The sequence below is a fragment of the Cyanistes caeruleus genome, chromosome 2 (genome assembly GCF_971803275.1).
Source record: "Cyanistes caeruleus chromosome 2, bCyaCae1.hap1.1, whole genome shotgun sequence".
Taxonomy (NCBI): Eukaryota; Metazoa; Chordata; class Aves; order Passeriformes; family Paridae; genus Cyanistes; species Cyanistes caeruleus.
The window spans coordinates 90,555,537-90,843,894 of NC_141702.1; the positions used below are offsets into that span (position 1 = coordinate 90,555,537).

At 41.6% G+C, this 288,358-nt stretch overlaps 2 protein-coding genes and 1 long non-coding RNA gene across 58 annotated transcripts; 1 reads left to right on the top strand and 2 right to left on the bottom strand.

Annotated features, from left to right (window-relative positions):
* The first annotated feature begins 16,146 nt into the window (after positions 1-16,146).
* On the top strand, positions 16,147-237,710 carry DAAM2 (dishevelled associated activator of morphogenesis 2). Of its 7 annotated transcripts, XM_086869268.1 has the most exons (28): positions 44,270-44,316; positions 81,916-82,089; positions 84,315-84,517; positions 88,100-88,173; positions 115,303-115,392; positions 147,085-147,159; positions 153,369-153,463; positions 161,429-161,762; positions 169,729-169,839; positions 170,870-170,973; positions 172,204-172,270; positions 173,187-173,304; positions 174,808-174,946; positions 176,370-176,428; positions 176,765-176,949; positions 177,880-178,197; positions 185,677-185,784; positions 188,468-188,500; positions 191,621-191,727; positions 208,568-208,652; positions 210,457-210,563; positions 211,263-211,351; positions 212,102-212,270; positions 214,012-214,119; positions 215,507-215,567; positions 219,188-219,319; positions 230,102-230,272; positions 231,655-237,710. In XM_086869268.1, the coding sequence occupies exons 5-28, from the start codon at positions 115,339-115,341 to the stop codon at positions 231,868-231,870; spliced, it is 3,045 nt and encodes a 1,014-aa protein (XP_086725394.1). In that variant the 5' UTR covers positions 44,270-44,316; positions 81,916-82,089; positions 84,315-84,517; positions 88,100-88,173; positions 115,303-115,338; the 3' UTR covers positions 231,871-237,710. The 7 variants fall into 7 exon arrangements, with proteins under 7 accessions (XP_086725365.1, XP_086725380.1, XP_086725371.1 ...); XM_086869245.1 differs by lacking the exons at positions 44,270-44,316; positions 88,100-88,173 and adding an exon at positions 16,575-16,891; XM_086869239.1 differs by lacking the exons at positions 44,270-44,316; positions 81,916-82,089; positions 88,100-88,173 and adding an exon at positions 16,147-16,891.
* Positions 40,758-44,171, bottom strand: LOC111927528 (uncharacterized). The gene is made up of 3 exons (XR_002863600.2): positions 43,981-44,171; positions 43,289-43,424; positions 40,758-42,938 (listed from the first exon to the last, which is right to left on the bottom strand). It is a non-coding gene; the product is annotated as an uncharacterized LOC111927528 (long non-coding RNA).
* Positions 237,711-247,126: 9,416 nt separating the features above from the next.
* Positions 247,127-282,501, bottom strand: MOCS1 (molybdenum cofactor synthesis 1). 50 transcript variants are annotated; one of them, XR_015281131.1, is made up of 12 exons: positions 282,266-282,422; positions 273,776-273,908; positions 272,978-273,145; positions 267,451-267,615; positions 263,092-263,153; positions 262,734-262,845; positions 262,334-262,446; positions 261,223-261,333; positions 260,296-260,416; positions 258,965-259,027; positions 258,597-258,648; positions 251,118-255,056 (listed from the first exon to the last, which is right to left on the bottom strand). XR_015281131.1 is itself a non-coding variant. In XM_086869692.1 (12 exons), exons 2-11 carry the CDS (start codon positions 281,584-281,586, stop codon positions 258,972-258,974), a joined length of 1,074 nt encoding a protein of 357 aa, XP_086725818.1. In that variant the 5' UTR covers positions 281,587-281,641; positions 282,266-282,422; the 3' UTR covers positions 251,118-255,056; positions 258,965-258,971. The 50 variants fall into 50 exon arrangements, 43 of the variants coding, with proteins under 43 accessions (XP_023780295.1, XP_086725907.1, XP_086725818.1 ...); XR_015281132.1 differs by having other exon boundaries at positions 251,118-257,526; XR_015281148.1 differs by having other exon boundaries at positions 282,144-282,272.
* Between the last annotated feature and the right edge of the window lie 5,857 nt (positions 282,502-288,358).

A 288,358-nucleotide genomic window follows, 5' to 3' on the forward strand; every position in this document is an offset into this window, starting at 1 on the left:
TTAGTCACACCATTACTCTGTCTGGGGGCCAACGTATAGTTGATAGAGATATCTGATAGTTTAGTAATGTTCTTGATTTATCTCCCTTCCCTTCCCTTCCCTTCCCTTCCCTTCCCTTCCCTTCCCTTCCCTTCCCTTCCCTTCCCTTCCCTTCCCGCACCTTCCCGCACCTTCCCGCACCTTCCCGCACCTTCCCGCACCTTCCCGCACCTTCCCTTCCCGCACCTTCCCGCACCTTCCCTTCCCTTCCCTTCCCTTCCCTTCCCTTCCCTTCCCTTCCCTTCCCTTCCCTTCCCTTCCCTTCCCTTCCCTTCCCTTCCCTTCCCTTCCCTTCCCTTCCCTTCCCTTCCCTTCCCTTCCCTTCCCTTCCCTTCCCTTCCCTTCCCTTCCCTTCCCTTCCCTTCCCTTCCCTTCCCTTCCCTTCCCTTCCCTTCCCTTCCCTTCCCTTCCCTTCCCTTCCCTTCCCTTCCCTTCCATTCCCGCACCTTCCCGCACCTTCCCGCACCTTCCCGCACCTTCCCGCACCTTCCCTTCATGCACCTTCCCTTCCCTTCCCGCACCTTCCCTTCCCTTCCCGCACCTTCCCTTCCCGCACCTTCCCTTCCCGCACCTTCCCTTCCCTTCCCTTCCCTTCCCTTCCCTTCCCTTCCCTTCCCTTCCCTTCCCTTCCCTTCCCTTCCCTTCCCTTCCCTTCCCGCACCTTCCCGCACCTTCCCTTCCCTTCCCTTCCCTTCCCTTCCCTTCCCTTCCCTTCCCTTCCCTTCCCTTCCCTTCCCTTCCCTTCCCTTCCCTTCCCTTCCCTTCCCTTCCCTTCCCTTCCCGCACCTTCCCGCACCTTCCCTTCCCTTCCCTTCCCTTCCCTTCCCTTCCCTTCCCTTCCCTTCCCTTCCCTTCCCTTCCCTTCCCTTCCCTTCCCTTCCCTTCCCTTCCCTTCCCTTCCCTTCCCTTCCCTTCCCTTCCCTTCCCTTCCCTTCCCTTCCCTTCCCTTCCCTTCCCTTCCCTTCCCTTCCCGCACCTTCCCGCACCTTCCCGCACCTTCCCTTCCCTTCCCGCACCTTCCCTTCCCTTCCCGCACCTTCCCTTCCCTTCCCTTCCCGCACCTTCCCTTCCCGCACCTTCCCGCACCTTCCCTTCCCGCACCTTCCCTTCCCTTCCCTTCCCGCACCTTCCCTTCCCGCACCTTCCCTTCCCGCACCTTCCCGCACCTTCCCGCACCTTCCCTTCCCTTCCCTTCCCGCAACTTCCCTTCCCTTCCTGCACCTTCCCTTCCCTTCCCTTCCCTTCCCTTCCCTTCCCTTCCCTTCCCTTCCCTTCCCTTCCCTTCCCTTCCCTTCCCTTCCCGCACCTTCCCTTCCCTTCCCGCACCTTCCCTTCCCTTCCCGCACCTTCCCTTCCCGCACCTTCCCGCACCTTCCCTTCCCGCACCTTCCCGCACCTTCCCGCACCTTCCCGCACCTTCCCGCACCTTCCCTTCCCTTCCCTTCCCTTCCCTTCCCTTCCCTTCCCTTCCCGCACCTTCCCGCACCTTCCCGCACCTTCCCGCACCTTCCCGCACCTTCCCTTCCCTTCCCGCACCTTCCCGCACCTTCCCGCACCTTCCCGCACCTTCCCGCACCTTCCCTTCCCGCACCTTCCCTTCCCTTCCCGCACCTTCCCGCACCTTCCCTTCCCTTCCCTTCCCGCACCTTCCCGCACCTTCCCGCACCTTCCCTTCCCGCACCTTCCCGCACCTTCCCGCACCTTCCCGCACCTTCCATTCCATTCCCTTCCCTTCCCGCACCTTCCATTCCATTCCCTTCCCTTCCCTTCCCTTCCCTTCCCTTCCCTTCCCTTCCCTTCCCTTCCCTTCCCTTCCCTTCCCTTCCCTTCCCTTCCCTTCCCTTCCCTTCCCGCACCTTCCCGCACCTTCCCGCACCTTCCCGCACCTTCCCGCACCTTCCCGCACCTTCCCTTCCCGCACCTTCCCTTCCCGCACCTTCCCGCACCTTCCCTTCCCGCACCTTCCCGCACCTTCCCGCACCTTCCCGCACCTTCCCTTCCCGCACCTTCCCTTCCCTTCCCGCACCTTCCCGCACCTTCCCGCACCTTCCCTTCCCTTCCCTTCCCTTCCCTTCCCTTCCCTTCCCTTCCCTTCCCTTCCCTTCCCTTCCCTTCCCTTCCCTTCCCTTCCCTTCCCTTCCCTTCCCTTCCCTTCCCTTCCCTTCCCTTCCCTTCCCTTCCCTTCCCGCACCTTCCCTTCCCTTCCCTTCCCTTCCCTTCCCTTCCCTTCCCTTCCCTTCCCTTCCCTTCCCTTCCCTTCCCTTCCCTTCCCTTCCCTTCCCTTCCCTTCCCTTCCCTTCCCTTCCCTTCCCTTCCCTTCCCTTCCCTTCCCTTCCCTTCCCTTCCCTTCCCTTCCCTTCCCTTCCCTTCCCTTCCCTTCCCTTCCCTTCCCTTCCCTTCCCTTCCCTTCCCTTCCCTTCCCTTCCCGCACCTTCCCTTCCCGCACCTTCCCTTCCCGCACCTTCCCTTCCCGCACCTTCCCTTCCCGCACCTTCCCTTCCCGCACCTTCCCTTCCCTTCCCTTCCCTTCCCTTCCCTTCCCTTCCCTTCCCTTCCCTTCCCTTCCCTTCCCTTCCCTTCCCTTCCCTTCCCTTCCCTTCCCTTCCCTTCCCTTCCCTTCCCTTCCCTTCCCTTCCCTTCCCTTCCCGCACCTTCCCTTCCCTTCCCGCACCTTCCCTTCCCTTCCCTTCCCTTCCCTTCCCTTCCCTTCCCTTCCCTTCCCTTCCCTTCCCTTCCCTTCCCTTCCCTTCCCTTCCCTTCCCTTCCCTTCCCTTCCCTTCCCTTCCCTTCCCTTCCCGCACCTTCCCGCACCTTCCCGCACCTTCCCGCACCTTCCCGCACCTTCCCTTCCCTTCCCGCACCTTCCCTTCCCTTCCCTTCCCTTCCCTTCCCTTCCCTTCCCTTCCCTTCCCTTCCCTTCCCTCACCTTCCCTTCCCGCACCTTCCCTTCCCGCACCTTCCCTTCCCGCACCTTCCCTTCCCGCACCTTCCCTTCCCTTCCCTTCCCGCACCTTCCCTTCCCTTCCCTTCCCTTCCCTTCCCTTCCCTTCCCTTCCCTTCCCTTCCCTTCCCTTCCCTTCCCTTCCCTTCCCTTCCCTTCCCTTCCCTTCCCTTCCCTTCCCTTCCCTTCCCTTCCCGCACCTTCCCTTCCCTTCCCTTCCCTTCCCTTCCCTTCCCTTCCCTTCCCTTCCCTTCCCTTCCCTTCCCTTCCCTTCCCTTCCCTTCCCTTCCCTTCCCTTCCCTTCCCTTCCCGCACCTTCCCTTCCCTTCCCTTCCCTTCCCGCACCTTCCCTTCCCGCACCTTCCCTTCCCGCACCTTCCCTTCCCTTCCCTTCCCTTCCCTTCCCTTCCCTTCCCTTCCCTTCCCTTCCCTTCCCTTCCCTTCCCTTCCCTTCCCTTCCCTTCCCTTCCCTTCCCTTCCCTTCCCTTCCCTTCCCTTCCCTTCCCTTCCCTTCCCTTCCCGCACCTTCCCGCACCTTCCCGCACCTTCCCTTCCCTTCCCTTCCCTTCCCTTCCCTTCCCTTCCCTTCCCTTCCCTTCCCTTCCCTTCCCTTCCCTTCCCTTCCCTTCCCTTCCCTTCCCTTCCCTTCCCTTCCCTTCCCTTCCCTTCCCTTCCCTTCCCTTCCCTTCCCTTCCCTTCCCTTCCCTTCCCTTCCCTTCCCTTCCCTTCCCTTCCCTTCCCTTCTCTTCCCTTCCCTTCCCTTCCCTTCCCGCACCTTCCCTTCCCGCACCTTCCCTTCCCGCACCTTCCCTTCCCTTCCCGCACCTTCCCTTCCCTTCCCTTCCCTTCCCTTCCCTTCCCTTCCCTTCCCTTCCCTTCCCTTCCCTTCCCTTCCCTTCCCTTCCCTTCCCTTCCCTTCCCTTCCCTTCCCTTCCCTTCCCTTCCCTTCCCTTCCCTTCCCTTCCCTTCCCTTCCCGCACCTTCCCTTCCCTTCCCGCACCTTCCCTTCCCTTCCCTTCCCTTCCCTTCCCTTCCCTTCCCTTCCCTTCCCTTCCCTTCCCTTCCCTTCCCTTCCCTTCCCTTCCCTTCCCTTCCCTTCCCTTCCCTTCCCTTCCCTTCCCTTCCCTTCCCTTCCCGCACCTTCCCTTCCCTTCCCGCACCTTCCCTTCCCTTCCCTTCCCTTCCCGCACCTTCCCTTCCCGCACCTTCCCTTCCCGCACCTTCCCTTCCCGCACCTTCCCTTCCCTTCCCTTCCCTTCCCTTCCCTTCCCTTCCCTTCCCTTCCCTTCCCTTCCCTTCCCTTCCCTTCCCTTCCCTTCCCTTCCCTTCCCTTCCCTTCCCTTCCCTTCCCTTCCCTTCCCTTCCCTTCCCTTCCCTTCCCTTCCCTTCCCTTCCCTTCCCGCACCTTCCCTTCCCGCACCTTCCCTTCCCGCACCTTCCCTTCCCTTCCCTTCCCGCACCTTCCCTTCCCTTCCCGCACCTTCCCTTCCCGCACCTTCCCTTCCCTTCCCTTCCCGCACCTTCCCTTCCCGCACCTTCCCTTCCCGCACCTTCCCTTCCCGCACCTTCCCTTCCCGCACCTTCCCTTCCCTTCCCGCACCTTCCCTTCCCGCACCTTCCCTTCCCTTCCCTTCCCTTCCCTTCCCTTCCCTTCCCGCACCTTCCCTTCCCTTCCCTTCCCTTCCCTTCCCTTCCCTTCCCTTCCCTTCCCTTCCCTTCCCTTCCCTTCCCTTCCCTTCCCTTCCCTTCCCTTCCCTTCCCTTCCCTTCCCTTCCCTTCCCTTCCCTTCCCTTCCCTTCCCGCACCTTCCCGCACCTTCCCGCACCTTCCCGCACCTTCCCGCACCTTCCCGCACCTTCCCGCACCTTCCCTTCCCGCACCTTCCCTTCCCGCACCTTCCCTTCCCTTCCCTTCCCTTCCCTTCCCTTCCCTTCCCGCACCTTCCCTTCCCTTCCCTTCCCTTCCCTTCCCTTCCCTTCCCTTCCCTTCCCTTCCCTTCCCTTCCCTTCCCTTCCCTTCCCTTCCCTTCCCTTCCCTTCCCTTCCCTTCCCTTCCCTTCCCTTCCCGCACCTTCCCTTCCCTTCCCTTCCCTTCCCTTCCCGCACCTTCCCGCACCTTCCCGCACCTTCCCGCACCTTCCCGCACCTTCCCGCACCTTCCCGCACCTTCCCTTCCCGCACCTTCCCTTCCCTTCCCGCACCTTCCCTTCCCTTCCCTTCCCGCACCTTCCCTTCCCTTCCCTTCCCTTCCCTTCCCTTCCCTTCCCTTCCCTTCCCTTCCCTTCCCTTCCCTTCCCTTCCCTTCCCTTCCCTTCCCTTCCCTTCCCTTCCCTTCCCTTCCCTTCCCTTCCCTTCCCTTCCCTTCCCTTCCCTTCCCTTCCCTTCCCTTCCCTTCCCTTCCCTTCCCTTCCCTTCCCTTCCCTTCCCGCACCTTCCCTTCCCGCACCTTCCCTTCCCGCACCTTCCCTTCCCGCACCTTCCCTTCCCTTCCCTTCCCGCACCTTCTCTTCCCTTCCCTTCCCGCACCTTCCCTTCCCTTCCCTTCCCGCACCTTCCCTTCCCTTCCCTTCCCTTCCCTTCCCTTCCCTTCCCTTCCCTTCCCTTCCCTTCCCTTCCCTTCCCTTCCCTTCCCTTCCCTTCCCTTCCCTTCCCTTCCCTTCCCTTCCCTTCCCTTCCCTTCCCTTCCCTTCCCTTCCCTTCCCTTCCCTTCCCTTCCCTTCCCTTCCCTTCCCTTCCCTTCCCTTCCCTTCCCTTCCCTTCCCTTCCCGCACCTTCCCTTCCCTTCCCGCACCTTCCCTTCCCGCACCTTCCCGCACCTTCCCTTCCCTTCCCGCACCTTCCCTTCCCTTCCCGCACCTTCCCTTCCCTTCCCTTCCCTTCCCTTCCCTTCCCTTCCCTTCCCTTCCCTTCCCTTCCCTTCCCTTCCCTTCCCTTCCCTTCCCTTCCCTTCCCTTCCCTTCCCTTCCCTTCCCTTCCCTTCCCTTCCCTTCCCTTCCCTTCCCTTCCCTTCCCTTCCCTTCCCTTCCCTTCCCTTCCCTTCCCTTCCCTTCCCGCACCTTCCCTTCCCTTCCCGCACCTTCCCTTCCCTTCCCGCACCTTCCCTTCCCTTCCCGCACCTTCCCTTCCCTTCCCTTCCCTTCCCTTCCCTTCCCTTCCCTTCCCTTCCCTTCCCTTCCCTTCCCTTCCCTTCCCTTCCCTTCCCTTCCCTTCCCTTCCCTTCCCTTCCCTTCCCTTCCCTTCCCTTCCCTTCCCTTCCCTTCCCTTCCCTTCCCGCACCTTCCCTTCCCTTCCCGCACCTTCCCTTCCCTTCCCTTCCCTTCCCTTCCCGCACCTTCCCTTCCCTTCCCGCACCTTCCCTTCCCTTCCCTTCCCGCACCTTCCCTTCCCTTCCCGCACCTTCCCTTCCCTTCCCGCACCTTCCCTTCCCTTCCCGCACCTTCCCTTCCCGCACCTTCCCTTCCCTTCCCGCACCTTCCCTTCCCTTCCCGCACCTTCCCTTCCCTTCCCTTCCCTTCCCTTCCCGCACCTTCCCTTCCCTTCCCTTCCCTTCCCTTCCCTTCCCTTCCCTTCCCTTCCCTTCCCTTCCCTTCCCTTCCCTTCCCTTCCCTTCCCTTCCCTTCCCTTCCCTTCCCTTCCCTTCCCTTCCCTTCCCTTCCCTTCCCTTCCCTTCCCTTCCCTTCCCTTCCCTTCCCTTCCCTTCCCTTCCCTTCCCTTCCCTTCCCTTCCCTTCCCTTCCCTTCCCTTCCCGCACCTTCCCTTCCCGCACCTTCCCTTCCCTTCCCTTCCCGCACCTTCCCTTCCCTTCCCTTCCCGCACCTTCCCTTCCCTTCCCGCACCTTCCCTTCCCGCACCTTCCCTTCCCGCACCTTCCCTTCCCGCACCTTCCCTTCCCGCACCTTCCCGCACCTACCCGCACCTTCCCTTCCCGCACCTTCCCGCACCTTCCCGCACCTTCCCTCCACACTTCCTCACTTCCTTCCGCACTTCCTTCCGCACTTCCTTCCTATCTATCTTTTTCCTTGGTGCAATTTAGAATACTTTAGTGTTTTGGTCTATTAAGAATTTTTGCATCCAATTTGTTCATGAAGCCTAATTACACCTAGTGTCTCATGGTTTTCAGTGTCCTTTCTGTTTTCTTGTAGATTTGTAACAGTTATTTACAGAGACAAAATAATGTGAAACCTTTTCTTCCCAAGGTATTTGTACTTTATGTGAAGCAATGCTGTTTGACCCCATTCCCTGCTGACACAAATTCCACAGCAGTATTTACATGACTGTAATGTGAGTGTGGGATGTTACTGAGTTAAGAAGGTACCTGATATGTATGAGCAGGGCAGTGGTAAATCAGTGGTCAGAGCTCAAGCTCTGTCATCCTTCTAGTGAACTGAGCATCAAGTTTCCTGTGGTTGTCTCCATAGGCATGATACTGTCTCTCTATCAATATCCTAAATAGTTTCCACAGCTGTTAGAACCTCAAAGACACCAATACAAAAAATACAAGTGCTAAATTCAGATTCTGTCAGGTGAAACAAAACATGATGTTTGGCTCACAGCTCCAGTTTCCTATATATGTATGGTTATGTATTCAAAAGATACAGATTTACTCCCCATAATTTTAAAACATTATTATTTTACATCTTTGAAGTCTTTTTAAAAACCGACTAATTCATTCCTTATTAGCTACATCCCTCTAGGTGACCAGTTTCTTCTCTGGCATGTGCAGTGATCTGGAAGCGAAAAGTGGTTTGAGGGGCGCAGTCTCTTGTGCATGAACATCTTGCATAGAATCAGGGCCACTACCTAATTAAATATGTGCTGCTCTCCTGGCATGCACCAAGTTTCCCTCTGGCTCAGACTGCTAGGATGGAATTAAAGCTTGCAGAACCTGGGTTTGCCTCTCTTCACTCAATTGCTTCACAGAGAAAGCAATGTATTTTTTGTCTCCAGAGCAACTCTGCCTTCTGGTAATCATGCATATACTACTTAGCACCGCACTGAAGCATGGGTGCTCTGCATTCCCTGTAAAGGGAACCCTCTTTCCAAGTACAACAAAGATGGTTTTCTTCTCTCCTGCCCTCACCCTCACAGTCAAGCAGATTTCCAAGAAAGCAAGTCAGCATCCTTCAACTAGAAGTAAGGAGCCACCTTTCCGTAGGAACATTGTCCCATTTCCAGGACTCCTAATCATACAGGAATTCCCGTAAAGAAGGTCAAGTATCCCTTGGGAAAGTGTGTGTCACAAAACAGGACAGATTTCACGTGATGAAAATTATGTCTAAGAAAAGTCAGGGCAGGTTAAGAGCGGTGTAATAGAGGGAAGGCAAAAAACCCCGAAGCAAAACAAACAAAAAGCCAAACCCAAACTAGACTAAAACACTACAGCCCCTACAGCCAGAATAAAGAGCTTGGCTGTCAAATACTGAAACTAAATGTCATTTGCAATTAATTACTTTAATAAGATCAGCTGCCTTCCTGATTGATTTCTGCTTCTTTCTAGGGGATCAGTGCTGCTGATTAGTTTGCATGTAAACTTCCAAAAATACAAACAATCAGAGTTTAGCAAGACACACCAACTGAAACTAATTCTTCTAAGTCTTCTGCAGAGAATACACAGTAAGCAAATGTTGTCCCCTGCGCAGCATCACTGATAGAGCCAGGACTTGTTGCTCCAGCTACTTTTTTTTTCCACTGAGATGCTACAAAGCACTTAAAAGCACATAGGACTGGCTATACTGAAATAATTTTCAAAGGAAGTGAGTTTTCTTGGTAGAATAAAAGAAGTGCGACAGCTCAGTCACCAATTCTGCAAAAAGGAGGATATTTAGCTGGAGTTCCCTGCCTACTGAGCAGCTCCTTTCAGGATCCAATAGTAGCCAAGTATCATTTAAAAAATCCCAAGGCTGTTCCATTAGCACTTGGGTCTTAACATATCTCCGTCAGCTTATAGATCACAGAGTTACAAGGGCAGCTCAAAAACTGACATTATTGTTTCACTTTGGTTTTGTGTCAACCAGTAGTCAACCAGAGTAAAGCATCTGGCCTAGATCCTGAATCAGAATAAAAAGTGGAAATAGCCTTTCCCTCTGAATTTCTCTGTTCCTTTGATAGATATCACTTTAATTTTCCTGAGAGTCACTGAGATCTCTTCTTCATAGCTGGAGACTGACTTTTCTTCTGATTGTATTAATGACCTTTTCTTGGTTGGAACAAGACATGTTTATCTAGATCATTGCTAATTAAATGATGGTCAATACAACATCAGGTATTCCTTAATCATTTCCAAAACTTAAAAAGGCCTCCAAGCCCCTCCCCTCTATGCAGCTAAACAAGTCCCTCTTCATGCATCAGGGGAATAAAAAAGGAAAACAACCCCTGCTCATTCAGAGCCCAAACTAATTTTTAAATTACTGCTAGTGGAAATTTATGTTGCAGTACAGCTCAGCCAGCTTGGACTCTTTTTCAAAAAGGCAAAAAAATCTTCCAAATGGAAAACATTGTCATTAAGCAGACCATTATTGGAACAGCTGCCTAGGGACAAGCTCACACCAGCCACCTTAGTTCACATATTCAGTAAATTTAGACAACAACATTTGCATAATAATATTTGTGATATAGATCACCTGTCTGCATACTGCATCTGTTTGTAAGGTGGCTATTCGTTAGAACAGAGATTTTTTTTAAAAAAATTATTCCTCTGTGTCAGGAAAATTAATCCACGAACACCAGAGGTTTATGTCCAAAAAGGAGACAGAGGAGTCCTTTTTCTTTATTCGAATAAAGGGAGAGGCCATGGGGCATTCCCCTGGGGTCTCTCAAATTTTTGGAGGGCGCAGCCTCCTTTTTATCCTAATTCCCGGCTGCTTGTCCCTTCTCCCTTTCCCCATAGGCTGAGGTACTTGAGAGGTACAGGCTTCCCGGAACGCCTGACACCTGGGGTACCTTCCCCCTCACCCCCAATGCATAATCCCTTCTTAACTTTTATGGAATTCATAGTGTTCTTTCAGTGCCTCTTTGATCTTCTACTGGAATCCATCCCATTGTTTCTGTCGTCTCTCACTGATAGCTACATCTTATCAACTGACCCACAGCTTGTTTGTAAAGACAAGCTCATCATTCCTCTCACTCTGGAAGATGGGAAAACATATACAGAATAGAAGGAAGCATTCAAAAATGATGGGGAAGGCAGAGGAAGATTCTATTTTACAAATCAGTTCCCTCTAGTCTGCTAAATGAAATTCAGCTGAACAACTGTTTTTCTAAAGCTGTGGTCTGTGCAAAATATCATGAAGGAGTTCAAAGTGGTCATAAGGTGTCAGGTATGAACAAAACACAAATTTTTTCAAGGGAGGAAAAATGAAGCCATGATGAAGTTGCTGACTACAAATATTTACATTTGTCAGGGACTGGTAACACTCCTTTAATTGCCTACAGATGATTAGAGTTTTAGTGGCAGGAAATTCAATTCTGGCTGATTCTGGGTCTCCTTCAGGGATGTGGGCTTATGTTGGGCTGTTATCTGAAAAAGGAGGTTCATTTTGAAGATGTTTTTTTCAAAATACCAAGTAAAACTAAAGGGAGAAAAGAAGCAATTCCTGTAACACACAGGCCGGAGCTTATCTGGCTCTATCACTTCAGCCTGCGCCAGGAGTGGGTCACACCCCAGGAGCAGGATGACCCGAGGTGTGACTAGAACACTTGCTCTACGGCTTTTTGGCTGTCAGTCTGTGCTCTGAGGAGGCAAGGAAGAGAGGGAGGTCTTTTGCATGGGATAATAGAGGATTTATTGCTCTGGGGAATCTTGGAGGCAAAAGACAGAAAATGCGAGCCTGCAACAGCTGAAATAGGGAGGCGATTCAAAGGGAGGGTATCAGAGACATCCTGGGGAGGGTAAAAGGCAGGGTCCAGAAAATCATCCTCCAGTGAGGGAGGTAGGAGGGGAAACTGGGTCACATGGACTAATCAAACATCAAAATTTAGGGGATTTCCGAAGTGAAATTCCAAGTATGTGGTAGGCATAAAGTAGGATTGACAGGAGACTCAGGGCAGATTGACAACTTGGGTGGGAAGGTATAATTTGAACCAAACCATCAACTTGGACAATAACAAAACATACCATTAACAAGAAACGCTGCAACACTCCTGTAGAAGTTTCTTTTTTTTTTTTCTTTTTACTTCCAGTCAAGGTAAAGACAACTCACTTTCTAAAAGCTCCTAAGCTGCTTCTTTTCCAAGAATAAATGCCTTTCCTCTTTCCATACCTGTTATCTAAGATGCAGCAAATACTGATGTCCATCCTCCCCCTTTCCCACATGTTCCCCTGCCAGCACACAACTTGTGCAGATCACTCATTAAATCTTAACCAATACAGGGGCGAGTATTTAAAGGGCTTGAGAGGCCAATAAAAGACAAGGAGCTGTGAACAACACAGGGAAAAGGGTGCAAATTGAAATGTGCTGCCTCCAGGAAGGTCCATGCCAACATCTTACATCCTACTATGATGGATACAGATTTGAATGCAGTTTTAGTTGACCTAAATTTTGTGGTGTGGGCCACATTTCCATTTTATAAAATGGAAACCCAATCTTTTAATTTAAGAACAATTGGTAGAAGTAGCTTGATAGCTAGAACACTGATTTCAGGCTTTGTCAAGAAATTATCTTCATAATGAATGCCGTAATTCTCATTAACTACACAACTTTTACAGATCTGATAAGGTTTAGTTTCTAGGAACAAATTTATTTTTTGTAGTGGGTTTGTAGTGGCATCTTAAAAAACCATATTCTTCCACACTGTCAAGAATGCTGCCGGAAAATAATGACACCAGCAATAAATCAGATGCAATCTAACCCTACCAGCAATAAGTTTTGTCACAGTTTCACTCAAACATCTGCATGAATATATTAATGTATAAATGTATACATGCATGCACAAGTATGTACATGCATTATGGTTCATCAAATGCCATAAAAATATTGTGGCATTATGAGTTATAAATTTTAAATAATAACAAATGTTATTTCAGATGAGTTTTTTCTAGATCTAATGTTATTTCAGATGCATTTTTTCTAGATCTTTACTTTTTAAAAGTTTAAAGAAGGTTCTCAAAATGATGTTATCAACACCCAACTATGTTGGTTAGGATTGAAAAACTAATCTGAAAAAAGTGTGTGTATATATATATATATGTATCCTTGAACTGAAGTGTCCTTATTCATCTGGCAATCAATGAGAGTAGAATCCAGCCTTTAGATCTGAAGGTGTGGTTTCAGCCTAAAGTTAAGAATATTTTTAGGAGGACTGAATGAATGTACATGCATTTCTGTTATAGTGATTATATATGCCTCATTTCAGCCCCTCAGCAACAGGGGACAGAATTTTGTGTGATTCATTCATAAGTGACGATAGTGATGGATCCACCATCACACTACATCCAACATTAGTGTATAGTAGTAATACTACTCTATTTCAATCTGGAGGGGTGCTCAAAACATTGTGTGATGTTTCATAGACTGGAAACATGCAGAAATGATGGAAGGGTAGGAAAATCCTATTAGTCCTGTACCCTGTGGTGACTGACCCTGTGGCTGCACGGCATGGTGGTGTCAGGCAAGACATGCAGCCAAGTGCACAGAGCTGTGGTGTTTACTCTCACTGTCAGATGGAGCAGGCAGCCTGGCACTGGGTCCCCTCTCACAATGGACGCTTTTGTTGTTAGATTAATATACTCGTCCTTTTGTTTTGAGGAAGGATCTAACAAACACTTCATATCTCCAGAGGTGGAGCAACATCTCAGAGAAACTTTTGCTTCTATTTTCTGAAAGGAATGTGGTTTTGAGCAGTAAATTATTTTATTTTGTATGTCCCTTTCCCCTTTTTTTCCTTTACTTAATTTACTTAATTCCCTTACTATTCTGTGCCCTTATACACAAATAATACTACGGATTTTTTGGTTTTGACCTTGGTCTGCATAACTTAAATCTTATTGTGAAAATAGGTGGTTTCTTTAATAGCTTTATTCCTAAATTCAGAAGAAGCTGCCTTTGTAGGTCTGTTTGTGCTGCCTTGCAAAGTAGACATTATGTGATACACTGTTCAGAGGGACAAACACACCTTTTTCTTTTTTGGCACCTTTGGCAGGACTTTTGGTTTTGCTATCCCCTATAAGCTAAGACACCAAAATACATCCTATTAAATGTCACTTCTTATGCAAGGGGAATGTTCCACTGAATCAAACACTTTTGCAAACTGCAACACTTTTCAGTTTTCTCAGAGGTATCTCCAGTACAGTATTTCATAATAAAAAACTGGTTTCTCTGTCAGCTTCTATTCCAAGCTGTTACTAACGCAAGTATTGAATTATGTAGCACAAGAGTTTAATTAACCTTATCGTAATTTAGCGAACAGGGTCACAGAAAGAAGCAGTTATTATCAAAACTGAATAAATGATTAAATGTTGAATCATGCAGCAGAATTAAAATTCTATGCCCTTGTTTAATATACCACACATTTCTCCTATAGCCAGTAATAGAAAGCAGGAGTTGCGCTGCAGCCATGAGACAATGCTCTGTCAATGGAACATCCAGATGCTGTGGTGAGAGGGGGCGAGCTTTCACATGGGATAATGAGGAGAGAAGGGAGGTATCAACATATGTAAGGAACTGCAGATATTCCTTTTTATCTTAACATTTATGGTGAATAGATCATTCTTCCAGTGGTGCAAGCCTGTTTCCCGTTGGCACTTTCTGGTGTTTTGCATGTTCTTGTTTTGTGTAGCAGTGAGTGTCACTTTAGCTTCTCCCAGCCCCTAGTTTCTCTCCATCATTGGTATCTTTGTCATTCAATTTCCCATCCACTGCAGAACCTTACCCTATTGTCTTGTAGACAGATTCTGCCTGCTTTGAACATACCAGAATAACCTTAGCTAAGGCACCAAATGGATGACCAGCTTTGTCTTAAACATGGGTGTTTTGGGCCATTTATGTTCGTTACATTGTATCATAATAAATGGTTCAGTGTGGCACTGTGAGCGGGGAGGTAGCCTTGGTAATTGTGAGCACACCTAACTTCTGCCCCTTGGCATGCTGCTGGAGGTTAGTTTTTATAGCTGGATACCGGTCTCTGGCTCCAGAACCTTTGCTGTAGAAAGGAGAGGGATGCAAGATAATGACTTGGTTATCATTTCCAGGTCTCCTTTTAGGCCTTCTTTCCTCTTCCAGTGAGAAACTGAGAGGTTAGAGGTGAAGAGGGGGTACCAAGGCAGTTAGACAGAGCTTGAAAGGTGGAGATCAGCTACAGAAGTATGTGGCCTGCAGAACAGGGAAAGAGGGACTAAATGGGGAAGGACTTAGAGGAAGAGATGAAAAAAGTGGTAGCTAGAGATGTGAGTGGGAAGTGAGGATTAATAGACCAATGGGAATGTGTGAACAGAGGGGAGGACTTTTGGAATTTTAAGATCTCTTCTACTGTGCATCACATGTAGTTTGCATGCGTAAATAATATAAAACTTTTTCAGGCTTTATGCTGAGAAAGGCAAGAGCATAGTACAGTTCATACTAGAGGAACTCTGATGGGTCACTGTGGTTTCATACAAAGCCCATAGTGCTGAATATTGTAATTTAGTCATGTGGCCAAATGGCTACTTTGTTTACAGGGCAGAAGGTATCTATTCCAGTAGTTAGAGGGTACCTACTGAGCCTGTTTGTGATGGACTATTATCATTAAAAGGGCTGCATTCATTTTTGGGTTTTACCCATGTTCTTATCCATAGGACCAAAGAAAGAGAAAGACATCATGGTTTGCAAGCAGTTTGTACCTGTTCTGTGCTTATTGTACATTGGTTTAAATGAAGGCAGAGAGGACAGGACAGTGGTGACTTGGCCTCATCTTGCTTGGTCTAGCCTGCTACTTTGAAGGCAGCATTCTCCTGCTGTCACTTGCTTTCTCTGGATGTGTCATTAAAGATACACATATTTGTGTGTGTGTGTGTGTGTATATGACTTTGCCTTGTTATATGTGTGGATGAGTATTGTTATCATGAGGGTTCAGTTATTGCAACGAAAACAAATACCTTACACATACAAAGAACAAACCATATGTAATAAAGAATTAGATGAATAAAAATTCGAAAGAAAAGGTTTAAATAAAGTATATGTAATTGTAAATGATGAAAATATGGAATGAGAAATCCTCCTCCAGGTCGAGGCAGGATTTCTCTTCCAAAGCAACAGATTGCAGCCAAGCACCCAGATAACAATCGCAAGCAGGCACATCAGCCCCGAAAGAATGGGCAGGACACGGGCCATCGAACAAACAAAGGAACGGGCCCGGACGAAATATCGCCAAGCCCGAGCATTTCCGCCCTGACCACCTGTGCTGGAGAAATGGAGAAACTAGACAAAGGAAGAGGAGCCAGCCGAGATAGCCATCGGCTCCAGGATGGGTGCCACCACTCCACCCTAATGGCCCGGACCAAAATGATATCAAAAAGACATCCTGGACCTCTTTACATATGAGGAGCCTCTGCCCAACGTCTATTGACCCTATTCTCCAGTGCCAGGAAATCTATTCTTCGAACAATCAAGAACCTCTTAGCAAAGGGTGCCTGCTTGGAATTTGGCCTCGGGACACAAACTTCCTATAAAAACCCAGGCCAAAGGACTCTCAGGCGTGGATTTGGGAGCATCTATACCTTGCGTATAGACCCTGTCCACCCAGCGCTGCGCTGCTTATTTTATTGTGGTTTTTTTCTCATTGTTCGAATTTATTATTGTTTGATAATAAATTTTCTCTTTTATATAACCCGAAATTGCCTTTGCATTTATAACACATACATTTCCATGAGTTAAAAAAAAAAAAAAAAAAAAAAAAGATTTTGCAGATGGTGTTACTATCTTGGAATCTCAGTGTTTGTATTTAACAGATAATGCGGTTTCTTTCACTGCAGACAGCAACACACAAGAGGCAGACAGCTCCCCCACATTAATCCAGCCATTAAAATCAAATACAATTAAAAGTGAAGTAGAAAGCAGCAAACATGGTAGGAGGAGCAGTTTACGCGGGTTTAAAGCTATATGAAGAATGAATGGAGAGGAAAAACGAGGAAATGTGGGGGTTTTATTTAGTTAAATCATATCCTCTCGATTACAAGGAATAAATGACTTAAGGTCAGACTGAGCCGAGGACCAAGGGAAATCCCACGTCCCCCTGCCGCGGCAGATCATGGTTTGGAGCCAGTGTGCTGCAGTGTAAGTCACGGAGCAGGAGGCTGGGGAGGGCGCACTGATCCCCGCGGGGGTCCCTGCCGCAGCCGGGATCCTGCGCCCACTGCCCAAGGAACCCTGCGGACCCCGCCGCCTCCTGCCGCACCGGCCCTGCGGAGAGTACGACGGAAGCCAAGATTAAATTCCGCCACACCATTAAGTGGAAAGCCTTGTGGAAGAGCGTTCCGGTTCCCGAGGCGTGTAGGAAAGCTTCTCTCACTCACGGCGATGGTTATCGAGGCGGTGAGCCTCCTTGGCAGCCCCCTGGCGCCCCCGCCCGCAGCGCCCCCCCGAGCAGCGCCGGCGGCTCCCGGAGCACAGCGCTCCCGCTAGGCCGGCGCGGGGCCCTTTAAGAAAGCGCAGCACAGTAGCAGGGGCCGGCCTTGCCCCCCGCAGCCCGCAGCGCTGGAGCGGCGCTGGGGAATAGGAAGCAGTTCCTGGTTTGGATCCGAGAGAGCGCACGTAGCAGTAGGAACAGCAGAGCCGCCGCTGAAGCTGGAGCAGCAGCAGGCACCCCAGCTCCGCTCGCTTAGCAGCATCCAGCGTGGGGATCAGCGCTCTGCCTGGCTCCCGGACACGGGATGGACGTTCCTGAGCACTGAGCTCAGCGGCTGTAAAAAGCAAGTAGGAAAATATACATCTGGATAAAATTGGTAAGTCAAACTAATCACATCCTCTTCCTTGGACTGCAGTTTTTCAGTCTCTTAATTTGTAATGTTCTTCGCAAGCTTTCTCTTTCTCTCTCTTTTTTTTTAAATTTTTTTATTTTTAACTTTTAAGCAGAACAGCTAGGAAAACATGGAAGCAAAATAAAAGTGTAAAAAAGCTTTGACGATTTGTCAGTGTTTGTGCTCTTATTTTTTAAATCCTCTTTCTACATAGAAGAATTGCTGCAGAAGTGAGGAAGGAGAAACCAGCAAGTGGTTTTGTATGTGGGGATACAGAATGCTAGTAAGAGTTGTAATTGGCTTTTCCTTAGGACATTGATTAAAGACAATGATTAAAGATTTCAAAAAACAAACAAATAATAAAAAAAAAACCAACAAAACAAACCCCAAGTTTCAAAAAGTTTGAAATGACTTGTCATTTACTTTTACAGAGTAATCACAAGTCTCGTGTTGAAGTCTTAAACGTACTGAGATTTGTACAGTAAGGAGAATGGACTTTTAAAAACTGTATTGTTAGTGTAAATTTGGGAGCCAGAGTATTGCTGGGCAAGTGTTGTATATATTTGTTTCAATTTAAGTAAATCCATCGTCAGCCCTGGGAGGGCGCAGAGACAGGAGATGCAATTTCCCTCATGGCAGATAGAGGGCGCTGTTGCTGCACCCGGCATCAGCCTCCCTGAAATGGGGAGCTGGTAAAAATCCAAGTGGAAAATCTAGTGGGGGCGAGATGTTTTAAACCATTAAACCAGTAATTTTTCATACGAGTGCAAAGCTATATGCATAGAATCCACTTGGATCTGCCAATGTTTTTAATTTTCATTCCCTTAAGTTTTGGGGGCATTTTTTTTGTTTGATATGAAATTATCTGAAATACAAAAAGAAATATATTAGAGCCTGGTTATGACCTTGTTATCTTTTCTGGAGCATGTTGTGAAGTCATTCTGGATCAAGAAGTGGAGAGAAAGTGTGGAATCTCTTGACAGAAATGTTACTTCGGTAGTGGTGTGGAAGATGAGGAAGAACTGTCACTCAGTGTTGACCAAGTTGCAGGCTGGAATTGGACATCTGACATGGGAGCATATCCTTTGTATCCAGTACAGATGTACAGCAGAGGTTAGAGATCTACAAGTGACTAAGACCTGTAAACCCTAGTGACTGAATGGCATATGGTCAAGTAGTTTGGGGAAGGGGGAAGGATCATGTCCAGATATACAGCTTTCCATATAGAAATCCCAGTACTGCTGCAAGAGGCTGACAGCTGTGCCATATTTCACCCATGTAATCAAAGAGTTAGAAAATGCAGCAATAATCTGTTCTTACCTTTGTGTGTGTTTACTTGCTTATGTATCGCCTGGGGTGTAAAATATTCTTTGTTGTGGAGTAGGAATTTGGGTTTACTTAAATCATAGGCTTTAAAAGGAATGAAGGTATTATTTTAACCAATGCAGCTCTCTTGTGAGTAGAGAATTGACAGTGAGAATTTTCAATTTCCCCTCTGATCCAACCTCTGTTAGAACTTGATGTTTCTGTTGTGACCCAGGGCTTTGGTTGTGCCTTGAACAAGACTTTTCTGTCTGACTGTATTCCTGTTGCTTACAAATCACTTGCAGTGGAGTGGAAAGATTTGCAGGTTTTGAGTCCTTAATGTGAGACATGCTGGGCAAAGCAGATTAAAAGAACTGAATGACCATATGGAACACAGTCATATTCTGACTATAATTATTATGCCTCATTGAAAAGTTTAGAGTTCTACTACCTCTGTTGAATCAGTGGAGTATGTGAAGAGAAGAAAACTTTCTTACCTGCAAGAGACAGTAAAACACTTATTGTGCAGCAGTGCATTCTTGCTATATTAGCGGTTTTTCAAGAAAAAAACAGCCATTTCTTTATACTCCTTATGCTTCATTAGACATCCAGGTATGAATGGCCCTGGATCAGAGGAAAGATTTCCCTCTTCAGTTCCTCTCTGAACTAGCAGGTATTAGTCAGGTGTCTGACTACTGCCTTAGTAACTTATTGAGGAATTTTTTTCACTTCTCTTCAAGCAGATTGCAAGTTCATTGAAAATTGTAGAGCTATCAGACACTCTGAGATGATACATTTGAATCTAGCAGATGCTTGTCTTCATAGGAGGCTAATTTATGCAATCAAAGTGTCTCCTCCACTATCACTGATGTCCAGCTAAGCTCTTAAAAGCTGCATCTCTCCACTATTTGTCTGCATTACATGTTTAATATGGCAGCTGTAGTTGTTTCAGTTTAATTCTCCTATTTGCCTATATTTCAAATTAAAATCTTTTCTTCAGAAATGGAGAAGATAGTGTGATGTGCCAGATACGATTTTTACTGTGTTTGGAAATTCACTTTAGTATTTGTTTTATTTTGCTCCCAAGTGTTTTGCTTTGAGTTACTTTGTACCTGGGAGTCAACACTGTAAGTCTGTCTGCAGCTGATGCTAAGGTACAGCAGAACCCTGCAGAGTTCCCAAAACATTAGCTTAATATGACATATGCATGAAATATTTAAAATGTAAAGGGATCCTCCACCTGTATTTATGCTAAATTAAAGAAACAGAGCTTCCTTGAATAGCTTTTTTCATTAGAGACCATTAATCTTTTTACTTGCCAGTCAATACTTGGGATGCTGGCAGTGGTATAAATTCTGTGACTGCCATTGGAGCATTTAGCTCCTCCTTGCTTACACTGACAGTAACTCTGCTAAGTGAGTTTAGCCAGAGCAAGACTTGTGATTACTCAACAAATTTCTGTCAGCTTGGTTTCTAATATATTTTTTGTCATTGTTTCACAGAGCTTCAGGTTAATTAATCTTTGAGCATCCTATAATAGTTTACTTGATGAAGCCTACTGCAAAATCCTTTCTCTTAGAATGTTTCCAATGTTATGAAATGCTGGATGATACCACAGGTTATGAAGGCTTGTAGGTGCTCACACAGCTGTGGTGAATCTGGCCATGTTCTTTGTTGTAGGTAAAGCCTCTTTCTGCTTTATATCACAGAACTAGGACCCCAACTTAAAACCGCAGTTTCATATCAAAGACTGACTGTACTGGTAACATAGTAACTTTTTTTCTTCAAAGAGAGATTTTGCATACTGGAAAGTGGTCGGTGTGGTTTTATGTTTGATTTATTTCCCTGTCTCTACTTTAGCATTTGGAATGCCACATTTTCCACTGCGCATGGGACAGGTTTATCTGTGTAAGTGGAAACCTCTCAATATGTTGTCCTGTGCAAGATCAAAACATGTTAACTTGCACAGAATACAAAGGAAAGTAAATAAGATTTAGTAGCTTTGAAGGTGAATATGGAAGGAATTGATGCAGGAATGTGTTCCCCAAAGAATATTTTCAGCTCTATGTAGCTAGGCCTGACTCTCCCAGGGAGACTACGTCAGATCTGTCAATACTCATGTGGATAAGCACCCTCCAAAGAATTGATTAAATTTCATCTTCGCATATGTACATCTGTCATTTCATGTCTGAGACGATGTCTGAGCTTTTCCTTTTATTATATGTAATTCCAAAGTTCTTTTCTTCTTAGCCAGGTTCATCGGAATCCTTGGATGCTTCAATCTCTCCTTAATCTCAATCTATTGTTGAGAGTATTATTTCTGAAATGTAAAAATAAGGAACAAGAAGTCTTTAAATTTTTTTAGGCACTCTACCAGTTTAATTATGCTTTCAAAAACATGGTAGTGACCTAATGTATCATTAAATTATCACACTTAAATACTGCATTTACCTTGCCGGCCAGTAAATGAAGCAATGATGAAATCCCTTTTGTTCTTTTTGCTACTCCCTGAAACCTGTGAAATAATCTTCTGAGCATTTGGCAAAAGTATGTATCAAGTTGATAAGCTTTGTAGCATGAAATGAGGAAAAGAGGCAGGAATTTTTAGCTTTCTAGGGACCAAATAAGGTACTGCTGAGATTCCCTCCTACTCCTTTTTCATAAATTCAAGACCATAGATTGTAAAGATTCCATATGAGAAGAAAAAACCAAGGTGACAGCTGGCAGTGCTATTATTTAGTAAGGGCTGCACTTCCTCAGTGCCTTCATTGGAAAGAATAAGCTTTATACTCAGGGCTGTTTTTTACCATCTTTGTCAAATTGTCCCTTTGGGGAGGGAATGGGGTAGGGTGTGGCATGGAACTGATTCACAGTGCAGCTTCTTTCAGTTTTGAAATTGAGCAGAGATTAAAGTAGTTCAGAAGTCTTCGTCTCTATCACTTTTAGTTTCCTGCTGTCACACATTGTTCCCTTTGAGAAATGTGACATGGTGAGAAATGGGGATGAAAAGTTCTTGTGTTATAATTTTCAGTTAATTAAAAAAATAAATGCCAAATCCCTTACAGCAGTGGCCTTATAAATACTCTGTGTGTGTGTATGTGTGCCTGTATGTGCATGCCCACACCAGTGCTTCAGTCTCACATGCTTTTGACAGCGCATTGGAAATTATCATGGACTTTTAGGTTCAGGACTTGATGCAGGGGTACAGAGAAGGATGGAGGAGTTTGTTTGTTTTAGTACATCTTACAGTAGCTGAAGCAAACCCAAAATAAAGTAAAAGCTTTAGTGTTTGCCTAAAGATGGCAACATTTTTATTGTCTTTTTTATTCTTTAAGAAAACATGCTTAAAGGCTCAATTTTTATGTTCTGGTAGGCAAGCAAAATATTTTTTCTGGAAATTTGATACTTTATTAAAATGAACACTTACTTGATTAAATGTGCCAAATTTGTGTGTGCTAAAAGGCAGGAAGCTGGGTTTGCTGGAATAGAAAGGTACACTGGCAGCTGGAGCTGAACTACCTCTGGGCGCCCTATCTATTAAGTGCAGATCACAGTAAGCTAAAGGATTATTATCTTCAAAAAATCTTGGACAGCCTCACTGGTGAATTAGATTTCTTTTCCTTTCCTTTTAAGAAGGTAAAATTAATTTCTTTTGGGTGAAGGCTCTTAAACTGACAGATTTGAAAGACTGCAGTTTCTTTGTTCAGTCACAGAATATGTGGTGGACCATGGCTAAGTCACCTTCCCCAGTGCTGCTCTCTAGTTGCATGCTTTGGGTTAATCAGTGGATAAAACCGAATATTTAGCATCTTTCTGTTTTTGGTTTCTTTATTTTCTTTTTTTTTTTGGGGGGGGGGAGGGGTTTGCCAGCATTGCCAGATTCTTGTCAATGAGTTGACTCTTTAGATTTTGAGATGGCTTCTTCTTGAATCTCATAAAGTTTTGCTGACAGAAATCCTTGTGGATCTTTTTTGATTCAAAAAAGTGACAAACTTGCTCACTTGTCAGGACAGCCTTGATCAAATGGAAATGGTTTTTGGTCATCATCCATAATAGATTCAGCCTAGTGACCTGAGGTAGAAGGACGTATTGTATTCCATTACCAGCCCTGTGAATCATTCAATCTCCCGCTTTGAATGTAGCTTTTCAGTGCTCCACTTGTATTACACAAGCCTTGTGTTTTTAGGCTCTGCATTCTTTTCCTGATTCAGAGGCCCCTTGGAACGTTTCATGTGGGCTTTTGCATTAAGCACATCTAGAAATCAAAGACTCTGAACTACAGGTGGTTTCTTTCAGAATGGGACAGAGGGACTGTGTATGACAGTGGCACAGGATTTGTTGTAATACTGCAAGGATGTGTAATAACTGTAGTGTAGAGTAAACCTTTTAGCAGGATACTGTACTTTTTAAAAAGAGATACTGTTTTTAAATATTATGCAAACTTGTACAAAAGCTTTGTATTTTTATGTTTGTGTATATGTCTGCTTCCTCTTTTCACTGAGATTTAAACAATGAAAGTCTTTTAATTGTATTCCCTAGGAAGAAAATTAATTTCTGTCTATGGAGAACTTGATCATAAAAATATATATTTGTACTGGAAGCTGTTTTTCACTCTTTGTGCTGGTTGTTTTTTAATGGCACACTACTCAGGTTATAGTGTGAAACTTGACCAGGTAGTTCCAATGTCCTGTTTCTTGTTCACTTCTCTAACAGTTCTTTCATCATCTAATAATATAAGCATTTGGGTTGGAAGCCCTTCAGGGATTTATTTATATTGAACAACCTTTTATTTTTTATTTTTCATTTTTTTTTCATTTAAGAAAAATATCAAAGAACAAACAAGGAATTCTAGTGATGTTGGGTTTTAGGCAGTAATGTTATGCTTTTCCCAACCATCCGATGTCATGTTTAAGGCAACTAACTTATAGGTGAAATTAAAATGGAAAAATGAACACATATGCTAGACAAGCTGGTTTTTTCCTGTTTCATTTACCTTTTCAATGTAACTTAATTAGGCGGAGGGAATGAAACTACTACAGTGCTTCAACTTTGAGCACAATAGAGAGAACAAGAAAGTGGCTGTGGAAGTTTGGAGACTTATGCTTTTGCTTGCTACTTGGACTTCATGTCCCATGGCTCAGTCAATCAAAATAGCTCAGAGAGAAATTTTCAGTTTCTCAGCCTAAGAACAAAATGACATGAATAGTCAGGCATCTAACGTATAACATTCTTTAGGAGAATATAGAATTTCATACTTCAGAAATAGTTGTACTCTCTTGGAAGTCTTGTCTCTCATCTTTACTCAGTGATCAACAGAAATCTTTTCATATTTCAGAAGAATTTGCTAATCTGCACAGGGTACTGTAAGGTGTTTTAATAAGAAAAACTCCTTTTTAATGCTCTTGCATGTTTTAACATGATTTCTTTGGGAACCAGAGCAAAAATCAACAGAAGTAGAGTTCTAGTACAGGTACCTGCAATAATATGGCTGTTTTTCCAGTTCAGTCTTTAAGTTATGGTTCTTATTTTCCTTCCTTTTTTTCCTTCCTCACTTAATTTACAAACCTCTTTGACATCAAAAATATTCTAGACCAACAGGGGACCAGTGCAACATTCTCAGCCCTTAGAATTTCTTGTAGGATAGCTGTCATGGGGAGCTGGTGGGTTACCAAATACATACAGGGACTCTGCTTCTGGGCACCACTTTGTATGGGACATGAATGAAAAATCAGCACCGCCAAAAGAACTTCTGCATTAAACATTTCTGTTATTTTTTTCAAATGTGAGAGATCAGATATGGTAAACAGTGTTGATGTGTGGGGACAGGGTTAGATAGCTACTGCTGCACAACAGTATATAATAAATGATGTGTATTTAAGATTATATATGTCGATGAATAATGGATACATGCAGGTATGACAGTGATCGTTACTTTGTAGTTGTACAGTTTGAAGGACCTGAGGTGGATTTGATTCTACACATGGCTGCATGTGTGGAAGGGATATACATGAAGTTATCATGCTGCTTGCTTTATTTCAGACACTTATCCCGGTGTCTGAAACTGTGATTTATTATGCTGTGATATGATCCAAAATAGAACCACAAGTCACTGTAGCAAGTTTTTTCAATCCCCTGGGAATGTTTGTCTGGCTTGAATGCATGAAACTGAAATGTGTAATATTGTGCTGCAGCTTATAGATCAACACTGACTCCATTTGTGGGAATGAATGAATACCTCATGTTTGATGAGAGAGTACAGGAGAGTTCACAGGTGATTTCTTATGTTACAGTGCTATACTTTTCACGGCTTTTCAGCTTCATGTGTTTAGTGTTTTCCTGTGTGTAGAATAGGGTGGTATTATGCTGGGCTTTTCAATATAGAAATAGAATGTGAAGAGATTTCTCCCTGCTGACTCTTTTTTAATGCCTTCAGAGACTTCTTTCCAGCAAAACTTAGGTCAAGTCTAAAAAAGACAGGTGATCATTTCTATATCCACTTATACATTTCTCAGCTATAAAACTTCTTTGTTTCACTTGAATTCTTCCTGCATGATCTTCTTTTTTAATTTTCTCACTTATTTACCTCTTTTTACAGTTCCTTTGACAGCTTTAACCTTTGGATGCAAGTCAGTGAAAATACCTCCTAACAATGTAGTTAACTGATTGCATAGTAGGTGGGAACGTTCAACTCTATCATGCTTCTGGAAAGGTGATCACAGATGTCATGGAACTTTATTCCTGTTTCAATCTTCCCTTTTAACCCAATTTTTTACCGGAAAATATATAAGTACATACAGGTGAATAAATGTCATTCAAAAAAACTTCCATAAATTTGCTTAATAAAGAAAGTAGACTCACCCTTATTCCAACTGCCCTGCTAATATTACAGTTTTAATGTACCTTGTCTCTAGTTTTTATTTATTTAGCAATCCTGTCTTGGCTCAGCAGAGGATGAGTTGTGCAAGACTGAAAGAGATCTCCTGAGTCATGGAGTACACCATTTCTGTAATTGCAGGAAGTTATGTTGCAGGATTCCCTTAGTTAATTTATCAGTCTCTGTCTCAAATGACTTTTGTTCCTGTTGCTTCCTATTGGGATGCCATTCAAGGACCTCACTTCTCCAATGTTTATAAATCTGCTTCTAATTTCCAAACAAAATTTTTCATAGCCCATTCATGCCCATTTGGTTTTATGCCAACACTGCTCTCTAAGTTTAATAGATTCTTCCCCTTTCTTACAATCCTCCTGTGGTCTAAGAGGATTCTTGTCTTTCTCTGTTTTCCCCTAAGAGGGAAGATAGTAAAATTGTGTATCTCTTCATTATGTTCTTCATTATCAGTGTCATTGTGGTTTGGTTTGACAAATCATTTATACTGAGAGCTTTTTAACCTCAGTTCTCAGACAGAAGCAGGAAAAGCTGGCTGTTTGCATTTTCTGAGACAGACATTATGTGTAACTTTTGTTAACTCTGAGGCCTGGAGGATGAGATGGGGAGAGAAAGTGGCCTGCATGTTTCTGCATCTGTGGAAAACTTTAACTGGGGACTTTTTTGGGTTTGAGGATCTGGTACCTGGGATAGCCAGGCATTCATCCAGTTCTTTTCATCCAGTCCAGTTCTCCCATTGCTCTATAACAACCGGGGATGCAGCTCACAAATGAGTTTTTGAGGGCAACTTTCCAGCTGTTTCCTCAGAAAGAATGAGGCAAGTGGCTCCCAGAGCCCCAGACAAATGCCTGGGATCTTTCTTCTTCAGAGTGCATGGACAAGAAGTGGCTGAGAAGAACTGAGAGGCCAGAGGCTGATAGGTGAAGCCAAAGACCTGCTGTGGAACCTCCTGCTGTCAGGATCCCACACTAAGCTGCAATTGAGGGCGGGCATGGATGGGAGAAAGAAAGCTGAGTAAGGTTTGGCATGACCTCAGTATATTCCATGCAGCTTCCCTCTCCAGGCAGTACTTGATGGCATCATTTACAAGATTCTTCAAATGCCCTTAAACTTGGTAGAAAAAACTGTATAGTCCATTCAGCATGCTGCTCTATACTATCATTTCTGTGATGATACTGATCTTAAAGCAATACCATTTAGGAAGGATGTCTCAAGACAGCTTTTTATTTAGCAGAGTGTATGAAAACCAGGACCTTTTGCAGGGAAGTACCAGTCCCAGGCAAGATGTCTGAAGTTTACTGGGAAATTTTGGTGCAGCAGGACAAAAGACTGAGAGGAGGGAAAGCCAAAACCAAAGGTCTGGCTCCTGCATCAGAGCACATGGTAGATGGTAGGTAGGCACAGCAGTTGGTGTGAGAGTAGTGGGACTTGGGTTCAGATCTATCACCTTAAGGAGAATATAGTGGTTCAGAGCTCTTTTGAAGTTGTTGTCTGCATTTTTCTGTGTGTGTTTAGGTTTTTTTCATTGACTACCAAAGAAAATTTTTTCATTAATTTTTCCAAGAGCAGGTTTTCAGATATTCCCTCTTTTATTGTCTCTGCCACTCCTGTAGCTAAGAGGTATGCACTCACAGCTTGCTGCATCCTGCACTCCTTGTATTGTTTGTATTGTTATTAATATAAATTGCTGGCATTTTACCATGTAAGATAACTCTGGAATCCTCCTGGAATGAAGTTCCTGAGACTGGTGCAAAAGAATGTTTGGGATTTTTTTCCTGATAGCTAATTCAAAATAAATACTCTTCCTCTTTTTCAATAGATTTATTTAAACAGTCTTACTAATTAATCACATGAGGTGCTTATGCTTTGATGACCATAATAAGATGCATTTTAAATTTGCTTTGATTGTGTTCAAAGAAGCAGAACCAGCATCTTTCTTTTCTCATCCATCCTAATGAACTTCAGCAGGAGAATCTAAATTTACAAGTGAATGTCTCTAATCAGTGTCAGCATAGACTGAGTAGACCTATCTGGAGATGCCCTTTTCAGAACCCAGCACGCTCTTCTGTTTTACAAAAAGGCTTGTAGTCACTAGTTGGTTCTTTATTAGTTTATAAATAGGAATGGTGGTGATTGACCCTATTTATGAAAGAAACTAATCTAGTTGAAAATCCATTTTTTAGCTCATATATATCCTTATGCTTTGAGTGCATTTTGTGATAGTCTCCCAAGATGAAGTTATATTAATTGAACTATATGTACACTTCTATTCTCTCATTGGAAATATGTGACAGAATTGGGAGAGGATGCCTGACTATGCTCCCTGCGTTATCCAGGCACTTCTCCCATGGAGATAACACAAGTTTTCCACAGCTCCTATGGCTCAGTTCAGGAGGCACAGTGAGTGTTCTGAGCCCTCTGTGCAGGCAATAGATACTGAAGGAGTTCTCAGGACACTAAAAAAGAGAAGGGTGGTTATGCTGTTGATGCTTGGTCAGTACTTGCAAGGATTTAGGAGGCTGAAGTTCAGTCATACACCAAAATATGGCTTCCTGAGGACTCTAATCAAACATTAATAAACAGTCCCTCTCTGTTTTCTCTTTTTGTCTCCTCACTTGTTGCCCAGAAATGGAGGAAGAGAGTCATGAATCTGAGTTCCGCTGGTTATTCTTGTTAAAGCTCTTTGGTCAGGATTAGCTGTACTTTCTCAGTCTGTAATCCTGGGAAGAAGTTTCATACAGGACAGGCAAAGCCAGAAATAAATATGCTTTTAAAAGGCCATATAATGTCCATAGAAGGAAATGGCTGCATTCAGCTTATAGTAATGACAAAATTCTTGGCTATTACCTTTCACCTGTCAACACCCTCCTGGCAAATGTGACACTGAATATATTTAACAGGTTTGAACTCTGAGGGCCTGACGATGAACATTCCTGCTATGTTTTCTTTAATTTTTTAGTAACTGTATACATTTGTGATACACTGAGCATACTGTGCATGGTACTGTAAGCCTTGCTTGCAAATGCAACTCAGTTGTTTGTCTAGATCTTGCAGTTGCCATTCATTCATAAGGACAAGGCAAATGACCAAAACCATTCCCAGTGTCTTTTTGAGGAAGAAACAGACTGGGCACTGAGCTCTTCTCTGTGGTGATGAGCAATAGGACTGGTCTCTAATTGGTGCCAGCATAGACTGAGCAGAGCGATCTGGAGATGCCCTGTGCCAGTGAATGGCCTGAAGTTGTGTCAAGAGAGGGTTAGGATGGCTGTAAGAAAAAGGTTCTTCATCCAGAGGGTGGTTGGGCACTGGGACAGGCTCCCCAGGGAGGTGGTCACAGCATCAGCCTGACAGAGTTCAAGCATTTGGACAGCACTCTCAGGCACATGGTGTGATTCTTGGGTTATCCTGTGCAGGGCTAGGAATTGGAGTCAGTGATCCTGGTGAGTGCCTTCCAACTCAGGATCAGACAGTGTGAAAGTTTTAGCTTTCTGTATGTGAGCAGTGTGTAAGCACACAGCAACACTAATGCTGCTGAGAGTTTCTTTTGAAAAGTAATGCAATAGCTTTGCTCTGATATGAGGAAGAATAGGTAACATGGTCTTAGCAGAAAATAAATGCTTTTTAATTAAAGAGATCCACATATAATGAAAGCATTCTGTTGTGTTTATTTTGGGGTTACAGTTTGTTTGTTTATTTATTTTTTTGCCATCTAACACTTCATATATAACCTGGGCATAGCCTGAACAACAACCTGATAGTTTATTTTTAAAAAAAATAGCATCTCCATTTATCAAATCAGGATATAGTGCTTTAAACTGAAAAGCTAGTTAAATTGTCAAAAGACAGTATTATGAAGGTTTCATTGCTAAAGAGGCTTTCAGTTACAATAATATTTTTAGTAGCACTGGTTTTTAGATTAGTTTGGGGATTTTTTAACTCTCTGATATTAGCAATCTGAGATTTCATTTCCAGGTGATTTTTGTCCTGCTGTTCAGTGGGAAAATTTTTCATTCTGAGTAAGGACCTTCTTCTAAATATTTTTGTCGATGCTCTTTTTGTTATCTTTCCCCATTGTATGTTTGAGATACATTCATGGGAGCTTTGTGCACAGTTGACTGCTTGGTCACTTCTGATGTGCTTCCTGGTGACAACACCAAAGGTATTTAATGTCTGAAAAAGGCTGGATTGCCCTTGACTTATGGGCAGCAGCCAATGCTGAGTATGGAGTCAGAATGGCCACACCTGCTATCAGGTGGAGGTACGAAAAATCTTGTAGATCTCATGCAGGACTATATTTAATGTGTGCTATATAAAGATTATTCCTCTGAAACACAACTGAATTTCACAATTACATAGGAAATAGAGTGGTTCTTTTTTATGGTGGCTAAGTAGAGTTGGCTGTCAAACAAAGCTGGCCCAAGTCTTGTTCTACTGTTATGGTTTAGAGCTTTGTTCAGACTATTTGTTATGCAACACAGAAGTTTAGCTGTTTCAAGATTATCTCCTTGATCAATTATGTGAGTATGTGCTGGGGTGACCCTGGCTTCAGGTCAGGTGCCCACTACATCTACTCTGTCACTCTCCTCAGCTGGCCATGGGAGAGAAAAATATAATGAAAGTCTTGTGGACTGAGATAAAGACAGGGACAGATAACTTGCCAATTACCATCATGGGCAAAACAGACTCAGCTTAGAGAAATTAGCATAATTTATTACAAATCAAATCAGAGTAGGATAATGAGAAATAAAACCAAATCTTAAAAATACCTTCCTCCCATCACTTTCTTGTTGTACTTGACTCCCAGTTTCTCTACTTTCTGTCTTCTAGCAGCACAAGGTGACATTCATCACACATTGTCTCTTCTGCTCCTTCCTCTCTAGGGAAAAGACTCCTTATAATCTTCCCCCGCTCTCATGTGGAGCCTCACACATGGGAGACAATTCTCCATGAACTTCTCCAGCTTCCTATGGGCCGCTGTTCTTATTGAATTGCTCCAGCACAGGTCCTATGGAGGGTCAAAGGTCCTGTCAGCAAACAATTCCCATATGTGCTCCTCTCTCAATGGGCCTACAGGTCCTGCCAGGATCCTCTTCCAGTGTGGGCTTCCCATGGGGTCACAGTCTCCTCTGGGCAACCACCTGCTTTGGCATCAGGTCTTCCACAAACTGCAGGCAGATATTTACTCCACTACAGAACCTCCACAGGCTGCAGGTGGATCTCTGCTCCCTTGTGGATTACCATGGGCTACAGAGGAACAGCTGCATTACCATGGTCTGCACCATGAGCTGCGGGGGAAGCTCTGATCCTACACCTGAAACACTTCTACTCCTATTGCCTTTGGTGTCTTCATTACTTTTTCTTGTGCATATTCTTTATTCCAGATGAATTTGTCTGTTTCACAGTTTTTATCCTCTTCTCCAATGTGTTATCCCAGAGCCATGACCAACATGGCTGATGGGCTCGCCCTTGGTCAGCAGTGGGTCTGACTTGCAGCCAGCTGGCATTGGCTCTGTCAGACACAGAGGAAGCTTCTGGCAGCTCCTGTACTGCCTGTACAGCTGTCACCGTACTGCCACACCCCTGCCAGTGCTATCAAAACCTTGCCACATGAACCCAATCGAGTCTAACATTCAGACCTTGTTTTTGCTTGAAAATATTTCTACAAGGAACCTTCCTCTTGCTAGATGTGCTTCATATAGAAGACAGAGATGAGGAATATATGTAGACAGAACTGTTAGTTTATGAAAATGGCTTTAACCTGGTCACTATTCTGATTCATCTTGTGAAGTAGGAATTTCAGTTTTCTGGAAATGAACATGTTGTCATTTCAAGACTGGAGATGGGTACAATTTCCTTAATTAAGTTTTCTTACAATCAGCATGTATTTCTGCCTGTGATCTTCTTTTACTCATTACCAAGTCTTAATTTGTAGAGAGTTTCCTTTTTAAGTGGTTTTAAATGGAGCTCAGCTTTCCCGAGGCAGGCTTCAGTGACACTTTCTGGGCACTGTTTACTGGGTCTTTTCTTTATCAACACTTACTATTCCCTGCCCAACTTGTCTGAACACAGTCTGGTTCCAGTTCTATAACCAGAGAAGTGAAAACTGACAGCAATTTACCTTTTTTTTTAATTAGTATATATCTGTAAGTGACATCTATATACCCAACCTGGAAAAAAAAAAAATCTTTCTTATCCCAATTCCTTTGAACAACCCAAAAGCAGGTCTTCCTTCTCTCATTTTAACTTCAAACGTCATTATAATTTAATTAGGAGCATGTTCTCTTATGCAGACAGAGATAATGATGAGTAACTGATTGTACTCCAGTCTACTTTTCCAGTGGAATTTGCAGAAGAAACTATGCACTACTGCACTCTAGTTATTTTTCAAGAGAATGGCAGAGGGCTTTGTGACTCCTGCCTTGCTGACTCTATATTTGGCTTTGGGATAAGGCAGGAGGGAATATAGCTCACCAATAGGTCAGAGGATGGGTTACTTGGATTTCTGGTTCATTAAGTATATCTTTAGGCTTTGTTGATGTGGTGTGGAATAGCAGTATGTGGTTTTGAAGACAGACTTGCTGCCCAACTTCACCCAGTCTGTCTGTTCTGGATGGGATTTATACCTCATCAGAGTTGGTGCCTGCACTCTTACTTCAGCTTCTCTGAAAGTCTATTCTGTCAAAATCCATGTGATTTATTTCTGTATAAGCATCTTTTTGGGGCTAATTTTTTATCATATTTGCCTTGTGTGTTGCAGGGCATTTTTCAATGCATGTGGCAGTTTCCAAAAATTGACAATCTGTTGTCTCTTAGTCTCTTCTTTCTCTCCCTGAAAGAGTCAGTAGCCTTAAACTGGTAGACTCCATTGAGTTAGGGAGTTTTTAGGATGAAAGAAATATAATACAGCAATAAAAGGAGTGAATTAGTTTGAAAGCTCTCTTCGTAATTAAAAGAGATGAAATTCACCTCTCACATTCTTTTGTGAGTATAAGATTCTTTGTTTAGGTTAGAAGATTCAAACTGTTCAATGAAAAACTTCCACTCCTCCTCACTTTTTTCTTGGGTGGCTACACATATGCACATGCACATATACACATAGAGATACACAACCTCTGGACAGTTCATGTACAGTTACCTCTTCAAATCATGCTGTACAGGAATGTTTTTCTCCTACCTTCTTCTGGCCAACTTAGCTAGAATTTAGATGTCTGAGTTGTTCAAAATGAAAATTTAGGGTACTTAAAATATATTCCATGGTTTTTGATATCTTTTATCTGAAAAATCAGAAAAGCTTCCATAAACCCCAGATGTCTCAATGTTATTTTTTCCTCCTTCACTTTTTTATTTTTACATATGTCACATTGATGGAATTGGTGCACGGAGTATGTAGAAATGACCCAGTGTCCTAGTTTAGGGCAAATCAGGAAGGAAAACTCCAAATGGGGATCTCCACAGGGAAATGCCCCTCCCCACCAACAGGTCCGGGAAAAGGGAAAAAAAAAAAAAAAAAAAAAAAATTCCGTGGAGAGAAGTGGAAAAAGCTGTTTATTTAACAGAAATTGAGTAATATTAAATAATAAAACCTCTTGCTGTTCGATGGGATGGTAAGTCTAGGAAGAAAAGTCTTTTTTCATGTGGTGTAGCTTGGCTCGCTCAGGTTCTTATCAGTCCCTCCAGCGCTGGAAAAGTGCCGAGGCCCAGGCCCCGGTGGGCCACAGGCGTGAGCTCCCGGGGTTTGGCTGGGTGTTCAGTCCAGAGCAGGCTTGCACAGATCCAAGAAAATTGAAAAAAACAAAGGTCCAGGGAACTCCTCTGCCTCAGCTAGCTAAAACTAACTAAAAGCCAGAGAAAGCTCTGTCCCGCTGTCTGTCTGTGCTGCAGACAACACAGTCCAGGAGCGGGGTGTGTGGGAGTGATGTTTTCCTTAACACACTGTGCGCTTCTTCTTCCCCCTCTCTTGCTTTCAAAGACAGTCTTAAAGGTGCAGGACTTAATATATAACATAAACCAGACGATTGGGGATACCAGTATCATAAAGTCACCCCAGGACACCCAGGCAGACTTTTCACATCTTTGTTGTCTTCATATATTCCCATTCCCATGTACATGAGTTTCATTTGAAGGATCCTCACCTCTGTTGCTTCCAATAATTGTGAACTAATTTTTTCTCTTGTCATTACAGATAATGAGAAGATACTACAGATACTGTCTTGCCCCTATGATATTTTTTCTACCCTCGGCTGAAGTTTTACAGGCATCAGATTCCTTGCAAAGTAGAGAGAGAAGGTTTTTTGACAGCTCTGCCTCTGAACAGTACAGGGCTTGGCTGAATTTTACAGCCTTAAAAATCATACTCATCTCATGTAGTTTTTTCCCGTGGACTGTTACCTTTTGAGTTCCATATTTATCTGGGCATGAATGACTGTCCATCTTTGTCTCATAGTTTTTCTTCTGTTTCATTATTTTCAGCTGTCCTTTTCAGGGATTGTTTTTCTACTCAACTTGAACAGCTACTGTTTTTGCCTATCCATGTTTAATGTTCTGATTGGGACCTCATAAAATATTTGTCCTCTGAGAATTTTTGGCTCTGGTTGCTCTTCCATTATCACCTTTCTTCCTTTTCTTCTGCATTTCACATTTTTTCCCAGATTATGCTTATCTCTGTGCATTCAGGCCTCCTATCTCAACCTTCTATGTAGAGAAATAATATAAATGGTATCGATTTGCCAGAAGATTATTCCCAGGAAGAAAATAACCCTTCACATGTTACCTTTTGAGATAATCTAAGACCATCTAGCTGAAATATCACTGCTTTCCTGTCCTACTTCACAGAGCATCACTTGAGTGGATGAATTTATAAAACTTGATATTTTAAATAGGTAGTACTTGCTCTAGAGAACATAATCAAAACATAAACAGTAAGCTTACTCTTGGCCAATAAGTTTTAATCCTGAAGTATTTACAAACAAGTAGTTGTTTTGGTGACATGCCATGTCTCTGTGAAATGATATTGCTGTGCAGAGGCAGCACCAGTTGATTCTGTGCTGTGACAGATATGGTATTGAATGCTTTTTATTCTTATTTTCTTCTGTCTCTAACCATTAGTATGCATGTTAGTTGATGCTGAAAGGATGTTATGGAAAGCAATGGCAACTTACTAGTGTAGTGTTTTGGCACCATGGTTTAGAATAGGAGATGCAGGATGTACACAGACAGATCTGAGCTAACTTTAGTCGGGAGAGCTTAGAGATCAGTGGCAAACCTGTGGCATCTTGAACTTGAAAATGTTAGAAGTCAGGTTACTTATACAGGTGGCTATGCAGGCTTAGCTTTTACAAAAGGCTCTGCTGTGATCGCTCAGTGCTATTTTACCCAAGTAACCTAAATTAAAGTTAGAATGTCATGACTTAAAGCAACACAATCAGATCTTTCGTTAAAGCTAGAAATAAACATAGTTTCTCTTATACCAAGTGGATTTAAAAATACCTCACTCTCTTCTGTCTGTTTTCATATTTCCTTATTTTATCTCTGCAGGAAAAGTCTCTTGTTCTTCCTGTACCTCAGTTCCTCTGTGCCTGTCAATTCTTTGTAACTTGAAGTTTCAGATATGTGATGGTCTATGGCCAAATGTGTCATAACCCCTTTACAATAGCCTCATTAGCGTTCACTAACACTGACCCCTTCACCCAATGACTCCAGCTGTATCAGCTTCTTTATGGACAGAGCAGAAAATGCATGGAGAAGAGTTGGAAGTTAGTCGCTAGAGGATGACAGAGCAAAGGGGTGTTCTGTGTAAACTTCAGTGGTCTAGACTTAGACTGGCAACTGGAGAAAGCAAAAGATGACAAGCCCAGTCTGTTCACTCGGCTACAGTTGTACAGTCAAAAATCATAGTAATGTAAATACCGTTGTACTGCAAGAGAGAATCCAAAATCGATAGTGGTAAAACTGAAAAAGAATGGACATGAGCATAGATGTATGCAGATGTAAATGCCCAATCAGTCGCATTGTCACTGAGAAGTATCTTTGCTGTTACCATGGACAGATGATAGATTGACATTTTAACAATAGTACAAAATCAATTGCATGTGGCTTTTTTGGCAAACTTGGTCCACATAGGTACTTCTTCAGGCAGCAGAATCTACTGTGTACTCAGCTGGATGTTAAACCTCACATGGTTTAACCAAATCCTCAGATTACGGGTCATAGGCTCATGAAAAAGCCCAGGTTGAAAGGGACCTTGAAAAATTATCTGATCTAACCTTTTATGGAAAAGGAAGCCTAGATGAGATTATCTAGCTCCCTGCATCTTGGAAATCTCCAATGCTGGGGTCTCTAACATAACCCTGTGGAGGTTGTTCCTGTGATTGACTTTTCTTACTGTAAAAAATACTGTTCTATATAGTTCTTAAATCAAGATAAACAGTTTTTTGTTTGTATGTAATGGCTGATTCTGCTAAGCTTTAAGGATAATCCTGTGTAGATTTTTCGTTTTCCTTTCCTAAAAACTCCTTTCACCTTTACCCAAGTCTTGGATGGTCAGAAGCTACAATTTTTCTCCCTTTTCTTCTCTCTCTTCCTCTTCCTTTCTTCTGCTTCTGATCATAACAAAGATCAGTAACAGCATGTAACTGAATTGAAGGAAAACAGTTTCAGAGTGCACATTTCTTTTCCTTAAACAGCAAAGGATACTTCTGGAACTGGTTGGTCTGCAAACATTTCTTTGATCCTGAAACCTGGTGCTCTCCTGCAGGACTTTAAATTTTTGGATGTTTTGTTGTCGTGCTTGTCCATGATCCTTGAAGTGCTTAAGAGTAACAATGAAAATTTTGACCGTTACATTATGCCTCTAAACACAAAGGTCTTAAGAAATAGCTTACAACTTGATACTTTTCACAGTAAGAACATACTTAATACTTTTTTTCTTTTTTTTTCTATATGGTTTTCATATCTTCTCCAGCTTTTCTAAAGCTGTCATCCTCTGTAGAAATGGTATAGAAGTGATAGCATGACAGGCATTAAAATTAGCATAACCCAGAAATCATTTGCCTTCTCCTGTGGTGTTTGAGCTTGGAAAAATGGTCTAGATTACTTGCAGTCTGCAGGCTTCAGAATAAAAGTGAGTTGTGCTCTTTAACTGATCTTTGCTTAGAGGACAGAGCAAATGCAAGCGCTGCTTGTGTGACTGAGACCAATGCAGCGAGTTGGAAAATCTTAAACTGTTCTTCTACTTGAATTTGCTCTCAATCCCTTCATAAAGTGTTCTTTTCCTCTTGGTACATGTGGCTAAATGTATTTAGGAAAAAATATCTGTCCCCAGATTTGCACTTTGATCGGAATGTTTTGGTGTAATTTTAACCCTGCTAATCAGGAGTATCCAATAGCAGATCTGAAAAATTGGCATAGATATTATTTGGTGTGTTTTATTTCTCAGTGTTCTAAGCAATGCATAGTGTTTCTTTTTGCTTTCAGCCTAAGCCCAAAAAACTCACCAAAAATAGTCAGTCCACCAGAGCTATATGACTGGAAACTGAGGAGTAACTATCAGGTTTTGACAATGAGACTTTGTAGCTGCAGAGAACCCTTTCTTCCCAACTCTGTGAGGTCATTGGGTTTTAGGTGTATCAATATTTGTCAGTGGTAGATTTCTGTAACATTTGATTTCTGTTGGGAGTTTCTTGCCTCTTCAGAACTCATAGAGATGTCCAAGTCATTGTCTTCCTGCTACAGAGCATTTTTAGCTGAAATAATTTCTTGTTGCCACAAAGCAAAACCAGCTTTTTATTCTATGCCAGAATTCCAGTGGTGCCTGCTAAAAGCTCCTTTAATGCCTGAGGCTCTTGTCATTCTGTTAGTGGGTTAGAAGTTGGAGGGACAAGCATATAGATCCTGTGGCACAGCTTTGGAAAACTGGAGATTAGATTCTGTGGTTTTAGGGTCATTGAAAACCTTAGATTGGTAGCAGCAATCAGCAGGCAGAGTATTTGTTCACATCTTCAATCCTTTATTTCATTATAATGCTTTAGAAAATAATTGTTGTCTTGAAGGAAGACACCTTACTGAAAAGCACTGTTTGGGTTCCAGTTGAAGTACTAGTGGTTTAAAAGCATAGAGAAGCCATCCAAGACCCACAATGTCACTTCAAAACCTCGATTGATGCTGTCATATATAGCAAAATGTACAAAATCCTCCATTGTTTCTATCAGAAATTATTGGATTGCTTTATGAATGTCAGAAATTCCAGGTTATTCATACAGTTGCAGGCAAACTGGTTAAGAGCCTGCAGAAGCCTCTGTTTTCCAGACTTATCCACTGACCTCACTCTGGTTTTGACTCTTCTGGTGTTCAGAGGAAAACAGATTCTCACATTATGTCTTGGGGGATGGTTGCTCCATGATTAAAGCATCTACATATCTTTCAGGGCCTTGGTCTCCATGGTTTAAGGCAATTCTGGTCAATATGTTGCTTCTCCTTCTAAAAAAAAAAAAGAAAAAAGAAAAAGAAAACAAAATAAAGGAAGGGAAAAAAAAGGCTACAGCTGTTCCTGGATGTCCTGGTTTCAGGAAAATTAGGGAGAAAACCTTCAAATGGGGTCCCTCCAGAAAGTATATGCAAGCGGCTCCTCCCCCAGCTGGTCTGGGAAAAGATTTCCTTGGAGTAAAGTGGAAAAAAATGTTTATTTAACAAGCAAAGTATCCACAAGCATAAAAATTAATAATATTAAACAATAAAACCTCTCACTGTTGAAAGAGATGGCAAATTTAGAAGTCCTTGTTGTGGGATGTAGCTTGGCTCACTCAGGTTTTTATAAGTCCCTCCAGTGCTGGAAAGTGCCAAGGCCCAGGCCCTAGTGGGCCACAGGCAAGAGCTCCCAGTGTTTTCCTGGGTTTTCAGTCCAGAGCAGGTTTGAAAAGATCCAAGGAAAAGGAAAAAACACTGGGGAACTTCTCTGCCTCAGCTAGTTAAAAATTAACTAACAGCAAAGGATTGCACTGTCCTGCTGTCTGACTGTGCTTCAGGCAACAGTCCAGAGAAGCATACAGAGGAGTGAGTGCCATTTCTGAAAACAAGCTGTGGCTTCTTTCCCCACCTTTGCTCTCAGAACCAGTCTTAAAGGTGCAGACTTGATGTGTAACATAAACAGAACAGACAATTGGGGATACAAGCATCATAAAGTTACCTCAGGACACTGGAATATACTATGACTTCATGTCGGCATGAAGTGCCAACCTGCATGTGGAATGGAAGAGTAGCAAGAAAAATTACTTCTGCAACTTGGGTGGTATTTTTTGCATGAGAAATATCACTCTTTTCTGACCGCCAAGCTATTTCACCCAGGCTCTTAATCTGTTTTGTATACAGAGAAGTGCTAGGAATTGCACGTGTTTGCCTGTGTGAATAAGCACCCAGTCACTTCTGTCCTGGGATGTATGAACATGTGTTTGTGTTCTTCCTCATGGATCTGAGAACTTCATACTATGATGCACGTCACTGGACAAACCCACAATCACATCCATGTCTCTCTTCCTTTCAACATAAGGAGCAGATAGTTTTTATTTTGAGCAGGAATCATGTATCTGGGACCTTAAACATGCTTTGATGTTTTCGTTGTTTTTTAAAAATCCTTACTCAGCTGCTGTGTTGTGAAATGTGGCTCTGTCAGAATCTCCTGAAATATGAGGAATTTTTTTCTTTTTTGCTGGTCTGCAGTGGGGTTTTGTGACCTCCAACCTATATTTGTACAGTACATCTTATATATGTTCATTAGTGAGACGTCGCTTTGCTTCCAGGAAATGCATTCTTTTGCAGAGGGCCATAGGGGTAGCTTTGCATTTTTATGATGAAGATGGGAAGATAAGGTTTGTTGCTTATTCTTTTTTTCTTTCTTAAAACTCTTACTGTGTCTTGTCCCTGCATACAGTTGAGGCATCCTAAAAAATGCCTGAGATAACACAGAATTCAGCCTCTTAACAAGCATTTGCAACAGACTATTAGGTTTATTTTTTCAAAGTTTAGAACTACTTTTTAAATCTTGGCTGTTGCTAAAAAAATAAAAAAATAATAGGCTAACACCAGCAGGTAAGAAGTTGAAGACTAAGCAGTTTTCAACCATATCAAGATGGGGCTAAAGCAAATATTAAAAAAAAACCCCAGTCTTCCATCCAAGTGCATGCAGACACAATGTTTCTGTGCAGTGTTCCTAGGATACCAACACGAAAATGATGAATTTCTAGTGCTTAGATATAGAGGAGTAATTTGAATAGTTGCTTCTTCCTGCACAAACACATCCAGGTTCTGTAGGGAGTAAAATGTTCACATTCTTAGACGTTATATTTCATGTGGAATGCCCCCGCCCAAAGAGGCGAGGATTTGATTTTAGACGGGGAGTGTTATGGTGAGGGGCGTGGATTTAAGTCCTGGGAGGAATGGACTCTGCCCCTCTGCCTTGGGGGATGTGCCCTATAAGCCCAGGAAGAGTTACTCCCCGCCCCAGTCCCTTATAAACTATTAGTCCAGAACGCTCTACCCTTCTTGTGTTGCTATTCCTTATATTCTGCTGCATTTATTTTAATAATTCCTCCTATTGTACCCATATTGGTTTGTACCCCTGAGACTTCTCTCTTGCTGTATCCCTATTGGGCCCAGAGCCTAAACGCCACCCTTGCTCTACCCCATAAAATCCACCACCCTGCCTTTATTCTTGGTTCTTTGTCTCCGGTTTATGCTCAGTTAAATCAAATGTTGGTGGCACCCCAAATAAATGGATTCCCAAGTTTGACCAAACGGGGGCCTATCTCATTTATTTTCCACATCGATCACCAGTGGCTGCATCCTCCCTGGACATGATGTGGTTGCAGCGCAATGCAACATTTTTAATAGGAAATGGGGAATTTATGTGGAAACATAAATTATGAGGATATATTATATATATATATATATATTATAATATATATAATAATAATAAAAAATTATTATTATGAGGAGAGTTTTCCTCAATTCAGGGGAAGTAGTTACTACTGTAATGGTGAAGAAGGCTGTTTCTGGCTTGTATCTTACAAATATTGCCAACTGTTGCCTAAAGATGGGCAAAAGGACTATCTATAACAGATGACAGAGAGGATCATGCTATGTGCTGACATTGAGAGGAAAAGATCTGAGTTCTTTATGGCTGTTTCTAAAGTCTCTTGATTTATAACTTTTAAATTGCTCCCCACTTTAAACATACACCTGTGTAATTATTGGCACTTTCATTCTTTGATCATTATTTCAGGCTTGCTTCATTTTCCTTTCTTCAAATACATTCTTTTTGGAGGAACTGCTGCCCCCAAAATAGCAATTCAGCTCTCAGTCAAACTTAAGTTTGAATAAGAAGCAGATAAAAGATAAAAAGATAAAACCCTTCTTTATTTCTGTATCCCTGCTCTCCTATCCATGTTCCAAATGGTGTTTTGCCATCTTTCTTCTTACAGGGACAATGCTTAAATCTGTAACTTCTGGGAAAAATGCTCTTTCTTTGGCTGTGTTCTGTCTCACTCTCTCCCTCCCTCTCTCTCGCCACTCTCTCTTTTCCCTCTCTCAGCCGCTCTCTCATCTCTCTCTTTCTCTCTGGAATATTTTCAAACCATGCATGAAGTAAACACAGAAAGCCAGAACTCATAGTTTTTCAGGACATCCCTGTTTTCCTCATTGAGAGAGTTTTATTGCAGTTGATAATTCAGAATATTTCTCAAGATGTATTCATGGTTTACTTGTACAGCCAAGTACAATGTTCTTCTGTGTTTTCTTTAACCGATCCCTGGTTACATTGTACATATTTTTCCTTCTGACTGTGGTGGTGCCCTGTATTCCAGGACCTTCTATTGGCAGCAACTGCAGCAGAAATTAATATTAAATTTGTACAGAAATGGTAAGGTTAGAAAGTCCTGTTTACAGTAACAAAATGTAGCACTTTAACAACCATGCAAAGGGAGACCAAGTACTCATTTTAGCTGGAATCTTGTTTTTAATAAAAGCCAATGCATATTCCCCTGCATTACTTGCACATGTTATTTGCCATTGTTCTTGCTCTCAGCTTCTGGTCAACTTACATCTTGAGGAATAATGATTTTGGAAAGGAAAATAGAAAATCATTATGCTGAGGAAAAGATGAGCTAAACTTCATGGTGAGCAAAACTTCCTAGTCATCCTATACAAATCACACAGTTAAAGATTCCCATATTTCCTACTTACTCTTAGAGATAATCTTTCTTCTCCATTGTCCTGGAGCCATTTGACATAGAGTTAAGGGAAAATATCTCCCTTCTTTACATTTGTTTGTTTGGTTTTTTTTACAAACTAAAAAGGTGGTGGAGAGGACATGTTCTTTCTGACTCCTGTTCAAGGTCTGCTTAAATCCTGGAAGTTACAAATACAGTTTTTTGTAGCCTTTTTTTTTGCTAATTAAAGTGTCTATCTTACATCTCTAAATATTTTTCTTATCCATGGTATACTGCTGTAGTTCGCAACCTCAGGATCATGTCCAGGGAAGCCGCAGGGTTCTGGGGACCATCATGGAACACCAACGAGACGGGCGTCTGTTCATGAAACCATTTATTCAGCATGGGAACAACTCAGATCTAGAACAGAGAGCCCCAAACAAAGGTAGGGTGATGGGTTTTGAGGAACAGAACTAGGGTGGAGTTCAGGGTCAGGGACCACTAGAAACACAGCAATGGAGAAACCCCTAGGGACTCAAACCTAATCAGAACTCCTGGGCCGCCCTTCACACTGGCTTTGAGGTAGGGTAACTTCATCCAGGGCTCGCACTGCCCATTCCCCAACACAGGGGGTTAAAATTCACACTCATGGCTTACAGCCATGCCTCTCCTTTAACAATGCTTATCTGAAACTAACTCTTTGCCTCCCTGAGGCATCTCACAACAGTATACCCATAGCACATACAGGAATTCTTTGTCCCTGGAAAGACTTGTCTATGGCGAAGATCACAAACAGGCAGAATACCAGGCAGAATGGAGGAGCCTACTTGCTGTTTCTGAGGGAAGAAACTACATGATTATTAAGCAGAACTTAATGGGATTCTGAAGAGTAGAACCAGAGTGCTTTAATATATTCAAAAGCAAATTATAGGAGGATATTGTATCTTTCTTGGAACATTATGATTAGCCTGGAAAATGAGAAGAATCAGCTGAACAGGTCAAAAGGAAAGCCACTGAGTTCAAGTGGTATTGATGGGAACAAAATAATGGCATCATAAAAATTGCTGGGAATCGTAACTTGTAGTTGTCTTAAAGAGTAAGCAAATTTGGCTCAAGTTCTTGGTTTGTTTACACCTTGCATCCCATTGGAGACCAAGGGCATCTTTGAAATGCTGAGAAAATCTTACTGAAGTCAGACATGTTTTTCTATGAGTAAGCAAAGAGTTTGGCCAGAGGCAGTGAACTTGTAGCTATTTCTTAGCTACAGTAGTGTAAATGTTTTTTGGTTGCCTCAGTCACAAATACATACTACACTGGAAAGAAAATTACATTTGAGCAGTATTCCTAAATGTTTTGCCTGCAATGTCTGAGAGTCTATGCTATCTATACCTGATCAGCTACAATTTGGTGATCTACCAGTGGATGTTTGCTAAGCTGCAGAAAGAATTCTTGTGGTGAAACTTGTATTTTGCAGGTTCAATATTGTGTTGCATTCACACAAAGGCAGGAGACATTTAGAAGCACTGAAGTACAATGAATATTGTTGTAGTCTGGTGGGGGTTTTGTTGGAACTTCTTCTGTTGTTGGTTTGTTGGTTGTTTTTTTTTTTCATTTCAGCTCACTGCTTCACCCCAGTCCTCTGCCCCTGAAAGAGACCACAAAGAACCAAAATGAACCTTGTCTTGTCCTTTTGGATCTTGTTTCTCCTTTCACGTTTGTAGTCTGTGGCGCCCCCCCACTAAAAGAATTGCTGCTTTCTCTATAATTGAGCAGTCCTACCATATCACTCTACATATGAAATTCTGTAATGCTTTCATTGATGGAAAGATACTGTTTTGGAGAAGGACACGAACAACATGAAAGTTTGGGGATCAGACTTTCCTTGCTGCTTTTCAGTATTGCAGAGATCACAGGATGTGATTATTATCCCTTCTGCAATCTCTCCTATGCAAGACGATGAAACAATGAAAATTAACCCCTAGTTACCTGCATTACCTGGTTACTTTAAAGGAAACTGTTGGTCTAAAAATCAAGCTGATCTTGAAAGCAGGACATTTAGGTTCTGTTTGTGACTCTTCCAATACTGCTTTGTATGGGTGTAGTTTTATGGCTTCTAATTCTCTTTCTTTATCTGGAGTTAGGAGAAAGAAGATTCCTTTATAATCATGACTCAAGACTAAATTTGTTGATATTAGTAAAGCATTTACTGATCCTTGGTAAGGAGGATCAAGGAGTAAGGTAATTTGAATGGTTATCAAACATGAATTGATGGCTGTCTTTGGCTGTTGAGACACTTCCTGCCTGTTGTAAATGGGAGTCAGAAAAAAAACCTACAGTATACCATGCAGTGACAACTCTGTTTCTACCTCTGTGAGAGTGAATAGGAAGTTATTAGGTGAGATTCTGCAGTTTGGGCTCTACAAGAGGTCATTTTTGATGGTTATAATGGTCCACTCTGACCTTCATCTAACAGGAATATCTTTCTGTCAAGTGCGGGGTAGCATGACCTGTACATTTATCCATAAAGCATGAAATTTAGAGCTGAATTTGTGTATGAAGCAAGTCATCACCTAAACACTAAGGAGAACAATATTTGCAAGAGGTTTTTGGTACTGATGTGGGGAGGGAGAATGGCCTTCTGCAAGGAGGTCTAATGCAGAATGGGGAAGTAGAGCACTTTTCAGTACCTGTTCTTTTCTGCCACCTTTTTGAGTGCTTAAATTCTTGGAATGGATGACCTTACAGTATAAACACCTGTCCATATAGATATTGTAACCAATAAATAGCAGTGCTAATCTGGTGTGGTGAATTCAGTGTACTTTGTATGGTTTAAGATAGTTCATCCCATTATCCATTAGTTCATTCTGATACCATTCTGGGTGGTCCAGTATTAGTAGTGTTTTGGGAAGGTGTTGCTATGACTATGTGATCATAATCAATGGATTCAAAGGCAAACTCACCCCCTCTGAGGTGAATATGCTTCAACTGAGACTGCAGAGCAAGCGCAGGAGAATGTATTTGGGGTGAGAGAATTTTTGTTACTTTCTCTGGGCCTCATGCCTGCCCATGGAAAATGTTGCCAATGCAGATTTGACTATTATTCTTTGCAACTAAGGTCCAGTCAGGAGCTAAAGGAAAAGTTGCCACTGTTCCAAGGAACTTTCAGTATAAACAAATTTAGGATCTGATACAGAGTTTGTGGAAACATTACTAACTTAAAAAGTAAAAGCAGGACTGGGGTTGTTTTTTATGCATGAGATGTTACTGCTGTTTTACTGCCTGGAGGAGAAAAGGTCTAATTCTTGGAGCCTTGTCCAAGTGAGAGTTCAGGCTGGACAATGCATTATTGGGAGTTGCCCAAACACTTCTTAGCTAGGAACACTGTGTTGGTGTGTAAGTGTTCCAGTGCACTGCTTTGATGGAAGGGAGGGTGAAGCTCCAGTGTAAACACTTGAGCTTTTTTTTCTTGGGAAAAATGTGTTACTAAATTGCAATTTACCCCTAAGCTCAGTAGAAAGATGGAGAGTGAATATAGTTTCAGTCTCTTTTCTCAGGGCTGAAGGCAGACATGCCATAAATGGATCCCTACGCTATCTCCTCAAACATACGACCCTTTCTCTGAATGTTGAAGCCAGGGACAAATGAAGCCCGAGTAGTCTGGCTCTGGAATGTGCAATAGGGCAATGGCATACATGTATATGCATATCTCCATACAGGGCCAACTCAAGATGTAATGTTGCCTCTGTTTTATCGTCATGTTCTTTTGAAAGACTAATGTTCTTCTGTCAGGCAAAGATGGTGGTCAGGGATGACAGGGATACAGGCAAATGGTGAGATTTTCTGCTTGTCTTTGAAGCTCTACCCATTCTTCTGGTGACATTTGTACTTGTTCTGTGCTTGCCTGATAGTTTTAGGGTGTCTGTAGAAATGAGCTTTTGAATTGTCTGTATGTGTGTCAATAGTGGTCAAGCCAGAACTTCAGTGATTAGCATGAAAGCATATGAAAGGCAATGAACTGCTGTAATACTTCCAAACTTGCACTCATGCAGAGGAATCTACCAAAGGACTGTGTATGGGATGCCTTGCGTAGCATGGCTAGAAAGTAATTAAATAAGGCATGTTCCCATTTGAAAACTTAAAGAAATGTAAGGAAGGGCACCAGATGTTGTTTCTGCTAACATATGCTGAACAACAATGAATCCAGCTGCAGCTTTGCTAATCTGCCATTGCATTTTAAGAAATTAAAGGGTTCTGGACTACCATAGTCCTTCCAGCACATATAATCTAACTGAAAGGAAAAATAATTCCTGTTTACTCAGTCAGTGCATGGACTCCTGGTGCACCTATCTTTGCCTGTGTCTCTACTCTTATACCATCATTTAGCACTTTTTTTTTGACAGCTTATTCTATTTACTCTTCTCTGCAAAATCTCAGTTCATAAAACAAGCTGAAGAATGTTAACAAGGGATGCTTCTCTGACAGCTGTGTGATATGCTGCTATCTTGTATGTGAAAAATATGCATGGTGTCCTACAAAGTTTGTGTAGACACAATTCATGTGCCGTGTAAGGACACAAAGGAATTAGGTTATAAGCCTCGCTTTCCATGAAAAATAGGATCTAAGTGCAGTCATAACTTCTGCTTATGCTCCTCTCTGACTTACACTCTCATAATAACTGAAGGAGATCTTAACTGGAAGTTTTGGTGTAAGCAGTTCTTGGGTACCACTAAAGGAGCTGTAGCTGTAGACTGAGAAGAGAGGGAGGCAAATATGTGGTAGTATGGAAAAACACATTTTGGTTTTAACACAGTGTTTGTTTAGAAATTTGAAGAAAATATTTTGAGACTACTAATAGGTGTGTTCTTGGATGTCTTCTCTTCAAACCTAGACAAACATGGCACTAATTGGAAAGCACTGGTAGGTGTTCTGTGTGCTATATCAAAAATGCATTGGAAAAACTCTTCTAGTTATTTTGCATGAACCTAGGAATCACAGAATTTTTCCCTTCTATCTTACAGAAAGTTGGGGTTGGATAGTCCTTGTTTAGGCAGCTGGAAAGAAATGCATGTGGCTTTGGCACATGCACGTAAGATGTACCTTATAATGCTACTGGACACGGAAATTTCTGTGGCTAAATAAGATTTCTGTCTCAAGGGCTGTCCATATGGCCCCTTCATCACCACTAATTCCACTTAGATTAACTGCACAGCACAAATATGGGTCAAAGCCTGGATTGTTGGGAGAATGAGTTCCCACTTGCAAACTGCTTCCCACTTGTTAGCAGCTGAGATCATAATGCTCACACTCCTCACAATAACCCACTTTAAAATGTATTTAGAGAGAGGTCTTGGCAGTCTGCTTGCTGCTTGTTCATACAAAGTGCAATCCTTGGTTTGTAATCCCACTCAGCATGTTAAGGCATTAGCTGTGGGCCATTGTCTTCTCTGATTTTATCTAGCACAAGGCAGGTCAACCGTGCTTGGACTAGCAATTCTACCCACTCCAGGTAACGTCTTTCCCTATAGCCTTTAGCAAGAGGAGAGGAATTACTCTTGGAAGTAATTAATTGTTTATTATAGAATTAAACCTGCTGGGTTGTTCCTGTGAACACTATGTCCTGTCTGCAAGTGGTGAAAGGAGATCAAGAGACCCAAGCGGAAGAAGGAGCAGATCTCATGGTGTCCCTGGCTCATATATGTCTATGGTTGTTGCAGTAGTGTCACAGTGCAGCTGGTCTGGACTGGACAAAGTAAATTTGACATAACATGGATGTGGTCTAGCCATAACACAAATCTAGTTTGGCTAGTGTAATTTATGTCTGAACCACTGCACACCACTGGCCAGGACACTGGGCAGGGAGAGAAGTCTCAGCCAATGGCTGTCTAGCCTGGGAAATTTGAATTGAGTATTCAAGTGAGTTCTGAATAATAAACGAGGTTGTTTGTCTCATGAGCACCTGGAGCACAAGTCGTGGATTCTTTGTCTCCCCAGCCGCCACGTTACACATGGTTACACTGAAAGTTGCTTCTCTTTCTCCTTTGTCTACTCTACTGGTGGCAAAGGTCACGTGTTGCAGACAGTCACTCCTAAAGCTGTAGCTAGTTCTGTTGTTTCCCATCGTGCCAGGTCACCTTATGGGGGAATTATAAAACTTAGCCATAAATGGCCTGCTTCATAAAGTCAGGATCAAACTTAACCATGTGAACAAACTTTCTTTGTTTTTTGCATCTGAAGTGGTCTTCAGTACTGTTTCTACTGATGAATTATTAATTTTTTCCCAAATTCATTCATTCATGAAGAAAAATGCCTTTCACTCAGGAGATCTGGAAGTGTATTAAGCACTGGCTACCCTAAGCAATGAGAAATAGAGGTTAGAGACCAGAACCTGCCCACACTGGTGTGAGTACAGAAGATTTCAGTGCCACTAGCCTTCCCATGTTTGTTACCACTCTCTTGCCTTCTGCTCTGGATACACAATGTATTGACAAATTATTAGGAAATAAGTCATCACAACAGAGAAAACTGTCCCTTTAGATGCTGAGGGGGGACTGCAAGGACATGCAAGTAACATAAGCATAGTTTTGATTGCTTTTGATTGCTTTCATTTTGTCAAGACTTAGTTTGATTAGGAGATCTGCATGCCTATTTCTGGGGCTAATACTGCAGTACAGAAGTGGGGGATGCAGTGAAATTTTATTCACTAGGGCTAAGGGCCTCATGGGTACAGAACCAAAGGCAAGTGTTTGCTTCTTGCCTCTGCTACTGACTTGAGTTTTAGACAACTTTAGCAATCACATTCTGCATGCATGTATAATGCCCTCCTCATCTACCTTAGTAGATTAAAAACATTTTGTAGATTAAAGTATTTATCAAGCACCTTAAAATTAAAGTGGACAGAGCAAAGGTAGGTGCAGTTTTGGTGAGTCACCTTTTTCCTGGCCTTACGGTCTTATTCCAGTGTGAGGTGTCTTCCGACCCATTTAGTAACACAAAGCTGGGTATTCACTGTGAAAGTACACAGGCTTCAGTATGCATCCGAACTTTAAGCAGTGTAGACAAAATTCAACATACCTGAGGAAATTTTGTTTAATTATTTTAATACATTCATAAATTATGGTAGCTGCTTGTGCTGCACATAGTCATGCTTGCAAAGGCATTCCTGGCACTTGTAAGAAATTTGATACAGAGTTGTTCTAAAACTCTGAATGGTTCATACAGCCTAGAATATAAACAGTCTTATAAAATGATGTATTTCTTATGCATGGTTGTAAAACACTTCTGGATCATTAAAAAACAAATATTTTTTGGCTAAATTGTTTTGCTTTCTTTATGAGATTGTACTTTCTTGGAAGACTTTTACTGCTGTTTTGAGACCACCATACTAGGAACTTTCTTTAGTATTTTTCCATTTCCTTCTTTTCTAAATGCAGAGAGCACAAAATATTCTTCTGGCATTTGAGCTGCAGTTATATTGAGTAGCTACAAACAGAGGGAAATGTGTTTCTGTGGTAGTTACTGCAGAGAAAGAATTTTGCTGAAATGTCTCTCCCCCACTGCCCTTTGGTGTCTGCTGAAAAGAAGCCAGTGTTTGAGGCCCCAGCTCTGTGCATCTGCTGGATCAGTTTAATGCAAATTTCTCCCCCTCCCCCTGCCCCTCTTTCCATTAGCAAGCTAGATATAAAACAGAAGCCATTGGATAAATAAGGAAAATGTGTAGCAGAGGAAGCCCTTGTGATTAGGGAACTGTTAACCAGTTATTTCATGACTGGCTTTCAGTGTATTTATAAAAATGATGCTATTCAGTGACATGTCGAATTACTATAAATGGTATTGGCTTGTTTGCTTTCTCATGGAAGCCAACTTTTAATTTATTTTTAACTTGGGCCCACTGATTATTTTTCAAGTTAGTGTAGTATTCATCAAAGATGCTAAAGTGGCAGGCAAAGCTTGGGCAATATACATTAAATTTGCACACAGCCTGTTTTGCCAGTGCACTCCAGAGTCCTGTGAAACCTTGTTAAAAGTGAGAAGCTCAGTTGGTGCCTGTCCATTTGCTGCCTGGGTGTTCCGGGGAGAAGGATGACTGACGTGATTTGTGACAGCTGCAGTGCTTAATTTTGTGATGTGGAAGCTTGTCCATTAGGAGCTGGCCCAAGACCCAGTAATCTCCTCCTCCCCCCTTTTTTTCCATTGATTGCCAGCAATCGTCACATCATTACATGCATTTACAATGTCCTTGTCAAGACTTCACTGTGTGCACATGGTTTAAATCAATGATTTCCAAAATAGGGGGAGCAAAAGTACCAGAACTCCCTATTTGCCTCCAACAATGTGCTTGTAAATTTCAGGGACAGGGAGAAAAAAAAATACAGCTCATGGAAAAGTGCCAGGAGGTTCTAGTCTGTAATTCACTCTGTGCTTTGGACAAAGAGGTGAGTCTTGCATCATGGTCTAAATGTGGTGATTCTTAGGCTTCCATGCAATTCTTCTGGAACAAATTTCAGAGAACAGAAAATCTTTACAGCAGCAGTGGGACCTGAGGCAGATTCTCAAAGCTGTCGTCATACTAAGGCATTTGTCAGGTCTGGTCCACTTGGTGAATGGTGGCTAATAACTGGTACCTAGAAGTGTGGAAGGAGATCATTGCAAACTTGGAACACGGGTTTTATCTCCCTTGCTTTAGTTAGGGAGTAGATTGCAGTTCTTACCACACTTTATGGAGTTTCCAAAGAATCATCAGGGCTATCAGTCTTAGTAAATGAGGTATCTGTGGGACTAAAGCATTGTACAAAACTGTCTTAAAGACAGCTCTGGCCTGAGTAGTGAATTGAAGATGAGAATCTTGCACAAGTGCTAGGGAGCTATTTCCTTGCTAATTCAATCCCAAGGAGTAAGCAGTCATTCTAATAGCACAATTTTCTTGTTTCTAGTTATATTCTCCCAAGAATCAGTACCCAAACAGTAGCTCTGCTCTGCACAAAATGGGAACACTTGAAATTTAGACTGAACTGACACCTCAATGAAATATTCAATAGAGTTTTTTTACACTGGGACACAAAAAAAAGGTATGCAAACTTGGTATATTTTTCCCTTCTACGTTTTCTCTGATTCTGAGAGATCTGGTGCATCATAGAAAATGTTGTTTTCAAAGCATTCAGCCTGACCTTGGTAGTCATCCAGTTTATGTGTCTTGAGAGAGCCTTCTTCATAATATTTACATTTGATATTCTAATTGGAATGGAGAAGACAGCATTTGTTTGTACATTGCTGGGGCAAAAAATAGAGAGTTTTCAGTCATACCATAGGACAGCCTTTTTGTTAACAGGCTGTTTTCCAGTCTGGAAATTTATAACCTACTTAGAAATAAGTGTCTCTTGGCTGCGGTTTAATAGTAGATGCATTTATGATGTCTCCTCTACAATTCAAGTATTGCTATTTAAGTAGGTGAAATATAAATAAGAATAATTGGAATTAATTTTGACTCATTTTTGGTTTTACTGCTACCATAATTGACAGCAGAATTTAGTCCTTGCAGCCATCTAACCAGGAAATAGCTTTGCCTTGTCCACGTCTCAGTTTCATCATCTGTCAGATACAGAAATGATTATGTTACTTGGAACCTCTGTTTGACAAAAAGAAAATCCTTTTCTGTGATCCAGTACCCCTTCCCTGTTTGTTGTGTTTATTTGTTTATTTTCTTACTGGTTAATTCCTTGTTTAGTAACTTAACAATTGTAAAGACCCTTCCAATGTACCCACTGCTTGCAGGGACTGTCTCAATAGAAGGCCTTCTCTGGTAGGTAATGAAAGTATAAGGAATAGGAAATAAGGTAAAAAGTCAGACCATACTTGGTTCAGCATCCTAGTCACAGCCTAGCATGGTTGTGCTGGAATCCTGCTGATGGAATGTCCTGACATTATGGTGTTTATTTCTACCACGGCTCTGAAATGTAAACAGGACATTGTTGGATGCTAGTTCAAGGGACTGGAAATGACTGAGAATCCTGGACTATTGGGCTATTGGTAGGACACAAGGAAGTGAATTTTACAGGAGAATTGGCACATGGCACTAGCAGTGCACAGGACCACACGTCAGAGGAGGTGTTTTCAGGATGGGTATCTGACGTATGTTTGTGGGGAGGAGAAAAACACAGCAGTAGTGTCAAAAAAGTGCATCAAAATATGCAGAAACTTGTAGGACATTTGGCATATCAGGATGCTCTCTGCATCCCATACTAATGGGATGAAAGACAGAGAGTTTGCCTTCAGCTTGAAATAGATGCAGAATAAATGGCAGGCTATCATTGTGGGATTTATTTTCCTCTGTACCTTGTATTGCAATAGTGAATTCACCTGAGGAACAGGAAAGTAGAAGAGAGGTGGCCAAGTTACATCTCTTGCTCCAGCCCTAGAGCCCAGAGGGCATGGACAGGAGGTAGTACAGTCAGGGAGGTGTTGGTTTAAGTGGTTTAATGCACGAGAAAGTTGGTTGTTTTTCTCTTAGGCAGACCAAAATAAATGAGTGGATATTGAACTCCAGTCATGGCTCCCTCCACTATGAAATGGAAATGAGCACATACAACTTGTGTAGGATGGTGCCTGCTGAGTGTGTTTGGGGAAGAGCGAGATGAGCCATGACAAAACTATCTCCATGTGCTGTGAGGCACTTGAGAGTCATGTTGTTAGAAAGAGGGTTGCACCCCACGTCTTTCCTGTTAGAAGACTGTGATTTTTGCAAAGACCAGCTGCTAATGCCTCCTCTGTAGCATCCCTTGTAGCATTGAAGACAGAACTGTGTTGTAATGAATATAAAGGGGATAATTTATTGAAGTTGCTAAGTGCATACAGACCCTGTAATTCACTCTGGCTCTCTGGCTTCCAGACTGGCTGCCTGATGTTGCCACACAAGGTCTCCCTACGTCTTGGTCCGGTGTCTGTAGCAACAAAAGGACTGAATAAAGAGAGACCAAGTTTTCTGTGCTGCCAGTTGTTGTTCACTGGGCTTTTTGTAATAACTTTCCACATACTCTGCTGGTGCATTTCACAGCAAGGCATATTTTTTTGTTAGGCATCTTCCAGCTGTTTTCAGGAGCATCTTACTAGCATGGTTGCCAGTGTTGGTACCTTTTTAGTGAAGTGCTTTGAGCCTCTGCTATGCTGCTTGGGCTGGACTTCCATCTGGATCAGAAATTGGAAATTTATTACTTGGAAATGGTTTTTAAATGTGAAACTGACACCAGTTTCTTATTACTTACCAAGTCCTGAGGGCAGACTAACATTCCTGATGCTGCTGTAGGTGTTAATGGGTTCATCAACTCAAGAAGAAGGGTGCCCTGAACTCTGCTCTTGGCAGTTAGTAAAAAAGGGAACTGACTTTCAAATATTTTGTTTTTAAACTTGTGGGGGTTTTATGATGTTTACATTAGCAAACTGGAATTTGTGAGGCAGACTTTTTTTTGTTGACTGCTTAGTTCCTAGAAATCAAATTGATAGTAAAGCCTCAGTGGGCTGCTGGAACTGGTCTTGCTGAGCACCTCTGCAGATGCAAGAGAACAAGAATCTGTGAGTGGGACTACTGTGCGTGCAGGCCTATAAGTTTGATTTACTTGGTATGATTTCTCTGCCTCAAAGTAATCAGGGAGGATATTATTATGCAGATAATTTTTTTCTGCAGGATTTTTTTTCTATATTGCTTTCAGTTGCATGTAAATAGCTCAAAAGCCTTGCTCCAAATCTGGAGAGATTCCAAGATGTGGTTTTTAGTTTTGTTATTAGAATAGTTTCTATCTTGTGTTGTACAGCAAGATAGCATTGCGAGCAAGATTTAAAATCTGAATTAACTGGCATTACTCTGGGCTCTGCCACGTACTTGCTGAACGGTCTTAAGCAGGCCATCACTTTCTTCATACCTGTATTGTGATATCCTTGTATCCTGTCAGATTGCCATGAGAAATAACTTCTGTTTTAAACTTGACTAGCTCCTTTGATCCAAGAATGAGCTGTATTTCAAGTGACCATTGTGTACATGACAGACTGCTGCAGAGGTCATAAATGGCACATTACAGAATTTAACATTGATTGATCTCACATATTGATGGATGAGACTCAAAAGCTTATCCTGTAATTATTTATAGAGGTACTTATAGGTTGATTACTATTTATAATTAGCTATACAGAGAACATTTGGTGATAGCATTTTCAATCTAGAAAAACTAAGTCAGGGCCCAAACTCTGGGAACTGAAACTTGGCAAATGATACAATTTCTAAAGTGAGAGGCAGTTTACTGAGATTTGTAGTACATTTTCTACTGCTGGAAATCTTCAAATGAAAGGAGATGCCTATTGAGAATTATATTCTACTTCAGGCAGGAATTAATTTATAGCAATGTTGTAGCTTGAGCTATGTATGAGGTCAGACTAGCTGATTGGTACAACCCCTTCAGCTTTATAGTTCATATAACTTTTTTATCAGATCGATGGATGCAAGTCTCACTGAAGCCAGTGGAAACCAAATAAACCCGAGGCCAGGGTTTTACACTGTTGCTTTTCACATCCTTCATGTGTCCAGTCCGTATTCACTTGTTGCCCAACTAACATACAGAAATATCTTCCAGTTTTGCTTTTATCTCCTTAGCACTGCATGGTTATCACTTAGCTTGCTACCAATCTGCAGTACTTTCCACACACATCTTTAAAGTGTGGGATGTTTCTTTTTTTTGTTTTGCTTGTTTCCTTGAAATGGGATTTGAAAAGTGATCAATTATAAGCATATCTAAAAAGCAGCTGTCGTGGTTTTAAACCAATAACTAAGAAAATTACTTACTTCTTGCTGTGAGATATGGATTAGAACAAGAGCAAAACAGGCATACAACTTAAAAGGGAAAAAAAAAAAGTTTATTGACAAACTACAACAACAAGAACACCAGAATAAACCTCCAGAAAAACCTTTCCATCCCTTATCTACCCACCACTTCCCCGTTCACATGACAACAGAGACAAAAACTCTGGAACTTTGAAACAATCCCAATTCTTGCTAGTCTTTTCACCAGTCTTTATAGAGAAACAGAAGTTTCTTCCTGTTAATTTATGGAGTTTCTCACAAGAAAACTATTTTTGTTATAGTTTTCTATTGCCCTAATGTTAGCTGCTCAGAGCTGCTATTATTAGAGTTCACTCCTCCCATTTTCACATCACTCTGAAGTATGTATGGGCTATGAGTCTAGAGATAGCATTTTTAAGGATAAGTTATTCAAAGGCAAAAAAAGTCTTCTTCATCTGTTTCTGTGAGCTTCACCAGAAAACAGTTTTCTCATTGCCTCTCAAGGCTTCAAATCTCCCAGCACTTCACTATACTATAATTACTCTTTACTCAAATTTACACTTTGAACACTATTCCTCTCTAGATCCTGTATCATGAATTAAAGGAGTTCTTTTCAGGACTTCATTGTCCATCTCCATAGTTTTAACAGGGAGATATTTCAGCTTAATTAAAACATCTTCTTAATTCTCTACCTTTCCTGAAGCTTCTTTCCTTTCCTATCACTGGTAGTTTATAAAGTCTCTTTTCATGTTGATCACTCTCTCTCTCTCTCTCTGGATAAAAAGATTAATCCGCAAGTCTCATCTGGGTAATGAAAGAGTTAAAATCTTGCCCAGGCTTTTGTAGATGGTTCAGAGATCTCTGCCGAACAGGAGCTGGAGCTGTCTGCGATAGAAAGTTCCTCATGGCTGCTCTGGAGCGTGTAGTCGCTGCTCCAACCCGCTGCAAGTCCAGAGCCTCTCTCTCTCTTCACTGGGCAGTTTCCAGTGAATTAGTTACAGTAAAACCTGCAGCCGAGCCCGGCCCCATCCCCGCCCGGCCGCATGGCATGGGCAGGGAACGGGAGGCCTGGAGCTCCGCCACCCTCCACAGCCAGGAAAACAAAGAGAACCCAAAGAGCTCTGCTTTTACATTTTAAGGTAGGGTTCACAAGTTGATCCCACTTTTCAATGGCCTAAACTGCTGTCAATTCCCAGCAATGACCGATAATTGGTCAGGAGAAAAGACTCCAAGCACTTCCCAGCAACTCCAACTCCCTTAAAGGTAAAGTAACTCCATGACAGCAGCACATCACATTGTGGACACAAATGGAAATTCCTACTCTGCTATCCCTTTGGCAATCATTGGTATAGAGCATTAATTTATAATTGCATTTACATTGTTTTAGTTTTTCTCCCCAAGCACTGTAGCGTACAAAACTGCTCAGCAAAAGAAAGGATTCTTGGCTACTGAGTTGCTCCCCATGTTATGTCAGAGAGAGAGATATGTGCTTTTAATTTCCCACCTGTATCTTATGGTACAAGGCAATGAGCCTGGTGGATTTTGTTTATTCTGTCTCCTACTGTGTGCTATACTACCTGTTGAGAGTGGAGGAAAAAGCTCAGGAGAACTTCCATGTCATTGACCAAACTAGCAGCTCAATTATTGCTGTTGCTGAACAACTGCAGCTGGTTGTAGCCTAGAGGTTTTGGAGAGGACTTGACTGTTTGAGTGACTGTTCTCAAAAGACAGACCAAGTCTTAGTAACTGTTCATCTCCCTTACTGACACTGGTGGTTAGACTTTCAAAGGAGCTCAGTATGTCTCATGCAATTTTTTCCATTGAGATTTTCTCATTGAAGAGGTCTGTACTCAGAATTGCCAGATTTTAAAGAAAGCAGAGACTTTCCCAAACATTTCCACATTCTTATGAGAGCTGGATATTTCAAAATGTGTGATAAATCCTTCCAGAACATATATTTATTTGTAACTATTTATTTCTCTTTTTTTTTAATGCTGTTGAATGCTATGCAATTAATGGTGATAGAGTTTTCTAAATTCTTTTCTTTATTGTTATAATTTCTTTTTCAGTAGAAGGGGAAAATACTGGTGAAAAAGAAAATGTCTTTGTTGTTCCCTTTCTTTAAAGAAAATACTTCAAAAGCCATCCCCAACACTAGAATAGCTTGCACTTTCTTTCAAAATTACTTTTTCTTTTCTTTTTCAAGCCAATTCTTTTTCCTTTTAACCAGATCACTTCAATAGGCTGCACTATTTTGGATTTTGCTTCCTGTATTTCATTTAAATGGAAGCTGGTTAGTGAAATTTTTGTGAAAAAATTGTTCCTGAGGCAAGAGCCAAAGTCTATTTAAATTCTAATTATAGAAATTCAGTATGTCTGGTGCACACATGGCAAGTGAAATTTGCAAATTTTAAGTATAATTCTCTTTTTGCAAACAACAGTGGTGAAGAGTGCTAGGCTGCAGAGCACCACTAATGATCAGTGCATTTAGAGAAAGGATTTCCTGCATGTCCTCTGAATTGTAAAATGTTCCTTTTATGGCATACAGTTGAACAGAAAAAGTATCAACTAATTTAGATGTTCTCTTCAATTAATCCCCGTTTTGAATGAATGCCTTGAAAGGCCACATATACCTTTAAGAGGTCAGGCTAGCTGTCTTTGCAGGCATGACTGGAGGTCAGCCTTTGGAACTGTTGTTCTAAGACTAAGTTCTTAGTCTTCAAAGAGTAACTCCATGAAATTTTGATGTGGCTGGATAAGCTCAGCTACCGCATGTGACAGGCCTGGCCCCAATGGATGTTGGGCAATTTTGCTGGAAATAATCTTGCTCACGGCATCTCCTGGGTATAGTCTGGCAGGTGAGTATCCTGAAGAGACCAAGCAGCTGTATGGTAAAGATTGCCTGAAGAGAAAGAACACCTGGCTCATAGTCCTTGTTTTTCTGGTGTACAGTTGGCACACAGTTCTAGTTTAGCACAATCCAAAATGTGAAGGTTTCTTTTGGTTTTCCCCTGTTTTTTCAGTCTTCTGAGATAAAAATCAAGCTGTCATTGAGAGGAAACCCTTCTGATTTTGAAACAGTGTAAAAAGACGCCATCAAGGACTGCTGGAGGCTTATCTGATAGATAATGTGTGCAGTGCAGGAGGGCAGCAAGTCAGGGCCAAGTGTACTCCCACTTGGCATATGATATTTTGGTGAACAGGAGAGTGTGTTTGATTACAGGGGAGGAGCTTTATCTGTAGCATTGGTGCATTACTGTGGGAGTCAACATTTCCTTCAGACCTGGCTGGGAGGGGGTGTACCGTACCTGGTGTGCTTTGGGAGAGACACAGGCAAGAGAATGTAGTTAGAAAGTAGTACAGGATGAGAAATGTGAAAGACTGAAGATGAGCTGCTGGCTACTGGATAACTGTCACTTTCAGCATCATGGCCTCTCTAGCCAGGTTTCTGTGGAGACAGTTCCTGGGACATAAACTGTCAGATGTTTGGGAAGCTATATGCTGCAGAGCAGGAAATCATTCAAATTCCTTATCTTCCACAAAACAGGCTCAGGAGAAGTCCTGCCAACACAGCTTGCACCAAGGCCTCAGGGAACAAGCCTTGACCTCTGAGAAACGGGTTTTCTGGGGCTTTTCTTGCAAAAATTGAATTCAACTACTTTCTAAGCATTTGCCCTGAAAAGCTTCTGAAGAGCAAATACTAGGTGGTAGTGGTTAGCAGTCCTGCTAACCATGGCTAAAATCCCATGTCATTCACACAGAAATCAGTGATCAAATATCCGCTGACTTCATTGGAAGCAGCTGAGACATGCAAAGGGAAAAATTCAGTAAAGCCCTAAACTTCTGGAGAATTTAAATCAATCATAAGATTTTTGTTGTTGTTGTTTTGATTTGCTTTATTTTGTTTTGTTTGGATCATCACCAGTTACAAAGACTTATTCTCAAGCAGAGGAGTAATAAAATTGTGGGTTAGAATGTCCAGGGGATATCTTGAAGTAAGCCAGTGCAACAGCAATGGCTATTACCTTATCTGGTATAGGAACCAGTAGATGTAAAAGTCCACTCTGTTTGTCACTGTCACCACCTGTGTTAATGCAGGGACAGGGTCTATGTTGTGGATAGGACTAGAACTAGGAAACAGTAGTTGGATAAATATGACCAGTCAAGAGCTTTTCTTTAAGGCTGCTTCTACTGGTATTAAATTGTTTGGGGATTCACACCGTCTAATGTTAATGACAAAATTGTGCTGTCATTAATATTTCATTTTGAGGAAGGTTGGGGGAGTATAGTAATAATTTGTGAAGACCTTCTACAAATATGAGGAATCTTTTTTTTTGTCTGACTGACCCCCTGTCTGTGAATTTTTGTGCTGTGAGAACATATAATGAGTTTGCCTATGGGAAAATGTACTGGTATTTTTATTTCTAACAGATCTGTTCTGTGCATGGTTCTTTGTTCTGCAGCTTGGTCGTGTCTGTCATTAGCAGATATTGGCACAAGAGAGAATTTCTGCAATATTTTATTGTCATGCAACAGTCTAGATCTGTACACACGAGTAAATTACCTAAACAATTACATAGAGCTGCAAATGTTGGTAAGAGAGCTTATCTGGTAAGAGGCCTTTTGGGAAGTTTGACTCTTCTCTTCAGAAAGGTGCACTCTTTACAGTGGTGCCCAGTGACAGCATGAGGTAATGAGCATAAACTGAAGCCCTGGAAACTCCATCTGAACACAAGAAATCTTTTTTCCTGTGGAGGTATCTGAGCAATTTGCCCTAGCTGACCCTGCTTGAGCAAGGAGACTGGATAAGACACTCTTGAGAGGTTTCTTTCAACTGCTGAGATCAGTATTGCAGCATTTTCTTAGGAACTGGCTACTTGCCTGGCCCAGCCTTATATCAAAAGGAGCAGCAGGAGTCAAGAGTATATATTGTTACATCAAGAGTGTGAACCACTTCCTAGTGCTTTCCCTTTCCTCAGCTTCACAAGTTGTGTGGTGTGTGTCTCTTGGCTTTTGACTATGTGAATGTTTTCAGCCTGTAGCTTCTGAGGCCAGGAAGTTGGGTCTTCCTTCAAAAGGATTCTTGGTAGTACACATCAGTTCTAAGTTTCCTCTTTCGTCCCTCTTACAGATGACAACTTTATCATTTTCTGAAACAGGTTTTTCTGACTGGTTATTTCACACTTTGTGTCTCTTCCTCTCCTTCTTTCTTTCCCTCTACCATTTACTCAGAACTCATTTATCTGCTTCTGAATCAAAGATTCAGAAGCAGCCAGCCACTATCCTACTTGCCATCTTAAAGAAAACTTGTCAGATTTTATTGTTAATTTGGAAGTTGTTTGCAAAGAAAAAACTCTTTATAAGTGTGTGAAAGAAGCACTGTTTTTTAAGAAAGACAGACACATAAATTTCTTTCTGAAAGGAGGCTGAAGGCAGTGTTTTATATTTTATCTTCTCTTTAACCTTCCTCCTTCTTCCCCCAACCCCATTTCTTCCATGTATTTCATAGAGATTGGCCTCTATTACCTGGTAAAAGAATGTGGATGTGTAAGTTTTGATACCTTTCAGACATGGAAAGAATAAAATGTGCTGTTTGGGATTTTAATGTTTTAATGGAAAAACATGGATTGAAGTACTGGAGCCTTGTGAGATGGAGCTTTGTGGGGGATGTAATACTGGATAGAACCCTGACTGTTTTCTCATCTAACTCAGGCTTTGAGGACTCCAAGATGCACCAGTTATACTGCTGAGCTTGTTTCAAAACTCTTAAATTTCAATCCCACAAATTTTTGGATCTTATGAGCTAAAGCAGTTAGTCTTCTTAATGCCTTGTACAGATCCCCTCCCAACTTGGGAGTACTTGGGAAACTGCACTGATTAAGAAAAGTAGAACACAGCTAAGCAGAAAGGATTCAGTACAGAGGGATGTGCATACACATCATTATTATTTCCTGCACCGAATAAATTCTATATTCTTTAAGAAATGTTGAGATGTAGGTCATACGGAAAGGGAAAAAAAGGCCTGGACCTTTGAGATGGACTTGTTTAAAGAAAATGTGATGGCCTACATCTGGCTTGGAGGCCTTACAGTTATAAATAATCTCAATTTTGTAACTGACATGTGATTGATTACATAATTACCTTGCTTATGTAACTCAACCATTGAGGCCTGTTGGAGAGCAGGCCCAGGCCGTTGGGGATTCAGGCTGCTATTGGCTGGCTGGCCGGGCTCAGCCAATGAGGATTAACCGTACATGCCTTTCTATCTATGTAAGGAGTAGAGGTCTCAATAAAGTGGGCTGTTGTGCATGACCTTTGTGTGTGCTTGTCGCTGTCCTGTCTCTGGCACATCACTGCAACATCAGGTGACTCCCCAAGTGATTTCAACAAGCCATCCCGTGTAGAGCAGAAGAGGCAGGAAGGCAGTGGGAACAGCTGCCTGCAGCATGCAGAGTAATATCTGTGGTGTGTAGAGCCTCAGAATCTCAGCAAAGCCAGCATATAGATCTGCAGAAGACGGCTTGGAGAGCCATTTCTGGGTTTGGACCCCCTCCTTCTTTGAGGAGTTAAGAATAAGCCGCTGGGATGGGACCATGGACACCAGAGGAGCCTACCCTCCAGGTATAGACACTTTTGCTAAAGAAATGCGGTCTAAAGTATGACAACCAGGCTCTAATGGCCCTGCTAACTTGGTGCAAAAGACACAAACTGGATGTGACTGAAGGGGTCACTTTAGATTTTAGCACATGGGACCGGGCTGGCAGGCTCATACTTCAAGTAGAGTCCATTGGAGATGAGGCTGCCATCAGCATTATTAAGACATGGAGACTCATAATGGACCTGCTAAGGCACCTACAGAATGAACAGAACATGAGAGCAGCAGAGGGGGCCCTGTGGATGCCTTTCGAGATGGATGAGGAAAACCAGGCATTGGGAGAGCCGGCAGGAGGTGTGGCTGCTGCTCCTGGAGGAGCAAAACAGCCACGGGGGACCAAGCCGCTGTGGTGTGCCAGATGCCTCGCCCATGGAGCACCCTACGGCTGTGCCGGACTGAGCCGCCATGGTGTGCCGGGACACCTTGCCTGTAGAGCACCCTGTGGCCCCTAGAGGCTGCCTTGTTATCCCGTGCCAGGAGGTACAGACAGCAGGACCCACCCCAGCCAAGCCCAGCTGCCCTGGAGTAGATCCTGACCGTGGAAAAGCTGTGCCTAGCACCAGAGCCAGTTTGTGGGCGGATCCTGGAAATAACTCACCGCAGGTGCCCGGATACCCGGTGAACATCATGCCTGGAAGCAGCAGCAGACCACAGGGTCCAGAAGTTGCTGCCACAGTCACTCACGCACTGCTGCTACCGGAGCTGGAGTCACCCGTGGAACACTCACCTGTTAGAGGCACTGTAAGCCAGAGCCACCGTAATTCTGTGGACCCCCAAGACAAAGCCGTCATGTAAAGTGCCAACAGCCCTGCCCAACCCACTCAGCATTTGGCACCAAGTAAAGCTAGCAGCGATAACAAGTGGGAATTATGAAGCTGTAGAAGTGATTGATGTGCCATTATCAGGAAGTTGGGAACCTGAGTATGGCACAATTGAAGCATACCCAATAATAAGGGGTAGTGGAAAAACACCGGCTAATTACAGACCCTTTCAGTGGCCAGTTCTTTCAGAACTGTGTCACCTTGTAGCCGAGTATGGCCTAGGCTCACCTGCTGTCACCTGCGGTTTTTAACAACAGAGGCGGTTACTCCCTTTGATATTAAACAGCTTGCCAAATAATGTTTACAACAGTCCAATATATGGTCTTTGAGTCAGCAGTGCAGAAAAACAGGAACAAAGAACCTAAAGGTCCCCTGAGAAGACCCACGTTATGAGGTAGGGGTCTCTCAGCTTTTAGGAGTACCACCATTAGCTTGCCCTTGGCTCCAAGCCAGGCTAGATCTACTAGTGCTGGCCACAAGTAAAGGATCTGGGGATGCAAGCACTGTTTAAGGAAACAAACGTGGCAAATCTGACTCAGACCTACTCAAAGATCAGACAGGGAATTAACGAGCCATATCTACAATTCATAGAAAGACTGCAAGATGCAATGGAGAAACAAATTATAACAAAATATATAATATAATATATAATATAATATATATATTATATTATATAAAAATATATAATATAATATACAATAATTATAATATATATAATTATAACAAAATTATAACAAATTATAGCAAATTATAACAAATTATATTAACAAACGTCAAGGCCAGAAACCAATTGATTTTACAATTGGCCAAGGACAATGGTAATGTGGACTGTTGCCAGATGAGAAGCCATCCTTGGATGAGATAATAAATGCATGCACCAAGATTGGATCCAGTGCCCACAACATGTCCTTGTTAGCAGACTCCATAATGGCACCTGTGAAAGTGACACCCCCGTGCTACAGATGTGGACAACCAGGCCACCTAAAAAGCCAGCTGTCCCCATAAGTCTACATTACCAGGGACAATTAATGGACAAAGGAATACAGCTAGTAGCCAGTGAGGAAAAACCATTTCAGTGATCAGATAATGGAGATCCCAAATTCATTCTGACAGACCTTCCTTTAAGAACCAGGGAAATGGAAGACTCAGCACAGAAGGGAGACGTACAATGGTACAAGCATCTTCCGGCCTTCCTGTCAGAGCCTATGTAACCACCTCAGAGGAAGGACCAGAAGAACAACTGGAATGGATGTTTCCACATCCATCTTAACAACCATAAGCACTTTAAAGGTACACAGGGTCCCTCTTGAGGCTTGCAGGCCCATTGGGCGAGGACTGAGTGCACTACTGATCAGAAGATCCAGTGCTACTCTACAAGGTATTTTTGCGCACCTTGGCATTATTAATGCCAATCAATAATTATTAATGACAATATTATTAAAACACAAATCACCCAACTCATCAATTTTAAGTCTCTTGTCCCCAAAACAGAGTCTATAGAGTCAGAAGGCCAAGGCTTTGGATCCACTGGAGAACCCCAGGTGTACTGGACTCAGGTCGTAAATGATCTAAGACTTAATATGGTGTTCACTGCTACAATGCCTCAGGCAATGCCCTTGCAAATAAAGGTCATCTGGATGGTTGACACAGGGACAGTTGTTACCATCATCTCTGCCCACACCTGGCCATTATCATGGCCCACCACAGCTATAGGAGTGGCCATTGCTGGCCTTGAGGGAACCACACAGAGCTGCTGGAGCAGCAAATCTTTGTTGGTCAAAAATCCCAAAGGTTAAACAGCTACCACCCACCACTATACATTACTGCAGCACCACTCAACCTGTGGGGGAGGGATGTTCTTTCTGCACGGGGAGTCCAGGTAGGAACGGATTTTTAACAGGGGCCACTGTTTTAAAGAGCATGAAATAATCCCACACAAGCCCTAAAATGGCTCACCACTCAGCCTGTGTGGTCCCTAGAAAAGGAGAAACTACATGCCCTCAAAACTTTAGTGCAGGAGCAACTGGTTCAAAGGGCATATAGAACCATCTACAAGGCCTTGGAATACCCCAGTATTTGTCATCAAAAATAAATCCAGGAAATGGAGGTTACTCCGTGACCTAAGAAAAATCAATGCGGTCATGGAAAAGCATGGGAGGCCTACAACCAGGCATGCCATCCCCTACAATGATTCCTGTCAATTGGGACATCCTGACTGTGGATCTAAAGGATTGTTTCTTTGTTGTTATTTATTCTTTTCCATCCAAATGATACCCCAAAGTTTGCTTTTACAGTGCCATCCATTAATAGCTCTGCACCAGTGGAGTGTTATCAATGGAAAGTTCTGCCACAAGGAATGAAAAACAGCCCCATGATTTGTCAGTGGTACGTGGCTCAGGCATTATCATCAATCAGAGAACTATTTCCAGGGGTGCACAGCTACCATCATATGGATGATATTTTAATAGCAACCCCAATCAAAAAAGATCTTTCATTAATCCAACCAAGCCTGATGCAAGCATTAAAAACATTTGGGCTGCAAGTGGCACCATAAAAAGTGCAACAACAACCACCCTGGAAACACTTTGGACTCAAAATCATAGGTCGGACCATACAGCCACAAACAGTTTGACTCTCAATAGAAATTCAAACTCTAAACAATGCACAAAAACTTTTGGGTACCATAAATTGGATCAGACTATATCTAGGATTGACTACATCAAAATTGGCACCCTTATTTAACATTCTAAAAGATGATCCTGGTCTGAATTCTCCCAGAAAATTAACACCCGAAGCAAAACCTGCTCTTGGAATAGTCGAGTAGGCTGTCGCAAAAAGACAAGTTCACTGGATATGTATTACTGTGTTTATTTCCATTGTTTATTTCCATCCTACAGCTATCATAGGGCAATGGGATACACAGTGGTCTGACCTTTTGCATGTCTCAGAGTGGGTATTTCTACCCCATCAGCCTAAAAAGATTGCACCTACCATCTTTGGGTTGATCATTCAACTAATCATTAAATGCCTTCAAAGAAGTTTACAATTGGCTGCAAAAGATGCTTCCAAAATTATTATACCTGTGACTCAGGAACAATTTGAATTGTGCTATGCCAACAGCACATCTTTACAAAGTGCTTTACAAAATTTCTCAGGACAGATTAGCTACCACCTACCAAGTCACATATTGTTGCAATTAGGTGGGACTACTGAAATATCCTTAAAACCATTGAATAGTAGTATACTCCTAAAGGGGATCACTGTACTTACTGACGGGTCTGGGAAAACAGGAAGAGCCACTGTGATATGGAAAGAAGAAAATGAATGGCAGAAACTGGAAGGTTTTGAAAATGAGTCACCTCAAGTTGTGCTATAAGCTATGCACAGTAGCTATGGCCTTTCAGTGTTTTCTGAAGGCTTCTTAAATATTATCACTGACTCCACCTATGTCACAGATATAACACAAAGACTGGACCAAGCCCTGCTCAAGATGATTGATGGAGCACGATTATTCAGTATACTGAAAGGTCTGTGGCATACCAACCAGGCCAGAGATTGTCCCTACTATATTTTATATGTTAGAAGTCTCACAAATCTCCCAGGCTTCTTTGCAGAGGGCAATGCCCAAACAGATCGTCTAGTGAGCCCTGCTTGGGCAACGCCACAACTGGACACATGTGCACAAGGAAAGGCTTTGCATGCTTTTTTCCATCAAGGTGTGCGAGCCCTGCAGAGAGATAATTTATGTTATCAAACTTGGAGGCTTACAACACAGTCAACTCCTCCTCTGTTTGCCAAGGTCACATAGTACCACCACAGTTGGGAGTTAATCCCCATGGCCTACGAGTGTTACAGATTTGGCAAACAGATGTGACTCACATTCCAGAATTTGGAACACTAAAGTATGTGCATGTGTCAATTGACACATTTTCTTCTGCTATGTGGGCTACTGTACATACTGGAGAAAGGAGCTGGGATACCATTGCGCATTGGCAATCCGCCTTTGCTGCTTTGGGTATCCCACATACCATAAAAACAGATAATGGCCCAGCTTACACTGCACGCAACAGTAGAAAATTCCTTCAGCTATGGGGCATAAAACACCACACAGATGTCCCCCCTTCAGCAACAGGGCAAGACATTGTCTACTGTGCCCATGGCACTCTAAAATGTATTTTAGAAAATAAAAAGGGGGAATGTGTGGTAAGACCCCACAAAGTAGAGTAGCCAAAGCCATCTATACCTTGAAGCATTTAACTGTCCTAGAGAAATCCCAGAACCCAACAATCATGAATCATTTTCTATCCTTGCAGTCATCTGGTGATGCTCAATTACCTAGACCTAAAGTCATGGTAAAAAACATTATCACCAATAAGTGGGATGGGGTCCTCCATGGGAACTCATTACATGGGGACGTGGGTATACATGCATTTCTACAGACACCAGAACACTTTGGATACCCGCCAGGTGTGTCCGTCCTGCCCCACATCATGCTCAGGACCAGAGACAATATCCTCATGATGATCCTGCAGCAGATGTTGAGGAGCAATGACTTAAACAACTTGTACACCAGCCATACAGAGAACTGGAATTTCTTGAGATGACAAGTCTGTTTAAGGATTTTATCTATTTATGGACATGAGGGTTTTATACATATTTGAATGTGTGGACTTGACTTGAAAATTTTGAGACAGATTGTTTTCCTTGTAGTTTTTCCTACAGTTCTGAGAGTTGAAATGTTTCTTGTTTTAGAGTTAAGTGTAAATTTGTAGCCTTTAATCTATAAGCCTGCAGCATGCCAATTTGATAACTTGTATTGTTAGCAGTTCTGTCTGACAGGTCCTGAGAGTGAATGGTACGACTTTAAAGGTATATGGTGTACATCAGCAACTGAAAAGGGGCTGGGTCTGTAGAACTGAGTTGAAGGCCTCCTTCAAGCTTTTCAAGGCATAGCTTGAGGTTTTTACACAATGCCATGTCTGTCATCTTGTCTGCAAGGGCCCTGTAGAGGATGACAGACATTTCTTGTGTATTTAAAAACACAAAGGAGGAACTGTGGTGGCCTACAGCTGACCTGGAGGCCTTACAGTTATAAATAATCCCAACTTTGTAACTGGCATGTGATTGATTACATAATTACCTTGTTTATGTAACTCAACCAGTGATGCCTGTTGGAGAGCAGGCCCAGCCCGTTGGGGATTCAGGCTGCTATTGGCTGGCTGGCCGGGCTCAACCAATGAGGATTAACCGTACATGCCTTTCTATCTATGTAAGGAGTAGAGGTCTCAATAAAGTGGGCTGTTGTGCATGACCTTTGTGTGTGCTTGTCGCTGTCCTATCTCTGGCACATCACTGCGATGGAAAATTTTAGCACTGTGACCCTAGTGGGGTTGTACATCCAAAATGCAGGAGGAGAGCCATAAACCAACCAGCATAAAATAAACTTGCTGATTACATGTTTTCATACTGACATCCTGAGCTACTTTTGTTGTGTTTATCAAAACATTGTGGTCTTTTGGGTCTGCCTGATGGTGGGAATGAGAACAAGGAAGTGAGAGAAATATATATATGTATGGACTATAATAAAGCTTTGTTTTAAGCCCTCTATCTTTAAATCTCCTTACTGAAGTGCTTCCTTGGCTAGAAGAAGATAGGAATTGTTGCAAAATCTGTGCTCCTAATGTTCTAATAAATCTAGAGGAAGGGAATTTCTTTTATCTGAATATTTTCAAGCTGGAATGCAAACCCTTTTGCTTTATCTGGAGGGGACAGAGAGCTGGAACTAAGGTGGAATATTTTGCTATAATGACATTCAGTGAAGTTTATCAGAGGGGGTTGGAGTCTGGACTGAGGCTGATTCATTATTTTCAGATAGCAAAGTAAGACTCCCGTTGAAGTTGTATATTTTATGCTTTTAGAATTGCATTGGGGGTGATGTGTTTTGTGTCAAAGATTTTGAAAGCCTGGACACATTTACTGTGGAAAAAATGCCTTGTGCTGAAAACTAGGGATATGTTACTAAAAGAGTGAAAGAGGCTTAGAATTTTGACTCATATTTCAGTAGTTGAAGTTAAAGTCTATGTTCTACTATCCAAAAAGTGCTATCCATTTTTAACATGGTTATTCATTAGTTACTTGTGAGACCTCAGGTGACCAGCAGAATAGGAGGACATTGTTTTGCTATTTTCCAATAGGCTGACAGTGCCTTGGGTTGGGAATGCCTGCATAATGTTTGTGGATAGCTAATGCTAAACATCTCATATGGCTGTTGAGTAGCTCCTGAATGTTAGTGTGCTGGCATTATCTTAATTCCATGGGGTTGTCTCAGAAGTGACAGGCAGCTGAGAATTAAAGCTACAGCTAGTGAAGACAACCTACAAATAGAAGGAAGAAAATAATAGAAAATGTTTATTTGAAGCCAACTAAAAAGCATGCAGAACAATGACATATCCCAACAACTCTCCATCACAGGGGTGGGGAAAAGTCTGCTTTTTCCTATGTGTCTAGTATTAGTTGTCCCCTCCAGAGACAGTGCTGCTTATCTACTGTTGCTCTGTGATAACACTGGAAACCCACATCTAGGTCTTTGCTGGCAGTGGTGATGGGAGTGTAGAATGGAGGGAGCTGAAGGTTGTTGCAGAGCAGTCCATGATGCTCAACTATGCACTCTGGCACTGGCTGGTACAGCTCTGCTCAGAGCCAAGAGAAAGAAAACCTTTGACTTTGTGCACAGCTCTAGAGTGGCTTCTGTTTAGTGGTATCAGAAGCAGCGACAACTCTGCCCACAATCTCTTTCTAATTTGAGGCAAAGTGTTTGAGCTGTTACACAAAGAATGGAAAAGTACTCCCGGGTAAGGAAAATTTAAGAGAAAACATGGAAGTACAGATGAAACATAAAACTACTACTTACATATAGAATACATTTCTGTATCTGTAGTCAGGAGACTTTCAGAGTTAGGACTAAGGTTAAAAACTGGCCCCTCCTGAAGTTTGTATATTTCTTGGAATACATTCCCCAGGAGTCAGGAAATTATGATTTAGATGCTCTGGATGCTTTGGATTGACTTTGCTAAATTCATCTCAAAAAGGCTTTGTAGGAAATAAAATATTTTAGGAGGCTAAAAAAAATAATCTCAGATGCCCATCTGGCACAATTTCAATAAGGGTTGTTTCACCAGAAATTAACGGAGTCTGATTTCTGCTTGGAAAAGTTGATATTCTATGAGGTTATGTGTTTCCATCAGAATTAATACGAGTCTTTTGCATGAAGAGGAAACAATGTAGGGAGCATATGTTTTTAACTCATCTGGGGTATGAAAGGGTCTTATAAAGTCTCTGTAACCTAATTTGAATAGTATGTTCACCCTGAAATTACTGCCTGGATAAGATGAACAGATTTCTGAGTATGCCTTCCAAAGTCCTTCTGAAGAGAAGGATAAAATGCTTCTCTCTTTTTTTTTTTTTTTTTTTTTTTTTTCTGATGACTTTGCCTACATAAACTACATAAATATGATTTTGGGGGGATTCCTTAGCAAAAAATGCTAGTCCAAAATAATTTGCTTTACACAATATAAACACCTGATAGGAAAGAGATTTCCTCTACAGAAACCTCAGCCTAAATATTTGCAGAACTGAGTACTAAGACATAAATTAATTTTCTTGGCTGAACTATTGGCTTATTGATCTGCTGGTATTACCTTCACACCAAGGTCCTTCCACAGCATGAGACTTGTGTGTACACCCACAGAGTACAACATGTTCCATCTAGAAAGCTGATCTTTCCTCTTACCTTTTGCTCTGTTTCTTGTGACAGGTGGTTTCCCCTTTTTTCAGTTATTTAGTAACTCAAGCTCAAATTTTGATCTCAGAGGTACTCCCTCCAACTTAGAGAAATGTTTTCTTTGGTCCGGAGCGGTTGGTTAGAAGTTGCAGAGAGAGCTCATTTTCAAGATATTCTAAATGTTGATTTCTCTCTATCAAATGAACAAGACAGAACTCCTTCTCTAGGTGAATCCAGACACAGCATTAAAGTGGGGTTTGGGGTTTTGTTTTGTTTTATTTTGTTTTCACTTGGACATCCCCTTTCACACAGAGGTTTCTGAGGTGCTATGAAAATCATTCCTTTAGAGAGCACTTCTACTATGAACAGCTTTCAGGGAAATGGATGACTTGGTGGTCACATGCTGGGATCTGATAATTGTGAGAGTGTTTACCATGTCATCACAATATTGCTATTTAAGTGGAGGTGAACTCTAACTGTACAAGTACTCTGGTAGATACAGGAAATGTGTCTCACAATATTGATATGGATATGAAATGTGCTGTGGGAATTAAGAAGAGTTAATGCTGCTATTAGTAGGCTGTGTAGGACATTATCTGCGATGAAGAGATATGGGGACAACTGAATGGTGATCAGAATCTGATTTTATTGTGGGCTATATAAGCTTATGTACCATTCTAGGAAGGCTAGTAATTTTTTACTACAGTGATTTGGTTAAACATCATGCAAGCATACAAACAAACGTATACATTTTTGCAATATCTCTTCTACTTGATTCAATCTTCTTGTAATCTTCGAAGCTCTGCTTGTTCTGGTCAAGGTATCTTGATTATCAAATCTCTTATGCTAATCAGGTCCAAAGTACTTTCTGACTTTACAATAGGATATTAATTTTTCCGTATCATACATTTTTTTCCTAAAAATGTAGAAAATTTCTGCCTTATTTGAAACCTCAGCATGAACAGGATAATCTAAGACCATGAAGACTCACTCCTGTCTAAAAAACTGGTTTTTTTCTTGCAAACAAAACAATGTTCCTTAAAATTACTTCCCACACCAACTCCCCTCTCTAGATGTTTCTTAATTTGTTTGATTCTTGGGTTATCTCAGTGGAGTTTTTTTATGATCAATAGCTGATGACACTGTAAACCCAGCAGTAAGAACATTTCCTGGGCAGTAGCCGTGCTTCTTACAGACTATGTTTGACTATTGTTAAGGTATGAACAGAACTAGCACTAAGGATGAGTTCACCCAGAAGAGTATCTCATTGGTATGGACTCAGTGTTTGCTTTATACATCTGGTAGTTTATCTTTTCAGGGATTTGGAAACGGATACACTTCTCTGTACAATTTTCTCTGTTTTAAGCATTCACTATTGTAATGCAATAGACCCTTTGCTTGTAACATGAATGACTGGGAGAAGGGGAGGAAGTAAAACATGGGGATTCTGTAGTATTAGTGCAATTTTAATCTCGAATTTACTGGTACAACATCCAAAAGTTAAAATTTAGTGATAGGCTTCTGTGTAAATCATTGGGTTACGTATGAAGGTCTTCTTCTTGGATTTGCCACGCAGACCAAATTCATGGTTGGTCTTGATTTTTCAGAGCTTCAGACATTTTGCAGTTCCATCTTATTTTGCTGGCAAAGGTTTCATGAAAATTGAGGTTGCTTGCTTGTTCAAATGGAATTCTAGGCAGGAAAAGGGGAAAGTGCTGCTGCTTCTTTTTACTGGAAAGATTTTGGTACTGATTGTCTGTGGCTCTTCTTCAATTAGTAGAAAATGGAGGTAACAGCAATTTCAGCCTTTCTTGCAGTGAGGCATGTTCTTGCACATGACCAGGGCAGCAGAGCCAAGACCTCAGCTTGTACAAGGCAATGTAGGACTGCTTATTGTGTTTGCTTGTATGTATTCCATCCATAAATTTAAGATATGAAATAAAAATTATTGATTTAAGTAAGTTTTAAATACATCCCTTCCAAAGTGTGAGACAGAAACTGCAGCAGGTGATGATTTAGATAAAACCCTGTATAAGCTGTTGAATAAGTCAGTGCTATACAAAACTAGAGACAACAAGCAGTGATATTGGTACATGCTCTGCAAAGACATGTATCATTGGACATAATAATATTTGTACCCCTCAGGGGATAAACATGTTCCTTCTCTGATAGAGAGTAGGTTTCTCTTGTGTTTGTGTACAATGGGCCTTCTTTATGAGTCATGTCTGAGGACTATGAATTCAGATCAAGTGGTAGTTTAGAAGCAGGGTTGGTTGTTTTGTTACATTTTTAGAGGGTTTTTTTCCAGTTGTGTGCAGCTGTGGTGGGGACCTGAGGGAATTTTATACTGCAATCTGTTTTCCTGTGGAGTGCGCTTCAAACTGTGTCAACAAGCTACAAGTAGATTTGTCTCAGAAGCTAAAAGAACTAGCTCTATTTTCAGGCTGTTGATTTGCTGTAGACACTTAAAAGTCTGGAGATGACTACCCAAACATTTGCTGCAGCTTCTTGGCAGTTTTCTTCGGATATCTGAGCATACATTTAAAAATTACCTATCCTTTTGAAAGGACAGCATGTTAGAGGTTAGTTACAGTTCTAGGAAGTCTTTCCTAGATACACTTCAGAACTTAAACATTTCTTAATCATGAGCCTTAAAGGGCCTTGATGTGGACATGACCTCTCGCCATGAGAATCTGGGAGACTAGAACTAGCTATTGGTAGTTCAAGGATGGAAGGAGGGAGGGCTGACAGTTGGCACAGGCACCACACTCTTGTGTATCAAATGCTCTAGACCACATGGACAGGCATTGCTTTGTACATAAGAACTCTTGGGCATTTTAAGGGAGGCCTCCCTGTCCCTCCTTTTACTATGCTCTTTTCCACATAATGCTCTCGGCCAGAGTACCCACTGACCACGCAAGGAAGGTGGCTGGTTTTAGGCAGCACTTTCTTCTTAGGCCCTCATAACTGATCACTACCTGTGCCACTCAGAGCACCTGTTCTGTAGAATTTTACTGAAATGCAGAGGAAGCCTTCTTCAGTTTAATACAATGAAGCAGCCCCAAAATGTAAAGCAGTACATTATGCCTCTGAAACCAGCCTTCAGTGTTGGTGTGAAATCTCTTGAAAATATTGCAGCAGCCAGAAAATATATTTTATCTGGATGTCACTTAAAATTACACTCAGAAAACAACCCAAAATCTTTGAACAAAACCCTTTCCAAATATCCATTCTTCATGAAGACAGGTTAAAAGTTCAGCAGTTTCATCAAGCTTCTGGCTTGGAGTTCAAACCTACTTGCGTAATGTTGAGGTTTCAGGGCATTGAACCCAGAGTATCCCTGGTCAGAACGTTAAAGAAAAATAAAATTGCTGGAATAAAATGCTGTATATGACCTCTTCTTAACTTGATTTTCTACAGGGAATTTATTTTTGGTGCCAAATTGACAACTCTGCAATCTGAGTAGTTTAAAAAGCAGGTATATCGAATCAATCACATTTTGACCCTGTCTGTGCCTTGACCTTTGGGAACCACCTCCAAGATGGAGCAAGCATAAAAACCCTGAGGCCTCTTCCCTTTGTGAATGCATTTAGTGGCTGTTTCTTCCATTAGTGGATCACTAAAGAAGGCTTTTAACCATCATCCAAAGCGGTGGCTTTTTGGTCTATGGAACTGAACGGAGAGCCATCATTTTTATTATGTATGGGTTTGCAGGGACACATTGAAGCACACTGTGCTTTAGCTGGGGCAATAAGGAGGAAAGTGGCAGCTCTTCAGCCTGGAACCTAGCTTTCTCATGTGGCATTGATGAACACTAGTTTTGAAGAGATTCAGTGCCACCCACAAAAATCAGGTAAAAGTCCAAATGGCTTTGGTGTTGAATTTTTCCCCATTTTCTGTAAAGTCTGAATTGCTTTTTCCAGTGTGTAACATTTAGGAAAATTTTACTAGTGGAGGTAATTGATTTACCTGTCAATAGTGAAAACAACACTTGTACACCTACATCTGTGGTTTGTTTCCAGTGGTTATAATCAAGGCATATTTCTAGTGAAATTGAGTTTTAATGTCTCCTAGTGGCCCTGATCAGAGTGTTAGAATAGATATCAATTTTTTATGCTATGATGGCATCAGACAACAGATGAAATTTTATTCTAGCAATTTAATAAGAAAAGAGGATTTTGCATGGAAATAAGGAGTTAGGGGGGACATAGTTGGACCTTTACCATTTGTTTGTTTTTCTTGGAGCACCCTAGCAGTTCTTACAGAGTATTTCTCTCTCAGCAGAGGCACTCTAATGTCCTCAGCTGCTTGTTTTGTCTGGAACATTCAAGCACCCAGGATAACGACAACAAAGGCAACACTTTGACTCCCAAATCCCTTGGCAAAATTGTTACATCATGTCTAGAAATAACTGGGCAATGACAGAATGGAAAAATTACAGTGACTCAAACAAGACAGGGACACTCCTAGTAATGGGGTTTTGTGTGTTCATTCTTCTGAGCGTGGCAGTTATTAGTGCTACTGGGAAGCTCTGGATTGACTTCCTTTGTAACTAAACCCCACTCTTTCTAGTAGAAATATTGGAGAGATTTAAAGTTTCTAGATAAAGCTTTAGTGTGGATGCTAACTCTGAAACAGAGAGCTTGTGAAACTGCAGGCCATATAGCTTCTCAGTCTTGCCTGAGAAGCTGGCCTGGGTAATTCATGGGAGAATTCAAAACAATCCTCAAAGACAGAGAACAGCCTTGCAGGTGTTGTTTCTCTGTCTCTTGTTTTCTTTGCAGGAGAAAGTCGGGGGGTAGTGAACCCCACTGACCAATGATGGTAATGTAGTAGTTTACTAACCAATAAGAGTTTCCTTTCTGTACTTTCCACGTATCAGTCTATAAAACAAACCTGAAGTAATAAACTACGAGACATTCACCTGATCGACTCCATGAGAGTCTATGTCGCTCTTCTCGCCGTTCCTAATAGAGCGACACTTTAGTACTAATCTGAAGTGCTAATGTGCTTTACTAGTATTCCTGATTAGAATAGAGGAATAGAGTGGGATCTTATTCTACAGGTCACTCAATCCTTGGCTTCTTTCCTGAGATGGTCAAAAATTTGCTCTGGGGTAGGTATGGATATTTCATCCTTGGTACTTGGTCTTATTGGATAGAACTGACAAACATTACTGATTAGAGTCTGTGTCATACAATGATTTTAAAGGCATTTCTTACCATAAGACCTGTAAAAGGCACAGGAGTTAATCTTACTGTAGAAGAAAATAGTTGTCTTCTGCACTGACAATGAAGAAGTGATATACTGGTTCTGGCTGCCAGTGTGTGTGTCTACTTAATTGATGTCATCATGATATATTTAATCTTTAGTCTGTGCTTTCTTATCTTGAATAAAAGCTTAATCTTGCACTTCAACTTCCACAGCACTTTTTTCTGAAATTGCATCACTGCATTGTACCCATCACCAAAAGAAAGTAAAGAAAACTGAGGATCTAACTTGGGCTCTGCTGTCCAGGTCTGTAGCTTCTAGAAAAGGAACTTCAGACCCACTCTGTTGAGTGGCACAAACAAAAACTGGGATTATAGCCTTGTCCTGAATTCATGGCCCTAGATTTACAGTACAATTTTCTCAAGCCTTAAAAATAATTTTAGGATCTGAATTATTTCAAAAGTAAAACCTGGGAATTGTAGAGTGTTTGAAAATACTTGCTGCTTCATGGTCTTCTCCTTAGTCAGAATTGGGTCTTGGGGTGGCATCTGTGGGTTTGTGGTATTTTTTCCGTATGTTTTCTTTTATGCAGTGTAATTCTCATTGGCTCTCACAGCCACAGCAATTTGATTAACAGGGACATTATAAATTAACCCATCTAATGAAGCTAATGCTGTGGTAGGGGAAAACACTGCATAAATTCAATTATTTCATAAATTTATGGATGAATAAATTTATCCATGAAGGATTTATGGGCACTGCTAAATGCTGTCTCTACAGCAGCATCATTACGGGGGGGTGAACCCATTGTGTCCTAGCCAGATTCCAGCCAGGTAATTACCCTTTTGCTGGCCTACTACTTTTATTTCTGTTTGAATAGTACTACAGTCTATTTGACACTGTAAAATAAATGGTTTAAGCAGATAAGCAAGACCCTATGCTGGAGAACCTACAACCTCAGTGCCACAGCTAAGACAGTAAAACAAAATACAAAATAAAACATACATTAAGTGTGATGCAGTTTTTGCAGCTTGTGTCATGCAGTAGGTGTCTCTTTAGAAATATTTTTCTCTTCAGAAGTCGTTTTCTCTTCAATATCTGCTTTAGTAAAGAAGGATTTATAGTGTGAGCATAATAAGTGGCTACAGGAAGCCATTTCAATTCTAACAGTTCTAACAGTTGTCACGAAAAAAATGAGGATGTTCCAATGAAACAGTGAAAAAGTGGAGAATAAAACTAAAACTGGTAAAAAGAAAGAAAGGGAGAACTAAGATTACAAAGGAGCAGCTTTTTTATCTAAATAGAAGGGAATGTGTAACTTTGGTGAGGTATATGAATACAACAAATCTGGTCTATGGTGAAGACGAGAAAATTGATCTTGATAGCAGTGACTTTGTGATTGAGAAGGAAGTGCAAGGTACATGTAAATGTTACTGAAACTGCAGTGCTGCAACATCAGAGAACTTGGAAGTAATATGGGGAGGGGTAGGGAGAGAAGGACAGGACTCCGCACTACTTCATGCAAACCAGAAAGACTGATTATATTTTTACACAGTATGAAATCGTGTTGATTCCACCACCATGGTGGTTTGAATTTCTGACAAGCATGCCTCTGTGAGTAATTGTTAAACTAGGATGTAAATTTGTGGTACAATCACACACTAGGGAGATGAAGGACATACTTATCCTGGATAAACAGTTAGGCTGTGAATTTTACTTGTTTTGTTTGCAGCCTAAGCTGTGGTGGTCATATCACCATTCAGAAATGTTAAAGATGAATAGATTTACTTGTATATAAATGAGATGCAAGAATATAATTAAGACTCAGAATTTGGTGTCTAGGAGGACAGATTAGTTTTGACCATGCACATTTCTGTGTGAAGCCATAGTTATAGGAAACTATGACAGTTATAGTACCTTTGCAAAAATAAAATAACTTCTTAGCAAGTAAAAGAGTGAATGGATTGTCTGGTCAGCTCACTTAAGCAAAGAAAATTATTAATCCATACGTCATTAAAGGGTGGGAAAATAGCTGTAAAGAAATACTGAGTTATTACTAGCCAGATTCATGACACTGAGTTTAAGTTCTTTTTTGCTCTCTTGGCTTTGTATTTTGAATCTTGACTGGTTTTTTTTAAATGGTTTTCCTATCAATACAATTTGGATAGATTAATGATTAGGAGGAATACAAAGAACCTGCAGGTATATTTTTTTCAGTTTTCTTTTGTTCGGTTGTTGGGTTTTTTTGTTTATTTTTCTGTAGAGTTATTTTTTCCCTCATTCTTAGGTGAAGGCAGAGAAAGTGTTGCAAATCAGTATTTCAGAAGAGACGTTTCCTACAGTTTTTAGCTTTCTTTTTGTTGTTGTGTGTTGATAAGTTGGTATAAGGTGAGATGTAGTGGATTTGTGGGTATTAATGGACTAACATTAGTGGTCATTAGTCACCCAGCACATCCTGAGCATCTTTAAAGTACTAAAAATAAAGAGATTTTTGACAGACACGTTGCAGTGAGTGGGTTCATGGATATAGTTACACCTGATAGTCTTCAAATAGTCCTTTTCTCTTATCTCAGGTCTTACTTCTGAGGCAAATAAATGAATAAAAATGAAATAAATACATACATATATATATATATGTATGTATATGTATGTATATATATGTGTGTATATATATGTATATATATACAAAATAGGAGAAAATCCTTAGGTCTGTGGAATGCTTTGGAATTATCAACCACCTCAGTTTTAATGGGAAGTTGTGTAAAACAAACCAGAAGTGAGTTTTTGGACTGTCTTGCAAAGTCCTTATAAATCAAGACCTCTGCACTCTTGTTTCAGTGTTTTGGGGGAAGGAACATCCGTGAACTGGCTTCAAAATACATAGAATTACTTGAACTGCCCTCTCTCCTGTGGTGGAAACTGTTAAGTGTGGGCCATGGCTGACTGGGATTGAGTAGCCATTGCTGCACAGGACCCTGCTTCTTTTCAGATCACATCCAGTGATCTGTTGATTTGTTTTGCGTCCAATGCCTTCCTACCCAACATAGCGGGCAGATGTCCATGGATCTTCAGGAAGCTTCCCTGAAAAATAAGGTTTTAGCTTTGTGGATTTTAAATAGTTGGGGTTTTTTCTTGCTGTTTTGTGGGCTGCAGACTGGGAGGCTCCTTAGTACGATGACAAATCCAAACAGGGTTGGGTTATTATTACACATGCAACAAAGTGTTTGTCTGCTTCCTTTCCCCATCCCCCATGCTGCAATTGCTATGTAGTGCATCTGACATGTGTCACATTACATGTGACATACATATAAAATTCCCATGGTAATTAAATCATGCCATGAAACTCATCATTTCACCATCTGTGTAGCAGAAGCAATGTTGTGCAGGGAACTGAACATAGGATCAGTATGAAGCCCTTTCCCTTTATCCATTGTTATTCAGGCAGTTTTGAGCATGGTGCTTATTTTCCGCATTTCATCATCAATAAGTGATGATGTAGGGAGCTGTTTTAATACCAGGAAGGTCTCATGGTTTATTACTTAATAGTTGAATAATACAGAGTTTTAACTTGGACTTCGGGGTTGTGGGTGAGTTGGTTTGTTTTCTAAACCAGTCTGGATTCAGATTTCTTTCTACATTAGTGATCACACATTACGTGAGAAATTACAGGGAAATGGAAATTATTAACTTTAATTCCTTTCCTGTTAGCATAAACTTGTGTGAACAGTGATTCATCATCATACATTTAATCCCTTGCTCCCCACTCATGTGAGAGCTACATCCACTGGCATCATGTGTCTGTTGATGATAAGCAGAGATACAGCTCTGAAAGTGTTTACTATTAATGCTTCCTTATGTTGTGAACTGTTTTTGCATGACTGTGTGTGTTTAGTTACCCACTGAGTTCTCTTTTTCCCTTTTTCCAAAGGTCGTGATACAAAAGTAATATTCTCTATTTTAGTTACAGTATGCTCTAGCTGTTGTGTTGAAGGACAGAACAGTGAGATAAAAACTACAATAATCAGCTCTCTTGCACAGGAGAGCTGTTGGCAGAGCAGTTGTTTCAGGTGTCTTCCTGATAGTGGAATGTTGCTTATTTAGCATATATTGGCATGAAAATTACAATCTCTGATATGAGAATAAAGAGAAGATTGAGGCTTGTGAAACAATTAGAAAGCAATTGAAAGAGGATCCTCATGTGCAGTTAGCACGGATCTGATCCCATGTGGCTAAAACTTCTGATAAGGATTGGAAAAATTGCATTTGCTAAATTATGTTTGGTCACTGGGCCAAAGGGTTTAGAAATGAATACATATGCCCTGTCAGATGAAGAGGATGTTGTTATAATTAGACCTTGGGCAAAGTTCCAGGCTGTGACTCCTGACTTGACCTGAACCACAGATGGGGCTGGGAAGCAGGAGAGAGATTTCTATGAGGAGCAGGTGTGTGGTTAGCTGTTGAAATGACAGCAGCTTGTTTGTGTTGTGCAAAAGGGCAAAACATTAGAACTGAGAAGACCTATGGAAGGGAGTTATGTGTAATAGCAGGATTCTCTCCAGATAGAGATTTCCTATTGATTCTTACTGGGGGTATATATATAGAAATACATAATTGCACACATTTCATTTTTACTTGCCTGAAGTTGAGAGGCACTATAACTTTTATTAGAAGAAAACCCTCCACCTTTTGTTATCTTCATAATTTTTTATGTCAGCTTTGCTATCAATTACTATTGAAATTTCATTTCAGAGAAATGAAAGTTGCTCATTTCTTCATTTTCTTTGTTGTCTCCCACCCTCCTCATTATTTGGAAGCACGTATTTCCCAGATTTGATTCTTGACAAAGAAAAGGCAAAAGAGAGAGAAAGAAAAGGAAAAGTTTATTAACTTGGAGGTAATTAGAAGATGTTTATTTTTTTAAACACCAACAAAAATCAAGAAGTTTCAATTACTTATTAAATAGCATAAACACTGCAACTTACGGGATTCTAAAGGACATCTTCTTAACTGGAAGGCTTAATCTTTAGAGTGACAGTGCTCCAACTTAGAAATTTCATTCATTCATTCATTCATTCAGTGGTTCATTTCTAAAATAGCTGTGCTGGATACTTCTGTAGGAGTCCTCAACTGTTCTTATTTTGAAAGCATCTAGACACCTCACCTATCCACACAATTACAGTGTGGAAGCAATACAGAAGTGTGCTGGTTTTGCATTAATTGACATTTGGTGAGGAGGGAAGAAGCCACCCATGGATACGATTTTTCTGGGAGGTGCTACTAAGAGCTTCCTCTGTGCCTAGCAAAAAACAATAGCTGGCTAGCTCTGAGAATTGACAACCTATTGAACAATTTAGAAGCTGGGTCCACCTCTGTGAGATTCACATTTTAAATACAGGCAAGCCTGGGAAATCTCTCTCTTGGCTTCTGGCTCTTGAAGAGGTAACTGGCTGACCCAGCATGGCCTGTGCAGCCAGGCTGGACCAGGCCAGCCCCATGCGGGGCTTTTCTGCCCCCGAGGGGAGGTGAGCAGGCTGCAGAGCCCCTCACTGGGGAGTCCACTGGGGCCCGTCCTGGTGGGTGGCTGGGGCCCCTTCCCAGCGGGGCCAGGCCCCTTCCCAGCAGAACCCACCAGTACTTTTTCCAGCGGTATCACTGGGTCAGGCCAGCCAGAGATTCTATCAGCATTGGGACTGGCCCCGAGGCCAGAAGCGGCTGGGGCCCAGGAGTGGCCACTGCCAGCCTGGTCTAGGAGAGGCCACGTGGCCGGGACTGTGGGGCCAAAAAATTTGCGCCACTGGGACAACGGTATCTGGCCGTTGCCGCCTCAACATGTCTTGCAATGAACTTTGTTTAGCCACTTTTTGCCAGCCAAGCTATGGAGAGAAGGACAAAAATGGCAGCAGCACTGGTTTTTCTTGTTTTCGGTGTTCCACATGAAGAAAAATGCTGAGTGGAGCTGGCAGCCAGCATGGCTCACATGGTGTCGGCAGAGACCACGTGAGCAGCACCAAGAAGCACAGCGAGTGATCTCCCTGATGCACAGACTGGATGAGATCAACCTTTCAGCACTGCAGAACTCAATAAAATAAACTGTTTCAGTTGATAAAGCTTGAGAACAAATGAACCTACAAACACCAATTCTCTGCAGAAAATTCTCAGGAAAAGGAAGGGGTGAAGACACATAAGGAAAAAGACATGGGACACTGAGGTCAGTAAAGGAGGAGTCAAATTCTAGTTAGGAGGGGATTGAGGAGATGCCTTTGTCTTGGGCTGAAATTCTCTTTGTAAGTCTATAGTGAAGAGATACTTTTGATATATCAGACTTTGTTTATTCTCTGTAATTCGTGAAGCACATGGAGGGATGCAGCATTCACCCATAGCCCATGAGAAAAGGGCACTCATGCTGGAGCATGTGGATGCTGAAAAGCTGTAATCCAATGAGAAGCTTGAACAGAGAGGGATGAGAAACTTGCCCCAAAGATAGAAGAAATTTATCTCTTTCTTTTATCTCTGTTCCCAGAGATAATAGAAGAGAACTTTGGGTTTTATTTTTATGCTAGAACAGCTCATCCCTAAAATAACCCATAAGTTGACATGGGCCATTCATTGAAAACAGCTTTGGGAAAGCTGCAAGGCATGGGAGGGACTTTCACAGTGTGAGCAGATTTTCCTTTCCCAGGCAGCTGATTTGCTGTGACATTGAAACCACAAGAGAACTATTTCTTGTGGAGAAGTCTCCATGGCATAGTGAGAGAAACTCCTCTTCCTACAAGAACTGATGAAAGACTATTGTAGAGGTGGTAACTGATTGAAAATTCCAAGTTTTGTCTCTGTGTTGTCCATGGGAAAGAAACAAGGTTGTGGACAGGGGAGAAGTGTTCGAAAGGTTTTATTTCTCATTCTTCCCTTTTTTTTTTTTTTTCTTTTTTTTTAGTTCTGCAATAAGGTTTTTCTTTGTACCTTTGAAGTTTTGAGCCTGCTTTACACTCCTCCTAATTCATATCTCACAGCAGGAAATGAGTACATACTTCTAGTAGGTGCACTGTCAATTTTAGCCAGCACTGAACCAGCTACAAGAAGTGTTATTTTATTTTACCCCTTTATGTTAGTATGAACTTCATGCCTGCTGCCTATAGATGGACCTGGAAAATGCCAGTGTTATGAGTTGTGCAATGGAATGATGATTTGTGAAAGCAAGCTTACTGTTCATATGAGCTCTGCACCCTTTTGCAGAGTAGTAAAATTGAAATAGCCTTGAGTTTCACAAGTGTGGATCCCCAGGAACCGCAGATTCTGTAAAAAAAACACACTAACATTAGCTTGTGTATTTCTCAGCATTATGGATGAAGAAAGCCTGGAGACTGACAGCCTCTTAGATGAACTTGCTTAAGATGAAGGCCGAGTTATGGAATTCCAGTGCAGAGCAACATGTGGTATCCAGATCAGGCCTGTACTTACCCTGTAGAAAATGCTGAGCTTCACATCCATTCGCCTAGTACTCATTTCCTGGTAAGGTACCTCTTGGCAAAGTTTATACCAGAGTCTTGACCTGAGCTCATGAAGGAGGATGTTATGGTCCTATCACTCCAAAGGCTCAGCCAGTTTTTCCAAGGAGGATTCATTTTCTATGCCCCAGAGAATGCTGGTCCTTTGATGGTTGGTAAGGAAGCCTTTAGACAGTGGGACAGAACTTAGTTACAGCTAAATTGATGCAAATGTAGTTGTATTGCATGTAAATCAGGTTTGTCTCATTGAATTTAGTTCCTTCCAATAAAGAGTTTTGTCAAACTAATTGGTTTTAATCTCAGTCATGACCAGACAGCCATAAAGGGCATTGCACTTGGAATAATAATACTTGAGAAGATGGTCTGTAGTGTACAAGTTTAATTTCCAAGGCTCTATTGTGAAATGTTTTAGCAACTGAATCCCTTAAGTGTCCACTATTCAGAGGAAAGTGAAATTGCTATGCACATCATTGTGATAGACTTGGGAGCATTTTGGTTTTGCTGACTGAAGCTGTGTCAAAGACCACTTCAGTTTTAAGCTGACCTTCATCATCTCCTAGTGAAACCCAATGTTTTTATGAATGGGCTTTTGAAGCCAGCAACATCCTGCCCTAGTGAATCCTGCTGGGACATACCACCCTTTGCAGAGATGAGATGAGATGAAATGAGATGAGGTGAGGTGATGTGACATGACATGACATGACATAAGACAGTACGTTTTTACCAGTTTGTTTTCCTTTCAGCTACATGAGAGTTGCAGCTGATGCCCCTCCAATGCGTAAGAGAATGTGCTAGATAAATTAATCACAGCACATAGTAAGGCAGATGACTCCTGCCAAGCACATTGTGCCAATAAGGATAGAGGTTTGGGTGGTTTGGGCATTTTTTTGGTGGTTGTTTGTTGCTTAGGTATTTCTAAAGCAAGCATGCCAATTTCTGCACCAAATATCCCTGGAGAGCTCTGTATGTTAAATCCCACTATGCAACTGCTGTCCAGAAGGTGCTTTTCCTTGCACAGCTACTCAGTCTCTGTGAAAGTTCTGGCAAGCAAACAGACTAAAGCATTGTAGGGCAGGTTAGGGCAGCAGCTGCTCTGATGACAAAGCGCAGCTGTGTTGTTGCTGATATAGCATCCAGCATCCTGTGGTTCAGTTCACCTGCTGCCTCTCTCCTGCTCTCCTGCCCTGTGCCCAAGAAGAGCAATTTCACAACAAGCTTTAATTATTTACTCTCTCCGGATATGGCTTATTCTGCAGATTAAGTGAAAAACTGAAGTCCTTAAAAATATAACACAAATAAGCCCATGAGCTGTCAAACAACAAGTCCCTTAAAAGGCCAAAATATGTGTCTCTCTGTGCATTGTACATATCCCTCCTTTCAAACTGCTGGCAGGAGAATTCCTGTTTGGATGGGCTGCTCACAATCAGTGTTGTGTGGTAGTGAAATCAGTCACTTCCCAGCTTCTCCTTCAGGCCTCCTTCTGCCTGCCTTTATACTCCTGCTACCAAAGCCCTTCAAGCCAGGGATCAAGACCCTATCAAATGGGATCTGGCAGCTCAAATGTAAATCTGAAGGCATCCATTAGCACTGTGCTATTTCTTCCATGAATACACAAAGCAGCCCAAACTACTTACATGTGTGTGAAAATGGGATGAGCAAAATGGTCCTACAGTGATAGTCCTGGCCATGAAAATGAATGTGTGGTGGTCTGGCTCTGCAGTGGTGGAAGATTGATGTCTGCTTCATTGTTTCATTGTTCATTTAATTTTAATATGGGATGCCTTTGGAAGATTCTTCCATGTGTTCTGGGTAAATCCTCCCATATATGCCTTTTTCCTTCTGATAGTTTATTTCCTTTATCGTAGTAGTGACACAAAGGCCAATACCACCATTCTGTGGTATTGTGTAAGCATTCAGCCTTGGCTACTGAGCATTGCTGATAAATCTACCTGTTGGGAAAGTCCACACTGAGTTTGTAAAACCTTTTCAGAAAAACTGGGACAAGTGATTCTACCCTGCTGTGGAAGAACATGTTAATACCATACAAAGGCCTAGCTGCCTTATCTAGCTTGAGTGTTTATTTTGCTCTTTTGGGTATCAGATCCTTCTGTCCTCTTCCATTTGTTACTCCAGTGACAGTCATTGTAACTGCACAGAGCTGCACAGATTCAGCAGTCTTTTTTGTCATCTAATGTCTTTTGATTTTGTTTTGGTTTTTTTTTCCTACAGAACATGATCAGAAGATAGCACCATACACCATGATCATGGCCCCGCGGAAGAGGAATCGTCATGCACTGGGGTTTCTTTGTTGTTTTGGAGGTAGCGACCTCCCTGAAATCAATCTCAAGGACAATAATCCTCTCCAGTTCCTTGAGTTTTCTGTCCCAATCCCATCAGCAGAAGAGCTCAATGCCAGATTCACTGAACTTGTGGTAAGTTTCTAGTGACAGATTGATATATTTATGAGGTGGATGAACTCTTCCCTTTAAAGGAGGACTAAGAGGCCTTAAGGGATGTATTAGAGAAAAGCTTCTACTGAAGCTTTTAAAAAGCCCTTTCATTCTTTCATGACTAGTTACTTGGTAGGAGAAAGGTGGTAAGCAACAGGATGGATGATAGTGGCACTGAGTATAAATACAACAAAATGATTAAATGTGCTTATTTATTCTCATTGCACTATGTAGGACTGGGCATATTAGAAGGAACCTCTCAAGTTCTCTAGAGAGAGCTGACAGTCGATTTCTTGTTTACAATTTTGGGATAAAATCTGCTGTATAATGTAATTCAGTGGAAAATCTTAGGGTTTGCAGATCTATAAAATGAGGACTATTTGGTTTTGTTGATGAGTAGCATTCTGCTGATGATGAGGTATAAGGACCAGGTGACCATGCTAATTATGTTTCATCACACAGCTGCCTTTGAATCATGAAATGGTACTGTTGCAGCAACAGCTATAACAAGAAGAGAAGGAAATATTTCAGATGAATTTTGTTGTTTGCTTTTGTAGTAAATGTTGCAGGAAAACAGACAGTTGCTTTTCATGTCTGGCATCATAATGACTTCACGGTCTTTATCTTCTTGTTCAGCCTGAATGCAAAACATAGGCAGAGGTCATAGGGCTGGGTTGTTTTGCAAACCGTGTCATAAAGGTGATGCTGATTTGATGCAGCTGATTGGGTTTCTCATTACCATTCTCAGACTGGAACTTAAGTAAAGTGTGTTATCTGTAAGTGTGTATATGCCTGAGGAATGCAACTGAGGTGAGGAATAGAACAAAAAATACTGGATCTCAGCATTAGAGGAATTTGCCAGTAGTCTTTCTATGTTACACTTGTAACATTAGCCCAATAAGTTATTGTCCATGACCATAGCTTTAAATTGCTATAGCAATGAAAAGAACCATGTAATTTGCATATGCAGTTGGAGGTTAGTATATAGGCAACTATAGTATCTCATTAAATACAGGGACAGCTGTATTTGACAAACAGAAGTTTGTCAGATCAGTGGTCTGACAACCTAGCCCAAACTTGAGGTTCAAGATGGGTCTAAAGCGGATGGGTAGGGAAAAACATAAGGTGTTGGAGATTATAAGTTATGGCTATAGGGTGGTCTTTTCCAATCTTCTTACAGTTTTCAGCTCAAGGACTTCCTCAGTCAAAAGTTGCATTCTGTATACATAGTAAATTGGTATGGATTTCTTTTCCATTAACTTTACACTTCCCCAGCTCCCATTAGCATTTTCAGTATTCTGTGGCAGGGGCATAGAAAAGAGTCAGTAGGATTTGCAGCTGTTTCAGGAAGAATAATGTATGCAGCAGAAGAGTCTACTTGCTTTGATCTAATTTTCAAATGGAGAATTTTCTCTTATGGAGATACTTCACAAAATTCTGGTCTATATTTAGGTTAATTTTCTTTTTATGTGAGACTACTTGAATCCGTCTTAGAAAATGCAGCTGCCTGTGGAGAATTCTGCATGGTGATAGGTATTGCTCAAGAGTAAGAGTGTAACCTGTAGTCTGCTCTGCTGACAGTTTATTTCTGGATGCTGCTTAACTGTTGGTTTTCACATGCAAAGCTCAAACTGCTGTATCAAAGTTCATATCTTTCCAATACCAAGATCCACTGAAGCATTCAATCTAGTCTTTCTGAAGACATCACCAACAGATGTGCTTTGCTCCTGAACTTGTCTTGCTAAACCTTGAACTTGTTTACCTTTGGATCATAGTGAAAGACCTGCTTGAGTTGCTGCTGGGCTTTTGCGTACTGAGGTTATCAGTTTTATGAGGAGTTTGAGAGTTTTTTGGTGGTATTAATGATACTTTTAACTTCTAGCTTTATGTCTGGCAAATACTGGTGTTCCGTGTGCTTGCTTGTGGCAAAACAGCTCACAGCTGCCTTATGGAAGTCTATTAAAAATGATAATTTTTAATGTTTCTGGTGCAAAATTTAATGACAAATATATGTGATGGTCTGTAAAAATTTTTGGCCCCAGTAGTCTGAGAGTTGTTGGTTTATGTTATAACTTATTAAATGTGCTGACAGCTTGTATCTGGCATATGCATTTCAAACAAATGAAGCCATTGAAATGAAAACAGATCATTTTCAGTTCTTATGTTTAGCGATAGCGCCCCAGCCATCATTGCATGAGAAGTGAGCTGAGAGAGAGAAGTGCTGTTTTTCAGAAGGGTAATAGTGTACATCACACATTTTATAAAGTAGACAGATAGGATGGCAGTGCATGTCTATATGAGTTCCTGATTAGACAAGTAACATGAGAGCAGTTAAGGGCTTTATGTGCAAGAGAACCTGGGCTGGAAACTGGGCTGGCAAAATGCAGACTTTGCCTAGAAGGGCTGGTTTGTCCACAGGCCTGGATTAATGCCTGTTCTATGAAACACTAAAATAAAACAGGCTACATCTGTATTGACAGCTCAGATGAGATTTTAATTGGATTAGAAAGATTCAGTCTGTAAATGCACCAGTGTAAATCAGCGACCTGGAAGTGACTGAGAGCTCTGTGTGCTAGTTCCCTGCTGCTTATCCGTTAGAGTCTAGTCTGGGTGCACTTGTACTATATAAAAACCAGATTTGAGTGTAAAGCCTTTTGACCCAAATCCCCAAGTGAAATTATGACATCAACATTATCTGAGATCTGTAGTAAGAAGAGCATTTGTGTTAGCTCCCTGAAGCAGGCCCAGGGGGTAGAGCATCATCTTGCCATCTGCTCTGCAAAGGGTATAATGAAACATTGGTGTGGTTGAATGAATTTTTAAAGGCCTTATTTTTTCCCTTGTTGCAGTTAAAATATGGGGCATTTTCCCATGGATGAGTTAGTGACAAGAAAAACTGAGCATAGCTGTGCTGGAGAGGTCTCCCTTGTGATGAATTTTCCAATTCAGTAAATATTCAGTTTCTACCTTTCTGAGGAAAAATGGCATTTTGAGGACCAGGAGAAAGTCTTCTGCTGCTGCTGTTGTGCTACTTAAACTAGTACCAAGAAAAGCAAATTTGGAGATGTCCATTTTTCAATAGAAATAAATTAGGAATGTGTTGGAATTCTTTATTTGTGATGGGCTCACATGACCCATTCCAAACTTTCAAACTTGCTTGCGTAGTCTCCAGACTGAGGTAGATACGCACTTGCGAGCTGCTCTGTTTGGGAGATGTACCCAGACCATCGAGCTATGTAATGGCAACTGCCTGACTGGACTCTGACCAAGGCAGTGACTGTGAGATGATAAGCTGATGTTGATTTCAGCTGAAATGCCTGCTTTCATTGCCGCTCAACCAGAAAAAATATTCTAGGGTGAATCCTAGGCTTATGTGTCATTTGAAGCTGGATGCTATGTTTATGTCTTGTCTGATCAATTAGAAAATTAAAACAGAAAGAACTACTCCTGATAGGTCCTAAATTCTATCTTGATTTATTCCATTTGGAACATGTGCAGAGAGTAGGCCTGAACAAAGATGATGGCTTATGGTGATTTGGAATTATTTGGTTTGTGCTAAAACAGGAGATGATGTACCAGTTCTTAGGCCATCTGCTGGCAATGACTGCCTTGGGATTAATGCAGTGGTAACTGTAAAGGTAAGTCCTTATCAAGTCTAGATGCACAAAATACAAAGCAAACAAAAAATATTTGTGACCACAAGTTTTGCCCTTCAAAGATTACTTTTGTGAAAGAGGATAGAGCAGCTAGCTTTAGCATATTCCCATCAAAGTAGAGAGAGAAGCTCTAGGCAGCAGGGTGTGTGGACTGGTCTTGTACCTTGCAGATTGTAAAACTGGCCCTACCTGACCGTTGAGGCTAATGTGACCAGCATCACTTCTGCTTCCACACTGCCATATAGTGGTAAAGTAATGCTGCAGATTGGTGGGCTCCAAAATGGTTTTGTGCTTGGTGGGAAAAATATACATGCTAGACACATTTTTCCTCATACAGATTTATCAAATGAAACAGAAACTACAGAAGAATCTGGAAGAACTATTGTAAGGCAAAGGGAAATAACGTTTTTTCCTGGAACATCTTCTCCATGTCCTTGTTCATATTTGTTAGCAGCAATGTATTCTTGTCACAGTGGATTCTGATAGTTTCTGCACCTTGTTAGAATTAAGGACTCTTCTTGATGGTTTAAGGGGGTGTGCTGATTGACACTAAAGATTTTGACATCTAGATCTCATATAACAGCAGCCTGATCCCAGTCTGGAACTCAGACCATACCAGGAAGGGTGACTCAAATGCTAACAATTCAGAAAAAAACATATAGGAAAAAATATGAAGACTGCTAGCACAGAGGAAAGAGCAGTGTAAAAAGCTTGCACTTTTGTTATTACTGTTTTGTTAGTGACTGTGAGATGGTCATAATATTTGAAAAGGTGAAGTGCAAGATTCTCTATCTTAAGATGCAGGGTCCGTGGGGAAGAAATGGAATTGTCTATTGAGTTTGTTTTCAAAGTTGACAGCATCATTATATTCTCCAAACTTGAATGAGTTACCTTCAGCATATTAGATTCTTATACTGGGGAACATTTGAGAAATGCTTACTGTTATACTCTCATGGTCTTATCTGCCCTTGAAGCATTATCACATTTAGCTCAGGTAAGAAGGTAATGTGAAGGTAATTGACTGAAATTCCTCTGTCATGGTTTCTCTTACATTGCATTTGAATCTGTTTCATTTTCAGTTTGGGGGGTTTTTTTTCTTCTTAGTTTTTTCTTTCTTTTTTTTGTTTTCTCTGAGTCCCTAAAGAAGGGGTTTTGTTGACTTCCTGGGTTCACAAAAGCTTTTTGTCTATATTGCTATTTACCATCTTTACAGAAGCTTTTCTAGAACAAAGCTTAATAAGTACTTCCAGCATATCTAAAGGTACATTATTTACAGTTGAGGAGCAGCATAAGTACTTATGGGATCTCTATATTTGAAAAATGTAAAATCATCCACCATCTGTTTTGGTCCGATTTTAAACTTCTTATTCATTGAGTTGCTGAAAGATGTAGGTTCCTGCTCAGGTGAGGCAGCCTACACTCTTCTCTCTCTCCCCCTCTGGATCTAGCATTCTGATCCTATTGCAAACTCCCAGATTTTGTAGAGAAGATGCATAGAGAACTGCATAATATTCCTGAATAATAAAACCACTGGAAATCAAGCCCATATTTTCCCTGTAATATTGCTTGACTGCAGTTGGAAGTGCTGAATCAAGGTCTCCCTCCTTCCCTCAGCCCATTCTGGGAACAGGTAATTGGTTCTATTCTGTAAATAATTACAAATAATTGAAATTATAACCTTGGTTTCTGTCTGCAGTGCTCTGCAACAGTGACCACAAGAACATGGAAATATGTCCCTTCTTGACACAACCCTAAATTCAACTCTTACTCTTTCATCCCATCATCTCATCACCTCTGATTTCATTATATTTAATAATTGCTGCCACAGCATCATAGTTGGCTCACTTTCTGAATTTAAGATGAACTAGCCAAGGTATCTCGCTAGAAAAAATGGCTAACTAAAAATGAACTAATCCCTTCCTAAGTAAATCAGTATCTTCATTTCTGAACTTTTCTTACTCTGTGAAATCTCTCCACATCTGTTTCTTCTTTACTATAAAAGAAAGTAAAATTCTGTGATTATTGTCTCATTTCCCAGAGGAGAGAAAGTTGAGAAAAGGAAGTAGAAGAGTTTTATATGGACAGAAAGTAAGGTAAAGCATGGAAGTATCTGGGAATTTGTTTATTTTTTTTGTCAAAGGAAGCAAAGCAATTTCTGAGCAAGGCATCAGTCTTGCACACACTGGATAATATACCTTCAGCAGCTACAATGAGATGAGATCCAAACCTAAATAACTAGTAGTGGTTTCAATTGCTAACAGCTGACTTTAAAGTAGCAAGTTCCCTTCACGCCTAATTCTCCCTTGCAGACCATGTAATGTAATGGATACAACATAAAGCTCAGATGAAAGCTTGGCTTCACTACATTGAATAAGTACTCCCATATATCACCAGTCCCACTCAAGCTAGCCAAGTCCTAGCTGTGGCAGTATTCATGAGGCCCCTTTTATCGGCTCTGCAACCTGCAAGAGTATTTATGTGGTAAAAAGTACAAGAAATGCTTCCACTTTGGTCTTCCACATGAATATAGACAGTATATGTCAATGTATGTAGGAACAAGAGGACATCAGCTGTGTTTCTATGTGTTTGCTGCTGGGCTTGAAGAAAAAAAGTTCCCTATCTCTACTCCAGCTCTCTTGTAAAATTTCTGGGAAGCAGACATGCAGAGTTGCCTATTCTGTTCTCTTGTCTCAGTATGGAGCAACACCTTTCCCAAAAAATATCCTCTATGTCTGAAACTTATTTAAGTCATTCATTTCTCACTGAAAGATTGTGACTTAGAAAGACGTGTGTTAGGTCCTTGCTTCAACCCCCAAACACTTGTCATATGTATTGATAACCATATTTACTCTGATTTAAGTCCAGGCATGTTACCAAGATCTGAGTGTTTAGTTTCAAATTATTAGTCTTTTAAACTATTCTGTCCTAATGCTGGATTAATTTGAATACAGGGATTTACCTTCTGTGTCACTTGCCTCACATGTGAATCAGTAAAAAGTCCCTCTATGCTGTTTTGCCCGTAAGAGGAAGTTATTTAATTCCCTGTGCCTGTCCCTCATTCCTTCTGTGCTTCTCTATAATTAACTAATCTACCTAATCTGTCAGGAAGTGTAATGTCAAATATCATGAATAGCTGGAGAGGTCCTTTATTTTTGTTTCTATTTGGTGAGCTCTGACTTCAGCAAACTAGGAGGTTTTGCTTACCTTGGCTCAGTGCAGACTCCCCACCCCAGTTATTACTTCTTTTCTTGTACTTAATGAGGATGAACCAGTGGAGGTTGTAAGAAAATGCTGCTGGTAAGACCAAGGCAGAATTTTCCTGACAAGACACTCATATCCAGGAAGAAGCCTTGACAATGCCCTCTGAGTAGAAGATGCTGTATCTGAAAGCAGAAAAAAAGCAGAACTCGGAGGCAGCACATCACTTTCTTCACCAATGGTGGCCAGGCCAGAAAAGCTTCCCTTTCTCTTGGGTTAGTTTATAGTTGTCAGATAAATATTTTTCATGCACTCAGATACACTTGTCTTCTATTATAATAAGGGCAAAAGAGCTGGGTGGTTTAAAATTTTTGAAACAAAGGGTACTGAGGCTCAGGAGGCAAAAGCTCTTCATGGTATCAGTCTGTCTAGTTATGCACAAAATTCCTTTATGTTCAGCAGAGTATTAAGATTGTACATACTCAGGATTCCTCTTTTCTTTTTTAATTTTCCACACAGGGGATATTTTTCTTTTTTCTCTTCCTGCTCTACAGAGAGACTTTTTCATAATGTTGGGTCTGCTTTACATGGGTCCCACATGCAATACATGTGCACAAGTCCCTGATTTTAATGTACATATCACTATAAGAAGCTTTCTGTACTTATTCAAGTCCAAATCCATAAGAGGTATTGCATTTTAGGCTTTGTGTCAGAGACAGCTTCCCCTTTCAGGTGCTCATCTACATATGGATTCCTATGACAGGGACAGGCTTATGACCCTGAGTGCAGCACCAGCACTTCCTCACTTTACGCTCCCTTCCAGCAGGTACAGCTGGTTGGCAGCCCCTAGCTCCCTGACCAGCTCTGTAAGAAGCAGCAGTCACTATGCTGCAAATGTGTGAGACACAGATGCTAAGAGAGGAGCATGAGATGGGAGCAAGGTCTCACACTGAGTGTCTGAGAATTAATAGAGTTGTGTAAACAAATATAAATCCAGACCTGGTCTTACATGCAAGATTTTGGGTGTGAAGAAGCTGAGGGTGTTACCAAAGTACCTGCAATTTTAATGATTTTGTACAGGCATATATTGAGAAACCATTCAAACTATTCACCGAGTCTCCACAGAAGTATGGCGGACGTCGTTTATTTCTATCTTTAGCACACCAGTTATAGGGTCTGACAGGGTCCGCAGGCTAAGCAAGTTACTACTGGCTAATACACATTGTTTACATTCTTTCTCCTGTACACAAGGATATTGTTTTTCTTTCATTCTCTCTGCTTCAGGAGAGTTTCAAGGACTTAGGCCTTTAATATTGTCAATTATACCAAAGGCTGGTTTGTGCAGACGGGCTTTTACTAAAATGCCCACCTTCTGTTAAAATATTCTCTACAGGCATATGCTGTGTTTTAGATCTTGTTGCTTTATTATAAAGCTTATGGACAGATGTACCCAATGTAAACCAGTTCCATTTCACTGAAGACAGTACTGGAGTTACTCCATTACTCCATTCTCCGTTGACTGAAATTTAGCCTATGTGGTATTTTCTGTGTCTGTGGTGGTTGCTGGCTTCTGAATATCCCAAGAAGAGCATACTGACTGCCTTTCTGAAAGGTGGGAAGGGTCATAGTCATGGTTGGAATACTTGAAGGGAGTGTCTGAGTGTGTTCTGAGAGTGATTTACTTACAGTAGACATGAAATACTTGAGGAAGCTCTCATAGGACTACATCTTTTTAACAGGGCAGTGCTGTTGTTCCATGGGAACATGCAGGGAAATTCATGTAGTACGTCTAGGGCAAAAGAGGAGAAGTACTGGATTTTTGGGAGCACAGTATGTAATATTGTGAGATATGTAGCTTGGGATACAGAAGGAGAGGAAAGAACAGATCTTCTACTAGAGGATGGAAGTGCCAATCTTCTGTCTTCCCTTTTTGGAATTTGGAATTAGGATATGTCATGATATCCTAACCCTGAAATCATGGATGGGGTGGGTATGCTTAATGTTCAGAAATCTTGTGTCCATGTGCTTCTAACACATTTATCACCTGATTTGCTAGTACTATAATGTTTTGGCATAGCTGCAAGTGTTAGGCAGCATAGCATAAGAAAAAAATAACATAAAGCTCTACCCTGGCCTTTTTCATTAGTAAGGCATATGTAATATTTGAATGGCTTTTGTATTCTACTATGGCTATAACAAAGTGTCAGCAACTTTCTGGATTGAGCCTGAAGGCTGCTGAAGTGATAAATCACTGAGATGATATGGATAGTAGGAGAAGTCATATGTGCTAGCTAGAAGGATGAAATTAACTTACCTCTATTTCAGCTTTCTGGAGCTTTTCCAGCTTTATTTTGATGGATACAGGATAGACAATTTTCTACCCTCCTCCTAGAATTGCACCAGCATTCTTATATATTTCCTGCCACTTTTCCTGCTGACTTAGAGAGTGGACTCTTCAGCATAAACAGCAGCAGTACAGGGATGTCCTATTGCTCCAACATTTTGGAATGGCATCTCTGAATATGATTCTTGCCCTTCTGCAGTTTCTATCTTTTAATTCTCTTTATTAGTGTCTTATATATTTTTTTACAGTTTTATTTGATTAGAAATCTATTTCTTAGAAATAGATTCTTGGCTTAGAAATCCATTATTAAGACCTCATCCCTCACCTTCTGGAGAGAATATCTGAATCTAGATTTGTTCTTCTAAGGAAAGGTGAGAGATTGTTAAAAATCAGATAAGAAAGGTAGTATGGGATAAGAAGGTGCCACCCAGAAACACAGCTGTGAGGAATGACAAGAAGAAGTACTATGTGTTGCAAAGACCATGTTGACCAAATTGTAACTGGACAGGAGATTGTGATAAGAAGGAAAAGTATCTTCCGGAGTGTTGAAGAAAAAGACAAAATAAATGAAGTAGCTGTGGTGCTGAAGGGAGAGTGAAGACCAGTTGCAAAGATGGAGGTGTTATGGAATGAAAGCTAGGCCAAGATGATCTTTTGTCTGGGCTTTTGGAGTGAATGAATGGTGATGAAGGGAGGTTGAATGACAGATGTCTATTTCTTCTGCAGCTTATAGAGGAAGGGACAGATCTGAGATCTGTAGGAGGTATGTTTTGATACTTATCCTAATGTCAGAAATAAAGAGGAAGCAAGATTCCTCTGACAATGAAGACCTTATGAATTTGTAATAATTTATAATAATTCCTCACTTGAAGCTGGGGAAGCAGTGAAATTTTCCAGTGAAGAGAAAAGGCCAAGAAACAAGATGGGATGTGTCTTGCCAGATAGTAGGTAGACTGTAGCTGATGTTTAAGAGGAACTGTTAACAAAATAAGGTAATTGAATGGAGAAGAAGATAATAATCATGAACTATCATCTGTTTAATATGTTGGCTAAGATTAGTTTCTGTAGTTGCTCACCTAGTAACAATTTATATCAGATTTAATCATGGCTCAGATAGTGTATCATACAGAAGTTTTTGTGGTATGTCTTATCTCTCTCTCTTCTATAGGTGGTTTCTATCTTCAAACAGTACTCAAGGTTGTTCATCATTCAGGGGACCTGTCAAGGTGATTTGGGATTGCTCTTCCAGTGTTGGAGGAAAATGGCCTCTTCTTTGCCTGGTGTGCAAGACTCCCAAGTTGGGAGCACAAGGTGCTACAGGTGAGGTGGATGGAGTAGCACCTTTTTAGGGCAGAAGGTTTTCAGGTCAGAATTTTCCTGGCACCTTCCTCCCACTAAGTGAGTAGAAGCTTTTGGTATCACTAAATATAGCAGAGGACCTTCTGTTCATCCTTCAGCACCAGGTGGGAGCAGCACATGGAAAGCAAGTGTCAGAAGTGCTTTTTCTGTCACTTATCATACCAGACTGCCTCCACAGCTGCTCTGCTTTGATGATTTTTATTCTTAGGAAGTACAGACAGATGCCTTCCATCTGGCACTGTAACAGCACTAACCCAGAGCTTTTAACATCAGTTACCTTGGTGTTTGGAAACTTGATGGGAGGAAAACTTTCCAAGAACATTGCATTTTCCTAGCTATCCCTGCAAATTTACACAACTGAATTCATGCATTTGTGAGGTTTTTTTTCCCTTGTGTGAAACGGAATCGTAATGCTTCTTAGGCCAGTTTTAATGCATAATTGTAGCCAGACCGAAAAGGCGCTGAAAAGATGAAGCATGTGTAGGTTATAGGCAGTATAGGAGTCTTCAGTGGCAAATGTATTGTATTTGAAGAACTTGGGAGCAAATCTCTATTACCACCTCCTGTCATAGACATAGCCCTGCCCTTGTCTACATGTTCTTTTTTTAGGGAGAAGCTGATGCAAGACTACTGCCTTCCTGTAGACCCAGTGGTATATGCAAAAAGGCCCTGGTCAACATTTGTATATTCTATGCACTTTTACATTAAAAATACTCAAGGGGGTCTTTTAATTTTGCGGTTTCCCATCATTTGTTGATGACATAAAGGGAAAGAATGCCCATACTTAACAACCTTTGGAAAAGGATAGCAGTGTGCACAACAGTATTATGCAATAGTTTTCTTGGTGGAGGTTTGAAGAATAACTTCTCCAAAGGAAATTACAAGGGGAAAGCAAATTGCAGTTTTGCAGTTTGGAAGGTGTCCAGGGAGGTCCCTGACAATGGAAAATCCATTGGGATTGCTTTAGTGGCTGTGTTTCAGCATTACATCTTGACAAGAGAGGAGCAGCTGCATGAGTTTGTTGGCTGGTGTGAAGTTGTTGGCTTATCCATTAATGATGTGGAGGAACTTTTGGATTAAAAATGCTTGACCAGATAGTAAACACAATTATGATTTGTTGTTAGGAGATGATGCAAGACACATGCTCATTCTTCACTTATTCTTTTTTCTGTATTTTATGAAAATTTCTGATAATTTGTTTAGTAGAAACATTGAGAGAAAAACATATTAGCTGGTAATTTCTTAAGCCTAGTGATGTCAGTACAGTGTAGTTTCTGTTCTGCTTATCAGAATACTTGAGCAATGAGGCAGGACAGGGTGTGAGTGAATAATCAAATATAATGTCATGCCTTCAATTCACTGTTTGCCTGTGGAAATAGACTCTGTTTATGTGAGGGAAGAAAACTGTGGAATTTCCCTCCTCTTCAACTCAGAGGAGATAAAAGAAGCCTCATATATGGATGATATTCTAGCTGGTCTGCACTGATTAGCAGTAAATACAGATCATCTCTATTGAAGTAGAAGTTAAAAATTAGTGAAAAGGAGACTGATAAACTTCTCAGTCTATTCTATGTGAGAAATCTGTGCTGTAGATTATAGAGTGAGCCACTGTTAGAGGTGGTTAAGCTCAGAGGTTTAGTCTGTTACAATTTTGAGAAGGTTATTTAATTAATATTTTCCACTGGTGTGAATCCAAACTCCACTCAATTTAATGGAGTTTGGGACATTTCTGGTTTGCACTACCAAATTTGGAATAACTCAGAGGGCAAGAGAACAAATAAATCTAGTTTCTGATTTGCTTTTGTCTGTGTAAACCTGAACTTCCTGCCAAACCTGCCAAAAAATGATGTTGATTTACTGGAGTTCCTTTGAGTTTACCCTATGTAACACATGCTCAAGCATGTGTTTCTAAGCTGCACAACCAAAGCTCAACATGATGTTAATTTTGCTTATTAAATTCTTAACCAACCTCTCAGTTCCTTCTGCCCTTTTACATAATATTTTATCAGAGATTTAAAGGTCAGCCAAGCTCTGACTTACCCTTGTTTTCTCTGTTGGGGCATATGGCAAATAGGATGCACACAAAAGAATAAAGCTGTAAGGGGAGGAGTAGATGGCATTGATGCCTCTAGAAATTCAGCCTGCCTTTGGCACAGCAGCAGAAATCCCCAGCCCACATTTTGAAGGCTGAGCCAGCAGGACTGTGTTTCAGCAGGAAGAGATCACGGAGGTGTGTGCCTGTGTGCTTTGGCACAGTCTAGCCTATGAATTGCTCCAGCCTAAGAACCTCCTCTGAACTCATTAGTATCAAAACAGAACAGAGGGGACTTCGTAGGGAGGGAGAGGGTGTAGAAGTTGGAAAAGTAGCAGTTTAGTTGGCAGTTTTCTTGTCGCTCTATTAGGAACGGCTGGGAATGAGCAACATAGACTCTCTAAGGAGTCAGTTAGGAGAATGTCTCTAGTTTATTACTTTAGGTTTGTTTTATAGACTGGTTCGTGGAAAGTACAGAAAGGAAACTCTTATTGGTTAGCAAACTACTACATCACTATCACTGGTCAGTGGGGCACAACATCCTCTGACTTTCTATTGCAAAGAAAACAAGGGACAGACAAACAGCACCTGGCACGGCTGTTTTCTGTCTCTGAGGATTGTTTTAATTCTTTCTCATGTTTTTCCCAGGCTAGTTTCTCAGGCAGGACTGAGAGAGCTATGTGGCCTGTAATTTCTACAGGCTCTCTGTTTCAGAGTTAGACACAGAGTCCACATTTCCTAATAACCTTTCCTACAACTACCTTCCCATACAGGGTCTCAGCTAGAGGACTTTGGCATGAAAGACAAACCTTGGCACTGGGAGAGGGAAGGGAGGGAGGAAATGAGGGGAGGGTAGGAAATAAAGGGGTGGAAAATGGGCACTGTGCTGAAACAGCAGGTTTTATTTTTATTTAGTATTATATATGCTGAAACTAGAAGCTCTGTTTGCGAGAGGTATTTGGTACCATGTACATAATCAGATTGTTGAGGTAAATTTGGTACTTGTACCAAAAATGTATCAAGGGGAGGTTTAACAGTTTGAGTTCTGTTTGATGTTTTCATTTAATTGATTAGATGGTGAAATACAGAGCACACCTATTAGAAAGTCATAAACGTGATCCAGAAAACTCCTGGATTGCTTATGCTCTGCTGTGCTATCCCTCCAGCAGATACCTGAGTGGTTGAAGTCCCCCAGGAGGACCAGGGTTTGTGGCTGCTAGGCTGGTCTGTTCCATCTACGGGTGGTTTCCTGGTCAGGCAGCCTACAGCAGACTCCCCTGTAATGTCACTTGTCCCTATCCTCCCTTTAATCCTGACCCATAAGCTCTTAGTCAGCTCCTCATCCATCCCCAGGTGGAACTCCACCCATTCCTGCTGATTACTGGCATAGAGGGCACCACTGCCTCCTCACCATCCCTACCTGACCTTCCTAAAGTGTCTTCCACTCCAACTCATAGGAGCCATCCTACCACACCTCTGTGATGCCAGTGAGATCAAAACCCTGCAGGCTTGTGCACATCTCAAACTCTTCTTGTTTATTCCCCATGCTACATGATGTATGGAGGCATTTAATTATGAACTCTGAGTTACTGGCAGCAGTGCTTGGAATTCCTTTTTGCTGCTTTCCATGTGCTCTCCTGCTGACATGTGATCCCTGTCTAGTATCTGGGCATCTATTGCTGACACTGACTTCAAAATGGTAGGAGCGGACAGATTGAGGATTCCCTTCCCCAGAAACTTTAGTTTAAAGCTTTCTTCACCATCTCACCAACATGATAACTGAAGATGCTCTCCCCCTTCTCTGACAGATGAGCCTGTCAACCCCAGCAGACCAGGTTTCTCAAAATTAATCCCATGGTCTAAATAGCAAACACATGGCTGTGGCACCAGTCCTGTAGCCATTAGTTTATTTACCAGATTGAACTGGCCCTTTCAAACCCCTTCTCTTTGAGCAAGAGAATTGATGGAAGAGCTACCTCCCCTCCAGAGTCCCTTACCACAGCTCCCAGAGCTCTGTAATCCCTTTGGATACTCCTCAGACTGCTTCTGCTCGTATCACTTGTGTCCACTTGAAACAACAGCAGTGGATAATAGTAGACCATGTGAGGCTTGGTAGTCTCTCAGTGATATCCCCAGTATGAGCCCTCAGTGATCAACACATCTCTGTAAAGTGTGCCACTGGGCACATATCGATACTGTGGATATGTTAAAAGATAAGCTTAAAATAAGGTGGAAAAATCATGTGAAAAAATGATGGCATTCAATGTGGACAGTTAAAACTACTTTTAATAGCAAGTCTGGCAATTCAGGACGAAAAGCCAGGTACACTTTTTCAGAGAGAAAACTAGGGATTGTAGTTGAGCATGAGTGAACAAAAGTCATGCAGGTTTTGAGGGTTTTTATAAAAATAAAAGGTTATATGGAATATATAGATTTATATATATAAAATAAAGGGCTATATGGAATATGTCATTATATATATATATATATATTCTATAATATACAATCAGAAGAGCAGTCTGGAAGATGCATGAAATAAATAATTAATAAGTAATAATGCATGAAATAAATAATTGCACTCAGCTTTGACGTCTCAGCTGGAACACTGTCCTCACTTTTGAACAGTGAAATTCAAGAAAGATATACTTTGACTGGGTAAAGGCCAGAAGTCAATTATAAGAGGAATGAGAGATCCAGATGACATTTTCTCTAAGAAAGACTAAAAGAGATGGGTTTATTTAGCCTCAAAAGAGGAGGCTGAGACAGAACATTACAACAGTCTTTAACAGCCTCAAAAACTGTTATCAAGAGGAAGGAAAAAATATCTGCTCACCACATTAGTGGTTGATAGGGCCGGAAGTAATAGGCTTAAATTGCAGCAGCAGGGATTTAGACATGAGCCTGACAATTCAGTTTTCATCCCCTTGAGTCATTTAAATTCATTCATAAGGACATGCAACTCACCTTAACAGAAAAAGCTGTGATGATAGACAGCTGTTTTACGTTATTGTTCTCATATGTCCATCCATATCCATGGAATGTCCTTCTTGCTCTAACTGTATTATAGCCCTGCATATGAGAGTGCATGTCTGAGTCTTGATCTTTCACTCTCTCTAAACACCTGTGTCTATTGTTACAGGAAGAGGTATTGGTTTTCCTTATTCTTTCTCTTTCTCTTTGGCCCAGCAGATTATTGTCTCATGCATGCAGTTTGCCTGTGAAGGACAGAAAAATGAACTGCAGGTGCTGTTTCAAGTGGCTTGTGAGAGTGGATTGCCACAACACGCCTTGCTGGTTATGTGTACTTGTGTGCTGTCAAGTCACAGAGAACTTTGGGAAGTAGGAGAGGGACAGGATTTAGCTCTTCTCCAGGAAACAAGGAAGCAATTAACCAATGATTAAGAAGGGGGAAAGAAAGCAGTATAATGAGGGATACATTTGGGGGTGAAAGGGAGCCCTGTTAGTTGACTTTTTGTGTGAAGAATTTCTCTACCAAAAAGCAGTGTTCTTGATGGATGACAGTCTTACACTGCTGCTAAGCCTTGAGAATGACTAACTTCTGTGTTGGCAGGGTAGAGGAGAAACATCTTTTAGTATGTAAAAGTTAGGTGCTTTCTGTCTTGTAATGTTATGACTGAGAATCAAGAGATTTGAGCCCCTAGTACTGAAGGGGTTTTAAAGCTGCAACTTTTTGAAAAAGTTAGGAGGAAAAAAGAGTGTAATGGGAATCACAGCCTTTTGTTTGTCTGCTTCTCTGCCTTACAGTCAGATCCATAGCAGTAGCTGAAATGTAAGCATTGCTTCCTCTGCCAACAGGCTGTGTTAGCAATTCATGTGTACGCAGTGATTTCCTAATGCTAACGAAATGTAATGATAAAACATAGTGGGTATGGGCCGATATGCCTTATTGTATATAGTTCTTGTGTATGTAAGGTGTGAGTGTCATACATATCTGCACATACACATACTATGTGTATGCAAATACATGGAACTCAATGATGTTTTACTGTGATGAACCTAATTCTTACCAGTTGTAAAACTGATCAAAATGTTACTCCCATGCCTCTCACAGTGTGCTGCTTGTGTGCTTTACAAAGGCTGCTTTTAATTCAAAGGGTTAAGATGAGATAGAAGAGCTTGAGGGGAGGGACTGGCTTGTTTTGGGGTTCATTTTGCTTTTTCTTCATAGGTTATCTGTGGACTTAGCACATATATCAGGTGCCCCAGTGGGAGTTTTCAACCAATGTGTTTCACCCATGAAGATGAAACTTATGGCTGTATGGGTGATAATGCTGTTGACTGATCAAAAACTTTTGCACTGTTCATTGCTTCAGTTTGTACTCGAGTGTAGGTAGTTTGTCCAGTCAAATGAACCCCATTTACTGACATTTCAGACAGGCAGTCTTTCAGAATGCCTCACTGGCCTCCTCAGCATTGGAAATGAACAATATCCATCAGAATTACTGTTACATGTTGGCCTGGGGAGCTGGAATGAACAAAACAGTGGAAGGAAAACTATAGGGGAACACGCCTATACTGTCCCCTGGAGGTAGACACAGTGATTAAATAGGGAAGGTTTATCTCTTCTATTTGAATGATTCATAAGTTCTTTGCAAAGAGACTGAGTAAGATTGTTTTGGTTCCTTACTTTATTCATTCACTGCACTTACCTCTGAAGCAGCTTTTTGGACAGTGGTCACTGGACTTATGATGAAAGCATTTCTGCTATTCCCTTTTTGGTGAGCGTAGCTTGAATGTGAGCCCCCAGAGTAATCTGCTTGTTATTTGTTAATGAAATCCAGCATAGGCAACATAAACAGAAATGTAAATGTCCTTGGGGCTTTTGTTAATGTGAAAAGGTAGCTTTCAGTCGCACATTAGTAATGTGGTCCTATTTGGTCCATTTTTTAAAGTGGCAATAAGTTACGCTGGATAGAATTCTCTATTCTAAAAGCTTGTAGTTTGATAGTGTGCTGCTGACAACCTTGTCCCTGATCTCTTTCCACTGCTTCTCTTTCTTCTAAAGTCCCTGGCATGTCAGTGCCTTTTATCTCGTGTTCGCTTGAGTTGCATTTCAGCATTGATTAACCCACCATCAACAATCCCCTTGAAGTAATTACACATGAACATGAATCTTCTCTGGGGCCTGCCAGCGGGTGCTGGATAGAAACCCATGGGGTATCATAGTCATTGTTTACTTTGTACAAGATTTAGACAAACTTATTCAGAGCATAAGGCCATCAGCTGTGCTAAGGCACTTGGGAGCATTGGTGGAACTGGAATGTGGCTTCTTTGGAGACATGGTGACAGACATCTATATAAATGACCTTGAGGAACCTGAAGTAATAGGCATCATACTGTACAGGGAATTTATACTGGCAGCAGTGCATTATAATTAATTTTGTAACTTGGGTAGATTTGGTGCTGTTAAGAGACTGAGAGAGAATGATTGATGAGGCGTGTGGACCCAATTTTCTCTGAGCCTGAGAGAATTACAGCCTGTCAGTGGCTGATCTGTTCCCAAGGGAAAGTTTCTTGGGATCCCTCTCACTCAAGTGAATCTTGCAAGCAAGTTATTAAAATAAATAGTCTTCAAATTGTAAAGCCTGTCCTAGAGTGTAAAGGCATCTGAATATAATTCCCACTGTCTCAGTTTTCCATATTGGATGATTCACAAAGAATAATTAAAGGCAGTGCTGGTATGATGCAACAAGCTGCACAAAAAATATTGCAAATAGCATTGTTATCATCATCTTGAAAGAGACATTAACTCACCTGCAACACAAAATCAGCCAGGCTGTTTGAGGTAGGGAATTGGGATATGTTTGACCATTTACAGAGCTGTCTCTGTGGCTTTGTATTTTGCAGGGTTTCATATAGCCTTCTGAGACTTTGGTGCTGGTCACAGGTCAAATAACTACTGCCCTCATCTGTTCTGGAAATTCTAAAGTTTCCATTTTGAGTTTAACAAAGAGGAGTAGAGTTTCTGGGGAGTTTTGCCAGTTTGTGCTGTCTGAAGATCTGGTTCCCAAGGAGCCTGTTAATGCCAAGACTTGGCTTTCATTTTGCTTGAGTACACATCTGCTTGTACTAGTTTGAAATCAAACCAGTGAGAGATCGCAAGTCAGAATTATAATTTAATAGGAAAATGATAAAAAGAATAAATGCAATAATATCAAAAACACTGACAGAGTCAGAATACAGCCTGGAACCCTGTTAGGGTGATGGTAGTCGTCCAGATGAGGTGGTCTTGTTGAAGCGTGATCCTCTGGAAGAAAGGGGGTCTGGTCTTCAGCTGAAAGTCCAGCAGTAGCTCCTGTCCTCTGGAAGTCCCGTAGGTAAGGGCTGCTGTGGTGTTCGAATTCTCAGCTTATATCCAGTATGGAATGCTTGGCTCCTCCCTCGGGGAGGAGCATCTCACAATGGGATGGTGAGTCATGAGATAAGGCCTTGATGAGCCATTAACAGAAAACAGTCCAGGAGGAAGTTATCTCTGAGTCATGCAGCAAGGCAGTGGTGGGCCCATTAACAGGGGACAATACAGGGGGAAGTTATCTATGAGTCATGGGGCAGGGCATTGATGGGCCCATTAACAGAAGGTAGCCCGGGGGGGGGGGGGGGGGGGAGGCAGGGAGCACTGCCTCACCTGGTTTCAACAGTACATGAGGATGGTGATAGAATATACTGCAACCCAGGACATAATCCACCCCTTATTCTATTACCATCTACATAATTCCAAATCAGTACCTTCCTTAAACTCCACACACACACACACACACATATATATATATATATACAATGGAACCTTACACACAGTTCTCACTTAAAATGAGGTCTCCTTGTGGCACACATCGGGTTTCCCCATCTTTCCGCATTACCCACCAAGTGCAACCAGGTCCTTGAGCGAAGACAATCCCACGGGTAGGTTTGCTCTTGCCTGAGGTGGGATTAATCCAAACAGTCTTTCCTAACATACCTCTCATGTGTACCACAGGGACTTTATCTCCATCCACCGTGTGCAAGGGTTCAGACTGGGCAGGACCAGCTCGATTGATGGATCCTCTGGTGTTAACCATCCAGGTGGCCTTTGCTAAGTTCACTTCCCAATTTTTGAAGGTTCCTCCACCAAGTGCTTTTAGGGTAGTCTTGAGTAGTCCATTGCACCGTTCAACTTTCCCAGCAGCTGGTGCATGATAAGGGATATGATAGATCCATTCAATTCCATGTTCTCTGGCCCAAGTACTTACGAGGCTGTTCTTGAAATGCGTCCCGTTGTCTGACTCGATTCTCTCAGGGGTGCCATGTCTCCAAAGGACTTGCTTTTCCAGGCCCAAGATGGTGTTCCGGGCAGTAGCATGAGGCACAGGGTATGTCTCCAGCCATCCAGTGGTTGCTTCCACCATGGTCAACACGTAGCGCTTGCCTTGGCGGGTTTGGGGAAGGGTGATGTAGTCAATTTGCCAGGCTTCCCCATACCTGTACTTGGACCATCTTCCACCGTACCACAGAGGCTTCACCCGCTTGGCCTGTTTGATTGCAGCGCAGGTCTCGCAGTTGTGGATAACCTGTGAGATGCTGTCCATAGTAAGGTCCACCCCTCGCTCACGAGCCCATCGGTACGTTGCATCTCGTCCCTGATGACCAGAGGCATCATGGGCCCAACGAGCTAAAAATAATTCTCCCTTGTGCTGCCAGTCCAGATCCACCTGTGATATTTTCACCTTGGCAGCTCGATCCACCTGCTCATTGTTACGGTGCTCTTCATTAGCCCGACTTTTGGGTACATGAGCATCCACGTGTCGAACCTTCACGATCAGCTTCTCCACCCGAGCGGCGATGTCCTGCCAAATCTCAGCGGCCCAGATGGGTTTCCCTCTGCGCTGCCAGTTGGCTTTTCTCCAGCGATCCAGCCATCCCCACAGAGCATTAGCTACCATCCAGGAGTCAGTGTAGAGATAGAGCCTCGGCCACTTCTCTCTTTCAGCAATATCTAAAGCCAGCTGGACAGCTTTAAGTTCTGCGACCTGACTCGATCCACCCTCTCCCTCGGTAGCTTGTGCAACTCGTCGTGTGGGGCTCCATACAGCAGCTTTCCATTTCCGGTTAGTGCTTACAATTCGGCAGGAACCATCGGTGAAGAGGGCATATCGTCTTTCACTCTCCGGTAGCTCATTATATGGTGGGGCTTCCTCAGCACGTGTCACTTGCTCCTCTTCTTCAGAAGATAATCCAAAAGTCTCACCTTCAGGCCAGTTTGTTATAATTTCCAGAATCCCAGGGCGGTTCAGGTTTCCAATACGGGCACGCTGTGTAATGAGGGCAATCCATTTGCTCCAAGTAGCATCGGTGGCATGATGCGTGGAAGGAATCTTTCCCTTGAACATCCACCCCAGCACCGGCAGTCGGGGTGCCAGAAGCAGCTGCGCTTCAGTACCAATGACCTCTGAGGCAGCTTGGACTCCTTCATAGGCGGCCAAAATTTCCTTCTCTGTTGGGGTGTAGTTGGCCTCGGATCCTCTGTAGCTTCGGCTCCAGAATCCCAGTGGTCGACCCCGAGTCTCACCAGGCACCTTCTGCCAAAGGCTCCAGGACAGACCATTGTTCCCGGCTGCAGAGTAGAGCACGTTTTTCACTTCTGGCCCCGTTCTGACTGGACCAAGGGCTACCGCATGAGCGATTTCCTGCTTGATCTGGGCGAAAGCTTGTTGCTGTTCAGGGCCCCAATGGAAATTGTTCTTCTTGCGGGTAACCAGGTAGAGAGGGCTCACAATCTGGCTATATTCAGGAATGTGCATTCTCCAAAAGCCTATGGCACCTAGGAAAGCTTGTGTTTCCTTCTTGTTGGTCGGTGGAGACATCGCAGTGATCTTATTGATGACTTCAGTGGGAATCTGACGCCGTCCATCTTGCCACTTTACCCCCAGGAACTGGATCTCCTGGGCAGGTCCCTTGACTTTGCTCCTCTTGATGGCAAAACCAGCCTTCAGGAGAATCTGGATGATCTTCTGTCCCTTCTCAAATACTTCTGCTGCCGTGTTCCCCCACACAATGATGTCATCAATGTACTGCAGGTGTTCTGGAGCCTCACCCTTTTCTAGCACAGTCTGGATCAGTCCATGGCAGATAGTAGGACTGTGCTTCCACCCCTGGGGCAATCGGTTCCAGGTATACTGCACACCCCTCCAGGTGAAGGCAAACTGAGGCCTGCACTCTGCTGCCAGAGGAATGGAGAAAAACGCATTTGCAATATCAATGGTCGCGTACCACTTTGATGCCTTGGATTCCAGCTCATACTGAAGCTCCAGCATGTCTGGTACGGCTGCACTCAGTGGTGGCGTGACTTCATTCAGTCCACGGTAATCCACCGTCAGTCTCCATTCTCCACTGGACTTACGCACTGTCCATATGGGGCTGTTAAAGGGTGAACGAGCCTTGCTGACCACCCCTTGGCTCTCCAGCTCACGAATCATCGTATGGATGGGGACCACAGAGTCTCTGTCGGTGCGGTATTGCCGACGGTGCACTGTTGCTCTGGCAATTGGTACCTGTTGTTCTTCAACTCTCAGTAGTCCCACAGCAGAAGGGTTGTCTGAGAGACCAGGCAAGGTACTCAGTTGTCTGATGCCTTCTGTCTCTAGAGCAGCTATCCCAAAAGCCCAGCGATAACCTTTTGGGTCTTTGAAGTACCCGTTCCTGAGGTAATCTATGCCGAGGATGCATGGGGCCTCTGGACCAGTCACGATGGGGTGTTTCTGCCACTCATTCCCAGTTAAACTCACTTCAGCTTCCAGTACCGTGAGCTCCTGGGATCCCCCTGTCACCCCAGAAATAGAAATGGGTTCCGCTCCCACATACCTTGATGGCATTAGAGTGCATTGAGCGCCGGTATCAACCAAAGCCGTATATCTTTGTGGGTCAGATGTGCCAGGCCATCGGATCCACACTGTCCAATAGATCCGGTTGTCCCTCTCCTCTACCTGGCTAGAGGCAGGGACCCTCTAATCCTGGTCATGGTGCACGTTGCTCTCCTCCGGTGAATATGCTCTTGATGTCCCTTCAAGAGGATCACTCATATCATCATTTCTATACCTTCTGATGTTCTGGCCACAAGAGACCGGAGCGGCGCTGGCTCTAGATGAGCTCCTTGTGGTAGTTGTCCCTCTTTTTAGTTCACGTACCCGGGCTGCTAAGGAGGAGGTGGGTTTTCCATCCCACTTCCTCATGTCTTCTCCATGCTCCTGGAGAAAAAACCAGAGGTTACCTCGTGGAGTGTATCCTTTCTCCCTGGCTGGGGAATGCCTACTCCTAATAGCAGAGACTCTTGTTGGTTCTGGGGAGACGTGGTAAATTTCTTCCTTAAGTTCCTTTTTTAGTTTCTGATGGCCCTCTTCAATCAAGCTCCGGACTTGCTCAGCCAGCCTTGTTTCCACAGATGAGACATGGGTGCGAAACGGGGCAGTGACAGTGTCCTCGTAGATTCTTAGTTTATTGGCCAGGACACCCACCCTGTCCTCACCTTCCCTCCATTGCAGTGTTGCCAGGTAACGGGAGTACATCTCTGGTCCAAGCCGTGCAAATCTCAGCCACATCTGTGACGTGCACTGGACACCATCTGGGCTCTTAGGAAATCTCTCATCTTCTGCAAAAATGATCTCCAGCACAGCCAACTCCCTCAGGCATCGGATACCCTGTTCCATTGTGCTCCATTTTCCCTGGTGCACCTGGAGGTCTTCTTTGCAGAGGTATCTGTCCCTTACACTTGTCAGCAGTCGCCTCCAGAGGCTGAGAGTTTCTTGGGTTCTCCCAATCCCCTGGTCAATGACCACATCCCGGGACAGCGATCCCAGTTGCCTGGCCTCACTTCCATCCAGGATGGTGTCGTTTGCTGCAGCGTCCCAGATGCGGAGCAGCCAGGTTAGGATGGACTCGTTCGTCTGGCGGGTGAATTCCCTCCGCAGGTCACGCAGCTCACCTAGGGATAGAGAGCGAGTGATAATCTCTGGTTCTGTCTCCTCCGCTGCGTGTGAAGGTCCTGCCTCACCCTCATCAGTCACTATGCGGACTGATTTGCTTTTTGATTTCTTTTTCTGAATGGGGGCAACTTCTACCGGTTTAGGCTGCTCTGGTTCGGTGACTGTTTGTGTGGAGGTGCTCATGGCCCTTTTGGTTCCTTTCTCCTCTGTGGTAGTCTGCGTAGACATGGACGCTGTTGTTTTGCTCTTGGTTCCTTTCTCCTCTGTGGCAGTCTGAGTGGACACGGATGCTGTTGCTTTGCTCTTGGTTTCTTTCTCCTCTGTGGCAGTCTGCGTAGACACGGACGCTGTGGCTTTGCTCTTGGTTCCTTTCTCCTCTGTGGCAGTCTGTGTGGTCATGGATGCTGTTGCTCTGCTCTTGGTTCTTTTCTCTTCCTCCTCAAGAAGACGCTGTACCACACCAAACAGTGCTTTGTTTCTAAGCATGGTGTACATGGTGCAGGCCATGCAGAGAAAACAAAACAGCAAGACTAGGCTGTCCTTGGCATCCAGAGAGAACTCAATATTTTTAAAAACTGCTGTGCCTGACCTGAAAGGCTGGAAGAAACCACTCTCCACTCTTCCCACCAAGGGCAGGGTGCGATTGTTGAGAAGGTCCCAGATGTAGCAGCCCAGACTAGGACAAGCAAACAAAATTGAGTATATATTCCGAATGGTATTCATTGCCTCACAGGTTATCATGCCATAAGCATAATAAACCAATAAAGCAATTCTCATACCATTCCCTGGTCTCAACAGGAGCAATACAACAGGCAAGTAGTTCCCCATGTGAGGGAAAATATAGAGAGCAAGATACAGTACCCATATAGACAAGCCAACCACCATGGTGGATAGGTTTCTGTTAATATGAAATTGCAATTCTGACTTTCTCTCAGGTTAATGCCCCACGTTGGGCGCCAAAATATGTACTAGTTTGAAATCAAACCAGTGAGAGATCGCAAGTCAGAATTATAATTTAATAGGAAAATGATAAAAAGAATAAATGCAATAATATCAAAAACACTGACAGAGTCAGAATACAGCCTGGAACCCTGTTAGGGTGATGGTAGTCGTCCAGATGAGGTGGTCTTGTTGAAGCGTGATCCTCTGGAAGAAAGGGGGTCTGGTCTTCAGCTGAAAGTCCAGCAGTAGCTCCTGTCCTCTGGAAGTCCCGTAGGTAAGGGCTGCTGTGGTGTTCGAATTCTCAGCTTATATCCAGTATGGAATGCTTGGCTCCTCCCTCGGGGAGGAGCATCTCACAATGGGATGGTGAGTCATGAGATAAGGCCTTGATGAGCCATTAACAGAAAACAGTCCAGGAGGAAGTTATCTCTGAGTCATGCAGCAAGGCAGTGGTGGGCCCATTAACAGGGGACAATACAGGGGGAAGTTATCTATGAGTCATGGGGCAGGGCATTGATGGGCCCATTAACAGAAGGTAGCCCGGGGGGGGGGGGGGGGGGGAGGCAGGGAGCACTGCCTCACCTGGTTTCAACAGTACATGAGGATGGTGATAGAATATACTGCAACCCAGGACACTGCTGTTAAAGAACCAATCAATGCAATAGAGCTGTAATCAGACAGTCAAAATAGGCATCTCTGAACAGTCAAGTGTTGAAGCCTATTTGCCTATGTGTTATGTCTTAGTGTTGGATTATGTCATGTAAAATGAAGATTGATTTCATGTCAAAGCTATTCCATTTGAGGATCATAAAAGCATTCAATTTTTAAATAATGCTTTAATTGTTGTCTAAATATGTTTGCAGGCAGAAATAAAGTCTAAAAAAAACCAGAATATGCTTTTATATATCATTAGCATCTCTCAGTCATAAAAACAGAAATTAAATGTGAAACACAGGCCTGAGGAGGAGACAGGATATTCTCCCAAGATCCCTCTAAGTAAGAGAAAGTGTGACCTACAGGTAAAAATTAAAAGTTTAATGCAAATCTCTGTAGCTGAAATTATGAGAAAATGATGAAATAAGACCATTATCCAACTGAACCTAAGAAAATAAGCAAAATGTCCTCTTCCTTCTGGCAAAATATTTGTTATGCCCATATTAATCAAGTTATTGCCTGCAGTAAACATATCATATAAAGATTCTGGTTTTCATAATGCTGGAAATGCTGTGCATGATTCATTAAATATTTATGAGGACAAAACAAAACATCATCAACAACAACAAAACAACCCACCAGCCTGTAAAGGTTGGTTGGTTGGTTATTTTGGTTTGTTGGTTTTTGTATTTTAGAAAATAAAGCAGGTGTCTGACCTTAAGTCATTGTGAAACTCCCCAGGACCAGTAAGTTCAGCAAACAATGGACCTGGGACAAATAGAATTAGAAAGTGAAACTGAGGGTATCTCCTCCCATGAGTTAACTGAACATTCCTGAGAACCAAGTCTGGGGCTCTTGGCCTCCATGTGTCTGACTTCAAATCAGGGAATGCTGGAGACCAGAAGCTGTGGTTCTCTGTGTACCTATGGCCTTGAGGTTTCTGCTTTAGAGAGGCAGGCATGTTGGTAGGAAGGGTTCTCCTTTAGTGTCTCTCTCTCCAAGTGAACCACTCTTCTACATTACCAAAACCTTACTTTTTCTCTCTATTAATATCATTTTGTGTCACTAAAGAAACTACTGCCCAGTCTAGGTGAGAAATGCTTTTCTGGAGCTTTGAGTATCATTACTGAGCTGATGGCTGCTTATCAACTCCAGCTTGAAATCCAGCTTTGATGAACATTTCCAAAAACAAGGGACCCAATGTGATTTTAAATCCTGCAAAATACTGGATTTATGTTTCCTACCCATTCCTCCTTCTTGTTCTGTTTCTTTTTCTCTCTTTCTTATTTCCTTGGGCTGTAGCCATTTTGAATGGAGGCCAACTTCTTTTTTGGCCTGAGAACTGAACTGGAAGTATTTCAACATCAAATCCAGTTTCAGTTCTTTTTAAATGTTTTGTCATTGAAATTCTATCTATATAAGTAAATAAAATGCCTACAAGAAAGTGAAATTAACTGAATTAACTACCACTAGATAAAATAAAATAGGAAATGAATGAAGGAAAGACATGTAGGCACTATTAACTGGGCATGCTTTACATCTTCCTCAGTCCAGCCTGGCAAATATCCTTTTAATCTGTTTTTCATGCAACTTCAAGCATTTTTAAGAGCCAGGAGGCTGAGTTCCATTGAGCAGGATCACATTGGCATGAATTGTTGGAATTAAGCTACCCTTTCAAGGTGTAGAAGGGGACTTACTATGCTTCTGTGGGGAAACTTGCACAAATGCTGTAGGAAGGGAGTTTTTCCTGCTTTATGCTGACTGACCCTTTTTTTTTCTTGTCCTTTACATTTGCTCTCTGGGCATTCAGTCACATTGGCTTCCTTTGTCTGGCTCCAGCCCCAGTCCTGATGACTGCATTCAGTCTGTAGCTCTTCCCCTTTCCTGCCAAATTTGTCAATTCTCTTTTCAATAGCCACTTGCTATCACTGAGCTAACTCTACAGTCTGAATTTCTATATGCTGACAGATCTGCTTCTGTCATTGGGTCAGAATGACCTCTTCATGAACTGAATTACTCCCCTGAAATTTATTCTTTCTGTTGTTCCTCCTGCTTCCCTCCAAGGCAGCAGGTTTCCTTGTGTCATCTGTTAGGATCCTGAGTCAGAATATAAAAATAGCCTGCCTAATTCAGAGTCTTCTTTCCTAGCTAGATCCATGGCTTTCCTGTGCAGTGACAGTGATCTTTTGTTCATCTTTTATAGGATGGGAATGGGAGAGGTAAAATTATTTGGAGAGTTCCAAAAGAAGGTCTCATGTCCCTTGTATTTTGCAGGGGTTCCTTCGGTTTTTTTAATAGGGTGAGTTTTGATTGATGGTGTAGGTAGATGAGGACGTGCAGGTCTCTTGAGTTCTTCCCACTCCTTTCTTCTTCTCAGCGAAGGAGCATACTTGCTGAACACTAACTTCAGGAGAGGGAGTTGAGGAGCTTGACTGCTGCTTTGCATTCTGGAGATGTTTCTTTCCCTCATGAATATTCATGATTGCTTCTTGCCCATCTGACCTGGGTGCTGGAACCCAGCATTTTACCTCCTAACAAACACTAACTTTTAAAATTAAAGATAAAGGAATTTTCATGCGCTATTTTCCAGGCAGGTGTGTTTGGGTCTGCCTCTGGTGATCCCCTTATGCCTGGAAACCCTGAACAGTTTCCTTGTTACTATGCTAGTGTCACTATACTGAGCTAATATGATGACTTCTAAAGTTCTTTTGGCTTCCTTTACCCTCCTGAGTCACAGGATGCACTATTTTCCCTCTGGATCTTCCATCCTTTCAAACTAACATTCTACGCCTCTGTCCTGAAAAGCATGTCATGATGCAAAATTATGTGACTGGAAGTTGCATTGTCTCACTGAAAGCAGATTTATCTTTATATCCTTCAATAGTGCCATTATCCAGGGCAGTGTCTAGAAGCTGCAGTGTCAGAATCCTGTCCTCAGGGTGGTTTTAGTCAATAGATCGAGTCATTCTTTTGATGATATTGTTGTCTTGACTTTTATTGGTTGAGACCTTAATTTAGTTTATCTTCTGTGCAGAGCTTCTGCTGCTTGTCTGATCTTCCAGCAAACTCCAGAAAAAGCACTATGGATTAGAAAGCCAAATTAGCTGCACTGTAATTAAAAAAAAGAAAAAAAGAAAAAAAAAAGAAGTAAAGTAAGAGTATTCATTAAGTAGGTCAATAAAATAATCATATTTTTTGGTAAGAATTCAGCTGAGCCCAAACAACTCATGTATATGTATATCCTGGCTTCTACGGTGGTTCTTCCAAACCTGACATTTCTGATTCCCTATCTGCCTTTCCCTTCCACATGCTTGACCTCTAACAGTATTCCTTTGCTTGTCTTAAGACCTTACATGTAATTTCGCTCTCCCTCTTCCCCCAAGAATGTGATCCCAACCTGAGTTTTCTAATTGTGTATAGCAAGGATAAAACTCCTTGCCTTGCTTGGCTGCCTCCTTGTTTGGAAGCTCACACTAAACATTTCCACATGGTTTGCGCTCTTTTTGCATGTCTAATTTATTTTTCCCCCTTTAAACTTTCTCTTTTCTAAAATAACCCTTCAGCTTCTTCTACCTTGGGCTGCTGGCACTGGCCTCACCTTGTTACTGTTTGCATTTCTTTTGTACCTTTTTGCAACTTAAATCTCTGTGGGCTTTTAAATCTGTCAGCAGCCTTTACCAGGCTCAGTGTGCAATTTTGCTCACTGTTTTCACAAGTTTCCCAGCCCTGAATGCTTTCCAAATGAGCCATTGTTGGGCTGAGTTAAAGAGGTATTGTCTCTGCTTGCACAAGGTTAGTGTGGGTGCCAGAATCTGTGTGTACAGCATTTTAGTGCCACGATGTCATCATGATATTAGACCCCTGGACACTTCCTTCTCCAAATATTTCAAATACATATGGAAAAAACTCAAACCCCTGCCAAAACTGATTCACTGAAACAGTACTGGAAGATTTTCTTTCTCTTACTGAAACTCTAATTTAGACATCTTCATCTGTCCCTGCTCATGCAGTCTGCTTGCCCTGAAGACCATTCTTTTTTGTTTCATTCTCTTTATTTGCACCTAAAACTGGCAGCTTTGTTTGGAGACCTGTTCTGGTCAGAATTAACTGAATTAACACAGAGGAAGTAGCAATCTCTTATTTTATAGTTTTAGAGACGTTGTAAGAGACGGTCCGAAGATTCCCTCATCTGCCTCACGACCATCTCAAGAACAGAGACTAAGACCCTAAAGAACTCAGGGGACTTTGTGCAGGGGTTCTGGCCTGGTTGAGGTGGATGCTTGCTAAGTGGTTGTTTGAAGGTGTGCTCAACCTACACCACAATAGTGATTGTTTGCAGGTGTTTGCTGTGCTGACACAGTATGCTGCCTTCATTCCTGCTGCTGAGCAGGAACTGGTGAGTAGCGGTGTTCTGTACCTCATACCTGCTTCACAGAGCAATGGGTCTTATCACAATGGCCTGTGAATCTCCCCACCTCTTGGCCAACTGCCCCTCGCTTTGAAACCGACTATAAAAGTGACTTTCTAAGTTACATTCTTTGAGAGAGATCTCCTCATGGGAGAAGACACTGGCATGCCCATCTCGTCCGTTGGTAGCTATAACCCCCCTTTTTCTCTTTTTACTTTATTCCTCACTACCTCTCTTTCTCTCTTTCTCTCCTTCTCATCTATCAACCCATGCTGCTGGCACTAAAATAAAGATGCATTATTGCTGTTGTGATTTAAACTGAAATCCCTTTGTGTCCTTTTTGCACTCTGAGATCAAGCAAACCTCTCACGACTCCTGCTTGTGTTAGCGGATCATGACAGACGTGCATTGGAAAAGAGTCTGTTGTTATTCACCTTTTACAGAGGAGTAGCTGAAGCTGTGGAATCTGGTGGTCAGTTTCAGATCATAGCATTATCCTTTATTTTACTATTGTAAGCTTGATTCAGCTCTAAGTGGGTATGTTCTACTGAGCTCACTTTTCTTAAGAGACTGAATATGCTGCTCTGATCAACCCAATGTTACACTGTGGAGTTAAGTCCTTTATGTTTGAAATGTCTTTTATGGGGACTGTGCGGTTTAGAGAACAAACATCTGGAAAAACATTTCAACCTGTAGGTTGCTGATGACATGATGACTGTCTCATGGCCTTTGCTTGAAAGATAGAGAAATTGAATGATTTGCTTTCTATGGAAGAGCAATTTGGTATTGCCAAAAAAAAAAGTCAAAAAAGATCAAACTGATGAAACTGATGAAAGTGTCAAACTTTCAGCCTTTCTCTAAGTGTCATAAGGAATGTCTGTGTCACATAATCCAGTGCTTTGAGTTTTTCACTTCATCCCTTTCATATAATCCTTCCCATCCTTCACTGATCATTAGTATTCGAAGTTTGACACATGGGAGTTGTTCAGGCTGCCTCTCCTCATAGGCTATGCTCTGACAGGGAGAACTCAAGGGAGCAAGGAAATCATCACAAAACCAATAATCTTTGGAGTCTTCAGGTGCCACTAAGTCCTCTTGATTGAAGACTAGTCAAACATGCCTGGTCCAGAAACCTCTCAACTTACGAGAAGATATCAGTGCAGCTGTTGACTGTTTTTTTTCTGTTTTTCTCAATCTCCAGGATGAATTGGATCTTACGGACAAGAACAGAGAGGCTATGTTTGCACTCCCTCCAGAGAAGAAATGGCAGATTTATTGCAGCAAAAAGAAGGTACTACTGTTGTCCTCATTGGAGGAGCTCACCAATAAATCCTGTGTGCATGTTCATAACTGCATCTTGATTTGAGCTGTTTATCTACTGTTTAGTCAAGAACATGAATAAGTGATGGAAGGACTTTTATCAGCATGGATACAACAAAATTTTCTGATAAGTAATGTATGCACTTGTGATTTATGAAGAGGATCTTAACATCTTTAAATAGTACACTTTCCCAGTTTTAATTATTTATGTGTTTGGGGGTTTTTTTGTTTTATTGTTTGTTTGGGGCTTTGGGTGGGTGGGGGGATGTTTGTTTGCTTTTCTTTGAGCTGAAATGCATTAAGGAATTTTTAAAAACTTTTGTAGGTTGCTTAAAATAGAAAAAGTATTGATGAAGTCTTTTAGAATGTCTTCAAATATCTCTAAAGTATGCAAAAATAGAGATGTCTTAAAACTTGGTAGTTCAAGAGTTTGTAGGAAATGTTCCACAGTGCACTGGAAAGCGAGGAGCATTTGCTCATGTCGCTTTCCATGTAGCACTTCTCCCTTCAAGGTCTTCAAATTTCTGACAAACCAGTAAAGGGGCAATATATCAGAGGCTGATCAATCACACTAATATTTTTCACTGGCAGAATGATGGCCAAGTGAATGGGTAAGTTACATAATTGCTGTGAAACTTCTAAACAAGGAATTTCTGCAGTAATGTGGCATTGGAAAGGTTTTGCTGCTCTAGGAAACACACAGTCAGAAATTAAGATAACTTTAATAATATGTATTTATTAGCATGTTATAAGGAAGAAGGTGTGGTGAGTTTGTTGGTTAATTTTATTTCCCAAGTGTGCAAGTCATGCTATGAGTGCATCAGTCTTTAAACATAAGTCTCCATAACAGAGGGTGGAAGAGTAGGTTTAGACTTCAGTACTAAACCTGGCAGATTTAAATCCTTCTCATGGTCCTTCTGGGGGCTGTGTCTGCTGCCTTTTTTCCTCCAAGTCGGGGTAGTGACCTTTCTTACTGTGTAATTAAAGAAAACTAGTCCAATAAGGGTGTTTTGCCTTGAGGGTGTTTTTGTTGGTTGGTTGGATTTTTTAAACTTCACACAAGGAAGTTAATAGAAATCAATTAATTACAGTGGCTCAGAGCTAGCAGTAGCTCAGAGCTAGCAATAGTCCACAAGAGCAATCTAGGCTCCATGATCTTCAGTTCTATCTCCATTCCGTTTTTCCTGCTGGTGCATAACACTTGCAAGTGGAGGGAAGGTGCAGGCTGATGTGATTAATGTCTGCTTTACATTTTTACTGACCAGCTCAGCTGGGTTTTCAGCTCTGGTGGGAGAGGATTTATTTGTAGCTGTCTTAGAGATATCTCACCTCCTGGACAGTCAGCCTTGGCTGGAAGATTTGTGCTTTAATGTATTTAATATGTTGGTTGGATTCATTCATTACATTGGGAATTTTGTTTTTGTTGGGGTTTTTGTTTGTTTTTCCCTCTGTTCTACAGCAGTGGATTTGATATAAGAATCTTAAAGACTTCCAAAGTTAAAGAAGATGCATACTGGAAAATCTCGTAATGCATTTATAATGCAACTTCAGTTAGCTGAATTCCAGCTATGCAAAATGATGTGCTTACTAGGATGGGATACCATTGCCAGATGTCTATTACATTGTAGATACTTTCAATTACTTGAAACCTTAATTGTCCAGTGTTATTCATTGTTTCCTTCATAGGCAGTCAGATGATTGATGACTCTCTCACATGATCTCTCTCTAGCCTACTACCTAATTCACCTATCATCATTGTTTTGCAGTGACAGAGAAGCCTGTTCCAGGCTTTGTTTTAAAGCAAAGCCCCCTTTTCCCTGAAGAATTTGCCATCTAAATTTAGCCACAAAGAGTCTGATTTCTCACTTGGCAGAACACTTTCAGCTACCCAGGACAAGTCCCCAGAGGGCTCTGTCTTGCTGCTGTTGGGTTCTTGGAGTTTCCTGGCAAACAGGGGTCCTATGCCTTGAGATACAGCAAATGGAAACACCACAGACTAGAAGGTCAAGAAATGCAAACTGAGGCAACTGTTCAAAATTGTTGATATCAAGTGCCTTTCTAGTCTAAAAGTAATGGAAAGTCAGAACTGCCTGATTTGATGTAAAGGTGGTGAGATTAGTGGGCTGCCTTAAATAAACAAATGCCACTTGCATAAATGAAGCTTAGTCACTGTTGTAGGCACACATTTATCTTGGCAGTCAGATGTTAGATGTAATCTTCTATGGTATTTGATTCCAACATGGTGGCAGAAACCTACTGTTATATTAAAAACCCATTCCACCTGTTCCTGAAATCAAGCCTTTCTGATGAAATGGAGGAAGACAGGTAGGTCAGTGCACTGAAAGTTGTCAGTCAACAGTCCACAGTAATCAAAGGAGGCTGAATTCTGAACTGAAATTTCATGATTGTGAATGATTCCTACAGAGTAGCATTCACACAGTATTACAAACCCATGCTTGCTTTGGTCACTTCTGGTTATTCTGGGTTCATATCTGAAACTGTTAGTATTAAAAACAAATCACCAATTATTTCACCTAAAAGAGTAGCTCTAGCTAGCAGCTCTAGCAGAGACTTTGCTCTCATTTGTGGAATAGCTATTTGCAAGGAATAAAGGATGGTCTGCTGAAAAATGTTAATGTCTTCTCAATCTCAGCTGTTCTCTACCTTGACATTAATCAGTACAGGATGGACAATGAGAAATGCAGTTGGCTTGATTTGCATCAGAGGAATCATTGATTAGTCACCACTGATGGCACCCTGACCCTCTACCCAAACCACCAGTACATGTTCTAGATTGCCCCTTCCTCTGTAGAAGGAGTTTCCACTTCCTGATTTTGTTAAGTAAAGCCATATGTAGAAAATACAAATTATAACATCCTCCGTGAGTTCAGGTACTTTATTCTGGTTTTGTTTAGAATAATTTTCATGTCTCACCATAAGCTGAAACTTGAAAGATAAAACACCTCTATAACTCCTCTCTCTAGCTTTCCTGCCAGATATTAGTTTTGCAGGAATTAAATCAAGCACTAGACCAAAATTGCAAATGTATTTATTTGCAAATTTCCAGTGTCGAAGTTTAGAAAACCAGTGTTCTTCGGTGCTGTCTTACCAGGATCTTATACTAACACATATAGTCTCATTAAATACCAATCAAATAATTATAAGGAAAGAAAACAATTTTTCATCTATAAACAAGCTCATATTGGGATCCCAAAAAGTGTAGAAAATGCAGGTATTGCACTGCTTCAGCACACATTGCTTTGGATGCAGCCTGTTTCTAAGAATGAGGCCTCATTGTGTGGGCCATAGCTTATTGCCTTCTGAACAACCCTACAAGCTGTTAGACTTACTGCTATTGGAAAGCAAGTTGTTTTCTTTTTATGGCCTTCCCTGCCTCCAGAGATTAATTTGTAGGCCTTTGGCTGAGCAGATTTTAGTAGCAAGCACACACATTTTGCACAGTTAAACAAGTTTTAGGGTTTTTTTTCATTTCTGTCTCTCTTTGAAGAAAAAAATTCATAGCAAATCTTCTTCTAAAGTAGTCAGACTGAACTAGCTGGATCATATAGCTTCTTTTCAATCAAACAAAAAATACTTAACAAAAATCTCAGTCTTTCAATCCTAATAATATGTTGAGATCTCCAAAATATCTCAGTGTTACCTTGTACTCTTGATTTTAGTGGTATCCTAGAATAGTTACTTTGAGTTAATTGTGCTTTGTCTACTCAAATGAAATTATTTAAACTCAAGTAACAAGGTAATGAGCAGCACACTGAAACTTTCTGGAAGTAGACTTTCATGGCATCTGAGAAAAAGTGCATACTTATAATCTGTAAATTTATTCTACTTTTTCTATTACAGGAAAAAGATTCTCCACAGTAGCAAAATAGGATATGAAAATTCAGAGGAAAATTTACATGAACCATAGCGTGTAACAGCCAATATGCAGAAAATAAAAGAATATCTTTCATGACACCATCCTCTGCAATTATTTTTAAAATATTTATTAATTATGTTTTTCATCTACCTGATGAATAAAAAAAACTAATAAACTGGATATGAAAGTAGGAGTCAGGAAATTCCTTGGTTCCAAAAAGTCTTTGATTTAAATTGTTTTATGCTTTCAAATAAATGAGTGTCACTGTTATATTTATGCATAAATGCATTTCTCTCTACCTGAAGGAAGGAATAGATAGTTAGGAAACTTTTCAGAAATATTTTGGCCATGCCATCATCTTATACATTTTCCCTGAACTTTTTACACATGCCTTGGCTGAATACGGCATTCCTTTTTTTTTCCTCTTTCCCTTTCCTTTTTTTTTAAGATACATGCTCAAATATATCTGAATCTTTCTGAGCTTTCCAGATCAAGCACTGTTCATTCTTTTTCTTTACTGCACTTATCTGTGTTCTATGATAGTCTTGTGGTGAAGTTTCTGGGTTTGCGTGAGCTAACTGTAAGGATCAGAAAGGACAGAGTGGAAGGCACTTTTGTGCATTACACAATTATTAAGGAGTCGAGGTCCTTTGGACTGTGGTCACAGGTGGGTGCTTGACCACTAAGGCTGTAGTCCACGTGCAGAGTGCCCCAGATGTCCTCCTAGAGATTTATACCTCTCTCTCAAAGAAGCAGCATCGCTTTGCATTCAGTTCTCTTTTCCTAACATCAGGGCTGCATCCTCATAGGCTTTGAATTACCTTTGAGAATCCTAGCCTTAGTGGGACATCAGCTTTTCGTACTTTTACCACCATCATTTTATGCCATTTGCAGCTCATTTTCACAAACTCCCATTTTGGTCCCATGCTGCCGGTCTAGCATTAATGAAGATAATGTCTACATGTCTGGTTTGGTTTCCTTTCTTTGAGAGTTTCTGTTTGAGCTTTGCCCTTGAGGTTTGAATTGTCAGCAAAATGTCACCATAAAAAGTATAGCTTGATATTGTGCAGCTGGATATAGAGTGAGATACTTTGAAATCTGCTGGAGGGATCTAAGGTGCTTTTGCAACTTTTTATATAATTACCATAGCCTACCAGGGATGAACAACAAGATGGATGCAAATATAAAACCTGGGGTCCTCCTTGCCTTTAGGGAAAGCTTTCAGAAGTGAGTGAAAATTTCTGCATTTACTGTTTGTTCTAGGGCAGCTGTGCATCTGTGGTTTTGCACTGTGAAGCACAATTCCGGATTGGTTAAGATGGAGAGAAAGTTACTTCCGTGAAATATTTCTATGCGAAAGTGAACTTGCAGGACTTTTGTTCCCAACCCTGAGGTCTTTTCTTTGTGTTTAACACTTCATATGGAGGTTCTAAGAGCATGAGACTGTATTACACTTGATGCACTTAGATAGGAGTTTACTTCTTCAGGTTCCTGCTTTAAAGTAGGAGATACATATTGAGATCACATCACAAAATGTGTTAGGGACCACCAGTGGGATCATCTATGGCTAGCAGGGTCATCCTAAAGCACATGGCACAGGATTGCATCTAGACCATTCTTGAATATCTCTGTCCAGGAAAACTCCACAACCTCTCTGGACAACCTATTCCAGTCCTTGGTCATCTACACAGTAAAGAAGTTCTGCCTCATATTTAGGTGGAACTTCCTTTCTGCGCATTGTCTCCTGTCCTATTGCTCAGCACAACAAAGAGTCTGGCTCCATCTTCTTGGCATCCTCCCTTCAGATACTGATAGGCATTGATAATATCCCCTCTCCATTTTTACTTCTCCAGGCTGACCAGGCCCAGCTCCCTCAGCCTTTCTTGGTAAGAGAAATGTTCCAGTCCCTTAATCATCTTTGTTACCCTCCACTGTATTGGCTTCAGGGGCTCCACATCTCTCTTGTACTGAGGAGCCCAGAACTGGACACAGCACTCCAAGTGTACCTCACCAGGGCTGAGTAGAGGGGCAGGATCACCTCCCTCAACCTGCTGGCAGTGCTCTTCCTAATGCACCCAAGGATACCATTGGCCTCCTTTGCCACTGGGCCTACTGCTGGCTCATGGATGGCTTGTTGTCCACCATGACCCTCAGGTCCTTCTCCACAGAGCTCCTTTCCAGCAGGTCAGCCCTAGCTGTCAGCCCTGTGCTGGTCCATGAGGTTATTCTTCCTAAGGTGCAGGACTTACTGCACTGACCTTTGCTGAGTTTCAGACAGTTCCCTCTGACCATCTCTCCAAGCTGTTGAGGTCTTTCTGAAGGGCTGCACAGCCCTCTGGGGTATCAGCCACTCCTCCCAGCTTTGTGTTGTCAGTGAATTTACTGAGGAGGCATCAGCTTCTCCATCCAAATCATTGATGAACATGTGACACAATACTAGGCCCAGTATTGAACCTTGGGGGACATCACTAGTGAAAGACCTCTAATTAGATCCTGGGCCACTAGATCCCTCTGGGATCTGCCATTCAGGCAGTTCCGAGGTATTCAGGAGATGATACACCTTCCCTAAAGAAGAGAGAAAAATGACCTTCATCTGGTCTCATTTAGTGATACAATATGCCAGATGAAGACCACATTACTGTGTTGTTTGAGTCTGGGTTTTTGGTATTGTATTGTCTGTTCTGAGCTACAAAAGCCCTTTGGGGTTCATCCTTTCTGTATGAAGACTGCCAAGCATGTGGTTGTCCCATAATAAATGAAGTGGGTGGCTTGAAGTTGTATTGTTTTCAATTCTATCTTCTTGCATTATTTTTTCATCTCTGAAATAGTCTTAGACTCTGTTATTGATTTGGAATATTAAACTGTTTGGGTTATGTATTTATAGCTTTAAGGAACACTTAATGTGTCCCTTATAAGTTCCTTTCTTTAGAGTTGTTATTCCATATGCTGTATCTCAGAACAGCTGATGTGAACATAGAAGTTGGTGTGCTGCAGTATTTGAGAAGCCATTTGTAAAGACTCACAGTTTGATGAGTCTTGGATGTGACTTCATGAGGGATTTTTTCACAGCTCTCCAGGAAGTGTAAAAAGAGAATGTGGGTGGATGTGGGGGTGAGTACTTTCACTCTCTGTTCCCTGGGAAGTATGGAAAACACAGGGTAAACCTCAAAGCACATGTGATAGGCTAACAGCAAGAGCACTTGGTGGAAAGTAGGAGGCTGAAGAAGCTGTGTGTAAATGCTTAGTGTAAGCAATCCCACAATTAGCAGTATTGATTGCTAATCAATGAGGGTGTCTCATGGCCACAGGTCAAAGGGCAGCAAAGCCACACTGGATATGAAGAATATACTATACTTTATTTGAAGCCTTTGGTATATCAGAAAATCGTTTCTCTTCCTACCAGTTCTTTGGAAGTTTGTGGCTGAAGTTCATCTTCAGTCAACATTTTAATTTCATATGATATTCAAACCTTGACAATGACCTGAACAACCTGATCTAATTTTGACAATAGCTCTGAGCAGGTCCCTTCTTCTCAAGGCCCCTTCCATCCTAAATTGATTTGTGATTCTCTAAACTGTTCATAAATCAAACTGGGAAAGCAGCTGTATGGCCCTATAAAGAAAGGGAGCATCAATAAGGCTTCATGCAACCTCCTGTATACTGTCCTGTATTATTGCTATGACACCAACTCCTTGAAACAGGCTATAGCAGATGCTGTTTGGTTCCCTCCCAGTGCCTGGAATCCATGGTTGCATTTTGTCTGGGAAGACTGCATGACTTCCTTAGCTCAGAACAGTGCTGGTGAAACAGTCTGAAATGTGGAATCTCTCAAATTAATTCTCTGAAAATAGACTTGCTTTCAGTTTGCCTAGGGCTCACTGGAAATGTCGTTGCACTGGGAAGTCACAGTGGGAGGATGTTGCCCTTTGCAAGCCACAGCATTCCTTCAGCTTGATGTTTGGAAAATGTCAGCAGTTGTGGAGTTAATTTCCTTTTTTCCCACCAGCATCTGTTCCTTTTTCTGTTAGAATGACTTCATGCTCAGATGTTCGGAATGATTTGTTAGCTTGACACCGACATTGGGTAATTTCAGTATCTTTAGTCTAGGTATGGAAGACAGGCACATGACCTCAAAAATTACTTTGCTATAAATGCAAGTAGGTTTAAGAAAATCAAATTCAGAAACTCTGGCCTATGACAAGTACAGGATGTAACAGAAAACAACAAAATGCTGCAAGAGTGTCATTAATGCAACAAAAACACACGTTTCCTCATTGTGTACTTGGGTCTTTTCATTGTGAAAGAGCTGTTTGATTGATGGTACTTGTGTCATTGGCTGAAGCAGTAGCTGCCAAATTAGGGCAGCACCGTTAATACAATGTAAAATAAAGCCTAAAATTATATACTTCTCCTTCTACATCATTTAATGCAGAGAATGTGTTCTCACTGGAAAATAAAACTTGGGGTTCATGTAAGACACCATCTCATTCTTTTATAGTTTCATATAATGAATTTAGAAATTTTATCTCACATAATTATAATATAAATTTGTTGATACTGCCCGATTATTTTTTAAGCAGGTTAGCATACTTGAGAAGAATCATTGCCAGGGTTTTTTGTAGTTTTTTTTGGAGCTCCTGTAATTGTTTCTTCATGTTTTTTACTTGTTATTTTTGGTTCTATAGTAAAGACCTCAAAGTGTATACTTGAATAAACAATATAGTAGGCTTAATGATGTTAGAGACTCCTATTAACTTTTTTTTTCCTTGAAGTCACTCTTGTAACGGTTTAAAGTGTAAGCTTAGTGTCAAGAAGGCAAAAATGCATGCACAATTCAGATGATATGCCATTACTATGGCTTGGAATTGTGACACCTAAAAGACCACATTGTAGCAGACGTAAAAGGAGATAACAAGTTTTTCCAAGTTGTCTGCTTTATTTGGTTTATGCTTTCCATGTTGCCATGCCAACAGTTGCAGACTCATTTATTTATCCTAGTGTAAGAGGTTACCTTGAGTCAGGGTCTTGAAATTATATATTTATTTCTGTATAATTGAAAAGTATTTTCTTCCCTGCCCCCCATGGGAACAGCATGAAATATTTCTAGTTTCTTCTTCCCTCTCCTCTCCCTCTCCAACAAAAAAAAGTTTAGTTGTTCCTTAAAAAATGCCTTCTTACCTCCTGAGTACAGGCTGCTGAAGACATAAATGCCATAAACTTGCTATGATATTTTCTATCTGAGTATGCAGAATTTTTGTGTCCATCTTGCAGGTCTGTGTTTTTCAGGTGAGCTTCAGTTGAAGTTATAATTCAACACTAATTAAAAATCAGGCCCAAAAGAGTCCTGAGTTAAAAAAATGTCATCATCATGCCTAATGCTGTGTTTAGCATTTGATTTGCCTTCTGTAGGAGTTTTGGGAGGACTCAGTGGAAGCAGATGTGACACTAGCACGAAAAAAAACCAACAACAACAAAAAAAAAAACAACAAAAAAAGACCCAAAACAAAACCACATTTATCCAGCTGTTGTCCTACTAACATGGTGTAATTTGATGCACCTAAGAACAAAAATAATGGCAAGCAGTCCAATTCTGCTACATGGGAAGTACAGGTAAATGCTGATGTCTGTCCTCTTGCGGAAGTTCTAATTCTTCACAATCTGAGTATGAGCCCATCCTGATGATGGCGTGTATTAATAATAATAACAACATATACTCTGTACAATGCTGTTCTCACCATTCAGTTTTGTCTTTGGTGGATAAGCAAGAGCAGAGAATATGTAAATAAGAAATAAATTTCTGTAGTGTGTGAAAAGCAAATTTGGTAGAGGTCAGGGCTCATTCTGAATTTCATCAAGTGTTCACGATTAAAAAAAGTGAACACTTAAAGCACTTAAAAAAGCTAGTGAATACTGAGTAGGAAGAATTGCTGAATTCCTATCTTTTTAGTGAGAAGTTTAGAAATGGGCACAGTAAAGAGTTATTGTCAGAATACAGTGACAGACATGAAGAGAAAGGAAGGAATTGTCTTCTACTTTCTGGAGAGTTGTTTAGTTTTCATTGTATTCAGATGTGATAGTTTCAGATAGTTTCAGCTACACACGTTGAGGTGAAAATGACACTGTCATTTGTGATAATTCAGTAATCTGTTAAAAGGCACATGTTAGCCCAAACACTCTGTAGAAGTGTTGCAGTCAGCAACCTCAGGATCTCATCCAGGGAAGCAGCAGGATTCTGGGGACCAGCATGAAACACCAACGAGATGGGCTCCCGGTTCATGAAACCATTTATTCAGCATGGGAACAAACTTAGGTCGACAAGAGAGAGCTCCGAACAGAGGCACAGCAGGGATTTTTGAGGGACAGAACCCCCAAGGGTCTCCACCTTTGAGGGTGGAGTTCAGGGTCAGGGACCAGTAGAAACACACCAAGGGAGAACCCCATCGGGGACTCAAACCCAATCAGAGCACCTGGGCCACCCTTCACAAGGGGTTTGGGGTGGGACAGTGTTAACTCATTGTCTCCCCTGAGGCCGCTGCCACATAGAAGTACTAAGTGAGAGAAATGAAGGCTGGGAGAAACAGTTTTACCTGAGTTTACGGAAAAGGCGCAGATAAATCCACTGAGTGATACGCTCAAATACTGGGCTAGCAGCTTAAGAGCCGTAGGCCTCTCAGACTGTATTTATTTCCTTTGTTCACCAGTTCAACAACTGCTAACTTTTTTTTCTTTTTTTTTCTTTTTTTTTTTTTCAATAGTGAAGGGTTAAATGATGGAGGGAAATGGAAAATACATTGGCTGCCCTGGCCATCTCATCTTACTGTCATCATGCTTAAAAATGGGCCCAGAGCAGAAGTGAACTAAAGCAAGCAGTGTCACTGGAAAAACAGACAGTGGACATGTTATGAACAGTGAAGATAAATATTTTAGAACTTGGTATTAAAAAATTACCTTGTGTGCTTCCAGAAGGACTTGTCCTAAATATCTCTGCTGGCTCTAGGTAGGTGTGTCTTTGGTAGTTCAGTGTGTCTCTGAGCACAGTAAGTGACATTTCATTTCCATCATCAAGGAACATGCAGTGTGTTTGCCATGAATTGCAGGTGATTTCATTTGATTTACAGAAGATTTAAAGTCATTGCTTATTGGAGATTAATAGTAGGACAAAAAGATAAATTTGGAGGCTCAGTTACAGAGTCTGGGCCCTTCTGTGGCTTTTCACATTGCCTAAAGAATGCCAGGAGGAGGAGGAAAGGAAGTGAAAAAGTAGTCCAAGTGACAACATTCTAATGTGGTAGGAATACATTTAAAAACAATGCTGTTGGAAAGGAGACAAGGTAGGCTGGTTAGGAAGGGAAAAAGTCCCTTTCTGTAAGCATGGAATGTTGACCATAAGCTGAACAGGGTTAATAGAAATGTACACACAGTACCTGTATAAACACAGAGTAAACAGTAGTAGGGACAATGCAGAGTTTGTTAAGAAAGCAATAGAATATGTCCTGCTACTGCTGTTTAAGGCTTGTTGGGATAGTGATAGATTGTTGGCTTCACCTGCCACAGATTACACACATTACTGCAGGATGTGGCCCCAATATTGCTGCAGGTTTGTGGGAACAGAGCAGTGCTTCAGGAGTGCAGCCTAAGTCTACAGCTACACGCCCACTGAGCAGGCCATGTCCATGAGAAACATTTTATCTACTTCTGAAGACCCTCTGGGTAGAAGGATCATGATTCAGTCTTCTGACCGGTAGGATTCTCCCTAGTGGACATTTTCCTTTACATCCAAAAGAAGTGGATGGGCTGAGGAAAGGTAGGCTCCTGGGTATGTGTTCATTGAAAGTGCAGAGAATTAATGGATCCCCTTATTTGGCAGCTTATTATTTAGATTATACACTTATCAACACCAAAATATCAGCTGGTTGATTTTTGACTTGTGAAAAGTAGAGCATGTAACAGGTATTAACCATTAATATGGACTTCAGGTAATAGTACAGAGGGATCTTTATGCAGCAACAGAATCAGAAGAGCTTACTCAGCAGGAAACCAACTTCCATGGCAGAGGCTAAACATGCAGCAGATCAACAATGTTTAATATTTTTACACTTCAATTTGGCAAGAAAGTTTTGTCCTGAGGGCAGAAATCACAGAAAATTTCAGCGTGGCCTCAGCTGTATGATTAAGTAGTTCTGTAAATATAGGAGGCAAGTTATCTTCCTGGTCAATTCACCCACTATACCCTGATGATGGTGGGATCCCCATCCTATAGTTGGGCTGAGTATGTTTGAAGAGGGACAAGAAGGCATGTATGATCTATAAATGATATGAAGAGGCTGCTGCAGTCAGTGCTGGCAGCAAGTTTACATCTGTCTATTGAGGAGAATGATAAAACACCAAAAGAAGATGAAAGAGAAGGGAAGGTGAGTTCTTAAAACTGGACGTATACTATGCAATCCTACTAAAATATAAAGTTCCTTAAGACAGACTCTCTTCATCAGTAATCTATTGTTAGTCTTATGCCAGATATGTTTATTGTAAACTTAATCTTGTTTTAAACACTACAGTTATACATTAAAATCAGTGGTTGAGAATTCTGAGGTTTCAAACAACACTAACTCATACCTTCAGCTCAAAGCAATGCACCAGCCGTCTTTTTGCCTGCCAGTTATTTCACTCTAATCCATTTTCTGTGAGAAACTCTCCCTGTGTGTGTATGCAATGGATGTCTTGTGTTTTCTGGAGGACAAGAAATAAAAGTATGGCCTTGATCACCCTACTGATATCAATTAGGAATAATTTTTTTGAAGGGGTTTTGAGTTTTAGAGGAGGCTGGAAATGACACATCATATGTACAACTAAGGTACTTTTACACATCCAACTGTGTACACATAAGGTACAACTTTTGGAGAATCTGTATCTTTGCTCAGGAAGCAAGAAAAAAAGTGAGAAATGGCACAGTTATTTAAAAAAAAAATCATAATTAACTTGACTGGAAATTTTTCAGCCCTGGTAGAGCCCACCATCTTTCAAAAATGGCTGATAATCTATGGATGCTAAATGTGAGTAGCAAGCAGGGAGCACAGTGCCTGTGGAAAAGCAGGCCGCACAACTTTCTCAGACTCGCCTGAGAAAGCAGCCTGGGAAATTATAAGGAGGAATCAAAACAAACCTCAGAGATAGAAGACAGCATTGCAGGTGTTGTTTGTCAGTTTCTTGTTTTCTCGCAAGGGAAGGTCGAGGGGTGGTGTACGCCACTGACCAATGATGGTAATGGTTAGTTCACTAACCAATAAGAGTTTTACCTTTCTGGACTTTCATGTATTGGTCTATAAAAGAAGATCTGAGATAATAAACCTTGTTCTCCTGTTCAACTCACGAGAGAGTCTGTGTCACACTGCCTTGCCATTCCCAATATAGTGTGACAGTAATCCATTTTAATTTCTAAAGGCTGGTGAATTTCTACAGCACTGAAGAAATTCTGAATAGAATACTGAAGTATTCTACAATACTTCTCTCAGTATTAGGAAATACTTTCTAAGCAGGAATCCTCTTTGTTCATAGATATATCCCTTCTTCACTTTTATACTTGATTAAATTTTTTTACATCAAGTTCCACATTTTGACCGTATTAAGTATTTTGTAATATAAATAATAACCTGAAGCCTTTGACTCTTCCTTTGAAACAACAGTTAGTAAGCAGCATAAGAAGTCATAATTAGGTTTGTCAAGTTACTGGCAACAGGGCAGAGCTCAGACTAAATAAAGTGAGAAAAGAAAAAACCCACCCTGTGATCCATTAAGGAAAATACCCCTGTGTCATAATGCAGTGAACTGTATGTATGGATATACCTGACCTTTGTGAGAGACAATTAGAACTTCACGGCTTGAACAGTAGCACTCTTTCCTAGGTTAAGAACTCACTGGATGACCGGGCCCAGAGAGTGATGCTGCATCCAGCTGAGGGCCAGTTACCAGTGGCATCCCTCAGGGGTCTGTGCTGGGGCCAGTTCTGTTCAATATCTCTGTTGATAACATGGATGAGGGTATTGAGTCTTTCATTAGTAAATTTGCAGACAACACTAAGCTGGGAGTGTGTGTCGATCTGTTGGAAAGGAGGAGGGCTCTGCAGAGAGACCTCTGCATTTAGATGAATGGGCAAAGTCCAGTGGGATGAAGTTTAATAAGTCTAAGTGCTGAGTCCTGCATTTTGGCCACAAAAACCCCCTGCAACATTATAGACTGGGGACGGTGTGGCTGGACAGTGCCCAGGTAGAAAGGGGCCCTGGGGGTACTTGTGACAGCCAGCTGAACATGCACCAGCAGTGTGCCAAGAAGGACAATGGCATCCTAGCCTGGATCAGGAATCCCAGCAGGAACAGGGAGGTCATTCCTCACCTGTACTCAGCACTGGTGAGGCTGCACCTTGAGTGCTATGTCCAGTTCTGGGCCCCTCAGTTCAGGAAGGACGTTGAGACACTTGAGCATGTCCAGAGGAGGGCAACAAGGCTGGTGAGGGGCTTGGAACATGAGCCCTTTGAGGAACGACTGAGAGAGCTGGGGTTGTTCAGCCTGGAGAAAAGGAGACTCAGAGGTGACCTTATCACTCTCTACAGCTTCCTGAAAGGTGGCTGTAGTCAGGCGGGGGTTCGTCTCTTTCACCAGGCAGCAACTGACAGAACAAGAGGACACTGTCTTAAGCTGCACCAAGGGAAATTTAAGCTGGAGATTAGAAAAAAGTTTTTCACTGAAAGAGTGATTAAATATTGGAATGGCCTGCCCAGGGAGGTGATGGAGTCACCATCCCTGGATGTGTTTAAAAAAAGACTGCATCTGGCACTTGGTGCCATAGTTTATTTGAGGTGTTGGGGCATAGGTTGGACTCAATGATCTTGAAGGTCTCTTCCAACCTGCATAATTCTGTGAAATTCCTCAGTTGCATGCTCCAACTGGTCATTAATAAATATTCTCTTTTACTAAGTTGTATAATAGTCTGCTTTTGTGGCTGAAGGATTATTATCTGCACATCAATAGCTTAATTCTAGGGAGAGAAGTAATGCTTGTTTTTATCAGTCTGGGTAAATTTTGTTTAAAAGGCTTGGATATAGCTTCCTTCCCAAAACTCTGAGACTATTTTTGTAAATGCTAGTCATGAAGTCTGAGAAATGGAGTGGTAACCACATCTGTCTAGTGAATGTCTCTGTCCTATGGTCTGTGCTGTTTCAAAATTAGCATCTCTTGGGACATGGTTGGCTTTTTGGAGGCATAAACTATCTTAAAAGCTTAGATGCTCCACTTCTGAATTAGCATTTTGTCCCACAGCAGATCAAATACATTTTGTGTCTTTTAATGAAAACACTTTTTATTTGTGAAACTTTGGCTGCTCTGAACTGAGACATAGCCAATAGAATGGGCAGTGTGTTAATAAATGTTTCTTTGAAAGCTCAGTTTCTTATAGTGAAGGAAAATCAGCAGGTCAGATGTGAAAAAAGGGAGAACAGTGATTTGAATGAGAGTGCAGCACAACTTATGTGGATTGATTCTTGGCTGTACTACAGATTTCCTGTGTCATTGGGTTCTGTATATTTGTCTGCATCCCATTTTTCCCATTTCTGCTGATCTCACTGATAGAGACACTGAAAAATGTTAATTTCTTGAAGGACCTTTGTCAGTGTGCAGTGCAAAGTGATGAAAGATTAATTCAGCATTAATAGCAGATGTTGTGATGAGTTGAGTCTTTACATCTCTGAAGGGAAAAGAGTTGCACTTTTGGGAAATGAAGAACCAGTAATAACCATCTTCCACCCTTCAAGCAAACAGAAACCCCACCTTGTTTCTAATGGCCAGAATATTCATGTGAGGAGCAAGGGTCATGCCCTTCACTTTGAAACAGAACATGGACATGAATCGGGATACTGCACATCTCACATGAACATTTTACCAGCTAAGCTGCTATTGTGAAGAGTGTGAATGGGCTTCAGCAAGTATAGTGGTTTAGGTTCACCAATTTGAGTTTCCTGGCCAACACACCAAATAATGTAGTAGGTTTAGCACTGACTAAAATCACCAGTGCGCCTACTAGAATTATTTACTCATTTCCTGCTGCAAGATATTAATTAGGAGGGCAAAGCAGGCTCACTTCCTAAAAGGTATATAGAAAACTTTATTAACAGAACTAAAAGAATTAAAAAAATAAGAATAAAACCGTCAGATTCACTTTTTGTCCCCCTACCCGACTTCTTTTCTTTCCCAACTGACAACGTAGAGACAAAACCTGGGATTTTCAATCAGTTACCACCTCTATAATAGTCTTTCATCAGTTCTTGTAGGGAGAGGGGTTTTCTCTCACCAGGCCATTGAGACTTCTCCACAGGAAGCAGTTCTCTTGTGGCTTTTAATTTCCATGAACAGCAGCTACCCGGGAAAAAATCAGCAATCATGAAGCTTCTTCCATTTTCACAGCCTTCCCACAGCTGAGTTAATGGTCCATATAAACTATTATTTTAAGGATGAGCTGTTCGGAAGCAAAGATTCTTTTCATCTATCTCTGCAATCATCTTCGTCTCTGGGAACAGAGGCCTTCTTCTTCTTTCCCTGGGGGCAAAGGAGTCTTCTTCACTCTTGTTTCTGTCTCTGTTCAAGCTTCTCATGGAATAACAGCTACTTCAACATCTGCTTTGCTTCATTATAGATGCCTCTGCTCACATCTACAGTTTGAACACTCCATCCCCCCATACTTTCTCATTAATTAAAGGGGGTATTTTAGTGTATCGTAGTCCATCTCCATGGCCTTACCAAAATAATTTTCAACCCAATACTAAGGCATCTTCTCATTCTCCTTCCATGCACAACTTGACTCCTTCTTTACTGACCTTGGTGTCTTCATGTTGTCTTCTACGTGTCCTCACTCTGTCCTTTTCTCTCACCCAGGAGGAGGATCGAGGTCTGCAGGTCTCATCTGTGCACTGAGAGAGTTAATACCTCACCTAGGCCTGCAGATGGTCATTATGGTTTCTGATGGACAGTGGCCAAAGCAGTCACAGTGATGGATTTCAGGTCGCACTGAGCCCCTCCCTCTGCCCAACAGCCGCTGGGGCCATGCAGGGGGCTGTGGTGGAGGAGGTCTGGCCCAGCCCAGGGCCACTCCTGGGTCCCAGCAGACCCCAGCACAGGTCAGTGGCCAGGGCAGGGCTTAGGGTCAGCAAGATGCAGCCACAGCCTTGTCCAGCTCTGGCTGGGGCCCCACAGCCTCCCATCCCCTGTTTGGCCACCACTGGGGTCTGGCCCGGCTCTGTCAGGCCATGCAGGCCACAGCAGAGTGGGACTGGCCCAACTGGCACCCGGATACCTCTTCAAAGTTGGAAGCAAGAGAGAGCTTTCCCAGGCTTGCCTGTCTTTAAAACATGAAATTCACAGAGGCAGACCCACCTTCTAAATGGTTTAATAGGTTGTCAATTCTCAGAGCTAGCCAGCTATTGTGTTTTTCCAGGCACAAGGAAGCTCTTAGCATTTTCTCAGAAACATCATTTCCATGAGAGGCTTCTTCCCTCCTCACCAAGTATCAATTAATGCAGAACCAGCACAAGCTGAGAATCTTAATGCAGCAAAGCCTTCATCTTAATTGATGTAAATCATGTTAAAATTTCAGTCAACTGTCATCAAAAAAAATCCCAACACCCCCTGAAAAATGACCAGTTGTTTGTAATCAGGATTCCAACTCCCATTGGTTTTCAATAGGAAATTAGAAAAAAAAAAATGTCTACAGGAGCTATGATAAATTATATATTTCACTTTTTCTTAAATTTTGTAATTTTCTTGTGATGACTTGAACTCCAGGATTTATATTTTCTGAGCTGTATGTGATGATGCTGGCCTTTCAGACCAGGTAAAATATCCCATCTTCCAGCTCTGTGATGTACTCAAATGATGTGTGAAGGCTGTTGAGAGGGGGAACTACACTAACCTCAATGTGGCTGTTGCAAGGAAATGCACTTCTTTGTAACCCAGCTATAAATTTGAGCATGCAGTGTCTGGACATGATGCAGTGAACAAGCTTGGACAGCAATCTATATCACAGTAGCCTCATTTTGTATTCTTCATCTGTCTTTGCACATTGTTTTTATTGATACAGAGAGGAGCTCAGTGAACACTGTCATGGTTTCCTGACAAGAAAGGTTTTAAACCCACATTTTCTAGCATCAGGTGTGTAGCTTGTTCCCATCCTGTTCTAAACAATGCAAAACAGTAAGGTCAGCTGTTTGCCCTACTGAAGAGACATGCTTGAGAAGGAAGTGATGTTGCCAGTAAATAGATGTCATCCCAAGAGTAGCCATGCTTGTCCTGTGACATCTGTAACAGATGATGTGTTTCTTGCTGCATCTGTTCAAGGAGGAAGTTTTATGTCATAGCTTGCATGTTAGAAGGACTTCATGAGTCATCAGCAATTTTTCGCAGGGATATGTGTGTGTGTGTGTGTGTGTGTGTGTGTGTGTGTGTGTGTGTGCGTGTGTGCAGGTCATGGCAAAATCCGTGTAGTGGTTAGACACCCAGGGATGGCAAGAACCTGGGGAGTTAATATCCGTTGACATTGCACAAAAACAACCTGATATAAATGATAGTAAAAATAAAGGAGTACTGGGTTTAGTATCAGAGTGTGCCAGTCTGTTTCTAACTCTGACAATGGGTTTGAATTGTCATGTCAGAATATATACCTCTGTCTCCTTCTGTAGGAAAGAAACCTTCTAAAGCTGCTAATTTTGTGGATGTATTTATTAATGCTTTGACATGCTCAGAATTTCAGGATGTGCTCTGGAGAGCTGCTAAATATTTTTGGAGATGACTTGGTGCAGAGTAAAATAACAATGTGCCATCACTGGAAACTGAAACCCAGTGCTTACCCCAAAAGAGCTTCAGTGCAGGCAGTTACTCTACAGGCTTTCCCTGTGCTCTTTCTTTCAAGACTGAAATGATCTTGGATAAACACCATATAAATAGTGTCTTTAATTTTCATGATCCACTAAGTGATGATTATCTGGCATTCTGCATGATCTTTGTAACACTAGTGTTAGATACTTCTTTTTAGAGTGTTGCAACAAAGGCAGTGGTCTGTAATTGACAGACATTGGCTTGCTTGAGTGTGTTATGGAAATCTTTGTATTGCAAAGACTTGTTGCACTGACATGGCATTCAGTAAAAGTCTCTGGTCTCTAGAGAACAGCTTGCCCAGTGGATCAAGTCTCCCAGGATTTTCAGAAAAGGTTTTCGAGATCAGCTGAGCTGAGCACATTTTGCTTTATTTTCTTTCATTTTTGATTGGTTCAGATGATCCAAATATTTGCAGAACTCCATTAAGTCCTATTTGGGATAAAGTCGTAAGTTCCACTTTCCACCAAGTCATGGAGCCTGTCCAAATTAGTGTCAAAGCCGATATAATACCTTGGCTATATTACAGGCTTGTATAGTATCAAGGTCCTGTTTTCATAGCAGTTACATAGTTGTTACTTCGGTGAAGGATGATAAGCCCCCTTATAAATTCCACAAGCTGGTGCCTGTTTTTTAATGTAATATTTACACTCTTCGAGGAGCTAAAAGAAGGCTTTGCTTTAATAGATTGTCAAGATGAAAAATGAGGCATGGGACCACCTTGCTTTGAGACAATTTATTGCTCAAGTAGCCAGATAAGATGTCAGTCTGAAGGCGTGAGATTTAGAGGAGCAACAAGTCAGCCATAGCCCAAGGTAGTCACAGGTTTCTTCTCCACACAGCAATATATATAGCCTTTTGGTCCAATAGGAAGTTGACATGAAACTTGTTTTTACTTATTAACCTATCACCTTTGCTTAATTTTGCTGCTCTGTGTCTGTCTCTTAGCCACTAAGCTGACAGGTCATGTACTCATACACATACCTCTATTGCAATTTCTAGATCTCTACCCTAATCTATAAATCACACTATTACAGTTCAAACTTCAAACTATTTTACTTAATATAATTTCTTACATACTCTATGTATATTCTTACTTATAACTATAGGAACATAAGTTTATAATTTCTCTACCCAATGTCTGTGTTCCTTCATCATTACAATAACCTAAGCTCTTTCTAAGGCTGCAGATTGAGCCCCTCAGAATCTGTGGAATTTTCTATTTTTCAATTTCCCACAGATTCCTTCAGCTAATATTTTTTCTTATACTGATGAGTTATTGTTTCCAGCTTTTAATACCTATGTGGCTTTATATATTAAAGCCTCATTTTTACTTTTTTTTCTGTTGGTTGGTTTTTTTGCCCTTCTCTGTACTCTTGGGGCAAGGGAAACATTTTGCCATTATCTTCAAGTTGCCTAGCAGTTTTCTCTGAATGTATTAAAAACAAAACACAAAAACCTCCTGTTGTTACACCCTACACCACAGACTTACTTGCTTTTTATTTTCAACTCATCTTCCCCTTCTTGAGAGAAAGCCTGGTACAGCAATCTTTTAGCATGGACAGAACTCATGTAATTTAGGCAGTTAAATGTTCGGGGGGTTTGTTTCCCAATTGCTCTGATGCTACAAGTGTGAAGTGACTCTCTGTCAAAAGAGATCTGTTGAAAATGTCACTCAGGAGATTGCTGTAAATAAGTCTAATGGCTTCATGGGGCTGAATAGAAATCTACAGGTTCATCCTGAATATAAATAGCTTTCTGGGACTTTATATTGAAATAGAATACCAGGTTTTAACTACAATATTATTATTTATTCCAGCAAAGTTAAACACATGTTGACAACCATAAAATTCTGGTGTGAGCGGGGAGTATGCAAGATCAGTGAGACTGAATGGACTCTTCCGTTTAATATGCTTCTATACCAAAACAACTTCAGAAATTGAGGACTGCTTAGTGGGGTATCTGCTAAAACTTTTTTAACCTCAGCAATGTACATCTTCTCTCTGGGCTTTAATTCAGGAAAAAAAAATTACACTTTGTGTTCCACTGAAATGTTTTTTCCCAGTTTTAATAAAAAAATACTTACAGACTAAGAGTTCCAACTAATTTGTAATGAATGGAGAATGGTCAAAAGCAGGATATGCCAAGGACCTTGCCTCATTGTCAAGCTAATCATACATGATATACTTTAGAATATCAGAATCTTCTTGTCATTGGTTCTGATTGTGAGATTTCTTGTGGTTTGGGTTCAGGTAGGAAATTGTTCAGAATTTTGATTTTTTCCGAGTGTATCTATCCTGATGGTTTTCAGTCTGCATGTTTAACAAAGACATCTAGAAATGTTATCTGTACCATTCAAGAATTTATACTTATTTTTCCCTCTAAAGAATCTTAAGGACAAAAAAATAAGCTACAATTTTATTTTGGAATATAAAGGATGAGTTCAGGCATTCCTTTATGTGTGTTTATTTCTTTATTTGGAATACAGAATAGAGGCAGGAGAAATATTCAGAATACATGTATTGACTGTTCTGAAAGTGGTCTTGTCAGGTGTACTCTGCAAACTGTTATGGTTGTCACTAGGACTTTTATAATTCTCTGCAGAGAAAAATTTCAGGTCACATGAGCACTTGCACTTCAGATGGGTGGCTCAGCCAGGTTCCCTGCAGAATGACCTTACTGTATACTTCTAGATAAGCTCCCTATTTCTGTTTTTCTCTTTGAGGATGATAAGATTATCATATAAAAGTCATACTGTATTTATCTATTATAATTTTTAATTTATTTTTCTATTGTCAAGATAATATATTGTCTTTCGTAAGCAAGGTTAACATCTGCCAAGTGTGAAGCTGTTGTCAGTGTTGTGACTGCCACTAGGTATTATTCTGCACAGAAAAGGGCAGCTAAAGGCACTCTACCAAAAACATGTGGTGTGGCCATTCTTACTTATGAATGCTGACCTGGAGGCCTCAGTTATAAAAAAACCCAAATTTATAACTGGCATGTGATTGGTTACATAATTACCTTGCTTATGTAACTCAACCAGTGAGGCCCATTGGAGAGCAGGCCCAGGCTGTTGGGGATTCAGGCTGCTATTGGCTGGCTGGCCAGATGGTGACTGGCTCAACAAATGAGGATTAACCACACATGCCTTCCAAACTATGTCAGGAGATGAGGTCTCAATAAAGTGGGCTGTTGTGTATGACCTTCATGTGTGTTTTTAGCTGTCCTGTCTCCGACACATCACTGCAACATCAGGTGACCCCCAAAATTATTTTAACAAGCTGTTGCGTGTAGAGCGGAGGAGGCAGGAAGGCAGCGGGAACAGCCGCCTGCAGTGTACAGAGCTGCTACGCATCGTGTGTAAAGCCATGGAATCCCGGCAAAGCCACCATGTAGAGTTGCTACATGCGGTGTGTAGAGCTGGGGAAGACAGCATGGAGAGCCGTGTCTAGGTCCAGACCCCCTCTTTCTTTGAGGAATTAAGAATAAGCTGCTGGGAGGGACCATGGGGCTCGACACCAGAGGAGGTGACTCGATCTTCTCGAGTGGCCCAGCTAGCTCAGTGATGAGCTTTCTCTTCACTCGGGTTTCGAGCCAGCATATGTTTGTGGGGTTCACTGATTTTCTTCAAGAAGTCAAGTCTATAGAGCGAGTAAAGAAATCGGGGGGGGACTCTCTCTCTGGTTTGCATTCCACAGTTTATTTCTGTGAAGGGGAATCCAAAGGATGAGAGACCAAGGATTTGGGGCCTGGGGGGTCTCTTTTAACAGGGTTTCTTGGAGGGAGGGAACATCAGAGAGAGAACCAATTATTTTTCTCAGTTAGTACATCTTACAAACTTTCTACAAATCAAGGTTACACACACCAAGATAAGAAATAACAAACACCAACTTCTTCAAATGCCCACAAAGGTGTAGGAGTATTCTCCACAGAGGGGCAGAGAGGGGGGAAGCTGGTTTCCTGGCAACACAGGGAAAGGAAGGGAGGGTAAGCATGCCCTCTCAGCTTCCATAGCTCAGAGGCATTCTGGGACAGGAAAAACAGAGTCACAAACTTCCGTGTTGGAAAGAAAGGTCTCCTGGGCTAAAGAAACTTCAAGCATCTGTAAATGCCAGCAGGGTCCTCTCTTTACTCTATCCAGCCTCTCGCTGTGGGGCTGAGGAGAGAAACTTCAGTAACCATGGTAACTTGATGCCAGGTAAACAGTTAGGAGAAAGAGAAGCTGGGGGGGTGGGAAATCACAACTAAAAGATGGGAAAAGATACATTTCAAACTAATAACTACAACAGCTACCCTCCAGGTATAGACACTTTTGCTAAAGAAATGCGGTCTAAAGTATGACAACCAGGCTCTAATGGCCCTGCTAACTTGGTGCAAAAGACACAAACTGGATGTGACTGAAGGGGTCACTTTAGATTTTAGCACATGGGACCGGGCTGGCAGGCTCATACTTCAAGTAGAGTCCATTGGAGATGAGGCTGCCATCAGCATTATTAAGACATGGAGACTCATAATGGACCTGCTAAGGCACCTACAGAATGAACAGAACATGAGAGCAGCAGAGGGGGCCCTGTGGATGCCTTTCGAGATGGATGAGGAAAACCAGGCATTGGGAGAGCCGGCAGGAGGTGTGGCTGCTGCTCCTGGAGGAGCAAAACAGCCACGGGGGACCAAGCCGCTGTGGTGTGCCAGATGCCTCGCCCATGGAGCACCCTACGGCTGTGCCGGACTGAGCCGCCATGGTGTGCCGGGACACCTTGCCTGTAGAGCACCTAGAGGCTGCCTTGTTATCCCGTGCCAGGAGGTACAGACAGCAGGACCCACCCCAGCCAAGCCCAGCTGCCCTGGAGTAGATCCTGACCGTGGAAAAGCCGTGCCTAGCACCAGAGCCAGTTTGTGGGCGGATCCTGGAAATAACTCACCGCAGGTGCCCGGATACCCGGTGAACATCATGCCTGGAAGCAGCAGCAGACCACAGGGTCCAGAAGTTGCTGCCACAGTCACTCACGCACTGCTGCTACCGGAGCTGGAGTCACCCGTGGAACACTCACCTGTTAGAGGCACTGTAAGCCAGAGCCACCGTAATTCTGTGGACCCCCAAGACAAAGCCGTCATGTAAAGTGCCAACAGCCCTGCCCAACCCACTCAGCATTTGGCACCAAGTAAAGCTAGCAGCGATAACAAGTGGGAATTATGAAGCTGTAGAAGTGATTGATGTGCCATTATCAGGAAGTTGGGAACCTGAGTATGGCACAATTGAAGCATACCCAATAATAAGGGGTAGTGGAAAAACACCGGCTAATTACAGACCCTTTCAGTGGCCAGTTCTTTCAGAACTGTGTCACCTTGTAGCCGAGTATGGCCTAGGCTCACCTGCTGTCACCTGCGGTTTTTAACAACAGAGGCGGTTACTCCCTTTGATATTAAACAGCTTGCCAAATAATGTTTACAACAGTCCAATATATGGTCTTTGAGTCAGCAGTGCAGAAAAACAGGAACAAAGAACCTAAAGGTCCCCTGAGAAGACCCACGTTATGAGGTAGGGGTCTCTCAGCTTTTAGGAGTACCACCATTAGCTTGCCCTTGGCTCCAAGCCAGGCTAGATCTACTAGTGCTGGCCACAAGTAAAGGATCTGGGGATGCAAGCACTGTTTAAGGAAACAAACGTGGCAAATCTGACTCAGACCTACTCAAAGATCAGACAGGGAATTAACGAGCCATATCTACAATTCATAGAAAGACTGCAAGATGCAATGGAGAAACAAATTATAACAAAATATATAATATAATATAATATATAATATAATATATATATTATATTATATAAAAATATATAATATAATATACAATAATTATAATATATATAATTATAACAAAATTATAACAAATTATAGCAAATTATAACAAATTATATTAACAAACGTCAAGGCCAGAAACCAATTGATTTTACAATTGGCCAAGGACAATGGTAATGTGGACTGTTGCCAGATGAGAAGCCATCCTTGGATGAGATAATAAATGCATGCACCAAGATTGGATCCAGTGCCCACAACATGTCCTTGTTAGCAGACTCCATAATGGCACCTGTGAAAGTGACACCCCCGTGCTACAGATGTGGACAACCAGGCCACCTAAAAAGCCAGCTGTCCCCATAAGTCTACATTACCAGGGACAATTAATGGACAAAGGAATACAGCTAGTAGCCAGTGAGGAAAAACCATTTCAGTGATCAGATAATGGAGATCCCAAATTCATTCTGACAGACCTTCCTTTAAGAACCAGGGAAATGGAAGACTCAGCACAGAAGGGAGACGTACAATGGTACAAGCATCTTCCGGCCTTCCTGTCAGAGCCTATGTAACCACCTCAGAGGAAGGACCAGAAGAACAACTGGAATGGATGTTTCCACATCCATCTTAACAACCATAAGCACTTTAAAGGTACACAGGGTCCCTCTTGAGGCTTGCAGGCCCATTGGGCGAGGACTGAGTGCACTACTGATCAGAAGATCCAGTGCTACTCTACAAGGTATTTTTGCGCACCTTGGCATTATTAATGCCAATCAATAATTATTAATGACAATATTATTAAAACACAAATCACCCAACTCATCAATTTTAAGTCTCTTGTCCCCAAAACAGAGTCTATAGAGTCAGAAGGCCAAGGCTTTGGATCCACTGGAGAACCCCAGGTGTACTGGACTCAGGTCGTAAATGATCTAAGACTTAATATGGTGTTCACTGCTACAATGCCTCAGGCAATGCCCTTGCAAATAAAGGTCATCTGGATGGTTGACACAGGGACAGTTGTTACCATCATCTCTGCCCACACCTGGCCATTATCATGGCCCACCACAGCTATAGGAGTGGCCATTGCTGGCCTTGAGGGAACCACACAGAGCTGCTGGAGCAGCAAATCTTTGTTGGTCAAAAATCCCAAAGGTTAAACAGCTACCACCCACCACTATACATTACTGCAGCACCACTCAACCTGTGGGGGAGGGATGTTCTTTCTGCACGGGGAGTCCAGGTAGGAACGGATTTTTAACAGGGGCCACTGTTTTAAAGAGCATGAAATAATCCCACACAAGCCCTAAAATGGCTCACCACTCAGCCTGTGTGGTCCCTAGAAAAGGAGAAACTACATGCCCTCAAAACTTTAGTGCAGGAGCAACTGGTTCAAAGGGCATATAGAACCATCTACAAGGCCTTGGAATACCCCAGTATTTGTCATCAAAAATAAATCCAGGAAATGGAGGTTACTCCGTGACCTAAGAAAAATCAATGCGGTCATGGAAAAGCATGGGAGGCCTACAACCAGGCATGCCATCCCCTACAATGATTCCTGTCAATTGGGACATCCTGACTGTGGATCTAAAGGATTGTTTCTTTGTTGTTATTTATTCTTTTCCATCCAAATGATACCCCAAAGTTTGCTTTTACAGTGCCATCCATTAATAGCTCTGCACCAGTGGAGTGTTATCAATGGAAAGTTCTGCCACAAGGAATGAAAAACAGCCCCATGATTTGTCAGTGGTACGTGGCTCAGGCATTATCATCAATCAGAGAACTATTTCCAGGGGTGCACAGCTACCATCATATGGATGATATTTTAATAGCAACCCCAATCAAAAAAGATCTTTCATTAATCCAACCAAGCCTGATGCAAGCATTAAAAACATTTGGGCTGCAAGTGGCACCATAAAAAGTGCAACAACAACCACCCTGGAAACACTTTGGACTCAAAATCATAGGTCGGACCATACAGCCACAAACAGTTTGACTCTCAATAGAAATTCAAACTCTAAACAATGCACAAAAACTTTTGGGTACCATAAATTGGATCAGACTATATCTAGGATTGACTACATCAAAATTGGCACCCTTATTTAACATTCTAAAAGATGATCCTGGTCTGAATTCTCCCAGAAAATTAACACCCGAAGCAAAACCTGCTCTTGGAATAGTCGAGTAGGCTGTCGCAAAAAGACAAGTTCACTGGATATGTATTACTGTGTTTATTTCCATTGTTTATTTCCATCCTACAGCTATCATAGGGCAATGGGATACACAGTGGTCTGACCTTTTGCATGTCTCAGAGTGGGTATTTCTACCCCATCAGCCTAAAAAGATTGCACCTACCATCTTTGGGTTGATCATTCAACTAATCATTAAATGCCTTCAAAGAAGTTTACAATTGGCTGCAAAAGATGCTTCCAAAATTATTATACCTGTGACTCAGGAACAATTTGAATTGTGCTATGCCAACAGCACATCTTTACAAAGTGCTTTACAAAATTTCTCAGGACAGATTAGCTACCACCTACCAAGTCACATATTGTTGCAATTAGGTGGGACTACTGAAATATCCTTAAAACCATTGAATAGTAGTATACTCCTAAAGGGGATCACTGTACTTACTGACGGGTCTGGGAAAACAGGAAGAGCCACTGTGATATGGAAAGAAGAAAATGAATGGCAGAAACTGGAAGGTTTTGAAAATGAGTCACCACAAGTTGTGCTATAAGCTATGCACAGTAGCTATGGCCTTTCAGTGTTTTCTGAAGGCTTCTTAAATATTATCACTGACTCCACCTATGTCACAGATATAACACAAAGACTGGACCAAGCCCTGCTCAAGATGATTGATGGAGCACGATTATTCAGTATACTGAAAGGTCTGTGGCATACCAACCAGGCCAGAGATTGTCCCTACTATATTTTATATGTTAGAAGTCTCACAAATCTCCCAGGCTTCTTTGCAGAGGGCAATGCCCAAACAGATCGTCTAGTGAGCCCTGCTTGGGCAACGCCACAACTGGACACACGTGCACAAGGAAAGGCTTTGCATGCTTTTTTCCATCAAGGTGTGCGAGCCCTGCAGAGAGATAATTTATGTTATCAAACTTGGAGGCTTACAACACAGTCAACTCCTCCTCTGTTTGCCAAGGTCACATAGTACCACCACAGTTGGGAGTTAATCCCCATGGCCTACGAGTGTTACAGATTTGGCAAACAGATGTGACTCACATTCCAGAATTTGGAACACTAAAGTATGTGCATGTGTCAATTGACACATTTTCTTCTGCTATGTGGGCTACTGTACATACTGGAGAAAGGAGCTGGGATACCACTGTGCATTGGCAATCCGCCTTTGCTGCTTTGGGTATCCCACATACCATAAAAACAGATAATGGCCCAGCTTACACTGCACGCAACAGTAGAAAATTCCTTCAGCTATGGGGCATAAAACACCACACAGATGTCCCCCCTTCAGCAACAGGGCAAGACATTGTCTACTGTGCCCATGGCACTCTAAAATGTATTTTAGAAAATAAAAAGGGGGAATGTGTGGTAAGACCCCAAAAAGTAGAGTAGCCAAAGCCATCTATACCTTGAAGCATTTAACTGTCCTAGAGAAATCCCAGAACCCAACAATCATGAATCATTTTCTATCCTTGCAGTCATCTGGTGATGCTCAATTACCTAGACCTAAAGTCATGGTAAAAAACATTATCACCAATAAGTGGGATGGGGTCCTCCATGGGAACTCATTACATGGGGACGTGGGTATACATGCATTTCTACAGACACCAGAACACTTTGGATACCCGCCAGGTGTGTCCGTCCTGCCCCACATCATGCTCAGGACCAGAGACAATATCCTCATGATGATCCTGCAGCAGATGTTGAGGAGCAATGACTTAAACAACTTGTACACCAGCCATACAGAGAACTGGAATTTCTTGAGATGACAAGTCTGTTTAAGGATTTTATCTATTTATGGACATGAGGGTTTTATACATATTTGAATGTGTGGACTTGACTTGAAAATTTTGAGACAGATTGTTTTCCTTGTAGTTTTTCCTACAGTTCTGAGAGTTGAAATGTTTCTTGTTTTAGAGTTAAGTGTAAATTTGTAGCCTTTAATCTATAAGCCTGCAGCATGCCAATTTGATAACTTGTATTGTTAGCAGTTCTGCCTGACAGGTCCTGAGAGTGAATGGTACGACTTTAAAGGTATATGGTGTACATCAGCAACTGAAAAGGGGCTGGGTCTGTAGAATTGAGTTGAAGGCCTCCTTCAAGCTTTTCAAGGCATAGCTTGAGGTTTTTACACAATGCCATGTCTGTCATCTTGTCTGCAAGGGCCCTGTAGAGGATGACAGACATTTCTTGTGTATTTAAAAACACAAAGGAGGAACTGTGGTGGCCTACAGCTGACCTGGAGGCCTTACAGTTATAAATAATCCCAACTTTGTAACTGGCATGTGATTGATTACATAATTACCTTGCTTATGTAACTCAACCAGTGATGCCTGTAGGAGAGCAGGCCCAGGCCGTTGGGGATTCAGGCTGCTGTTGGCTGGCTGGCCAGGTGGCGACTGGCTCAACAAATGAGGATTAACCGTACATGCCTTCTGATCTTATGTAAGGGGAAGAGGTCTCAATAAAGTGGGCTGTTGTGCATGACCTTCATGTGTGTTTTTCCTGCCTCCAGCACATCACTGGGACACTAACTGGCTATTGAAAGGGAGTCACATATTTCTGTAATGCACTATTTGTCATAGATATGGGTCTGTCAGATTCCTGCTAATTGTGGCTAGGAAAGGAAAGTAAGGAAATTTAGCAGAACCTAATTTGAGAGACATCATCTATTATCACATGAGGTGGTACATGGTGTGTGCATAGCAATTGCTGATATTGTTGGTATCTCTTACCACTCTGTCAGCCTTTCACATTTTTATACAGTGATATCCCTCTGTATGATGCTTTGTTTAATTTTTTTGCACTTCTTAGTTGTTCAGTTGGGTGCAAGGGATTAATAAAGACTCATGATCTGTACTGTGTGACCTGACACTGAATTGACACGTGTCTGCACTGCAGTCCTTTTCTAGATGAGGACAAAACTGTTTTGTTAGTGTCATGAATGGAGATGTTTCTTTAGTTTACATGTTGAAAATCCAGTGGAATAAAGAGAGATAAAGATCTAAATCTCAGTCATGACTTTGTTTTTAGTTCAAATTATGAAGATTTTGAGTTGTGCAGAATTGTGTTGGTATGTACCCTGGCAGGAAATTCAGGTAGCAAGGTAGCATTCTGAATGTGGCTCAACAGGAGGCACATAGAGGCATATTTCACATCTCTAAGCTAAATAAGGTCGCAATAACTGAGGTACTATTAGATAGACCTACACTTTTAATTTTGTTATGTATATTCCAGGGTAGTTTTTCCAGTGTGAGTAAGCTTTCATGCACAGACAGCATTGGCAAGATCCACACAGTCTTCATACACCTTTGGTCATCCTTAGGATGAGTCAAGTGGTTCAATCTCTTACTATATGCTAGGAATGTTGTTACTAGTTATTCGTAGTTTGTAATGGGAGATGAGACTCCTGGAAAGAAATCTTCATGTTACCAGTGACACTTACACCTATGCAGAAATAAATATATTCATTAGAAGGAAATCTAATTTCCTTTGAGCAGTCAAGGAACAAAAAATAATTGGTTCCTGAGTCAGTGTAGGTCTTCTTTTAGAATGTTGATTGAGATTAGTCTACTGAAGAGTTTCAGGTGGATTACATGGGAGGCAAGTAGGGGATGCTTTGGTGTTCCTTTGGGTGTTTTGAGATTTTGCTTGACTTTACAGGATATGATAGGATTAGGACAGGATAGAAAAGGATATTTCATTTGGAGCTACCAACAACATTCACCTAGTAAAAGTGCCTGACCACTTCAGGACTGATCAAATTAAAGCAGATTGTTAAGGACATTGTCCAAATGCCTCTTAAATAATCAAGAGTCTTGGGGCATCAGCCACCTCTCTAGGGTGCCTTTTCCAATGTCTGACCAACCTCTTGGTAAAACAATGCTTCCTAATGTCCAGGCTGAACCTATTTTTATTTTGGTTTATCACATCAAAATGATGCCATCTTTATTTTCTTTTCAAGTTCCTTTTTTTTTTCTCCATAGCAGATGTTAAACCCTTTTGTTGGTGAATTCCACCATCACCATAACAGTAGAGAGACCAAATAATTTATATGATCTGTCAGTATAAAGACACAAAATGTAAACCTGCTATCTATAAATGAGCTATCTTTCTACTTGGAAACATGTTTAAGGGACTGAGGTTTGCTGCTTAGATGCCAAAGATAACTGTATCACCATCAAACTTTAGTATTCTGTGTTGGAATACTAAAACTGATCAAATTAAAGCAGATTGTTAAGGACATTGTCCAAATGCCTCTTAAATAATCAAGAGTCTTGGGGCATCAGCCACCTCTCTAGGGTGCCTTTTCCAATGTCTGACCAACCTCTTGGTAAAACAATGCTTCCTAATGTCCAGGCTGAACCTATTTTTATTTTGGTTTATCACATCAAAATGATGCCATCTTTATTTTCTTTTCAAGTTCCTTTTTTTTTTCTCCATAGCAGATGTTAAACCCTTTTGTTGGTGAATTCCACCATCACCATAACAGTAGAGAGACCAAATAATTTATATGATCTGTCAGTATAAAGACACAAAATGTAAACCTGCTATCTATAAATGAGCTATCTTTCTACTTGGAAACATGTTTAAGGGACTGAGGTTTGCTGCTTAGATGCCAAAGATAACTGTATCACCATCAAACTTTAGTATTCTGTGTTGGATAATCTGAGCTGAAAAGGATTCTTTTTATCTGACATACCATGGTGACAGTGCTAACTTTACACTTTCAGAAATGTTTGTAATAAATGCCACACGTCCATGTGCATTGTACAATAATATGGGGGAGATAATAAAGAGCAGAGCAATGTAGAATCCCAAGTGGTTCTTGACTGGCTTTCATCTTGTAAAGTCATCTTGTGTAACCTTGCCTAACTTTCTGTTTCAGGAACAAGAAGATCCTAATAAGCTTGCTACCAGCTGGCCAGACTACTACATTGACCGCATTAATTCCATGGCAGCAGTAAGTTACCTCTCCTGCTAAACAGGGAAGATTTCCTACCATACGGATGTATTTCTTTAAGAAGAATTCCTCAAAGGAGAAGAATGTTAGCCCATAACTGATTAAAATAGGGCTTACATAAGAAAGAGCTCGAGTAGATTAGAAAGCATAAGCATTTCCATTTTCTATTTCTACAATACTGAGCACTGAAGGCAACCAAATTAGAGTCTGAAATGAAAATTGAAGAGAATGTTTGATGAATCAGAAAAGCAACTATTTAAAAACTAGGTGAAGTTTTATTTTGTGGTACGGTTTCAAGTTGATTTGTAATCAGTCTACAAAATAACACTTGGGTTCTTAGTTTAGTAGAAGAACTAAAGAAAAGGTAGCTGCTTATATAAGATAAATCCAGTAATATAAGAGCACATAAATAAAAGTGCATATGTCTGTAACACCTTAGACATAAGATACAAGCCAAAAAAGTATTTGAGAAAAACCTTTTTAAATTGTCCGTGTTCAATAGCTATATAGTGAGTCTCTTCCCCTGGAACATCCAGTAGAGCTGGTCACCAGCAAAATCAGAATATCTGCATATAATGTTCACTGATCTCCTTGATATGGTAGATTTTACATTTTGAAATTTGATCCTTTTACAGAATTTTAGTCAAATTTTTCCTCCAATTACTCATGTGCAGTGTCTACTCAGCTTTAGATGATGGTTGTGCAAAAATGATGATAGAGTTCTTTTCCTAGCATCTTAGGTAGTACACATTGCTTTTTTACTTACGCTTTTGTTTTAGATTTCTGAAGGCTTCTCTGCACCTTCTGTATTGAGGTTATGAGCTATAAAATAATTTCATAAAACTAATGTCTTAATGGATGCTAAATGTGGCAGTAATGCTGTATTTCTTATTTCTCATGGTGAAATATGTCTTGCTGAATAAAACAACCTAAGATTTACAAGGTGTAATAACTCATTTAAGAGGATAAAATAAAAGCTGCTTTCTACTGAGAGTCCCGAATAAACAAAAATATAATGTTCCTTCATGCCATATTTTCATGGGGCAGAGTAAGGGAATAGAAGAATATGGACTTATTTTTAGAAAAGACATTGAGCTTTAGTGACTGGCACTGACTCTGCTTTGATTTCCTGACTGAACAATTTTATTCTACAAGGGCCATTAAGGAAAAAAAATTATTCTGAAACCTTGCGGTGTTACTGAGCCAGATACTTCTGGTAGGATTTGATCCAAGGCGTATTGATTTCAGGGACTTTTGGGTTAGTCTTTAAATGACCTTGATGTAAACTTAGAGTGAATATGTGTACCCCACTGTTGTAAATCTGGAACAGTTCCATGGAATGAGTCTATATTTTGGCCTATGTTTCTAATTTTAAACATGTTTTAAGAGCACCAATAAACACCAGCCCTGGTAATGTTGTTTGCATGCCTGAATGCCAATGTCTGAATGGTTGATAAACTTTTATTTGGCTTCAAGACTCATGATTCACTCTTATGCTTGAGGTGTTGAGAAGACACACTGGGGTTAAAACCCCTGCTTCTGATTTACCATGTGATTGCTTCATTTTTCAGCAGGTGAAACCGAGTTGACTTGATTTTGCAGAAATTTTATCAATAGAAAACTGGAGTAATCCAGCTAAGAAACAGCTCCAACACACTTTAAAAGATGTGTTCTGTTCATTATTATTTAGACCTCTGATATTTATAATTTTCAAACAGTTATTTTTGGGTCCCATATAATTTCAGTTCTAAATTTAGTGGTGCATTTTTTTTAAAACTGCATCCAAGTGGAGTTTAAAAAGATGTTTCATGTTGCTTTCTGACAATATCGAATGTATTTCAGTTTGTGTCTCTTGGGAACTATCAGGTATTGCCATATTTTAATGTGAAATATTGCAAGAAATATTGGAGTTGAAGTAGTAATAATAATCACAGAAGTGTTCGTTTAAAATGCCTTAAATCCTACTTTCAGTGAAATATTGTCTTTGCATCTTCCATGGATTCATCACATAAGAATCTTTCATATTTGTCTTTCACATCCTTATTTATGTCCTTTTGTTTAATTATGAAGTTCTTTTCTCATATATATTAGCTTGGTAAATATGTCCTATTCGCTGATTGAGTGGAAATGGCACCTTTTTCGTGTTAATAGCATCTTTCTATGGATTTCAGCAGGCCAGGGCTTCTGTGCTTAATGATCACTTTCTCAGAAGCCCCATTGAAGTGCTACCCACTGTATCTGCCCTTCACAAATTATGTTTGGCAGCAATGTGGTGATTCCTAACAGTATTTGACATTCTGGTTGTAACCTTAGACCACTATGTTAGGAAGCACTTCAGGTCACAGATTCCTGATCCAATTCAAAAAAACATGCATTTTATGCATGGTTCTCTTCCCACAATTGTTTCTGTTGCTATGACTTCTCAGATTTTTACATATTTTAAATCAAATTCTCACAAGAGCAAATGTCTAAAAATGTATCTCTTTACTAGTGCACAATTCACAGCAAGTGGAAGCACTGTCCCAGACTCCAGGTAGCCTGACTCGAAAGAAGTAGAACATTGACACACTGTCTTCGGGACCACTCATTTAAGACAAAGGGGCAGCTGCTAATCATGTTCAATTTTGAAAGTGAAACCTCCTAATTTGTCTAGTCCCCTGGTCTCTGCATCCTATAAATGATACTGGGGATGGGGAATGCCCGCAATAGAAGACTGTTTCCATTATCAATGTCATTGTCATTTGCTGATTCATCAAAACACAGAAGTTTCTTTTCTTAAAAATGGAGCAGCTGCTGCTCTATCTATACAGCATGCCCTGTTAATAGCACACGTAAAGCAATGTCCCTGTGCTCCCTCGGCCCTCCTTGCCCCATGACACTGCTTGGCAGCACAAATAAACACAGCTCTCACTTTCCTGTGGAGGAAAAGTTCTGACAGCACTGTGTTGCTTTTATGATCTTGGCTGTGAATGCATTTTCACAGAGAGACTTTCAGGTGAGCAGTAGTTGAAAATCCAGCTTTTCTGGAGAGGTGGCGCAGTAGAGAGTGTGAGACGGGTCAAGATTAGTAAGTACAGCTGTAACCAGGCCCTTTTCCTTGGCTCAGAAAACATTTGTTTAAGGCAGAGGAGCTTCACAGGAGATTAAAAAATATATATATCTTTCAGCAGAATTTAGCAGGTGGATGATAACTCTTTCCACCAAAGTTAGATTACATCTATACTACTTTAAACTTACTTGCATAAAAGTTCAGGGTTTTTTTTTAATTACATCTGTTCATAGTTTGTGATTTATAGTTTCTTCAAATAAATTTGTTCTAATAATAATTTATTCTATTAGTTCAGCCTTAATGTAGTTAGAGATGTGATGCACCTTGAATTTCAACTGACTATAATGGGAAGTCAGAATGGGAAGTCAGAACATCCAGGTTGCTTTTTTGCTCTTCATTCTTTTTGCTTTTTACCTTTTTCATTTCACACATGTGAGGCTATTAAGTAAAATTAGATTTGTTATACTGTGTATTGTTGATGCTGGTTTATGCCCTTTCTCTTTCTCTTTCCCTCTTTTCCCCACGTGCTATCATTATGGTCTTTGTATTTTCCTTCCCAGCAGTTTAGGGGAATGATTAGCCTTTAGGATAAGTTGTGGAAATAAATGTGTGCTTTTAAAAAATAGGAAGTATTTCATTTTAACTGGAGCCAAAATTTCAAAATAATTTCTTATACTACCTGAAGTTTTACATATAAAAATCCACATGAATGATTGCTTTCACAAAATCTTGAATTTTTTTTGATTTTGGCAAATCAAGTAAATAGATGCTATACTTTCCAAAGTGATATACTTGATCTGGAAAACTTCAAATATACGAAATGTGCTTATAAAAAGAGCCCTATATATACACTACCTTTGAGGCACTAGAAAAGAACCTGGCAATATTTTGCTTCTGCTTCCTGGTATTTTGGTTAACTGATGGTAACTATCTGCCTCCTGAGCCCAGTAGACATTAGTCCTCAAGTGCAATTTGTACTTCAGGAAAGCAATTCATCAGTCAGCAACATGAATGAAATCCAACCTCAAATAATGACAGTTCTCTCCCCTTTGTCTCCCACAGACAGTTATGTTTTTTATAACTCTTGCCAAGAAATCCATTTCACAATGCAAACCCAGTCTGTCTTTAGCGAGGGCATGAGGATTTGAATTCCTGGCCATTCACAAGAGCGAGAAGTGAAGGGCTCTTGGCTGCCTGCATGCAGCTTTAAAAAAGGGGTTTTCCATAATCACTCTCCGTTGTAAAGGCAGAAGCAATTATTTGTATTTGTTTCATTTGGAAGTGAGCCTTTTTCACTTTGAACAAAGCACTGTTGAGCACCTTCCTACCATCCATTTGCTTTCCCCCCACAGTGGCTCAGAGGAGAAATTAAGCCATTGGAGGAATGAGAACGTTTACAGGCCAAAGGAAAGATGACTAGTTGGGCTGTCACCCAAGAAAATATGAATCAAACCCCAAATCACACCCAAGGACTTTGTCATCCATAATGCCTGTTCAGGGTTTCTGTTTATTTTTTGAAGAGGGGGATCATATATGGCTTAGCTTAAGAATTTCAATTTATGTTTCTGGCTGTCAGGGGATGCTGGCAAAAGATAAAACATCAACAGCTCATTTTCCATCAGTAGTGCTCTGTCATTCCATTAGGGCAGAAAATAGCTTGCTCTGTTACTGAGTGAATTTGACTTTAGCGTGGATCAGAGAGAGGACCCCTAGAGTTAAATACATCTCCCCATGCCAGCTGTTCAGCAAAAGAGAGCAACAGCATGCAGCCAAATGACCATCATCAGGATTTGACATGTGTTGGCATCACATGACTTGCAAAAGCAAGCAGCAGGAACCCTTTCAAGGGAAGTGAGGTGTTGGGCTGGTAGCAAAGATGCGGAAGGTTAAAGGAGGTTCCAGTGAGAGAAAGGTTTTCTTTGATGCTTACTAAACAGTAAAATAAAGACTGAAATATTTTGCTGTAATGAGCCATAATGGTAGCTACTCAGATTCCACCACAGGGAGGTACAATATCAGATCCCTGATAGATGACACTAGTTTAATTGGGTTATTCATTGGAGAAGAGGTTCAGAGCTGTTTTCCAGATACCACTGAGTAATATCCACAAGAAATCCTGCCAAAAAGAGAGTCATTTATCCTCTCATTTTACAGTTTAAGCAACTAGGAAGACATAGGTATAGGCTAAGAATTTCCAGCATTCAGTCTTGACTTTTACAAAAGACACACATGGGACTTGTGAGCCAGAATGATATATGCAAAGGGCACAGAAGAGTCTTGGTTCACATGACAAGGTTGCAGTGGTGCTGAGTGTAGATCTGGAACCCTAATCTTCTGATATACCACTTTTTTAAGGGCTTTGTCTGACTTTGAGAACCATAATTTTTTTGTGTGTATTCTACTCATTGTCTCTCACCTTAATGTACAATCTTCCACAGCAACTTCCGTTCCAGTTGACTGCAAGCTCTAGTTATTGCAAGCTGCATACAGGACTGGGGGAAGGAAATCTAGGCTTCATATGTTTCAGTTTATTTGTTAAAAAAAGGGATAGGGATTTTTATGATGCTCCATTTTTTTGCAGTAAGTGTTCCTAATTAGCAAGAGCGAAGTGTGTAGAGAACACCATTGTCTTAAAACAGGTGATATACTTTGCATGGAGGAGAGAAGTCAAACGTGTATGTACAGAAAATGTAATTCAGGGTACTTGAAGGCTTGAAAAGAAGATTTTATGCTTTGAAACCTGATACATAAGTCTGGTTTGTTTGAGTTTTTTTCCTTCCACCCCAAATCCCTCCAGTCATGTCACTCTAATAGAAGATATTGCCTCTCCCTACAAACTTTGCCTCACACATCCATAGATCACCACAGCAGATTGCTTCTCCAAATTAGGGACAGTTTTCTGTGAGCCTACTGGCAACTGTGATTTTTTGGGGGAAATCTGAGAACACTAGTTTAGCCAGTGTGGCAAAGTGGTATGCTGCTGCCAGTCCACATGAGCAGCCTCATCTGGATTCAGTTTTGTAGCTGAGGCACTGCTTTCCTAGTGAGAGGTTAGCAGGCACCTCTGCATGTGTTGATGGGATAGTTGTTTTTTCATAATTTCTGCCATGTCTCAGCTTCCACACAGGCTTTCCTAATTGCTACCTTCTTTTGTGAACAGATGCAGACTCTGTATGCTTTCGATGAAGAAGAAACAGAAATGAAAAACAAAATAGTTGAAGACTTGAAGACAGCTCTGCGGACTCAGCCCATGAGGTAATGTTGTTCGCCTTTCATCACAATTCACTACCTCCTAATGGTCATTTGTGACACCACTAAGAGTGGCAAGGACAGAAACCTCATTGTCTCACATCACACAAGCCTCTCTGAGATTTCAGACAATCCTCAGAGAGCCTTATAGTCCCTGGTCTGAGCCTGCCTAGTTGGGAGGCTAACTAATTTCACACTAATGCTGAAATATGTAGTTTCAGAAAAATGAAAGACAAAGTCTGCTGTGAAAAATCTGTGACAGATACTTGCAAACACAGGTAATGACTATGATGATCAGATTTTAGTCTTCACGGCCCCCTGCATATCCCATGTAATTTGAATCACTTTGGGGAAAGTCTCAGTCTCTACTCTGAACTTTGAATTTAAGCTTCCCCTTATCTTAAATAATGTGAACTGTTTTGTACAAAGCAGCTAATCCATTTTACATCACCTGGTTTGGCATTCTTCCCATTCTATGTTGTAACTGTGGCATAGAAAAATGTAAAGAGACTTTATTGTGTACTATCTTTGAAGGTAAGGTCATCTTTCTTTTTCTGGGAACAAAGCTCTGAAAAATAGCAAACTAACTAATATAGAAACCTTTCCAATTTAACACTTGGAAAAGCAATGTGGAGAAGCAACAACTTTAGTTGATATGATTTCAGGAAACAATCAAAAAAATTCTGCATGTTTTTTTATATTGGCCAAATACTTTTGCACCAACATGATGCTGAAGTCATACTTTCAGAGAGCTTTATTCATCAGAAATGCCTAACCAAATACAGTAATTTTGGGGGGAGTAGATCCTAACCAAACCAAACAAATGAAATGTAGTGTTTTAGGTTTGCTAATTTTTCTCAGCAAATGCACTAAATAATGTAGTGGGTTCAGCAATGGCTAAAATCTAGTACACCTACTACAATTATTTACTCATTTCTTGCTGTGAGATATGAATTAGCAGGAGGGTAAAGGAGGCTCAAAACTTAAAATGTATATAGAAAACTTTATTAACAGAACTAAAAGAATAATAAGAATCAGAATAAAACCTTCAGAACACTTCTCCTCCCTTCTCTACAATCTCTTTTCTTTCTCTGTGACAACATAGACACAAAACTTGAGATTTTCAGTCAGGTGCTACCTCTAAAATAGTCTTTCATCAGTTGTTGTAGGGAAAGGAGTTTCTCTTGCTATGCTATGGAGACTTCTCCACAAGAAATAGTTCTCTTGTGGCTTTTTAATTTCTACAAATAGCAGCTGCCTGGAAAATCTGTAATTGTGTAGTTCCTCTCATTTTTACAGCCTTCCTACAGCTGAGTTTATGGGCTATGTTAATTTATAGAGTACTGTTTTAAGGATGAGCTGTTCAAAAGCAAAGGTTCTCTTTATTTATCTTTGAAATTTTATTTTCATTTTTAGGAACAGAGGTCTTCTACTTTCCTTGAGGGCAAAGGGTCTTTATTACTCTCATCTCTCTCTATGTTCAAGCTTCTTGTGGGATCACAGCTACTTCAACATCTGCTTGGCTTCATTACGGATGCCTCTGCTCATGTCTACAGTTTAAACATTCTATCCTCGTATACTTTTTTATGAATTAAAGGAGATATTCTAGTGTATCATAGTCTATCTCTATGGCTTTACTAAAATAATTTTCAGCTTAATACTAAGGCCTGTCTTTATTCTATTTTTATTTGGGACTTGACTCTCTTTACTGACCTTGGTGTCTTCATATTGTCTGCTATGTGTTTTCACTCTGTCCTTTTCTCTCACTCAAGAGAGGATTAATGTTTTGCAAGTTTTATTTGTGTAGTGAAAGAGTTAGTATCTTTCTCAGGCCTGTGGGTGGTCATGAAAGGTGGACATGCTTCAAAACAGAGGTCTTGAGGGCACAGGAACAGGCTATCCCTGTGCAGAAAGACAAGTCAACAAGGCAAACATCCAGCCTGGATGGGAATGGAGATTTTGGAGGAACTTAGGAACAAAAAAGGATGTATCATCTTTGGAAGGAGGGTCAGGTCTCTCAGGAAGTAATATGGGGGGCTGCTAGAGCATGTAGGAAAAAATTAGAGAAGCCAATGCTCAGTTTGAACTTAAAATGGCAACTTCTGTAAAAGACAATAAAAAATGTTTTTACAAATATATTAATGGTAAAAGGAAGGGTAAGATCAACCTTTGATCTTTATTGGATGAGGGAGGGAGCTTAGTAGCTGCAGATGAGGAGAAGGCAGAAGTGCTTAATGCCTTCTTTGCCTCAGTCTTTAGTGGGAAGATGGCTTGTCCTCAGGACAGGTGATCTACTGGATTGGTAGATGGTGTCAGGGAGCAGAATGGTCCCCCTGTTATCCAGGAGGAGGCAGTCAGAGAACTGCTGAGCCACTTCGATGTTCATAAATCTATGGGACCAGATGGGATCCATCCCAGGGTGATGGGTGAACTGGCAGATGAGCTTGTGAAGCTGCTCTCCATCATTTACCAGAAATTCTGGCTCACTGGTGAGGTTCCAGATGACTGGAAGCTGGCCAGTGTGACACTCATTCACAAAAAGGGTGGGAAGGAGGATCCTGCTAATTATAGGCCAGTCAGCCTGACCTCAGTACCTGTTAAGGTTAAGGAGCAGTTTATACTGAGTGTCATCATGCAGCACTTACAGGATGGCCAGGGCATCAGACCTAGCCAGCATGGGTTTAGGAGGGGTAGGTCATGTTTGACCAACCTGGTCTCCATTTATGACCAGGTGGCCCACCCGGTGGATGCAGGAAAGGCTGTGGATGTTGTCTATTGGGACTTCAGCAAGGCCTTTGACACTTTCTCCCACAGCACACTCCTGGAAAAGCTGGCAGCCGACAGCTCGGACAGGAGGACTCTGTGCTGGGTTAAGAACTGGCTGGATGGTCAGGCCCAGAGAGTGGTGGTGAACAGTGCTGCATCTAGCTGGGGGCCAGTTACCAGTGGTGTTCCTCAGGGGTCTGTGCTGCGGCCTGTTCTGTTCAATATCTCTATTGATAACATGGATGAGGGTATTGAGTCTTTCATTAGTAAATTTGCAGACAACACTAAGCTGGGAGTGTGTGTCGATCTGTTGGAAAGGAGGAGGGCTCTGCAGAGAGACCTCTGCATTTAGATGAATGGGCAAAGTCCAGTGGGATGAAGTTTAATAAGTCTAAGTGCTGAGTCCTGCATTTTGGCCACAAAACCCCCCTGCAACATTATAGACTGGGGACGGTGTGGCTGGACAGTGCCCAGGTAGAAAGGGGCCCTGGGGGTACTTGTGACAGCCAGCTGAACATGCACCAGCAGTGTGCCAAGAAGGACAATGGCATCCTAGCCTGGATCAGGAATCCCAGCAGGAACAGGGAGGTCATTCCTCACCTGTACTCAGCACTGGTGAGGCTGCACCTTGAGTGCTGTGTCCAGTTCTGGGCCCCTCAGTTCAGGAAGGACGTTGAGACACTTGAGCATGTCCAGAGGAGGGCAACAAGGCTGGTGAGGGGCTTGGAACACGAGCCCTTTGAGGAACGACTGAGAGAGCTGGGGTTGTTCAGCCTGGAGAAAAGGAGACTCAGAGGTGACCTTATCACTCTCTACAGCTTCCTGAAAGGTGGCTGTAGTCAGGCGGGGGTTCGTCTCTTTCACCAGGCAGCAACTGACAGAACAAGAGGACACTGTCTTAAGCTGCACCAAGGGAAATTTAAGCTGGAGATTAGAAAAAAGTTTTTCATTGAACGAGTGAAATATTGTAATGGCCTGCCCAGGGAGGTGGTGGAATCACCATCCCTGGATGTGTTTAAAAAAAGACTGCATCTGGCACTCGGTGCCATAGTTTATTTGAGGTGTTGGGGCATAGGTTGGACTCAATGATCTTGAAGGTCTCTTCCAACCTATGGAATTCTGTGATTCTGTGAGGGATTCTGCCGGGCAGTGGCTGAAGCAGTCACGGTGATGGATTTCAGGCCGCACTGGGGGCTGTGCTAAGATCTTAGGGGGCCTAGCTAGAACAGTGGCAGCCACTCTGGCTCTGGCCCCTGCTTCTATCAATTTCAGCTGCGGGCCGATGACTTCTCGTCTCTGCCCAGCAGCCACTAGGGCCACGCAGGCCACCACTGAGGGGGTCTGGCCTGGCCTGTAGCCAGTCCCATGGCCTAGCAGACTACAGCTTGGCGCAGGCCAGCAGTGGGGCAGGTCTTAGCATTAGCAAGATGTTAGCAGCTGGGGCCCTGTGGCCCTCAGCCCTGCCAGGCCACGCAGGCTGTAGCAGAGTGGCGCCAGCCTGACCGGCGCCCATTTACCTCTTCAAAGCTGGAAGCAAGAGAGAGCTTTCCCATGCTTGCCAGTCTTTAAAATGTGGATTTCACAGAGGCAGACCCAGCTTTTAAATGGCTTAATAGGTTTTCAGTTCTCAGAACTAGCCAGCTATTGGTTTTTGCTAGGCACAGAGGAAACTCATAATAGCTTCTCTCAGAAAAATCATTTCTGTGGGTGGCTTCTTCTCTCCTCACCTTCAAATATCAATGAATGCATAACCAGCACATGAAACAAATAAATGAAAACAATCCAGAATTTTCATTGTAGTTACTTTGACTTGAAGATATTTTTGTGACTCTTTGCAGAGCTAAGTGCTGCTTGTCCTTCTCCCTTTCATAATCTTTAAAAAATTGACTGCATGCAGCTTCCCTGGTTTTTACCTCCTGTTTATTTCCTGTTGTGATGGGCTTTAAGAGACCAGAGAATCATATTCTGGTGCTCCTCAGGCATAAAATTTATCAAGCTTTGATAATTTTACATGCAGGTAGAGTGAGTGCTTTTAATGTGGAAATAGAAAAGTTGTAGCCTATACTGAGACCCAAGTCAAGAGTGACTGTTTGATGCTGTCCAGCACTGTCCTAAAGTAGAGAACACAGTAAAATGCAGCTGGTCTCTATGTTAAAATGGAAGGTAAGGCAGCTGTCAAGCTTCCAACTCTCATCAGGCTTTTAAAGCAAAGTCCTATGCTGTTGAGACTTAAATTCCTTAATTTAATGTGGAGATGGTTTGATGCTTACTCTGTAAAGGTGACAGCTTTCATTGAATGTAGCCACAGCAGCAAGGCCTCTTTGTTTTGTCCAGCTGAATCACTTTGATGGCCACTCTTTGTTGTTCTGCTCTGTCATTTTGAATAGACAGCCCAACTCCTTGTTGATGGCAAGGCAATAGAGAAGAAGAGCAATGAGGATTTGAGCAAATTCTATTGCTCAAAGCCTTGCAGGACTTTTCTTCTCCAACCTGTATTGCATCTGCTGGATCTCCTTGACAACAGATTGTTGCTTCATCTGTTTGTAATAACCCTGACAACCACAAGTCAGTACAAGCATCTATGGGCTGCCCTATAAAGTCTTCTAAATCACTGGCGATGGTTGTGGGGCTTTTTGAAAAAAACAGTTAAGGCAAGCCAAATTTTTAGGTAAGTCTTGTGTCTCAATTAATTCCCAGCAACTCAATTGGTTAGCTGCCAAATGGGCTGCATGCCAGTACCTGATCAACAAGCCAATTTCTTCTTGATGGAAATGTTGCAGTAGAGAGGCCCTCAGCTCCATCAAATCTCTCTCATAAGCAGTGTAATACCTAAGCCTTCAAAATACTAATCTTTCTATTTTAATTTGTATATCAAAACTTTTTTTCTTTGCTACTTCTGTTACACTCTCTTAAACTTGAAAGGCAAAGAGGTGCCCTGCCTTTTAGTGTACTAAACTGGTCAAGTGAAAGTCTGAGGTAAGGTTAGGCTTTAATTTGCTTGTATAGCACCTATTAAAACACACTCTGATTTATTTACATTTGAGTATTTGAATGTGTTAGCCAGAATACATTGGCAAATATGTTTAACTTTACACCTCCCAGCCTAGAACAAGACCTTACTTCGCAGCACAGAGGCTGTGTAGAGCAGGAGTTAGTTACACATGTGCTGTGTACTGTGTGCGAGAAGGTTCTTGTATAAGTTGACTTTGCTTTTGCACATACACACAGACATCTGTGTGGAGGCAGACATGCACAAACACCAAGAGTGTGAGGATTGTGGCTCTCAGGCTGTCACCTAAACTCCAACTTCTTTTTCTACCTCTACAGACATTTACTCACACACCTCCCCACACCAAGAAAATCCTCATACTGAAAGTATCTGTTGGGCCGGAAACTACTTTTGCCATTTCTTTACCTTCCCCAGCAAGGCTTCTGTCTATTCTGGAGAATAAGGAACTAAGTGTTTAGAAAAAGGAAGATGAAAATTATAATTTGATTCCTTCTTCTGATTGCAGCTGGAATAGAAAGTACTTGGCTGTGCTTGCTATTGAGTAACACAACTCACTGTTTGCTCTCTGGGCTAGGAATAGTACAGGAAAGAGAATATGCAATCAGACCTGTGTGAAACTTGGCAGATTGTCTTAGCAGGGTTCAGTTAAACCATGTGTTTATTTGGTGTGCACATGTTCCTGTGTGTGCCCTTACTCTCATAGTCACTTTGAAATTCAGTTCTGAATAAATTCCAAACCTCAGATTGAAACCTTTGAATGTGCCAGGCTCTTACATGTTTTTGGTCAAATTGCTGGCCCACATAAGCTGAAAGCTGGCAAATTCATCAGCATAGTGAGTGTAACTTTCAGTTAGACTCTGAAAATTCCTGTGTCATGTGGAGTGTAACCACCAAAAGACCATCCATATGTCAAATCCATATTATCCAGAGTAATATAAGTATGGCTTGAGTTTCTCTTGCTGGTACAGGGACACGAATGGAGACCAGTGAAATTTGGTCTTTCAGTATGGTGCTTCCTTTATTACTGATTATAAGTAACAGCATCTCATGGACAGAAAAAGGAAGATGATATATTAGGGAAGAAGAGGGACTGGATAAAAGCACAACAACACAGAATTTTGGTATTTTTATTTTGTTACACAGGTGGCAATTGTTAGCAACCTTTAAAATTGCTTGAAGTGTCTTTCTATATTGTGCTGTTCAAAGTGTGGACATAGAAGAATCATTGCTGTTGTACATTTTTATAGACTGAAAAGTCAAGTGTGATGCACATTGTTTTGCAATCAGACATTACAAAAAGTGTACCTACCTGAGCAACATGTTAGAGGAGGCAGGAGGTAAACAAAGTGATCTAGGGAAATTATTTGCAGCCCTTTCCATGTCTTTGAATCCCGATTTTTAATCCTGGGAATTTCAAGTGAAATATTGCTAGAATGATTGGTTTGAACTGACTTATCTAATTCCATCCTTTTCTACTTATTTGTCTAGAGGGCTGTTTGCATGGTCTAAATTGACCCATTTGGATTTTTTTTAACCCTGGTTTTCAACAAAAGCAGAGGAGTGTTACCATTTACAGGAGAACATGCCCCTTTTAAATATAACACGTTCCTATACATATGTCATGGGATTGAAGTGTGAAGGCAGTATGGCTGATGGACAGAGTGGGAAGGAGTTTACCTCTGCCAGTGTGCCAAATCCTGGAGGTGGAACCTATATATACCTATATATAACCTATATATTGGCTGAAAGTTAGAGCTAAGCCTAAAAATGGCTTTCAAGGTAATCTGAACTCATAACTAAAAGTGTGGTGAGAAGTCTGTGTGTTGGGTAATGTAAAACAGAGTAATTCAAAAGAATCCCTTCAGCCTCTAAAATGTAGCAGCTGTGGAGGTGAACTACAACAGTGTTTGGTGGTAACTGCAACAAAGGACACAGAGACCAAACAGAAATATAAAATGATAGCATATAATTTCCCTGAAACTATGTAACACACCATTATCAGTTGGAATGTTTCCTCTCTTGGTATGTTTGCTTTGTTTTTCTTAAATACCTGGGAATAGTTCTGTGAATTTAGGCTGAAAACTAGCCAGCTTTTAGAGATCTGGGGTTGAATAATATAGTGTCTTGAATAACGTGTCTTTGGTCAGCTTTCCTTGATTTTCCTGCTTGTTTTCTTCTGGGTTTTCTCTATTCAGGTTTGTGACCAGGTTTATTGAGCTGGATGGCCTGAGTTGTTTGCTGAACTTCCTGAAGAGCATGGACTATGACACCTCAGAGAGTCGCATCCACACATCCGTTATAGGGTGTATCAAGGCACTGATGAACAACTCCCAGGGACGGGCTCATGTCCTGGCCCATCCAGAAAGTATCAACATCATATCCCAGAGTTTACAGACTGAGAACATTAAGACCAAGATTGCTGTGCTGGAGATCCTAGGGGCTGTCTGCTTGGTACCAGATGGTCACAAAAAAGTCTTGCAAGCCATGTTTCACTACCAAGTCTATGCTGCAGAAAGGACAAGATTCCAGGTAAAAGAAGGATACTTGGACAGAAATATTTAGACTAAGGAATCTCTTCTGGGAGTGATTTTTACAGTGCATATATTGCAAACTTGCTAAGTAGTAAAAAGGCAACATTTATAATTTTGTTTTAGGAAGGGAAATGACTCAAATTGTTTGTTTGTTTGTTTGTTTGTTTTTCAAGACATATTGCTTGTCCTTAATGCTAACTTATGCTAACTTAAAACTCTGTATATTTTGCCTCAAAAATATATGGAGGTTTGCTGTGCTAAATGAAAGCTGATTATCTGCTCATATTCTAGCTTGATGGCATTTCTGGGGTGGTAATGATTTATTCTGTCCTAGAAGGTGAAGACATAGAGTTTCAGGAGCCTCTGTCCTGATTTTAAATCCTTTATTTAGTAATACAAGAATTGTGGATTAAATAATGGATACAATTTATTAAATTATCTATAATTTAATATTATTTCACTTGCACTTAGAAATTTCACTTGCCACTTAGAAATCAACTTGTGAATCGTCATCACGTAGCAATTGTTGGCTCAAATAACACCTATTTAGACCATAGAAAGGAAATGCATTCTCAGAGACCTTGAAGAAGGTCAGTGACAAGGTTTTATTGTGAAAACTACTGGCTGCTACTATAGTGTTCCTCTTCCCAGTGAACTGTACATCTTTCATAAAAATAGTAGAGAATCTGTTCCAGTGTGTGAAGCTGTGGCTCCTTAACTTTGGGATAATCACACTCATTTACTGTTCTTTCTTAGGTGAAATTATTAGAGTGGTGTTGTGCCAGCAGGCACTGGATATCAGTGCCTGACAGTCATCTCCTACCTCATTCCCAGCTAATGGATTTTAGGCTACAATTAACTTATTACTGTAAAAGTGAATGGGGAAATAGTCTGTGCTGATGGACAGTAACTGCCAAAGTTTGTGTTAGTACCAAATGCACTATGGGATTCACTGACTGTGACTCAGACCTGGGACAGAGATGCAGGAAATCTTGGTTTGGTATTAACCTATATTTGACATTGGCAGGTCCATTCCTCTATGTGCACTGCCCCATTTGCATTGCTTGTCTATTCAGACTTGATGTGTGTCTTGGATATGCAAGTGTAGCACATATGATGTATGGCTCCAGAAGTGGGAGCCTTTTAGCCTCAGTTGGAAGCTCTTGGGGTTATTTCAAAGAGAAAATCATGATTACAACAAAACTTGGAAGGTGAAGAGATTACAGCTGCAGTCATAAGAATGCATCTTTAGTACAAGAGTCGGATAGGAATGAGCAGTGCAGATTCAGCAAGTGAACCATGCACATGAGCTACGTTTGGGAGGTTATTTGGTACCGCCTATGGAGGAGAGGGAAAAAAATTAAAGTCAGCTTGTTCTCTAGTAATTAGCTGAAATAAAGAATCCTTCCTGAATTATTATGACATTCTTTTATATCTGGGAGACAGGTGGGGATAACTTACAAGCCTGACTACGCTTGTGGTCCTATGGTAACTTGCCCTTACTGGACCAATTGACTGCTTAATAAGCCCATTTGGGATAGATGCTGAGTTACCCTAGTTGGGTGTTCTCTGTCTCTCTCTCTGTTTCTGTGTTGATTTAAAAGTTACTGAATAACTGAGGTCAGTCTTTTCTGGGTAAAATGTGATAGCCTTTGAGGAATCTGGTGGAATGATTTGCAGGTCCTTGCCAGTCTCTTACATTCATGAAAAGTACTTTGCATAAATGCTCAGCTTGTCAAAATTTTCCGTTCAGGAAAAAAGTGAAAGATAAATGGATAGTCTCATTTACTTCTCAAGTAAAAAAAAAAAGCAGCCCTACCCAACCCACAAAATGATTTAGCAGAGGGAATGTGTTCTTGTTTGCCATACTTGTGTTTAGAGACTGAAAGACTGAAATGGGATTTTCCACTACACTCAACAATTGCTTGAGTTTAATTTTGAGGAGGTAAGTTTTCATTCAAAGACATACCTCTTCCATCTCTAGTTATTCTTCTAGAAGAGAGACTGGGGATTTTTTAAATCTTGAAGAAACAAATGTGGTCATGGTCTCACATTTTAGAGGAAGTTTCTCTGATACTCTAACACTTAAATATTAAGAGTGTTCCATCTCTTTGCCTCTTGCCCTCCTGCACCTTCGTCTCAGTCTTGCAGCTTATTGTCAAGAAAAGCACCCACTGTAACTTGAATACGGAAGCCAGTTTAAAAGAAGAATGAGCTGAAAATGCTCATTCATTTGATGACTTCAATGATGCAGTCTACAATGAAAGCCTTTTTTTATCCTCTTTTAATCCTAGTCCTGAATGTAATTTTTGTAACCCAGAGTTTGCAAGTATCTGAAGAGACTCTTCAGGTGTGAAACTGAATCCTTTTGGGGCTGTGTTTCCTGCAGCTTGAGCTGCAACATCTAGCAGCAATATTTAGTGCATTGAAGTATCCAAGAAGTGTGGAGCTTGCTGCAAACTTCACACTTTGCAACTTGACTTTCACCAGCCACACCTAAACATTATTACATTGAAAACTGTTCATCACAAGTGGGGAATCTGGCAGAACCCGCAAACAAGAATTCTTTTTGTGAAAGTAATAAAACTGAGAACTAAACTGTAGGAACAGGAAAAACTACACAGAGTAGAAATTTATTCCTTTGCCTCCATAGTCGATCATTGCAGACTGATTCTAATTGATGGGGGGAAGGAAAGCTGGGAACTGTAAAGGCACTGCTCAGTCTTTCCCTGTATCTAGCTCTGCAAGACAGTGACCAGATTAGTGACACAGTATGTAAGAGGAAAATAATCTCAAATTTTGGATATCAGCTCTGTTCTTGTGAAGTAAAAGTGCAGGGCTTTCTAAAAATTGTACTGAGCTCACTTCTATTTGAATGTCCAACAAATAACTTATAGGTGAGCTGACCTCTGACAATATCAGTGCCAGTATTGCTTTTCCTTAAATTGCCTTCCTGACAAGAGTGGTTGAAAATATTTGTCATCCCATTCAGCCATCTTGGTCTCAATTTATTCCTCCTCATCTTTGAAAGCTGGCACTTTGTATACTCAATCTGTTTGGATTTATTTTCAACTCTTGCAGGTAGCAGCAAACTTACGTGTCCCATTCTCCCTTATGTCATTTGTGGTGACCAGCACTATGTCCATTGGGGAATCAGGAGGTTAATGTAATTAACACCAATACAGATCTATTTTTCCCCAAAAATGTTTCTTTTGAAGAGGAATATCATTGTGATGAATAATAATTTGGGGTATGTGGTTCTGCTTCTACTCCTTTTTGTAAGAAGGAGGAAGAGAGGTTCAGAATGATTTTCTGACAACTACCTAAAATTTGAGCTCCTGAATAACTTGCTGCTGACAACTTTAGATTGAAACAGTGATTATTTCCAGTTTGCACAAGTGTGGTGGAGTGTAGAGATCATATATTTAACACAGCAACATAAAACATGGCACATTTTGTTGAATATAAGAAGTTATTGCCAGTCAATGTTCTAAACACTACGGCTACCTGGCCCAGCTGCCAAAAGTTGTCAGAAGACTCGGCAACTGGTGAATTAGTGGAGAAGGAAAGCTGACTTAAGATATGGTTCTTACAAAACTTATATTGACTCTGTCCTGCAATAGCTCCCATTACTTGAATAGAAAACTTACAGGTTTATCCTAGTGTATCTGAAGTCAAAATTCAAATGACAATGAAATTCCTGAGCATTATAAATGCTTTTAGTCCCCATTAACTAAATTGCATATAGTAATACCAACTGAAGACCATTAATCAAACAGTGCTAAAATGCTTCAAAAAGGGTGTCTTTGTTTCTTGGTGTGTTTTTGTTGTTGTTGTTGTTTTGGTTTGGGTTTTTTTTTTTAATAGAAATTAATGGAAAATATAAATAGAACCTATATGAATATGAAGGACTATTTCCTTAATCAAAAAAATTCTGATTTTACTCTGAATTCAAAGTCATCTAAAATATTTCTTTCTAAATTGTCAGCATTTCATCTACTGACTATAATTGTCAGTCCCTAACTTCAGTCAGGATTCTCTTTAAAGCACTGGGGAGATTCTCCAGAACTTACTCTTTTGTTAAGGCTGCAGTCTTCACTCAATTGTCTTTTTGTACTGCAGCTTCACTCTGTGTCTTTGATATTAAATGTTTTTATATGTCTATCAGGATCATCCTTGTCTTGGCACTTGAAACAAGACTCTCTACTTGTTTGTGTCTCCATTTATATAATCACTATTCCTATTTTCTCACATTTGCCACATCTTCTTGTCTGAACTTTTCCCTTTGCTCACTTTAATTATTGACTCTTCTTTTATAAGACCCTTCTGCCTGGAATTATTCTCACTTGAATGCCCAATAGGGCAGTCTGTAGTCCATCTTAAGATATTACTTGGAATTTGTCCTCTTCAGAGTAATACTCTTGCATGCCTTCAATCTCCTTCCTGAGGCAATCTGGAAAACTCTGTCTTCATCCAATTGTTTGAAACATGCTACTTTGCCTACAAATTCTACTCTGCCCTTTATACAACAGAGCTGAAAGAAAATATGCTGAAGATGAGTCCTTGTTGTTCTTGCTGGGATTTTTTATCATGTATTAAAGGTAATTCTGTCACTGGCTCACTGTGTGTGTGCTCATAAAAATGTTACTTTATCCTTCCTTTTTTTTTTTGGTCTCTTGTGAAGGTGCAGTTTTATAAAATGCTATGAAAAGTAAGAAAGAAGAGTCTCTGATTGTAAAGTAATTCATGTCTGAATTATCCTGTTTATGATTAGTTTCCCTTGTTAAAGGGGCACAGTCTTTCTCTCCCCTAAGGTGTTGCCTTTCTGATTATTCTTATGCTTGCTGCTTCCCCTCTTTTTCTCTGTGACATGACATTGTAGCACATTATACTTTTTAACATGCCATATTTTGAAACAAAACTAACATTGAAAAGTGATAATGCTCTATTGGCCAAAAAAGTTTATCAGGATGTTCCAGTTCTCTTCCAGCATACCTTGCTATTTAAAACACTAGTCTAGCTGTGGATCCCTGTGGGGAGAAAGAATTTTCCTTTTAGTCTTGAGAGAATCTAGGTGTTAGATACTGTCTGAAAGAAGATGATTTCACTTGCCAATGGAAATATTAACTGGGCTGCTTTAGTTAGAAAACTCTTGTTTCCCTCCTTAATGCTGCTAGAAGTTTGAAGCTTGAGGTGAATGAATAAAGTTTGATATTGTCAGTTGCAAAGGTGGACACCAGGAGCATTCCTGCCAGAGTCCCCTTGCTTGGTTTGTCACTGTCAGTAAACACTGTCAGTACAGACCATTTGTAATTTGTAAGAAGAAATCTGATCAATTTGGAATTGTAGTAGAGGATCTAGAAGGAGCAAATTAAAAGGCTATATTCATCCTTGATTTTCTTCTTTGCTTTAGGGCTCAACCAAAGCCTTCTGAGGTTTGCTGCAGATTGAATGAAACCCTACTGGTTGTCAGTGATGAGGAATAATGGGATTAAGTGAGGAAAGTTTTGCTTAAATAGTAGGAAAAACCTTTATGACATCAATTGGGCCAAAGAACTAGCTGCCAAGAGGTGTGGTGAAGTCTTTTTCTCAGGAAATGTTCAAGTGAAGGTTTAAACCTCAGCCATTTGCAAAGAGTTGGAGATACTGGAGTTTGCCAAAGTATGTGGGTGTAGACTCTGATGTTTAGGAATTGCAAGAATTTACAGTGTTTCCTTGTCAAGCTGAACAATTACATAAAGATGTGCTGCTCTTCAACTGGATTAGTGCAACACAAGAGTTTTGGATTTTCTCATTCTGAATTTGGTTTGCCTCTCATTTCCATTCTGCTCCTAGTTCAGTGTTCTGAAATGGAGGATAAAAAACTTTAACATCCTTCAACCCTCAGCCTGTCTGGATGCTGTACCTGATATGCTGTTTCATAGATTCTAGCATGTTCCTGAAAGTCTGTGAGAAAATATGATAGGAATAAACCCTGTGAAGAAAACCAGCAAAACCGCCTTTGGTTTTGCTGCTTCAGTAGTGATGGCTAATTCAATTATTCCAAGATGACATGTGTGTTTTGCATTTCAGTGTCAAATCTGGCAGTAACAGAATAAAATTCTCTCATTTATTTCACTTCTACTGTTTGTCAAGTTGAACAGTTGGTTTTCTTGGTGAATTTAAAGACTTCTCAGATAGTTTCTGATTGTCACTGTTAGAGATAGGATGCTGTATTGAACTGACCACTAGTCTGGCTTAGTAGAGAATTACATGTGCATTTATGTAAGACTCATTCCCATTTCTAGCAAAATATTATTTGGTCATAACACAGTTACTGGAGTGTTCAATGAGATTGGAACTCAAATGCCTAGAGTAGGGAAATTTGAAAGTTCCAGATGTGAAATTTAGAAGCAGCAAGAGAAAGGAGTTTATGAAATCAAGCTTGTTTGATAATGAATATAGTGTGCTCAGACATAAAAACAGCTCTCAGTAGCAGTGTATGATAGGTCAAAATATTTTTGCACAAAAGTAAGCATGAAGACAGTAGGTTATTCTTTCCCCTGTAGAATGCACAGGAGGATATTCCTCCTGTTTCTTGAGACATATCTCTGTGGCTTTCTACAGGAAATAAGATAGACCTATGGGGACTAGTGGAGGAAAGATTTTGCTATAAATTAACACTTTCAGTAAACAGGGACAAAAAATTGACTAGAAGAAAATGAACTTCCTTACTCAGCATCATAACTTCAAAATGTTGTTTAGATGGTCTGCTGAGCCAAACACTAAAAAGTTATTTTTGTCTTCATTATCCCTTTATGGTCAAAACTTCTTGGGGAGACTAAAAAGAATGCTCTCTTTTTTTAGTGCAACAACAAAACAAATATGAGTGTGAGGCATTTATTATTAATGCTGAAGTGAGACTCATACAATTTAATTGGCAGATCTCAAGTGGAATTTGTTACTCTTTCAGTGAGGAAAATCATCCTTGTAATTATGAGCTGATGAGAGAAGAACCTGAAGATAATATTAATGGTGATCAGCACAAAGCTAAAAGTAGAGCTTCTTTCATGACTAATCAGTTTACGCATATAACCTTTTTGGTAAATACTCAAGTGGAACTAATCCTTAAAAAGGCTAAGGCCACCAATGTTATTTGTCTAGTCTTTTTCTCCTTTGTCTCCTGATGTTCAAAAGATTATGGTAAAATATCAATATGTGTATCAAAATATGCAGAAATTAGACCTAAAGCATTCCTGTGCTGAATGCCCGCTGTGGGTTGGTTAACAGGGAGACATGCAGCCTCTAGGGAAAACTTCCAGCAGCCTTTCAATAAACAGTGTATAAGCAAGATGGAGAAAGGTATTTTACCAGGGACTGTGGTGACAGGACAAGGGCTAAAGAGTTTAAACTATAAGAGGCTAGATATAGAATGGATGAAAGAAAGGTATTTTTATGATGAGGGTGGAAAGGCACTGGAACAGGTTGGCTGGAGTTGTTGTAGATGCCTCATCCCTGGAAGTGTTCAAGGCCAGGCTGGATGGGGCTTTGAGGAGCCTGGTCTGGCAGAAGGATGTTCCTGCCCACGGCATAGGGGTCAGAACTAAATGATCTTTAAATGTAATTTTTAATCCAAACCATTCCATGAGTCTGTAACATGGAAACTGGAGTTTAACTGTACCTCCAGTGTAGATGTGTAATTCAACTTCGAGCTTTGGAGCTATTTGCACATGAGATATTCCTGTTATTTGAAAATCCCTAAAAGGTGCTTACCAAGAGGTAATAATTGTCTGCTTCATGTTAAAGGGTGGTAAGTGAAGGAACGAAGATAAATCTTTCAATTCAATGTGCATAATTCAGGCATAGGCTTTATTCCTCAAAAGACAGCTTCTCTTTACAGTTATTTACCCCTTTATACAGAAGTGCAATCTATCCTGCAAGAAATTAGATTATGTCCTCTAACCCAGCTTGCTGTTCTGTTTCAGTCATTGTTAAATGAGCTAGACCGAAGCATGGGGCGATACCAAGATGAAGTAAACCTCAAAACAGCCATCATGTCCTTCATCAATGCTGTCCTGAATGCAGGTGCTGGTGAGGTGAGAGCCCTGGAAATTCCTTCTAAAATGTTATGTTTAAATTAGTTTACTTTGGAACTAGTTAGTAGATTAAATCACAAATCTTGTGGTAGTGAGTGGATATGTTTTGTGGAAAATAATGTTTAATTGTTAAGATCAGTCTTATAATCTTATCCAATTATTTCATTTAGAGCTTCTTTAATATAACATAGACTACCTACACTGAAGTGATTACATTGGGTGGTTGGTTGGTTGGTTTTTAGTTGTTCTGGTAGTGGGTTTTTTGTTGGTTTGTTTTAAGAACTGTAAAGCATTTACCTTTTTATTCCAGCCTTTTTAGAAAATATTTTTGTTTACATTCAGAAACATTTTGAAATGTTGTTTTGACTCAAAGCAAAAGTCAAAGCATTTTAATTTTAAAATATCAAAGGGAAACATTTCAGAAAAAAGCCCAGTTATTTTATTAACAAGACTCCCTTTTGACTCTGAAAGATAGTTTAATTTATTTCATTAAAAGTGTTACTTTTGTGACATTGGCTTTTTTTTTCTTTTTTTTGGTTAAACCACAAAAGACAACAAGCTCATGAGAACTAGATAATAATGTATTTGTCTCTCTCTGGGAATCCTGTATTATCCCAATGTCAGAATTTTTTGTTTGTCAGAATACGTGATTTTATGTATGTGGTTTTATGACAAATAAACTGAAAAAATAGGAGGAAGACTGCAGTGCTGTTCATCTGTAACTAGGAGGGGAACCTCTAATGGACTAGCAGGAAAAATGCCAGTAGCTTCTGTTCCTTATGGAACTACATGGAGTGTGCATATCCTTATGATATGCAAAATTCAAAGTACATAATTGTGCTTTTAAGTGAAATGGAGGCAAAGGCATTAATTCCTTTTTTACTTACTTTACTGGAATTATTCATCCTGTGAATTTGGTGACAGGATAGAGACTATTAAAAAGGGAAGAACTGAAGTTTTAAGTAATTTTTTTTAAATGTGATTGACAGCTCTTGAAAACAAATAACTTGTTTTTCCCCCATTTTTTAAGGACAATTTGGAGTTCCGGTTGCATCTCCGATATGAGTTTCTAATGCTAGGAATTCAGCCCATCATTGACAAGCTCAGAGGACACGAGAATGCTACACTGGACAGGTAATTTCTGAGAAGAGCTACTGATGAACAGAAAAACTTCTTATAAACTCTTCTCTATTTCCGACAGCTGGGTCTGTCTCTTCTTGAAACTGACTCCCTAAAAACACCAAAAAAAAATTAAAAGAAGTATTTATCCTAAAATTAACATCAGCAGATGAAGTAGGAAACATACATACTAAATTGGCAGAGGCTGTTGCAAAGGAGTTCCTCAATTGCTTTTCTTCTCAGCTGGGGATGGCAGTCAGAATGAAAAACACAAAAAATATTCTAATTGTTTTCTCTGGAAGCAAAACTGGAACAAAAGCCTGTCCTGGTAGGAGGGAGGAAAGCCAGTAGTTAGTTCATTTACTTCATTGTGACTGAGTGTCTGTGGCCTTAGTGCAGGTTCCAAGTTTCCCAGTTGTATGTCTACGGTTTGCTGCAGAGCTGGAACCAGGAATGATACTTTACATCTGCAACGTTATAAGCAAGAATAAGAGAATCTGTCAAATGGGTAATCTGTATTCCTTTGGACAGCAACCAGAAGTGTTTAGGAGGGACTTAGGGCATTTTTGGATTTTACAAGTTAGTCAGGAGAATAACAAAGGTTTGAGAGGATCTCAGATGCCTGGATTACATAGCACAGACTCTTGTACCAGGTCTGTACAGGGGAATGTACTACAGCCTTTCTCCACATCATCTGCTGTGCTCCAGTTTCTGTGTAAGACAAGTCCAGATGGTCAAATGTGTCACTCACCCAGGTCACCCAGATCCAAATATAATCATGCTGCTGTGCTTATCAATAGGCATATCTAGAAACCTGTGAAAACTGATCCACTGACTGCATTTCTGCTCCACTGTTTAAAGGAAACAAATTATTAATGATCCAATAGCTGGCTAGAAAGCATGGTGTGGAGGTTTTAGAAATGTATTATCACTGCAGGCATTGCATTTGTCAAAAACAGAATATCTCTTTCCTATTTTATGTTTATTTTTTGCACCTTACCTCAAAACAGTGACTTAGCACAGGAGTTACAGAGTGTATACACCTCTACCAGCCTTTCCTTTTGGCCTGTCACTGATCTCCTTGTATTGCATACCTGTGATAGCACTTCATGTAAGAAAGGCTTGCCAATATCCACATCTTCCAGCTGAACTGAGGTATTGCTACTTCTCTCATGACAGACTTAAACTAAGTCTGAATCATGCCATGAACACTGGCAGATGTTTTGTTTTTCTGTTTCCTCTAAGACATTTAGATTTCTTTGAGATGGTCAGAAATGAAGATGACCTGGAGTTTGCCAAGCGGTTTGACCTGGTAAGTTATTCTTCGGGGTACCTGAACATGCCAAAGCTGAACTTGCATCTACTTGGGATGCTTGGTGCACCTTTCTTTGGTGCTCCCTAAAATTAATCTTTGACTTTGATGCTGAGAGTGGCTGATGCTCTTGTTTTCACTGTTTCTCATTTAGCAAGCAGGAGGTTTATGATGTGTGAACAATGAAAACAGTGGTCACACAAACGGCTTCTGATGAGTATTTTTGATAAAAACTTCTATTTTTCTTTGCCTGAATATTCAGGAGTGAAGGAGGTTCTCAGCTGTGCTCTCAGGTTCTCAGTCCTGATGCTCTGGATGCCTTCTAGTTTCAGACATCCCCATCGCAGGACTATGGGTGAAGTTTGGGCAATTTTCTGATATTCTTCCCAAGATTACATGTAACTCTGCTGCTGACTGTTGCCTCAGAGCCTGAGGAAAGGACCAGTATTTTAGAATATGTGGATTTTAAAGACTAACATAAACCAAAGACAACCTCTAGCATCAATAAAAAACTGTAGGGTCCTGAATCTGAATGATTTAGTCCCCTCTTTCTTCATGTACAGCTCTTGCTGCACACTGATACAAAACAACTGACCCTTTCTTGCTTAGCTTCTACTATTTGTGCCATCATTTTCTAGGACACAAATGTTTTGCTTGCTCCAGAACAGGTCTTGGTGGCTTTGCATGCCTCCCACCTTACTAGCCCTTTACTTTGGGGATCTTTTCCATACTGTACAGGGATGACAATGGTGGTGTCAAAGACCCATGTGGCCTGTTCCTGGAACCTGCAGCTGGACATGACAGGAGACTTTGCAGAGGTCCAGTTGCTGGAAATTTGTCTGTCTTTGTATGGATTGGATCTTTCACAGTTAATCAGGCTTTCAGTTTGGATGGTTTTCCTCTGCTCTCACTTCAGATCCACATTGATACAAAAAGTGCCTCTCAGATGTTTGAGTTGATCAAGAAGAGATTGAAGCATACAGATGCCTATCCCTATTTGTTATCCATCCTCCACCACTGCTTGCAGATGCCATGTAAGTATATTTACAGATTTCCAGAGCAAGGAGTATTGGAGAACTCAGTGAAGCTTTGGTGTAGGTACAAGTTCACAGATACCAGGGCACGCACTGCTTTCGTCTCCCATTCAGAACTTGGCTGTGGCAAATGAACTTGGTAACTTACATTGACTCTACCCAGCAAAATATTTGTTGCAATACTTAGGGCAGCAGTTTGACCTCTCTGCACTTGCAGATAAATTTGAGTAGCTGAGACATTCCAGTTAGTCACTGACAGAACTTTTAATGATTTTAAATCAGAAGTTTTAAAAAAGAGTCTTTGTGCTATAGATCAGGGAATTCCCAGAAATAGATAGCATTTTGAATAATTAAAAAAAGGCACTGAAGATTTTTTCTGGTGAAACAGTGCAGTACTAAAAGCTGTTCTGCCACTGGGAAGTTCCACAGTACCAGTCCCAGTCTTCAGGCTGGTATCTAATGGCAGTGCATCAGTGAAGGGCTCCCAAACTCAAAGTGAAAAATAATATTGGATTTTGTTTCCAAAGGTAGTGATAACAGTCTCCTTGTTAACTGCAATAAAATCGTTCAGTTATGCATCCAGAGTGTAACAGCAAGATCACTAACGAACTGCCTGCCTTGATCCTATTAGGAGTGAAGGTCTGGTCTTTCATTAATTTCATCCGTATTTAAGCAGTCAAACTGAGAAGGGAACATGAGGGAGATGTACTGTGCTGTGCTTTTCAGCAAGTAATATGATATATGGTATGTTCTCAGGCTCTCATTAGAATCAAGTACTGCCATGCACAAATTCAAGCAATACTTTGTCTCAGTGGCCTCTTTGATATTACTCTTTAGAAGAGAGCTTAAGCTTTATGTATTGACTGGGATTTTTGGTGGCAGAAGGACTAAATCCTGTTAGGCCAGGGCGGGATTGTACTGGAGCAGTTTTAAAGAATGTAAAGATCTAGGTTATGTAACTTAAAGAGCTGAGGTGGACTTAATGTTGCTCTGGCTCTTCTGTTTTGGTATCCATGAGAACAGTCCCTTTAGTTCAATTTCTGTTCTTTATCTCTGCACTTACAGTCATGTTTGTACAAATTTTTCATGCCAGTTGAGTTTCACTGACCTGCAGATAAGCAAGCATGCAGATAGAACATCTCATTATTTTTACAGTGACCTCAACATCAAGCCCCAGAAAACACTGAGTATTAGTTATCACAAAGGAATCCTTTTCATAGACATTTAAAGTGCAACATATGGCTAACCTGTCAAAAGGGTTACATAGCCTAAAGGTGAACATCAGACACAAAGTTGCCCATGCCTGTTATGTGGTGTCTCAGTATGCCAGGTGTTTGTAAATGATCTGCTAGCAACTATTCAGAGTTAGTCTTTGTGTTCTGTAATTCATCACACACAGGATTGAAATAAAAGGTGGGGAGGAACAAATGCCAGTTTGTTGGCAGGTCTGTGCATTTTCTCATGGAATTGGAAGTTCTCATGGGTTGGTCTTTTTCAATATAGATAAGAGGAATGGAGGAAACTTCCAGCAGTGGCAACTCTTGGACAGAATACTCCAACAAATTGTTCTTCAGGATGAACGAGGAGATGATCCAGATATAGCTCCATTGGAAAACTTCAGTGTCAAAAACATCATTAAAATGTAAGCTGCACTATTATTGTTTATTTCTGTTATGCAGGTATAAGGATATGATCATTATGCAGGTGCTTAAGAAATAAAATATATGTGAGGACTTTCTTATTTTAACTTACAGCTTCACATTGTCTTGTTAAGTAGTTAAGTCTTCTAAGTAGTTTCCTTCTAATGACATCTTAGCTTGGCAGTGTTTTCTAGCAAAGTGCTTGTATTTGACTTCTCTGTTACTCTGGTTAGAAAAGCAGCAGAAATGCTCATTATTTTATAACAAGGCTTCCTCGTGTGCGTTTTTCATTTAGAATGCTCATGAAAGCTTTCCTTGATACTAAAAAGTAAAAATAATGTCGTCATCTCTGTGTAGATCCCATTCCTCACTAATGAGCACATGGTTTAGAAAGATTGCAGATAGGGAAAAGCAGTCCCCACTTGGCGCACAAAAGCTCTTACCTCTTCATAAAATGTCTGTTTGCTCTCACCCACAGATTTGGTTGAGGGCATTACCATTATTTTTTCCCATAGGATGCATCATTTGAGAAGTCTAGCTACATGAGCTGGCTCTCTTCTCAACTTCCCTGTTCTCAGTCCTTTTTTAGCCAAACTTTTGGATCCTTCATTTCATTCAACTGCCTCTGCAGGTAATTCATGGCCCATTACCCTTCCAAGTTCTTTACTGAAAAGAACATTTATAGAACATAAGTCCCATATGGAACCAAATTCTCCTGTACTAAAAATTTTACAGTTCCTTTTGTTTATAGGCATGAGCCAAAATCAAAACTGATTTCTTGTAATGGAAAAATATAGTGGTGTTCGATACCAGGCTTCATTGTGGATTTCATGCCTGATCTTCCCATTCTACTTTCATAGCTACTCTTCATTCTGCATATCTAATCAATCCCCAGCATGCTCTGCATATTTTCTTTCAGTAATAGGAAATAGCTGTACCTGTATGAGATATGAGAATTGCCTTGCTACTGATACATTACCCAACAGAGAAGTGTCCTTCCTCCTTGTAAGAAAGAAAAAACAGAATCACAGAAAGCAGAAAAAAATTATGGCAATCTGGTCTTCTATTAAGAATGGGGTAATCTGTAACCCATAGCAGCTGTGATTATTTTAGTGATGACTTCTCTCTTTCAAAATAAGTAGACCTGGCACTTTGAGGGCATTACCTGAAGACAGGCATCTATCAGGACTTTCTTTCCCAGTCATTCCTTTATCCCTTTTTATAAGATTGAGCAAAAAAGCATAATTTTTATATTAGCTGTGGGCTAGGCAGCATAATCTGCATCCAGAAGGACCACTGATGTGATCCTATAGAAACTTGTATACTCACCAGGTTGCCTTTTGCTAATCACTACGCATAATGATCACGTGCCTTTCAACCTGTGTAGCTCAGAAAAAGTTTAAACTATCTCATTTCATCTTTCAGGCTAGTGAATGAAAATGAGGTCAAGCAATGGAGGGATCAGGCAGAGAAGTTTCGGAAAGGTGAGTGCATCCTCTGTGTATGCATAGGCAGAAACTGATCATCAAACTTTCAGACATTTTGTGTCATAGTGGACAGTTTATGTGTTTCACAGGATGGGGGTTCCTTCAGTTCTCACATGAAGTGATTTTACAGTCTAACTGAAACTTAGGCATTGCTGTCTTGATCACTGAGGGTCATTGTCAGGACAGTCAGACTCTATTTTCTTTTTCTTGCTCTCATTATACATCCCTGCTTGAGTTGACAGAATTGTCAGCTTTACTTCACCATAACCTACATATCCTCAGGGACTGTTCGTGAGCTTTATTTCATCAGTCCCACTTGTGTGTTCCCCCTAGACCATGCTGAGCTGATGAGCAGGCTAGAGAAGAAGGAGCGGGAATGTGAAACAAAGACTCGGGAGAAGGATGAAATGATGAAGACACTGAACAAAATGAAGGACAAACTGCAAAAAGAATCCTTGGAGCTGCGCCAGACCCGAGACCAGATGAATGATCTAGTGGCTCAACTTAATGAGTTCTCGGTATGAGACTGGGACCCTTCCCCATTCTTGTTTAAAGGCTGCTAACTGGTGAATGATGAACAAAAGCATATTATGCATGAAGCTGTGGTCATAATAGAGAATACTTAGAAACTGCTCAGCTTTTAGCTGAGACCAAAATCTCTTAGCTGGTGATATAGAATGGTTAATGCATGGACACTGCTCCATTCCTTCTCAGGCACCTTCCTTGCAGGAGCTGCTGAGGCATAGTGTCCTCCTCCAGCCATAATTTTCACTGATGAGTGGCGTGGCCCTGGTTGTTATTTCAGTGGAATAAAGAGAAACCTCCCTGATACAAAAGTATATAAGAAAGAGGATTCCTATCATGCTGCAAGATGCAAGAGCATCTGAGCTGCTTCAGAATTCTTCTGTAAAAGTGACATTTGCAGATGATCCCTCTTGTTTGGTGCTCCTTCTATCCCAGCAGTGTGCCTGAGCCACCAGAACTCACCAGAACACAGCCCTGAGAAGTTAGACACTGCAGAAAGCAGATTTATTCCCTCCTCCCCTCTCCCATTTTGTGTTAGTGAGGCCTAATGACAGGTATTCAGTGTTTCAAATACTTAGCTTTTAAACCCAGGAGTTCAAAAGTTCGTAAGATTGAACTTTTCTCTTTTTTCTTACATAAGGAGAAAATAATACATTTTGGCTTCTTTTACTAGGTTGCTGTTTTTCTGAACCATTTATGGTTCCTTTTTTCAAGCTCTTCTCCACAACTCCATGGGCTTGAAACTTTCTCTTAAATGAAATCTAAGATTCCTCCCTTTATTGCATGGCTTTGAGTGCAGGAGGCTCTAAAGAAAACATCAAATATTTTGAGAGTCGTAATAAAATCACATCAACTGGCAACATGGAGTTATTGTGCCTTTTAAACTGCTTGCTTTCTTTTTCTCTGTGTTTTTTATTTTCCAGCAAGGGGGAAGCATTTCCTTCCCACCCCCACCACCCCCTCCTCCAGGTGGCCCATTAGCTTTGTCCTCTTCTCACATGTCTGATAATTTGCCATCGCTGCCACCTCCTCTCCCTTTCTCCAGCTGTCCCCCTCCTCCCGCTCCACCACCTCCACCAGGAGGACCTCCTCCTCCACCAGGAGCACCACCTGTCTTCAGCATGGGGATGGCACCCCCTTCAACAACCACCTTCAGCACCAGTGGCCCTAGTCTGAAGAAGAAAACTATCCCCCAGCCTTCACATCCACTGAAATCCTTCAACTGGGCTAAGTTGAGTGAGGTAAGAAACTGCATTACTCAATTGATTTACTTTCTGAGTATACCCCAGTGTTGACTAATGCCATGAAATGAAAAGTGGAATAGAAGCATGTAGCTTTCTGTGGACTGTGGTCAGTAGGAGTCATTAATTGTATTGAGGGAATCTCCCCAGTTCTCCAGCAGTGCAGCACACCCCCTGTGATGAGCAAGGTGCTGGATAGATTAAGCTGCTTAGATCTGGGCATGCAAATGATCTGGTTAAGCAAAGCTGTAGTGGGGCCAAACACATAAGTGATATCTGGACATCTCCAGACTGGTGTGCCAGTTCTCATTTGTGCACCAGGGAAAAAGGATGTCCAGAGCCACTGTGGGCAAAACATGGTGAGAACCATCTGGAAAACCAGCCACCCCTATTCTGACAGGAGCCATCACTAAGGAGAGAAAGGTGTTCTGATTCTCCCCACTGTTTGTTCATGGTCATGAGGGAAGCCACCTTTCTCCTTGAATGGTTAGAACTCTGTTGGTGATAAAACCCCAGACTGGCAAAAAAAACCCCCAGGGGACTTGGATTCTTCCTGTTGCACTCATTTTCTTCTACCTTGGTTGTGTCTCCTTCCCCTTCACTTCTCTATGGTCCTTCTCTCTCTTTTTCCCTTCTTCTTTTCCCTCCCCTTCTCTTTAAGTCTTAATTTTTTAAACTGATTTAGGGGGGAAAAAAAGGTGTCTGTGTTGAGTTTGGATTGCTGCCCAGAAACCCAGGTTCTCTTTTAGACTGAAACTCACCCAGGGCCCAACTCCAGCATTTGGAATGAGTGTCCAGAGACCTCTGGAATGCCAAAAGAACTTTCTCTCCCCCTCTCTCCTTTTCTTTAAAATAAAGTGAAGTGAAATGTTTGCTGCACCATCTGTGCTTGTCTGTCAAGGCCACATGGGGGATGTTGAAGAGAATGTAAGGACAAGGATTTATTTTCCTTTGCAGAACATGGAACTTAGTGCACTGAAGAAAAGAAATAATAACTAATATATGTATATATATGAATTTATATGAAAAAGAGAGAGTTACAGGTGTTTCTGCTTAGTGTACAGTAACTGTAGACTTCTGCCCTCTGGATAAGAGTAAAGGCAGCTGTGCTAATAAAATTGAAGACCTGGGTGGTGGGATGAGGAGGTCAAAATAGTTAGGAAAAGGGGCATAAGAGAGCAGGGCTTTCATTTTGGGGTGTCTGCCAGTGTTAGTATTTTGAACCTGATATGGTTCTGCAAAATGGCAGAGGTTGTGGTGCCAATACAGGTGGCTCATGTTGTAACTTGGGTTGCACTTTGTTATGGAATTATTTATTTGACTGACTGCTGGAGAAGCTGATATGCTTTGGTCATCTTTCTCAGGTATCCTAGATTTCCTGCTTCAATATCTTTCTATTCACATGGACATGAATCCTCTGAGCACAAAGTCTTGAGTAGGTTTGGATGGGCCTTGTCATGCCTTTTGTTACTTTTGCTGCACTTCTTTGGTGTTCTCCTGAACTGAGCTGTCAGAGTAGCCAGACTGGAATGAGTGAGAATTCAAAATAAACACACTCTCTGGGAGCAGTACATCTCAAGTTTTTGAGCCTGGGAAACTGAGGCTTGGAAGTGTGCACAGTATTTTTGTGGTCTGTGGTAGGGTTTAACTTCCAGTTCACAAGAATACAACCTTCCCCCCAAAAAAACATTTTGAGGAACAATACGCAAAACACAGCAAGGTGACGGAACACAGTGTTGGAAACAGCTGTACATAAAGTTAGGGCTGCAAGTAGGTCAAATATTCAGCTCTTCGGTATCTCTGCATAGTGTTTAGACCACCTTTCTCTAAACAATTAGTAAAGAGTCTCTCTCAGGAGATTTTTCAGGTAAGTATGAAGCTGAGGCCAGGACTGAGACAACCTGCATGAGAGGAAACTCCTCTCTGTCCATGCGGCCTGCCTCAGGATGTGAGGGAAAGCCAACAGAGGCCAACAGGAGCATGGACAGGGATGGCTGAGAGGGATTTGTCAGATTCTCAGTAGTGGAATCAAGGCTATTCTCCAGAACATGAATATGACACCTTTTTTTTCCAGTGCTGATTTTGTATTTGGAAGGAAAGAACTGAGCTGTTGGGTGTTAGGAGAAATATCAAATATAGTCAAGCTCTTAGCAGTTAACAATCACAGACTGTCCACAGTTCCCATGGGCACCTCAAAAAAAGGTTTGACTGGAAAGGATTTGTGCTTCTATCAAGGAAACTCCAACAGCCAACTAATTTCATTGAGAATTAAGAACTTTATGCTAACTTTGATGTGAGTTAATGACTACTGGCAAAGACATTTAGATGCCTGGATGGGCTGAGTTGTGATGAAGCCCTTCCACACTACAGCTCCATTCATACAGCACTGTAGCATTGTCTGTGAATTCCATTCATACAGCACTACAGTAGTGCTGGTGCCGAGGATCTCTGTTTTTTAAGAAAAAGATACTGCAATATAACCACTGTAATATCTGGAAAGATTCCTTTCTTTGTTTTTGGGCAGCAGTGCTCTCTCACTCTGAGTTTTACACAGCACCAAAGGTCAAACTTCTGTGGTTAATCCAAGCAATGGACTGGTTTCAAGAACAGTGGAAGTATGGATTAAATAGTTACCTATTTAATAAATATAAACGTATTGATTTGAAGTTCTCAGAATAAATCAAGTCAACCTTCAACTACTCTGCTTCCTTACCTCATGGCTGAGAAGCAGTTTCCCATCAAGTGTCCTGGTAATGGCTCTCGTCAGTGATGTCAGAGAGACTTTCTTTAGTCAACCCTAAATAGTCTTGACTGAAATAGTTTCATAAGAAAGGTATTTCTTCTACATACCATATTGGTGTTTTTTAAAAACCCAAACCACACATACTTACACACACATAAAAACAAATCAAAACCACCAAACCTAAACCCCCAAAACAACCAGTCACATAAACAGAAAATGTTAATTTTGACACTAATTTCTATAATGTTATCAATGATTCTGACTTCTGGAACTTCCTCCCTGAAGGAGACTGAGGTTTATGAAAATTATGAAGGACTGCTGCTGGAGATTCAAAGTTCTCCAAGAGTTCTCCAAAATCTCATTGTGAAGCTACTCATGATAGCTATGGTGGTGCCTAGGCCTACAATGAGATAAAACAGCTGTCTTGATTAAAAAAAGGGCAAAAAATACAGCTTTTGCTTGAAGTGGATTTTTCTCACACTGCAGAAAGGATCTAATATCAAGAGCAAAGTTTGGAAAATGTCCTTTGTTCATGTCACTTTTCAGATTCATAATGGAATTCTGAATTAAATTTTTAAGTTGCTTCCACTTTTCTGGTTAATATCCTACACATATTAAGCTACTAATAAGCAGGATTGCCTGCTCCAGTATTCACAGAACACTCATAGTTTCCATGGTTTCTCTGAACCTGCAGGTCAAACAGAAATACTGTAGGTTGTCATTCATGCTGTGAGTTTACTGAGGCATGATGGGCTTTGATGCCTTCCGGAATATCATTATTTATCTATCAGGGTAAATAAAATCATCCTTTAGATGTAGCAGAGGACAGCTTGATATGATTTTAGTGCCACAAAACACTGTCATTTTCTAATGTCATTAGGTCTCTCAGCAAATTGGGATTCCACCTATAAAGGTGGAATGATGCAACTGCTACAGTGCATGAAATGTTAAATGCAACATACCAAAAACTAAGCTTGATGGAGCAAATGCCTTGTCAATACTTGTTCTCATAATAAGATGTTTCCTAACCTAGTATGTGTCACCATTTCATTAGAGGATGCTGGGAAGTACAGTTCACAAGGCTTGCTTCTCTAAGTGGGCCAAGACTTTCCAAAGCACAGGAATCGTGGATCTTGGAAGACTTGTAGAATGAATAAATGAATGAATAAACAAATAAATTAAGATAGGGAGAAAAACATTACAGATAAAATGACTGCTCTTTTTTTTTAGTCTCCTTTTTTTTTTCTTTCTAAAGGCAGAGAAGAAAAAAAATGAAAAGAAGGAATGAAGAATTTATTTTAAATTGTTATTTAGGGACCATAAATATTTTTATGATTCTGAGAGAATCATTTATCACAGCAACCACATTATGCAAGTCTGTTTCTCTTATAATGCTTTGTCTTATCTGGCTGATGACAAGGAACTATCAGCCAGTTAATTCCTAACTGTGTAAACTGTGTATCAAGAGTTCAGTCTAGGAAGTTATCTGGCAGCAACATGAAAATTTTCAAGGACAGAGTTTATACTAGAAATAGAAGGGTCAGTCCCATTGTAAGTGTTAGGTGTAACAAAGATTGTTTATACCTCTGCCTGCCTCAATTTTTCTTTGACTGCATTAACCCTAAAATTGGATCAAAGTTTGTCAAAGTTCTGTTTGTGCACACCATTACAATGGGTGCTGCTTTGGAATTTGTCTTTCTGCTATAACTGGCATACAATCCATCCTGTACAGGACCAGATTCAACCTGGCTCTTAAAATTAATCTGAATTGAAGTTGGAATAATTTTCACTGGGTTGTTTTCCTGGGAAAGTAGGGGGAGAACTACTCTCTGCAGTCCTTTTCTGAGTCCCAGAACTTCCTGTTTTGGCACCTTTGCAGTTCATTCGGACTAGACTGTTCTGTAGGGTATTTTTTCTGTGAGGAAACCTGACTCCCATGAGATTTTTGCAGCTGGACAGGTAGATGGGCAAGACTCATGAATAGCTGTCTTCAGTCACATCCAGCCTCTGCCAAACATAACATACAGCTTTTTGACATCCTTAGGGTTCTATCCCAGTGATGACTTTAAGGACTCCTGTCAATAAATATTCTGCCATGTCAGTGTTTGATTAGACAGTCTGAAACAGTGAGGCACTCAGAGAACTGCTCAGCTGTTCAAATATATCCCTCAGGATTTATAATTCATGTTTTACAAAGCTAGCCTGGAAATTGAATGAGAATGATCACTCTGCCTGGCTGCTTCTGGCTAAGATTGGCAGTGGAATTCAGAGCTAGGATAAAAAGAAAATTAATTTTGTCTCCTATTGCTTTGTCTGAGATGAGCCTCCCAGACTTGTTTGCCATGTTACAATCACAAGGTCTTCCTATATGGAAAGAAGAGCCACAGTGATTGCAAGGTTCTTCACCATTGTAGATTCACCAATTGTATATTCACCAATATACAATGATATTGGTGAGCTCGCTCAGGATGGGTGCTGCTCCCATCTAGGACAGGGCCTTGGAAAGATCGAGCAAGGAGACCAGCTGCTTTTTAATGCCTTTTATTGAGGTCAGCTCTAGGTGAGGAGGCTCAAGGGGCTGCACACACCACTGCTGCTCCCAGTGGTCAACACGGAGGAAGAGATGATCAACTCTGCCGCATGGCAGAGCTGGAGCTTCTGTCCTCACAAGAGTCCCTGGGAAAACACTGGCTCATTGAAAACCTGGGGTAGTCATGCATAGCAAGTGTTGTGTAGTTATGGCGACAAGGTCCAGAACATCAGTAAGTTGCTCAATGTTCTCCCTTACTCCTGAATGTAGTTTGGAGTCAGGTTTGTGCCATGGCTCACAGTTCTAGGGGTTTAGATGTTAATTCCACCTCCCCTGGCTGCTAACCCCCATGGGAGTTCAGCTCATCTACATACTGGGTGATGTCATCTATTGCCATTAGGGGGTGCAGGGAGCAGCAGAGCCAATATACAAGGCAAGGTGGCCATTAACAAGGCTATCACAACAACATTGGTGTTTACCAAACATGACACAACATGAGGTATGTAACAAAGAAGGCACCTTATGGTGACAACATTCTACTATTCAAACTATAAATATCTTTGTATACTGATCAGGAGGTCACATTTTACACTTTACAGCTCTCACTCTGAATAGCACTGCAGACACCCCTCCTTACCTTCAGGCACTCACAGGCTGCCTCTGGAGAAAGGGTATTGGTTTTCCTTCAGTGTCTGCCCTGCCAGGAATTTCCTCCAGAACACTTCACACTTTTATTTCCCCCTCATTTTATCCTCCTCAGTTTTTTTTCCTTGCTCCTTGAGTCTTGTGGCTTAGCACATTTCCCTCATTCTTTTTGATGACTCTGAATGGGAAGTAGAGCCTGTTCCTAATTAGTTCTGATAATGAAGTGTTAACACACTTTGCCATGTAGGTTCAAGTCAGATACTTTAGAGCTGAAACCTGTGTGAGGGTTTCATTGCTATTGCTTGCGGTTCCTGGCTTTTTCTGCATCACTGTTCTGTTTGCACTTCATCTCCTGGGATTTGCTTAGGTCATTTTTACAATTCCTTTTGTCTATTTCTTTTTTCTTTTAATCATCATTTTCATTATTTTTGCAGTCAATAAAGTACAATAAGTATACACTTCCTAAACTAAACGAACTGAAGAATAGTGCTGTCAGTTGTATGAAGAGCACCCAAAGCTTGTCTCAAACAACATGCACCTTAAGAGTCAGTCAGAAAGAGAAGATAGTTTGATCTTTGTATCCTCTGGCAGTAAGGACATCTGTCCTGAGAATGTCAGCAGGAGACCCAGAACCTTCACTTAGTTTAGGATGACTGCTGATTACTTAATTCATGTACTACAGGAGCCTGCTTTTTCTGGGTTTGGTGGACAGCAAGTAGAAGTCTCTGCCTGTCTTCCTCCATGCTAATTACCTGCCAAACAGCTAGAATTCCTAGTATTCAGGATACTGTATCATCACAAGAATTGTGAACATTTCGAGTTACTGTGAATTAGGCTGTTTCAGGGATCTGGGTATTGTTTGTGTCTATCTGGCTCAACAAAGGCCTCACGTAGACAAAGGAGTTCATGTAATAGGAAACAATTAGACTTCAAAGACTCAAAAGCTTAAAAGTAAAATAAAATAATAACTTAAACTACTTTCACAGGCAGACATAATGAAAACTACACACAAGAGTGTGTAGGCTTTACAAAAGAACCTGAAAAAATTTGCAAAAATATATCTGGGGTTTGTCATGCATCTGTGCTTTTCCTAAGCTTTTTTTCTCCTGATGGTAACACTCCTTTCAGCGTGACCACAATCTTTGTGTTAGACAGATGGCCACTCTTGAATGTGGGATCATAGATAATACTTAAGATATGGTCTTCTAGTCCTGGAATGTGCCATTTCATTAGAGGCTTGCTGTGATGAAAAATACAAAATGGTATGTTTAAAAACAAACAAACACACAAAAAACCCCCAAAAACCCCAACCCCAACCCCAAACCCAAGAAACAAAACAAAACAACAAAAAAAACCCAAGAAAATAACCCGAAGTAAAAATCAAAACAAAACACTATTTTTTCTCCTTTGACTATTGAAACAAAGTGTATCCACTAAAATGACAGCAGTAGTCCATTGCAGTTTGACCAGTGAGCAGAAGACAATGATCTATCCAAATGGGATTGGATGTTCTTAACTAAATACTTTTGCTATCTTGTTAAAATATGTCCTTTCCCTTTAGGAGAGGATCCCTGGCACAATCTGGAATGAGATTGATGATTTAAAGGCATTCAAGGTGCTGGATCTAGAAGATTTTGAAAAGATGTTCTCTGCGTATCAGAGGCACCAGGTAGGAGTAAGCTTTTCTATACCTTTTCTGTCTTGAATTTCTGGAGGAGAAAAAAATACATGACAGTGGTCTGAGTCCTTGCCCACCTGCAGTCAGGCTGCATCACTTGATACTCTGCCACTGTGCAAAAAATCTGAAGACCAAAAGAAGCTGGGATGGATACATGGGTCAGGATCTAAACTTCTGATATGGACATACTTCATATTCATGGGCAGCTCTAAGAGACAGCACCTACCAACAGACAGTGCTCTAGTTAATGTCAGTGGCCACTGACTTCCAAAAGTTCTGGTGCTTTACATTTATATTTGCATATCAAACTTTCTGTTTCTCCCATTCATCCAGAGAAAAAAGGCTGTAGGTCCCTGAATACTGTGACTGTGACAAGGTGACTCTATTAGCTCTCTTTCATTTTGTCTGTTTTTTCTTAAACATCCAGCTGCCTGAACTGACAAGGTGACAGAAGCTGTCTGAATTACAGATTATAGAGCAAACAGCATACTTTAAAAGTGGTCATTTATTAGAATGTCCTTTTTCCCTCCTCGTTTTCTTGGAAAGCAAGTCCCTTTAAATCTATGTATCTCCACTGAAAGAGATTTGTACTTTCGGACAAATTGTACTTTCACTCCTTTAACTCCCCCGGCTTTCCTTTGCTTTTGGAATATTTTCAATGTTTTGTATGCTGCAGAACTGGATCATTAGTCTGAATTTTTGGGAAAAGACACAGACGTAACTGCCATAAAAAACCTTTATGGTTATTCCTTACAGTGATGATAACTACTTCATTAACTGACTAGTATCTTAAAATTAACAATCAAACCCCTTGTCTTTGGATTTTCCATCTGCTCCCTTCTCTCTTTTATCTTTCTATCTAATCCAATAAACATGATGAATAACTTTTCTTATTTAATAGCTCACAGCCACATGGATAAGCTGTGAAGAATGTGATGTTAACTGTTGCATGCATTATAAGATTTCATTTCTCATTCTTTCTCTGCAAGTAGCCGGTGCTGTTTAAGCAGGTCCCTCTCTCTTTCTGTAAATCATATATTCCTTGAAACAAGATCCTTGTTCACAGAGGGGAAGAAAGGCATCCAAAACTTCAGTGCTGTTAAGAGATGGGATTTAGACCCTGTCCCAAGAGCTTCTGTTCCAATGTTTCAGGTGCAAACATTGCACCTTGAACATTGCACAAAGAAATGTCCTTGCAAAGCCTTGCTTCCTTTTGTGCCCAAAATCCAAAGCCAAAGCTGTCCTGGTCTCAGTTAGAATCATAATATTATGGCTGCATTACCAATCACTGGAAAGCAGCCTGAGCTATTCAGCCATAAACTAACCTGGCCCTTACCCCTTGTCCGTGGGTCTCTGAACAGTACTCTTCCATCCTCATTAAACACACTTTATGACAGTAGCTCCAGACACTAGAGTAACACTTATGTAAGCTACTTTTATTTTTGTGCAGTTAGACATCTTGCTCTCCTTACAGCTTTTGTTGAGGTTTTTACATTATTTTTTTTTTCCTCCTTAAATATTTTGTTGTTATTACTTTATGTGATATTTTCTTTTTCATCCATACTTGCTCCAGTGTGAACTAGAATCCAATCAACAAGTCCTCATCAATTTTCATTTTTTTGTTTAAAGACCAGAACATAAAAATTATTTTTGAATTAAAAATTTATGAGAATTTTTTCAGTTCACACTTAGTCTTTTTTCCTCTTTTGCTTTCAGAAATATTCCACTCTGACCAAGTATGTGTTTCCTCTGGGTTTGTGACTTTTAAACTTCATCCAAATATCTGTTAAGAAAAATGTCAATTCAAAGCCCTGCGCTTTGCATCTGAAATGTTGAATAAGTAGGGATAACGACATTTCTTTCTTTGCTGTTATTAACTTGATCTTCATGTTTTTTCCAGTTTCATTTACATTAAACAATTTTTCTATTTTCCTAATATTGTTAATGACAGAAAGTGTCTTCTCCTCTCTCAAGCGCAGTGGTGTCTATGAGGGAAAGCAAAATTGTCCAGTGTACAGAATGCTGGACCAAGTATTCTTACACTTGTCTTTTGACCTTGCGCAAATCTTACTGTGTAATATTAAACTTTTGATTCAGTATAGCTGGTGTTTTCCTGCAGTACTGAGTATGTCATGAAATAGTTGAAGTCTGTCTTCCAGAAGTGCTGTAAGGCCTCTTTGGCAGTTTCTGAGTGCTTTCAAAATACTTGGCTGCAAGTTGTTAAAGGGTATAACATGCCATTGAAACAAGTTGTTGCTTGCTATACTAGTTAATACCCACAAACTGTGCCTGTGCATCAGGAAAGGAGATCTGACCCTCAAGTTATAACCTTGGCAGTTCTTTCAGTAAGGCTCTGAACTGGATTTGTAAAGATATTTAAGCATTATCCTAGTTAATATTTAACTAAAATATTTATGCTTTGGAGACCAAACTTATTATTTTCATAAAAGACCTAGGAATCTTAGTTCCATGATATCTGCTGATATCATGCAAATATGCAAAGAAATGCTGAAATACCTTGAACCATCTGAGCCAGTATTACTTGCACAGAATTATATGCTCTTAGAAAACAGTGTGTGTCTAAATTCAGCTGCCTTGTTAAACTTGGTATCTTTCTCTCTGCTAATTTTTGGCATGTTTCCTTCTTCGTTTTTTGCGACTGCTGCCTGCATAGGACCTGCTAACTAACCCCTCCTCCTCTAAGCAAGTGAGTATCATTGTCTGCTTCCTGATCCTTTTGCGATGTGTATGAAGGTGAAGTCCTGGACCATGCCATTATGGGTTACAGCTCATGCTATTGTTTCATATGCCCTTGCACTCTGCTTTCTTGATGGGGAAGGTGGTACAAGTCATTCTTTTAGTTGCATTATCTCTGTGATAGGAAGTAGTTCTTGTTCTTTCACTTGCTTATATCTCATTGCTGGGGTTGTAGTCCCTTTTTCCTATGATCTTGAGGAAAAAAGACCAGGGACAAAGAAGAATGCCAGTGTGAACTCTTCCTTAACCAAAGTAATACTCTCTTGAGAGAAAAACAAAAGCAGCTCTCAGGGAGCCCTCTCTCCCACTGTTCCAAATTGTTTTCTGTCTGCTTTGGACAGTACTGAAGTCTTCAGATGCACTTAGTAGACACAGACTTTCTGCTAAAGGAGATATTTCTTTGCATAGAACTGGGCACTTTGGCAGAAGGATTTGTGCCATCTGAGGAGCAGAAGAGTTCAAATGGACAGATGAAACCCTCAGAAAGTTCAGCAAAGGATTAAAATGGTGTTTAGATAGAGATACTGGATTATGCTTGTGTCTTTAAACTGGCTACATCTCAAAAATTCTTGGCAACAATTTTGGTAAGAGCAATGCTATTAGGAAAGGAATGTTCGGATATGATCGTAAGTGTCTCTGGTGGTTTCAGAAGAAAGTAGTTCTCACCATGAGTGCTTAGGGAACTGTGTTTGGAAAGTCTAGTCACAACTTTTGCCACACAGGGGAGGCTAACATGGCAGCATATCAAAGCAAGTCAATATGGTAGACATAGTTCTCTGAATTATTGATAATTGTCAGAAGATAGGGTGCTGTCATGGTATGAGTCTTCAGGTAACAAAAATCAAATTGTATTTGAAGCAAGGGACCAATGTGATGAACACATTCCACATGTACAGTCATTTCAGCACTGAAATTTTAGCTGAGTTTTGAATTTGCAACTAAAATATCAAATCTAAAATACTCTTTGAAGCACATAACATAGAGTAATCCCAGATGAAAAGTCAGTAAAAGATGATGTCATAAATCTCAGTCATCTTGTCTGTCAGGTTGACACCAGCCCAACTGTTCTTGCATTCAGGGTTTGGGCTCTCACAAAAGCTAGTCACCACTGCCCCCTTGCTCCTCTTTTTCTGTGTCTGAGAAAATATGGATAGTCCATATGCAATCTGTTTTCCTTAGATAAGCTTGGAAACTGGCTTTGGTAAAACCTGAGGCTTCTCAGATTTTCAGATCTGGGCCATGTCTGAATAGTTCGAGTTATTCATCTGTGTTTAACCCTGTGGGTTGGGGAATTGGAAATGGCATGGGAACTATTATATCAATTCCTGCTGGATTTAAGGAAAGCTGGCTAAACCCCCACATCACATACATAGCCAAAGGCTGAAACCCTTTTTTTCTTTGAATGGGTGCTGGTTGTCACTATCCAGGTGTCCTTGCCTGCAAATATTAGTAAGGAACAGTGAAACTTTTAAACCAAGAGCATAGACCAGCAAGTAGCTTTCTTCCTTTCAACAGTTGCCCATCTCCATATTCCCCTGTCTTTCCTTCCCACAAACTGAGAAAACTTAGGAAAACTCTGAAATCTCTACATGGCAATTTATACTGGAGGCATTCCTCTTGTTCGTATTGTTAGTTATTCTCTCAGAAATAATAAACTTACCCAATTCCAATTTTGCCTTTTTTGTAAACACTACTTGATATATTGAGTAACATTTCAATTTTCTTTCTGCCAAGCTAGATGCTTTGGGCACATCTAGAAGAATTTACTGAGTGCATGTCTTCAGCTGGTGCATTGTACCTGCTTAAAAACGTCACTTTCTATTAGTGGTGGCTCACTGCAGCAATTTTGGATGTGCCTGCATGAGTCCTTTGCATACCTAGGAGCAACAGAGATTTGTGGTAACTGACTGTAACAGTAACTGAAATGACAGCTAGCAGTATGAACCTATGATTTACACTGAACTCTCAAATGCTTGGATATCAAAATTTCTTTGGAGATTAATCATGCTGATGTAAGTAATCCTTGAGCTGCAGAATCTTGAGTTCTGAGAGTGAAGTCTGGGAAGCACCCATTCTGTGTGTTTGCCATGATTTGACACATTTCCCTAAGTATTTGCTATTGACTACTCCCAGGAACAGGACGCTGGGGTAGATGGACCTTTTGATCTGACTCAGCATGCTTGCTGCTATATGCTAAAAAAGAAGTCATATTGCTTATTTGATGGGTGCATTCAAAGCTATATTATACTGATAAATCTCAAAATGTCAAGGCTTGAAAATATGGATGTCATGAAAAGACATTTTTTTTTAATGGTTCCTGCAGCAGTTAGCTGGGAAAATAAAAACTGGATGGTCAGACTGCATTTGCAAATATTTTATCTCTGTGTGCTATGACAAATGTTCTAGACTGGATTTTTAAGTTTTTTCAGGTAATGAGTATGGAAATGGCAGTATGCAGACAACTTTGGAAAAGGATGATTTCTGTATAATTAAATGCATTAATTAGTTTTTAAAATACAACATTGTTTAAATGTAGATTTTTACCATTTAGTAAGATATATTTAGTAAACAAATGTCATCATGCCCTACTGTTTGCATCTCTCATATAATACGAATTGGTCAGGTCCAATGGCAGCCATAAGACATAACAGAAGGGGTTTTTTTGCTTGTTTGCCAGCCTTTCAAGAATGCTGTGTAATCCCTGGAGGAGGCATCTGCTGAAGATGCTGTGATACCAGTGTGCTTCATCATAATGTGCCTGATTCTCCTATCATGCCTGTTTTTCACATTGACATAATGTAATTGTTGGTAGAATGAGTCCAATAGGTCAGAATTAGGTCCAGTATATGGTATCAAAGATAAGCTTATAGGTATTAATGAATGATTTCTGTTTGTCTAGTAACAAAGGATCTACCCCCATGTTTTTTTCTGCCTTTGTCTCCTTTTCTTATCATTTGGGTGGATCTTTCAAGGTTGGGATGGATGTGTTCATTACACTGAGCTAAGTCTATCAGTCTTGAATGAGAAACATAATACTGATTGTTTTCCCTCCCTTTTGAAATACATGCAGAAAGAGATGGGTTCAACAGAAGACCTTTACCTCTCCACAAGAAAGGTGAAAGAGCTATCTGTGATTGATGGCCGGAGGGCCCAGAACTGTGTCATTCTCCTTTCCAAGTAAGTGTGCTAAGCCATAGCTCACAGGGTGTGCCATGCTCAATGCAGAAGCAAGAGGGGATGAAATGAAACAAATGTGTTTATTTTCCCAGCTAGACCTGCTGTTTAATACCTGCAGAGCCTCAACTAAACCTCTCTTATTGCGTCATAAAAAGCACATTTCTCATAACATGTTATTTCAATTAATAAAAATATCCACTCACAGATTTTGTGTGTCAAACAGGTGGGCATCAGCTTCTATCTGAAGACTCATCATCAGAAAGTGATCACTACTCATTGGTAGATGAAAGCAGATCATTGTCAGTGTTTGCATTTCACTCGAAGTAATGTGTTCCCCACGTTCTGTGTCTGTCATTTGTCTCTGTTCTGTGTGCTTCTTTCTAAATATTGTTCTGCCCATCTCCCTGGAATACAGCAGAGCTGAGTGTGATGTTCAATTTTTTGACTCATGGTGAGAACAGTGGTAAACATAGGCATTCATATTCAAGACTCTGAGATGAGCTCAGCTTCTTTAGAGCATGGTATTAATTATATCAAGGTTGTGGTTTAAATCCCTGTATGGGACACTTAATAAAGAGTTTGGCTCAGTGATCCTTGTTAGTCCCTTCCAGATCAGAATATTCCATGAAGAACTAAGTCTTCTATTTGTAAATTAGGTTTTTGAAAGCAAGAGTTGCCTTTGTGTATTTCTGCAATGGCTAATACATTCAAAAGCAGTGACATCAGGGCCCTCTATATTTTTTCATGTCTTTCTACCAGCATGAGTTCTAGGTTTGAGGTCTGTCCCTTTCAAATTTGTACAGACACTGATCAAATTGTGAAAGTTGCTTTTCATAACAGAGGAGGGACAGCAAGACTGGAGACAAAACCTGGTTAAGCTGTGGCAGTACTGAGCAGCAAAACTGTTTCATTGGGCAGTAGAAAATACATGTTCATATGGATGTGATGCTTGTCTGCTCTAGCAAGCTAACAGTGAAAACAAGGTTGCAGCCAGACCACCAGGACTGGAGCAAGTTCTTTCCCTTGCTTAGTGAAACCTGTGGAAGCTTTCATTATGCTACTTATGTGGCATTAGCCTGCATATCAGCAGGACCCCACCACCCAAACCTTCAGTGAGGAAAGGCTTACATTTCTCTCTCTGCAGTAGTTGCTGCCAACACATATTTGCTGGTGTTGGCAGCTGATTGTGACTGGAGCAGAAGGATGGGGAGGCATAAGGGCAACAGGATTTTCATGCTGTTTGATGGACCTACTGAATTGTGTCTGGGGTTCAGATTACCTGTAAGCAGGTGGAAAATTTCCTAGAAGTGGTAACATCATGTGTTCGGTTCAGTTGGCTGGGCTGAGGAGGATCCAGGAAGGTGGTCCATGACTTGGTATGGCACTAGATACTTATTTCTAAAAATCTTCTGTCTCCAAAACAAAAGCAATGTGGGCAATAGCAATGCATGTTTTTCAACATTCATCTTCTCTGCTATGCAAGTGTGGACAATCTTAGCTGAGAAGAATTCTCTCTATACAGGTAACCCTCTCTATACAGTGTCTTGGTTTGGAAGACAAGTGTCTGGTAGGGAGGGCAGGTGCTTCCCTTGGAATGAAAATGTAGACCCCCCCTCCCTCTGAATTACTATAATTTTGAAATCAAGGGGCTCTCAGGCAGAGATCTGGGGATAGGAATAACAGCTCTTTACTAGTATGTACAAGGCAAACAAACAACAATAACTACAGCATTAACAACAGAACAGAGCCAGGGACCCCATGACAGCCTCCTTGGCTGAGACGGGAAGGGATGGAGGAGAGGCTTTGCTTCACAAACCCCCTGGGGCAGTCAGTCCCAGTGCTCCTGCAGGACTCTGTGGAACACTTAGCTGGAACGGCAGGAATGAGCAGAGATCCCAGGCTGGTGGATGACGTATACCAGCAGCTCCGCAGCGGTGGCTGGCACTGGCATGTCCTGGCAGGACAAGGGGGTGCGAGGCCCACAAACGAAGAAGAAAGAAGGGGAAGAAGAAACAACAGCTCCATCTGGGTTATGGCAAATTCCCTTCTCCTAGCCACAACAACTCTGAGAGTGTGTCCTGCTCTCCAACCTAAGAAATCAGCCAACCCCCAGCTGCCCCTGCCCTCCCCCATCCCCTGCCCCCCTTCCCCCTTGGACCCAGCCAAAACTCTCCATGTTTCTTAAGCGCCCAACAAGTACCAGCAATCAGGTTTCCCTGAAACTAATGGGCAAAAATTCTATAGGTGAGACGGAACAAAAGGAAGGACACCCAACCCCCAACATACAGAAAGAGAAAAGGGATGGTTTCTGTGTTTTGCCTTTCTTTTTGCTGCCTCCAGCAGCAACATCATTGAAGCATGAACCTTGCACTTCAAGATACATGGCATGTGTCCACTCCAAGTGTGCCATGAAGTTAGCACACCTTGAACTGCGAGTCTGGACTCAAACCAGAGGTGAAAAGCTGTGTTTTGTGACTGTCAGCTTCTTCACTAGGAAATATCCAGTTCTTACTGAAAAGATTGGGCAAGGAGACCAGCTGCTTTTTAATGCCTTTTATTGAGGTCAGCTCTAGGTGAGGAGGCTCAAGGGGCTGCACACACCACTGCTGCTCCCAGTGGTCAACACAGAGGAAGAGATGATCAACTCTGCCGCATGGCAGAGCTGGGGCTTCTGTCCTCACAAGAGTCCCTGGGAAAACACTGGCTCATTGAAAACCTGGGGTAGTCATGCATAGCAAGTGTTGTGTAGTTATGGCGACAAGGTCCAGAACATCAGTAAGTTGCTCAATGTTCTCCCTTACTCCTGAATGTAGTTTGGAGTCAGGTTTGTGCCATGTCTCGCTGATTCTAGGGGTTTAGATGTTAATTCCACCTCCCCTGGCTGCTAACCCCCATGGGAGTTCAGCTCATCTACATACTGGGTGATGTCATCGGTTACAGCAGAGCCAATATACAAGGCAAGGTGGCCATTAACAAGGCTATCACAACAACATTGGTGTTTACCAAACATGACACAACATGAGGTATGTAACAAAGAAGGCACCTTACGGTGACGACATTCAACCTATAAATATCTTTGTATACCGATCAGGAGGTCACATTTTACTCTTTACATTACTGTTAGCAGGTCTTACATGGAGGATAGAGATTTGGAGATGTTGGGAAGGTAGAATTAGAAAGAAATTATAAATATGATTTTGTAGCCAGAAAGGCTAAGGAAGAAATACAAATGATAGCACGGTTTGAATAATTCAAAGAAACCAACCGGGCTGGTATGCCAGAACACATTCTTTCCTGCAATAAAACCAAGCTGAGACCCCTCATCCCAGCCTTATAAGGAAAGGTCTGAAGGACCCTGAGATAACTAAAAATATGCAAAAATAGCGATTTCTATAGGTTGTACACAAATGTTACTATATTAGTATACTTAGAAAGATTGGTTAGTTAAGGAATAGAATATTCAAAGGTATAGGTTATATAAGTAGTGGTATAGAAGAGCTCGGTCTCTTTTTTTGCTCTTTGCTCTCTCTTTTGCTCTTTTCACTCTCTTTTTTCCCGTCTCTCTTTTCACTCTCTTTTTTCTGTCTTGCTTGCTCTTTTTTTCCGTCTCCCTTGCCCTCTCTCTTGCCCTCTCTTGTTCTCTCTCTACCTCTCTACCCCACGCCCTGAAATAAACTTCTAACACTTAACTCGATTATAGAGGTCTTTGCCGTGTCTCTGACCGTCCCCAGAAAGCGTCTCCAACAGATTGGCGAGCCAGGCAGGAGCAGATCGTTTTCTTCAGCTGTAAGAGACCCTCATGGACGGTAACTAACACTTATCTGTCGTGCCTGCTTTCCCAGTACCGTGAGCAAGGACCACGCTGCTTAGCAGCGAGTTGGGCCGAAGCTCTTTAAAGTTGCAAGGGGAGTTCCTGAGTCCAGAGACGCTGAGGATCGGTGTCTTTTGGAGCTCTGGGAGACTCAGCCCCGGGATTGGAGCACAGCGAGGTGCCTGGCACCGCTTGGTGCTGTGCTGGAAAGGGGTTCTGAGCTCGCTGCAGTGTTGCAAAGCAACAGCTAGAAGCGGAGCTTGGTGAAGGAACCCGAAAAGCAGCGTCTGGAGCCGCAGCAGGGGAGCCTGGCCAGCCCCCACGAGAAGCTGGGATTGGATACGCTGTTTTCTCCGGTACTGAGGTTAGTGCGCACAAGTTTTAATCATGGGACAATCTTACTCTATTCACGACAGAGACCTCTATAAGCGACTAAAACATTTATTACGCTCTGAGTCCAATAATTTACCGAAACAAGAGCTAAAAGATCTTTTAGAATGGACTCTACTTAACTTCCCCAACGCTGACCGTTCAGCTGTATTTACTAGAGATTTTTGGGACACGGTCGGTATTAAACTCTTTAATAATATCTCACACCGCGATATGACAGCCGCGCAGATGGTCCCAGCGTGCAGAGCCCTTGTAGAACTCTTTCATAATAAGCAACAACCATCAGTGGCTGTCGCGTCGGATCCGGTCCCTACTACGCGTTTGTCCCTGGCCACGGAGACCCGAAACGTGGCCAGGCCCGTTCCGGCCCCCCGAAACTCAGCGACATCCGCAGTTTCGCGCGTCCCTTCCCCACCCCCCCCAGCCCCCGTGATTTCGCAATCTGTTCCGGTGATCCCATCCCCCTCGGCAGACCCTGCGGCCCCCGCCCCTGCTCCCCCTCCCCCTCCCGATACTGTTCCCGCCCCCAGTGTGGCAAGCGGCGAGCTCCCCGCTCCCTCAAGAAACCCCGTCTCCGCTGTCACAACCCCCGCGCTGCCCACCCCCGGCTCTGCCCTCGCGGTGCACCCCGCCCCTCCCGCTCCCGTCACCGGTGCGACCCCGCCCCTTGACTCCGCCCCTGCGCCTCCGCCCAGCGATGTCATCGTGGCTCCTCCCCCCGTCGGTGCTGTCGCCTCAACTTCACCACCCCTCCTCCCCACCGGAGAATCTCCCGCTCCTCCCCCGCTGCACCCTGCGGCCGTCATCGCGGCTACCGCTTATATTCTATCTGCGCTACAAAACCACACTTCAGCCTCTTCCTTAACTCTTCCACTACCTCCTGTCACCGCGGAGTCAGCCCCGCCGGCAGCAGCGGGTCACACCCCGGCCCCTGAGCCGACACAGACCACTGCTGCCTCGAACATCTCGTTGTTTCATTTTTCTCCGCCTCCCGTTTTGCTGCGACCCGCAGACGTTCCAGCCTCCGCTGCCCGGTCCACCCCGGGCCCCTCAGCTCCTTCTGCTGTTTCTCTCTGGCCACGCGGTCCCGAGCCGCAGCAGGTCCCGGTTCTGCCTGCCACGAGGGCCGCCACCACCGACCCTGGACCGGAACTTACACAAACGCAGTGTCAGCCACAGGTTTCCACACGGTCACAAAACACCGCGCTACTCCCGCCAGCGTCTGGTCCTGTGTATTCCCCCGATCCTCTACCAGACCCGGCTGTAATATCACCAAGAACTGCCGCTTCGCTGTCAGATGCCCCCGCGTATTACAACTGCGAACAACTAAAACCTGCTTCCCTGCCCCCGGCCGTGCCGCAGCTCCCAGAGGCTTATCCGCAAGTCCAGCACCCCGTTCTGCCCCCTGACCGTCCCCTATCGCAGCTACTGTCAGCCGACACTACAACTACAAGGCCGCCGCTACACCTGGCTACACAAAAGGTACAAAAGGAAGGGGGAATTTCTAACTCAGTATCTGCATTAATAAATACAGGAGAGACAGTGAACTATTCTATGCATGCAACAGCTAATCCCCTGACTTTACCACTTCAAAGTGAGATTGTAAAATCCGAAGCTCCACTACACATAAATTCCCAAGAATGTTATGATGATAGCCAACTTACAAACTGGCTGGAAGTCAAAAGACAAATTTGCAAAGAAGAAAACATAAACCCCCTAGCAATGCCGGTGTTATTTAGTCAGCAGGCGGGCGGTCCAAGAACATGGACAGCTATTCCACCCCAGGAGATAAAAGAACTGCGAAAAGCGATAAAGGACAGTGGCATTTGCTCTCCATATTTTAAACAACTACTGAAAAGTACACTAGAAGAGCATACTCTCACGCCCAATGACTGCAAAAATCTTGCTAGCATCACCCTTACAGATTCGCAATTTATGCTATGGGAATTGAAATGGAAGAGACTACTCAGAAATGTATTGGACAATTATAGACGTAGTAATGATCCAGATTTGCGTGCTCTCACCCTGTCAAAGCTCACAGGTGAACCTCCAGATGACCGAAATGAAAATCAGATAAACCTGCCTAGGGTAGCATTAGATGACATCAAAAAAATGGCACGCCGAGCCTTTTTGCAAATTCAGCCTGCTGGAACTTTTGAAAAAGCTTATAACCTTATTAGCCAAGAAGCCTCTGAGCCATTCACAACATTTGTGGATCGTGTAATTCAAGCTGCTGAACGCCAGTGTGGTGATGATATAGCCCGTCCAATTATGATACGGGACATTATCGAAAATAATGCTAATGCCGAATGTAAGAAGGTGATCAAAGCCCTGGGAAAAGAAAAGCCAACAGTGCCAGAAATGATAGACGCTTGTAACAAAATAAGAAGTCCACAACATGTAGCAGCAATTCAAGCAACTGAATTGGGGAGAACCTTAAGAGAGAAGCTGGAAAAAGCTCTTTTAGCACAAACATCACAAGCTGCAGTAATCACAGCTCAAGCAGAGGCACGAGATCAAAAGCTCACTGAAACCCTACTGCACATCGAAGTCTGCTGAAACCTCCACACCAGCCAGTGACCCTGCAAAAAAGAGCCAAGAAGCAGACGCCCAAGCCTGATCTACGCAGAATCTTCAAGAAGAAAGTGATCTACCAGAAGCAGCTCAAGAAAAAAAATGGAGTTCTGTCGTTTACCCAAGTGCATGTTGTTTTTATCTTTTTGTTTTAATCTGTATAGTGATAATTGTAGTTTTAATAGCTATACCTTGTATACTCCAATGCATGCAGAAACTAATGAGTAGAACCGTATCTAATATCTTAGTTATTCATAGACAAAACGGGGGAGATGTTGGGAAGGTAGAATTAGAAAGAAATTATAAATATGATTTTGTAGCCAGAAAGGCTAAGGAAGAAATACAAATGATAGCACGGTTTGAATAATTCAAAGAAACCAACCGGGCTGGTATGCCAGAACACATTCTTTCCTGCAATAAAACCAAGCTGAGACCCCTCATCCCAGCCTTATAAGGAAAGGTCTGAAGGACCCTGAGATAACTAAAAATATGCAAAAATAGCGATTTCTATAGGTTGTACACAAATGTTACTATATTAGTATACTTAGAAAGATTGGTTAGTTAAGGAATAGAATATTCAAAGGTATAGGTTATATAAGTAGTGGTATAGAAGAGCTCGGTCTCTTTTTTTTGCTCTTTGCTCTCTCTTTTGCTCTTTTCACTCTCTTTTTTCCCGTCTCTCTTTTCACTCTCTTTTTTCTGTCTTGCTTGCTCTTTTTTTCCGTCTCCCTTGCCCTCTCTCTTGCCCTCTCTTGTTCTCTCTCTACCTCTCTACCCCACGCCCTGAAATAAACTTCTAACACTTAACTCGATTATAGAGGTCTTTGCCGTGTCTCTGACCGTCCCCAGAAAGCGTCTCCTACAGGAGACTGAGGTGTCCCTGTGGAGCCTGCAAGTTTGCATAGTGCTCTGTTAATTTTGCTGCTGTGGTATTGAAAACACCACCTGCCAGGGCTATCCCACTGGCTTAGACGATTTAATGTTTGTAACAGATAGTGTTACACCCAGAATATCAGAAATATTGTACAGGTTGGCCCGGGATTGGTATTCCTCCCCAGATTTCCCTTTTAAATGCAACCAGAAAAGCTAAAAACCTTTGGGAGCTAAAATAGCATCTTTACATTCTTGCCTCTGTTTTTGCAGTTTGTTGTTGTATGGTTCTAATATTAAAGGCAGGAGTTGGGAGGAATGTCTACAGACTGAAAGTTGAAAGGGCTTTATAACCCCATTGCAGGGGGTTTTTCATTTCATATTTTTTCATTACCCCACATCTTCCTCCTTGAGGTTAGACCCTGAAGGAGATACACTTCCAGCCAAATTTTCCCTGCTTGTTGCCATGCACTTGCTGCTCCTGCAGCACACCTCACACATGTGCATGGGGGTGTGCACACATATGCAATGAGAAGGGATTTAAAACTTGTGACAAACAAAAGGAGTTTGTGCAACCCGGAGCTGCAGCCCTAGATTTCAGGTTGCCACAGTATCTGCCAGCAGCTGTTCCCAACTGACTCTTACTGTGCATATATCCCTATAGTTTATTCCCCCTTTACACTCAACCATCATGTCCTTTAAAGTAAAATAGCTGCATGGGTTGGGTTTTCTTTCCCTCCCCTACTCAAATGTTTTTGTTTTACTAACACTGTGTTTGAAGGGGTCAGATACAGCTCATATTTCATATGGTCCAACAAGCCAAAACCTAGCAAGAATGAGAAGTAGATGTCTCTTGCCTTCTTTTGCAGAGAGTCTGCCACATGGTAGGCTGGAAGGAGATGAAAATTGAATTGCTAGTTGTTTTTTGCTGACATCTAACAAATTCATAAGCCTTCCTCCCCAATCTCATCTCTATTTCCATAAAAAGATATTTCTTTCAACTACTCAATAGTAGCATCTTTCTGTTTTCATGCAGTGAAAGGATTAAATTGTTTAACAGAGTCTGGTTGATCTAAAACAAAGCTCTGTTCCATAGACCATCTTCAAAGGCTTAAAAAAGCATGAGATGAGTTTATCTCACATTACCTCCAGTAGACTATAGTTCAACCAGGACATGGAACCATCTGTTTGTAATGAGTTCATGCACCCACCAGCTTAAAATTTAGCTTTCTTAGTGGTGTTTCAAACATACAATTACTTTTGTCACACTGGAAATCTGCTCTCTCTTATGAATTTCCTGATGTCTTCAGTTTTGACCAGACTGGAGTTTTATTGTCAGACTTGTGTGATCTGGAAGAGTCACCCCAGATCCCCATGTTTCCTGCTTTCACCTGGCAGCTGGAAATTTCTCTGACTTCTCTCACCGCTATGGCTTTCCCTGCCTCTGTTATTTAAATAATGGATAATATTTTTGCTGCTCTGTTTTTGTAGCACCATTTCTTTAAATGTTCTTGCAGAACATCCCAAGATATGTATTGTTTACTGTCTTGCTCTGAAATGCTCTGGAGAGATTGAATTCTTTGAGACATCTTGCTTGGAAGAGGGCTGAATGTATACTTATGGAACTTCTTTGTGCAGATTCTTTTGAATGAATTCCAGCAAAATATTTATGTCAGTGTTCTTCTGAATAATGTAATGTGTTTGTTATTTCTGTGGCTCAGTGAGTCAGCAGTAACCTTCTCGAGAGGCTGGAAACAGTAGGAGTGCTAGCAAAATGTATTAAAACCAACAGTAGCAGAAGGCAGAATGTGACTATACAATTATAGTTTTAAATGTGAATGTGACAGTAGACAGGTACTAGGGGACAGGTTTAGTAAATGTTTGTGGCTTTGTTACTTTAAACATCAGTAACGGAGAAGAAAAAAAATGAGAATATGAAAGAGGTAAAGTATTTTTTTCACATCACTGTACCTCCTCAGTGCTTTTACACTCTTTCAGTTGAGACATTAAGGGGACAAGCTATTCAGCCAATGTCAGTCTCTGTGTACCAGCTTTGCACTGCCCCAGTCCCTGTGTGCCTTTCTGCCATGTGACAATTCAGTGCTTCCACCCTTGTTTTAAGGTAAACTTGAAGCAGTATGATAGTCATATGTATGACTAAGTATGATCAGATCATATCTTGATACAGAAACAGCTGATTTGACTCAGCATTCCTGTTCCTCAGTGTGCTGTATTGAAAAACACTGGGCAATAACCAGTGCCTGCTGGGTTCCTGGAGAGATTTTTTTGGGTTTAAATAAAGGTCCATAATAAATGGCTTTACCTGTTATGCTGAGTATGATACTCCAAGGCAAACGGAACAAGTTGGTACAATCCTATCTGAGATCACAACTAGGAACCTAAAGGTAGGGTTGTGATAAAAGATGAACCACTGCCTCATCAATATCTCATAGTAATTTTGGGATTCCCATATTTGGTCTTGCTTTGCTCCTCCTGGATCAGGAAAATAGTCATCCCCAGATCCTTCTTGGAAGGTAATTGAGAGTATTTGAATGCAAAGTTGCTTGGTTACTCATGAACTTTTGCTGAAGAAGAAACCAGGAAAGAAAAGCCTATTTCTTTCTGTACTTGCCAGAATACTTTCACAGTGACATTCTGAAAAGGCACTGGTGGAACTTTTTTTCCCAACATGTTGATATAATAGTGTAAGATGTACCTGGTAAAATGTCCCAGCTGTTGTCGCACAAAGGTTAAACCACTATTATCTTCACAACTGAGATGCTTGGGCAACTGAGGTAAGAGGATGTAGAAAGAGTGGCTGCATCTTTCTGTCTTCCGGCTGAATGTGAAGTTAGACCAGCCTGGTTCCTGAATGCTGCTTCTGAGAGGAGGCCTTTATGGGGTAGTGACAATCAGTATTCCCAAAACGTAAATATTGAAAAGCCTGCAGCTTGGAAGTTGTACAGAGCCTTAGGAGAACTCAGGAGCTAGAGAACACTTCTGTCTTAGTCACAAAGTTCAGGAATGAATTAACTAGTAGCCTGTGTGAAATGACTTGTGGAGATGGAGAATTCTGCAGTCAATAAAGCTAAGACTTGGGTGAGCTGTACAAATTTGCCTTAGGACATAGCTAAGTATCAATCAGTGCCTGTCACTATGACAGCTACTACTACTGGCATCTGTTGGGAGCACTGTAGTTCAATAGCAATGTGGTGGTTTTAAAGCACTAGTTAAGAATCACTAGAAAACTTACTCATTTCTTGCTGTGAGGTATGAATGAGGAGAAGGGCAAAACAGGCTCAAAACTTAAAAGGAAAAAGGAAAATTTATTAACAGAACTACAATAATAAGAAAACAGAATAAAACCTCCAGAAACCCTTTCCTCCCCACCACCCAACCTTTGCCTTGTCCAACTGACAACACAGAGACAAAACTTGGTGGTTAAAACAGTCCCAACTATACATTAGTCTTTTCATTAGTCTTTGGAGAGAAAGGAGTTCTCTCTTGTCATTCCATGGAGAGTTCTCCACAAGAAAACAGTTTTCTCATGGCTTTTCATTCCCATGATGGCAGCCACCTGGAAAAAAACTCTGCCATCATGCCCTCCTCCCATTTCACACTACCCTGAGGTGTGTTCATGGGCCATGAACTCAAGGGGTATTATTTTAAGGATGAGTTATTCAAAGGCAAAGGTTCTCTTCAGCTGTCTCTGTGATCATCTCTGGGAACAGAGGTTTTCTCTATTTTCTCCCTAGGGGCCAAGGGTCTTCATCAACTCTCACTTCTCTCTCTCTGTTCCAGCATCTCATGGGATTACAACTACTCTACCATCTACTCAGCTTCATCAATGGATACCTTTGCTCAGATCTACACTTTGAAATACTTCATTCCCTCCCCTCCAAATACTCTTTCATGAATTAAAGGAGTTTTTCAGAACATTACTGTCCATCTCCATGGCATTACCGAAACAGTACTTCAGCTTATTAAAGCATCTCCTCATTCCCCTTCCATCTGAGGCTAGACTCCTTCTTTTACTGGCTTTGATGGTTTATATTGCCTCTTTACATGTTCATCATTCTCGCTTTCTGCTCTCTGGAAAGGAATTAAATCTGCAGGTTTTAGCTGGGTAGTTAAAGGGTTAAAATCTGGCTCAAGCCGTGGCAGATATTCATGGTGTCGGATTTCAGCTCAGCAGTGCAGGAAGGCAGTGGATAGTTTTCGGCTGCTTTTCGGCTTGGAGCCGTCTGTGCAGGCCATGGGGCGGGCATATCGGCAAGATGTCAGCAGCCACGGCCCAGCCCAGCCTAGGGTCAGGCCCCCTGGGAAAGGCTTCAACCACCCCGCTGGAATAGGACCCGGAAGGCTTCCCGGGAGGGCCGCAGCAGAGCCTGGCCCTGGCCTGGAGCCGGGGGTAATCCTGCAGGCTCCATCCTCTGCCCGGGAGTCGTGGGAGGCTGAGCCCAGCCCCCGCCAGGCCACATGGGCCTGGGCAAGGGGAGCGGGGAATAGGAGATAGCCGGAGTTCTGTTACCTTTCAAAGCCGGAAACAAAACAAACAAACAAAAAAAAAACCCCAGAAGCTCTCGGTCTTAAGGTTAAAAGGTGGTATTCACAAAGGTTATCTTACTTTTCAATGGTCAAAAAACTGTCAGTTCTCAGAAATGGCCAGCTATTGGCCAGTTCTCAGACAGGGAAGAAACTCCCAGCAGCCTCTCTCAGAGCCCTCACATCCGTGGATGTTTTCCGACTCTTTTTCCTAAATGCCAACCTACCACAAGGAGGTATAAAACGTCCTTGATACATGATAATCAGTCCTCTTCTCCAAGGTAAAAGAAACAGTGCGTCCTTGATCCCTGTGGGGTGGGAGCTTAACGTATCTGCAACAACATTCAATTTCTCTGTTACTGGGAAAGTATCTTCCTTCTCAAAAGCTAAGAAAAATCCAAGGAACAAGTCCATGAAATAACTCACTTTTTCCTTGGAGGGGGAGATGGTTAATGAGTGACAAGCATCATTTTGCTTTGATTCATGGGAGGGAGAAATGGAGGGGGGAGGTTACTGTGAGTTAAATCAATGGGTATATTTAAGGAGGAAAAAATGAGTGAGTGCTGGATGTCTGTAAGGGAAGTTGATGTAAAACTGCAACATGTCTCCCAGTCATGTTCTGAGTCAGGCTGTTGGCATTCTCCAAGCGGATGAAACAATAAACCACTTGATGTCTGTGAGTGAAGCTGGTGTTAAATCAGTCGAGGTGTCCTGGGGAGATTAGTGATATATTACTGTGCAGAGTCAATAGAAATTATTTATGATGCCAGAGGGGAGAGAGGGATGCATGCTAAGTAGCATATCAGAAGTTATTTGGTACTTTTTGAGCTTTAACATTGCTTGAAGATTACTCAAGCAGATGGACTTCCATATACTGGCTCCAGATGTACAAGTGAAGGAAGAAGGAGGGAGTATTCTTGGTAAAGATCTTTTTCCTTCCTCATCTGACCAGTGTTAGGCTCCTGTTGAACAAAAACAGGCAGTATCTGTGCTGTAAATGAATGTGCTGCAGCTGAGGAAAGGGGCACTGTATTTTTTTCTGGTCACATTTACTTCCCTGTGTTGTGATCCCAGGATACGTGATTTCAAGAAGTGTAAATCAGAGGGAGTACAGCTTGAATTGTATGCTGTTCCAAATTGAGTTATCTCCAGCAGCTAGAGGAAGAATGTCTGGATCTGAAAAGCTTGTAAGGAAGTCATTGCAGATTTCCAATAGATACCAAAATGTCATTTCTGTAGTGTAAATTTTTGGGCCATAGTTCCACTTTAATTTTGCTGTCTCTCTCATATGAGTTTTAGGCTCTGAGGGATACCTCTTTTCAGTTTTAAATTGAAAGATTTAACACATGTGCTTTAGGTTCTTCTTTAATCAGTTCACCCATTTCTGTTTAAAAGCAGCACATCTGTTTCACATTACTGCTGGCCATCTTTAAGATCTGCTGCATGGCTGGGCATGAGTTTTGAAAATAGACAAAGAATCTTTTGATTAACAATTCTTTGGCCAGTTATTCAGGCAGTTTTTAAGTGGGAAGATCTGTGTTTTGTTTTGTGTTGTTGCTTTTGAAAGGCATCCTGTCCCAGAAGAACAAGCCCATTTTGGAAGAGTTAGATTATTTTGCTGTAAATCCTTCCATACTAGTAATTAGATTGGTAATAATCTGGGATGCACATCTGCAGGCACCATGACCCTGTTGCAGTCTGTAAGTGACCAAGTTAAATTGCTTCTCGGCAGGGGACTGGCATCCTTTCTGCCTTCCTCTACTGTGGGCTAAACTATTCAAACCAGATGTTTTTCTGCTGATGGCTGGCAGGGCACAGAATCATCCAAGAAATCAAAGTGTTTGTGTAACTCTGTCCTTGGGGCTCTCAATTATTTTTGAACAGAAGATGTTTTCAAGTGTATTTAGTGCTGATGAATGGCAGCAAAAGAGGAGCTTGGAATCCTTGGCTTCTGGACAGAATAGCAAGATCAGTGGTAATATATGCAATGCCATTGCAGTGGATATATGTCAAACCTGTTTATTGTTTGCTGCATGCCCAACACACATAGAGGTACTTCCACTGTGTGATGGGTGGTCAGTGAGTAATTGCTTGAGTAATTTGCATGAAAAACACATGAAATGCACCCTCATTATTTTTAAACTCTGTGAAAGTAGCAACAAAACTCCTCCACCCTGGTGTTGATGCGTTGCTTTATTTCATTCCCCCTCACAGAGTGTGTGCCTGTGTTACAAGTCCAATCTGCAGACTGCAGATTCTGGAAAATTCAAAGGTAGGCTCTAAAGAAAAAATAATCAACAAAATGTAGCACTTTAAAAACTTTAGGCACCAAATTGTTTGGGCATATGTGTATGTGTCTCCTAGGGACCAGCCCCACAACCACCAGTTTCAGCCATTCTCTGGTCACAGTGTTTGATTGGCTCAGGGTCACATAGCCATGGACTTTACAATTCAGTATTTAAGCCAAAAGTAACCCTTACATTTTCTGACTGAAGCTGTAGAGCTTTATGCAGAACATCATGTACTGAAGTTTGGTTTTTTGATCCAAACTAATGACTTGAAGTAAAAAGTTTCCAACCTTTCAATTATAAAACTAGTAATCCTTATATGTCATGTGAGTGTTATAAATACACATTATAATATTGGCTTTTTGCAAGTATTAAGATGAATGTTATATGTATAATGTTAGAATGGCTTTGCTGTGTGAATGTAGTTTTCTTCTCTACTGCAATTAGCAAAAATTTAGGCAAAAGTGGTAACAGTCGATATAGTATGTTTGAATGGCCTGCTGGTTAGGATAACCTCCAGTGAACAGATGATGGGGACCTGGCTGCTATCAACACTCACCACCTGTGGAAAGAAGGACCAAAGCCCAAATTAAAAGATGATAAGAAGAGAATTAAAACCACAAGCCAAGAAATGTGCATGCTCTAAAAAGACGGATCCAAGGAGTGGCCATGCTAAAAAGGTCCTTGGAAATGTAAAATAGTTAATAGAAAGTTTGAATATGCATAAAGTTCATGAATATGCATCAAGTTGATGCAATAGAAATGGTATATAAAGGGTGTTTCCAAAACACCGGGTGTGCTCTTGGCAGAGTGTCAAGCACCCAGCCATTTTAACCCTTTGCTTTGTCTTTGTCTCCTATTGTCTTTTTTATTAAGCCTTTTAAAATTTACCAGAACAGTGAATGTCGTTTTTCACATGAACATGGCCCAATTATGAACTTTTTCTGGAAATTCAGTACTTTATCTTGCTTAGCTGGTATCAGTTTTCCCTCCTTGTGGAAAGATGATATGATGACCAACTTGGAACACAATAAGAGCAATTGGTTCAGAGATGTAATATTTAAAGGATTTCAAATGTCTGTTGATTCATATTTTAATTTCTAGCTGTTGATTAAATTGGGCAATATTAAAATATTTTAAGTTTTTTAGATTTAGTAATGTTTCCTATGTGTAAAAATAAATATTTTCTTTTGCTTTTACCTAGTTCCAAAAACATTATTCTATCCAAATGCCAATGGCAATGTAAAATTTCAACATGGAACTTCCTAGCACTGAAGACTAAAACATTTTGCCTCATGTATCAGTCTGTGTCTTATTTATATTTGCATTTTCTGTTTCTACGGTTAATTATTGTTAGTAGAAGGTCCATGGAGACTGTAGACTTCAGTCTTCAAATATTTATTTTTACACTCTACTGTTTCAGTCCCAAAACTGAGATTTTCTTGTTGGGTAGCTTTTCCTTTATGGTTCACTTCAATATTCCCTAGTCTCCTGAAATGACTTAAGTATCATGTGTTGGGGTTGGTGCATTTCTTTGTTGACATCTTCTCTGAGAACCACCAAGTTAATTTCAGATATCCACCAAGCAACATCTTGGTAATCACAAATTTTGACTCCTCCTAATCTGCCCTGGATTTCAAGAAGAGACCTTGAGACTTCTTTTCTTTATTGATTCTGTGTTCAATTGTAGCTGATGACTCCTACTCATTGTACACAGATTGACAGGAGTAGGTGCTAAGGAGAGTGTAATCTTAGTACCTCAGATAACATTAAAAAGCTCCTGTTTTCAGAGCTTGTTTCACATTGGATATGTAACATGGCAGATGACAGACAGCAGATGCTGTTTGCTCCTTTGTCATCTGTCATTGCTGACAGAGTGAACTTACCTAGCACAAGCAGTTTTCTTGCAAGAAACTTTCTCAGTAAAAGAGTTCTCAGTCACATTATTTGTTACTCTGGGAGATGTTTTAATATTCACAGGTCAAGGTGTTACATGAACTCACAGTCAGAAGTCACATGGACATGAAAAGTTTTATTATAGCAAAAGAACGTAATGAGGGAGGTGTCCAGTATGGGGGAACTTAGAAGTACCTTTGATCTATGAGGACTTGATCGTTATTAATCACCATCTGATTTTTGACATTTGTTTGGTTAGCTGAAGAGGATGAAAATATATTATGCATAAAATTCCTGTCTTTAGAACTGATTTGTTCTTACTGAATATTCTAGAATAGTAACTTCACAATAGAGCTTGCTGTGGTTGTTTCATGCCTGTTTAGTGCAGCATTTCAGGCTTCCTACTTTCTGAATCATCAGTCACTTAAACTTTCCACTAATGGTACAATGTTGATACTTTTGAAAGGTTGAAGCTGTCTAATGAAGAAATCAGACAAGCAATCTTGAAGATGGATGAACAAGAAGACCTAGCAAAAGATATGCTTGAGCAGGTGAGAAATATTTAAGTCAGATAAAACATTTTCAGGTCCTTCACTGCCTTTTCTCAAGTGGATATATGTACTGGCACTGCTGGTGTTTCTGCAGATCAGAACTTGGCCCTGTCCTGTTAGTGGAGCTGCATATGAGAACATGAGAAAAGTATTTTTCCCAATGTTGTCGGGTATACCTCTATCATGTAACTGTTTCTCAGTGCAAAATTTGCCTGATTGCAGGTGGTATGAGGTTTCTTTTTATGTCCTCTCTTACATAATTTTTCCCATTTCTACTTTTTCCTGCTGATTATATTTTGTTGCTGTTGTTTGCCTTTTCTCTTTTCTTTTTCTTCATCTCCCTTCTTTACCTGCTTTTTTTGTCAGAACATGCCAGGAACCAGACCATGTAGGTCAATGGTTAGAGCCATAGGACTAGAAGGGATCTCTCAGAAACAGAAGGGGAGCCAGGGATTTCCATCCCCAGCACCTGGTTGACTGTACAGCTTGTGAGGAAAAAATCCCCACAATTACACCACCATTGCCCAATTTCAGTTTATAAAAGGTGACAGATGATGCTTTCACCAAAGCGACATGTGATAAAGTTCCTTAGGAGTGGGAAAAACATTATAATTATGAACTGTCTAATAAATGTGATTCCTTCTTTCTGTGCTGTCACAGTGTTTAATCCTGCGCAAAAAGCTTTTCCATTGTGGAAATTTATTTGTCACATTATCTGAATGACCATAGCTGCTCCAGAGGTCACTGCGGGCTTCCGATGCTCCACACCATTGAATATCACGTATTTGCAGTACAATAAAGTATGAACAAGTGGTAAAAGGCAGAGTGCTTGATATGCCTTGTGAGCCATTTTTGTGAGTGTGAGCTGAGGCTGTGGGCAGTATTTATAACCATACTAATGCACAGCTACCACCAGATATGTCAAAAATCTATCAGAGTATGAGCTTTTAAGGTCAGCATATGAATAGCAACCAGTGTCAGACACATATCCAGTGTTACCGCTGAAGATGAATAGATCACACAGACACAGGTCGAGGTGTGGTGAAAAGAAGAGCAGAGTTTATTTTTCCTCCCAGGATTTATACGCTTCTGACCACGGCCCGGGATTGGATGGTCAGGATAACACTTTCTCACTGCACTGGCCATGAGAGATGCCCATCACAAGACGTGTAACAGAAAGAATGTACACATATCTATGTTTACAGTTACTGCCTTGGGAGTAACTGTAGTTATGTAGTTACATAGTTTAAAAACTATGTTAGCAAGCTCAGAAGCTGAATTTTCAGGGCAACAATCCAGTTGCTTGGTTATTGTTTTATTGTTTCATCAATGTAGGGCTTATCCAAGAGAGATACATGAGGCTTTGCGTATACTCTACAATAGGCACAATGGGTACTTCATTGTTTGGGACACATCCTGCCCTTGTTTCCACCAATCTAAACTCCAAATAGTGCTGTGGGAATCAAGTTCTCTCTGTACTTCCCCTTCGGTAAGTTGCAGTAGCACTTGGCCTTTAGGATTTTGAAATGGGAAATTCCCCATAGAATTAAAAATTAATCTTAGTGGGGTCAGTGAAGGATAAAGACAGAACAGCAAGCAAAGGTTTAGAAGAGGTCAGTTTTGTAGACACAGCTGCACTTTTTTGAAGTTATGGTCACATGGCTGAGTCAATGTGATGCTTCCCAGTGGTAGCAGGGAAATCTGAGGGCTTTCTCTCCACCAGGGTTTGTTTGTGCTCCTCCATCCCTCTCTCATTTTCCTTGGATCTCACATCTCAATGTTTGGTCTGTGTTTCTCACTCTAGCTACTGAAGTTCATTCCTGAAAAAAGCGATACTGACCTGTTGGAGGAGCACAAACACGAAATTGAACGCATGGCCCGGGCGGATCGTTTCCTCTTTGAAATGAGCAGGTCTGTTTGATACATTTTGGGAGAGTGCATGCAGGACTTCTTGGCAGCAGTTGTAATTGTTATTGAAAATTGATCATCTGGCACTGGGGCGGAATGTACAAGACTGTGAGCCAGCATTTATACCCTGTGTTTGCCAGAAGCCCATGAATGTTGCAAATATTTCTGTTCATGACACAAACTTTATTGACAAGAAGCACTCTCTGTACATCTGTGCCCTGATGGCAAGCAGAAATCTGCCTCCTCTGTCTAAATTTGTTCACCAAAAGCAATGGAGATCCAAGTATCAGATGTAGTGTAGCCAGGGGTCAGAATTTAATATAGATCCCTTTTACTGTTATGCTATCTCATCTCCTCATCCTCTGACCCTCTTTCTTGTTCCAGCTTTGCTACACCCCTGATGAGGATTAACATTTTGTTCTGCTAATTGAGGTGTAGCTGGCATCTCCCATGACTCTTACATTTTGAGTGTAGTGGGAATTCTTCCAGCTTCTTTTCAGTTGAGAGCAAAACATGACTTGAGGTCCCCCATTTTCATATCCAGGTTGATTATGCAGTATTATTTGTTTGAACTATGTTCATAATCCCATGCCTTGGCTTCATGGGACTGAACATCCAACCATTAGATTATATGGCAAGTATTCTGGCCCTGGGCTTAAAGAGTTCCAGTTCAGTGTTGGCTTTCCTCTGCCCTTCATGCAGGATTGACCACTATCAGCAGCGGCTACAAGCATTATTCTTTAAGAAGAAGTTTCCAGAGAGGCTGGCAGAAGCAAAACCAAAAGTGGAAGGTATGGATAATAAAGCATTTGCTAGGAGTTGGGCAGAGGGGCAGGGAAGGTCAAGAGAGGCTTGTCTTCAAAGGAGATGCTGTTACATGCAGGTGTATTTGTAGAGCCAGTGAGCCCAAGGCATGCCATACCCTAAGAAATTAGTTCTGTCTGACATTCTTCTTTCACCCATTGACTTAATAAAGTCACTTTCATGATTGTTACATTGTAAATATGACCTGAAAACTATGACAGGCTGTGCTGAGCTGCCAAAACTTTCATGGCCTTTCTGTGCAGGTCACCCTTCCCTTCTCACCCTCAAGTCCTTTCACCATCCCTCTTCAAAAGGCACTTAGAATAGATACTTCAGGACACTGATACTCTGGGAATGTATAACCTAGAAGCAGGGGAGGCATATGGCTTCTGTCCCACATGCATGGTTATTGCAGAGAAGAAGTGAGTGTATTCTACTCTGCAATTTCAGAAGAGCTCAAGCCTTCCCTCTGTTCTCACTGGCTGTGTTTTTAGAGTATGAAGTAACAGGAGAACAGCCTTGGTCCCGTGTTCAGAGGAGCTTCCTACAAGTTCAGTGTAGTGCATTTTCCTTCCAGTTGTCCCCATTCTGGGGTTGTATGGGTGCAGGAAGGACAGACACTGTTGCAGTATTTGTTGTGCAAATGGTATTCAGGGTATTTCAAATTATGGGCCCAAGCATGCTTTAAAAGCAGCCACTGTGCAATAACTTGCTTGTCTTTTTTCTCTCTCTTCAAGCCATTCTTCTGGCATCCAAAGAACTCATCCGAAGCAAGCGTCTGAGGCAGCTCTTGGAGGTAGTTCTTGCCTTTGGGAATTATATGAACAAGGGCCAGAGGGGAAGCGCTTATGGCTTCAAAGTCTCCAGCCTGAACAAAATTGTTGACACCAAATCCAGCATAGACAGGTAGGGTAAAAGGTCAAAAATACGTTGGTTACTGTGCCACTGCATCTCTTAGCATAGCAGTGAAAATGGGGTTTTGTTTGATTTTTGCTCTGTAGACAATTGAAAATAATATCTTACTTGGCATTTAAATAGTGATTTCCATTCTTAAATATTCTGCAGCAGTTAAGACCAGCTATTAACACAGCAACCAAATTCTTCTGTTTCTCTGGATAATGCACATCTGATGTTGAATTGTGTTTCTGCAACCTTATGCATAGATGACAAAATGTATTTCACAAAAATTTAAATAAGTTTGGAGAGAAGCAGGATTTCTGTGGAATTTGCTCTTTCTACCAAAGTTTTATGGCTGTGGTTTTCCAAAAAAAAGAAAACACACACAAAAAAATCTGAGCACAATTTTATGTCTCATGTGAAACATGGCACATGTTTTTGATGCAGGACTGTCACAAACTTTTTCTCTATGTACATCACTAATGAAACCACAAGGCATAACTCAGAGAAATGGATCCTGGTTGTATCCTGGTTGAGCAGATAAGGAAATCAGCTGCTTTGGGAATGTGGAGCTTACTGTTCATTGATACAGACTGTAGGTCTTTATAGTCACTCTATGTTTTGCCCCATATCCCTATACTGATTCTGGAAATTAATCCAGCTGAGATTTGGCATAGAATATGACTTTTGGACTCCAGCAGAAGTAAGATTTTCCTTGGAGATCTCTTATGCAGGTTCTTACTAACTTGCACCTTCCTTGAATTTTAAGACCTGCTGAGACCATATTGTGGTTAAATTACTTCAGGCTGTGACAGAATGAATGATGGAAGTAAAATATCATGAGAAATTAATTCCTACCGAATAAAGTTTGAACTAACAGAATACTGTTCTGACTACCAAAATTTTTTTTCTGTATCCTAAGGCTAACCCTTGTATAGCTAATGTTAAACTCTTTTTTGCCTTAATGTATCTTGGCTTGATTTTTCCATATATTAAATTGTCCTGTGCAGATTCTGTTCTCTTACCAGTTCCCAGCTCCCAGGCTCCAGTCTGTGTGAAGCAGTGGCCATCTGTTATCTTCCCTGTTATGGCTGTCTGTTCTCTTTACAAGCAGAATTCCTTGTTTACTTTACAAATTTCCTTAAACCTTCTGCATCCCTCATATATCTCAATTCTATCTGCTCCTACTTGGGCTGCCATTGGTTTTGTGTTAGTGAGCCTGACAACTACACATAAGCTCAACTGTTTCATTACTATGGTAGTTTTCTTTATAGCTTTTCCAACCTTCAGGAACCTTTTTTCTCTTCTTAGTTCTCAGTGGTTTTTTTCCCACTTTGCCTCTGAGGACAGCTTGCTTTTCCCTTAAAACCTAATGTCCCTTTAGTACTATTAGTTGTTTATTCTCTGAAGTATCTGCTGAAAAATATTATGCTGTGTTATGCAATTTTCTTTTCTATTACACCACCTACACAGATGGATGGAAGCATGCTGGTATTTCCAGAATAAATTAGGATACAGTATGTTGCTTGAGGTTTTAGGAAGGATGGTTCATAAAGGACTAATCCATTTCAGTCCTTTGTACTTTTCTTTCAGTTGCACAGCTGCTAACTGCTGATGCATTGTTTATTTTGTTCAAACAAGCATATTTCCTACCCAGATATTTTTCACTGATTTGTCACAATCCTTTCACCGTCCTTTCCTTCTCATTACAATCTTCCTTCTCATTTCTTTGTTATTTTGTTTTCTTTAGAAACATTACACTCTTGCATTACTTAATTATGATCTTTGAAAAGAATTATCCAGATATCCTAGATATCCAATCTGAGTTGCAGCATCTTCCAGAAGCAGCAAAAGTCAAGTAAGTCCAGTGCTATTATTTCTCAGAGCTGGAGTTCCCAGCAATTTTTGTTAACTTAGTTATATAATTCATTTTCATTTCTGTCTTCTAAACCCATGGCCAGCCTTACAGTTGTAATACCTTTGTTGTAGATAACTGAATCGATAGCTTTACTCAGATATGCCTGTATTTATTTCTGAATCAGACATTCTAACTAGACTGGCTGTTTTTGTAATTCACCTACTATATTCTATGGTTGTTCATCAAAGTGTGCTATTTTTTCTGGGTAATTGCAGGGTCAATTAGGCACAGAGGCTACAGTAAATCTTTTTCAGGAAGATTATTCAAAGTTTTGCATAAAACAGTCTTGCACAGAAATATGGAAAGCATCGTACTTTCTGTAAAAAGTCAATGGTCCATTTCTGGAAGTGTGAAAAATGAGTATAGAAGCCACCCCCCAAAAGATTAACTTTTTTTTTTTTTCTCTTTCCAAAGCACTGCTCAAAAAATATTATGCATATTATTTACCCAGACATGATTCTTCATGTAAGGAACTAGTCCAACTAACAAAAGACAAGTGAAAAATTAATGTATTTTCACACTTAAAAGGCATTTATTAAAGCATTAGTGGTGTTTTTGAGATGTAAGATACTACTCCCCAATTATTTGGACGGGATGCCTGCTGACTCACCAATAGGTGCTCACTAGTCATCTGGAAATGAAAGACTTATTTTGCTCACAAGCCCTAGGAAAAAAAGAAACTCACATTTATATATGATGAGCAGAAATTCAGTGTAACTTTTGTGTCTGGGGAAACATGTATGAACATTAACAGTACATTTCTATGCTCAGTTACAGTGTAAGTTGGCCCAGACTACCATATGGTAAAAGTGCAGATGGAAAAAACAATGTTTGGACTGAGAGGAAGAAAAAAAAATCACACGTAAATGTACTGCTAATGGGATTTAGTAGTTTTGTGGTATAAGAATCATATGTAGAAACAATCTGAGACTCCAGTGATGTGTGTGCTAAAGGGGTTAGCCTTAGTTAACCCTAATGGCATAACCCTAATTAGTTAACCCTAATGGCATACACTCCTGGTTGAAGGGTCAGGCTCAGCTAGCAGGGCAGATGTTCTGAGGGCAACCTCCCCTTCCCAGAAAAATCCCAGTCTTCAGTGTGACCACAGGCAAGCAGGGTCTGCCTCATCTTACATATCATACAAAAAATAGTACAGAGCATCAACAGATCCCCTTCCACTTGTTTAGAATCATCTGGCATGGCTGGTGCCGGAGGCCAGATACCAGACATGATGGGCCAGTGGTCTGTTCTGCTGCACAGTTCCTGTGTAACGCTGTGTAACGCTGCTCTTTTTGTTTTATCTGCTCTGTGTCTGTCTCCTGTGCAGCCTGGTTGAGCTGGAGAAGGAAGTCAACAACATAAAGACTGGATTGAAAGCTGTTGAAACTGTAAGTATGTGAAGGTTTCCAAAGTGCCCAACTTACAATATCTCTCTCAGAACGAGGGGCACAATACATTTTATGATAAGATAAAGTAGGCTTTCTTTTTTCATTCCATTCCGTTCCATTCCAGAATGCATTAACCAAGAAAAAAACAAATAAAATCTTCTTATGTGGAGCTCCTTCTGATGATCTTAGCTTAGAGTTAAGGCTAATGAAAAGCTTGTTTGATATCAACCTGAAAGGTAAAAGGACAGTTTGACAATGTCATGGACTGAAAGAAGAAATAAGACTCATGCTCTTTCTTATTGTGGGATGGATGGCTGCTGAGCAAGTGTTTCACATGGCTCTTGGAGTAGTAGTAAGCAGGTAGTGCTCTGTTATATGCAACCCTAACCTCTATCCTAAGCACTCCTTGGAAAGGCAAAGGGAAGGATAGAAACTAGCTGAAGATGAAACATCTGAGCTGGCAAGCAAAGCAACAAGGGTGGGGTTTTTCCTGCTACTACTGAAAACCAGTTGTTGGAAATTGCATTGGGTGATTTCTGTGCAAAGATTACCTATGTACAGGGTACTAACACAGAACCCTCCGGTCCTTCCCATTCACCATGAGACAAGACAGTGATAAGTTCATTTTTCTTTCACATAACCTAAATTTGCTTTTGCCTCTGGGGTAGAGGAAGGTATCTTTGTCCTGTTAGCGGCCCCCAAGCTGAATGGCTGTTGCCAGCATTTCATCATGTAATTAACCAGTGATCCTCCTGTGAATAAAAAAACCCAAACTTTTCCAACCTTATTTCTGGATTGTTAGAGTATGGGAGAATGCAGCAATGAGTAGAAATACTTCTCCATACATGGAGTACAGTGTTTGGGAATTAAAAGCACTGTAAAGGGAAGGCTGACATGGAGTTCATGACATGAAGAGAGGCTCAGTTTTGGCTGGGATAGACAATTCCCCTTTTTGAAATGTGAGTAGCTAATTCTGTTTTGCTTTCTTTCATTTTAATTGTATTTATATTCTTTCAGATTATTTGTCTTTTTGCCTTGACAGCTGATTTTTCTTCTCTTTTCCATACATGGGTTCCATGGGCAACCTCTCCTTCCCATACAGTCACCATCTTCTTGCCTCAGTCTCCTTCCTGCCATGGTATTTTTCTTCTGAGGCTGCCAGCACCTCCTAGTCTGCTTGCTCAGTTCATGGTTTTCTGGCATGTAAAAAGCAGCACTATAGCAAGAATAGAAGATCACTGTCAGGTGGAAGGGGGAGGAGGGGAAGGTGTGATTCTTGATTCTCTTCCAGTGTGTTCTCACTACAACCTTGGCTTCAGTGACTGGTGTTTCTTCAAGGCCCCTTAAGAATAGAAAGCTAAAAATAGTTTCACAGTCAGATGTTCTTAAAGGTATTATGAACCATTTGGCTTCCTGGATTTGCAGCTCACTTCTTTGTAAAAATAAGATACATTCATTTTCAAGGCATTCATGCGGCTGTTGCCTTTGTGTAGGATGCTTCCAGGACAGATAAGTAATGGAAGGGAATTTTGTCAGCAGAGGCCTTCTCTCACACAGCAAGGAGATCATAACCACGACTTGAGAAATTACTACCATGGCTGAATCATTTCATCCTCTAGCAAGCCAGCAGCCCAGCCCACCAGGGCCAGTTCCAGCCTCTGTTGTGCTACTATGATTAGTAGAGACCATTTCTAGAAGATACAGAGCAATTTGTTATTCTGTGGTGTTGCTCTCTGACTGATTACATAGTTATAGTGATTACTTGTGTGGGTTTAAAGTTTTATTTGCATTTTGAGCCAATTATTCTGCAGGGAAGAACTGAATTTGAAATTGAAGACCACCTAATTTTGATTTTATTTGAAAAATACTGCTCCCCAGTAACAGTCCCAAATGCCATAGCTTTCAACAGTAAGTAAGATGATAGAATTGTTATACTCACTTGCCAGAGAAAGGGGGAAGGAGAGAGTAGAGCAACTTTCACCTAAAATAAGCTTCAAAATAAGAATGGAAAAGAGTGGCTGAAAAAAATATGCATAATTCTTAGAAGTATGTGAAGTGACATTTCTTGTATTTGTAAAGTTCATTTCAAAGGGATTGTAACAGACAAAATTCACTGCAAAATTATATACTGAGCAGTGTTCCCATGACTGTTCCTTGTGATGTGTTAGGAAAACCACTAGAGAAGAGGATGTAATACAAAGCAGGGGAAGTAGCATTTCTTCATTGTGGGCTTTCTCTGGCCACCTCCTTATGGCTTTTCCTGCCCCTTTTCTGCTTTGTGGTCTTTCTTTAGGGTGGTTACATTCTCTTTCCAATTCACACCAGAGCAAAAGATATATCATGTCAGATTTTAGATTGTTGACCGCCAGAGTAATTTTCGGCATTCAGCAGCAGTGTGTGGAGCAAATTCCAAGATGTTTCTCAGCATGGATGCTTATAAACCTACCTATAGGTGCTTAAAATCCTACCCATTTGGCTCTGTGAACTACTGTTTTGACAAGCAGTAACAGAGAGTACCCAACATGCATGGAGCTAGAGTAGCAGCCAGCACAAAAATGTTTTTTTTCCAAAGGGAACATAAGGTCAGATTGTAACTTGACCTGCTGCTTCATGCTGCTCTCCCTATAGGGAAAGTCAGGCTTTATCATTCCCACTGATTATTCATCTGAGAATAAATATGAGGTTCAGATTACAATTTCATTGTCCTCATGAGACTGTCTACAGTACACAAGCCAAGTGCAGGCACAAGAGACATCAGTCTCACTATAAATTAGTGATTTTGAGGAGCTCTGTAGCTCTCTCCATGTTTCAAGCATGATGATTAAAGTAAGGGAGAGATAGCTATGGGTAATCCTGGCTTAAAACTAAAATACTTGAGCCAGAAAGAAAGAATCTTGAAATCCATTTTTTTTCTTGTTGTAGGTAGCAGACAAATAGATCTTTGTTTTCTATGATTTTATGTATTGTTTTTTCTTTTACCATGACTCTTCTTAGCACAATAGCCCCAGTTTATAACATGGTCACTTTTCACTTAACACACATCCAAGCTAATGCTTAGCAGGATGCTAACAAATGTTGTACCTGGCATCTGTCTACTTGTTCTTCAGTGGGAGAACCAATTTTGATGTCTTTTTGCTGTTCACCTGGTGCTTTTCAGAGAAATAAAGAGGAGATCTAGAGCACATTTTCCCAAGTATACAACATTTTGATTGACCATGGGAAGAGATGATGGAGCAAAACTCTTTTTAAAAAATCCTAAAGTCCCTTGCTACACAGAGCTCTTTATCATTTGTCATTTTGTATAGGAAAAAAAATTGCAGCACTTCATGTAGTTGATGCTTAAATTATAAACTTGCTTTAGAAACTTTGCATGTTGATGGCTTTCTTGGGAGTGGTTGTTGTTTGAAGATGAGTTAAACTGTAACCAGGACCTTCCTTCATCCCACCTTGACCTCCCCTCTCTCATCTAAAAACTTCTTAGTGAGAAAGTGATTTCTAAGTTAGAACTCTGGATGAATGTGGGAGCAGAGTATCCTCTGCAGTGAATTAAACAGATGGACTTCCTCATCACTGAGGAATCTTTGACACTTGCCTGTCTCTAGCTCTTACTTCTTTTTCAGGAACTGGATTACCAGAAGAGACGTATGCAAGAATCAGGGGACAGGTTTGTTCCCGTGATGAGTGATTTCATCACTGTGGCCAGTTTCAGCTTCTCAGAGTTAGAAGACCTTCTCAATGAGGCTAGAGACAAGGTAAGAGTTCCTTTTGAAGTGGTTAGAGTTTCACCAGCTCAGTCAAAAGCCTGAATTAAAATGGAAACAGCAATTTAAGGTGCTGGGACTGCAGTGAAAACTTAATAAGGCACTGAAAATTGTTTAGGCTGAAGTTTATTTTTTCTAATCTGGTCTATATCCATTTAGAATGTATTTTAGCATTAAAAGAAGGATCAGTGCTCTTACTAATTTCTTTCTAATCTTCCTTAACATTATTCTTGTGTGGCATAGAATTGCAATGTCAGTATCCATAACAGGATACCACACCTTGCCATGGTGAAGACTTCATATCTTTTTATCTTTTCCTTCTGACTGCATTCCACTATGCTCATTCAGCTGGGGATATCCGTGCTTTGTCTCTTTCCTTTAAAAATGTACCTGGTAGTTTGGTGTTCTGGTTTCAGCTAAGGTGGAGTTAATTTTCTTCTTAGTGGCTGGTACAGTGCTATACCAGCTATGCTTGATCTTATCCACTTCTCTATTACTAAGTGTATTTCAGTAGAAAGGTAGAAATCCCAAACATGTGTGGTTTGTCTGAAGTTCTGAACCATGTGCATGTTATTCTCCAGGTTCTGCAATTGTAACTTTTCTCTAAAAAGTCCTTTTTCTGTTTCTCTGTTTCTGTTGCATCTCTTCTGTATTTTTCTTTTTATTCTTGGATTTCTTAGCCTCCTTTGGACTGAATTCTTTTGGGATCCTCCCTCGTGGGAGCCCTGCTTATCTCAGTTCTTATGATTCGAAGAAAACTCCCAAGCTCCTTAGAATCTTGTTTCTTGTGTTTATTAGAAGGTCATCACAAAACTTAACAGGTCTCTCCAGGCTGACTACACAAGGTTAATCTTTGCCATCTGGTACATTTCTTTCTTCTGATGGTACAAACAAGGCCTTGTGGCACACTTCGTGTCTGATGCACAAAATGGCCCCGAAATACACAGTTCTTTTATCTTTATACCATGACAAAAACTATTTGTCATGGTTTTAAAGCAGTAACTAAAAAATTACTAGAAAACTTACTTATTTTTTGCTGTAAGACATGGATTAGAGCAAGAGCAAAACAGGCTTAAAACTTAAAAGGAATAAAGAAAGTTTATTAACAAAACTACAAGAATAAGAACACCAGAATAAAATTCCAGAAAACTCCTTTATCCACCACTACCCAACCATTTCCATGTTCACATGACAATATAGAGACAAAAAAACTTTGGTGTTTAAAACAGTCCCAATTCCTGCTAGAGTCTTTTCAACAGTCTTTGTAGAGAAACAGAAGTCTTCTTCTGCTAATCTATGGAGTTTCTCACAAGAAAGCTATTTCTGTTACAGTTTTCTATTTTTCTGATGCCAGCTGCCCGAAAATCCTGTCATCAGTTCACTCCTCCCATTTCACATCACTCTGAGGTGTGTATGGGTCAATGAGTCCAGGGATGTCATTTTTAAGGATGAGTTATTCAAAGGCAAAAAGTTCTCTTCATCTGTCTTTGTGAGCTTCTCTGGAAACAGAAGTTTTTGCTTTGCTTTTGCAACGGCCCCAAATCTTCAACTATTACTTCTCCCCCCTCTGTTCCAGCACCTCACTGTATCACAATTACTCTACTTTTTGCTCAAAATCCACACTTTGAACACTCTATTCCTCACAATATACTCTGTCATGAATTAAAGGAGTTTTTTCAGAACACTATTGACCATCTCCATAGCTTTAATAGAAAAATATTTCAGCTTATAAAACATCTCTTATTCTCTACCTCTTCTGAAGCTTAATTCTTTTCTTTACTGTCTCTGATAGTTTATAAAGTCTCTTTACATGTTGATTACTCTCTTTTTCTTTCTCTGGAAAAAAAGGATTAATCTGCAAGTCTCATCTGAGTAATGAAAGAGTTAAAATCTTGCCCAGGCTTTGTAGATGGTTCTGTGATCTCTGCCGGAGCAGCAGCTGGAGCTGTCTGCAATAGAAGATTCTTCATGGCTGCTCTGGAGAGTGTGGTCACTGTTTCAGCCCGCTGCAGGTCAAGAGGTTTTTCTTTCCTTACTCGGCAGTCTCTGGTGAATTCAGTCACAGCAAAAACTGAAGCCAAGCCAGGGAGCGGCCTGGCCCGGCCAGAGCCTGGGGCAAGCCCCGCAGGCCCCATCTCCCGACCAGGAGCTGCAGCAGGCCCAGCCCAGACCTGGCCCGGGCCACATGGCCTGGGCAGGGGACGGGAAGCCAGCTGGAGCTCAGTTACCTTTCACAGCCAGGAAACAAAGAGACAAAGAAATTCCCGGGCTTCGGTCTTAAGGTGGTGTTCACAGGTTGATGTCACTTTTCAATGGTTAAAACTGCTGTCAATTCTTAGAAATGGCCAGCTGTTGGCTAGGAGAAAAAACTCCCATCAGCCTCCAGCAGTTTTAACTTCCTTAGGTGTTTCTCTTTGTTTTCTTAAATGCCAATCTATCACTCTATTTATACCCAATTAACAATAGACATAAATTATTTTTCTTAATGACCCAATGACCCATCACCTCTGTGATGCACTGCGGCATTCTCTGTCCTACTTATGTCCTACTACTAAGTAACATATTTAGTAGTATGTTACTACTACCCAAAAACCTCTAGGAGAAGAACATGAAGAAGAAAGAAAAAGGGACAAGAGACAACACCCTAAATCCTCCATCTTGTCTCCTGTTCTCTAAACTTTTTCACCCGGTGATTTAAAAAAACTTTCTAATCTACACACACTTTTAGCTTTTTCTGTCTAACTTTAACAGCTGTTCTCATGTATCACCATGAAAACATGCTCATGAATTTCATGTTATATGAAATTCAGTGTTTTTCTGGATCTTAAAACTAAGTATCAGAAACAAGGGCACACACTCTGTATCTCAGACTCCAACAGCAATCATTTTGTCCTTTCACTGTCTGCATCTCCAGTACCAGATTGGTACACCTAAGGAGTGCTTGTTCTTTGCTCATGGCCAGCACTAATCCTGCTTGTCTCTCAGCTGAATGAGGAAGAATTTGTATTTATTAAAACATCATAAGCATATGAAAATGTTTAGTGAAGAGCAAGTTTTAAAGTAAATTATATGTAATGGCAAATCTGTCCTTGTTGGTTGGCATGTTAAAAGTTCTTGGCTACATGAAGCAAAGTGTTATTTCTTTTGGATTGAATTGTTTCCACTCTGGTGTCAGTCCTTATAGTGTTAAAGGACCTATTGCATTACTAATGAAAGCTATGCTGTTGGATGAGTAGGCCTTAGATTTTGAAAATATAGGCTGAGGATCTTGACAGTAAAGCTCCTCATTCATCTAGTTCCTCTGCAGTAGTGTTATTTTGTGATTCAAAAACATTTTCTTACTGTGGAGATAAACTTGGTAATAGTGACTTGCAACTGCAAACACAGGAGCCACCTGTGTCAGTAAGGACTGCCCTGGCAAACACCAGTGGGGCAGTAGCTATTACAACACTCAGAGGGCAAAGCTGGGCAGTCTAACACCACTGAGGCAGTAAAAAATTCTGGGGAGAATAACACAACTAATTTTTTCATAGTATCATAGAATGGTTTGGATTGGAAGGGACCTTAAAAATAATCTAGTTCCAGCCTTCTCCCCCCAGCCATAGGCAGGGACACCTCCCACTAGACTGGAGGTTGCTCAGAGCCCCCTCCAGCCTGGCCTTGAACACTTCCATTTTTCATTTTTGTCATGTTGCTGAAGAAAATACTATTTCCAGTATAATAATGTTCACACCATACTGGCTTTCTAAGCACAAAAAATATTTTACATTCTGTGACCCCACTAAATTTACTGAGAAAAACTTGGTTTACTCTGGTTTGGGGACTTCTGTATTATGACTGGGTAAATTTTTCAACTTCAGTATATTTAGGCACACATTTCCCTCTGTCCATGGCTTAGACTGCACACTTTTGGTTTGGTGTTAAAGGCGGTGGTGCTCCTTTCTTTTTGGCACACCAGGACAACAACCCAATTCATTTCCTTTATAAATTCAACTGAGGGTTAAAAACCAGCAAGTGGTACATGTCCAGCACAGCAATGTAATTCTCCTTGATCAGACACTTGCAGGAAAAATGCCATTCTTTTGCTTTAAAAATAACCAGAAATTCCTGCAGACAGACCACTGTGTCTGGAAGGTGTTGCACACTTTTTTAGACATGACCAACATAAAGCAGTCAACATAAAGAGATGTTTTATTTTAATGACTATAACATGCTTAGGAAACATTACTTTCTCCTCACACACCCTTGCTATGTTTGAACACACACCATTCCAACTTTTGCTCAACCTCTGGCTTTGGTTCTTCCACTGGCAAAGAGCTGCTTTTAGACTCCAGTAAGGGAACTGTCTGTCCTTACCAGTGTTGAGATATTTCTCGTGTTTGCTTCATATTATTTTGGCCCTCTCTTCTTCCCCTTGTTCCTCTTTTCTTTCTTAAAAAAAAGGGGGGGAAAAAAGGAAAAAGAAAGCTGGAAATTTTCAATAAACCAGATGTGCTTTGCAAAGTTTATAGCATCTCCCAACTTCAGTGGGCTCTCTGTGCTTGTTGAATCACAAGCTTTTTTCTTACCATGGAAACATAATGAAACTAGGCAATTAAAGGAAGAGAAGGACCAAGAAATCTGATTATCCTGTTCTTTTTTTCATTTCCCAAAGCAAAGCAAATTAAGCAAAAAAGGTAGTGGGGCAGGGAGGACTTTGAAACATAACCAAATAAACCTAGGAAGAACTGGTCTGACTCACAGAGTTATTAATAATAATGAAGCCCTAGTTTTAACAGCTGGAGGTGGATATCCTAAATATAGTTGTGGCTAATTGATTATCATGAGTTAATCAGAGTCATGTTTCCTCAGCTGGGATTTAAAACAATATAACTTACCTTTTCAAACTGGGGAAGTTTTTTATATATTTTTAAACTTTTTCAATATTAGCAAAAGTAATTTCTTTAGTTATGGAAACAATGCATTACCAAGGCATGATGCTGACCTTCTCAGCAGACACTATTTTTCACAATCGCATGCAGTACCTTGTTGCACTATTGGGAATGGTGAGAAGCACAACACGGACTCTCTTGTGAGTTGAACAGGAGAGCGAGGTTTATTACCTCAGATCTTCTTTTATAGACTGATACGCGGAAGTACAGAAAGGTAAAACTTATTGGTTAGTGAACTAACCATTACCATCATTGGTCAGTGGCGTACACCACCCCTCGACCTTCTCTTGCAAGAAAACAAGAAACTGACAAACAGCACCTGCAAGGCTGTCTTCTATCTCTGAGGATTGTTTTAATTCCTCCTTATGATTTCCCAGGCCACTTTCTCAGGCAAGTCTGAGAAAGTTATGCGGCCTGCTATTCCACAGGCACTGTGCTGCCTGCTTTTGCTCATATTTAGCATCCATAGTACCTTTTTGGCCTTTTTGCTCCAACAGAACCATTCAAAGTCAGTGGCTGTGGGGAGGAAGTGATATTTTAAATTTAAGGGACCAGGTTGTCAGGTGCAGGCATCCATGTTTGCAGAGGAAGTATTGTAACTGTACTTATCTTCATGCAGTAAGCAGATGGCTTGGTTAAGAACTCATTGAAAACCTAGACCGACTCTCTAAGCAGGCTTTCTAGTACAGCTGATCCTTGTTCTTTTTTGTGTTTTTCTCACTTTCAATACCACTTTATAAGGGAGTATGTAGATTAGATCAAGAGATAATGTTTTGTGTCATTTCCCATAAACTGGAAGGTGGGGGCAGGAGAGTGAAACTCTGCCCTGGAATCCTTCACCAATTTTTATGTGTTTGAACAGATGAAAAATTGATTTATTTTTTTTTTTACATAAGAAAGAGGTTGAATTGTATTCATAATTTTTTTTTCTCTGTTTCCTGTATGGAAGCAATGAAAATGCCCAAGCAGAGGAAGAGTAATCTCCTATGGTATGAATTTTATTTTTCTATTTGAAAAAGGTGACATTTGTCCTATCTGAAGCTTTACTATGTACTAAAATATTGACAGGTTAGTGAATTTAGATCACTAGATTTCCTCAGAACTGTTCTGCTTTATGCTTGGTTTATAACAAACCTGTTTTTAAGACACTTTGGATCTTGTTAGGAGTACAAAGTCTGCTTGGTCAGTTATTGCCATTCCTGTGCTAAATGTCAAACCTAAGCCTCTCTAGAGACTCTGTAGAGACTACTGCCTGGGCAAGTGTGTAGGAAAAGAGTCTATTCTCAGTCTTTCTGATGACAGTTCCTCTCAAGTAAGGTATTTATCATGATGGAGAAAGGAGTTCAGAATCTGCACCTACATTTAATAAGCTTAGCACCTACAGTAACTGTTTTGAAGAACAGAAAGGCAGTGAAAGCTTGCTGAGTGAAAACTATTTAAGAAAATAGTCATTAATGGCAGAATGCTATGAAGCAAAATAAATACTGTAATCTAAGTTCCAGTTATAGGCTGTGCACTTCAGTTGTGCATTTTGGGGACTAGTGTTTTCTGTCAGCCACTGGGAGAAAAAAATAAGGAACTTATCAAGACAGAGATTGAGAAAGTCAAGATGAGGTATACTACAAAAGACACCACCAGCCATTTGGTAAATAAATCACATAGCTGTAGTACAATAACTTAGAACTTCAGATGCTGCAGTGCAAGTTGGCATCTCACATGAGAAATGTTTAAAGCACCTGTAACTCAATGTAACTGTTAAATTCCTGGCAGAATCCCTTAAAGAGCATTTAGCTACAAGAAGAGCTGGACCCAGCCCTGCCTGAAATTGGCAGGTCTCTTTCCATTAACTATCTGAATTTGTCCCATAAAGAGAAAAGACATTTATTTGACCTTCCTCAGTGCTAATTTGGTGTCTTCATAAGAGCACACTCAAGAGTACTTGTCTGGGGAATACAGTTCATATTCTATGGCTGCATGGTATAATTTAGTTGTGTATTGGCTCCTCCCACTAGAGCAGACAGTAGGAATTTTTTGTCATAGCTGTTTTCTGTCCTCCTCATAGAGCCCCATTCCTGCCATTTCCAGAGGTCTTCTGCCACTATTTAATATTTTGTAGGCAAGCACAGCAGAGTTGGTGTGTGCTGCTGCCCTGCTTAACCTCTCCTTGCTAAAATGGCCTTTTAAAATAAACAACTGTATAAACGATTTGCTTTGCCAAGAGGATAAATTCAATGGAAAGTTTGGCAGAGGAAGCAGAACTGGCACTGAGTTTGTGGACCTGTTATGTCATGGAGCTTGGGGGCCCTTATGATGCAGAAATGAATTTTTTAATGAAGAAATATATACCATTCTGTGTTACAGTGGAAAACCTGCTGAAACACAGTTTTCCAATTTGCTTTTGCCCATGCCGTCTGTCCCCAAATGACTTCAGGAGTAAGCAAGTTTCACCCCTTGTTCCACAATATTAGAGAACATCACAAAATTCTGGGAAGCATTTTTCATGCATGAGGACTTAGCTACAGATTTCACAACTGTGCGTGAGAGCTGGTGTTGTTTGGCAGGGAATCTGTCCATGGAGTAGTCAAGCAATCTGTCCACAGTGACACAAATCCCGTGACAGTGAGCAGAAGAGAGGGCTGGGATCCAGAGCAGCTTGGTCTGTGCCACTCTGCCTCTTAATGCCCTGAGTGAGGCAGGCAGTGTGTTTTTAGTCACTGTGGGCAGGTAGAACCCTGGGTTTTGTAACAGCATTGTGGAAGCTGTCTGCAGCAGCTCACTGCCCCTCATCCCAGCACCGGTGCTTTGGAAAAGCACATGTGGTCGCAGAACCAGAATTACAGAGAAGTAGAAGTAATAAAGCCAGAGGGGTCTGTTGTAGTTTGAACAGTGAAAAGACAGCATGTCTCTCTTTACAGTAGTGCATTACATTAGTGCAGTGCCCTACAGATGTGAACAACTGTCTATTTGCCATTTGCTATATCAGATTAGTGGGGTGACATTTTCTGTTCTGTAACAAATGGAGAACACAAGACTCAAAAAGGAAGTATGAGTTCCCAAGCCACATCATGGGCAGAGCTGGCAGCAGAAGCTGGATCTCCTGACTTGCCTTCTGCCTCTGCTAAGCCAGCTTTTTTTCCAGAGAGGATAGAGAAAGAAAAAGAATGTTTATTTCCGTGAACTCCAGATTTTTCCTTTTGTAGTTATTTTAGGTCATCCAGCTCACAGGTTTTTTTTGCTTTTCATCTTCCACTGCTTTACAGTAAGTGATTGTGACCACCTAAGCTCTGTGTTACAGGGCAACAAAGACAGGCTGTTCTCTGCTTCCTTTTGCTGCTGCTTAGAACCCGCAACACTCTGTACTCGTGTGTCTGAAGGGCTCCCAGGCTGCTGAGTCTTTCCAGCCCAGCAGCACTGTTCCTCCTCGGAGTGGCACTGGGGAGGCAGTGGCAAAAGCCCCTCTTGCCAGTGTGGCAGGAACTAGCTGGTGCTAGCAGTTGGGTGAAAGGCCTCGTGCAGAACATTTGCAGACAACACCACCCTCTAAAGGAGATTTCCATGTATGTAGGATCCAAGAGCCCAAGGCAAGGAACCCCCCTGCCTTTTCAACCTCCAGCTTCCTTAAGTGACTAGGAAACCCCTGTGGACATTCATGGACTCAACCAGCTCATTTTTGTGTGCCCCCTCGCTCACCTTTGCTGAGCACAGGAGGAACATGGGGTGGAGGCAGTGCATTGCAAGGTGCAAGAGTCTGTGGGCTGCCCCTGACTTCAGGCTTTGCTGCAGTTGGACAAACTTTCCTTCTACCTTGCAGCTCTGGTCACTGCTCTTAATTTATGCTTTACTTTCAGTTTTCACAGGAGTTAATGACAAATTAAGTGGGAAGAGATTCCAGGTAGTACATCCAATGTGAGCAATGAGCTTCAGGTGCTCTGTGTGTTCAAGCAGTGGTGGCAATCCTGTGCTGAAGTCTTTACCTGGCATTTCCCTGCTTCCCTGGCTGATTGTCACACTGGAGCAAGCAAGACAAGAAAATAGAGCATGTTGAGGTGCTTTATCTCCCTCTGTAGTATTAACAGCCTGTATTGTCTCTGACAAAGCGCTGGTGCTGGTTCAGTGTGGATTATGGTAGACTGCTGCACTCTCAAAGAACCTGTGTGTATATTATATGCAGAAAAAGTTACAGAGAGGGGTGGGGAGAGGGTGTAGGTGTGCATACTTATGTGTAGGTCTTCAGAGGCTTCAGAGAAAAGGAGTTGAACAAAGAAGTAATCTGTTGCTGTTTCTGTGTAGTGTTTCCTTCAACTCCTGCCATGTTTGGTAGCTCAAAGCAAACTTGTATTTTTCGAACACTTTTTTTCCAAGATTCTTTGGGTTTCTTTGTTTCTGGCTGAGAACCCTTTTTAAAGAAAGGAAAGAGAATCTATTGCTTCAAACTGCCTTGTGGACCTGGCAGTGATAGCAGGAGAGGACTGCTGAGGGGAGACGCTAAATCTCTCAGGCTGTGCCAGAAGGAAGTTGCTTTCCTTGGAGATTTCTTCCTCCTGCAGTTGAGTGGGAGACATTGTTTATGCTTTACCTGGTACAGGGCCAGAAGGGTTTTTAAGACCTGCTTCCAAAAGCATTTTGTGCTGGGATCAGAGCCTGAACTGTTCTTACTGTCTTTTCCATTCTGCAAAAGCACCCACATAAGAAAGGGGAAACTGGGGCTGTATTATTATGAGCTAAATACATGCATGAGAAAGCTTGAAGACAGTGCATAGCCTGGGTTTGGTAAATATTGAGGTTTGTAAGGACAGTCTGCTGCTCTGTGGTTTTGTGCTAAAGTCCAAGCAGGGAATGCTAGGGAAGCTGTGCATCAGGGCACAAGTACTCTCAGCAGTGTGTTCCTGAGCCTACCTGTGCAGCACAGAGGTGTGTGAGGGAGGGTGGCTGGGAAATCAATGTGTCCTTACATAGCACTTAGTGTACATGTGTACATGGTGTTGACAGACTATATGTGCTTGCATTTGAGTGCATTTTGGTGAACAATGCTTGGGAGTGTGAGAATGCAAAGGCGAGAGTACAACTACTGCAGGACTGATGTCCAAGGGCCAGGGATTACTGTGAATTTACCATATCCCCATGAGGCCTGCCCCGTGACTGAAGTCCTGCCAGTTGGCTGCCTCCATATGTGTCCTGCAGCCTCAACATTTGCCTTTTACAATAAAAACCACTTGTGATGTATTCACTCTCTTTTAAGTCTGCCCAGGAGCTCTGGCTGCTTTCCTTGTCCTTCTCTCATGCCTTGTCTGTCTATAGTCTCCTCTCTCCCAGGCAACACCCTGACTCAGAGGACTCCAGAAAGATGGATGACATGAAGGAGGAGGTTTCTGAGAGGACAGACTGTAGCTTTATTGCAAAAACTTTTACCTCCAGGCATTTTAAAAGTGGATTTGAAGGGGAGAGTGTGGACTGAAACTACTTGTTTCCCCAGCTAGCTTACTGTTTTCCTTGCCCTGGCTGTCCTGCAGCTGACATGTGGCCACAGTGTCATTCTCTGAAATTACTGTACTGCCCTCAGGAACTAAATATCATTTTTTGCATCAGTGGACAGTTAGTGCTCTCCAGTACTATTGCTGTCTGTTGCCCAAAGGATATCCAGGAGAACAGACTCTTCAGGAATAGAGGCACCTGCCTTAAGGAGAAGCACTTCTGTTGCTGGCAGTCGCTTCTACTCTTTTTCTAGCCACGTGAATGCTCAGAGGGTATTGAATTACATGGTGTGGTTACTCATAAGCGATCCTTGCTGTCTTTACCAAATTGCCTACCTAATTATGCCTTGTGTTTTCTGCTCCCTTGACAGTATGCCAAGGCACTGAAGCATTTTGGAGAGATGGAGGGCAAGATGCAGCCAGATGAATTTTTTGGCATCTTTGACACTTTCTTACAGTCATTTGCAGAGGCCAAGCAAGATCTGGAGAATATGAGGAAGAAAAAGGAAGAGGAGGAGCGCAGGGCACGCATGGAGGCCATGGTGAGGATCTGGGCACAAGATGTTTCCTTCCCTTACCTTACCTTTTCATGTCTTGAGAGAAAGTCCAATGCTCACATCCTGTCACTGTTTTATGTTCTTCTCCCTGATACTTCTCTTTGGCATCATCCTGTTCTCATATGATGACATTTTCCCTGCTGTCTTGTCAGCTCACTAGGATGTACTGTTTTACTCCCAAATTACCCTCTTTTGGATTCAGATACCAAATCTAGCCTAGGCATTTTTGCCCTGGCACTTTGCAGGATGGGGTTGCCACCACCCCATGCCAAACTATCCTGCTTTTGGGCTGCAAGCAAAGAAGCAAGATTTACCTCAGTCCTGCCAAGCTGCTCAGCTTCCAGTCAGACTCCATCATCACCTGCTGTGTGCCTGTCATCTAACAGTGCACAGTGACATAGTAAATGCCCTGGCACCTGCTGCAGCCCACACAGCGGCAGTATTTCTCTCTGACCATCCTTAATGCCTTGATTACTGGGACCGTGTCTGGCCTTGACATGGCAGGAGACCTTTCTGTGGGTTTTGCTAGGAGACAGACATGTGGGTCCCATGGGGCTCCTGTGAACCAGCCTCCTCCTCTAACTTCAGCCTCTGTGCTGCCTGAGAATTCAGCAGTCCCTTGCCCCCTTGCCCCCTGCTGGTGCCTTAGCCCTGGCTGCTGCCATGACCCCAGGCCATGCTGCGAAGAGTTGCTGATTTAAATATTTGCTGAGCCAGAAGCAGAGGGTTTTGCCTTTCAGAAGAGGTGAGAGGTAAAGCACCAGGATGCCAGCAGCCATACTGTTAGACACAAGGATAAAATGCCAGGATATAGGCTCAAGTATCCTCTCAGCCAGCCTGGAAAGTTCAGGGCCCACTGTTAAAGCACTGTAGGATGGTTTCATAGGCCTAATACACCATGAGGGAGACCTTATGGAAAGAGACTTCCTGCAATGCGGCGCTAGCATTTGCAGAGCGAGCAACATGCTTCCTGATAGCTACCATTATTCCTTGCCAGTTCTACTGATTCTGGAGCTGAGCAATGGAAAGAGAGAGCTGAGCTGGCACTACCCTGCTGTAAAATTAATGCACAACAGCAGCAGCATGGACAGATCCCATGTGTCCTCTTGCTGCAGACCAATTGTGCTTTGTGAGGCAGACGTGCTCTGCTACTCATTCCTCATTCCTCCTGCTTTCTTCTCGCCTGTTAGAAGAGAAGCCCAGCATGGCCTCTTGCTGGTTTTAGCACAGTTGATGGCCTTGTGGATAAGCTCCTACTCATTTTTTCCCTAATCTGTGCTGATGCATTTTAGCTGCTTCTTTACAGTCTACCTGGTGATCTGGCATCTTGGTTAGCAAATCCTAAAACTCTGTGTCCTTCTCCACAGCTAAAAGAACAGAGGGAAAAAGAGAGGCGACAAAAAAAAGCAAAAGCTGGAAGCATCTCTGAAGAGAGTGGGGAGTTTGATGACCTGGTGTCAGCACTGAGGTCAGGTGAAGTCTTTGACAAAGACTTATCCAAGCTCAAGCGTAACCGCAAGCGTTCAGGGAACCAAGGCTTAGAGACAAGCCGTGAGCGGGTAGTGACAAAGCTAAATTATTAATTACAAGAGGAAGAAAAATAATCAACCAAAAGAAGGTGATGAAAAAGTGCAAAAGAAGGAAGATGAATGTGTGTGATGGCACCTAGCTGACAGCTGCTCCAAAGGTTTTATCTGGTCTGTTAGCTAGAGACATTACCTTTCCATGATCAGCTTTCCTCTCATCCCTCTTCTGTGCTCCTAATTTGAACCATTATAAAAGTGCCTCTGTGGATCCAGCAGGGCCTGTGACTGGGCCACACTGAGCTGTAGATTTGCTTCTGGGAGTTTGTTGTGTCATCAGAGGCTTCATGGTGATGACACAAAGTACATGGACCTTGTAGACGGCCTCACGGCTGGAACAAGATAATTTTCTGTGTGCGAAAATGAAAACCAGTCATGATCTCCATCTTGCTGATAACAAGGAAGACTAATTTCAGACCAACTCTGTAAACAGCTATCACTTCTTCAGCATCTAGACTGGTCTTCAACAGTTTGTTGGGATGTGGTTCTCAAGTTTCCAGTTCCCATCAAGAATTAGATTTTATAAGCTATTGTTTAGCACCTGAAAAATGCATTTAAGCTCATGTCCTGTATAGTATTTTTGTGTGGCCTACACTGTCCAAAGCAAGCAAAGCTTAGAAAGAAGTCTTCAGTTTCTGTAACAAAAGGAAATTCAAGAATAAGGATCAACATACAATAATTTGCAAAAGTCTTTTGGATTCTGTGTTGCTAGAAGAAGTTTTCTGGAATTTCTTGGTGGTTGAGTCTCAAAGCTATTAAATGCATCTTCCTGGAAAGAAACTCAATTTCCTTTAGAAAACTAAGCCACTGCCAGGTTGGGATTACAAGTAGATAACCGGTAGAACCTGTTGTCATTGCTGGAGGCTAGCAGAGAATCAGTGGAAAATTTCTTACCTGTTTGTGAAAGATTGGAAATTGGGAGCTCCCTAGTATAATCCACAGTTCTTGAGTAGCAAACAGCAAACACATTCACTGCCTGCCAGAAGTGATATTCTTTTTCCACTTGATGCTAGCTGTGATTGCTGCTGGCATGAACTGGTCTCTCTGTCTAACAGCCTGGCCTCCACTGCACACCCCACTCCTGCTGAACCACGTCACTCAGTAAGATATGAATGGTGTCAAAAGAGAGCCTTGGAGCATGCTGACTTTTTCATTTTGAAGAAATCACTCGTGATGAACCAAGGGAGAGCCCCATAATCAAAACTGAGAGTTTTTTGAGGAGGACACAGAATTGTGTGAACCAAGCAGGCTTTAGAGTTGGGTTAATTCAGAAGAAACAAATAAATTTGTAGTTAAATTACATTAATTAAATACATAAGTAGAAAAGCAAATAACCCAAGAAGAAACTTGAATTCTTTGTGTCTTCATAGTTCTAGGAAAGGGATTGGATTGAGTGGGCTGTCATGGACATTTTTTTTGCCTTTTTTTTTATCCAACTTGTCTTTTTTTATTACCTTCCCTGGAGAAGGAAAAGAGGAAGAGAAAGAATGGTGATGGATTCTTCCTCCTAGACAGGAAGAAAAGAGAGAACACTTATGAAGAGGGACCCACCATTTTCAAATTGCGGCATTAGTCAGCACAAAATGTCAAGGAATCTGAGGGAAGTCAGTTTAATCATTTGGTTTGATTTTTCTCTGGATGTCACTTAACCTCAGGCTCTGCACTGAGTCTGCAGAATAGAACTTCCTCTGCAATGCACACTGCCTGATCAGTATTACACACTACAATATTGGAGAAGCAAATTGTGGTGGTTTTCTGAACACTTTGAGAATTAAATAATTATGTCAGCTATGGAGAGAAGCAAAAAAAGTCAGATTTGTTAAACTCTGATGTTTCATTGTTTACTGAATTTTGAGTCTCCCACCCCAGAATTTCCCCATTTAGGATATTCCAGACTGCCACGCCTCTGTATAATATGCATCGTAAAGAGCTGGTATCTTACAAGAGCTGGGTGCATTCTCCTTCCTTACTATCCCACTCCCCTTCTGGGATTACTTATTAACAGCAATGCCTATTGCAGTGTTCACAAGCACCTTGTAGAAGAAATACTAGTTCATAACAGTTTTTTAAAGTTTTAGAAAAAATCTCACTTTTTAAAGCATTTTTATTTTTAATTACAAATGGATTTTTAGAAATGTCTCTTGTAAATTATATTAACAAGCTCCTTGCTGCTCCCTGAAGTAGACTTGCTATATATCCCAGCCCTTTTGTTTGTCTTGTTTTGAAGCATGCTTTGTAACCTATGCCATGTAAGCCATATGAGAGGTGGTAATATGTGCCAAATTGGTATACAGTTGAGTTTAGATTTGAATAATCCCTGAATTCCAAAGATTATGATCTTAGGGATTGGAACATTGTAGGGTTTCTTCCCTCCCTCTTTGTTCTACCTGGGTTTTGGACTCACACAGAATTTCACATGTAGTGCCAAGATCAGTCCTGGTGCAAGATGATGTGCAACTACAGCTGCCTCCTTGCTCCCCAGGTACTTGTTGATAAGGCAGACTGTCAGTACGGCAACTGCCAGAGAAGAAACACCTCAGGGAAAACGCTTTGAATAGAAATACAGTATTTCCCCTGCCCTGGTATTTGTAAAACCATGTTTGTGCTGTGCTTTCTTAAACTGAAGTCACTTTGCCAGGCCACAAATGTAGCAAAAGCAGAGTGATAAATCCTCTGTCCCTTTGTGTACACAGTTCAGACCTGATTTAAAGAGGTCCCGTATGATGGTATGCAATAACACTTCTGCCACACTGAGAGTCAAAGAAAGCTGCTATAGTTTTGCCACCTCTTTAACTCATACATTAATAATGAGAGATTGTGCAACTCCTGTAAATCAGCTATGGGATCCTTAAAGGGATGGACAGAAAGCTCAGAGTCATGCCCTGATTTAATGCAGCTTGATTTTCTCAGCATTCCAGCGCCCCAGGCTTCCCCTGTTTTGAATCAGCAGTGGTGGCCAAAAAACTTCCTTCAGTGTGCTGGACAGTCCCTCAGGTTCTTTACTCCATGGTGAAAGTTCAGACAGAAGGTTCTGGAAAAGCTCAGTTGGGCTCACTGAGGCAAGCAGTGTTTTTATACAAGTAATGACAAGCAGAAAGGCCCATTAAATTATCTACAGTATGAGATGAGGTTACCCACACAGAAGATAAGGAAAAAATTTGCTCTGCTGTAGGGCCTGGCATCAGATTCTTGCTCAAGTCAAGTTTGTCCATGTTTCTCATCTCTTGGGTACTGTGAGTACATATAATACTCTCTTCTTCAGCAGTTGTGGTTGAGTTGCCAGGTGCTGAAGGAGAATGGAAAATCTTATTCCTCTGTAGGTTTACGAAGCAGTCTGATGTCTAACATCACTGGAGAAGAGCTAAGGTCTGCTGTTGTCCTTGTACCTGTGCCTAGAACCAGCATTTTAATAGAAGTCACTCTGTTGTTGGAAATAAGTGGAAAAGGAGATGTGAGAAAGAAAGGCATAATTGAGGGCTTGTTCTGCTTCCTGCAGAAATATAGTAATTACTGACTTCATGATGAAGTTCCTCACACCTAGAAGAGTTACTTTCTAACTCTTCAGAATTTGTCTCTAGAGGTCTAGTGCTCACTCATCTTTGTGTTTCTGCACTGTTGCTGCATAGGTTGCATTAGGATGGTCCCAGAAAAGACTGAAGAAGACTCCCTCCCCCTTCCACTTGCTTTGAACTGAGTCACTCAGTCTGTTGTGGCTCTAGAAATGCTACAAGGTAAAGTGACTTCAAGGAGCAAGACCATTCCATGCTCTGTAGCACAACCATTGTCCAGGCACTAGTTCCCTATGAGAGCAGAGGTAGAACTAATGTTCTGAGCTGAGAGACTTCCTCACTAGGGAATCAATTGGATGTCCTTCAGAAGCATTTCTGTAATGTGTTCACAATGTCTGAGGAAGGAAAAGTAATTGCAAAGGATCCTGGTGGGAGGCTGTGGGACAGGTGTTTCCATAATGATCAGCCCCACTGGCTAAATCATTCCTTTTCTTTAGGAAAGATCATATTTTGAGCTGGGTTGCATGGGAGAAACTTGTGTCAGGAGTTTCTGTGAGGGGACAGATCTGTTGTACAGTAGATGATGTACATGATATATGCAGTTTTGTTTCTAGGTTGGTTGTTTTGGGTTTTGTCTGGTTTTTGGGGGGGTTAAATGATGTTTTTAAAAAACAGTTTAAGGAATCTCTACGGGGAACCTGTAAATCTGACACCTCTATTTATTTTGCCATATTTTAGTTTGCTATGTTTGTATGTATACACTGCATTACAGCAAAGACTATTGAGACTGTGCCAGGGCATTACACCAGCTAGAGAGCTGGCTTGGCTCCTGTGCCAGCTGAGTCAGGCCAGGGGATGCAGGTGAGCAGTCTTGGTGTGGGAAAGGAGGGAAGAAAAAAAACCTTTTGTTGTAATTAGTCTGCCCCTGGTGATCCTGGTTCTGGGAAAGCACTCATTTTAAAGCTTGTGGTGAACTGATGAAGGCTGGTTATTTTAGAACACTTTCTACAAAAGATGTTTGTTTTTTATCATGCGTCATGGTGAGAAGATTGAAAAGGGTTAAGTTGCTCGCTCAAATTTCACCCTTCCACACAAATTCGGTCCATAATTCCAGAGAAGCTTGGCTAGATGACCAAAAGTGGTTCGTGCCCTGTAACTTCTCACCAGATTTAACACACTAGGGAGACAAACTGGGGCAGTTCTCCTTCCTCAGAGCAAATATTCCTCCCTGTCTTCATGGCCAAAGAAAGATTTCATCTATTTTACCACTTTCCTCCTACAGCCCACCTCCCCAGGTTACCCCAGGTAAGCAAAATCTTTCTACTGGTTGATTTATTACTCATAGAGTCTCTGGCAATCACAAAGTGTTTGGCCATGGCTCCTCAGCTTCTGTACTTGACACAAGAGATTTCTGATTGCCTGTCATCCAAACAGGTAGTCTCTGTTGGCCATTCTAGTTTCTCTTATAGAGGTAGAACCTGGATAATACCATTTGGCCAACTAAAAATATAGAATTCATATATTTATTTATATAATGTATAGAAAAAGCTATCTGCTAATCTAAGTAGTAGTTCTGGTGAAGAGCACTCACTGAAGTTGGCCAGATTTGCTCACTGTTCCTGCTGAGAAGGATGCCATGAGTCTAGCATCGTGTTCTGACACCTCATTTCATTAAAGAGTCTAGGTGGTTCCAAACCAGAGTCTTCTGTTATGGGCGGTAGTGTAGAATTGATCCACAGTTCATGTTGCTCTGGTTTTACATCAGCATAATTAAAAGTAGGATCTGGATTAAAATTCTCCTTTAGACAGATTTGTCTGTTTACAAGATGTTCTCATGTAGGGCTTGATCCTTTCAGCATCCCCCACTAGGAGCTCTGAGCCAAGTGATCTAAAAAAGCCTCTCTGACAAGCCATTTCCCCCCTTCCTGCTCACCTTCAAACAGGCTCTTTAAAGCCTTTAAAGTTTTTAGAATTGCGAGGTAATGTTTGGTACCTGAGCCACTCTGTGCTCAATGCCTCCCTTCCAAGTCATCCCCACCTGCAGCTGTCCTGCTCCCCTGCAAGCCTGCTCAGCTTGAAATTCTCTTTGGGAGGTGGCCCTATCTGCCAAGCTAGAAAGTACAGTGCTGCTTACTGAAGTGGGAGGTTGTGTGCTGTTGTAATGCCTTTGGCCTATCCTCATTTCTTAGTCAGTTTAAGACTATAAGTGAATTAAATGTACAAATCCTGTAGTGTCCTTTTAATCTGTATCTTTTTATAAGAATATACTGTAATACTAAAAAAAAAAAAAAAAAATAAGAGAAAAAAAAAAATAAAGATCTATTGCCCCCACTATGTCTCCATGCATTTCTTTGTAGTCACATTTTCTGTGCATTTTGCCGCAAAGTCCAATAGGCAAGTCAGGATTTGGGTGCAGTTTTTTTATTAAGCTCTGGATTTTTGTTCAAGAGTGTGCAGCTCTTTAGGTGACACCATCACTGCAGAGCTGCTGAGAAATTCCACAGGTTGTTCTGAGGAAACAAGCAACTGCATGGAACACAAGCACATTCCCCACACTGTGCAAGAGTGAAGAGCTGATCACAGAGCCAGCAGGTTACCATATGCAAGGGTTTTCTTCAAAAACTCTCACTTGTCCTCTTTCAGAACTACATACTGTACACAGAAGTTCACTTAAGAAAAAAGGAAAAAGTCAGATGGTCCTGATATCTAGGAGTTCATAATCCAGACATAGACATGGCTATTCCAAGTGAGGAAGGGAGTGCAGGGAAGCAGCACTGACCCTGAGCTCACATAGCTGAGCAACATCCCGACAGCAAGACCATCGACTCAGAGGAGCAGTGGGCAAGAGAGCATTCCTGTCAAGGAAGGAGTTAAATAAGGCCAGCTGAAAAGAAAGCAGGAAAGCAAACATCAGGAGTGAAGACTTCAGAAAAGCAGGGTGGGGAGTCAGGAGAGAAGTTAGACACAGAACAGCCAGGTGAGCAAGATGCACACAAGGGTTAGGGCTAATTTGTGGCTGAATTGAAGGGTATACTGAAGAATTCCTTGGAGTTCAGGGGCAGAACCTTGACCTCATTATACAGGCAATGTGTTCAGCTGTTTCATTCATACACAGATCTCCCCATTAACTGTTAATGGAAAAAGCCTGCTGACAAAATCATCCTTAAGACACAAAATTTCATTCTTATCTTCAACACATCAAAGGGCAATGCTTTCACCTTGAGCTACTGAGAAGATCATGCCTAGTTTCCAGTGGGAGGCTTGCTGGTTATATAGCACATTCCTGCAGCACTAAAGTTCCCAGGGACCCCAGACAAAGCCCCCAGTTGTTGACTCTGTCTCTCAGGTGGGAAGAACTGTAGAAATGAACAAAAGTAATTGGGTTGTAATTGCTTGCACAGGCTGAAGATCAACAGGCAGCAAATGGGAGTCTGAGTGCTCTGTGGGAAGGTTCTTGGTCATTAGAAAGGCTTCATAGTCATTAGAAAGGCTTTCAATTTATCTGTTTTGATCTATTTTGTTCATAAATCCTTGCTAAAATTCAGACTTTTAGGTTCTTGCTGTAAAGATACAAGGGCAGAGGCAAAGGGATGTTTCTGAAATATCTGCATCATATGAGTGGTAGAGGCAGGATGAAAACGCTGGCACCTCCCTGAGTTTTCTACCCTGGCAGCTGGGGTTTGGTAGAGGAAGTCAAACAATTGCTTTTGCTCTTACTAGGAGTGAAACCCAGTGGCATTTGAATTATGTGCTTTGAACAAGATACACATCCTGCCTGGGTTGTAAGACTTTTCTTTAATATTTTGTTTGGGGTTGGAGCACACAATGAGGAGCTGGTGTTCTGCCCTTCAGCACTGATCCATCACAAAAGCCTTCTTCTGTCTTCCTGGTTGACACCTTTCCCATGATTATGAGCCTCTCTGTCCTTGTCATTGCTGCACAGAGCAAGGTAAATGCATGGCCTTTTCTGAGAAAAACTAGGGTTAGGGTTTAGCTGCCCTGAATGACTGAGAGTGAAAAGGAGTGTAAGGGGAGCTCTGCTTTTGCTGGGAAGGGTTGAGTCTATCATTTATCAGTTTTCTCTTTCTTTAACTTTTCGTTTCTGCATAAACAGAAGCTAAATCTCTGCCATTTCTGGGAGAAATCTGCTTGGCCCTAGATATGTACCACTAGGAAATAAAATAATTAAAGTTTGGGGTTTTTCCCCTCCCCCTCAAAGACCAAGAGTTTTGGTGTTCAACATTATTTGATAGATTTTGTTTGTTTGATGTTCCTGTACTTAATGGGCTTGTTGCTGTTTTCTGAGGCATAGTTTCTATTTATCTCTACTTTGCTTAGGTTCACCAGGAGGCAAGGTCCTTTTTTTCCCTTTTTGTCTTCCCCTCCCCCATTTTGCTGTTTTTTCATCTCTTTTGCCTTCTTTCCCCTCCCCTTTGCCTTTTTTTTTTTTTTTTTTTTTTTTTTGACATTTTTCCTCTAATTCTCCCCAGCCTAGACTCAACAGTGAGGTGGAGGCTTGCCTTGAGTAAGCTGCTGCATCTTTCCTACCATGTGACAGCACTGAACCCCACGCTTCCAGATGGGTCTGAAATGCTGTGAATAGTTTAATATGGGAATCCAAGAGTTGTTCTTTGCCCACCTTGTTTTAGATGTGGGGCACAATTGTGTTGAGCCAATTTCTTGAGTGCTCATGGAAAGAGAACACAATTCTAATTACACTCATTTTAAAAAATAACCAGAAAATGGGAGGGGGAAAGATTAACTCAGTTGGTCAGAATATGGTGCTAAAACCACCAAGATTGTGGGTTCAATCTCTCTATAGGCCATTCACATAGTAGTTGGACTTTATGATTCTTGTGGGTGCCTTCCAACTCAGAACAGTCTGTGATTCTATGATCTGGGAAAAAACTTTCATAATTTATGGCTGTGAGATGCAGAAAAGGCCTTTTGTTTTCCAGAAGTGTCTATGATCAGTAGTGTTTGGGTCTGTCATGTTATCGCAAGACCTTTGCGATATTCTCCCTTCATGGAAGGGCTATTCAGAACACTTCCAGCAGGGAGTGAGGCAGCTGATAACCAAGGAAAGCACAACAGTCATGCAGAGGCTGCAGGGACCTGGGATCAGGGCTGCATCAGCCCTGGACACCCCTTCCTATGGGGCAGACAGGGAGGTGGGTGTCCTGGGCACTGTGTGGTGTTGCTGCCTGTCCCTACAGAGAGGAGGGAGGAGGGCTTCTGTCTCTCCATGTTCATTGCAGAGGTTTTAAAAGATTGGTGGGGGGGAGAACTGTGATTGTCTCAAGAAATCTGACAAATACTCATTATTTGTCTCTTTGTAAGTAAAGACTCTCCCTTACCAGTTGGAGTTTTATCATGTCCTAAAATATCACAAGTGTTATAAGAATTGGCCTGGATGCCCCATTAGAGACTACCAAGAATTTACCTATGGTGAATCTGTAGCTCATGCTCTGATTGTCAAACTCTGCCACTGCTTTGCCAGGGGTGGTTCCTGGAAATTCAGTGGTTTGAAAAGGTATCAGAAGGTGCTTTGTGCACAGTGGCTGAGGAATAAAAAAAAAAACTATCAAAAGCTTGTGCATGCTCCATTGCCCACAGAAGGAAGCAAACAAAATAGGAGGGAAATGAACGTCTATCTACTTTAGGCTTAAGTTATTTTTCATTCAGTTGTGGCAATACTGTAAAAGAGCAAAGATGGATTCCCCACCCACACCAAAAAGGTTAGATGGTCCCTGGATTTGAATAGTAAGAAATTGACTCTGCTCTTTGGCCACACCGGAGCTCCGGGCTAGCTCTACGGTGCCACTCCGGCACGGGCAGTTGCCAGGAGTGGGGAACTGCAGGGGAAAGGCGATCCCACTGCAGAACCTTCAGAGCATCGAATCCTGCCGGGCTGTGCCAGATCAGGCGTCATGGGTGGTAAAAGGATGGAGGAGACTCACTCGGCTGTACTTCCCAGGAACAGGTTTATTAGGGAGAGGGGATGAACACAAGGCTCTGGGCTGGGTCAAAACAGCACCAGAGAGAGCCCAGAGCACCTCTGTGCACTGGGTTTTATCTTAGGGGTGGGCACAGTCCAGGGTCCAATCGGAGCTCACAGAGGGAGGGGTAAGGGGAGAAGGTTACAATATACCAACAAGTTTTTAACAAATTCTTAAAAAAATTAAATAAATGAACTACAAGAAATGGTGTTCTACAATATCTCACTGGATATTCCTGTGATTAGGCTCTGCCTGGCTGAGTGCTGTCTGGGTGTGATGGCCTTTGGGAGTGATGGTAACTATCATCTTAGCCCCTGCATAGTCATAAGGTACTTTCACAGGCAGAAATACAAATTAGTCCAGTACTCACAGTAAGGTGTTATGACTGGGCAAGTGTTTTCTTGGGTAACACACATATATTTGTGCTCCTGAACAAGTCTGGACCTGCTCTTACCTTGTAGAAGAAGCTGGATAACCACAAAGTGCAAATTTTTCCCAGGGTTGACGGATGTTTTCTTTCCTTTTGGGCTACCAAGCAGAAAATAACTCTTCAGAGCCATGCCCCATTCTGCTGTAAAGTACCCCTTGCTTCTGCTCCTGATTTCCTTCAATATCTGAGCCCTGTTCACCTCCCTTTTGAGCTCTCACATTCCTTTACCATGACCCTTTGCTTACCCACCTTGGGAGGATCTTCTGCCCTTTCTCTGTGGTATTAAGAGCTACAGGAGCTTAGGCACCTCAGGCTCCAGGTAAAGCCCCTGGGAGAGGACTGACGTGGCACAAACGCTGTTGCTCTGCACTCAGCTTGGCTTCACATGGGTCAGGAGTTGCCAGGCAGATTGGGTGCTGTGTCCTACCTTCCCATTGTCCTCCTTGTGGTGCAGCTGTTGTTCATCGATGGACCAAATGTTAAAGATATTTTGTTGCCCTTTTGGAATGGCAGTAACATCTTCCCTTGCTCTGGTCCCTGAAATGAGAGCTCTGTAAGAGGACAGGAGGCCCTTTCTGCATCTAGAGAGCTGGAGCTGCCTCTGGAGTCACAGGGATGGGCAGCCTTTCACCACAGAAGCATCTCCAGCACTGAGGTAATGTGACATCAGGACCAGAGCTAGCTGTGGCCTTGGGGATGCTGATCTTGTGCCATCTTCTGGGGTGTCAGTGCTGGGATGCATCAGCAAGCATGTCTTGGATTTGTACCAGGGTCAAAACAAGAGATTCCAAAGTGCAGCTTGTCCCATAGCCATGGTCTTGTCCTTGTCAGGCAGCTTCTAGCTCTCCCTCTGTTCCTGATTAATGCTCTCCCTAGGGGATGCTGACCAGCACATCCCAAATCAAGATGGAAGAAAGAAAGGGGATAAATCAGATACTGAGGCAATCTTACTCTCTAATTTTTAACCCATGCTGGTGCCCTAATACAAACAGGAAGGCAGCAGGAGTTTGGACTGGGATCAGTAGACTTGACTTAGTACTGTGCAGAGCAGAATAAGTATAATTACGGGGTAATGGGCATAGTCACAGAAATAGCTGAGCTTTGATAAGAAGCAGGCTCTTTTGTGAGATCCTTGCTGGTGGCTAGCTTGCTTCTCTTCTTACTCCTCCTCACCCTTTCCCTCAACTCTGCAATGAACCCTGAAAATCTGCACTTCTCACTCTCATTAGAACAGGGTCTGGGCTGTCACCAACACATGTGAAGGTTTTCCCTTGAGAGGCAGCAAGGTGAAATCTTCCTCCAATATTTAGGAGAAATCAAGGGACAAAAGCCCATCTGCTAAAAATAGTTTTGTCAATCTGGTAGCAAACATCACTTTCTCCAATTGCACATCAGGCATGATGAACACTCAGGCTTGGAAATCTGTCTCCAGGTGCTCACTGCAGAGTACACAGAGCAATGGGAATGCCATGTTAGTGTCCCCACATGCAAACAATAATTTGAGTGACTTAACAAGCGTGACATGTTGGTCTGGCCCACTTATGTGTGGTCAGGTTCTCTTGGATCACGGTCCAGATCAGTTAGTGGTGTCCTTTCTACTTCAGTTAAAACAAGCTTCATGTGATGCCAGGGACTGTCTCTTTGCTCATAGGTGAAGGAACAGTAGTTCCTGTCTGTACTCAGGACAGGATACCGTTCTGAGGCCCTGGGAGAGATGATACATGAGCCTGGAAGCTGCAGCTGCACAGGCACCCTGACCTCCCCAGTTTTCACCTTTTTTTCTGTTGCTCAGCCATTCCTATAAGCCATCATTCTTGTTTCTTTTCCTGTTTATTCTGGATCTGGCTCAGACTTCCTTGCCAGCTTTTCTGTCCCACATTTGTGTGAACCTCCTGGTGCAGAGAAGCAAGGTCTGGGGCTGTACTTAACTTTCCTTCACATGGTCCTTGCAAAGCCACCTCTGCCATTGCTGGAGTTTTGCTTCCCTAGAGCCTTCAAGGTGCTCCCAACCCTGATGGGTGCAGGGGGCTTCACCAGTGCCCAACATGTCCTGCGGAAAGCTTCAGCTGTGTGTATGAGGAGACATTTTGTCTGAGGGATGAGGTTAAGTGCAGGCCATGGTAAAGCCCATGACCAGCAGTGTGGAGGCCAAAGAACCAGCCAGCCTCAAAATCCTGGCTCTCCCCTGGAGAGCTTCTCCCTAGGCGAGACTTTGATGTCGTGAAGAGAAAAAGTGTCACTCCCAGAGGCCTTTGAGTTGAACATGTTAATTTGTTACACCCCATTGGTTTCCCTCTTTATCAATCCACCCCATACATGTATCCAAGTTTCCCCCGCCCCTCTCCTTCCCTATAAATACCCCGGGTTTTCCCCAGCTGGGGGAGCTGCTGTCACTGGCTCCCTCCTCTGAGGGCCCTGCTATAATAAAGGCTATTTCTCAGTGGAATGCCATACAGCTCTCTAGTCTCTCCGCGTCGCCTGCACGCTGCCGCTGAACTGAAATCACTCGCCAGGTAGAGAATGTGCCTGTGCCCCTGGGCAGTCCTTTTCAGGACGGCTTCTTCACGGTAGTCGCGGCACTCCTGTCATCGACACCGCCGTGGCACAGCAGCTCTGGTACAGATGAGCTGATGTGCTCATTTCTGAGCAGAGCCACTTGCGGATGTAGAGGTGGCCTCTGTGCTCATGTGGATGGGGGAACAGGTGCTGAGAGTGTGTCTGGAAGGGATTTCTTGCTGGTACCATGCAAGGTTGGAGGAATAGTTGGGTTTTCCCCCTCCCTTCCATAAATGGCTTTTGTGAGAACAGGTTTCTTAACTTAGGTTACAACAGTGAAGGCTAATAGAGCAGGATGCTATCAGTGGCACAAAAACTAGATGAAAATGTTGGCTAGGTTAGGTAGATGAGCCTCACAAAGGCAGCCTTCCTCACAAATTCTGCTAAAGGACTTCTGGCCACACTCAAACCTGTGTCAGGCACATGGTGAGGTGTCTGCTGTTCCGCAGCAGGGTGGGGGTTTGCAGAGCTGCTGGGGCAAGAAAGGCTATCACTGCTCTTAAACCCTGTTCCCCTGACATAGGAAGAAGTAGCACTCCTGCTGTTGAGTAAGGCACTTGGTCTGACTTCCCAGAGAGCTGCCTCCCTCATGACTGAGGACACAGGAGGCATTTTGCCAGGCTTTCCTGCTGCTTAGCAAGTGTGGAGGAGTCTGGGACATGGGAAACCCTGTTCCTACTGCTGTTGGTAGCACAGGAGTGCTTGCTTGCTCCCCACTCCATCCAGCTGGGTTTAATTTTAGAAATACAGTGCTATCTTGGGGCATCTTCTTCCATGGAATGCAAGTCTTTAAGTAAATAAATAACAGCTTTGTGGAGGCAGAACAGCAGCCTGTAACCACACTGCAAAACATGCATTAAGCAAGTAGAACCCCATTTCACTTGCATGTGGAAATACTTTGTACAGAAACAGTGGCTGCACCACCTCCCTCTCTTTGTTCAGGCCCCTCCGGAGCTGGCCATGGACATCGATTAAAAAGAAAAACACCTTGAAATGCCAGACTTGGAGAAGTGGAAATGAAAACCCTTTCAGCTGCTGGGGTTCAGCTGGAGTTCGCCGGCACAGGTTTGCTAAAGCTATAGTTTACTGGTGATGGACTGTGTAAGAGACGGTCCGAAGATTCCCTCATCTGTCTCACAACCGTCTCAAGGACAGAGACTGAGACCCTGAATATCACAAGGGACTTGGTTTGGGGGTTTGGGCCTAGCTGAGATGGATGTTTGCTCAGTGATTGTTTGCAGGAGGTTGCACAGTACACTGCTCTTGTTCCTGCTGGTGAGCAGAGGCTTGGTAACCTGCACAACGGGTTTTCCACGACTCATGGCTCTCGTTCCTGCTGGTGAGCAGAGGTTTGTGCCCGGTAGCCTGTGCAATGGGTTTTCCACAACACCTTGCCCTTGTTCCTGCTGGTGAGCAAAGACTTGCAAGACATGGATCGCTCTGTACCCTACACCTGCTCCCTGCACAATGGAATTTCATCACAATGATCATCAATCTCCTCTGGTTTTGGCCCTGCGCCCCTCGCTTTGCAAAAGACTATAAAATTATACCCCAAACTTACCTTCCTTTGAGATCTCCCCAACGGACAGAAGACTCTGCGTCGTTGGACGGCTGAGTGGACTTCAACGTTGGTAGCTATAATCCCCTTACTCTCTTTTCCTTATGCTTTGCTTTCTCTTTTCTTTCCCTCTATCGCATATTAGTGCTGATGAGCACTCAATAAACTGTGTTTTCTTGTTTAAGTCCTTGGTTTGCTGATAATCTTTTGTACTCTAAGACCGGCTAAAAGAACCACATCACGAATCCCACCTTGCGGATCGTGACAGGCTGTTACTGACCATGCCTCTGCTGCATCTGGGACATCCCAGAGGGATGTGCTCTGAGGAATCCTTAGCAACCCAGGAGAGAAATAGCAGGTTATAAAGATGAAGGCAAGAAACTTGTGTTTAAATGCCCCTCCCAGTCTGGCTGGCCAAGAGCCTTCTGCATGCAGCTGTGTTGCTGATGGCTGAATGTCCTGGGTGTGTCCCACAAAGCAAGTCTGCTGGCTGGAAAATCCCATGAAAACCATCTTAACAGAGCAAGAGCCCATTTTCATTGCTCAGATCCAACAGCTCCCACATGGCATGTGCTACATGAGCTGCTGGTAATTCTGTTCCCGAGTCAGCAAGGGAGGCTATTCTAAAGCTCCCAATCTGAGCAAGACTTGCCACGGTGGCCTTCCTCTGATGTAGGGACTCAGAGAAGCACCTAAATATGCAAGGTGGAACAAATGATGTAAAAATAACCCAGGCTCATGGCTACTCGTTCTGCTCCACTCCTGCTGCATATTCCTGCTGCTGGGACAAAATGCTGAGATGACAAGACTGTGCTTGCAAGGAAACTGGTTCAGGAGCACCCATCTTGGGTACATTAGGAGTTGGCAGTGTTGATTCTGGTTGCCTCCACAAAGCCAAAGGGGTGACTAGACTGTGCCTAATCATGGAGGTATGAGTGAATTCTGCCAGGGTCTTTGAAGCAAGCGGGCTTTAAGTCAGCAGCTGTGGCTTGGAAAAAGCATCATGTAGCATCCTGGTGCCACGTGCAGATGGGATGCCTGAAGAGGTTTTGCTCTAGTCTTTCTCTTCTAAGATGATGTCTTGGTTTGAAAAGACAAGTGTCTGCTAAGGAAGGCAGAAACCTCCCTTGAAATAAATAAAAATGTAAACCACCCCCCACTCTTCAAAGTATAATCTTGAAATCAAAGGGCTCTCAGGCAAAGATATGGGAATAGGAATAACAGTTCTTTACTAAGGAAATTAAAATAACAATGCAGTAGTACAAAAAAGAAAAACCAACAAACTAACAACCCACTGACAGAGTCAGAATACAACCTGACACCGTGTTAGTCAGGGTATTGGTAGCAGTCCGATTAAATGATGGCTGCAGTCTTCCTGGAGTGATAGATCCAGATCTGTCTGCTTCTGTTGAAGCAGTGATTCTATAGAAGGGTGTAGTTTTCCTCTGAAGGTCCAGTGGTGGTGTCTAGTCTCTCCTCTTGCAGTGTTTCAAGTTGCCAAAGATATACAGGTAGAAATGCTTGGCTCCTCCCCCTGGATGGAGCTTCTCACAATGGGATGATGTAATTTTATCAGTCATGCAGTGAGACTCAGTGGCCCATTAACAGAATATATCCCCCCTGGAGGGAGGATGGGTTGTGGTAGGGATAAAGAACACTGCCCCACCTGGTTTTAAGAAATGGTAATAGAATATATACTTTTGGTTACATCGTGCATTGCAACCCAAGACAGATGAAAAACTTACCTTGTACTTCTTCCTATAGCCCTTGGCAGCAGCAGTTCTGGGTATGACTGTGATAGTTTTGTGGGTTTGTTCAGAGATGATTATAATATTCAAATTCACTGCAGGGCTTGGGGATTACTAGCTGTACCTCAGCCTTTGCTGGTGGCTTCCCTTCCCAGCAGGCTACAGGGACAGGAGCATTTTCCATGTGGTGTGGTTCTGCCTGCTCTTCCTCTGCAAACTACCTGGCTAAGCCATGTTCTCTCCTTGGCATCCTCTTCCTGCTTCCAGCTCTTCCATACTCTGAAGGGAATTTTATTTTTTGTAAACCCTAGTGAAGGCCTTCTCTTGTGGGGCTAGACAATGTTCTCTGCCCATGTTCTCTGTGAGCCCAGGATCATTGCAGCCCTGACAGCAGTTTGTCTTTTCCAGTGATCCAAATTAAGATTCCGTCTTGGCAGGATGGAGCCTTTTGAGCTGTCAGCTGCAATAGGAGAGATGAGGTTTCAGAGGTAGCAGAATTTACTCCCTTCCCTCAGCTCATTCTTGGATCTGTGCTGAGGATGCCCCTAAGGGTTGCTCTGCAGAAGCCAAACGAGCCACACAGAGCTGAAACATTTCCATTCAGCATTAGGCCCAGGGCAGGGAAGTGCAGCTCTCTGAAGCACCGGGACTGTGGGTGGCAGCTGGTGAGGGGATGGAGGGAGAGGGATGGACAGGTAGTGTAATTCCAGGCACTGCCTCACACAACAGCAATTCCGGCCTTGCTGCAACTGTGCACATGGGGAGTCTTGAGTGCTGAAGTTACCCTGATAATGAAACAAGTTCATTAAGGCTGCAGTAATGGCAGGTCAGGGCTGTGCAGCTGAACCCCTCTCTCCCAGCTCCCAGCAGCAGATGCTGTCTGGTGTGATACTGCACAGCTCTGCTGGTGTTGACAGAGCTTTGCCACAACTTGCACCAGCAGGTAACTGGCCTAAGGTTGTGCCTATTGAGCAGCCATGTATCTGATAGACTGTGTTATCTTCCAAGCATAATATTAACAGAATACTTACAGCTGCCCGGCCCTCCTGCTATCTCCTCTCTTCCTCCCCTACCTCCTGTCCCACTGCAGCCAAGCTGCCCTTGACTTTGTAAACACAAACTCTGCTTTTGCTGGCTTCACATCCTTTCAGCTGCACAGCCTGAAATGTATCATGGTTATAGAAGAGAGTGTTTCTGTTGAACTTAAAATTAAGGCTAAATTCATGCAGGAAGAGCTTAATAGTATTGAGTTTCTGGTTTTGAGCAGGCTGTCCACACTTTGCTTTGTTGATGGAGTAATTCATGAAGCAATTGTCTCTCCTGCTAATTTGGGGCTCTGAAAGCAAGCCTTAAGCAATTATGAAGTATGAAACTTTGTTCTGTGAAGTGAGTGTTGCATGGATGGCACCTTGGAGAGCCATGGGCAGTAGGCAGCTTGCTTGATGTCCATGGCTGTCCACTGCAGTTGGGTTTTGCACACAGCTGACCAATGCCTGGTTTGTTGTGCTTCTTTGCTTGGAGGAAAGCTCAGCAGTGTCTCAAGGGCATCCATCCCATCCCTTTCTGTGAACCTGCACTCAGCTGCACTTTACTGCTACTATTTTGGGTACCTTTTAGTCCCCAAAGGAGTAAAAAGGGTTAGTACAGAGATGCTAAACTGGAAGCTTTCTAAACATGGCACTGGCAGCATGGAGGGACAGGGGAAGGTAGACAGCTGGATTTGTGTCTTAGCCACCCACTGTTTAAGTTTGCTGTGCTAAGTGAGAAGCTGCTCTTATGACAGAGTGCACCAAGTTCATCCAAAGCCATTCAGGCACAGCCTATGACAAAGGATTCAGCTCCTCACCCTGTGCCTTTCTGGCACCCTGACAGGCATGTCAGGGTGTTGCCTGCCACAATCGTGACTTTGCAGAGCTCCTCACATACACTGGTTTTGAGACTTAAGGCTTTTACCTGATATCTCAAAAACCTGAGAACCTGGTCAGCCCACCACAACCTGCAATTCCTCCAACCAATTTTAGATTTCCTGAAATGCTGAGCTTCCCTTGGAGCAAGGCTCTGGTGTATGAAGTGAACTGTGTTTCTATTTAACTAATTAGCAGCTCTGCCTTGGCCAAAGCACACACAGCCTTTTTTCAGCTGTTCCAAGCCTGCCTGACTCTGCTGAGGCAGCCAGAGGGAGCTGAGAACCAGCAAACCACTAAGGGCCAGATTCTGTTCAGTCAAATCTCATGTAATGCTGCGTAACGGATTTTACAGGGAATCACTTCAGGTCACCTGGGCCTGAAAACACCTAACAAAATTCATTGCCTATTTTTACTGCTCAGCTGTTGTTGCTTTTAGAATCTGGTTTTGAGCAGTTCCCATTCTGAAAAAAATAAGTCCCTCCCTGAGTTATTTCAAGCTGTCTTCCCCCCATGGCCCATTCTCCTTCCCCCAGCACTTCCTAAAAGCACTGCTCTTTTGGCATAGATTTAATCTCTTCAAGAATTCTTAATGGGCAGCTTCTGCCAGCTTCTCCTTTATATGCTGCATCCAGTTTTTAACAGAACAGTGTGAGGGTGGAGTGGCCAGTGTCAGGACATGGGCAGGAAGGGAAGCCAGGCTCAGATGCCCCAAAGAATTGAGCCTGGATTAGCAGTGAACAGACTCTTAACACACAAATGGGCCATAAGCTGAGACAGCTGAATTTCCAGCAGGCAAAAACTCTAATGTATGCATTGTGAGGGTTGCCATGGTCTGCAGTATTTGTGTTTGAGTTGTGTTTGATATGTACAAAAGTGCAACTTGACACTCTTATGACACTTCAAGAGAAGGAAGTGATGGGCTTTGGAGCTTGACTATTTCTGTTCCTAGAAAAATTATGAGCTTATTTTAGGATTGATAGCATTTGGAACCTTAGAATCATTTAGGTTGGAAAAGACCTCTAAGATCACTGATGCCTTCTTCGTAGCAGGAAACCTGAGAGCTTTCCTGGAAATTCGGTTGGATGAGAAGGGCAATTTCCTTTAAGGCTCATGCATGATACTGGACGGAGGGACTTTTATATAGGCACTTCCCTGAATCTTTCAGTTGTGGTCACTCAGATTAGGAGGAAGAGCTCTGGAGGCCCCAGTTCTGCAAAAAGCAGTGACGTTATATACAGCCACTGGCTCAGAACAGGCATGTGGGAGAAGCTGGGATAATGACAAAAAATGACAAATTATTATGCTAAACCCACAGGATTACACAGTTTAAGAACAAACAGATTAAAATGAGTTTCATTCAACAACACAAGAAGTAGATTCTCTATAGTAATAAGTTATTATGACTGATTCCTTGCTAACTAATCATGCAACTTGCAGAGCCTGTCTTGTTGCTTGTCCCAAGGTAACTATTCATAGAAGCTTTTGGACTAAAACATAGAAATATAAACAAAAAGTATATTCGAAGTAATGCAAACCACACTCCATTACAACTAGTATTTATTAAAAATACAGTGGACAAAAAAAGCAAGCCTTCAAAAAGTAGTCAGTTCATCAACATATATCACCATGACCCACCCAGCACCACAGAGCGCTTTCAACCCACTTCTCTCGCAAAATGTTAACTCATGTTTGGTTCATTACCTATAAATGTGCATAGTTTAAAGACTTGATAGTATAACATGAGCATAAAATGGCACCAAAGTCAGTTTGCCCTGCACTTCCAGCCACTCTCAAACCGAGGAAGTAATGAAATGTGCGTAAGTAGCAAGATGTGCGTGGTGGTCACGTGTGTGCTCAGTAGTAGCTCGTATGGCCCTGAGTCCTTTGTGTGAGCTTTACAGCATGACAGCAAACTTCTCAAAAGCCAAAGAATCATATGCCCAAATTATTGTTTTATTACTACTGAGTACACAGAGTTTCTTTTTCATTTTCAGAATTAGCTAGAGCCTAGGGGCAGGCCAGGAGAGCAGGGTATGTTGGGAGGTGCTTGTGTCAGTCAATAGACTTAGCAGGTTATACATGTGCTTCCTTTTCTTGGCACTTTGTTTCCTTGCTGAGCTAAGGAATCTTTCGTGCTATGGAAACAGCAGTTCCACAGATCAATGCAATCTGTATTTGCAGGATTGGGTGGGATTGTTGGTGTCAGTATGGCAGTGCCAGCTACACTCCTGGGAATGTGACAGGGAGTCAAGACTGTAACAATGAATGTAGATTGTCCTGGTTCTGGCCAGGACATGAGTGATTTTTGCAGGAGCCAAGAGAGGCATGGCTAACAGCATGGCAGGTTATTATGGGGACCAGGGAAGAGGTCTCTTCCAGTAAGGGAATGGTCACGTGGTGCCTGTTCCCTCTATTATTAAAGGTGCTACTGCTCATTTTCTTATTCCATTGCTGTTTCCAGTAAATTGTTCCTATCTGAACCCATGATTTTTACCTACTGTGCCTCCAATTCTCCTCACCAGCCCACTTCAGGGAGGGAGGAGCAAGAGAGAGTAAACCACTAAATTGAGGAATACCATTCCTAAACCACATCACTGATGTACAAATGCTTATGGATTTTAGGCACCAAGCTTTCCAAATTTCTTTCCCTTTCAGCTACAGCTGCTATGTCTGTCACTCTATGTATTTTATCTCACAGTGACAACAAATAAAGAATCTAATCAATTCACCTGCAATGGAAAGAGTGCTTTTGTTGTAGCTGGCATATGACATTTGTGAAAGATCTGTAGCAAAACCTACTCATCTGAGACCTGTGCTTACTTTACGTAAGCAGGATGTGCGTGGCAGCATGGTGTGCTCACTGTACTTTAAACTCTAAAGCTTAAGGTGATTTTTGGAAGTATCACTGACCTTACTAGAGCTCTTTAACCCGGTGTATGGAGGGAACACCCTGAATCATGTGCAACTTCACATTAGCCATAAGCAACCAGTAACACCCTGTTTAGAGCACTTAATTAACATTGGAAAAGTAGCCATTAACAAGAATGTTGAGTAATTTCTTATCTAGGACACTTAATTACCAAGCTAATTAATGCTACATGACTGTGGCCATTGCTACATTTATGGGGACACTTAAGTGCTCCAAGGCCAAAAGACTTCATGAAAAGCAAATTAAAGTAACATTCAGGAAAATACTCTGGCAGAGGCAAAAGCATCTTAATTTTCCAAGTGGCTACTAGCACTAAAGTCTTTTATCTGTCAGGACTATGCAGATTGCTGGTTACTAGGAGCTGCACCTTAGCATTAAAAATTTGGAGATTTCTAGGGCTTGGTGTGACATCTCTTTCTAAAGTCAAGGAGAGTTTAATACTTACTTCTGTGCATGGCAAAATTAATCCCTTAACTATGCAAACAGGGTATCCATATATTTCAGTGCTAAGGTCAAAATGCTGGAACATGCTTCTAACATTGTAAAACATATCTTTCAGATCAGAAAAAATAATTCTTCCAAATGCAGAAATCCTCTTTCTGCATCATGTTTCACACAGCACAAGGCAGAAAACTGGGTGGCTGCCTTTTTTTTTTTTACTTTTGAAACCGATACGTGGATATTTCCCACTTGCAGGTGTCTCTCTTATGAGGAAAGACTGAGGGAGCTGGGCCTGTTCAGCATCCAAAAGAGAAGACTGATGTCTCAATGTGTATCAGTGTCTAAGGGGGACATGCCAAGAATATGGATCCAGGCTCCACCTGGTGGTGCTGAGCAACTGGACAAGAGGCAATGGGCAGAAACTGATACACAGGAAGTTACACCTGAGCTTCTTTACTCTGCAGGTGACTCAGCACTGAAACAGATTCCTGAGTGAAGTTATGGAGGCTCCCTCACGGGAGATATTCCAGTGTGGACACAACCCTGTGCTATGTGCTCTGGGGCCTGAGCAGGGAGGTTGGATCAGGTGACCCACTGTCGTCCTTTCCAACCTTATCCATCTATTCTGGGATTCTTTGATTCTGTGAAGGGAAGCACTAGCACTGCAAAGGGATGAGAGCTGCCCCTTGACTCTTGACTGTTCTATGTTTATAATCTCTGGCATATGGTGAAGTTCCCCAGCTGTGTAGTTCTCACTGTCACCCTCTAAATTCAATTAAGGAGGTCAGGGGAAAGATGGACAGACACCACTTTGAAGTCTTAATCCTTGACTTAAAAATGGTTGCCAACTTTCAGCACTGGCTTCATTTCCAGAGCTCAGAGTTGCACAGTATGATGACAGCAGATGTACTCACAGCATGAAAGAGAAAAAAAACCCCATAAACCATAAACCTCTGTGGTATAAGCAGGAATATTTTCTCAGTCTCATCATGACAATACTGAAATGGAGGTACTGGCAGAGTGGAGAAGTCTGTCTAGAAAATATACATGAGTTTCAACAAGGATAAGTGGCTCCACTGTTCACCCAGCAGCAAGCTGACAGAGTAAGGCAATGCTGGAGCCATGGGCTTGCTGTATTGCACACACCTGCTGAGGTGTCCAAGCTGAGCAAAAGGACTTCTGTAAGAGGCTGGAACAGGAGCAGTGGTCACTTGGAGGGCTGGAGGTATCTGAGTATTATCTACACCCTTGAGAAGTCTCCCCTCTGCCCACCTGTCTTACTAAGCAATTTCAGCTCTTGGATGATGATATCTTGAGTGACTGATTTGCACATGTCGTACACTGTCAGCGCAGCCAGGCTGGCAGCTGTGAGAGCCTCCATCTCAACACCTGTCCTCCCCCAGGTGTGACAGGAGCTGCAAATCACCACTGCATGCCTGGCCTCGTCCAGGCTCAGAGACACCTCAACATGGTACAGAGGGATGTTGTGACACAATGGGATCAACTGGCTGGTCAGCTTGGCTCCCTGAATTCCTGCAATTTGGGCGACTGCCAGCACATCCCCTTTTTTCACCTGGTTTTGCCTCACCATTCTGAATGCCTTCTCACCCAGGAGGACCACAGCACCAGCAACAGCACTTCTTCTGGAATCTGGCTTCCCTCCAACATCAACCATTGTGGCCCGTCCTTCCTCATCAGTGTGAGTCAAGTTGTCAGAGGCACAAGGTAACTTAGTGCAAGATGCTGAATCCCTGGTATGGAATTCAGATCCTGAATATGCCTTTTCAGACTGACAGTCCACAGGAACTTGGCCAACAGAAGCATCAAGGCACTTTGTATCAAATGCGGAGCTTGGGTCCTTCTGGAAGACACAGTAGCCTTGGAGCTGGGTTTGTAGAATTCCCGTTGCTACGTGCCATTGTTTCTCTGGGTGAGATCCTGGCAGAAAAAGTTGCCCCATGAGTTTATTTTTCATTGATGCTTTTCCCTTTTGTTTGGGTAAACTTGTTCTCAAAGTCAGCCCATGGCTAAATGTATGGCCCCACTGTTTTGAATTTGGGGGACCCTGTAGGGCATCTTGGCATAGTGGGAATAACATCAGTGTAGGCTCTGGGGAAAAAACAAGAAGTAACATGAGAAGAACATCTTACTAACTGGAAAGCTAAGCTGTCTGTAGCAGCTGAAAACCCTGTCAGAGCACTGCTCAGGACTTCCTGTGTTGCAAAAACCTCAGTAAGTCTGCAAATATCCACTTTTTTCCTTAAGCTCCTTCTCTTTTCTCTCATCAGTTCCCTGCACTTCCTGGTTTGCTATTACAAACCTTAAGACTCAGAACACTCATTTCAAGGTCCCTGACAAAAAGGAACAACTTACTTTCTAAAAGTATCAACACTTCTTGAGAAACAGCAGCTAAGAAAGCTTATAGAAGCATCAGCTCTGAAGAAAAATGAATCACAGCATCTCAGCATCCATTTGGGACCATCCCAGCACCAGACATCTTTCAAAAGCCTGGCAGGGTAAATAGGAAATTCTTACTCAGATCCTCAACTCTGCCTTTCCAAACATCTCCCTCCCAGCACAGGCGGCTGCACTTCCTCCTTTCATCTCCTTCTGCAGAGAAGGGTCATGCCAGCACTTGAGGACAGCAGGGACCAGAAGCACAGACAACTGCAATGTCTACAAGCTCAGAGGGTGATGGGAACCTCTCATATTATTGCCAGCTCTTAACATGTTAATGACAGCTGAAGTTTAAGCACTGGGAAAACCACAGTCCCCCCACTGACAGATTTTAAATCTACTCAGAAGCATGTTCCAAGTTGAGCTGGCAGAGCTCCCAGCTGGCAGAGAGGCAGTAAGCCCTCCTGCCCCTTTTCACCATTTAGTCCTTTGGTTTTGCCATTTGCATTGGGCTAAATGCCAAGTGTGAAGACAGAAGAAGTCTCTTTCACATAAAAGTGAGTAAGATGTTTTTTAAAGTAAAGAAAGGAGAATAGAGGTAAGTAGCTAAGCCCTGGTTTAACAGCACCACCACCTGACAAGCATGGTTCTCTTTTTCTAAAGCTCCTCCTCTCTCTGCTCTGAGAAACATGGAATTAGGTTGTGCTCAATAACCTCCTTTGGTAGCTCAAGAACTCCCTTTTCAGCCTATCCACAGATGCATCAAAGCAGCTTCCTGCACCTCTGCACATTGCTGAGCCACCTCTGCTGCCCAGGGATTGTCCACATGACAATACCAGACACAAAGCACTCTGCCCCTCCATCTTTTTTTAAAAACAAACCCAAAAAACTCTTCCTTGTTAGTTCCAGCCTCTACTAAAACAAGACTCATGCCCTTAACACCATTTTCATCCAGAGTATCCTCCCAACATTGGTCTGAAAATATCCATTCCTGAACCTTAAATCAACCACAGATTTCATAATTATAATCACTGCAATAACCTAAATTCAGGCAAAGGCCTTTTTTCATCTACAGCTGATGGCCTATCCACTAAAATTAAGATTCCTGCGAATTTGAAGGCATGTGTTTACCTCAGAGGAATGGAATTAAAAGAATATAAATGCACTGAGTGCAACATTGCTCTGCTTTAGAAGAACACAGAAAATTATTTTTCTTATTCCTCTTCTCTTGCTCTCTTTTCATAGTGGGGCCTAACCTGAATATTCCTTTCAAAGTCCAGGAACTCAAAACACTCTGCTGAAGCTAAATCCCTGTGAAAGTGTCTTGTTTTCAGGAGAAGCCAGACTGGAAAGGCAGATAAATACTTCCTTCCACAGGATAAACACAGGTGGGTGGGAGCAGGGAAAAAGTTTGCTTAAGTAGAGTGCAAAATAAGAAGACAGCAAAAGACAGTAATGAGTGCAAAACATCTTTGCTTTTCTGAACAACCTGCACTTCTTGAATTTGTACCTAGTCATCTCAATTTGCACCCAAACTGCTCATATACTTACAAAAAAAAAATAATGGTTTTCTACTGCACTGTATATTGAAACCATCTGAAAAATTCCATCTCTTTATATCCTATTAATGCACCTCAAGTTTAATTGTGTCAGCTTCCAACTAGCACAACCTCAGAGGGGAAAAAATGAGGCAGGAGATACTTAAATTAATGAGGAAATTCCCATAACTGCAGTGAACCCAGGAGAAGAAGAACCTGCCAAAAGAAATATTTTGTTTAAGGGAAGTAAGATACAAACCATATAGCAAAGGACTGGACAACAGCAGTGGAGGGAAGATGCCAGGTTTGGCTTACTGGGTCTAGCAAAACCAGTTAGTGATTTCCACAGCATTCATTAAATTAATTTCATATGCACACTCCCCCACTGACTGCTTGCACGCCAGTGTTATTTTAAGTTTGTAACTAATTCAAAACACAATTAGGAAATATAATGATTCCCCATGTGTCACAGTGGGATACTCTCCACTCATCTCCAGTCTCTTCAGTGATGCAGTGACTGCCAGCAGTCAGTCTCAAAGGGAAATGGAAGAGCTGAAGGAGAAGGACCTGGACAGGCTGCATCTTTCACTGCATGTAAGACTACGTTGAAGCACTTTTCAAAATGGAAGTTGGATCGAGCTGATCTGTAGACAAACAAACATTGAATGCTAACTTTGGAGTGTGGCAATTCTTTCAAAGGCAACTTGAAAAATTATGTAGGTCCCAGTGAGCTGTCAAGTGTTTAATACAGTATAGTTCATCTTAAAAAAAAAAAAAAAAAAAAAAAGCACAACATTTTTTCCTCATGCAGTAAGTCAATACACACTTTAAACAAAGGGTCCTTCTTACCCTTTTTCTGGAACACAATGCAGCAGTGGCCAAATACAAGCAAGCAAAAGCACAATCTTGCACCAGTCAACATGGAAAATGATGGCACTTTAAAGTAGGGCACCAACCTATGTTAAAGACCTCTGTGGATCCTATTTACTAATAAAGGCAACAAAAGTACAAGCCCTAGGGGCTTGGTTTAAAATAGAGTAGCTGTTATTATATCACCTGTTGCAAAGGCCTGCAAATTAATGCATGTTCCCCTCCCCAAGGGAACCTGTTTTTAAACCTGTGTTTTAACCTGCCCAGCAGCTAACCTGCTCTAAAACATCAGTGGGAGGATGAGAGTTTGGATTGGAAATATAATCTTCATGTCATTCACCCTTGTTTGCTTAGCTTTTTTAATCAAACCTTGTTGATAAGGAACAATGAAACATCTTGCAATTAATCTCACAAAGCTAACTCTTGTAACCATTTCTTAAGGTCGTTGGAAAGACAGCTATCTTACAGAACAGATAAATATAGGCATGGATGAGGTAAAATCACACTGAAGGAGATGTTAAAAATCAGTAAGAGAACCACAGCAGTGCTACCTCACTCCTGAACAGAGCTTCAGGCAGAGGGGAAAGTTAGCAAACAGCTTCAATAGATACCAGAAGGAAAGGAAAGGCTCTTGGTTCATACATCTTTTATGGTTCTGTGTTCTGAGACTTTGCAGCAGTAAGAGGCAATTTCAAAAGAATGAAGCCCCACATCTTAGATTCTGAAGTAGTAGTGAGGTAGGAACACTTGCATTTCTGTCAGCTTGAGAGCTCTATATAAACAAAGCTGCATTTCTTAATCCATGCATTCTTTATATTTATATGGCAATATAGTCAAAACTCACCTCAAACTGTCTTTTAAGTAACTGTAACGGTTCTACTTAAGTACAAAGGAAGCTGATAGGAAATAAGGTAAAAAAGTTGATTATCCCTTTGGAAAATGTAATGATAATGCATTATTATCATTAGATAATGTCATAATTAGAGAAAACAAAAATAGGGCTGTCAATTGGAAAGCTGGGTAAGGCTTGGTAGGGACACTAAGCTTTTTCCTCCTCTTCCATTTCAGTGTGTTAACTATAACTGGCTAATTAAGAAGCCCATTTCTTTGTCTAAACCTAAGGCAGAACCACAAGCTAGACATAGAACCCAAATCTATTCTGCTCCCCCAAAGACAGAAGCCGAACAAAATCATTGTATGTTTTTTACGTACTGATTTGTCACCCACCAATCAGGACCATTGGCCGGTTTTTCATCTGGGAAATGTTAAACATGCCTAGAAATAAAATAAGGAACACATAAAAATCCCAGCTTTTTAGGTTTTAAGCCATGCATCTGGTTCACATATCTAAGTTTTCTGCTCTTCACAGTGCAACCTGCATACTAGGAAAAACAAAGTTCAGTAAAGACCAAGGGAACTGGAGGAGGGGGAATCCAGCATTATCCAGTATTATTTAAAACTACAGCTGCCTGAGTCTCCAGGCATCCAGCTGTTATGGGTCTATCATCCTGCAGAACCCTTTCACAGAAAGCTTGCCATAATATGAATTACATTCTATCTACTAAAGAACTCAATCTATTTGAGATTATCTTGTCTCTTAACAATGGCTTTTGACTGTTCTAGTTCTATAGATAAGCTGTTAATAAGTGTTCAATACACAGGAAGCCCCACACACAGGGACAATAATGAGATTTACACAAACTGGAAGGAAACAGACAATATCAGGTAAATGCTGCAAATGGCAAAATGACCGTAGTAGACTCTTCCCCATCGACCCCCCGCTTTCCCAAACCAAAATTCATAAAGGGTCTACAAATAAAGGAACCAATCCCTCCATGCCTTCCTTTAGGTTTATAAGGCACTATTTCACCTGGGTCAGATCAATGTCCTTTGCAAGTTATTCTACATTTAGATGTAAAAGCTACCTTTAAATTTGTTTTACAGCTTAGTAGAAAAGGGAAAAACCTACTGTTATAAATCTATCAGAATCTGCAAGAAAACAAAAGGGCCAAGGCATATTTTTTATGTATAGGTAACTAATATATGATTATAAAACCCGTTCATGTACAAGAAGTCAGCATTCCCAGCTGGAGACAGATTACAAAAATTCAGTTAAGTTCAGATATGAATGTTTAGATCAGTATGAATTCAGAAAAGACAAATACAGCCTGAGAATGCAACTGCATCATCATGGACCTTGCATGCAGAGCATTTAATGAGTACCCATGAAGTCTTGCATGGTGAAAAAGAGATTTGTCACTTCTAGAAAAATGTTAATGCAGTACTTGGATCAACAGCTCAATTTAGTCCCTCTTTTACAGCAAAGTAATTTAAAAAAAAAAAAAAAAAGGAATCCAGTACAACTACTTAGCTTTACACTTTGCTGGTATTATCAAGAGCAGTGATATTCACATCTATTTCAGAACAAAAGTCATTCTGAAAGTCTTTCAGACAGGTTGGTTTCTAACTCTCATGGAAGGTTACTAATACCAGGACATTGCTTTCCTTATAACTGCTGTTATTTCTCAAGTACAACAACATACCAGCATGCTGTTTCTTTTTTCTGCCCACTGCTTTTCCAATTATTTGAATCAACTCCTCCTCTGAGGCACCCAACCGTAGGTGATCCCTCAAGGACACTTCTGAATTCCCAAAAAGGCACACCTGCAGCCAACCCAGGGAAGCAGAGGAGGAAAAACGAGAAAGAATAAAATAAATTACTTTTACAAGTATTTCATACTAACCTCACAGTGAAGAGCTTTGAAGAGGCCTACACTATTGAAGGGAATATTTATAGAGATTGTTTTCTTTATCTCTCCTCATGTACACGCAGAGAGCCTGGGATGTTTATGCAGCCTAAGCTCATTGGGCCTTCAGGCTGCCTCAGTCATCTGAAGTTAGGCAGCAGCACAGCTGTTCTAAATATCAGGTGACACTGTCTAAGTGCCAATTTTTAATCGAACACTTTAATTTTCCCCCAGAAACTCCCAGTTTCAACGTGGCAAGAAATGGTTATCCCTCCCTGTTCTACAGTCACTGAGCAAATGTACAGGCTGCTCTCAAAGGAGAAAAGCTACAAATTGTTCAGGAAACAAGACATGATCCTTGTGGAATTCAAAAGCCAAGCTCTCACAGCTGCTTGGACCCCTTTTTAATGGGAAATCATCTGTTTGTCACATGTTTAAGATGATTTTAAATCAAAGATTAGAATAAATGTTTATATTTACTGGCCTTTCAACCATGTTTTACCACTGAAGTTAACCATGACAGCAAAACAGAGAAACTGAAAAAAGGTGATGTAACATCTCCTTAACAGCCTGACAAGATGGAACAAGAATACATACAGGCTAAATAAACAGGAGCTAGCTGGTAATAATTGTGCATCTTTACATCGCAGCTACTTTTAGGGCATGAACTTCAACACTATTTTCACTGCATGGAATTGAAGAGAATCCTGTTTCATTACTAACCTTTAGGTTTCCATCTGCTGTTATCCTCAACCGATTGCAGGATCCACAGAAGTGTTCTGACATGGATGTGATAAAGCTGATTTGTCCCTGGAAATGTGGCACCTTGTAACTCTAAAGAAATGCAGAGGAGGAAAAACAAGAGTCAAATACAGACTCCTAGCTTTTACAGCGCTCCCAGAAAATCTATTTTAACATAGATTATCTTCACACCTAAGATCATACCAAAGAAAAAATAAAGACAAAATCTATTTATTCAGGTGTTCCAGTCTATTCTGCCCTGTTTCTAGAAATTCTCCAACTTGTCAAATGCTTGCTCTTGTAGTTATCAACTAAAAGGTGATGCCTGTAGGGAGCATGAGCTAGCAATTCCCCATTTGGCACTGTACACTCTAAAGCAATAGTTTTTTCACTGAACAGATCTTCCACCAGGATCATTTGTCATGTCTATAGACTGACAAAAGTTTCAAAAGCTGTAAATACAGGATACAGTGTAGGATCATATTTACAAGAAAATGGCTGCGTACTAAATGAACCAGCCTAACCTTCTGGAACTAAAGAATATGGTCATCTTTGTGGATAAAAAGATGTTGCAAGAAGAAAGAAGAAGCAGAAAAAATATCTGACAGACAAGGGGGTGTCAAACTGAGTAAAACGACATTTACAGCATCTACCAATTAGATTAAGAAAACAGATGCATGCTTGCCTCATGGACAAAGTAGAGCTACCAACCAAGAGATGTGTGGATGAAGCAGAGTAACCAATTAAACAATGTGTGTCTGTGTAGAACACAAAGAAGTTTAGAAGAACAATAAACAGCTTTTGCTTGATTCACATCGAATCACGCAGAGACCTCTATCTTCTCAACACAGGCCTGGCATTCTTTATATCTGACTGAAAATACATCTAGAAAACACATTGTATTTATAAAGGTACAGACTATTACTAGGACTTCATAAGTGGAAAGTCTCATGCAGGAAGCTTGACCAAAACCCAAGAGTTACCACACTGAGTATTTATTGCTCTGGTTGCCAAATATCAATGCTGAACTTGGGAGAATTTGGGGCAGGGAAGGAATTGGAGCACATTTCACACGTTCTCTGTCCAACCCCACCTTGGCTGTGCTGGAAGTCTCACAGGGCAATTTCTCCAATTCCGGCCATCGTTGTTTAATTGTATCAAGCATTTCTTTGTAGCTCACCATCTTCTTGAAGTTCCATTTATTGCCTACAATTAACAAAACCAGTCTAACCTTAGACTGTGGACTTTATTTTCTTAATTAGCAGACAACCACCTTCACATTCTCTTTAAGTGTCACTTTAGCCATAGGTGTCCCAGCCCCAACTAGTCCTTCTACAGCTTATGGAGGGAAGAAGATAAGCTGCAAAAAACTTCAGGCAATTTCTAATTCTCTAAAAGAGCTTACCAAAACCTCCAGAGACAAGTCTATGGGGTGAATATCCACTAACCAGCTCACTTCTGTCCAAGAAGAATCTCAAAGCAGCAGTACTTACCATCAAAGGGCATGTATTCTATGAACCGCACATCAAGGGGTAGATCCTTTGTGAAATCCACGAAGTCGAGCACTTCATCCTCATTGAAGCCTCGCATCACCACACAGTTCACCTGCAGGTAAAGCAGACACCTGAAACTAGTGAGCGGAGTATGACCTGCACTCCCAACTGCAAAAGGAGATGATATGAATTCTCCTTGTTACTTTTTGATGTGATCTTCAAGTTTTTCTCCAGTTTTACTAAAAATTATTCACAGAGTGGGGTGGGAGGTGAGATGGAATATGATAAATTCCTCATCAGGTGATCTGTATGTATGGTAAAACACAACAGTTTCAGAGTAAATAAACACTGGCTTTACCTTAACAGGACGGTAGCCAAGTTCAGTGGCTTTGTGGATTCCTTCTATTACCTTGTGAAATCCTAAGATACAAAAAGAGTGAAAAATATTTTTTATTGTTTCAAAGCAGAATGCAAAAGCTGGTTATTTAGTACAAGACAAAGGGATCATAAAACACAATCTGATTCAGTAGACAGGGCTGTAAGTAAGAAGAGCTGAAAATAAAGAGACTTTAATTATATTCCCCCTCACAACCCCCAAAGACTACCAAGTTACTGTGCTCAAGTCATTGAGATCAATATTTAACAAGTATTTGAGTAACAAACAATAGTGGTATGGTTTTTTATATCTTTGAAAATCCATGTATTATTAGCATATGATTCTGCACTTCCCTGTAAGTCAGCTTTCCTTGTGTTACATTCTTCTAAAGGGAGGGGAAAGAATTTATGAACTGCCTCCAGATGCAATGAAGAAAGAATAATAAATTAATATTTATTTTATAGTAATGGGTTGTGTCTTTTCTACAATGACAGAATTTCTCTGTTCTGAATCAGACAGCAATGTTGCTAAGTGAATTTAAAAAGGATTTTCTAAAGTACATTTAGGGAATGGGTTTAGGAACAACAAGAAGCCCCTTGATTCCCTGTTCAACCATGGCTACAGATGTAATTGACTTCCTGAAGCTACCGACTATCCATTAGGCAGAAGATCAGAGGCAGCATTTTTCAGGATCATCATTTTTTTGACTAAACATGGGAAATTAGTGAAAAAAATGTGGCAGTGATTACAGCATTTAGGAAAGCAATTCAATTGGCCTTTGACCCTTGAAAACAAATGAAAGATGTCAAAAACTACAGTGACTTCAAGGAATGAAGTGCCCAGTTTCATCCTACCATTTAGTGTGGCCTACAACTGCCAGATGCTCTCACAAAGAAAGATATAGTTAATTTACATCACGCATCTTTTCCCCTACATGTACCTCTTAAATCTGGAAGAAAAATAAAGCAACAATGCAGTTTTAGAATTCCAAGGTCATTAGGAAAGCCTCTTAATGATCTCATTCAAACCCCCTCTTCTGTCAACTTTGTTTAAAGTTTAAGACCTTTCCTCAAGACATCAATTTCATATTTTGTGTATTATTCCCTCCCTGCCATGCTCAGCAGCTGGTGGAGAACAGAGGTGAGCAAGAATGAGACAGCAAACTCCTGAGTTTTGAGCACACATTTCTGGTGAGTTGGGGGTATTCAGCTGCTTGCCCCATGTTTGTGAATCCTTCTTCACAAAGAAGGATTAGAATCCAAAGGAGGATTTAGAATCTGGCAGGTTCTAAACTACATTCCATTCCTGTTCTCCACATGAAACTCAGGTATGAAAGACCAAATACTATGAGACTGTGTTCCTTCTTCCAAAGCTGTAGTCTTCAACAGCAAATACTTTCACACATGCTAATAAAAGGGCAGTATGTCTAAGAAGTTTTGATGACAATCCCCATGCTGTTTCTTTGCTTTTCTGCACAGATCACCCTCCTTTCCTTACCTATGATCTACTGGAAACTCAGATTCTCTAGTGAACAGATCATACCTTCATTACTCTGTAGGTGCTTTAGCAGAAAAAAGAAGTAACTCAGCAGTATCCTGCACACATTAAATATGGAATGCATTCAAAATCAGAAAAAAAGAAAACTAAAGAACAAAAATTTCACTTCACCACCCTCTGGTTAGTAAAGGCATCAAAAAGCATAGATATAGGAAAGCAGAAGATACAATTATTTAATAAGCCTGTTCTAACACTAATCCTGGCTGCAAAGAGTAGTGAAGAGCAAAGTCACCCTCCTCAATCACCACCTACTTATGCATGTGCCCTGGAAGTTTCCAGCACCTGTTGTAGATCTCATTCCAATTAACCAAGACTGCAGGCAGACTGTGGCAACAAAGATAATGATACACTGCTGTAAGCACAATCCAGAGCCATGAATGGGACCAAAATCTCTGCTACTACTCACAAATTCTAATCTGTGACCACAGGATTACTGGAAGGAGAAGCTCAACATAACTAAAAAGGCCAGAATGTAACCACTTCTCCTCTTTCACCCAATGAAAAATTTCAGTACTTTCATCATATTTGATTTCTTCTGAAGTCAGAATTTTAGCCACCTTTACAGTACAGAGAACCTTAGTGCCATCCAGAAAAATCCTATATGGAACAAAACCTCCCAGCATTTAACCCTTATAGGGAAAAAGGGCTTCAGTCTTCCATTTAATGATACAATTACAGTACATCATTACCTCACTTCCCTTGTATGAAACACACCAAAAAAAAGAGGGACAGGCCATGAACAGGTTAGACTGGCTACCTCCATGAAAGCATTTTTCATTTGTTCATCCCTTAGAATGTGGCAGATTGGAAAAAGTAGAAATATTATGGTACTCTAAAGTGCTTTCAACACATCAGTGAGATCTCTGACGATCTCATTTTGTCTATCCCAACCATCTGCAAGTAGAAGCAGTTGTGATGCAGGGCACCTGCACCAAAGGTACACAGTTTCTTCATCTTCCTAAAACCCTGCATCAACTTTTCAGCAAAACAAAGAAATTATTCAAAGTTTTTTAAGTTCCTAGTAAGCTCCATAATTAGATGCCACCTTTACTTTCCAGAGGAGTTATCAGCCTGTAGGAGTCCAAGACCAGGAATCCCTCTCACCTTAAAAGAGCTATATATCTTGTTGCCCCTAGAACTGCCACAGGAGACAGGGTAGCTCAGTAAGGCAGGAACTCTATTCTCTGCTCATTCCATACTTGGAAAGCTATTAAATAAACCACCCCCCCCCAAAAAAAAAAAAAAAATTACATAATTTAAGCTTTTAACCTTAACAAAACAAACAAACAAACAAAAAAAAAAAACACAAAAAAAAAAAACCCACAAAGCGCCAGAACTCAAGTGTTACTATTTTTACCTAACCTCTGCTTAGAAAAAATATCTATGATTTGGAGACTTTTTCTCCTGCTGAAAAATATTCAGTAATATAAATTTCCCTGTTCATTGTCTATGCCATTCAGTTGAGCAATTTCTCTCTTTCCCCTAAGAACGTTTAGTTTACTTTATGAGCAGCACATTCCTAACAGCTTCTAATCAGATATGAAGATCTCTGGCCTTATAATTCAGGAAGGTGGAGGCTCAGGTTTGCCCCTTCAGTGGTAAAAGAAGGGCTTGTTCCTAATGAATGTCACAAACCAGGTAACACTCAAACATAAAGAGCAACAGGAAAGAGCACAATCAACACCTGGTTTTGATTAGATACTCCCAGATACCACTCTGGGAGCCAACTGTGCCATGACACAACCAGATCAATGCAATAGCCTACACTGGAAGGATGATGCTCCAGTCAGCTTTATGACAAGAACTAATTTCTGCACCATGACACAGAAACCTGAAGTAGTGCTCCCATAGAGACTGTTGACAAGGACACCTTTCTGCACCTGCCAGCAGAACTTCGGTTTGCTAGCAGTGATTCAAATGCTGACATTACTTCTCACAGCGTTCCAGATGTCTATAATCCTTTCCCCTATATCTGAGGCTGTTGCACCGCCTGGTGGCTATTTAGAGGTTTTGTCAGAATTAGAAGTTCAGACTGCTGAAGTCATATTGCTGGACAGGAAGAGAATGATACAAGATGTTTTATCTTGGAAGGAAGCCCAACCATGAAGCTGAACCATGGTTGATTTAGGATTCATTTAAACCAGAATCTGTAACACTGGGCATATCCAAACATTTTTAAAATGTTAACTGCAATTACCTGCTCAGTAGGAGAGAAGTTACAAATCCAACAGCCCCCCCCTCAAATTACCTCAGGTATGATTTATGTTTATTCCTATTAAACAGTAGTGGATACAGAACATCACTAACCACAAGTGAAATCACTGCTGGCACACCCCAAATATAACTCCCAGAAACTGCCACTAATTCATGGCAAGAAATTCAGTTCTTGTGGCATCTTTGTCTCCAGATGGTATAGCAGAAACATTTGGGCTTTTTGAACAGTATTCAGTAACAGCAGCACATAAGACAAACACAAGATTTGGAGAGTCCTCTTGAGATCTATGACTAACCAATTATAGATTATATGACTAACCACATGACTAACTGTGGCGAGTTGAGCAACTTCTACTTCACCAGCTCCAACAAAAGGAGCTTTACCTGCTAAGCATTACGGAAAGAAGAAAAAAGTCTCTACTGAATAATCTAGTACAGACTACTTTTCCTAGCCTCAGAAGGACAGCAATTCACTTTCCTCCCAAAGTAACCAACTGTGAAAGATATGGTAAGCAACTCACTACACTTCTGCAAGTATTAACACAATTGCCTTAGAAGACAAGTTTGTACCTTTCCTTCGGACAATGAACTCAAATTTAGCTGGCACCAAAGTATCCAGGCTAATGTTAATTGCATTCAGTCCTGCCTCCTTCAGCCGGGGCAGCAGTCTGGTTAAGTTGATCCCATTGGTTGTGACAGCAATGGTTTTCAGCCCTTCTAGCTTGTACAATTGACCTAGGAAATAAAAAGTAAAAAGAACACTTTAAAAAAGTAGTTAAACTGTAAGTTACACAGAAAACCCAAAAGATCTGCAAAACAAAGAGAAAAGTATCATATACTTTCGTTGATGTCAAGAAAATGTGGACACTTCAGTGCTTTGGCCTCCTTCCAGATGTATTGGTTTAAGAGACAAATTTTAGCATAAATCCATTTCAAAAGGTATGAGAGCAGTTTATTGCAAGTGAAACTGATGGCAAAGTTTTGTTTCATTAAAACACACACTAATTTTGTTCATTTCTCAAATATCAAATTTATTGTTGAAAGGCAGCCCCTGATTTTGTTTACTTTCTTTTCCTCATCCACCTTTGCAAACTGAATTTTATGCTCAGCAATAATAATAAGCAGTAAGCCATCACTTTCACAGCTGACACCTGTCCTGTTTATTATTTAGCAACATTTATCCTACAATGCTTTACCACAAACCAGTTCAGAGGTAGCTGTCAGCAGTAGGATTTTAAACTTATTAAAGAAATACCACATGCAGTCTTAACTAAACCGAAAAAGGTCAACATACTAGACTGTTACAGAGAATCCAAGACAACAACATCCAAATGGACAAAACATTTGCACTTGACAACTGAAATATTTCCATTACCAGTGGTAGCCCAGCAGACTGGAGAGTGCTTACGCAAGACACTAAAAAATGACTAACAAAAGAAAACAGTGTAAAAAACAGTTAATATCATGACATTAAGAGTTAGAAAAGACCTCCCTCCATCATAAGCCAAATGCAGAAATCCTCAGCATACCATATCTCCAGAGATCAAGCTTTCAAACCTCCAGTTAACAGTACAATAACAAATAAGAAATAAACCCTCATAAACAACTCACAGAAGCAGAGCCACAGCAAAGTAATTTACTTTGGGTTTTCCTCCGTTCCTCAGAGCCTCCACCCTAATTATTTAAGAAGTATTTGAAGAACCCTTACTCTTGAGGCAGCTGTAATTACAGTACAAATATTTCACGGTTCCTTCTTCCCTCATTATTTTACTTCTATTTGTTCATGTTGATAAGGGCTTTATTTCTGCTTTATCTCATTTCCTAGGTCTTCTCAAAATATGCACCCTGAGTCCAGAAGTCTGGAAAGGGTCTAGCTAGGTCACAGCAAAGATGCTGAAGTTTAGACCAGCAGCATTTTGAAACATGATTAAGAGCTCCATAAAGACATGAGGTTGTAGGGAAAGAGCAATCTTTACGAAGAGAGATTTTTTTCCCTGGCCTTCAGCTCTCAAAGTCCTCCCAAATGACCAAGAATAACCTCTTCCTAGAGGACAAGTGCTACTGGCTCAATTTTGCCAAAGATTATTTAATACTAGCTATCACTAGCAGCCTAATCTTTGTGAGAGTAAAGGCTACATGCTGCAGCCAGAGGATAGTTTGGGAACATCACTACTTTTATTTATAGCCTCAGAATGCATAAAATGTTCAACATCATAACAACTGGGAAAAAAAGTCTAGGTGCCATACAGGTTTTGTTGCTAGAAATTTAAAATGCATAAAGGTATTGAATAAAACTTACATCATTCTACAGCCAAAAATGGAAAAAAAATTAAGAAGTAGCACCAGTTGATTAGCTCAGTGCAGGCAGCAGACGATGTCGATGCATCTTTTTCCTTACCAGACAGAGCAAGATACAGGATGAGGCACTAGAAATAACCTAATCCATGGAATCACCGGTAGTAACGAATTGGACCATAGTCAACTGTGAGAAGGTAGAGATGGAGGCTTAACACTTACATCAACAAGTTAAAAAGGACCAGTCAGAACACTCTATTAGGTGTAACCTTCACAGTGTCTTGGTTTCTTGACTTGTTGACCTCTAAAATTAACAGGTATTGAAGAGACTTCATAACTTTGTAACTCTCCTCATACCTGTATTAAACCTGTTTGCTGACCTTTGGTCACTGCTTTAGCACCAATTGGCACAAGCAAAGGCAACTGACAGAAACTAACAAGTAGAAAAGAAAACAGAACAGATGCTGTAAGTCCATAGTATGAAGCTAAAACTTGTATGTCAAGCTTGAGCCATGACGTAAACTATTTTACATTTATATTTTCCTTTAGGATCAAGAGCATCTTCTTAAATAGACAATTTTCCTACATATTCTCCTCCAATCATTTCCTTAACCGCACTTCTCCCAACTGTCTCCAGAAAAGATGTGTATGGTTCCTAACACATGAACGAAAAAGTCTATCCTACACCACTTCACTCTTGAAATGGGTATAAAAAGTTGCTATAAAAAGTCATCCAATATTCCATCCTCCACCCTACAGAAAATTATTTTGTCAGTGCAGATATGTACTCTTCAGACTACTAATAATAAACAGCTATCACAGTGTTTATATCCGGTGCTTATTTAAACTTTGAGTATCTCAGAGGAGATGGATTCTATATTCTACTATCAGCTGCTTCAGAAAAGTCTCAAACATATGCTTTCAGCAGGCCCCAGGACATGATTTAGCTTTCAGCAAGTGTTAGATGGTGGATAGTTTATGTACATGCATCTGTTAAAACATTTGAAATAATCTAAAGAACTGTAGCAGGTCTTTGAATAGCATGGTCTTGTACAGTAGCTTCAAATTACATCTGTTCATTGAAACAACTAAAAAACTTGAATTTCTGTACTAAAAAAATTGGTAACAGAAATTCAGCATTAATATTTTTGAGCTTTACTGGTATTTCACAGATAATTTATAGTTTGGAGAAAGACTTGCTGAAAGTAAACCTAAACCCAGTTCAGCACTGGAGATAACTGTATCTAGCTTCTCCAAAACCATCTAGAAAACCAGAATAACTATTCCAGACCAAACCAGTACATATTGAAGCTAAGATGGCTTCAATAAAGATGCTTTACTCAAATTCTGCAGAAGACATGTTTGGCCTTGATTTTCCATCAATGAGTTTTCCCATAGTTATTACATTGATCTCTTTAGTTTTGAATCTCTTGATTCCAGACTGGGGCACCATAGAGTAACATCAAAGTCTGAGAAAACAGTGTGAAGGAAGGCCAGTCCTCCCAAAGGCTTCCGCCTTGGAGATCTGTTCCCTAAGATAAAACAAAACTGCTTAGTCATGGTGACTAAGCTGTGGACCCCTTCCTGCTTCAGGACCCCATGTTATCTCCTTGTAAACTATTGGTAATTTTACCCCAGTCTTAAACCACTGAACCCTTTCCCTTTAAAAACCCCAGCTTTTGCCCAGTTCAGTGGATGTGGCAGCCACTAGCCCCCTTCACTAAAACCTGCCAATGAAGGACTCTGTGGAATGCTACACAGCCCCCCATCTCTCATCCACGCATCAGCTGGGGTAACTCATGAGCAAGCCGAGCTGATCACTAGAGCTGAAATCACATCTAAAAGAGCTGATCACTTGAAGCCTCAATCCAAGATCATACAGGTTAACCTCGGCTGGAAACTGAGACCCCTAGACAGCTGTTCCTTGTGGGACCCCTGCCTGGGAAGTTGGCCAGGGATCAGACAGAGTCCCGGAACCATCCCAAACCAAACAGAATGTCTATGTAGACCTAATTCAATAATTTTCAACAGGCCTTAAAAAACCCAGACAGACTAATACAAATTCACAACAGAATGAACTAATTCAACAGGACAAACATCTTAACATCTCTTACCTTCACCCCAAGAGCACTATTGTTATCCACTAAAATGATCACTATGAATGTGTCAAAGTTCAGCTGTGAACAGAAACATGGGCAGAATAATGAAAACGCACTAGTTCAAAAAGATACGTTTCTTTCTTTCAGGCACAAAAATAAACCTTTGAGAATTCTATCACTGGAGTAAAGCAAAACAAAAAGATGTCTATCCTTCCAGTACCAATACTTCTGGATTGCAGCAAAGTAGTAATGATTTTTCAGTGACTTGACTACTGCACTTAGACTATCAAAATCAGAATAGCTGTGTTAAGTCATCAGCTACCACTGATAAATAAAAACGTGCCTACAATACATTAGGAAAGTTCTGCACTGAACTAATTACATGGTTGGTTTCAACTCGTTTTCATGTCAATATTATGTGCTGAACTACAAAGCTTTATTGTATGTTAAATTGCAACCTAATTTATAAATCTAGTTCCCTTTTACAGGAGCCAATAATTATACTATAATATATACTATATATAATTATATATATAATCATTGGAAGACTCTATTATCTGGAAAGAAACATGTCTCTTGAAAGGCATATAGCATCCTCAGTAATAAAACCATCCCAAACCCATCATGCATGGGCAAAATGTTCTAGACAATGATATTTCACAGTTCCAAAAAGTTAGTGAAGTTTCGGAACTCCTCACAATTGAAGTTCAAGACCCAGCTCACTGCAGTCACACTTTTCCAGCTATGAACAGATCAGTTCTACAAACTACAACAGCTCTGCTGCTTCCTTTGGAAGGTCATCTTCTTTGAAAAAGGGCTTCCATCCAAATCCTGAACAAAACAAAGCAGAGACAGATACCAACTATTTTCTGCACAAAAGCTCACTGTATTCGTAGACAATTTCTCTTCTTTCAAGATCTTCTTCCACATAAACCTTTTCTTATCTTCAGTACTTAGAAGGGTGTATGTCCAGAAATAGACAAGTTCATTGTCTACACTACACCAACATACACTAATCTACACAGCCTTAATCTAATACATTGTCACTACAAAAATCTACTGCAATTTTCTTAACATGAGACTTTGGACATAAGAAAAAAGCACCTGTCTCAAGAACAAAAGATCCAGGCACTGTCATTTGACACAATACCAATCAAAGCAGACAGACATCTAAAATTTACCCAGTAATTTACCTTCCACTGAAGTAACAGTCTTCATCAATAACTGAAAAAACAGATTTTTCCACCATTCCTTATTAAACACAATCAAGTGACATCTGCTATCAATGTAGCAAAACAAACCACCAAAAAACCACACTCTAAAAAAATCAAAGAGAAAGCTTTGTGTTGTTTGTAAGCACGTATCACTTGTTCTTCTTCACTGAGAACCTGATCATATAAGCTCTTGATTTTTCACCCACAGGCTGCACTATTGCAAGCTACTGTAGTAATGTTGAATATAAAAACAATGCTAAGTTCAGGTGGTATAATACAAAGACATGTGAGTTCCATCCAAGCAACAGAGCAGAACTGGAAATTTTCTGAAAGGTATCTTGCAGCTCACAATGTTGGGAAAATACACCACAATTAAATGTGTAATTATTCTTCTGGTTGCCAGACTGTGTCAGTAGATAGCTGTAAGAGCAATTTTGGGATCGACATGTACCAAGTCACTCTGAAACACTGTACTGATTTAGAACTCACCCACAATATCCACCACATCGGGACGGATAAGTGGCTCTCCACCTGTCAGTCGGATCTTCTCCACACCTTCTTTCACAAACAATCTGGCTAAGGTGATTATCTCCTGAGCAGTTAGTAGCTCTGATTTTGGAGTCAGCTGAACACCTTCCTCAGGCATACAGTATTGACCTGAAACAAAGATTACAGAAATACATGAGGCAAAAAATAACCCGTGACAATTAATCTAATATTGATGGGCAAAATGTACCAAGGGCAGCCGTCTTTAACGGATGTCAGATGACACCAACTGTGCAAAAATTTTACAATTTCCTAAAAATTTCCTGGTTTACTTCAGAGGAAAACCCAAGACTAATTTGATGTGCCTCAAAATTACAATGGATCCACTTTGAAGAAAAAGATGACCTTATTTCTATCTAACCTGCATTCAGAGACACCAAGTTCAACCAGCAAGCACTGAGACATCACCACAAACTTTGCAGACGTAATTGTGGGAATGCCTAGGTATAAGCTCTCCTGCTTATGCAGACTTTGAGCACACAAGCATCATTATCTAAACCACACTAAGTCTCATAAAAGATCTGTCATTTCCACTTGTCTCTGGCAGATCCCTAGGCTTGCTCCAGGTTTCCCATCCCACCAGTAATATAGCCCAAATTAGTGTCTATCTGTCCTTTATTGTTACTTCGTGAAGACAAGAAACAGCACAGGGCCAACACAGCAATAATACCCTAACCCAAACCCTGGCCGCCACACAAGATGCACAGAGGAGTTTTGTGCAAGGAAACAGCAGACACTTACACCTGAGGTTGCATTTCTCAGTCAATGAAATTCGCAAGTAATTATGCTGCCGCCCAAAGCTGTCCATCAAAAAAGCAGAGAATGGAGCAGCACGTTCTAGCACAAAGCGTCTGCTTCCTGAGCTCTGTAATTCCTGTAACAAAAACAAGCAAGTGTTAAATATTTGAATGGCTACCCTGTCAGCTTGCTGTATAAATATCAACTCTGAACTCAACTGATAATTATTATTCTATTCTTCCCCACATAGACAGCTGCCCAAGGAAAACCATTGTCAAAACTGGCCATTTATTAAGTTTCACAATCCATTTCTACAATTTTCCCTGTGCATTTTAAGATACCTGTCTTTGCCACAGGTGCTTCAGGCTTTTTGTGCAGAATAGAAGGTGTTTTTGTTCAGCTGCCTGTCTCTTCCCAGAATTAATGATCCAGGATCGCCTACGCTTACTACAGCCCTTGGGTAAATGAAATTATAGAGGAAGGGCTCTTCCTGCCCTTCAGCACAAGAGAACCTGAATTGATGAAACACTGAATCTCTGCTTGTGTTCCTATCATATTCCATGTGCAATATTAACATCTTGTTAACAGCAAAACTGAATTATTGCTATATACAATTATGTTCCATGACACCTGTCTTCACTTCCAACAAAGTCTTCCTGCCTAAACCCATACAACAGAATACTTCCAAAGGGCTTGTCTCAGTTAAAAGATGAAAAATAATAAAAGACATGGTGGAACTGGAAGAGAAACGTGTGATTCTGAACACCTGTTCAAACTGAATAAAAAAGATCAGGATTTTAAAAATTTCTTTAACTGTCATGAAGTTACTATTACAAGTGATTTGTACTTATGATTTTGGAGTTGGTTTTTTTTTAAGCACAATGTGATATATTCTAGAGCAACACAATTTTTGGGAAATATGAGTATTTGCCCTCTAGAATAAGGACATAAGAAGGATGACGACCTGCTGGAGCAAGACCAGATGAAGCCACAAAGCTGCTCAGATGGCTGAAGCACCTCTCCTAAGAGTGAAAGGCTGAGAAAACTGGATTTGTTCAGCCTGGGAAGGAGATGGCTTTGGGGAGACATTATAACACTTTCTAGTAGCTGAAGGGGACTACAGGAAACCTGGAGAGGGACTTCTTCCAAGGACTCCTTCCTAGTGATAAGACAAAGGCAAATGGTGTTTAACTGAAAAGAGTAGATTTAGATATTAGGAAGAAATTCTTAACTGTGAGAGTGGTGAGGCACTGGAACAGGCTTCCCACAGAAGTTGTGGATGCCCCATCCCTGGAAGTGTTGGATGGGCTTTGAGCAAGCTGATCCAGTTCAAGGTGTCCCTGCCCATGGCAGGGGTTTGGAACTACATTATCTTTAAGGTCCCTTCCAACCCAAACCATTCTAGGCTTCTATGTCCACATTAGGTATCAAAATAAATATCCCAAATACGAGCTGCAAAAGAATACAGTTCAAGTTTATACCAAGTAACTTAAAAATATCAGTACCATCAATGCCAGAACAGTTAATTATAGCGAGGTGTAAATGCAGGGAGTCCCACTGCCTTTAGCCTGTACCTTTCAAAGTACAATGTTATAGCTCTCTTTTTCTATACCTGTAAAGCACAGCTGAAACCACTCTGTTACTTTTGGAAAATATTTTGGTACCTCAAGTGAAACATACAGTAACTGAATAAACTCTTATCACGGTACTGCAGAAAAGCAAGAGTTTATCAACATACTTTTATCAGCTGGCAGAGACTTGGTTCAGGCCCTATATACAAATATCCAAAAACAACATAATTCAAACTCTGCTAAGTATTTTCATCTACTACATCAGAGTTAAATTAACATTCCATAGGAGGTCAATTTGGTAACTCATAAATGAGGTCAGCTTCGTAGCATCACAAAATAAACCAGAGGAGAAAAAAAATAATTAAGGGAACCACCTTCACCGGGTTCTCATTACTTAACCACATACAGACATTTAACAGCTATGGAAACCAGAAGACAAATAAAGGCTTCCTGGATATACAGTGAATTTCAGATCTGCTGAAAAGGCACACACAAAACCTTTTCAGTATACATGGTGTTCACAAAGTTCGTGTGTGTATGAATCAGCTGCAGAATTGTGCCTCAAGTTAAAATTGTGCCAACTAGTCTCAATATGCTGCAGCAGGCAAAGGATTAAATAAAGTTTTGACATAAATTTAAGATGTAGAATTAGGAACCAGACAAAATGACACATTAGTGAGTATTTAAACTACTGACCTAAGCAAAAGTCATGACTCAAATCTAGTGAAAAACCTGTGCAGTCTCCAGACATACTAAAATCATAATGTATGGGATGATGCCAAGAGACTGGGCAGGAACACACACAGCCACAGCAATCAGCTCCCTGACTCTGGTCATCCCTAGTAACCAATGGAGCTAATCCAGCACAGGATTTCCCCACAGCCCTTGCAAGAAATCTAGAAATGTCCAGCTAAAACGCTGAACCATCCAGGTATGCTTCCTCAAAACATTTTCTCCTGAAAACATTTGTAAGGAACATTTGTGGGTGGGTGGAAGCCATAGAGGAGCCTCAGTGATCAAATCAGCCAGACAGCCAAGGTTATCTGGTGATCCACCCAACTTCAGCCACCAGCAGCCACAGCAATTTTGTTTCCAGCTGTGCTAAAACCAGGCTCCTTCTAAACTTAAAAGCAGAAGCAGTTGTTCCTGGCAGCACAATCTTTTCCCTTAACTTTAAACAATCCACTACACTTGACCCAAACAGCTTTTGTGGTAATGTTAAGAATAATATGTTACAGTTGCTGTTTGTAAACTCCTTACTTACCTTGTACCCCTGTCCCAGGTTTACTTACCCTTGTACCCCTGTCGCAAATTGCTGTACCCCATATTTTTGTTCCTTGTTCAGCCAGGCCCTGCCCCCTCTCCCAAGTTGCTGTACCCTGTGTTTCTTGTTCTGTGTTCAGCCAGGCACTGCCCCACTGCTCCTAGACTCCCACATGGCAACATTGTATCCCTTTCCCGAGTTGCTGTACCGTCCTGAGGAGGAAGATGACATACTGACTTTTATGCAAACAAGAGAGACCAGAGACTTATGGGATGCACCCAGACTGGAAAAAACCCCAAAACAACGAGCCACGCAAAAGGGAAGGAATAAAACCAGCACCATCTAACAAGGAAGACCCAGAGGAGTCCCCTGACTTCTCTCCAGAGGCCGACATCACCTAGAGGAGACTCGACTGGGATGACAGCCTAGACTACGAGCCCTAAAGAGCGAGTCTTCCTGGGGACTCCCATGAGGAAGGAAGGCCCAGCTCTGCCCTAGTAACAGAGCTGCATGGATCCTCCTCTTCTGCGGTGTCCAGTGGGAGCAGTGGCGGTGTGCGCAACCCCTCGGGCCCCCACCCCAAAGCTGTCCTTTTTAAAAGGAGCTGGTCTCCTGGCCCGTTTATCACAGTAAGATAAGAAAACCTCACTGTAAGTATATCCATAGCAGAGAGGAGCTGCAAAAAACAAAGGAGATAGAAAGTGGCTGTTTCAAAGCTCAGAAAACATGTATTTACCCCTGATAAAACTGCTGGAGTAGTTTCCCCAGAACTGCTTTTCTGCCAGAAGAAAGAAATTCCTTTCAGTTTCAGGGGCTGCAACGGCAGAAGCAGATGGGCTGCAAGGCCAGCCCTGCCAAGATGTGGCCTTTCCTTCCTGCAGCACCAAAAGTGTAATTGGCAACCACTCTGCAGCCACACCCGCTGCTCACACACTTTCGTTCACCTCCCCTTCCTGCAGCATGCAGAGCAAGTCATCTGGTTTTTAAACACCCCGGGAACATGCTCCAGCCAAGGGGTGTGCAGATTGCTATAGAGCTCTGTACAGTTTTAGTTTACCCAGAAAATCCCAAATTGAGAATCCTTTGCTTTGATAGAAATGCTGGTTCTGTTCCACTTATTCTGTTTCTCCAAATACAAGCCAGGTTAAATATCCGGACTTAATTTCTTTATCTTTTCCAGTCAGAAAATTCACCCCTGAACAGGCTAAATCTAAGGGTATTTTAAATCTGCCAAACTCAGAAAAAAACACAACACAAAGAAATGTTTTCTTCTTGAAAATTATGCTGCTTTCTGGCCTGGTTGGATATCTGATATTCTCCTTCCTATTATTTTGGAAAAGTGCTCACATTTGAGAGGGAAAGCACTCCCAGGTTTAAGATTATCTGAGCCCCTCTTGTGGGAGCCCTTTTCTGTTTCTTTCCCACTAACTCTTATTTTTCAGGACTGGGCTTCCCTGCCACTCCACTTGAAGACAAAACAGTACAAACCTCTTGCCTCACAGTTTTAGAGTGTGCATTACAGGGAGGGAAAGAAGGGAAAAGCTGTCCTCCCTGGAAGAAAGGTGGGGGAAAATGAGGGACACTTTCATGCTTTTATGTAATGAAAGACAAAACTGCATACTTTCAAAGACAGTAATATGTTTAAAATAATTTCCTGTTTTCAGGAAGGAGCTAGCACTGGAGTAGGACACAGGAGACCACTTTTGTTGGTGATCTGTCATCCATCTGCATGTCTGCTATAGGTAAGGTAGCTAAAGTAAAAGGAATAACACTGCTCTTCATTAATTACTCTAAAGTGAACTGTCAAGAAGCAGCATTAAAAGAACAGGCACTCAGCAATAAATTGGTGTCAACAAACTTTAAAGTTTCTATTGGAAACAAGTAGTACACTACTGCAAAGTAGGGGGTTTTAGAAATGAAAAGTAAAACGTTTTACACAGCTATTAGAGCTTCTTTCCATCATTTTCTTGCTGTGTACAGAAATGGGTTTGTCTGGTAGAATGACAGGAGATGGAATTTTCAAGCCATTCAGTTTCTGATCAGTTAGATTTCAGCACAGAGGAATTAGGAGATACCAGTATATATTCCAGTACCATCAGCTTGAACTCCAGCAGAGGTGGATCCTGTACTACCAAAACTGCTACCCAACCCAGCACTGACTCATATTTTTATCAATACCACAGAAGAGGCTAGTTATCAGAGATGAAAACTCAGCTGCCTTCCTAGTAATTCAGGGCAAGGATAAAGCATTCCCTCAGGTTGTTGTGTAAGTAGGATTCTCTGAAGGGGAAGAATAGGTTGAGGTTGAACCTTGTCAGTTGCAGCCTTTGTGAGAGCTACTGAAACAAAAGAACGCAAAAGCCTGCTACAGCTCCCAGGCTACACAAAAGGGGTATTCAGTTCCCTGGAATAGGAAAAGGTGGATGGCTGCTGGTACTTTAAAGTATCAATTACACAACTTTCTCACTCAAAAGGGATGTCTGTAACCCACAAGTCCCCACTACCCTCTCTCCATAGTCAACAGGAGATACTTCTGCACATGGGAGAAGTATGCCCTTTCACATAGTGTGCTTCATCTGATCGATGAAAAAAACAGGTTCATTCTCTGGGCTGTCAACTACATGTTCTCTACTAGTTCTGAAAGAATGAGCGCTTAGATGAATGCACCTAGCAGCTATATTTCAACAAGCTGTCAACCCTTCAGACCTGACAATTCACCTCTGATTTCCAAAACTCTTCTAACAATGCAGCAAAATTGGAAGCTGCTGTATTGATACCTCAGCAGAGGTATCAATAACCACCAGGAACACCACAAACTGGCAGATACTAGAAAGGCTCAATGAAACACAAGGGGGCAGACAACAGAATTTTTATCTACTAATCAAGCTGAAGATCAAGTACTATCCTTCCTATACACTTTCACCTTCACTTCATCCCCAGTGGTATTTGTGCACTATATAAAAGTAAAGCTTGTGAAAACTTCTGCACAGGCTTCAGGGGCTACCACAGCTTGTGTACCCATGACACTGTTATTGCTGCTCCTACCTCCACTGGCTCTTCAAGCTCCTGCAATCCTGCTGGGTTTGTGCACAGCACTGCTGTCTCAGTGTAGTACCTAACACTGCTGCAGATTCACAGACACAACTCAGCAAGAGCTCTTCTCTTTCATGCCTCACCTTTAGCATCTTCATCTGTAAGGAAGGGGTGACATCATGTCCTTGATTCAACCTGGAAATCAGACAACTGCAGTGGCTGAAATGGTAGGCCAAGTGCCAGAATGAGGTCTGAGCTGAGAAGTCCAAGACAAGTGTTTTTGTGAGGGCTCAGCAGCTGCTGCCCAACAACTGACCCCAAACAGCAGGCTACACTTGTGCGTACTGGCATGGAGAGCACTGCCCAGGGATAGCCACCAATAACCCACAAAAAAGAGCAGCAGCACACAGAGAGTTTCAGACATGATTGGCCGAGAATTAGGGCCATGCAAGGTCTTTCTGGACAAGCTGGACTCTCCACTTTATCCCAGCACTGAAGGCTTCATTGTGGCCACAGAAATTTTCAGATGGTTGTGTTTGGATTACAGCATCTACAAAAGCAGATGGAGTAAAATGAAGTGAAACTTTGTATCAAGACCCTTGCTGGGCATGATACATCTAGACAAGATTTTTTTAAAAGGAATGCCGATTTCCAGTTTTGCAGTAGAAATAGGTAATCCTACCTGATTGTTTTAATTCAAGAATAGAATCTGGACATACATTATCATGGGTACAAGATGGCAGGATAGCATCAAACTTTGTTAACTGTGAACTAGTAAAAAAAAAAAAAAATCCAAACAAACATTTCCACACAATCGTACTGTGAAAATACTGCTTTCAGAGTGACTGTTTTAGTCCTAGAAAAAGGAACTCTACTCTGTGCACGCCTCCAAGACTGATAACTGTATTTCAAAAACCAAGATTCAAATATGTAAATTGTTCACCACACACCGCTAGTACAGCAGCTGTACCAAACCCACTGTTTGCAACCTAACAAAATACTTAAAATGGATGGCTTTGGATACATCCTCCCAGTTGTCTCTTGAACTGCCTAAGTTACAGAGTTCTTCCTTCCATAGTTGGATTGACCATTTTAAAGGAGACTGAAATATAGTCTAGTGCTCTCTTCTCCCTTTTGCACAACCTCCTTCCCTCAGGAAACTAAACAGAACCCATGAGTACTTGTAGCTCCAGCACAGACAAGCAGCATTAACAACTGTTTTGAGTGTTCTCTCATTTGAAGGAACATTTCACTGTTCCCTGTGGCTGTAACACAAATTGCTTCTCTCTACAGATGAATCCCAGGAGAGACTGAGAACAGAAAGGAGCAGTGAGTATATTATCACTGTATAGTTGCTAAGTCTGCAGTGCCTTTGTTTTAACACTAGCTCGCTTCTCAAGCCCTGCAGAATATAAGCCAGAGCCCTGGCACACTTCTCATATTTATTATGCATACAAATGAGTATCCCCCATCCCATTCTTCAGCTACCATGGCTTTTTGCCCCTAAGGGAAGTACAGCTTTTATATGGATGTTGTAATCAAACTCTCTCAAATGTGTTCCTGAATATTAGTTAAAGCTACCTGATGTAAAGAAAGAAGTGAAAAGTAATTCTAATCAGAATTTATAAAAATGTTCATGGCCTAGGAAAACAAATAAACAAATCAAATTCAATAACCTTTCTAGTTTTCCGAGTCAAGTAAGCACTCAATAAAGCAATGCATGAATCCATTGTTTCCTGTACATAAGTAAATGGCAATGAATGCATTCAATTCTGGCAACACGGATTCTGTCACTTAGCTTTAGCTTATTTTCTGTTTGTTAAAGACAGCCATGCAATTGCAAGTAACTCAGTAAATCACGTCCCAGTTGGGATTGCTCTGTGTGCCATGCCCTACTTCTGCTAGACACTTACAGAATCTTTTCCACGCAGCTTTTTCTCCTGCATTTGGACACCAAGAGACCGAATCCACCCCAGGGATCGAAAGTTGAACCGGGAGAAGCTGTATGAGGGCAACACCTGATTTGATTTCGCGCCAGCACTAGAACAAACAGGTTCTGTGCGAAGTTCGAAGGACCATCGCATCACAACCACCGAAAGCTGACAAACCACTCGGGTTTTGACCCAGGTTTATCAAAGAGCGTTGTGTAATGTCTCCTTTGGCTTGGCAGGAGCACGGGACCGGCTCGGTCCATGAGACTGCGTATCCCACGTAATTCCAAAGGGTGACATTTCAACAAAGGAAGGACATAGCATTATGTATTACTGCATATTTTGTTGACTCTTTCCTCCCCCCTATACATAATCAGGTCACGTTCACCGCACAAACCACGGGTCGGCCCGGGATACGTTGCAAAATTCTATGGATAAGGTTGCATTTCTCTGCACCGTGCTGCCAACCCCCGCCCTCTGTGCCCAAGCCCCCTGGTCGCCCCACCAGGCGTTGCCACGATTACCAGAGCGCCCCTCCAAGAAACATATCTTCTAAGGGACGAGGCACCGACCCGGCACTCAAACTTCCAAACGCGACCTCCAGCAGCACCGCAAGGCTGACCTCCCCAGCGTCCCCCGCCCGCTGCCGGATTTGAAGCCCCCCTGCATTGCGGCCCCGCCTGATCTCCCTCACCTGCGCGACGGCCGAGGCGGCCCTGGCGCGAGCCCTGGTGCTGCAGACGCGTCGCGAGGCCGCTCCGCGCGCCCCCCGAAGAAGCTGCGCCCACGCCACCGCCGCCATGTGGCTCCCCTGCCCCAGCGCACGGGAGGCGCCGCCACCAGCCTCGCGCAGTCACAAGGGGAGGGCGGGGGAAGGCAGCCAATCGGAGCGGCGGCCGGCGCCGTGCTGCACGCCGGGAGTTGTAGTTCGCTCCCCTCAGGCGACGGGGCCGAAGGAAGGAGGGCGGTTTCCCGCAGTTACGTCATTACCGGTGTGTGCTCCCGGCCACCGATCTCAGCAATTTACAGAATCACGGAGTATCCTGAGTTGGAAGGGACCCACAAGGATCGTCGAGTCTGACTCTTAGCCCTGCATAGGACGATCCCCAAGAGTTACCCCATGTGCCCAAGGGTAATGCCTCTAGAATTCAGACAGGCTTGACGCCATGACCACGCCCCTGGGGAGCCTGTTCCAGTACTCAACCATCCTCTGAAGAACCTGTCAGGAAAATTAATCCACAAATACCAGAGGTTTATGTCCAAAAAGAAGACAGATGAGTCCTTTTACTTTATTCGAATAAAGGGAGAGGCCATGGGGCATTTCCCTGGGGCCTCTCAAATTTTTGGAGGGCGCAGCCTCCTTTTTATCCTAATTCCCGGCCGTATGTCCCTTCTCTCTTTCCCCATAGGCTGAGGTACTTGAGAGGTACAGACTTCCCAGAATGCCTGATATCTGAGACCACCCACCCCCAATGCATAATCCCCTTCTTAATTCTTAACTCTTGTGGAATTTTATGGTGTTTCTCCAGCATCTCTTTCCTCTTTCAGTGGAATCCATCCCATTGTTTCTGTTATCTCTCAGTGATAGTTTCATCTTACCAGCAGATCCGCAGCTTGTTTGTAAAGACAAACCTGTCATTCCTCTTAATCCCTCCTCTTTTAATTTAATAATTGTCTTTACAAACCTTAGTTATCATTGACTTAGTTTCTTGTTCTTGGCTCTTTTTTGGTTTTGCAATTATTTGCAGTGGCCTCATGTTCTGCCCTATTGTAGCCATCTCTGGGTCAGTAGGCATGGCTACTACCTGCATCCTTTTGATCAAATGTTGAATGAGTTGTACTAAGCAAGGGGTCGTGCATGGTAAAAAGATTAGAGTTGCTACAACACAGACGAGAAAAAGCATTTGTTTAACCCACAGTCCACCAGGTAATCATGAAAACATGTTCCATTCCGATCCTTTCTGTTATAAATTTGTATTGTGATATTGGCTTTCGCAGATGAATATTATATATTAAATACTTTTTAGCTATGCTAACAAGTCTTAAATTCAAAAGAATTTCCTAGGTACAAGGCAAGAAAACCCCAGAGGGCAAGGACACTGGGCCCAAGCTGTTATCAGGAGAACAATAGAGCCCAAACTGTTATCAGCGGAAGATATGAAGCCCAGCTGCCCTCAGGGGAAGGATGAGGGGCCCGGACTCTTATCAACAAGTGACCATCTGCAGCAAAAAGGAAACCAAAAACTCCAAAATAATGCTGACCAGCTAGAATAATGATGACCAGCAAAAATTATGCTGACCAGCAGAAAATAACATGATCCAAGAAGGTGGAACCAGGGAGGGGACATGCTTGAATATGCATTAACCTCTCACAGCAAGGATGGGATAAAAAGGATATTCCTGAGATACCAGGTGTGTTCCTGGCAAGGCGCCAGGGCACCCGGCTGTTTTAACCCTTTGCTTTATTTCTTTTGTCTCCTAATTGTCTTTTGTTTATATTAAATTCTTTTTATAATTTATTAAGTGAATCTCGTTTTTAAGAATTTTCATGTTTGGACTGGTACATGAGCTAACTTTCTTATTCTTTTTATTATCTGTTTTACCACCTTTCCATTGTCATCTATTTGCAAACAGCAGTTTGAGTACTTTAATTTGCCACACACTCTCCCTTCTTCAGCTAATTAATAATCTAATACCATCTCGTGTTGAAATATTGCAGTTCTCCTCTGAGTAGACTGGTCAGCAAGAAGGTCAAGAGTTGTAGCTGTCTGGTTGATTATTATTTCAAAGACAGCTTGCAACTTAAGTATCCTATTTAAATTATAAATGGGTTCTCTGGCATCTGATATTCATTCAGGTGGTCATTCATCTTTGCCTCACTGTTTCACAGCCTTAAGGAGTGCAGCTGGGGGTCCAACAATCTAAACCCACAGATAAAGTCCAGTCACAAACCCTTTTTCCCACATATATGCTACTTGTTCTATTTAGACAATATACGCCTCTTTCAGAAGAATGAAGCTGCCATGGACTTCCTTCTTCGTCCCAAAATCCTGTTCCATTATGGACCTCACTCAGGGTGCTAACCCACCATTTAGGCTCAGCTGGGCTGGCCACCCATGGCCAGTTTTCAGATCCCTCTGGCTCTCCACAGACCCAACAATTGCTAAGGTTAAAGGTTTTTGCTACTTCTTCTCTTAAGGTTAAAAAATTACTTTTCCACTTTTAGCTTTAACCTAACTGACAATATAAAGATAAGATTATTAAGAGAAACATTCTAATACTTTAATAAAATAATTTCTTAACCTAATTTTCACTTTCACGTTGTCTTTCACACCTTCTGTGGTGAGTGAAGGCACAGAAACAGCTTAGCATACAGAAAGCAATGACAGCATGGATTGGCCCCCGGTGTCTGGAGATCTGAGAGTAGGGATGCCCATACAGACTATTTCAGCAGGCAGTCTGTGGGTAGGCACTCGGGGCTTCCCCCAGTGTCAACGCACAGCTACTGCTCCAGTCCACCCCTGCAGAGTGCCAGTCACAGCTTCCCATCCTTCTCCTCCAGATGAGATGTCCAATCCTCTGGGGCCTCAGAGACCTTGACCCGTGTTCAGCTCTCTTGACGGCCATTTCTGTGGTTAGCAACATCTGTAAAGGTCCACACCACTTAGCCACCAGTGGTGCTTCTTTCTACTCTTTAACTAGGACCCAGTCTCTTGGTTGGATGTTGTGAACCGCAAAGTCCAAAGGCAGAGTCTGTGCCAGCTGTCGAAGAGATTTCACAAGAGACAGTATCAGGGCCACATATTATTGCTAACTTTTTTGGTAAATTCACCACCTCCAATAGGTGGGAGATTAAGTTCTCATGAGCCAACGTCTTTCTTCTGCAGGTTAATAAACCTCCTTCTTCACATTGTTTCCCAAATGCATGTATCACCCCATAGGCATATCTAGAATCAGTAAAAACATTCACTGTCTTGTCCCGATATAACTCATAGGCTCTCACAAGCACACACCTCCACTGTCTGAGCTGACCAATTGTGTGGTAACCTCCTCCCTTCCTTTGATTGCTTTCCTTTCACGACAGAGTATCCTGTAAATCACTTTCCTTCTATCACCCTTGAAGTCTCATCAATAAACACATTTTCTCCCTCAGGCCACGAAATGTCTGTCGATCTTTTCCTCGCCCTAATCTGCAGATCTATTACCTGAATTCAGTCATGGAATTCACACTGGCTTCCCTCTTCAGGGCTGTTCAAACAGGAGGCTGGGTTAAACCCTTTTCGGCTTTTAAATTCTAAATCCTCCTGTTCTGTTAAACAAAATTCATACCATAATTACCGAACGCTGGTCCCCACTTGGAGGCTTTCTCAGTTAACAAACCTTTAATCTGATGTGAAACTTTGACATTCATACCCTCCCGTTTGTCAGCTTTCGGGCCTCAGCCACCATCAGAGCTGTGGCTGCACTGCTCTGCAGACAGTGGGGCCAGCCTCTGGCTATCAGGTTTACCAGTTTAGAAAGATAGACAACAGACTTCGTGTTCCCTCATGCTCTTTCACTAAAATTCTTTTAGCAAGACTTTGTTTAACATCCGCATCCTGCAACAACTCTTGAGGGTGGAGTAAACTCTCCTAATAATTTCTGCAAAGTTTGCCCAAACAAAACAGGTGACTCTGTGTAAACATGATTTAGTTCAGCAGCAAGCAATGCCACTGCCTAAAGTTAATCACAGCACATTTTTTTAGTAACCAATTGCTCTCTATCCAAATTTCTTTGCATCAAGTCCATCTTAGGCATAGGGAGGTGATTAACAAATTAACATTTATTAAGGAAACCTTAATATTTATATTATTTTATAATCTTTAACATTTATAAACTTTATTAAGGAAAGAAAATACTTTCCCTTAAAGTTTTCCTATAGCTCCTACAGAGGAAGCTGCATGATAAATACCTAGGTCTCTATAGGACAACAGTGTTATAAATCTATATTGTGATATTGGCTTTCACAGGTATTAAGATGAATATTATATGTTAAATACTTTTTAGCTATGTATGTCCTTTCTTCTTGCTAACAAGTTTTAAGCTTAAAAGAATTTCCTAGGTACAAAGCAAGGAAACCCCAGAGGGCAAAAACAGTGGGGCCCGAGCTGTTATCAGGAGAACAATAGAGCCCAAACTGTTATCAGCAGAAGATATGAAGCCCAGCTGCCCTCAAAGGAAGGATAAGGGGCCCGGACTGTAATCAATACTGACCATTTGCAGAAGAAAGGAAACCAGACTCAAAATAATGGTGGTCAGCAAAAATACTGATGACCAGCAAGAATAATGATGACCAGCAAAAATAGTGCTGAATAGCAGAAATAGAAATCAAACAAAGCATGTTCCAAATAGGTGGAACCAGGGAGGGGACATGCTAAATACTTCTTGAAAAAGTTTGAATATGCATCAAATCCTCACAGCAGGAGGGGATAAAAAGAGTGTTCCCAAGATACCAGGTGTGTTCCTGGCAACCTGCCAGGGCACCCGGTCATTTTAACCCTTTGCTTTATTTCTTTTGTCTCCTAATTGTCTTTTGTTTATATTAAACTTTTTATAATTTATTAAGTGAATCTCGTTTTTAATAACAGCATCCCCACAGGCTGCAGCTGCAGAATTTGCCTTAGGATTAGAACTTGCCATTTCTAGCTCTCCACAACAAACCACAGACTGGTGGGGGGTTCCCCACAAGGTAGGAGTTGCAGAATTGGCTTCATAACTGAAACTTGCCAATTCTGGCTTTTTACAACAAAACACACAAAAATCAGAGGGGGTGTAGTTCCCTCCAAACTGGAGGCTTTCAGCTCTGTACAAAACGTCATGTAGATAAACTAATTAAATCTCCAAATTAATTTACTACAATTTCTACAATTCTTTCAGAGAAAGATGTGTTCAAACTTATGAGCCCACAGAAGAAGCCACAATTTTCACAACTCCTTTGAACAATAAAAAATTCTTTTGACAATTTTTCCCCCTTCTTAAAAACAGGATTCACTTAATAAATTATAAAAAGTATTTATTTCTGGTTCCACCTTCTTGGATCATGTTTTTTTACAATTTTATTTTCTGCTGGTCAGCTTATTTTTTGCTGGTCATCATTATTCTAGCTGGTCAGCATTATTTTGGAGTTTTTGGTTTCCTTTTTGCTGCAGATGGTCACTTGTTGATAAGAGTCCGGGCCCCTCATCCTTCCCCTGAGGGCAGCTGGGCTTCATATCTTCCACTGATAACAGTTTGGGCTCTATTATTCTCCTGATAACAGCTTGGGCCCAGTGTCCTTGCCCTCTGGGGTTTTCTTGCCTTGTACCTAGGAAATCTTTTTAAACCTAAGACTTGTTAGCAAAAAAGTACATACATAGCTTAAAAGTATTTAATATATAATATTCATCTGCGAAAGCCAATATCACAATACAAATTTATAACACCCTCAGGGATAAAAATTAAAGTGGATCAAGAGGTCCCTGTTTTTACTAGGAAACGAACCTCCTCTCAGTCCAGACCCACTTTAAAAGTGTCATGGAGTTACTTTACCTTTAAGGGAGTTAGAGTTGCTGGGAAGTGCTTGGAGTCTTTTCTCCTGACCAATTATCGGTCATTGCTGGGAATTGACAGCAGTTTAGGCCATTGAAAAGTGGGATCAACTTGTGAACCCTACCTTAAAATGTAAAAGCAGAGCTCTCTGGGTTCTCTTTGTTTCCTGGCTGTGGAGGGTGGCGGAGCTCCAGGCCTCCCGTCCCTGCCCAGGCCATGC

Coding starts and splice junctions, on each gene's coding strand:
- MOCS1 (XM_023924517.2), bottom strand. CDS start 282,118: ATGTTTCTTGGAGGGGCGCTCTG. Junction 263,154..267,450: donor GTTCATTGTCCGAAGGAAAG/GTACAAACTTGT, acceptor TTTGTATCTTAG/GATTTCACAAGGTAATAGAA. Junction 260,417..261,222: donor CAGCAGATGGAAACCTAAAG/GTTAGTAATGAA, acceptor GGTTGGCTGCAG/GTGTGCCTTTTTGGGAATTC.
- DAAM2 (XM_086869239.1), top strand. CDS start 84,344: ATGATCATGGCCCCGCGGAAGAGGAATCGTCATGCACTGGGGTTTCTT. Junction 173,305..174,807: donor CCACTGCTTGCAGATGCCAT/GTAAGTATATTT, acceptor TTTTCAATATAG/ATAAGAGGAATGGAGGAAAC. Junction 188,501..191,620: donor ACCCCTCCTCCTCTAAGCAA/GTGAGTATCATT, acceptor AAATACATGCAG/AAAGAGATGGGTTCAACAGA.